Below are 288,358 nucleotides of genomic sequence, written 5' to 3'. Positions count from 1 at the left end.
ACTGTTGCATTGAACCCTCCTGCAAGAGCAAAACTGTTTGAAAAACTATCCCTTTAAGGTACAGTTGATTTAGTCATAAATAAATCCTGGAGGGAACGTTCTGCTCTGTGCCAGGATGGCCAGGTCGCATGAAGTGCCTGTTCTTTCACACGGGGCTATTTGATAGGCCCCAGCATTGGCTGGGAAATGTAATTTGCTCAGTGAGGCACGCCCATCCCTTTCCTCTAATTACTCCCTCCTCCTTTTACAAGTGCACCGGCCCTTCGCCTCTCGGTATCCATTAAGGCTTATCTTATGCTGATAGCAAACAGTTATCAGATAGGTGATTATTTTTAATATAAAGAAAATACACAGGTCAAACAGCCAGCCATGTTGGTTCAATTACAGAAATTATACCTCCCTCCAGGTGATTCCTAATTAAGTAATTATAAGGCTTACAAGGCTCATTGAGGCTTTCCTGGATAACAGGGATCACTTAGCCTTCTTCCGTGAACCGTTTTCTTGGTATTTCTCTTATGAGAGAAGGTTAATCTTTATCAGCGAAGTTTCAACTGAAAGGACACTGGTGCTCATCAGTGTTATCACTCTGGTGCGTCTGGTTTTCATCAAGACCTTTAAAATGAATAGCCTCTGGGTTTTCTATAAACACCAAGATGCACTACCGTGAGATATCTCTGAGTGGGTCAGGGATCGAAGCGAGTTTCCATTTCTGCCAGCCTGCCACTGTTCTTTCAATTACGGCTCCTACCTTTGGTCTGATTTCTTAAGGTTTGTATCCTGTAGGCAAAGGGAATAGCTATTCTTATCTCCACAGGAGTGGAGTACAGTTTGGTTCCTTCAACTAGATAACAAGCGCAGATGATTATAATTTCTCTAGATTCAAATTTAAACTTTGCTATATAGCTAAGTGCATGATGAACACAGTTTTTTATTGCTCAACCAGAGTAAAGAGTGTCTCTACAAAGCCCCAGAAAAATGTGAATAGTAAATAATGGTCTACAAGGAACATCTGTTTTTGAAAAGGAGATAGAAAGACACAAATGGTGACATAAGTTGCCCTCAAATAATCCTCCGAAATTCAATGCATCAGAGGAGACCATTTCTGTTACTGTATTCCGCTAAGGAATTTTGTTAGAAGCATGTTTGGACAGGGCTTAAGTAGCAAATGAAGGGGATTGTCTGGGAGGAAAGGTGATGTGGGAAGGACCTGATCTAAATCTCTAGATACAAACCACCACCAGCTCTCCTCGAAGCTATCCGTGCCACTTTCAGCAAGTGCCTCTACTTCTGTAAGAATTTCTTTAACTACAGTTAAGTCCCCTACATATGAATGAGTTCCATTCAGAGAGCGCGTTCATAAGTCCAGTTTGCTCGTAAGTCCAACAAAGTTAGCCTAGGTACCTAACTAACACAATCGGCTATATAGTACTGTACTGTAATAGGTTTATAATATTTTTCACACAAATAGTATATCAAGAACAAACAAACACAAAAAATAAAACGTTTTTAATCTTACAGTACAGTACAACCACTTGTAGAGGATGCACGCACTTGACAATGTACACCAGACACGTGAAATAACTTACGTGGTTGGACGTGTGGTCGCACGTTCACATCTTTGAAAATTTGCAACTTGAAGGTTCATATGTAGGGGACTTACTGTATAAAAAATATCTATTTATTTGCTAGGGTTGCTATAACAAAGTACCACAAACTGGGGGACTTAGCACAAATGTATTGTCTCCCATTCTGGAAGTCAGAAGTCAAGATACCAGCAGGGCTGGTTCCTTCTGAAGGCTGTGAGGGAAGGGTCTGTTCCAGAACTCTCTCCGGCTTGTGGATGGCTATCTTCTCGCTGTGTCTTCACATCTTCCCTCTATGCATGTCTATCTCAATGTCCAAATTTTCTCTTTTTATAAGGACACAAGTCACATTGGATTAAGGCCCACCCTAATGACCTCCTCTTAATTACATCTGTAATGACCCTATTTTCCAGTAAGATCCCATTCTGAAGTCCTAGGGGATTAAGACTTCAATATATAAAATTTGGAGGGATGGATTTCAACCCATGACAGTCGGATTGGTAAAAATCTCTGAATTCCCACTGAAGTCCAAAATTGTATGGGGTTTTTTCTTAATAATTCAGAAAAACAAACTCACAATTGTTCTTGGAAGCCAAACATGAGGGGTGGGTGAGACCAGATTCTATTAATTAATTACCCGTAATCATGAAGTTATCCAGGTCATGCCTCTGCTTTTTGCCGCTCTCTTTAGAGACATATAAAGTAGCCAGCAGATTCACTCACCAGTCTGTGTCCCAGTTGTCTCTTTGGGTGGCACAGGAACAGTTGTTTTTTGGTGTTTGTCTGCACCTCATGGCATGCAGGATCTTAGTTCCCCAACCAGGGATCGAACCTGTGCCCCTAACAGTGGAAGCACAGAGTCTTAACCGCTGGACCACCAGGGAAGTCCCAGGAACAGCTGTTACACGTCTGGCAGCCCTGGCCTTCCTCTGCCACCCTATACCCCAGGTCAGAACCTGTCACTGCTACTCTAAAAGACCAGAGACTTTATTTTGCTTTATTTATTTTTTTACTAACCTTGGATCGTGTTCCTAGATGTTTCTATTGTGTCTGCATTTTTTCTTGAGCTCCAGAAACCAGAGCAGGCTTGTAACGCACACAGTAGTGGGTGATCCAACACTGTCTGGTGGTGTCGTTAAGCTTTACATTGTGCAACTAATTGCTCTACTCTGAGCCTGAGTGCAGTAGAAGCTTCTTTAACTTTCACTTATTACCTGAGTGTGTGCAAAGTATTATGTATCTAAAACGTACATATACACTCTAGGAGTTTTTTTTTTTTTAATAATGGCTATTCTCTTTTTTTTTTTTTTTTAACATCTTTATTGGAGTATACACTCTAGATGTTTTAATAGTTGGTGTGGTCCGATGGGGAGGGGTTGAGATGCTTTCCTAGCTGAATAGAGGCACTGGTGAGGAATCAACTTAGAACTGAACTTTGGTTCATCTCCTTTCAAAATGTATCTTTCCTAGAAGTGCTGAAGCATGTTATTTTAAGAGAGGTTTTTGGTATTATTAAAAGAATATATCTTTAAATGGAATTTGGTAGTATACCCAAGTTCCTCAAAAAGAAAATTAAGGCTTCTTTATACAGGCTGAGCCAGGCTCAAAATCATCAACATATCTTTATTCTGTTCAGAGTCTACCGCAAAGAAGACCTAGGTAGGGAAAAGACATAAGTAAACTATTTTGAATGTTCACTTTTCCTTAACGTTGGGAAATAGTTCTTACTATTCTGATAGAAAAGTTACAGTGACCCAGAAAGAATTGATATTCACTTGATTTTTGAATGAGAAATGAAGTACCAAGACTTTTCATTACAGCCATGGGTCCTAGACGCATTCTGAACATGAATTCTCTGATTGGTTTCTCTATGAGCACAGGGCCCCGGTGCCCTTCTCTGCACACAGCTGATGGAAGGGTGCTCTTCCTGCCCAGAGAAAATTCCTCTAAGTGTCTTCAGTGACTCCTGGTCTGAAGATGGCTATTACAGAACCACGTCTTGAAAGTATGTTAGAAAGAAACAATTTGAGTTCTTGACAAATTACGGAGTACCTTTTTTTTTTTTTTTTTGCGGTACGCGGGCCTCTCACTGCTGTGGCCTCTCCCGCTGCGGAGCACAGGCTCCGGACGTGCAGGCTCAGCGGTCATGGCTCACGGGCCTAGCCGCTCCGCGGCATGTGGGATCTTCGCGGACTGGGGCACGAACTCGTGTCTGCTGCATCGGCAGGCGAACTCTCAACCACTGCACCACCAGAGAACCCAGGGAGTAACTTTTGAGTCTACAAATATTGTAGTTTTAGAGTAGAGCCCAACAGATTAATAAGTAAATCCTGTAGCTAAAGTTTAGGAAAGGAGATTATTGTATTATATTCCCCTCCAGAGATAAGATTTATAACTATGTAAAAACTGCACGTAGGATCTTCTTTAAAAGAGTATATGGATTCACACTTAGTATGCTTAGTGTTAAAGCCTATGAATGCTGAAGATGAGTGGGATAAAAGTGTAAAGAAAGTAAGCGAGGGACTTCCCTGGTGGCACAGCGGCTAAGAATCTGCCTGCCAATGCAGGGGACATGGATTTGAGCCCTGGTCCGGGAAGATCCACATGCTGCAGAGCAACTGTGCGCCACAACTACTGAGCCTGTGCTCTAGAACCTGTGAGCCACAACTACTGAGCCCCCATGCCACAACTACTGAAGCCCACGTACCTAGAGCCTGTGCTCCACAACAAGAGAAGCCCCCGCTCGCTGCAACTAGAGAAAGCCCACATGCAGCAATGAAGACCCAATGCAGCCAAAAATAAAAAGAAAGAAAGAAAGAAAATAAGTGATGCATCAATATATAATCTAGTCATTTATGACATCATCTCTGAATGCAAGTAAATCTATTTTTAATTTAGCCCACCTAAAGCTCCAGGAAGATCATCTTCCAGGTATTCCTCAAAAACTGAAAAAATAAAATAATCAGGGTAAAAAAAAAAAGTCCTACCTGATTGTCACTTTTGTTTATGAAGCAATCACATTATTTCATAATTTAATAAATACATGATCGAAGCATTGAATTTTATACTTAAAAAAGGCACTAGTGGTCATCTAATCCTTTTGCACTTTGCAGATACTGTGTTCTTTTACAAATTGAAGGTTTGTGGCAACCCAGTGTGGAGCAAGTCTATCAGCACCATTTTTCCAACAGCGTTTGTTCACTTTGTGTCTCTATGTTACATTTTGGTAATTCTCACTCTTACATTAGTATTATGTTTGTTATGGTAATCTGTGATCAGTGATCTTTGATGTTACTATAGTAATTGTTTTGGGGTACCACTAACCATGCCCGTATAACTTAGTGAACTTAATTGATAAATGTTGTGTGTGTTCTAACTGTTCCACCAACTAGCCATTCCCCCATCTCTCTCCCTCACCTCAGGCCTCCCTATCCCCTGAGACAAAATAATATTGAAATTAAGGCAATTAATAATCCTACAGTGGCCTCTAAGTCTTCATGTGAAGAGTTACATGTCTCTCATTTTAAATTAAAAGCTAGAGATTATTAAGCTGAGTGGGGAAGGCATGCAAAAGCTAGGCCTCTTGCATCATTCAGTTAGCTAAGTTGTGAACACAAAGGAAAAGTTCTTGAAGGAAATTCAAAGTGCTACTCCAGTGAACACACAAATGATAAGAAAGCAAAATGGCCTTATTGCTGATATGGAGAAAGTATGAGTGGTCTGGCTAGAAGATCAAACCAGCCACAATATTCCTTCAGCCAAAGCCTAATCCAGAGCAAGGCCCTAATTCTCCTCAGTTCTATGAAGGCTGAGAGAGGTGAGGAAGCCGCAGAAGAAAAGCTTGAAGCTAGCAGAGGTTGCTTCATGAGGTTTAAGGAAGGAAGCCATCCCCATAATATCAAAGTACAAGGTGAAGCAGCAAGTGCTGATGTAGAAGCTGCAACAAGTGGTCCAGAAGATCTAGCTAAGATAATGAATGTAGGTGGCTACACTGAACAACAGAGTTTCAATGTAAATGAAACAGTCATATATTGGAAGAAGATGACATCTAGGACTTTCATAGGTAGAGAGGAGAAGTCAATGCCTGGCTTCAAAGATTCAAAGGACAGGCCCACTCTCTTGTCAGGAGGTAATGCAGCTGGTGACTTGAAGTTGAAGCCAATGCCCATTTACCATTCTGAAAATCCTAGGGCCCTGAAGAATTGTGCTCAATCTACTCTGCCTGTGCCCTATAAATGGAACAACAAAGCCTGGATGACAGCACAGCTGTTAACAACATGGTTTACTGAATATTTTAAGCCCACAGTTGAGGCCAACTGCTCAGAGAAAAGACTTCTTTCAAGATATTATTGCTCACTGACAACGCACCTGGTCACCCAAGAGCTCTGATGGAGATGTACGATGAGATTCATGTTGTTTTCATGCCTGCTAACACAACACCCATTCTGTAGCCTATGGATCAAGGAGTGATTTTGACTCTCAAATCTTATTATTTAAGAAGTACATTTCATGAGGCTATAGCGGCCATAAACAGTGATTCCAACCATATAAATTCATAGGCCAAATATGTTGTGCTATTCTCTCGACCCTTGAAAACTATTACACCTATAGCCAAAATGGTCTTTTACCACATGCTTGACAGAGTATGATCCTTGAAGTCTGTGATCCTCAGTAGGGAATGTTTGAATGCCCAAAAAAGGATTGTGATTTCGGGGGGGAAAACTCAAAAATGCAAATACAATCTGTGATTTTGCATTAATCAGCAAATAATTTTTAATGTAATAAGAACCTCTAGATATTAGAGGCTTTTAAATTCACACGTAATTACAATGAAAACATATCTATGTTTACTTGCTAATTATTGATGGGTGTATCAGAATCACAGACATAAAGTGTGTGTGTACATTCCTTAGAAAAATTACCAATTCATTGTTCTTAAAGAGATCTAGTCAGGGCCAATCTCTATAACATTCAAACAAAAATTCAGAATGTTTCCAAATGGTCATTTTATTTGTTATTTTTCTCTACCAAGAAGAATCTAGAAATTCTGGTATTTTTAATATTGTAATTGACACAACCATTCTTTGGGGTGGTCAAAAATTTATTTTGTGATTCTCTTAAGATAATCTTGGCAGGAAAAAAGTTCCCAGGTGCACCTGCAGAGAGCAGACGGCAGAACAACTCTGCCTGGGGAGAGGTCTCCATTCCCTGCATGCATCACCCTTTCCTGGGAGCAAAGCACCAGGTGCTTCACAAGCTCCATTTATATTCCGTACACTCTTCATCTTCTTTTGCTTTCAAATTTGCACAAAACTATTCCTCCCTCATTTTGTATTAATAACATTTGTTTACTCTTCTTCAGATTCATTATGGGACCCTGAGAAAAGTTAGTGGGCAGGAATGACTGAAAGGGGGTCACATTGATCAGAGGATAGTGCAGGCTGGAATAGGAATGGAGAAATTTCCACTGGTTTACCACAGAACTGAGAGGGGTATGGGAGAAGTTTTAAAGGGAAAAATATTAAAGAAAAAAAAAGTTTATTATTTCCTGTTTTTCTTCTCAGTACTTATCCTACAAGCTGAGTTCATACAAATTAATAACATTACCAACAGATAAAGGGAAGAAGGCTATGGCTACGGTCATCCCACAGGGGAGATATAGATTGTAGGCAAAATTTGAAGAATAGTAGTGTCATCTCATCAAAGATATGACAATTAAAGTGGTGTATCACTAACTCTCTATTAAATTATTAGAACTTAAAAATAATCGTATCCAACCCTGTTATATACTTATGTCTCGCTAGTAGCAGTTTAAGTTAGAAAGTAGAGAATGTATCTCAACATTTTTGATAATGTTTCTATCATTTTTGCCAAGATTTTCAAGCTGTTGGAATGTATCATTTAAAAAGAATACAAAAGAAAGGATGATACCAACGTACAGCATGATATTCAGTGCAAGTTATGATTTAATATTAAATTGGAAAATAAAAACTTATATGTCCAATAAGAGAATAGTTAAATCCATTTTAGACCACTGACTTAATAGGATACTATGCTGTTAAAATATTTCTTTAACATAATATAGCAATATGGAAATACATTTATCATACAATGTTATGTAACAAATTATCTCTTTACTGTGACTATATCAATGCAAAACTATTAAATAAAACATGAGTAAGTGAAAACAGTTTGGGTATTAGAAAATTGTGATTACAGATTTTTTTTGTTTTTCCATTACTTTTTTATTATATGGTTATACAGTATTTGAAAGTTGATAATACTAATATGCTTCTCTCACAAAGCCACAGTCTAACCTTTAACAAGCAATTCATTCAGTCAAAATCTTCTTGATTGTCACCAAAATTCAACAGTGTAACCAAAACAGCATATATAATAAGGAGTGTTGTTCTTTAAGGAAAATTGCCTTTCCTAGTACCCATGATTTCAGTAATAATTTCATGTTAGAATGCTATCTGTGGTCGTTAAACTGAAATAAAATAACTCAAGCAACAAGCACGATTTAAAACTTAGCTTCTTGGGAAGCTTCACTATGGCCTTTCTTATTGACTCTGGTAACTCCCCAGATTGCAAAGTATCATTAAAAACTATAAGAAAAAAAAAACTATGCACATCAGGCATCACTTTGTCAAAATTAAGCTGAAAGCCCATCTGGCTCCATTGTCTTATTGAATTTGTCACATTTTATAGGTAGTTGAGTTTCTTTCCTAAAAATCAATCTTTCCAAAGGATGACAAGAATTACCTCATCGTAGAAGTAAACTGCTACAATTGGTCACATCAACATGACATTTTCTCTCCCAGAATTTCACTGCTTATCTAAATTTTGAAATTTTTATTTTGAAGATCTCATTTCAAAATCCCCAGGAGACCTCAAAGGATTCATTTGATCTCTACCACCACCCAACTCCAGCCACCATCACATCCCACCCTGAATCTCAGCCTCCTAATGGATCAGATCACATAAACTACTTCTTACTTCAATCTGTCCTCACTTTGGAGTCAGAGTGATATTTTCGAAGCACAATTTGAATCATATTGCAATCACCACAGCCTCATCCTCTATCCTCTGCTTTTCCCTACATCTTGCCTTTTAAAACACCCCAGTTTCCTCCTATTAATATGGCCTCCCAGTGCTTCCCTGACCTTGCCCCACCTACCCCTTCAGCTCATCTCATGCCATCCTTTCACTGTCCTTGGTGCTTCGTTCCCATTGGCCTTCTTCCATTTTCCCCAGCTATCATGACGTTCCCCTCCCCACCTCCCCCAGCCCACCCCAAATCACAGCTTTTTCTCCTGCTCATACTCTGCCTGAACATTCCACGACCCCTCACTGAGCGAACTCTACTTACCATTAGGATCTCAGTTCAAGGATGCCTTTCCTGACCCTCCAGCACAGGCCAGATCCACCACTGCACACACTCTCAGCATCCTCAACTTTTTCCTGATGCTTATCACCAGTTTATGTATTTCTGTACTTATTTGATTAATGTCTTATTCTCCACTATCTTTTAAGCTCCGGTAGAGCAGAGACCACATTAGATTTTCTTTTTATATATATATTTATTTATTCATTTTTGGCTGCCTCAGGTCTTAGTTGTGGCACGCAGGCTTCTCTCTAGTTGAGGCGCACGGGCTCAGTAATTGTGGTGCAGGCTTAGTTGCCTCGTGGCATGTAGGATCTTAGTTCCCTGACCAGGGATCGAACCTGCGACCCCTGCATTGGAAGGCAGGTTCTTAACCACTGGACCACTAAGGAAGTCCCACAGATTTTCTTCGTATATTGTCAGCATTCAGCAAAGTTTGGCTTATAAAGTGGGCACTAAATAAATGAATGAATGAAAGCCAAGAATAGATTATATTTTCTCTCTGCTTCTTTACTTTCCTGAGTTTTTTCCCCTAAAAGCCAAAATGGTGTTCTTGTTATTTACCTAACACAGATTTTAGGGATTGCCCTGATGTTACTTTAAGTGACAGATATTGATATTATTTGCTAAGATAAAATGCTTGATATACAGTAAGTCCCCTACATATGAACAAGTTCCGTTCTGAGAGCACGTTCTTAAGTCCAATTTGTTCATAAGTCCAACAAAGTTAGCCTAGGTACGCAACTAACACAATCGACTATATAGTACTGTACTGTAATAGGTTTATAATATTTTTCACACAAATAATACATAAAAAACAAACAAAAAATAAAACATTTTAAATCTTACAGTACAGTACCTTGAAAAGTACAGTAGTACAGTACAACAGCTGGCATACAGGGGCTGGCATCGAGTGAACAGGTGAGACAAGTTACTGAGTGGAGGAGGGAGAGGAGGTGGGAGATGGTAGAGCTGAAGGATCGTCAGAAGTAGGAGACAGAGGGCAAGCTGCAATTTCATTCATGCCTGATGTTGTTAGAATGCATGTTTGCATCTTTGAAAGTTTGCAACTTGAGGGTTCATATGTAGGGGACTTACTGTATGTATGGTAGGCCTTCAGAAGAACTTTAGTGAGCAACAGAAATATCCCTATATATCTGGCCAACAAGCCAAATATGGGCAGGGGTTAAACGTAAACATCTCAAATTACTATATATCAACTCTAAGAGGGAATTGGTCTAAAAACCAAAAGTAGCCTCTTTGCTTCTTATCTTCCAAGCATCCTTTGGACAAAGTGTCCCATACACTGCATGGCTAGGACACATGGGTGAAATAAACACAACCCCGTTCTTGAGGATCCTCTGTCTCACAAAGCTCTACAGCACCCCTATAGCACTGAAGACAACTTCCAACATTTGTAGTCAGAAAACCCCAATTTTTTTATATATTCTGTTTACATATTCTAACTTAAATGTATTCAGGTTTTACAAATAGACTGATAGCCTTTGTTTTCATGATGGGAAGAGTTTAAAAAATATCTATAAGTGCTCAATAAATTTTGGTTGAATGGACTAAATTTATCTATCCATCTATTTAGGTTTTACAGCAACTTTAAAGCAAAATTTTACGATCACTTTTTTTCACCCTCAGCTTACTTGAAGATCCTTCAAAAAGAATTGTAGCATGCAATTGTAGTGGAGGAGCGATATCTCTCAGTTGTGCTCGGGTCCACTTATGGTTATGAGAAACGTATAGCCCAGATTGGAACATCTTAGTTGCAAATCCCCAGTCCTGAGTCACTACATAACCTTCAGAAAACAACAGACCTTGAAATAAGAGGAATGAGATTGGCAACTTCAGATTAGAAGCAAATAGCAGCAGGAGTCCAAGCCAGCAAATCGGGCATGAACTAAATCAAGTATCTAAAAGTCCAAGAATGAGCCACTCTATTGAGAGATGTTTCTTTTGAAATAAAATGGGGGTAATAATAATTGTACTTTCCCCAAGAGTTTTCATTTATATTTGAAAAGTGATTTAATCTGATATTAAAATGTGTTATGGAAGAAAAAAATGTTCCGTATGTGTGTGGTGTGGTGTGTGTGTGTGGGGGGGGGGGGTGTGTGTGGTGTGTGTGTGTGTGTGTTGGTTATTCTCAACAAGCATCCAGTCACAGCTTTTCAAGAAAGTGGGAATTCAAAGAGGTTTTATTTCCAAAGCTTATTTTAAAAGTGAGAAGATTTTTGCATGTTATGTTTTTTATATAACATTCCTTGAGCTATTTATCAAGGCACAGAATTGAAGAAACATGATAACAGCTAGTACTGGCTAGGAATTACTGTACTTAATTAAAAATTAGACGTAGATACTGGCAACTTTGGTTTCACAAGATACCTGTCCTACCCACTGAGGGAAATTTAAATTCCACTTAGTACAATCAGTACATCAATACAGAGAAGTGTGTTGTAAGCAGATACTCTGCAGGAAGACAGAAGACGGTCTACGGCTGACTAGGAAAACAGACACAGAACTATAATTATTTTTATTGAGACTATTTAAATTGTGTTGGTTTCGAATGATTATCAAAAATATGTGCTTATTTTCATATTCAGAGAATTAGGAAATGTATAGGAAATAAGATTGACTCCTAGAGCTATAACAGTACTACCAACCACTGTTAAAATGCTATTGCATTTCCTTCCAATTTTATGTATGCATATAGACATTTAAATTTTTCTTGCAAAATTGTGATTATGATTATATTAGATATTCAGATTGTGAGTAAGGGTTAAATTCAAGATTGAGTTTATGGATAGATTCAAGGTCAAGTTCATTGCTATGAAAACTTTATCTTATTGCAGTAAATATCTTATGACATGTTTTTAATAACCATATAGTACTTAATTATATAGTTATGTTTTAAACTATTCCCCATTGTAGGTAGTTAGATGGTTTATATGTTTGTTTGTTTTTCTCATACATTGCTAGGTGTCTCTAATTATTAAGATAAATCTCTAAAAGTAGACTTTTATGGTCAAAACCTTTAAATACCATGTAAAGGCTATTTTACATGGATTACAAAATTGTTTACAGGACTTCTGATGCTCATAAGAAATATATCAAAGGATCCATTTCTTCACAAACTTAATATAATTGAATATTAACAATTTTATCTCTCTGCCAAATTCATGAGAAAATATAAAATTTTATTATTGTAATCTGTGTTTTCTTATATACTGAGGTTGCATGGTCTTATACATATACTTTATTTTTGTAAATTGTCATTTCGTATATGATTGCTTATTTTTTAATAGGGATGTTAGTATTTTTATTCATCTCTAAACAAATCTCAAACATAGTAATAAGTTATAAATTTTAAAATACTTCCCCAATTTTTATTTCTATTTTAATATTGTTCAGAGTGACTTTTGACATTCATTCATGAAATAATCATTGAAATCTTGCTATAGGCTGCACACTGTTTGGAGCCCTGTGACACAGAAATGAACAAAACAGTAAAAACTCTGGCCTTTGTGAAGCTAAAACAAAACAGTCAAAAATCCTGGACTTCATGAAGTTTGTATTCTAGTTGAGGGAGAAAGACAACAAACAGATAGAAAATTAACTGATATTATGTTAGAAGATGGCAATGTTATGGATAAAAGTGATACAGAGGAGATAAAAGATGCTAGTGATGACGACTGCAACTTTTAGTAGGGTGGTCAGGGGGGATGACGTTTGAGCAAAAACTTGAAGGGAGGGGTGGGGCTAGCCAGGCAGAAGAAATAGCAAGTGCAAAGTCAACAGATGAGATATGCCAGTTATGTTTAAGGAAGAGTACAAACAATACTGGTGTGGCTAGAATCAGTTGAGGTTGAGATGCCGTTAGAGAGGTTATAGGGACCCAGATAATGAAAAACCTAGTGCACCATTGTTAGACCTTGGCATGCACTTCGAATGAAAAATGGATCACTGCAAAATTTTACATACATAAGTGCCATGATTTGACTTACAGCCTCATTCCGGGTGCCATATTGGAAATATGTGGAAGCAGGTACCACGGTTAGGAGGATACTGCATTAATCCAAACAAAAGACAGAATAAGGTGATACTGATTTAGAATGGTCAGACCCTAGATATACATTAGGAAAGAGTTGACAGGATTTACTCAAGGCAAGGTTTTAGAAGGTGAAAACAAGACAGTGATGACTCTAAGATTTTTGGCCTGGGCAACTAGAAGGATGGAATGGTCCTTAAGATAGTCAAGTGAAAGAAAAAAGGCCATTAGATGAGATGAGATCACTCAGAGAGTGATTGTAGGTATAAAAAAGAAGAGGAGCAAAGTCTGAGCTCTAGGGAATGACAACCAGCAGAAGAGTCTGAGAAATGGCCATTTAGGAGGAGGAAACATAGAAGATTCCTGAAATATAGGGAAAGAGATAGTTTGAAGAGGAGAAAATAACCAGTGGGGCAAATTCTGTTGACTGGATAGAACAGTAACTGAGATTCAGACGTGCCATGAGTATAATGACATGGAAGTTGTCAGTTACCTTGACAGGAAGAGTTTGAGTGAAAGCCTCTTGGAATCGGTTTGAGAGAAAAATAGGGGGAAAGGAGTTGGAAACAGCAAGTAAATACAACACTTGGGTTTAGTTTTGCTGCAAAGAGGAGTAGCGGTAGCTAGAGAGGAAGCTAGATGAGAGAGAGATTTATTTGAGATGAGAGTAATATGACTGGTTTCTATGTTGATGAGAAAGATACTTGGGGAAAAGATTCAGAATAGAGAAGATTTAGTGGAGCAACATATGGAGTTGGAAAGAAACCTCAGGATCTACTAGATTAATGGAAGACTTGACTTTAGATAAAAATATGGATCATTTATTCATAGTGACATGAGGAGGGGAAAGATATGGACATAGATGCTGGTATATGGGTAGACATAGTGGTGGAAACTTGAACATTTCCTACTGATTGGCTTTCATTTTCCTAGTAAAACAGAAGGCAATTTCATCAGCTGAGAGTGACACATGCTTTATTATTTTATAAGGGCAAATCTGTTGAGCTGTTTTTTGGGGGTTTTTTTGTGGGTTTTTTGGTGATTTCTTCTTTTCAGTTTAGGAGTCCTCTCCCGTATTGAGGTCAGTTTTTAAATTTCCCCATAGTTTCTTCAAGTTTTTTAATATATAAATTTTATTATTTTTTTAATTTTTAGGGGAAAAACTATCAAATAAACAAGTCTAAGTATGACACCAAACCCAGAATCCAAAAATTAATAACTGATAAACTTTACTATTTAAATATTTATGCATGGAAAAAATTTACTATAAACAAAGTTAAAAGACCAACCTAAAACTAATTCTGCATCAGCTGGGCTGCATTTGCGACTTGTAAAATGTGACAGTGTGCCAGTTTTGATCCTAGGCCTCAAGAGTCCTTGCATGCTTCCATGTTGTCTTTTGGAACTCGGCAATCACCATGTGAACAACCCTGAGTTAGCCTCCTGAAAGATGAGAGACCTCATGGAAGAGAGTCCAGTTGCCCTTGCCAGGACACAAGGCATGTGAGAGAGCCACCCCATTATGCAGACACATTTGCCTGTAGCCATGAGAGTGAGCCCAGCAAGGATCAGAAAAACCACCCAGTTGAGTCCAGTCTAAGTCATTAACCTGCAGACCCATGAGCTAAATAAATGGTTGTTACTGTTTTAAGCCACTGAAGTTTGGTAGGCTTGTTATGCAAAGACAGCTAACTCATATACTTGTTACGAGCATTTCTAAATGTTGTTGAGAGGATAAAAGATGCTTATTCAGCACCCTCTTCAGTCCCCAGAAAGAGTTAGTTCCATAATGATTAATAAGCACTTAGTCAACATAAAGCTGATGTTAATTATAAGGGCAAATGTGAGCTTAAGATAATCTTTCCCAAATTGTTCTCTTCCAAGCACTAGTCTTACTACGTGTTTATGAAAAGAGGTGGTGAAATAATTTTAAGAAAGGGTTCATACTACATTCTACAATTGGAGCTCCACAATGTCCATTAGCCCATAAAGCCTCTAAGAAGTTTTAGGTCATGGCCTAAAACCTAGTAAATACTCAACACATGCTCATGTATTCATATCATCATCCTTATCAACATCCTTATTATTTGCTGGCTACAAATTAAATCTGTCAGTTCAGATCCTTGTAACTTTCTAGTTAATTGAGTTAATTGATTTATCTCTCAGATCCTTCCAGTCAGTTGACTTTTCATCTTAATATAGACTAAACAATAATTTTAAAATAATTTTATGAAGTTACTAAAACTCTTGATTTTGTCATGTTAGATGTTAAAAGAAAAAAATGAACTTTTATTGGTATGGCAGTGCAAGTTAGTTACACAAGGCAAATTTCTCAAAAGGGATTTCTAAGTAAATAGATACCATTTTTATTAACAGGCTGTGAACCTAGGGTTTGGCGACACTCTTTGGAATTCACTACTCTGAGGTGATGATGGCTAAATGGAAAATGTCACAGGTGAAATATTCTCTGCTCTTTTTTTTTTTTTTGCGGTACGTGGGCCTCTCACTGTTGTGGCCTCTCCCATTGCGGAGCACAGGCTCCGGACGCGCAAGCTCAGCAGCCATGGCTCACGGGCCCAGCCGCTCTGCGGCATGTGGGATCTTCCCGGACCGGGGCACGAACCCGTGTCCCCTGTATCGGCAGGCGGACTCTCAACCACTGCGCCACCAGGGGAGCCCTCTCTGCTCTTTTAAAAACTGCACAGGTAAAAGGCAAAGTTAATTATCTTACTTACCATCAAAAACATAAACAACCATGAAGCAAAATTTTCAAGTAACGCTGGAAAATCCCCTTGAAAATCCACCTCTGATGAATGCTAGTGGCCATGTATTATAATAATGAACAGGGCAAAAAAAGCGAGAGTATTTCCTCAGAGTTTAATCCTATCTATAAATGCAATGACCTTTCTTGAAACAAATAATAACCACAGTTTTCGTCTCATGTCTTTTCATTAAGCATTTCTCATTTGTTAAATTCTTCCTTTTTGGCATTGATTCTCATTGGTTATTCAATGTTTACGTTTTCTGCCATTTTACTTGGTAATTAATTGTTATCAAGCTATTAATTTTTATCTGATAGCCATTTTCATTTTTGATCTAAGCACCAAACACTTGGCAGTCTTTACCGGTCAACAGATTTAAGAAATGTCCTACATTTTATTGTTTACCTGTTTCTCCTGCCTAAGTTGCAAGAGCTTGGAAAGCAGTTGACTTAATACACCTGGATAGTAATAATTCTGCTTGTTTAGATAACGTCTCCAGTCAATGTTAGTCATAGGGATTGTGGAATAAATTTATTCCCCATGTTACCCTAAACCCTTATCCTAGGCTTCTGTATTAGCTTACTAGGACGCCATAACAACAGAAATTTATTTTCTCATAATTCTGGAGGCTAGATGTCTGAGCTCAAGCTATTGGCAAGGTTAGTTTCTCTGAAGCCTTGATCTTTGACTTGTAGATGGTGCATCTTTACCTGTGTTTTCATGTGGTGTTCCCTCCATAGTTGTCTGTGTCTAAATTTCTTCATATAAAGACACCAATCATATGGGATTAGAACCTACCTTAATTACCTCTATAAAGGCCTTATCTCCAAATAAAATCACATTCCACAGTACTGGTGATGAGGGCTTTTACATATAGATTTTGAGGGGCCACAACTCAGTACATCACAACTTCCTTCTTAGTTTTCCTCCTTAACTGTATTACGTAAATGCTCAGTTCTCTGTCTTTAAAATAAAGATAAGGAAGCAGTTATCTTCCAATGCTGGAAGTACCATAAAGACTCAGTTAAGTATCAGCTGATACTATTTTGGACCATCTATTACTCTACTCTGGATCTGTGAGATGAAGAGTAGAATTATCAAGGGTGGAGGAAAAACTGGAGAAAGTGAAGCACAGACTGCTAAACACAAAACTAGTCTATGGCATAATGGTTAAGAGAACAGGTTCTTGGGTCAGATTAAAATACAGCCCTGCCACTTATCAGGCATAAAACTTTATTCATTGCTTTACGTTTTAGATTGCTCATAAATCAGTATTCTTCATCAAGATGTTGAAAAGGTTAAATGAGATAAGGCGAGGAGACTACCATCGAGGTCCCTGGCAACCAGTGGCTGTTATCAAAATTAACCACCCCAGGCTAATAAAGAATTCACTGTATCCCCACTTAACTCTCGTGTGCTTTCTATTTAGTCCAAAGAAGTGAATGAGACTATTTACCGAACCGAACACCATATTATTGTCCTGAAAATGGTTAGCCAAAGAAATGTACCCTTTTCACTTAGGAAGAGGAGTGATGACTCTATGAATGCACTGTCTGTAAAGGGTTCTTAGGCTTACAGCTCAGTCCTTAAGCTTTGCAGGCTATTTCTTAGATTCAGCAATTTCTGAAAGCCCAGCAAGTAACCTCACAAAAAAATTTAGTTGATCCAAGATTCACTCACTCAATTATTATTATTAAATAATAACTAATAATAATTTCTTATTTCACTCAAAATAATAAATTGGTCCCTAAAACTATGTCCAGGAGACCTTCAAGATGGCGGAAGAGTAAGACGCGGAGATCACCTTCCTCCCCACAAACACATCAGAAATACATCTACACGTGGAACAACTCCTACAAAACACCTACTGAACGCCGGCAGAAGACCTCAGACCTCCCAAAAGGCAAGGAACTCCCCACGTACCTGGGTAGGGCAAAAGAAAAAAGAAAAAACAGAGACAAAAGAGTACGGGATGGGACCTGCAACTCTGGGAGGGAGCTGTGAAGTAGGAAAGGTTTCCACACTCGGAGCCCCTTCGCTGGCGGAGACTGCGGGTGGCGGAGCAGGGGAAGCTTCGGAGCCACGGAGGAGAGCACAGCCACAGGGGTGCGGAGGGCAAAGCGGGGAGATTCCCGCACAGAGGATCAGTGCCGACCAGCACTCACCAGCCCGAGAGGCTTGTCTGTTCACCCGCCGGGGCGGGCGGGGCTGGGAGCTGAGGCTCAGGCTTCGGTCGGAGTGCAGGGAGAGGACTGGGGTTGACGGCGTGAACACAGCCGGCAGGGGCTTAGTGCGCCACGGCTAGACGGGAGGGCATCTGGGAAAAGGTCTGGAACTACCTAAGAGGCAAGAGCCCATTGTTTCCTGGTGCACGAGGAGAGGGGATTAAGAGCACCACTTAAAGGAGCTCCAGAGACAGGCGCGAGCCGCGGCTATCAGAGCGGGCCCCAGAGACGGGCATGAGACGCTAAGGCTGCTGCTGCCGCCACCAAGAAGCCTGTGTGTGAGCACAGGTCACTCTCCACAACCCCCTCCCGGGAGCCTGTGCAGCCCACCACTGCCAGGGTCCCATGATCCAGGGACAACTTCCCCGGGAGAACTCACGGCCGCCTCAGGCTGGTGCGACCGTCATGCCGGCCTGAGCCGCCGCAGGCTGACCCCCGCACTACGTGCCCCTCCCTTCCCCCCCAGCCTGAGTGAGCCAGAGACCCCGAATCAGCCGCTCCTTTAACGAAGAACAGACGCCTTCCGGCGACCTACACGCAGAGGCAGGGCCAAATCTGAAGCTGAACCCTGGGAGCTGTGCGAACAGAGAAGAGAAAGGGAGATTTCTCCCAGCAGCCTCAGGAGCAGCGGATTAAATTTCCACAATCAAATTGATGTTCCCTGCATCTCAGGAATATCTGAATAGACAGTCATCCCAAATTGCGGCAGTGGACTTTGGGAGCAACTGTAGACTTGGGGTTTGCTTTCTGCATCTAATTTGCTCCTGGCTTTATGTTTATCTTAGTTTAGTATTTAGAGTTTATTATCATTGGTAGATTTGTTTATTGATTTGGTTGCTCTCTTCCTCCTTTTTTTTATATACAGATATATATATATTTTCCTTTTTCTCTTTTTGTGAGTGTGTATGTGTATGCTTCTTTGTGTGATTTTGTCTGTATAACTTTGCTTTTATCATTTGTCCAAGGGTTCTCTCGGTCCTTTTTTTTTTTTTAGTATAATTTTTAGCACATGTTATCATTGGTAGATTTGTTTTTTGGTTTGGTTGCTCTCTTTATTTTTTTTCTCTCTTTTTTCTTTTTTTCTCCCTTTTCTTCTGAGCCGTGTGGCAGACAGGGTATCGGTGGTCTGGCTGGGTCTCAGGCCTGTGCCTCTGAGGTGGCAGAGCCGAATTCAGGACATTGGTCCACCAGAGACCTCCCAGCTCCACGTAATATCAAACAGTGAAAGCTCTCCCAGAGATCTCCATCTCAGCACTAAGATCCAGCTCCACTCAAATACCAGCAAGCTAGAGTGCTGGACACCCTATGCCAAACAACTAGCAAGACAGGAACACAACCCCACGCATTAGCAGAGAGGCTGCCTAAAATCATAATAAGGTCACATACACCCCAAAACAAACCACCGGACGTGGTCCTGCCCACCAGAAAGACAAGTTCCAGCCTCATCCACCAGAACACAGGCACTAGTCCCCTCCACAAGGAAGCCTACACAACCCACTGAACCAACCTTACCCACTGGGGGCAGACACCAAAAACCACGGGAACTACGAACCTGCAGGCTGTGAAAAGGAGACCCCAAACACAGTAAGTTAAGCAAAATGAGAAGACAGAGAAACACACAGCAGATGAAGGGGCAAGGTAAAAACCCACCAGACCAAACAAATGAAGAGGAAATAGGCAGTCTACCTGAAAAAGAATTCAGAATAATGATAGTGAACATGATCCAAAATCTTGGAAAAAGAATGGAGAAAATACAAGAAACGTTTAACAAGCACCTAGAAGAACTAAAGAGCAAACAAATGATGATGAACAACACAATGAATGAAATTTAAAATTCTGTAGAAGGAATCAATAGCAGAATAACTGAGGCAGAAGAATGGATAAGTGACCTGGAAGATAAAATAATGGAAATAACTACTGCAGAGCAGAATAAAGAAAAAAGAATGAAAAGAATTGAGGACAGTCTCAAAGACCTCTGGGACAACATTAAACGCAACAACATTTGAATTATAGGGGTCACAGATAATTGAAACTTTCCAAATATTACAAATTTTAATTTATAATAAATTTCCTTTCGAAAGTATCTTGAAATCCTTTTATTTTATTTTGTAATAGAAAAGGATGAAAGGAAAATAATATTTCGGAGTGGATATAATGAGAGCTACTACTAAGATTATCTACCATCGAAAGGAGAGAATTGCATCTAAGTATTGTATTTTGGATGTTTTATTTGCCTCTAGATTTCGAAACGCAATAATGTCATTTGATTTTACCTAACTTCCATTGAATTGAAATGATATTTATGTTAAAACGCACTCTAGAGACAATACAATAGTTCTCAGAAATGTAAAATGATTCCTTTTCTTTGTGCCTAGGTGCCTGTAACAAGATTCAATCTGCAGTTTACCCATCTTTTTAATAGTAGAGACTTTGGGGAGTGAATGAAAATAACTGTGAACCTAGTGAAAGAAAAATTGGACAGGAGGTATTGAGCAATCATGCTTTATTTATTCAGTTAGCAATTCCCTTTACCAAAAATTCTCTAGACAAATGAGAGGAATTAGAATGGTTATCCAGCACATTTTCTTTGAATTTCTTTTCAACTATGCTTGGCATTCAGCAGTGATGTGTCACAAAGGTACATCGATGGCTCCACATCCTTAGTGTTCTAAGAACAGGGTAAGGAGCATGCAATGCAATAAATGACTCCAAAGTTACGTGTTAAATTTTCATCTCTATCAGAATCTTTGGGTGTTTCCATTATCAGAAATATTACTCTTTGTTAGGGGGAGAAAACGAATTCAGTGTATCTTTTCTGAAGGTGAAGAGAAGTATTAATGTTTCCTTAAATGCAGACTCTCTGTAATCATACCTATTTAAATCAGCCTCACTGAGTACAGCAATGTCAGCATGTTATCTTGTAAAGAAGGATAAAATTATGCATCCTACTTGCTGAATTATTAATGGTGTTTAATTTCTCCAGCATTCACTTTTGATTCTAGGGTCATAAGCAGAAATGCATTTGCTGATTCACAGGAACAAAATTGGAAGAATTAGCCAACACTTTCCAGTATCTATAGTCAACCATTGTCCTACTCTAAGAGCCTATTTCAAACCAAGTATATTATTCAGAAAAACTTTGGGGAATGAAAAAGTTAGCCTTGAGTTTTTAATGCAGAGTGATAAAGAAGAATTGGTGTTTTGAGGACACCAAAGAAGCGGAGCAAAATCCTTTCAAGTGCAAACAATCACAGTTTACAGATATACCTGCCACTCCAGAGTTCACCAGAAAGGGTAATCAGAATTTTATAGTGGATTTCAATGTATACACTTAAAATGACTATTAGAGTGTTTTGTCAAGGTGGCCACAGGCAATCCTTTCATTTCTGGCACTGGAGTTGGTTTACGTAAAGCAATAAAAGAATAAGATGACTTGGAAAAAAAAAAAGCAAATAAGCCAACACATCAACAAACAATATAACTGTCTCTTGAAAATGTAGTTTTCCATAAAAATCTTAGGTTGCATGATTTTGTTTAACCTCTCTATTCCTGCAAGTGTATATGCAAAATGGTTCTTCTGTTTAAAAAGAGTAAAATCTGATTAATTTCAGTCAAAAGCGGGAAGGGGATATTGTAACCTACAGGGGCTCGAGTCTAAAGAAGGAACAGTCAGGACTTGGAGAAGTTGGGTATTGGGGTAGCTTTGACGATCTCAACAGGAGCGACCAGAGACCACCCTGTAGACTCCTAGCATGAGAATATTCAACTTCAGTCTCCTGTGCCCTTCGGTATTCTTGTTCAAATTCACATTATTGAGAGAGAACCCATAGCCCTCACTTGGGATGTGAGTATGTCCCAGTGGTAAGCTTGGGGGGGGGGGTGAAGAGTGGTTGGGGGAATGGGGAAGAGAGCGGAGAGAGAAATGACAGGGATGTGCAGTATACCAGAGTGGCATGCCCACCAGCTCACATGGAAGGAAGCAGGGCTGCTTCTCCAATGAAAGGAGAAAGCTTTCTCTAGCAGAGGGATGGAAATATTGGCTGGACCCTGCTCCCCATCAAAAATGTAAGTAAACTGGGCTTCCCTGGTGGCGCAGTGGTTGAGAGTCCGCCTGCCGATGCAGGGGACACGGGTTCGTGCCCCGGTCCGGGAAGATCCCACATGCCGCAGAGCGGCTGGGCCCGTGAGCCATGGCCGCTGAGCCTGCGCGTCCGGAGCATGTGCTCCGCAACGGGAGAGGCCACAACAGTGAGAGGCCCACGTACTGAAGAAAAAAAAAAAAAAAGGCTACAGTGGGTAAAAGAGCTTAGGATGGTTTCTCCCCTGGATGATACATAAACAGATCGCCAAATCTTCCGTAAAAACAGGTCTTTTTAATAATAGCAAACTACTCGTTCATTACTTCTTCTAATTTTTATTCATTGCTACTGTTAGGATTACAGGAACAATTATGCTTGGAATTGAGGTTGTATCTGCAACAAAGATCAGTTTGGAGAAAAACAGCATATTTGAACTTGGAAATATCTGCTTATTTTGTAAACCACTGTTTAGGAAGCAGTTAGTGTATTTGGTCTATATTAAATATTTTGCTGATAATCAATTAAGTCCAAATCATATTCACATTACACCTCCTATGGATGTGGTATGGTAATCAAGATATTTTGATTACCTTGAAGGAATTTAGAATATAGCAAAAGAAACAGAGTTAAAACATAGAATATCTCATGTAACATTGGTCTTATGATAGGGGTATGCATAAATATTTTGTAGTCACTCTAATGCTAGAAATGGCCAATCTTAAACATAAAATATAATACTTTAATGTTAAAATTCAAGTCCTTTGCATGACGTACAAGATTCTCTCTCATCTGGTCCATAATGACATTTCCAATGACTTCCTCTCTTTTCCATTTATAACGCAGGAATATGTGTAATTTCTAAAGATGGACTATGTTCTTTTATGCCTCCATTCATGCCTATTTGGTTGTTTATGTGTTTATCTGTCTGTTTCCTGGTTAGACTGTGAGACCCTTGCACGGTGGCTTAATAGACCCTCATAACCCCAGCACCTGCCACAGAGCCAGGCATGTAATTGCCATCCATAAAGATTTATGAAATTAAACTGAGTTAATTGATTTATTCTCCATGAGATCTTGCAAGTAAAAATCATTGCTCATTGCTCTGCTCAGGGCTCTCACAATATTTTATCCTTCCTATCATTTTATTCTTTTTTCTCTTTATCATGGAAACGGTAGAGGACAAGATTGATGTCATTTTTCTTCTTTCACCAGCTCCTTGCACAGTGCTCACCACCTACTGGGGTCAAATATATTAATTGAATTAATTATAAGTAGACTAGGCTGATCAAACACCTTACCCAGGAATCTCAATAGATGGCATCTTAGTTATTTTTCCTAACTGCCATTTTTTTAGTGCTCCCAAAACTTCAGACACTATATCTGATGCCATCTAATGTAAAATCTTATGTAAAGGATCGTTAAGATCTATCCTAGTGAGAAAAGCAGCAAAAGTTAAAATAGCAAAAGTTAAAAGTTAAAACAGCAAAAGTTAAAATAGAGGCTCAAATAATAAAATAAAGATATGTAACAAGTGTTAGAAAAAGCAACTCTTAACCAAGTTATTTTCTCAGGAATGCACTCATCAAGATTTTACTTTGTAGAACTTACTTGTTGTCCCGAAGACAATTTCAAGCATAAATATTGGCAAATAAACGCCATCCCCACATTCCTCCCTTCAGTCCAACATCCTCATCTCATGAGGGTATAAGTTATATTAGAAATAAATTTTAAAATATACGTTATACTAAAAAAATTAAAAATATATAAAATGGATGTTATGCTAGAAGTAAATATGTTTAATCTAATTTTTAAGAGTTTCATAAAGTGAAATTAGAAGCCAAAATATTCAAACACAAAAAGCCCAAATCTAATCATGTCTGATTCTAATCTCATCTCATCTAATCGTTGATTTAGGTTACTATAGAGCCAGAGTCTTCCCTGGTCTTGAATAAAGAGATGGGGACTGGATGCCAAGGATAAGAGAGTAGGGAGGGCCAGGCTGGACTGACTGCGGGATGGAGGAGAGCAAGGCAAACTGGGAGACAGAGAGGCAAAGAAATACATTACTTTTATTCTTTGTTACAGAAAATAGCTTTTGCTTTGAAGAAGTTGCATATTTTCTGCCCCTGGCTGCCCCTATTTTCGATCACCCCACTCACCACAAAATTTATAAACATCTAAGCAGAAACAGTGAACAGAAACATTAGAATGTTACCTCTTACTTTCCACATTTTTTTTTTTAATCAAAAACACATGGAGTGGAATTAGCTAGCTTTTAGTGGTAGGCTTTTTGAAAGGTGGTTTTTATCTACCACTTAATTGACATAAAATCTTTGAAACTCTGCTGATGGGTGTGCACTCCAATATCCCCCCTCCCCTCCAGTTCTAACCTTGGCACTTTACTTGGGTGATTGTCAAACCTAGGAACGGCAAAGAATATCCAGGCCTTCCTTTTTGAAACAGACTTGATAATAGCAAGCCAAGGGTCTACCTTATTTTTGCTGTGGTTGTTATTTGTCTGTTTGCTTGGTTGGTTTTTATTTATCTACGTTGTTTTATCTAGTATCTGACAGTATAACAGGTACTTGAGCACAAAGACTTGTCTTTCCTCTGAGTAGCTCACAAAACCCAGTGACAAAAAATACATTTTAAAACTCTATCTTCTTTCCTATTTGGAAAAATTTCAGGCTAAGCTACCGGGCTTTACAATGATTATATGGTGCTTTTCAACAAATTACTTGTGGTCTCCGTATTGAAGATATCATGATTAAATTAAGAAGGAAACATTTAGTATTCATCTGTTTTTCAGTGTGGAGGGAAAGATTCATTAGGTCATATCTATATCATCCGTTGAGCAATTTAGTAGGCAAGAAATATTTTGTTACAATTTCATTAATCATTCATTATCATCCACATTAGAATATCCACATAAGTTGAATGTTCAAAATAAACCATTCTGGACTGAAATCAAACCATATCCATCCGGTGGTACATTATGAAGCAAATTCTGCTTATATTCTTGTAGCAAAGCAAATTCAGCTGATCACAGCAGCATAACTTTAAAACCTACTGAATTTCACTGAAGCCTTTCTCAAATTCACTTTTGGGTCCAAACTAAGCAAGATAAATTATGTACCCAAAGGTGTTTTTCTGAGAAAATTATTAGGGAATGAAAAATAGAGGTTAGCTTGCCATGGCCTCAGTATCACTACTGTTGTCCCTTAAATTAGATTTTCACCGAGATCTGCTACTGCTATTCCGGCCTTGGCCTTGGTACACAATGTGCCACGGAACTGCAGACAGCAGCACAAGCAATTAGATCAGCTCATGTGGGTGTGTGATTCTGTTCTAAATTTGTTAAGTTTGGACTACACACAGTATTAAATAGTAGATCATAAGCTGATTCTAAATTTGATTTCTTTAATGTACTCTATTTCATTTTATTTTACTTTTTCTTTCTTTATTTTTATCTTTTGGCTGCATTGGGTCTTCATTGCTGCGCATGGGCTTTCTCTAGTTGCGGCGAGCGGGGTCTACTCTTTGTTGAGGTGCGCAGGCTTCTCATTGCAGTGGCTTCTCTAGTTGCGGAGCACAGGCTCTAGGCATGCAGGCTTCAGTAGTTGCAGCACCCGGGCTCAGTAGTTGCGGCACGTGGGCTCAGTAGTTGTGGCGCACAGGCTTCGTTGCTCTTCGGCACGTGGGATCTTCCCAGACCAGGGATCGAACCCATGTCCCCTACATTGGCAGGCAGATTCTTAACCACTTCACCACCAGGGAAGTCCCAATGTACTCTATTTCATTTTGATCTTGAGGCCTTAGTGCATCTGGGGAGTGGTTCTTGGGGGATTGGCAATTGGGCCAAGTAAGAATCGCCTGGGGAATTTTTAAAGCATATGAATACTCATACACCTGATTCAACCCTCCATTCCAATGCCCTAACTTTCTCCATCCCAGATGTGTGTAAGTTGAAAAAAGTTCTAATATTTTGGATACCCAGCACCGTCCAATATCACAAATTACAGAGATTCCTAGGCTGGGTTTATGCTGCCAAACTTGGAGCCGAAATAACCTGGAGTTTCTCACTCAGCAAAAATCACAAAAAAGGAAAATCTTTTTGCCCCCAACTATAGAAGAGAAAATCAAAGGGACAGGGGACACAGAGTCAGGATGGCTTGTGTCCCAGCAGTGAAGAGTCGCCCCTGTCCATAGCAGAATCCACACCTCTAAAGTCAGCCTAGAAACAGATGATGGTGTCAAGGGTGGAAGGTATCATCCTCTTCCCATGTATATCAATCTTGACTGTTCCCTGAAACTACGACCAAGAAAAACTAGCACAATAAATACTGCTATTTGCAAACTGTTGCTTTATGTTATTATATCATTGGATCCTTTTCTGCTTGAAAATGGGAAAAGTGTGAGCAGCTATGAAAATATTCTAGTGTCCTTGAGAGACCATTCACTAAAATAGAGAAGGACCTAGAAAATGCCTAGTCCTGTAATGCCTGTCTGAAACTCAGAGGTGATCACTGAGTTACCAGAATTTGGCACTTGCTTTTATGTATTAAACTTTATGAATTCATGATGGTGACTCTTTCACTGACACTTGGTATACCCGTGTCTTTTGGACCCAGTTTAGTAAAACTGTTAACATTTTCAACTTGAAATTAAATTACTTTTTGCCGTCTTCCTGGACATGAAAAGAAAGAAATCATTTACCTATTCCTTGAAGGCTGAACATGCGGCCGTGTTTATTTCTGTATCCCACACAGCATAGATAGTTTATAGATATTTTTGAACCAAAAGAACTGCTACATTTGAAGTCTTCATACATGTGTACATCAACACCCCCATTTGGTAACTAAAGATAAACACCTGAGTATAAGAAAGTAGGAGAAAGCCCAGCATTATATTCTTTTAAGATTAAAGTTGTGCTGTCCCTCATTCACTCAACAGTCTCTTATGTGCCAGTCTCAACAAAGTGCTAGGCTCTTTTAGGCACTGGGGATACACAGAGAATCTCACAGTTTAATGAAAGTAAAGAGAGAAAAGATTACCTAATCTAGTGCGTAGTTTTCAATCCTCTTATTTTTATTTATCTCACACATCCGTTAATAGAACATCTATTATTTGATTTTGTGAAACAAATATACTTTAGCAACTTGTTTGGGAGAAGATGTGATTAATTTTCTTTTTGTCCTCTGTTAGACTCCGGCAGATGTCTGGACTAGTGATCTCTGCCTGTTATGGGAGTTTGGTATGAATTTAGCAAGCAAGCTTTCCCTAATTATTACTGTGTCTCACACAGACCTGAGTCATTGAGTGGGTATCTGAGTATTTTGACTTCTCTGCTGTGAAATAATACTGTAAGGATTGGTCATCACAGGGTAGATTGACATCTTTAACAAGGAGAGAGTATGCGATTTGAAGTCACTTGTTGGAAAGGAGAGAATAGCTGTGCTTTGTAAGGAATGGCCTCATTAACAACTTTATGCTAAAGACCAAAGCTAGAATCCACTATTAAAGAGAAACCAAAGAGAAAAACAATCTTAAAAATATAACTCACTGGGCTTCCCTAGTGGCGCAGTGGTTGAGAGTCCGCCTGCCGATGCAGGGGACACGGGTTCATGCCCCGGTCCGGGAAGATCCCACGTGCCACGGAGCGGCTAGGCCCGAGAGCCGTGGCCACTGAACCTGCGAGTCCGGAGCCTGTGCTCCGCAACGGGAGAGGCCACAACAAGTGAGAGGCCCGCGTACCGCAAAAAAATTTTAAAAATATATATATGTATATATATATACATATATATGTATATATATATAACCCACTAATTATTTTCCCAGGAAGCACTAACTGAATATAGTAAGGGCCATAACTCAGATTTATAACTCGGATTTTTTTCCTAGTTTATGGCACATATGTGCAATATCATACTAGGAATACTAAATAATACTTGATTGCCTGGAACATCTTTGATTAATTAAAGAACAAAAACTTCTCACAGTTGCTTTTCACAGACTTTAAGAAGTACCTAAAAGATTCTCAGGGGGAGCAGCAAAAGCACCTGAGGTAATGAACTGATATATAAATTATATATCTGGCATATAAAGTATAGTTTGCACTTATATATATTATATATATATAATTATATATCTGGCATATAAATTATAGTTTATAGGGAAATCACAGTCAGAAACTCAGGTGGAATGATCTAGCACCATGCAGTGTTTGGCATGTGGGAAAAGAACAATAAGATGGAAGGAATGATATCATTGTATAAGAAAAGTCCATGGATACACCTCAGTGTTTGAGAAGCAAAACCACAACTTGATGAAAAAAGTTGAGATAGATATGCTCAAAATATCTGCAGGCTGGTTCCCAGATCCTCTGTACCATATGGGGATTAGGAAACCTGTTCTCACAGTGGCTTCAGGAAGAAAGGAAAGACCTACCCAAGGACACAGAACTGTTCTCTGGTGCTGTCCTAAACCTTCATAATTGGTTCTGTATTTTCATTTTCTGATATCATTTGCCCATCCTATCAGCCTGAAAATGTTTCAGGGCCCCTCCCAGCGATGTTTACAAACACTGTTAGGCTTGGTAGCTACTGCTGTCTCTTTTGAAAGACTTGTATATTCTTAGGTTTAAGGGACTTATGACTTTGGCTTTAGACCATTTGGTGAACAAATTACACCAGGATTGTAAAATGTGGTCAACATGAATAGTCACAGCTTGTCAATAGGGTCAAACACATGGAACTAGAAATACTAATGTCACCGTTTGTGGTGGCTTTCTGACCTACAGACCAGTGAAATGACCTGGCCAAGTGTTTCCTTGTCCAATAATGCATCTCCATGTGGTAGAAGTCTTGAATTTTCCCCAGGCTCAGACTTTACTAGAATTCAAAGTATGCAGGCAATGTATTAATGCTCAATGTGTCCTGTAATGATTTTATCAATATTTTCCCATTATTTATTATGCCCTTATCTCACAATAATTTGAAAACAGGTTATAAAAGCCATTCTAGTTTGCAATATAATAAACTGAGGTACAGAAAATAGAAGTGCAAACTATAATTTATATGCCAGGCACCAAGCTTGACATTTAAATATATTTTATAGTTTAATATTCACAACAATCAAGAAAGTTAGGAATTATTATACCTACTTTCAAGGTGAAGAAACTCAATCCCCCAAAAAGACTATATAGCTAGCCCCAAGTAACAGAAATCACTCTTTGAGGTTATTAATAATTTTGGCCCAAATAAAATTACTCTATGCAATTCTGAGATTGTAACTTGGACAGTTACTGTTTTGTTTTTGTTTTTTTGCTGGTGGTATTATTAGTTTTGTTTGGCATCTACTTTATGCCTACATTTTTTAAGTATGTTTCACCAAAATTGTCTGACTCCAAAACTCCATGAAAGCCATCTGAGGAATAGATCAAGAATCAATTTGTTTTATAAAAATGCAATAGAAGTGTACTTCTTGGAGGAAGTCCAATATTTTGACATCACATTTGTAGGTTCAGGGACATTTCTAGGGTCTTAGAAATCTTAGGTTTTAAGGTCTACACCATTGGTAAGAGATACAGGAAAGAGTGAATCCAAAAAGGGAGCTAAAACTGAATGACACAAAATTGCTCACAGCCTGGGGACACAGTTTATTTATTCACACACATTTATTCAGTGTTACTGAATCCCCTGAGGAAGTTTCCATTTCCTCCTTTTCTCCTTCTAGGAACTTCTCTCTTGATCAGTGTAATTCCTTGACTGAATCCAGTTCTCTGCCTAGCCCATTTCTTCTTCCTGCTCTGTTAAAACAAGGAAGAAAAAAATCTACTATTCACATCCCTCTAGGATCATGGCAGTGGAGTTGGGTCTGTTCTCAGCAGACAATTAGAAGCAGGGCAAGTGGGCCTATGGATCAACCATTTAGATGATGACTCACTGCCCCCCAAGAAAGAATTTACCAAACCAATTTCCTAGGAATTATTTGCCTTTTGCCCTTTTGACTAGATGGGGTAAATCAATTTCAATGACATAATTTCAGTTAATCTTTCCTGCGTAACTTGTTTTGTTGCATGGATGTGAATCTTACCAGGTCAACCCCCAAATGCTTCAGAAGTGCTTAGGCTGTCAAACCAAACTGAAATGATTTGCCCAGCCGGGGTTATACAGAGTCAGAGGCTAACCTTGGAATGAATTACCTCATTCCTAAACCAGGAATCTATCCTCTCTCACTGCCTTTTTTTTTTTTTTTTTTTTAAACTAATAAAATTGGTCTAGCTAATTACTGGATTAGAAAACCTAAGACTGTATGAAAACATCCCTGGTGGCCACAGAGGTTAAAGTGGGAAGAAGCAGGATGCATCTGTGTGCTGATTACCATTGAAGGACAAAAGTCTTCTTGAAAATCATGTTCTTCTCTAGCAACCAGCCCTTATGATGGATGTCCACCCATAGGGATTAAAAGGCTTCAGGGCTGCACAAATAACAATAATCAGATCAGGAATTGTTAAAAGCATAAGACAGATAAACCCAATGAGAAACCTTCAGAGGGAAGCAGATAAGCACTGCATCAGAGGGAAAAAGTCAGTGAGGCCATTCTACTCTAAAAGTTATATTTTTTCTTTTCAAGAGAGGAGGAAACACTGATTAGAAACAGAAAATTCGCATGCATTTGAAACAAAAATGAGTCCCATGGAATGCGTATCTTCCCAGTAGACTCTCGTCCCTGGGAGTCTGGGGTTCATTTTGCATCTAACCCTCTGTCATGGTAACCTCCCCTTATCTTTTTTAAAAAGTTGGGACAGGAAAATATACATCAGTCAGGTTATAAAGCAAATGACTGGTGACACATGAGCAAATTTAAAATGAGGGAAGACCCGAAACAGACTCAGATTCAAAGTTGGGCTGTGGAACAGCAACAGATAAAATGCTTATTTATTTAACGTTGCCTCACCCAGGTCAAAGCTCTGGCAGGGCTCCTCTTTTTTACCTCCTCAGAATCTTGATTGCTGAGGGAAAAAAATGAAATGATTCCCTGATGCAGATACATGTTGTATCTGCCTCGACATCAACACTTGCTTTTAATACTGCCCTGAGTGACTGACGCATATCTTTAACAGCTTTATTGAGGTGTAATTTACATATCATAACATTTACCCATTTTAACTGGACAATTCAATGACGTTTGCTACGTTAGTAGAGTTGTGTAACCATCACCACAATATTTTCTCTTTGTCTACAGGCTTTTGCAGTTTGAATATAACTTGCCTAGGTGTGTTTTATTTGGTATGTATCCTCCTTGATGTTCTCTGACACTCCTGGATCTATGGTTCCCTGTCTGCCATTCATTTTGAGAAGTTCTTGGTGCCAGTATTTCTTCAAATATGTCTTCCACTCCCTTCTCTCCGTCTTCTGATATTCCAATTAGGTATAGTGTATGGTACTCCTTTTACACTTGCCCATGGTTCTTGCATGTTCTGCTCTGGTTTTGCTTTTTTTTTTTTTCTCTTTGCATTTGGAAAGAAATGAAATTGGACCCTTACCTAGCACCATATACAAAAACTAACTCAAAATAGATCAAAGACCTAAATGTAAGAGCTAGAACTATAGAACTCTTAGAAGGAAAATAAATAAGGCAAAAGCTTCATGACATTGGATTTGGCCATGCCTTCTTGGATATGGTGCCAAAGGCACAGGCAACAGAAGAAAAAATAGACAAATTGAACTTCATTAAAATTAAAATTTTTATTTTTAATAAAAATAAAAGACATTATCAACAGAATAAAAAGTCAACCCACTTACTTTTTGGGAGAACATATTTGCAAATCAGATATCTGGTAAGGGGTTAATATCCAGAATTTATAGAAAATTCCTAAAACTCAACAACTAAAACCAAACAGCCCAATTCAAAATGGGCAAAGGACCTGAAGAGACACTTCTCCAAAGAAGACATCCAAATGGCCAATAAGTACATGAAAATATGCTCAACATCACTAATAATCAGGGAAATGCAAATCAAAACTACAATAAGATATCACCTCACATCCATTAGATGGCTGCTATCATAAAAACGAAAAACAGCAAGTGTGGATGAAGATGTGGAATAATTGGAAACTTTGTGCACTACTGGTGGAAATGTAAAATGGTGCAGCCACTTTGGAAAATGTGGCAGTTCCTCAAAAAATTAAAAGTAGAACTACCATGTGGTCCAGTAATCCCTCTTCTAGGTAAACACCCAAATGAATTGAAAGCAAGATCTCAAAGAGATATTGTTACACCCATTTTCAAAGCAGCATTATTCACAATAGCTAAAACATGAACACAGCCCAGGTGTCCATTGACACTTGACTGAATGAACAAAATGTAGTAAATAATACATTAGAATATTATTCAATCTTTAAAAAGAAAGAAATTTTGACATATGCTACCACATGGATGAAACTTCAGGTTATTAGGCTTTGTGAAATAAGCCAGTGACAAAATGACAAATACTTTGTAATTTCAATTACGTGAGACACATAGAGTAGTAAAAATCATAGACAGAGAGCATAATGGTGGTTGTCAGGGGCTGGAGAGAGTGGGGAATGGAGAGTTATTGCTTAATCAATGTGGAGTTTCAGTTTCACAAAACTGAGTTCTCTATATGGATGGTGGTGATGGTTGTCCAGCATTATGAATATATTTAATACACGGAACCATACTTAAAAATAGTTAAGATGGTAAATTTTATGTCATGTATATTTTAGCACAACAGAAAAAACAACAAAAAAAGAAAAGAGCAACTAGAATACTACGTGATTAAAAACTAACCAGTACTCTTTTTATAACTGCTGGAACTATGAACTGAAATAGCCTCTTTGGAAAGAAAGCTGGCATTATCTAGTTAGGTTGAAAAATGTTTATATCCTATGGTCCCCAAATTCCATTTTTAAGTATATGCCCTAGGGGAAATCTTGCATTTGTGCAATAAAAGGCATACTCTAGATTTTCCAAAACAGTAGAGATTGTGATAATAAAAAAGTAAAAAAATCCAAATGCCTATCATCTGTAGAACGGGTAAATTGTTGTATATATTCTATGACGGAATATTACACAAAAGTGATAACTGAATTACACCTATGCAAAGCAAAACCAAAAATTAATAATCGAAGTTGATAAGATACTAAAGCTTATGTGGAAAAACACTAAGAGAGAAAAACTATAAGGAAAACCACCTCTACCAGATATTGAAATAAAAAGATTCTATAATTATACGTTCAGCAAACTTCTACTGCACACTCTGCTCTCTGCTAAAGCGTCTATAATTAAACCATTATGGTACTGGTGCATGACTAGACAGAACAGTGGAATAAAATATATAGCCCTGAAATAGAATCAAATACGTATAAAAATTCAGCATGTGATAAAGGTGGCATTTCAAATCACTGGGACAAGATTGACTTTAAAATAAATGGTGCCAAGATAACTGTTTAGCAACTTGGAAAAAGATACAAGTAGATCTATATCTCACCCCATACACAAAAATAAACTCCAAATGGTTTAGGTACTTACATATAAAAAATTAAATCTTACAAACACAAGAATAAAACATGGGTAAATGAATCTTTAACTTCAGAGTAGATGAAGACTTTCTAATTATGACTCAAAATACAGATGCAATAAAAGAAAAGATTAAGTTTGACCACATAAAAATTGAAAATTCATGTTGCACAAAATACCAAAAATAAAGTCAAAAGACAACTGAACAACTAGGAGAAATATATGTGACAAAGGACTTTCAATATATGTGACAGACAAAGGACTAAATTCTTAATTTATAAAGAATTCAAAAATTGAGGGGGACAGAGAATCAAGTCTTCATAGAAAATTCTGAAAGGACATAATAAACAATTCAAACAAAAAAGGAAATAAAATAGTCCTGAAACATATGGGAAAATATTTAAATTAAATCATAATGAGTTATGCAAATTAACACTAAATGCAATGTAAGATCCTGGATTAGAATCTGGAACAGAAAAGAGCATTGCTGGGAAAAAATGGTGAGATCTGAAAAGGTCTGTAGTTCATATATTTTTCCAACGTTAGTTTCCTGGGTTTGATAATTGAACTATGCAAGATGGTAACTTTAGGGGAAGCTGCATGAAGATTATACTACACAGGAACTCTCTGTAGTGACTTTGTAACATTTCAGTGAGTCTAAAATCATTTCTAAATTAAAAGTTTTAAAAAACTATATATTTAGGGTCACATCATTTTTGGGAACACTGTTAAAAATCATGAGGGAATGATAAGTATAAAATATAGGCTAGTGGTAACATCTGAGGGTGACAGATGGGAAATGGATTGGGGAGGGACACTCAGGGGACTTCAGCCATAATTTTGAAATTATTGTTCTCTGAATGGGCATGAATACATGAGTATTTCTTGTAACAGGATTATACATTTTATATATTTGATACTTCTTTTGAATTACTGAAATATATTTAATACATGCCAATATGTGAGATTCTAGCAGAAACAGAGTTTGCATTAGAAAAAGGCTTTGTAGCAACTTGAAGTTTCATTGCATTAAATTAGAAGACTCCTAAAAAGGCCTTTCGAAGTTGAGATTCTAGCAGAAACAGAGTTTGCATTAGAAAATGCTTTGTAAAAACTTGAAGTTGCATTGCATTAAATTAGAAGACTCCTAAAAAGGCCTTTCGACGTTACGACTTAAAGTGTTAGGTTTGCTTACTCCTCCATCTGTAGGTCCCTAATGTGAGCTGGCTTGCTTTTGAATATAGTAAAATCTTGGCAATCATGCAGTTTAGTTCTGAGCTCGTATCAGTGGAGAAAGGGAAACAGTTGGAATATTTGCCTTTGGATACAATTTTAAGAAGAGCAAATGGAAGAGACTACTTACTGGCACATACTGAGAAAAATCCCCCTTCAGTGTGTCTCAAGATACCCAATTAAGATAAAATTAAATCATGCAAATATTGATCCAGCTAAATTTGCCAGGGGTAGGTCTTATTATCAGTCAAGTTTCTTTATATCAAATAGCAAAGAACTGTAGAAAAGCCAGAAATGTTTTATATAGTTTTTAAATCAGGGGAAATGTAACAGTGGAGAAGAACACACTTCATTTCACTTTTATGACTTGCATTGGTTATCGACTTGTAGTTTTGCTTATTATGACCGATTACGTGTAAAATACCAGTTTTTCCCAGGTGTTTAGCACTATCATGGGTAGTACTTTACCCTCAAGGAGTTGGCAATTTTATTTGAATAAGGTACACACAATTTAGATAATTTGCACAGAGCTAAGTGCATAAAATGGAAGGCAGAATATCGGTGAGACCTACAATGGCACATGTGCTCTGTGCGTCCTTAGAAAATCTCTATTAGAGATTTTATTGATCAAAGTCATTGGTGTTACTTTCATCACTTATGGTAATCACTCTTTTGCGGAACTTCATCCAATTGTTGTAGGAAAAGATGTACTTAATTCCACAAGAGTGTTTGAATGAATGAGCATCAATTTCCTTAGTAAGATTTTTCTTTAAGGGTATAGTCTCCAAAAACAAAAATCTACCTTAAAAATTTTGCAATAGAGCAAACTCAAAAAATAAAAAGCACTTCATAAGAAAGGTACAGACAATTAGTCCTGAATTTGCTTAATATTGTCTTCACTGTTTATATCATTATACCAAGTTGTTGACCATAATCTAATGGGTGTGTCTGGTAAGGAAAGTGGCTGATTTATTTCGAGTCTACCAAATTTTACAAGTCTGTGTGAGTACAGACCACATCAAAGCATTCACCTTTGGAGGGCACGTTTACTGTGATGCTGACCCTTGACCAAAACACTTCGCATTTCCTCTTTTGGAATTGCTCTCTCAGAGCTCACAACGTATTCCGGGAAATCCTCAGTAGAGAAGCTTAAACCTTTGACAATGGATTCGATTTTTGAAAAGAAAGTTATGTGGAGTCCAGTATGGTTAATAAAATAGGTGATGAATCTGGCTAGTAGGATTCAGGGAGGAAAATGAGACATGATGACGAATGATGGTGATCGCTCCACGAGACATTTGAATGGATTTTGCACAAATGGCACCTTCATTAAAATGAGCACATAAACTTCCAACGCATCTATTTTGCAGAACAGTATTCATTTTTTGTTGCATTAGTTATGGTATTGACATTTAAACAAACAGCATTTCATAATTCCCTACAGTGGGGACTTCCCTGGTGGTCCAGTGGTAAAGAATCCGCCTTACAATGCAGGGGATGTGGGTTTGATCCCTAGTCAGGGAACTAAGATCCCACATGCCATGGGGCAACTAAGTCCGCATGCCATAACTGCTGAGCTCGAGTGCTTCAACTAGAGAGCCCACGTGCCGCAAAACTGCAGAGCCCACGTGCTCTGGAGCCCACGCGCCACAAGTAGAGAAGAGAAAACCCACGCTCCACAACTAGGGAGGAGCCCGTGTGCCGCAACGAAGAGCCCACATGCCACAGCAACAGCAACTAAAGATCCCGCATGCCTCAACAAAGGTGACGTGTGCTGCAACTAAGACCTGACACAGCCAAAAATGAATAAAATAAATAAATCTTAAAAAAAAATTCCTTATAGTGCAACATTGGGGCCTGGTTAGGGTTTGCTGTCTGGTTTTGGAGGAGACTTGCACGCATCTCTGACAAAACTATTCTGTTTCTGCGAGGTTAGGGCTCTTCCCTACAAGCCACTTCAGCACTGTCGCCACCATGAACCACTGCCTTGGGTTCCCATCTCTTCTTCTAGACCAGGTGGAGCACAGAAGATTGAAGCAACGTTTTCTTTCTTCACAGAGCTTGCAGCCTAAACTAAAGGAAACCAGAAATCAAGACTGTTTCAGAGATGGGGTAGATGACAATGAAAGCCGCAGGTCACCAATCGCCCCAACCTACCAGTTTGTTGAAATTTGATTAAAATAAAATGGAAAACATGTTCACTGAAGGAAGACGTACAGCTGAGAGACATGTGGGGTTGGAATAAGGGATATTTTCACTCACAGAAGCTAATTGTACGCACATAGACCTCAATTTCTATCCAGAATCAGTTAGCAGAAGGTTTTCCTCTTCTGTTCTGACCACAACTTTCTTCTGTAATTTGAAGCTGTCTTCCCCCTACCAGAATCCTCCCAATCCAACCTGGCTGTCCTCCCAGGGCCCCTCTCGGAGCTCAGGGCAACTGATAGCTCGAGTTAGTTGGTCATACCCTGACTTTGCTGCTGCTTCTCTCCTGAACTCTTTTCTAAAAGATCAGGCCAGGGTCTTTCCTTTAGATTTTCATATTTCTTCCTCATTACTTTTCAGGCAGTAACGAAAGAGGTGAAGTGCAGGAGCTTGAATCCCAGCCTAAGACCTTAAATAGCCTTTTGATCTACCTCACAGAAGTGTTATGAGGACTGAATGAGTTTGTGCACTAAAGCATGGCCAGAATAGGCTCTCAATGAATGTTAGTTATTATTATTTTTATTAACGCCTTATTTTCACTGTGCTCAGCAAATACAACCTCTGTGGGCCGCCTCTGTACTCCCCCCTCACTACAAGCATTCAAGGATTCAAGGTCCCACCCTCTTCGGCTTGTGAGGAGGAGGGAAAAGGAATGCCTGTTACCTTCCAAGACTTTTATCTGGAACAGCCTTTATCTCTTTCTCTGTGGGGATTTTCCCCAGGCTCTTTTGTCCTCTGTTTGAGAGCTTATTTTTCCTCCCTTTTGTGTTACATTTGCTTCTATGGGGGGTGGGGTGGGGGTAGAGTTGCCCTATTTACGAGTAGCCATCACCATGGTAACTTGGTATTTTGATACAGGCATGAAACAATTCTGAAGGAAAAAGAAGTCCCTTATTTTTCAACTCTGGCATGCAGATGTATGGGAATCAAAATCCTTGCCCAACATTCTATAGCTGGTTCAAATGTCAAAGCAAAGAAACAAGTTTTGTTGATATTTTAAATAACTATTGAGCAACCCCAGCACGCTATCAATTGAGCAGAACATTCTCACAATTAATTTCTGCCTCCTAGGCACTGACGCCTGCAGGCAACATGGCATATACTTTGGTGAATTCATTCTCTGAATGAAAAAATTGGTACCCATAGTCAGACAAAGAATTGTTGTGTTCACTCAAATTGCAAAGGCGTTGAAGGCATTGAAAAGGCAGTAAAAGATGTCATTTGGAGTTTCTAGGGTATTTTCATTGTTTATTGAGAGGGAACAAGACAGAAAATTTGAAAATCAGCCTGTTCTTAATAATCAGAGGAACATGGTTGCTGTATAGATAACTTACACACTGTATGTGGAACCAGGAACCGGCTGGTTTTGATTACTAAATGTCTACTGTGTTCAAGGCTTCCTACTATGAGCTGCTAACATTGGTGAGTGAACAGTCACTCCTGCCTTTGACACTCTTCATTTGGTGAGGAAACAAATACTTACAATACAATGTGATGTCTCTGTAAAGATAGCTACAGTACACTATCAGAGAAGAGAAGAAAAGAAGACCCCATAGAGATGAATTTTGAACTCTATTGTTAAGGGCGGCCAGCAGAAGACATTAGAAGAAATAGACTCTACCTAAATACTGGTGACACTACTGTATAGTATCTCTCTAGAATATGAACTGCTTTTATTCCCTCTGGCAAACAAGGGCAAACACAATCCCAACCTTGGCGTAATCCAATCACCTAGTTGTTCCTAGGTCCAGGCTTGCAGACAGACCCTGTGTGAATTCCCATGCTAAATTATTTCCAGTCTGCCCAATGTACCATCTTTTTTCTCACCATTGCTTATTTTGTTCCATCTGTCTGAAATCTCCTATCTCCTCCTCTTTCAACCCTACATGCTTGCTTTCTCTTACCAACTTTTGTTGACCTTCAGGCCTTAGCTTTGATGTTTCTTCCTTGGGATAACCACGGCTAATGCCCGGAGTGTGCTCGTCCTCCTATTTGCCACTGCAGTATTCTCCACTTCCCCTTATACTGGTACTTTGTGATTGCGTGTTTTCTGGTCTGACTCATTCAATTTCACTCACTCCTTTCACTCACTTCACTAGGAAGCAATCAGTTGTTCCTTTTTGTATTCCCAGAGCCTAACCTGACTTTTGTTGAATAGATGTACAAATGAATAAAATGAGACATTGTCTATTATAACTGCTCAACAATAGAAGGGATTACCTTGTTGCATAATAATGTTTTCTTGGATTCATTATAGTGGATCTTCCTGCAAGATATTTTGATTTTTTTGGTCATTTAATTATTGAGTTCTAAGAGTTAAATATCTTGTGTACAAATTCTCTGTCTAAATATGGTGAAAATATTTTCTTCAAGGTTGAAGTTTGCCTATTTATTTTCTTTATAGTGTCTTTTGATAAGCAGAATACTTTAGTTTTGATGAAGCCTAATTTATCATTTTTTTCTTTTGTGGTTATTGCTTTCTGTGCCTAAGTCAATGCCTGCCTGTTGTAAAAACATTTTCTTCTACTTTCCTTTATAATCTGTATAGTTTTACCATTTGTGTTTAGGTCTTTGATCCAAATCAAGTCAACTTTTATGTACAGTGTGAGGTAGGAGTCAAGGTTCTCATTTTTGCCTGTGGATATCCAGATCTAGTACCATTAGTTAAGAGATTTTTCTTTCCACGTTGAATTGCTTTGGCAAATTTGTTGAAAATCTATTGATTGTTGTAGGAGTATTTTGTTCCATTGATCTCTTTGGTCTATTCTGTAACAATACTATACTGACTTGATTATTACATCTTTATAGTAAGTCTTGAAGTCAAGTAGTAAAAGACCTCCCAAGTTTGCTGATATAATTATTGGTCAACTGATTAAGAATTGGCATCTTAACAATCTTATCTTACAATTCATGAACATAGTATATCTCCCTATGCATGTAAGTCTTTCAGTATATTTTAGATTTTTAAGCATAGAGGTCATGAATATCATGTGTTAAATTTATATCTAGGGCATTCCCTGATGGTCCAGTGGTTAGGACTCCGTGCTCTAATTGCCAGGGGCCCAGGTTCGATCTCTGGTCAGGGAACCAAAATCCCACAAGCTGTGCAGCGTGGCCAAATAAATAAATAAATAAACAAATAAAATTTATATCTAAATCTTTTATGTTTTTGTCACATGTGTAAATAGAATTATATTTTACTTCTATTTTCCAATTGTTGCTAGTATATTAAAAAAATGAGTTTTGTACATTGATATTGTATCCTATGACCCTCCTAAATTTATTTGTTCAGTTAATAGATATTTTTTAATACTCCTCAGGTTAGTCTATAATACGTTATCTCTTTCTGTTGTAAAGATAAAGGATAAATCACTTGGAAAGTGATCACTCTCCAAGCTCTTTCTTTTTCATGAAGAAATAGTGCAATAATAATTAAAATGGTAGAAGCTACATCTATTGAGTTGTTACTGTATATACAAGATACTGTTCAAAGTACTTCATACATATTAACTCATTTAATGCTCAGAACAATGCTATGAAGTATGTATGATTATTAATATCTCTATTTCCTGGTTAAGGAAATTGAAACTTAGGCAGAATAAGCTGAAGGTATTTTACAGTCTTTGTTTTTGTTACCGAGAACCTGCTCTATGGATAGAGTGTAATCTCTCCCCCCATACTTATTTCTGGTACCTTTGTTCTACCCACTCTTTGCTTCTTTAAAACCTTGTGTTTGCCTTTTATGCATTTCAGTTAGTATCATTTTAGTAATGATAAGTTCCCTAAAATCTATTTTTTATTTATGCTTAAAAATACTGTCCAATCTTGGCAAATATTCCCTTATCTCCATCTCTGTGGTGAGCTTCCATTTTTGTCCTTTTAACTGTCATACTTGCCTGTCACTAATACTAATTTTGACTAGAAGAAATAATCTTTTTCAATCATAAGAAGTAATAAGCAATTTATGTGCCCAGAACAACAGTCTTCAACCTTTTTTTAGTTGGTTGTCCTCCATGTTGAATTATGTGTAATGGGAAATTGAAGTGAGTTACTACCCAGTAGGGATTGATTTAGTACTACCAATCTCATTTCTTCTGGGTCCTTAGGTCCTAAGACTATCCAAATGGCGATGATAGGTCCTGTTTTGGTTTATTATGTCATCAGCTGCTTAAAATTTGAAGTTTACTTTTTGTAAGAGATACAGTAAAATGTTTTACAACCTCAAAAGATACTCTTTACCAAAACACAGGAAAGCAGTACTGTGCTGTACACAAAGAACAATTAAATCATGATAGCTCACTGATGTTTCAACATCTGACATCATCTTTGTTCTAGTATTAAAAACTAGTAATAGTCTTAAGTAGCTCACCATCTTGTTATGAGGAGATTTAATATACATTTAAGTCAGTTAAATATTAACTAATATTTAGTTCAATCTGCAAAGAGCTGACACACACTCAGAAACATGGGAATGGCAACCAATAAAAGGAAAATTGTTTCCTTCCCTGAGATACTTATATGAGAAAATATGATTAACAATAATGGAAGTTAGTCATTCACATTGAGAAGGCACTATGCCCATAAGCGCCCTTGAAGCCACACATCAAATTTGCCTGTTTTTAAAGTTCTGATTTATGTAGTGCCTTATTCACTGTGTAATAATATCACTCTTTGAAGTGCATCCCATAGTTATACCAGCAATAACCATTTCTTTTTGTTTATAAAAATAGCAGTGGGGGCTTCCCTGGTGGCGCAGTGGTTGAGAGTCCGCCTGCCGATGCAGGGGACACGGGTTCGTGCCTCGGTCCGGGAAGATCCCACATGCCGCGGAGCGGCTGGGCCCGTGAGCCATGGCCGCTGAGCCTGCGCGTCCGGAGCCTGTGCTCCGCAACGGGAGAGGCCACAGCAGTGAGAGTCCCGCGTACCGCAAAATAAATAAATAAATAACAGTGAAGGAGCAGCTGAAATGTAATTTCCTGGAGCAGAGATCTAAGAATTGATAGCATCTTTTTAACCCTCTTTCTATCATTTTCAAACCCCAGTTCAAAAGGTCAAGGTTTCTGTTTGTGCGATTTCTAAACTATGTTGCCCCATAAAGTAATGGAATTAGCAATGATTGAAAATTACACATCAATTTAATGAATATGTGAAAATATTAAAATATAAGCACACTTCAGTTATTCAGTATAGTTTAAGGGACAAGACATTTTATTTCTTCAAATTTTCTGATTACGTGAGGTTTGATCCATTTGTTCTAGAAATATGAACCAGTTCACTCACCTTATCTCATTGTATCACTTCATATTTTTTAAAATATAGACATTAACTAAACACCAGTCTTGAATTTAGAAATGAAAATATTCATTGCATGGTCAATAGTCTTTGGAAAAGTATTATAAAAAGAGAAATTCAAAGTTTCCACCAAATCCCATAAGTGGAAGAGAGTAATTTTTCCCCCCAAATTGATTTTATTTCAAATATAAATTTTAATTCAAAATGTGATGCAAAAAAAAGTTTTGGAAAACAACTGGATAATTTAGAATTTATGTAATCTTATTTTAAGAGGTGAGAATAAAAATGCAAATATGAAATTGCCTCTGGCTCTCTTAGTTAACAGAATAAATCTTAGTTGAATCATTTATCCCTCTTAATACATATTCATATTCATGCTGTAGCCTGAAAACTCTGGGGGAAAAGTAAAGGCCTTTAAGGTATCTAGGACACCATTGGTAAACAGATTAAAACTCATGATATTTGGCAATGTGCCTTCTTCCAGTGTCTTCTCATTGCCTATGCTTATGTCCATATGGTACCTCTGTCTCAAGGTAGGTGGGATCTTGTTTTTCCCAAATGAATCAGAATCAAATTCATATTTCATGTTAATTTGCTTATTCTAAGAAATTAATGCTACCTGTCCCACATGCAGAATAACGTGTCTTTGTTGGGTTAACTGTTAGCATAATATATGGCTTTACCCTCTTGAAACGCCATATTTATTTGGGGCTCTTACTGTATAGAGAGACCAAGTTTACTAGAGATTTTTCTACTGTGTCATTATGACAGTTGATTGATATTATGTATATGAAAAATATTTAAATTAAGTTAACTTTGCCTTTTGCAAGAAATTCTTAGGCCAGAATCTTTGGGGATTATGAACCAATTAACCTTCTTTGATTTCTCTTGGACACTTCTTGGTTACCAGTTACATTTCTCAGGCCTTCTTTGGTTTTAGGTAAAAGAAAATCGTTTTAAGCAAAGAATTAAATTTAGAGTCAGGATTTAGGGATCTCTTTTGGAACTTATAGAGGACAGTGGGGCTGGTGCTAAAGAAAGTCTGAGAAGGAGGGATAGGACTCCTGTCTCAAGGAGTCTCCTATCCGCTCTGATTTCTGTCTCTGCACAGTTGCTGGGTTAGTCCATAGTGGAGGCCAGTTCCCTTTGTTTTTCAACCCATATGATGGAAAGTGGTTATTTAATAACTCCAAGCATACTTTGGCCCCATTGATAGATGAGAAAGATGGAGCTGAAATCTTACTTGCAATGAATGAAATGTTTTCAGAAGTAAACTGGTATTAGCCCCATCCATTCTGGCCTGAAGGCTGAATTGTGTTGCACAGACATAACCGTTCCAGTTAGAAAACACATAAATGGTGAGGGGGGTTGGCACCAGCACAATATTTTAACTCTCAAATTCCTTACTTGGAGTTTTGACTTACAAAAGATATAGATAAGTGGAATATTAGGTCAATCAGTTCTCTTCATTGATTTTTAGTATTTATCAATAACCAATCAGATATCATTCAAATAAATATAGAGCGTTATTTAAGAGAAAGCTAGAAATGGCTTTGTAACCAGGCCTACTGAATCCTACTCTATTGTCCAGAGATATTAACAATATTTGCTGTTTGGAATCATATTTGGTAGCAAATCACATTATTTGCTCCTTTTTATTTTAGAAATAAGTAGCACTAGACAATAGTATTGCTGAAAATGCAAGCACATAGGTTCATATGCAGTCGTAACTCTAAGATATTGTTGACCCTGGCACTCTTCTCTGATGTAATGCAGTCATATTTGTTAGGTCAAAAGGCAGAGATGATAGATGAATTGCTGAGATCATGGTGTTGATGAAGCCAAGGTCAAAGGTAGAAGCTCTGTATGGGCGAAGATTTTTGCAGAGAGAAAATGGAAAGCCTGCATCTCAAATCTCACCTATTCTTGTTAATGTATACCATTAACAGGAGGGGAAACAGTGATAATGTTAAAGAAACTTCTTACACAAAAATGCATGTCTTCCTCTGTATCTAATATCAACTTCATAGATAAAGGGAAATTTTCCATTTAATCAAAGAATATCTTGGTCAACAATAAAACCAGCAAATCCATACATTCTGGCCTTTATGGAAATAGATCCTCTTCACTTTCAACTATAAATCTAAAAAATGTAAAGAACATTGTGAATTAATTGTTTAGTCATTCCCATGACCTAAAAAAAATCTTAATGTATATGTATCATTCCAGAAATCTATAGCATTTTGTAAAAACTATGATTTTGCTGCAATAACTAGTGATCTGTTTTAATTTGCATAATTCCAGTTCTTAGGTTAGAAAAAAGAAGAGAGAGAAGTAAAGAGAGATTTATTACGTTAGCAGAAAAGATGTCTTGGGACCCAATATAGTGCTTTTACCTTGAGAAGTCAAACATTGTGTAACTCTAATCCATCCTGGATACCCAAAGTCTCCACGTTTTGAAACTGACTGATGAGTCAAGGGATGTTTTGGGAAAAGCAAGCTAGAAGTGTTTGGGATTTAAACAACATGGCCTTATGCCTTGGTGTATATTTTCTTAGACATTTGAAGTTTTTCTTAACTAAGTCTTCCCAAACCTGTGTAGAGTTTACCAGACTTGCTGACTTTGATGCCACAATACATTAAGCAAATGCCGAAAATTTCAGGTAGCTTTGATTGAAGAGCTTGACCTATTTGGGATCCATGTGAGTAGTTTCACTGAGATAACATAAATTAAAGCCAGAAAAGACGCAGCTAATACACACTAAGTACTTCTCACACAATTGTGAAAGGGTAAAACGATGAATGACCTGCCCACATCCTCTTCATTTTAATAAACACATAATAGGATAAAATATACCAAAAAATTGTGATTCCTCTATTCTACATTACTTACATAAAGTATGCTAATGCCCGTGTGTGCACACAGATGTATCTCGTAAGGTCTATTTCTTTTCCTGATTCTGCCTACTTCCATTTTAGGTCTGGTTTATGCTGCTGTCTGTGTCTGTGTCTGTGTCTATCAAGCAAGCCAGTAGGTTGTATCAGTTAACTCCCCATCACCTTCTGACATGATTCTGAGAGCAATCTGAGTGCCATTTATTCTCTGATGTACAGATTTCCTTTCAAGCTAGTGAAGGTTCCATTACTGCAACTAGGAGGAATAGATTTGTTTTTCTACCAGAATCAGAGTGGTCTCTTGTTTCTTTGATACTGTTGGATTTTCTTTTAGGAACCCTTTCCAATTTTAGCGTATCTCTTTCCTACCCAAAAGGTCAGTTATTTTCTCAGTCAAGATCTCCCTTAAAGGGCCGTATAACAATATTCATAATACATTTATTAAATAAAACAATCACATTAAGGGCTGAACCATCCTATTAATATTAAAGTGCAATGAAATAGTTATATACATGTGCTTTCTTTGGTCGTTGATCACAGGACTTTATGAGAATCATTTTATTTTATTTTAATCTAATTTATTTTCCAGCTTTATTGAGATAAAATTGGCACATAACATTGTATAAGTTTAAGGTGTATAATATTATATGTTGACTTGACACACTTGTATATTGCAAAATGATTACCACTTTAGCATTAGCTGATATCTTCATCAAGTCTTATCATTTCTTTTTTTGCTGTGAGAACATTTAAGTTTTCCTCTTTCAGAAATTTTCTAGTATAAAACATAGGATTATTAACTATAATCACCATGCTGTACAATAAGTGCCCAGAATTTATTCATCTTACAACTGGAAGTTTCTACATTTTGACCAACATCTCACATTTCCCCAACCCCTCAGCACCTGTTACCCACCATTCATTCTACTGTCTGTTTTCACAAGTTGGGATTTTTGAGATGCTACAAATAAGTGAAATCATACAGTATTTGTCTTTATCTGACATTTCACTTCACATAATGCCCTCAAGGGCAATCCAGCCAATTTTGTTGCAAATGGCAGAATTTCCTATTTTTTATCTGTTCATCTGTTGATGGGCACTTAAGTTGATTCCGTATCTTGACTATTGTGTATAATGCTGCAATGAACATGGGCGTGCAGATTACCTCTTCAAGATTCTGTTTTCATTTCCTTCGGATATATACCCAGAAGTGGGATTGGTGGATCATATGGTAGTTCTATTTTTAATCATTTGAGGAACTTCCATACTGTTTTCCGCAGTGGTCATACCAATTTACATTCCCACTAATAGTGCACAAGGGTTCTTTTTTCACCACATCCTCACCAATACTTATTATCTTGCCTTTTTTTTTTTTTTTTTATCTTGCCTTTTTGATAATAGCCATTCTAACAAGGTCTGAGGTGATAGGTCAGCGTTTTTGATTTTCATTTCCCTGATGATTAGTGATGCTGAACACCTTTTCATGTTCCTGTTGGCCATGTGAGTATGCTCTTTGGAAAAATGTCTATTTGGTTTCCTTACCCACTTAGTAATCACATTGCGTGGTATTTTGCTATTGAGTTGTATGAGTTCTTTATGTATTTGGATATTAACCACTTATCACAACTTTCCATAACCTAAGGCATAAAAATCTAAGTTCTTTAGCATGCTATGCAGGGCTGAGCACTATCTGAACCTGGTCCCACTTCAAGCAAGCCTAATTCCTTGTCACCCCATTCTATTCTACAGTCCTGTCAAATGACTTGACCGTTCTGAAAATGAGCCTTGCCATCGCACCTCGATGCTTTTGATTATGTCGTTCCCTTCTAGAATGTTCTCCCCTTGGGGTTTGGGAAATTATCCTTCCACACTCATTTTAAGTATTGCCATGATGAAGAAACAGAGTCATTTATTCTTTTTCGTAGTTCCAGTGCAATCAGCCTCATTTCTGCTGTGCACTTACCACGTCTTGTAGTGGCTAGTCATGTGACTCGTCTCCCTGTCGGGACAGAAGCCCCTGCAGGGCAGACCCCAAGTCTTAATTACATTTATAGACTCATGCATGGCATCATGCTTGGACAGCATAGAGGCTCAATCTATTGGTTGTTCAACAACTAAGTATCTTTCCAGGTTAACGTACAAAGTGGAATATGTCTCTTTAATACTTTGTAGTTTTTTGCACCACAAGAGTTGTCTCTTAAGGACAAAAAGGTATTTTTTATTCCCATCTAAAGTGTTGAATTTAACAAAACCCTTTTAAGAATGCTTCACTAAAACCTGAACTCTTTGACTTATGTGAATGACTATATTATTCTGCTGTACTATAAACACAGCTATAATATTGGCAGAAAATAGATCATCGTGGGAAGGTCAGATAATTTTAGTTTTATGTTTTTAGTTTTACTTTGTCTTGACTGCGGAAAACTAAGCTGAAGTTATAGACTTCATTCGCGGGCTTATTCATAATGCACAACTGCTGTGATAATCACCTGTCAAGGTTAAAAGACCAAAATTAATATTTATATACATTTACATTTGACAAAGATTTTTCATATACCATTTCTTTTTGCCTCTCACAATAGCCTTTTAAATTAAGTACACGACAGGCATTGTTATTATGCCCATGGTAGAGATAAAGATGCCAATGCTGACAAAGTTTGTGTGGTTGACATGTAGTCATGGCATTAGTAATTGGCAATTAATTTTGGGGTGCTAGCTCAGGACTTCTAGCCCTAAAATCCTTCTCTTTCCACTAAACTATGTAACATCCCTGATTCCGTGAACCTGGCTACTTACAAACTCCTTCTAGAAGCAGACCAATCTATTCCTCACTCATTCTTTCATAGATTATATATTTTTCTTTCTTATCTCTTCTTCTCCCCTTTGGACTACTTCTGCTATTTGCTGGGAACATTAGCGGCATTACAATTATACGGTCAACTTTCAAATATATTAAAAGGCTGACATCTTACCGGAATGTGAACAATTTACAAGTGAAGACTGAAATTTTGCTTTATTGGAGATAAAACCAGTTTTATGAATATTTATTACAATCAAAATGAAAACTAATTTAAAAGAATATGTGGGGGCTTCCCTGGTGGCGCAGTGGTTGAGAGTCCGCCTGCCGACGCGGGGAACGCCGGTTCGTGTCCTGGTCTGGGAGGATCCCGCGTGCCGCGGAGCGGCTGGGCCCGTGAGCCATGGCCGCTGAGCCTGCACGTCCGGAGCCTGTGCTCCGCAAAGGGAGAGTCCATAGCAGTGAGGGGCCCGCGTACCGCAGGAAAAAAAAAAAAAAAAAAAAGAATATGTGTTGGTTAAAAATACTGGATTTTAGAATTAGACATTCATGAGTTTTCCTCCAAGTTCTGTAATCCACAGTGTGATTTTAGACAACTCGCTTATTTTTTTTGAACATTAGTTTCCTCAACTGTAAGATGGATTGCTGTTTGGATACTTTTAAAGGAAGATACGTTATTTAAAGCACATCAGTAAGTGTAAGCTATGTATAAAACAAAGGATTATGTTATTGCTCTATGACATTAGGCTAATTTATATTTTTGTTATTTTTAATATGCCTTTTTACTGTTTTATCCAATAATCATTGATATGTACCACTGGATAACATGAAACTAATCTACAGTCTCAGCCACATGATCTAATTTTCTCTCAAAATTCTGTTCACTAATTGTTAAAAAACCTATGGTGTGTGCAACACACAACATTAGGATCACTAGGGAGTTAAAGATGTGAAAACTACATTTTAAGCTTCCTTGATCAAAACGGAATAGCTCAAAAAAAGAAATTGAATAGCTCAGTACTTCAGTTAATCAAAAAATATATAATCCAGATAGTCAAGTCAAAAAATCATCTGCTATAAATGAAGAATTGCAGCTTGCATTTAATTCTGAAAACACCAGTAAATTATTTTTTACCTTCTTTAAAACTATAGGCATACATTTTGAAAAGCACACACGGTGTTCAATTGGATATGCTGTTCGACTATACAGTCAATATTTGTCAATCATGTTTGTTCTCACATACCTTAATGAATTTTTATAATGGATAATTCTTACATCTGACACCCACATTCTTAAGGTGATAAAAAGTTATGAGAAGAATAAAATGAAGAAAACTTTGGGTTATTTTTTTCCAATCATAAACATTTTTCTCAAATCTCTGAGATTAATGTCAGTTTAAAATTTGTTCTAGAAGATGTGACTTATGTATATTAAGAATTAATTATCTGCTATACTTCTTTAACAAACTGTACTTTATTACTTTCTGAATATTTTCTTTATCTTGAGGAACCAAATCTCTAGGGCATTTTTTTTTTCATTTTTTTTTTTTTTTTTTTTTTTTGCGGTACGCGGGCCTCTCGCTGGTGTGGCCTCTCCCGTTGCGGAGCACAGGCTCCGGATGCGCAGGCTCAGCGGCCATGGCTCATGGGCCCAGCCGCTCCGCGGCATGTGGGATCTTCCCGGACCGGGGCACGAACCCGTATCCCCTGCATCGGCAGGCGGACTCTCAACCACTGTGCCACCAGGGAAGCCCTCTAGGCCATTTTTAAAAAATTAGTTCTTTAAGCAGCATTGAACAGTACAGTGCAATGTCATATCTAAACCTCTGTATGTATAATCTAATAGAATTTAAGGCATGCACACCAGTCAACTGGTCTACTAACATGTAGGTACATGCAAATTTTACCAGCTAAATTAGGATATTTGAAGGAAAGCAAAAACATTTTTAACAAGGAATTTAAAAATTCAGGGGGCATGATATTTACAATCTGGATAGAAGGAACTCCTTTAAATTATAGAACTACACCCCTAGAGGTTTACGCAAAGAACTGTCTCTGTCAGGAGAATGTTTGTGGGCCTTCTGGGTCAGATGACTTTTCTTTCTGTGTATATTTGGGAATGCATCCTACATTTCCCACCACCTTTATTTCTTGGACTTCTTCTCCTTCGACTTGGCTGTACATTAGGACCCAGTGAGTTTCCCTACAGTTTCTTCCTTGCAGGCACCAAAGCAAGCGCATTAAGCCCTTGCATGTATGAGCTAATTGCTGTGGGCAAACGCTGGAAGTAATAAAAATAGCTGCAATTTTAGATGTCTCCTGGGGTTTCGGTGTCCTTAAGAGCTCCATTACTTCTATTTCAATCTGTCCATCCCCACGCCCCTCTGTATCAACATTTCTGATGTATCTTTAATTGATTTCCACAAAACACCAGAAACACACAATAAGACAAACAACAAGGCAAAACCCCCAACCCCTCCTGCATGTCTTTTATGGGTGGAAATGGAGGGGTGGTTTATACACCACAGTGCTAAGAAACTGAAGTTGAATATCAAACATCCCTCACATTAATCTTTTCCCTAATGATATTTAATCACACGTATTCTCTCATCTTTACCCCATGCTCTTCTGACTTCCACCCCACACCACCACTCTTATTCCTCTGGATTTCAAATATGATATTCTTTATTCACCTCTTTTATACTCGGTCTCAACCCCAAGGAGTTATGTTCCTACACATTGCCTTATTACCTGTAAGAGGAATTTGTATACCAGGTGGTTTAATTTTGTTTTTACTAGACCACATAATAAAATGGCTAGGTACTAACGTTTAAAACAGTTAATAAGCATTCCTTATGGTGTGCCTCCCAGAACTCTCTTGAGAATTGGAGAATGTAGTTCCCCAGTAGCTGAGAAAGCTGCCGACAGACAGTCCTGGCAGTCTTCTTTCAAGATTGCCTCTACCGGACAGTGCCCAGTTATCTAGGTCAGAAACCCTCCTAGGGCGCCATGCATCCAGTGATTGGTCTACGTGGGGCTGTAGAGATGCAATGTCCTTGCCTCAATTTAGAGCAACTCTGAAGGACATTTGCAGGTTTATAACAGCCTGACATGTCAGCTGAGGTCTTCCTTGAGACAGCATTGCAGCTCATCATCTCCTTCTTCCTAATCTGGTTTCTTTCACTTGTTTTCCACAAACATCGATCACCAGAGCCCTCCCTGATAAACTTCCTGCATGCCAATCATCTCAGAATCTGCTTCCTTCGAACCTCATCCTGGGACATGTTCTTAATTAAGTGTTAAGAAGTTACCAACTCTCTCAAGTCAGAAGGGACCTCTACAGTACTTTTAGGCAAACCTGGACTCGTTTTTCGCTTGGGTGATTTCACATGGTAGGTTCATTTGCTCAGAGTGTGGCCTTGGGTATTTCGGGATGGGAGCCAGGCATTAGTATTTGTAAAATACTGCCAGCATTCTAGTGTGTAGGTAAGTTCAGGAACCACTGGCCAATAACTCTGCCACTTCAAGTCTCTCTACCTTCCTGGCTGTACGTCCTTATTGAAGGGACCCTTGCTATCTCTTTGGTGTTCTTGTGTTTGATTTGAGGAATAGTTTTACTTAATGTTCATCTGCAGAGCCATGCTTTTCAACACTGAGACCCATGAGCGACTTCAGTGTCCTTAGCTCAGGTTATGGTTCCTTCATTCTTCAAGATCTCCATGACTTATTTACTTACGCATTGCATCTTTCCTAGAGAACTAGTGTAGTCATGTTAGAATTACGATTTGACAATAGAAGAATCAACTTAACATGCAAAAATAGTAGAAGACACCATGCATCAAAGGACAAGGGATTATTTTGTCACACTATTTACTTATTTTATCCCACCATTAAGAAGTCCATAGTTACAATAAATTATTTAAGAAAATTAAAATTATCAAGCAAATGAACGCTGAAACAAAAGAACAAACTAATAGCTCTATCTCTGTCCTCTCTGGGTTGTGATATCAGTAATTTCTGGGATAGCTAGGTACTAGCTTTTAATACATAAGGGAGACACATATTTGAGGCTTCAATCTATGTAGTGTCTTTCTGAAGATACATATTCTGTTCAATTTTCCAAGTTATGAATTTAATATTTGAGACCTAACATTTATACTGCCCTTTACAGTTTATAACATATCTTCACATCAATTATCTCATTTGACATTCTCCAGTTGTGCCGAATAATTTAATAAACTGGGTAATACTGGCATTAAGTTCTTGTACAGAATGTAATCATGATTAACAAAAAGCAATTTAATGTATTTGCTGCTATGCCCTATACATCCATTTATTAAGGTTTAATGTTGCATGATGACCTAATTTTTGAAAGATTCCTATACATGCAGTCAAAGGGCTTAAGAGGAATGGTACTATTAAGAAGGAATATTAGAAAGTGGATTTAGAATTAGGTGAGCCAAGCTGAAATAGATGATTCTGCTCACATAGCTCAGTTATTAAGTCTGAATCTTTTTTGCAGAAGTCCACAAAGAAAATTTCCAAAGTAATAAAGTTTTATCTCTTTAGGATCTATCATTTCCAGTCAATTTATTCAGTTTTTAGAATTTCTTTAGTTCCAAGTTTCCTGGGTGTACTTGGATGTTCTTAGTCTTGGTGATTAAGGAAACAGAGTTGATAGGTGTTGAAGCAGTCTGGTCATTGGGGCCTGGAATCATGGACTTTTTTTTTTTTTTTTTTTTTGCGGTACGCGGGCCTCTCACTGTTGTGGCCTCTCCCGTTGCGGAGCACAGGCTCCGGACGCGCAGGCTCAGCGGCCATGGCTCACGGGCCCACCTGCTCCACGGCATGTGGGATCCTCCCAGACCGGGGCACGAATCCTGCATCGGCAGGCGGACTCTCAACCACTGCGCCACCAGGGAAGCCCATGGACTATTTTGCTTCCATAAACTTGACTATTAGGGCCAAATACATTATATAAAATATATTTAATGCTGCTTTTAATAAAGATAACAGAGTTTTAAAAATAGACTGCAGAAAACAGATTTTCTTCAACTTAAAGAGGTAAAATAAAGTCTTTTATCAAGGTAGGTGTACACATTGAAAAGGTGAAAGAATATGTATTATAGAATCTTAAAGTTCTTATGAAAGTTCCAACTGAACCTGGTTAATAATCTTTGAAAAAATAAGAGATAACATTGAAAGTTAAAGTGAGAAAGCTTTTTGAAAGTGAAAGCATTTTCTTCTCTTGTAAATTATAAAAGGACGTATGGATAGGTAGATGAAGATGACTATGTCTTAATGACAGTAGATAAGAATAGCTAACTTCTATGGAGTGATTACTATGATCAAGGTCACAGGCACTGTCCTCCCAACAGCCCTGTGACGTACCCCTATTTTACAGACAAGGACACTGAGAGACCAAGCAAATTATCGGAAGATATGAAGCAGTTAATGGGCGGAACAGGATCCGAACCCAGGGATAATCACAGCCGCCTGTGCCTTCTGAGAAAGTTTAGTTTCTCCTTAAGGCACTTGAGGTTGTTGCAGTGTTCTGGCAGGCCAGAAGTTAGTATATTGGAAAAACAAACCGGCTATGTTGGGTAAAGGAACAGAATAAAAGATTCATCTTTCTTAGCTGAGAAGAAAATGAGTTTCTGCTGGCAGACTGAATGTTCCCCCAGAGCCTTGGAAACGTTACTTTGATTTCCAAAATTGTTCAGCTTACACCAGAAAATGAAACGTTTGGGCTAGAGATGACAGGTGGGTCTCGTATGAATGAATGAGAGAGACTGTTGATAGAGGCTCGGAGAGGAAGGATGCTTGGAGCAGCTCTCCAGGTCTTGGGTCAACAGGGCACAGTGCTGTCTGCCTAAGATTGGGGAAGGGATTGATGCGTAAGAATGCTAGGACTGTACCAGTCTTGGTATAAACAGTCCGAGAAAATGACTTAGTGAGTATAAGGAACGATGAAATTTAAAAATTCCCCTCTCATCTTGGGGCCTCCGACTCCCCTCCCTCCCACATACCTCCTCACTACATACCTCCCCTCCCTCCCACATACCTCCTTCTCAGAGTGTCATAGTATATGTATGTTTCCTTGTAAAATATATGATTTATTTTAAAAATTTAGGTTGCACTCATTTAAAAGTTTAACTGAGGTATGTAAATTAAAGATATTCGACTGTCTTGACATCCCCAATGGCAATCCTATATGGTGCCCCTAACGTAAAGGATAGTGTGCAATAGAGCTGCTTTTTCCTTTGTTCACTCAGCCGTGTGTTTTTTCACTCAGTGCCTGCTGCCACTGAGTGATGAGATAGTGTCAGCCCAGGAGCCAGACGGTTGGGCTTAAATCTTGGCTCTGCCACTTACTAGCTGAGTGTTAGTGGACAAGCCACGTAACTTCTGCTCTGGCTTCTCCATCTAAAGAAACTGGGGAAAATAGAAGCGACCTTATATACCTTAATACGTATATCATAGACTCCAAGCCATGCTGATGCTAGTGCTTTATTGTTGTTATCAAAAGGCGTCACTGGGGAGTTTTCACACAACTTTAACAGAATAGGATGCTATGGGCCTTCTCTGGACAGCCACCCGCCCCTGCCCTGCCAGCCTCTCATGTCCTCTGCCTGCCTTGTTTGCAAAAAACAAAAACCAAAAAACTCTAGCCTCTTAGGCCTTCCCCAAGTTCCAAAGAATAAATTTAATCAGAGATATGAGAAAATGCAGAAACAAAGGAAAATAGTCAAGCAAGACAAAATAATAATAGTTTAGCCATTAAACAATGGCTCCTCTTCAAGGGCTATACATAACATTCTGAGCCATATCCTTTGAGCTGTTTTGCAGGTACTGAATCCCCCACAGGTAGAATAAGTTAACTGTATGCTGCCCACAGGCATGTAGACCTCAGACCGGTTGGAACCAGAAGGACTAGCTGACCAGAGATTTATGGCTCAGATAATGTTCCAACCACAAGCGAGACATGGTGGCTCCTTGGAATTGCACAATGGAGACAATCATCTCTGAAAATAGAAGACTGTCCCCTACCCAGCCCGTAGTCCGTTCTTCTTTTCCCTATAAAATATCCAAGCAAACTTAGGGAGTGGGGAGTTGGTTCTTTGGGACATGAGTCTACCTTTTCCCCATGATTGCCAGCTTCCTCGATAAAGCTGTCGTTTCTTTTACCCAACACCTGTCTCTCAGTATTGTATTCTTGAACGATGAGCAGCTGAGCCTGAGTTTGATAACACAACTATAGTGCTGCACCACCAGGCTGGGATTCACTCAGTAATTGTATGATGCTTTCTGATCTTGGAATTATTACATTGTGGGGGAAAAAATGATAAGTCTATTAGAAGCAATGAAGTAGGTAATTACTGTAAGCATTAAATGAGCCAATATGCTGAGTGACTAAATCAGTATCTTTGCACATAAAAAGAACTCAGTATGGTTAAAATTTTTCCATGTAGTTGAGTGTGTATGTGTTTTGGGGTATATGTGAGCAAAAGGTTTAGTTCAATAGAGTCTATGAGGCCATATTTTCTCCAAACACAAGAGTCAACTTCAATTTATAAGTTCATAGGGGGACTGGGAAGATAAGGCATTGATTCAGTTTGACTTACTCTGAAGGTCGTAGAGATCCTAGTGCAGTGATATGAACTAAGTAAGTACAGAAGGTGAAAAAACCCTGGGGCAAAGGAAGAAGTTTCTTTCAGCCTGTGGTTGTTGATGCCTTTATTTATACTAACGATCAAAAGGGATTTAAACAGGAAGGTAAAAAATAATCTCATGAAACAAGAAAAACATTATTAAAATACAGTCTCAAGTAACCCTCCAAATACAGAAGCCATTTAAAATTAAAATAAACTAAATTAGAAAATATTTTCATACAAACCAGTCATATTTCTCTTCTGACTTGGATGTTACCACAGTAAATGTTTTTACCACACACAATCAAAAACCCTATTAGAAAAAAGCGGCAAACTCTAAAATTGTACTATGCAAACTGTATTTCCCACAAAGTAGAAACTGAAAAAATAAACCGTTGCTGATATATATGTATTAACATACAAGATAAAGGTACCATTGTAAAGCTTGAAGCTTCTTACTCAAAGTACATTAGTTGCAGAAAAAGATCAAAAAACAAATTACTGTAGCAGCTGACTGGTATCCATGCAGTAATTAAGTACATCATGCATTCCTGAACAAATAAATGCTTTTAAGAATTATCCTTGAGGTCAACATGTTGAAACTTTAAAAATTGAATAAATGAATCCAATATATTAAATATATATATTGATTTAGAGTAATAGAATACCTCAAAAATATCAGCCCACCATCATGTTTCTGATTCATAAAAGCATTTCTAGTCAAGAGACCCACTCCACCCCAGCCCATTCTCCATGTATGTGTAGGCACTTAAAATAATCAGTATCACAATGCTTACATGGACATATATTTTATTAAAACAAAAGAATAAATATATTCTCACACTTTCAAGTTGCACCTATATTCAGCACAATCATTTGTTGTAAGAGAAATGAAGGGAATCTGAATTACTTTATAGATAATCTCCCACAAACTTATTTTAGCTAATTTCCACCCACTGAACTCTTAATTAGACTGGCTAACAAACAGAGAAAAATGGTGATATATGAACTTTCATTAACAACCTTATAGAAATGCTCACAGTCAATCAAAAAGTAGTATCTATAGTAAGACTGAATTTGCTGCCTCAAGAAAAAGAGAGTTTTGTTGCTTTCCTCCTCCAAATGCCTTCTTTTTTAAAAAATATTTATTTATTTATTTATTTAGTTTTGGCTGCATTGGGTCTTAGCTGCGACAGGTGGGATCTTTCATTGTGGTGTGCAGGCTTCTCTCTAGTTGTGGCACTGGGCTCCAGAGCGCATGGGCTCTGTAGTTGTGGCGCAAGGGCTTAGTTGCCCCGAGGCATGTGCGATCTTAGTTCCCCGACCAAGGATCGAAACCGTGTCCCCCGTATTGGAAGGCTGATTCTTAACCACTGGACCACCAGGGAAGTCCTCCAAATGCCTTCTTAAAGGGGGTTAATCAACTGATATTTTCTAAGAAGAAGGGTTTTTGTTTGTTGTTGAACACATGGTAGTAATACACCTGTCAGGTATTTTATATTTGTTTCATCTCACTAGCATCTCCTATGAGTTAAAAAAAAGCGACAGTTCAGGGTAGTATGGCTTTCTTTATGTCTTCCAGTTTTTCCTTTGAATACAAAAATGATACATTTTCCCCTCCCAATGAGGAGAAAATATGTAAATGAACAACTGTAAAGCTGCAAGGTAAAAATGAGAGTGGAAAGAGACCTGTTTTTTTAATGCCTTTACTGTTTTCATACCATAGGGGTCAATCAGTTCACATGCCATTGGTCTGGAGATACCATGAAAAGCAGTATGAACTATTAGTGGGAGGGTCACCTCATATGCCCAGTTCACTGAGGTTCACTTCTAAAAATACATGATTGGAGGTTACTGGTTGCAGAGATGGTGAATTGTAAAAAGCAAATCAAGACCAAATTGTAAAAACCATTATCAAGACTGATGTTTTGACCCATCCTCTTTTATAGTGCCTGTTTGAAAATGGCAGTAAAACAAATTTAAATTTGTATGTTGGTTGCAAGGATATAAAAGGCAAAATTATTCAAAAATCCTTAACAATAAAGAGATGGACCAAGCTATATCAGGCAAATGCTAAAACAAAACCAATAGAAAAAGGAAGACAGGTATGGCTACATGAAGGACAGACAAAATGGAATTTAGGGCCAAAAGCACTAAAAGTTGTCAAGCAAGATGTTTTCCACTGATAAAAGCTAAAAACCAAACTAGAGGATAGAACAGTTTTAAGCACACATCAATATGGCCTGACATACAGAAATCCAAAATGCTACAGAAACTGATAAGTCAAAAGTAAGTAAAACACTAAATACTTGAAGAATAAAAGAAACAGGTTTAGAAAAATGTGTACCCTGTAATCAAGTGAATAAATATTCTATATCAATAAATCAAAAAGCTAGCTATTTGAACAGAAAAATAGACACTTTAAACTACTCTGTTGAAGGAAAAAGGAAAAAAAAGTAAAAGACAGAAAAAAAAGGATACATAACTTCAGATATGAAACAGAGTTTTTAAATCCTATATGGAACTTTCTATCAATAAATTTTTAAAATGTTAGATAGACACTTTTTCAGGAAGATGTAAATTGTGAAAATTGGTCAAAAAGAAGCATAATGTCTAATACACCAGTTTCTACTGGGAAAAGCCTATCCCCACAATGGTAAATTGTAGAATTCTAACAAATTTTTATGAATAGATAATCCCAGTTTATATAAATTATCTCAGAGCACAGAAAAAATGGCAGTCTTCCTAATTCTTTATTGAGGCCAGAATAAATCTAGGATTAACATTGAGCAAGAATAGTGGAAAAACATAAAAGTACAAAAAATTACATGTAATTTAAAAGTCCTAAGTAAAGTGGCAGCAAATCAAATACGTGAGTCCGTTAAAAGAATAACATTATGACCAAGTAGGGTTTATTCCAAAAAAGTTTGATTCAATATTAGAAAACCTAATGGCATATTTCACTATATGAATGGATTAATATTTTAGTATCTCTGTGGATGAAGGAAATGCATTTTATAAAATTCAACATGGACACTCATAAAATCTCAAAGTCAGCTAGGTATACCATGAAATATACCTACACCTATAGTAAATGTTATACATAATGATGAAATATACAAAACTATCCTATCGATAGCAAAAATAAAAGCTATGATTGACATTATTACTAACTACACAGGAAATAAACTTAGTATTGATCTTGGAATAAGGAAAAAACCTCATTGTATGCAATAATGATTATCTATCAGAAAAATCCAAGAGAATCACTAAAAAGCTATTAGAAATAACACAAGAGTAAAGTGACAGTTAGAAACAAGAAAAATAAATAAACGTGGATAAATTTCCAATACAGCAGTAAAAGAATCATTTGAAAAAAATGCTGCAAAAGTAGATTGCACTAATGAAGTAAAAATTATAAAACAGTGTAATAAAATGAGATGTTTAATAAAACTCTCTATATAATCGGAAAAGCGAGAGAGATTATAGTATTGGATGGGAGAATGGATGAAGCTATTAACTCTTCACAGCTCTATAAAATTTCCAAGAAAATTTGTTATGGAACTTGACAAAAAGTTTCTAAAATTAACGTACAAAAGAAAGATTAAGAATATAGAAAATTTTGATTAGAAGAAAGAACTGTGTAGACTGGCTTGTCAGAAATTATATTCTAGTATAAAGATCTAGTAATGTGCAGGGATTAAGTAAATGATCAGAATAAATGGTCTAGGAATAATCATACACTTCTATGGGAATTGTGTATATGATAAAGGTGGGTTATGATTGGGTTAACAAATGGTGTTTGGAAAAAAGACCATGTTATCTAGAAAGTTATTTATTCATTTTTGGCTGCGTTGGGTCTTCATTAATGTGCTCAGGCTTTTTCTAGTTGCAGTGAGCGGGGGCTACTCTTGGTTGTGGTGCGCGGGCTTCTCATTACGGTGGCTTCGCTTGTTGTGGAGTCCGGGCTCTAGAGCGCAGGCTCAATAGTTGTGGCGCATGGGTTTGGTTGTTCCGCAGCATGTGGGATCTTCCCGGACCAGGGCTCGAACCCATGTCCCCTGCATTGGCAGGCGGATTCTTAACCACTGTGCCACCAAGGAAGCCCCTAAAGAGGATTTTAAAAGTTAGATTTCTACCTCATACAAAATAATTATCAGGTAAATTAAAGAGCTAAATAAGTGCAAAACCATAAAAAAACAGAAAACAACATAGGATAATAATTTTATAATTTGGAAGTGAGAAGACGCTCTCAAAAATCTACGGTTGAAAATACTGACAGAGTAAACCACATAAATGAAGTGTTTGTCCGTAAAACACCATAGACAAATTTACAAGACTAGCAAAAGACCGGGAAAAAAAATGCAGGTAACAAGTTCTTACTAATCAATTGGAAAAAGCCAAGTAATTCAATAGGGAAATAAAAACAGGCAATTCAAAGAAACACAAATGGCTAATAAACGTAAGAAAAAAATCACCAACCCATCTCATTAGTAATCAGGAAAGTCATAATTATTAGCATGAGTTTATCTTATGTTGTGTATCATATTGGCAAAACTTTTAAACACGTGTAATGTCCCAGATTGTTGAAGATGAGGATCTATAGATTTTTATATACAGTGTTGTCGGGAGTGTCAATTGGTGTAGTGTTTATTAGGGCAATTTGGTCATGTCTCATTAAAATTTAAAATGCAGACATTTTTGTCATGGAAAATAACCCACTTCACAGAGATTCCAGCACTTTGTATGCAAGTTTTTTTATTGGCAATGTTGCAGAAGTGATCCAAATCACTAGAAACGACCTAGAAAAACATGTTTCTTGATGGGGTCCATAAACCACGTTCATAAATATAGTCTTCAAGGTTTTATTACATTACATAGTTACAGTCATTTTACAGAGTATTTGAAACTAGCACTGTGGCCTGACTCAAAGGCTACCTTCCAAAGAAAAAAGAAAAAGGCCTTGGCTAGATTGTCTTACATTTTGTGGTTACTATTTTGAGCAGCATAAAATCCTTTTGCCAAAGAAGGAAGTTGCTGGCTTTTAGAAAGCCTCATCATCTTTTAGCTAAAAGGCACTTTGAAGTAACATTAAAACACTTATAATTTTAGCCATATTTAATTAACTACTCTTCACATTCTTTAATCTAGCAATTCCATCTCCAAGCATCTAACATACGAAGAGACAGGCAGAAGGATGTTAACTGATTGCAGCGTTGTTTGTAGTAGTGAAAAAGTTGGAAACACCCAATTACTTAGGACAGGGGTCCCCAACCCTTGGGCCGAGGACTGGTACTGGTCCATGGCCTGTTAGGAACCGGACCACACAGGAGGAGGTGAGCGGTGGGTGAGCGAGTGAAGCTTCATCTGTATTTACAGCTGATCCCCATCGCTCGCATTACCACGTGAGTCCCACCGGCATTAGATTCTCATAGGAGCGCGAACCCTAGTGTGAACTGCGCATGCGAGGGATCTAGGCTGTGCGCTCCATATGAGAATCTAATGCCTGATGATCTGAGGTGGAGCTGAGGCGGTGATGCTAGTGCTGGGGAGCGGCTGCAAATACAGAGTATCATTAGCACAGAGGTTTGACTGCACAGAGACCTTAATATGTCAATTGCTTGCAGGCTCGTCAAAACCCTATCAGTGAGTGGCAAGTGAAAACAAGCTCAGGGCTCACGCTGATTCTGCATTATGGTGAGTTGTATAATTATTTCATTATATATTACAATGTAATAATAATAGAAATAAAGTGCACAATAAATGTAATACACTTGAATCATTCCCAAACCATCCTCCACCCCATTCGTGGAAAAACTGTCTCCCATGAAACTGGTCCCTGGTGCCAAAAAGGTTGGGGACCAGTGACTTGGGAAAGTGTTAAACTCTATATGCATATTAAGGTATACTATATGTAGCAGTTAAAAAGAATGAAGTAGATATGTACACTAATATGGAAAAATTTCCAAGATTCATTCCTAGTGAAAAAGACAAATTACAGAAAATACATAATGTACAATCCCACTTTCATGAAAACAAAACAAAATAAAATCTTTATGGAAAGGTATATGTAAAAATGCTTTTTTGGAAAAGACTAGAAATTACATATTAAATAGCTAAACAGATGTTCCTCCTGTATCAGGGCAGGGGGCTTCTACTTTGTTTCCTGTTTTTTTTAAATTTGAAAAAGTATTTTCACAAAGGAAATGTAGTCATGAATTACTCCTGCAAAAAAGGGAAGTTTTGAAAAATACTATGTTTACATTTACTGATTGTGTATATATAAAATGCTTATTATTAGTGCTTAAAATTTATATATATATATATGTCTGTGTGTGTGTATATATATATATATATATATACACACAAGCATACCTCAGAGATATTGAGGGTTCAGTTACAGACCACTACAATAAAGTGGATATCGCTATAGAGCCACACACATTTTTTCTGGTTTCCTGGTGCACATAAAAGTTATGTTTAGGGCTTCCCTGATGGCGCAGTGGTTGGAGAGTCCGCCTGCCAATGCAGCGGACGCGGGTTTGTGTCCCGGTCCGGGAAGATCCCACATGCCGCGGAGCGGCTGGGCCCATGAGCCATGGCCGCTGGGCCTGCGCGTCTGGAGCCTGTGCTCCGCAACGGGAGAGGCCACAACAGTGAGGCCCGCATATCGCAAAAAAAAAAAAAAGTTATGTTTACACCATACTGTAGTCTACTAAGTAGGCATCAGCATTATGTCTAAAAGAATGCACTTACCTTAATTAAAAAATACTTTATTGCTAAAAAAATGCTAACCATCATCTGAGGCTTCAGTGAGTAATAATCTTTTATGCTGGTGGAGGGTTTATAATATTGCAAGAATTACCAAAATGTGACACAGAAACAAGCAGTTACGCAAATGCTGTTGTAAAAATGGCATGATAGATGTGCTCCACGCAGGGTTGCCACAAACCTTCATTTTGTAAAAAAATGCAGTATCTGCAAAGCGCAATAAAGCAAAGGGCAATAGAACAATGTATGCCTGTGTTAGAGATAGTCTGTGACTGAACATCAACCATAAGAAAGTAATTGGGGGACTTCCCTGGTGGCACAGTGGTTAAGAATCCACCTGCCAATTCAGGGGACACGAGTTCGATCCCTGGTCTGGGAAGATGCCACATGCCGTGGAGCAACTAAGCCTGTGCGCCACAACTACTGAAGCCTGCACGCCTAGAGCCCATGCTCCGCAACAAGGGAAGCCACTGCAATGAGAAGCCTGCTCACCGCAATGAAGAGTAGTCCCCGCTCACTGCAACTAAAGAAAGTCTGAGCGCATTAAGGAAGACCCAACACAGCCAAAAATAAATAAAATTAAAAAAAAGAAAGTAATTATATTTGTTTACCTGAGTGCTGCGAATTTTAAATGTTGCAACATTTGAATTTAAGAAGATAGTTCAGTTTTCATTTGGATGTACAGCAGCACAGAGGTGCAGTCTAAAAATCCATTAAAAAAAAAAAGACTTCCAATTAGCAAATTAGTAAGTTTCATTATGAAAATTCCCAGAGGTAAGGTCTGGCATTCAATGATTAGAAAAGTAACAAGAAACTATTGCTTACAGAGTGAATCAATAGAAAAGTAAATTTCACTAATATAAAATTATCTTTAAGTTAAGCAAAAAACCACATGGAGTTAATTAGAGGAGGTATATTGTGTAAGTTTTTTTCAAAGTGTACAACATAAGCATATGTAGTGAGATAACGATCATGAGGGATACAGGAAAATAGAGTGAGAATTTTTTCAAGTCTCTTAAAATCCATTTATGAATCATAGTATGACACTGAACAGTTTTACAGAACTGAGTAAGGTGGTTTTGCTTTTCTGTCCTCTGTGACTACATCAGGCTCCTACTGTACTATATGCTTGAAGTTTGTTAAGAGAGTAGATCTTAAGTGTTCTCACCACACATACACAAAAAGGGTAACTATGTGAGGTGATAGATTCATTAAATAACATGATTGTGGAAATCATTTCACAACGTATACGTATATCAAGTCATCACATCGTACACTTCAAATATACAAAATTTTGTCAGTTATACCTCTTTAATAAAGCTGGGGGGAAAAAAAGGTCCAGTCAATGAATAGAAGTCAGACCAAAGTGTATTTCACTAGATACATCAAACAATGGCTTCAACAGATTGCCTGGGAATTCCTGGCATCCGCTGCAGTTTCCAGGGCCAGCTCTAGCCCTTTTTAGTGAGCTTTTCTTTAAACTGGTGCTCTAGTGGGAAAGGCCCGTTGGAGTCAGTTGTAACCACAAGCATGAGCAGAAGGGCATAAAGGATGTTAGGAATGACACAAAGTTCACTGAACTTAAGGATGTGATTTGTATACCACCTTCAGTGTAGTCTATTCTTGTGTCACTCGATGTTTTTCTTCTATGATGAGAAGATCCACAGTGGTTCTCTCTGCTGCCCACTGGACACGGCTGCCACGCTAAGGCTTTCAGTGGTGAACAGTGCAAGAACTAATACACGCTTTTGTACTACGGTTCTCAACGCAACTCCAGGACCTGGATCTTTGCAACATTCAAAGCAGCTCAAGTAGAAAAGAAAAAGTTCAAACCAGTCACCAGATCCAAAATTAGCATTTTATTCAGAACGCTGGGGTCAGAGGTGTATCATTTATATTCTGGTACACAATACAGAGGCAAAGCTGTTGTCAGAAGTCTCTCCAGTTTAAAAGCTTTTTTTTTCATTTTTTTAAAAAAACACACACTTTAGTAGTGCCACCAGTGTCAGGCCACCCCTTTCGTTTCTTATGTTTCCTTTTTTTTTTTTTGGTACAAATTATGTAAAACATTTGTGCTAAGAACTTTTCTCCCTCCCCAAACAAAAATGAAAATAAAAAATAAAAAAAATAAAAAAATTAAAAATTGAGTATTCTAACTACAGCTCAACAACTGAATCAAATGTCACTGTTTTGTAAATACTTTATCCATAACGAAAGATATAAACATGCAAAAAACCTGAATCCAGTCCAAATAATACATACACGTGTTCTGAAGTTTCTGCACTTCTCCATAGACTATGCCAATAAAACATTATGTACACATACCATTTTTACAGTGAAGTGGAAAAAATACAGTAAATAAAAAAGTGTACATGGATTAAGCCCAAAATGTGTCTAACATTCTAGTTTATGAAAAAATTCAATTTTGCTACAAATTGGTGATATGAAAACTCCCTTTATTTGCAACCAGCTGCATAAGTTTTAAGATTTTAGTGGAAAAAAAAAAACAAAAAAAAACTAAAGTCTAAATCTAGAAGTAATGTACATTTTCCAATCTCATGGTCTCATCCCCCAAGATAATAAAATTGCTCCATGAGTGGTTTTGTCTCTTTAATTCCGTATTTTTAATAAAAGCAAATGCATTGTAACAAAAGCGTGTCGAAGCATATCATGGTTTAACTTACTGCTCCCACCACAAAATATTTTGTCTTTTACTTATCGTTTCAGAAATCAGTACCATTAAAGCCTTAAACATAAAACTAATTCCAATCTGAAAAAGGTACAAAAAGGCACATAAAATCCCAGTGCTTCTGTACTGTAAAATTCAAGTGTAACTGAGCTCAGTGTCTTTCCAAACAGTATTGGATCACTGATATTCCCTCTGAGCCCAAACTGGTTTACAGCCTCTGCCACAGCCTCCAGCAAGCACTGTGCTAGTAGACTACAAAGTTCAAGCCTAGCTTCTGAATGCTTTTTGGGAATATCAGTTGAAATTGTTTGTACTTGTCCAAAAGCGAAGTTCACCCTGAAGTTCAGTCATCACCTCCACCGTACATGTCGGCGAGTTTCTTGAAGCGGGGCCCCCAGTCGTTCAGGTAGTCATAATCCTGGTCGCCTCCACTACTGGAGGAGTTCAGGGAGCTCAAGGACCCGGCCGTGGAACCACTGCCTTCATAGTCAAACACTAAGAGGGAGTCATACGGCGGAGCTGTGGGATCGTTGTCAGCAGCTTTAAGGCCCTGCAGTTTGGAAGACAAGAAAAGGATGAAGAGAGGGTTACAATTAGCAACTCCACAAGCAGACGCTAGTGGTCCCGTGGCATCAAACACTTGTTTTTAAGTTTCCACCTGCAGACCACCGCATTTGCAACCCAGAGAAACTGGGGTTATCACCATGTTTGAAAGTTAGACAAAAACTAACTGTTGTCTTTTCCTCTGCGAAGAAAGAAGCCTAAGGAGTCTAGCCCAGTGAGGCCGAAACATACCACGGGACAGGGTTCATTGGAGAATGCGTTTGACAGGTGACAGAAATGAATGGCCAACTGCCTGAAGCTGTGAGGGGGAAGACCTTAAATGAAGTCTGGAAATGCATTCCTGTAACAGTACATCGGGCAAGACCAGTTTTGAATAATTACTGGAAGAGTAAGTTACATGAAATAATACAGAAGGCTATGAAATCATGTGGTATGTGGACCCTAATCTATGTAGGGTCAGTCAGAGGATTCTGACAACAGACTGGCTTAAAAGGAATTATAGGCAAGGCAAAAAGAGAGACATAGAAATGAGTGCCACATGATCCTTGCCCTCTGTAAGCTTACAGTCTAGCATAACAGACATTATTGTAGTATGAAATAAATGATAAACAAGTACCAAAACTATGAAGTCTAGACAAGAATTATCAGAATGCTGAAAACAAACTTCGACCGGCGATGAGAACTACGTGTCCAAGGAGGAAGTGGCATTCTATTTGTCATAAATTTGGAAAGATGTCAAAGGAAGAAAGAAGACGGGCCAGATGTGATTACAATACAAGGAACATTATTCACTAAATCATTTATGTTCTCAACAGAACATAAAATGTGAAATTAATTGATAAATTGTGATCAGGTATTATTTTTTAAGAACGGAGTGACTTCTAGCTCCCACAGGCTTTAGAAACGTCATGATCCAATATCAATACATAGTATAAACATTGAGGAAGAGGATCCTGCCAATGTAAAGTAATATGTGTATACATGGCTCTTAAAAAGAACTGGAAAAATAAGAATCAATGAAATGCTTATCAATACACTTAACTCCTGCAAAAAGATGCTTTCTTTATACATAACTCATGTATCTGAAGCTATCGTAATTCATAATTATGCTCTACAAAACTTTAAAGATTTAATACTATGTCTTTTTGCCACATACTAAGTATTTTTTTTATACTAAAAATACTAAGTATTTTTTTCTCTAATTTTTTCCCACTTCCATTCTAGTAAGTCCAAGATATACCAATGTTAGTCTCCAAACAATCATTCTCTTTTCCCACAACCCTTAGATGTAGACATAGAAAATGGACTTGAGGACACAGGGTGGGAGGGGGAAGCTGGGACGAAGTGAGAGTAGCATCGACATACATACACTACCGAATGTAAAATAGCTAGTGGGAAGCAGCCGCATAGCACAGGGAGATCAGATTGGTGCTTTGCTATGACCTAGAGGGGTGGGATAGGAAGGATGGGAGGGAGGCTTATGAGGGAGGGGATATGGGGACATATGTATGCATATAGCTGATTCACTTTGGTGTACAACAGAAACTAACACAGTATTGTGAAGCAATTATACTCCAATAAAGATTAAAAAAAAAATGCCGGTGGGCTTATGGTGGCTTCACTCATCCAAGACGTGATGAACTGTCCATCTTCAGATCAGTCCTTCCAATCCATATGTGTTTTATGAGTACATATATGTTTTCTATCAGTAGAAAGGAGGAGGGAGAGGGAAAAGAGCATGAAAATTAAGGTCAGAGTCAGCACACGTAGTGGTTAAGAGCTCAGACTCTGGGGCGACGCGCTCCGCACAGTACTAGCTGTGGGACCTGGGCTAAGCTCTACCAGCTTCATTTCCTCATCTGCAACTGTAATCACAGTAATAGGATCATTACGGAGACCAAATAAAATAAAGGGACCCAAGGGCTCACCACAGTGTCTGGCACTTGTTAGAGCTCAAGGAATATTAGTGATTTTTTTTTATTTAATTTTTAAGGTTAGAGAAAAAGATTCTTGCTTTGGAATTTGAAAAAAAGAAAAATAGATGTGAAGACATAGCATTTTAGAAACAAAATGGCAGCTGCTGGACTTCAATCAAAAACCAGAAAGAAAAGTACACCCTACTGCTTCCCCATCCCAAAGTCTGTCTCACCAACAATCCTAACCTTCAATTAAACACCACTGTTCCTCTCCTCAGGTGGACTATAACCCAGACATGCCTGTGTAAAGTAAAATAAAACAAGTCTTCCTTGAACTACTTCAGTGTATAAAACACAAATAATTTTGGATAGGAGTTTCTTGATCATATTTACGGAATAAGCTACAGGGCAATTCTGTTAAGACGGAGAACTGCAAACTCCCAATTTCTCAAAATTCCTAATTTCTTTTTGTGGTAGATTGTGTTACTGTCCTCAGTGATTCACCATCCTCTCCCTGTGGGTGGATCACACGCCCGCAGCACCACAAGTGCCTCTCTGGAGCCAGCTGACTTCCCTAACCCACTGTCAGGCTTGGCTACCCGACTGGCGTTGGCCAATGAATGGAAGCAGCTGCGTGGAGGAGACTCGAAGAGTCTAACATGCTTCCACCAGTCCCCTCGCCTTTCCCCCTCTGCCAGGAGAAGAGCCTGCCCCAGGGGAAAGTTTTCCTTCTGCCTGGATCCTGAAATACAGAAGATATGTGAATCATGGCATCAGCACCAAACTGGAAATACGGAAAGGTGAAGACGAACTTGAAAGGGTCAATGGCAGGGCATCATGTGTGCCTGGATTCCCTGGAGATGAAAACCATGGCCTGTGCTTCCTGTGACTTAAAATAAATGCTAGACGCTCCCTGGTCTTCACCAGTGTGTTAAAGGGCCCAAGACTCTTCATCAAATGTCTATGCCACCTAATTAATTTCCTTAAAACAAATATAACACTGGTGAGAATCCAGCTCCATACTCACCACCGAGGTTCTCAAAAATATTTCTTAAAAATTTTTTTAATCTCCTGCCCTGACTTTCTGGTCATTCTGATAGCTGTTGAATCTATGCTTTACTTCTTTTTTAAAAAAGGGGTTCAGGCTATAAAACCCCTGAGAGGTCACTGTGCTAGCCAGAACATCAAACACTGCCTCAGGTTTTCATGATTACAAAAGAGCAAAACCCAGTGAAGTTTTCAAGAATTCTTAGGCAAGAGCCGTCTTTCTAGGCTGAAGGTTAAGAACTTTAAGTCCCCTCCACTTGGAGAGCACTGATTTGTATCCGAGAATAAAATATGACTGTTCCGGCTGAGGCATTATATCAATTCCGGGTAGTATTTTGGTAATTCTAAAAAGTTCATAGTCAAGTCCTGAGAAACTGATGGTGACAGGCCGGCAACCAGGGTGAACGTACCGATAAATCTGGGAGTAGGAGGCGGGGCACACGAGCTCTGGTCCTCCCTTATGGGATTCCTTTATTTGTACGTGTGGACACCCCTTCACATGATGTGTGACACGCTGTTGCCACATTTACAAGCTAACTGCATGTGTTTCTCTCTCCCTACCTGGGTTTCTCTAAATCTAGAAGAGGATGTGCTTGTTTCACCTTTCCTGGACAGGCAGAGCTTGAACTCTGGATAAATCTGAACTAGTTTCCATAGTGAACTGCCTCTGTCAAATCAAAGAGCTGTGGCCCTGGCTGAATTCTTGCTGAGCTTATATTTATAGACTTCTGATCCCATGCTTTATGGATGGAGACATGCTTCTATAGGGACTATAAAAAACCCACATTCTTGGGTGAGGGAACACACGAAGGAGGTAAGAGGAAAGAGGTCCTATTGATCCCTTACATCCAGTCCTCTATTGTCTCAAATCCACCGCCTTAGTTCAGGTCATCATTATATCCTGCCTGGACCACAGCAAAGGCCTGACTGGTCTCCCTGTCCCCAGGACTATTCCTGCTTTTTTGGGGGGGGTGCGGTGTGCAGCTTGTGAGATCTTAGTTCACAGACTAGGGATGGAACCCAGGCCCTCGGTAGTGAAAGCGCAGAGCCTTAATCACTGGACTGCCAGGGAATTCCCTATTCCTGTTTCTTACTTACAAACAACTATTGGTTCCTTTTTCAGACGTTATTTGATTATTTGATGTCAATCCTCCCCACGCCAAGTAAAACTTTCTGATTGCTATCCCCTACAGCAGTGTTTCCAAAATAAGGGAGGAGTCCCCCTAGGTGTATGCAAGATGATTTTTAATTGGTGCACAGGCACTTTAAAACAATTTATTTAAAAAAAAGTTACAATTGATTAAAAGTTTAATAAGTACATCATAGATGAAGTTTGCAGACATGGAAAAAACTAGGTGTTACTCAAATGCCTGATGCCTGATGTTAGAGTAAGCTATAGGATGATGTCAAAACCCTCTGAGGAGCATTCAGTGGACCTAATCTGTTCACCCACCTCTTCTGTTGCAACTCTTCTCAATTCCAGCAACCATAACTGAATTATTCACCAAAATCTCCCCAAACCTAAAAAAGTCATGTTCTTAGTGTACCTCCATGTTATTTATGCATTCATTTCCTGCTAGCTGAAATGTGATTCCTTTTGTTTAAAATGTCCCATCTCATATTTTTTCATTTAATTTCCATCCATCCATCCATCCACTGTTAAAAATGTCACTTCTGGGCTTCCCTGGTGCGCCTGGTGGCGCAGTGGTTGAGAGTCCGCCTGCCGATGCAGGGGACACGGGTTCGTGCCCCGGTCCGGGAAGATCCCACATGCCGCGGAGCGGCTGGGCCCGTGAGCTACGGCAACTGAGCCTGCGTGTCCAGAGCCTGTGCTCCGCAACGGGAGAGGCCACAGTAGTGAGAGGCCCACATACCGCAAAAAAAAAAAAAAAAAAAAAAAGTCACTTCTGCTGCCTGGAAGTTTTCCCCTAACCATGACCGAGAGTAATTCCTGTGGTCTCTCTGGTCCTCTTTACTTCTATTGCCATGTTTTGGTTACACTAGATTGTGACATCCCTTTCTGCTGAGGTGGTGTTGTATTCATTTCATATCCGCTGTCCAAAACACTGCTTGACATCCAGTAAGTATTCTAGATGGTAGCTTTGTACTGTTGTCCTGGGCTTAATTTTTTCTCCTCAGCACCTCGTTCATGTTTCTATCTATACCTTTCAGAAGAAGCTAGGATTTAGGTTTAAAATCTCTGCGGACATAAAAGTATACCATGATCACATGACAGTGGAATTCTGTGACTTACCAACGCCAACATGACTATGTCTCCTTCTGGGAAATTCATTTTACTGAAAGCATTTTTTTTTTTTTTTGAAAAGGAGAGGTTTCTATCTGTTTTATTTACAGTTATAGGGCAGTAGAAAGTTTTTACTCCTGAATAGTAACTTGTAATGATAATACAATACTAATAATAATTAAGAGATTTTACTATGCAACAGTCACTATACCAAGCACTTTACATCGATTTTATTATTCATTCCTCACTGCAATCTTAGTAGAAGGGTCTATTCTCACCCCCATTTTATGAATAAGAAAACTAGAAATCCAAGTGGTTACGTCCAAGGACCTTGACCTTGTACAAGGTCACAGAGCTGTTAAATGAGGCACCTGGATTTGAACTAAAACGCCTAACTCTTGTAGGAGAAGACAAAGATATTTTTAAAAGAACATGTTAAATTTAATGAATAGGAGAAAAAAGGCAACAATTTTAAACTTCAGGAGTTTTAAACAAAGTATTCCAGGAGCACCTTCCATAAGTTTTTTAATAATATTAATCAAAAGTCAGTCCTTTAATAGAAATATGTCCTTGGTTTTTAGATTCCTGAGATAAAGAAATATACAGAATTAGTATCGTTACTGGAGGTATGCTAATATCTACTGTCGGGCTGAGATTAAATGACACTGTTTCAACTCTTCACCATCTGAAGGTCTTGTTTAAAAATCTCAAAATAGAATGAAATTCTGTGTTTAAAATTCAAAAATGTGTGATTTGTTTTACCCTACCTACCATCTGGAAATGCTATCATTTTTGAGATTTATTATTTAAATAAGCAAACTAGAAAAATTTCTCATGCGTTTACCTATTCCTTACACCTGTAAACACACTCCAATTATAATCACCACTATATTCTTCTTCCTTTGGAACATTCGGTATTATGCTAAACCAAATAAAACCTGGGGATAAAGAAATCTGTTTGTATTTTAAGTGTATTTATAAAATGTGCTTGAGTTCTTTCTAGGTGACTGCAACCACTTTTAAAACTTTACCTGTATTTATTTTTATCTGTCCAATTATAGAAAGATACTGTACAAGTCTTAATGCGTGTCTTAGGTGGAAGAATCTACACAGTGAGTCTGAATGTAATCTCTGATTTAGGCCTTTGAACAGTTTGATCTCTTTGGACTTTTCCACAGACCTGACCATCACATCCCTCGACCCTCTTTTTAGTTGTTTTCTGTGACACCTTAAACGCCTTAGACTTTCTTTTTCCTGTGTCCAAAAGTAGGGCATTTCTAGGTATAGATTTTGGGTTCCCCTTTCTACTCCATATTCCTCTGCCTTACAATCACATTCAATTTCAAGGATTCAGTAGCCATTTGGGGAATAATTTCCAAATGTGATCCTTTTGTCCATTCATGTACTCACCGAACCAGTGTGCCCCACAATGATTCCCCAGGGATACACCTCTTCCACTGGACCACAGGAGGGCCCTGAGGGGAGGTAGAAGGGATGCTTGGGATAGGAGTCATGGAGGGAGGCGAGTTCTAGGTACATTGGGATGTTGCAGGATGGTGCCCACCCATACTCTGTGTCCCTGACCCTTCTTGGTCTGGTAAGGACTTAACTAATATCTAGAAAAAGGGCAAAGGACACTCCAGGCAGGAAAAACACTGTGGGAACTGGTGCTGGCATGGAATCACAAGCTGAGAAGAAATTACAAGTAGAGGTCTCTGTTGCTGGCCTGTAGGATGCAGGTAGGGGAGGGGCCTGAGATGAAGCCGGACCACCTAATAAGAACCAGATCTAATGGGTGTCCTCTGCCTGGCAAAGTAAGAGTTCAGATACTGGAACGTTTGCCTGGCACAGAGATCACGCTAGCAGCAGCGCAGGGAACTCACACAGAGAGAATCTCTGTCTAATGTCTTATCTACACATCACTGGCACAGGATGTACACACCATAGATATTCGGTAGTTATCTGGTAAATGAATAATCCTTAACCAAGCTCAAGATGATTTCCAAATGAGCCATTTCTAACAAATGCAGACAATTTTCAGAGTATGAATGGGTTGTATTCTGGAAGTTAATCGGCAAGTCAGTTGTTCAGAACAAACTTCTTCATATATGTATTCACGCATGTTTGCTACGACCTCCAGCCACTTTATAGACTGTGTACCTGGGCGCTGTTTTAGGAAAAGGCGATTCCAAACGGAAATTCCTACTGTGTACCTTTTCCTACTGTGGCATTAGAAGGGTTGGGCAACTGAACCTTACTAACTAGATACTCTCCTCTCTCTACTGAAGAAAATCCAGTCATGTTAAAAAAAAAAAAAAAAATGAGTGAACGCACCAGACACAAACACAAGGTACACAAAACACACAACTTGGAACAGCCAATATCCTCACTTCCTGAATGTAATCGGCACCAGTGAGAGTGAAAGCCTCTAGACATGGGCCCCAGTGAATCCCAGCCAAATGCAGATGGGTGATGCTCATGGCTGCATGCCCTACACGCCCGCCACAGTCCTTGAATTCCTTGAAACAACAGAATCTAAGAGTTATGCAACATAGTAGATGTTTAGGTTACACAAAGAAGAACGGGAAATGGCCCCCGTTTCAGAGAGAATGGACGCACTCATAAGGAAGAAATAAATACTAACAGTGACACCCCATGGTGAGGGAGAGTCTTGTAACCTTCCCAGGGGTATCAAAGGGGCTTCACAGAGAAGGGGCGCTTGAGTTGAATCTGAAGGCTAAATGAGTGTCTCACTGAAGGTCAAGAAGGAAGGGCTTTGCAAAAGTTATAGTTAAACCTGTGATGCTTTTGAGGAACTACAAATAGTTCAGGGGGCTGCAGCACAGAAAGGGAATGTGGAGGGAAGAGAGGGCAGGAATCAGATTACAGACAGCCTTAGAAATGACCCTTAGTGCTTGAATTTTATCACGAGAAAAGCAGAGTGTCCTGGATGGGATGGAAGCCCACGGAACAGTGACACTTCAGGGACTGGCAGAAACATTCAGGTAAGTATTTGCTGAATTACACTAAAGCCAGAAGTCTTGCTTGAAAAAAATCCAGTGCCTACACCTACAGTCAAAGGTTCACTATATCTTGAAACCTGACAACCACAGGAATAAATAATTTCTTGTAATGACGAAAGCTAAATTAGAAGTAAAATCATCAGAAGTAAAATCATCAGGCACTCTTATATATTCAAAAATATCTAGTTATATATATATATATTATATTTTATATAATATATATGTTTTATATAATATATATTATATTTATATCATATATATTCCTGCTAATTCCCCTAACCAGGCCTATATGTATATAAGTAATCTGGAAAAGTCGGGGCATATTTTTGTACATAAAGGAGTTACCAGCATCCTGTTTTTGCCTTCTATCAGCTTTTAAATCGTGTCTACTACAAATTAACCCATTACCAATTTAACAGAAGTGAACAGATAAGTTCAAAAAGTAGCATGTATTTTAGGAATAGATAGTAATGAATATTGTAAAGACAGATAAGCTAATTTTGTTTCAAAACTTTTCCTACAAACTATAAGAGCATCTAAAAATCTAAGGTAGATTGATTATGTAGATGTAATATACAACTATTTCAAGGAAGCCCAGGAAAAGAGTCTTATCTGCACGAGACTGAAGGCAATATATACAACAGATGCTTTCCACTTTGTAAGGCACTGAGACCAATTCTAATCTTGGAGATTCTGAGTGGGAGCATCTGGCCAGAGAACACAGGCCCTGCCATATATTCGCGATCAATATCAATATGTTATCATTTTCTTATACTAACAATAAAAATTCGAAAGAAGAATTGCAAGGCTTCCCTGGTGGCGCAGTGGTTGAGAGTCCACCTGCCGATGCAGGGGACACGGGTTCGTGCCCCGGTCCGGGAAGATCCCACATGCCGCGGAGCGGCTGGGCCCATGAGCCATGGCCGCTAAGCCTGCGCGTCCGGAGCCTGTGCTCCGTAATGGGAGAGGCCACGACAGTGAGAGGCCAGCGTACCGCAAAAAAAAAAAAAAAAGAATTGCAGTAAAACTGTAGACATGATCAAAAGAAGCAGTATAAATCATCTGACTTCAAAACTTAAGGATTAAGTGTAGCAGAACTCTTGGTCAGTAATGAAATAAGAGAATACCATAATAATTTTGACAGTGGAAATCATATCTGTTATATTCAAGAGAATTAGCTGCCTCTTGCAGAAGCTCTTAAAACTCCTCAACTAGACAAGTATTTAAATCACTTACATAATATTTAATTTAGCTGCTCTTCCTGTTAATCTCATATGATGGACCTCTCGTTGGGTAGGCACTGAATTCTCACCATTTGTGGCATTCAAAGGGTACAGTGTGAGGAAAATGAAAGTGAACTCTTATTACATGTATCGGTGTTAATAACTGAAATTAGAATTCACTATAATATCGTTAGCCTATTTATTACTTGTAATCTAGGGAAAAAATTCTTTTGGAGAGAGTGTGACTAATACTGATAATATATACGGATGTCATTTACAAATGCAGAACATTAGTTGATCCGTCTCTTTTGGGCTGACCAAAGCCATCTCATCTGTTCTCTGTTACTGAAGCCACATTTCCTTTTGCATAAACTTAGGAAAAAGAATTGTGTTTTAATGAACTACATAGCTGTATTCCCAGCAACTTGTGGTCTCCATAGTACTAACTGTTAGCATAAAATGAACACCCTTATAAAAAAAAGTGAGTCTCTCTTTGCACCTCATTAATAAAGTCACCGATGTCCCCAGGGTGCGGGGCTGCAGATCGAACCGGGTACTGGGGCTCAGCATGGATGGGTCTCTCATCCAACCGTCGGATTCCGACCGGCTTGATGGCATCTGGCTCCATGGTATCAGGCTGCTGGAGCTGGCTCAAATCATAGTCCTGCAAGAGACAAAACCAACACCCCATGGGAGACGGGCATTAAGATGGAAAGTTACCACCTCTGTTTTTAAACTCATACCCAGAATGCATAGAAATGAATGAAATTTAACATAATGGAAAAGTTGCCACTAGGAGCTTTTCATGTTATGATTAAATATTTCTTTCACGCAGCTCTTTCTTCTGTGTTTTTCATTTCGACAGTCTGTGTGCCATCTGCTTTCCTATGTTCCTCATCAGTTTCCAATGGGAAACAGCAGTGAGATGAGGTCCCACTACAAAGTGACTAAAAAACCGACTAGAAAATATAGTTGTACCATAGAAGTAAAAGTACTAGCTTAATGTTGATGGGGTTCAGGACAGCTACCCCAAACTATGGCATCGTGGCATATTAAATATCTGAAGCTCAAGCACTCTTTTTAAAAACGGCAGAAGCAGGAACATCCCTCTGACTCTTCCCACCTCACCCTTCTTCCCTGAAACAGGTCGTAACGTTCCCATGTGAAAAGCCCCCTCCTGGACCAGGAGGAGGAAAGTCCTCTTCATCATCAGAGACTAGGATTTGGGACCTAGAACTCTGCACAAACAAACCTTTCTTTAATGATAAAAGAATTACGTGTTTATGATATAAAACTCAGAAAATAAAAAAGCTATAAAGAAAGCAATCTCATCTGTAATTCTGCAATGCGGCGGTCATATTTGGGTGTATTTTATTACTATAATGAAATGTTATTTTTTTAAAAAAATTTTTATTGGAGTATAGTTGATTTACAATGTTGTGTTAGTTTCCAAGCGAATCAGTTATACATATACATATATCCACTCTTTTCTAGATTGTTTTCCCATATAGGCCATTACAGAGTATTGAGTAGAGTTCCTTGTTCTATACAGTAGGTCCTTATTAGTTATCTATTTTATTATATACAGTAGTGTGTATATGTCAATCCCAGTCTCCCAATTTATCCCTCCCTCCCTTACCCCTGATAGCCATAAGTTTGTTTTCTACATCTGTAACTCTATTTCTGTTTTGTAGATAAGTTCATTTGTACCCTTGTTTTAGATTCCACATATAAATGATATCATATATTTGTCTTTCTCTGTCTGACTTACTTCACTCAATATGGCAATCTCTAGGTCCATCCATGTTGCTGCAAATGGCATTATTTCTTTTTCTTTTTTTACGGCAAACCTTCTTAAAATAACTCTTAACTTCCTAGTTACTTCACCATTTACTACTCTCAGCCCAAACCCTTTGTCTTGTCAATTCTTTACAAATTTACTGTTTCTTTGTCTAAAGGGTATAAGCTCTTCTTGCTCTGGTCACTTCTTCAGGTCTTCATTCTCTTGTGAAGGTCCCCATGTACAGGTAAAAGTTTGATCAAACGTGTGTGCTCTTCTCTTGTTAATCTGTCTTTGTTGGTTTAATTTTCAGACTCAGCCAGGGACCTGAGGAGGGTCGAGAAAACTTTTTCCTCCCCTACAATGTTATATTGCTTTCATATTAAAAGAAACTGTTGCAAGTGTATTTTCCTTTACTTAGAGGAAGGCATTAGTTCATCAAGGTTTCAAAACCACTTCACTCCTCCCTCCCTTCAGTGGTCTAGAGCAGGGGTCCCCAACCCCCAGGGCACAGACCAGGCCCCACAGTAGGAGGTGGGCGGCGGGTGAGAGAGTGAAGATTCATCTGTATTTACAGCCGCTCTCCATCGCTCTCATTACCACCTGAGCTCCGCCTCCTGTCAGCATTATGGTGAGTTGTATAATCATTTCATTATATATTACAATGTAATAATAATAGAAATAAAGTGCACAATGAATATAATGCACTTGAATCATCCCCAAGCCACCACCCCACCCCACTCTGGTCCGTGGAAAAATTGTCTTCCACAAAACCGGTCCCTGGTGCCAAAGAGGTTGGGGACCGCTGGTCTAGAGTCTGCAAACTATTGTTGGTGGGTCCAGTCTGATCTGTGGCCTGTTTTTCTTGAAGAATGGCTTTTACATTTTTAAAGGATTATTTAAAACAACGGTAACAATAAAGAAGACAAAGAATATTCTACGGAGACTATATGTGGCCCCCAAAGCCTTGCTATCTAGCCCTTTAAAGAAAAAGTTTTCCAACCTCTGGCCCAGAGGTAAGAAGCCAGGGAGTGTGGATTCTCTTCTGGTGCAGTCCTGTGGGAATGTCTTGGAAATAACAGCCTGTTCACTTTGAGGGGCAGAGAAGAACTTGGGAAGAAGGATGCTCTGGGCATTGGGTGGACCTTCAGAACTACTTTCAGCTTTAGCATCAGCCAGCTGGACAGGAATGTCCAAAGACACTAACTATAATGTGGAAATGCATCAGAATTTTAGGTTTGGGCAAATACTTTATAGTTTTCAAACCTCTAAATTCTGGTGATATAAAACGTCACATCCCCAGCTTAACTGAAATTCTCTAATTCACTGTTGATATTTACAGAAAGTACAGATTTGCTGGTACTCTTTTTAGTTCAGGCTTCATCTCTGTCTGAAACCAGCTCAAAACTGTTTACAGTTATCTCTATAGTGGTTTTGATTCATTCGACGCTTGAATATTTACCATGTTCTGGCAATGCTCGAGATCCTTTACATATGTTTGCTCATTTAATGCTCTGAACAACACTGTGTGACGTTAAGTTTTATTATCCTCATTTAAGAATTGAGGAAACTGAGTCTCAAATCACCCAAGTCATCTGTCGATGGCTCCATATCTACTGAGACACAGAGACAGGCTCTGACTTCAAATGGATTAGACTCTAAAGCCTAGCTCCTGGCGCAGGCATCCGGGAAGGCGAGTCAAGTCCCAGCTACAAGGTTGGATGGATGAGGGAGAAGGGGCAGGAAGGTGAAGAATGATTAAAACAACAAAGGAGTCACTGACATTCAACCCACTATGTACCAGGAGCTATACCAGCCTCCTGTAAGTGTCTTCTCACTGATACTTCTCCTTTCTTCTTTCTGAAGAATGCTTTATTACCATAATTTTAGATGAAGAAACAGACTCGGAAAGGTTGAGTAACTTGTCCAAGGTCACACAGCTGGTATTCGATTGACGTGAGAATCAAAACCAGGTGTGTCTGACTTCCAAATGTCAATCTAACACTGAGCTCTGTTCGTTGAGACGCCCTAGTTGTTCTGACAACCCTCCCCTAAACAACTCTTAACCAAGGGCTTCAACTAAGCCAACGAGTGAAGGCACTCAGGAAAAGCTCCTCCTCTGAGGGATGTACAAGGTGTTACGGGAGGGGAGGCAGGCACACAGAGTAGGACAAGCCAGAGTGGGATGTACGGTTGGTACATCGCCAAGTATAAAACGCTCAGAGAGGGAAAGAGCGCGTTAGGTTCGAACCTTGAATGACACGTGGGTTTGGGAGAAAGGACCATTCTGGTGGAATCAACAGCGTGAGCAAAGGCATGGGGATGCTGTCTCCTTTTGTGAGGGTAGAGTATTTCAAAGCACCCATACAAAACTTGAGTGAAAACACCTTGATCTTGCACACATGGGCTCCATTTAAAATTTTATAGGACGTGTGAGTTATTTATAGACTATCTTAAGGCAGAGGCACATAATGGTATGACAGACGGGAAAGCCTTTGAAATGTTAAAATGTTATACAAAATAAAAAGAGGGCTTCATTTAGAGAATTCTGAACGCTTACATATGAAGAAGCATCGTTTTCCAGGTGATGTTTAATTACATAACTACCAAGCTTAACAGAGGGGCTTAGCCATGAGTAAGCGTGTCTTCTGACAATGATGGAAGCTTTTTTTTTTTTTTTTTTTTTTTTTTGCGATATGCAGGCCTCTCACTGTTGTGGCCTCTCCCGTTGCGGAGCACAGGCTCCGGACGTGCAGGCTCAGCGGCCATGGCTCACGGGCCTAGCGGCTCCGCGGCATGTGGGATCTTCCCGGACCGGGGCACGAACCCGTGTCCCCTGCATCGGCAGGCAGACTCTCAACCACTGCGCCACCAGGGAAGCCCGGAAGCTTTTTGTAGAAAGGGAAAAACAGACTCTAAGTACAGGGATGATGACAGTTAATAAATATTTTTACACTGAGGGTGAAAAATGCTCTATTAGAGATCTCAATTACATGAAATTAAGTAATTGAATCTTATGCTCAAGGACTGTCTTTAACCTGGTGACACATTCCTTGACCGTCCTCAGTATATCACGACAACTCCATATAAGAATACAGAGTGATTTCTTTGGCATAACTGGAGCCACGAGAGGCAGTGGGATGTTTCTTACGTGGAAAGGACTTGTCCACCTTGATTTCTTATACAGCTCCCACTATATCCAAAGGTTACAAGCAGAAATGCATTATGTTTGGTTGACAGCGTTGAAAAAATTTTCTAATAAGTTGTCAACACTCAGACTTTGGGATATTTTGCCTGCAAATAGGAAGATGTGGTGTAAAACCAGGCTTAACTTCTGACACAGAAAGCTGTTACAGCTGAGAGCATCTATCTCGTTTGGACAAGGACAGACCGTCCACTTGGCCTGCTTCGCTTATTAGTGTACACATGCACGAGCATATTCATTTACAGATTCTTACCTTCCTTTCGATAGCCCTTTCCTACTATCTTAAGAACCAGAGCAGGAAGTCTAAAGATGTCTGTGGTCAATATGTCAGGCCCATAGAAAGTGCTCACTAAAAATGTGTTGAATAAAAGTCTCAGGGATGACATTCATGCCAGATGTGCACAAGAGCAAGAAATGTGCTTTGGATCGCGTGACACACCATGGCAGTGATTCACAATGGGGAGGAAGGGAAAAAGACCCTGGGTCCCACTGCTGACACTCTTGGCCATGGTGAGTACCTCCCCCTCCGTGATGCAAACGTGTCATGTTCCTCAGATACACTGATATCTAAAAAAGAGGCACAAACCCACTGATTTACAGGAAACTAGAATTTGGGTTAAAACACGCGGCTTAACTCTTCTCTGTGATGGTTTCCCTTGTCTATTGCAAATACGGGATATGAAAATCTGATGGTGGTATGAAGTGGGCAGAAGTGTCTTCAGATCACAGAGACGGTTTTTCTGTCCACATCCATCTGTGCTCTATGGCAGAGTCCTGCCCCGAGGATCCAATTTTAAGCCTTTTGGTAAGGGGTCACTCTATGTGAAATTATACACCCTAAATTATATATCTTTATAATCCCATGATGCTTTACTTAAACACACAAATTACAGCATGTAGGATAAGAATTCTAAAGAGAATTACAGAGACTGAAAACATTCTCAGGGTCACTGGGTTCATGGCCTTACTTCTGAAGATTAGAAAAAACCCCAGAAGAAATCTTTATTTGGTTCCTAAAACTCTCTAGAGAAACAGTGGATCTGAAAATTCTCTTACAATTGTCAACCTTACTTTGTCAACATTAACTTCCCAGAGAAATCCAGTTTTCAAACTAAGGCCATGGAAAATCTTATTTTAACTAACGTTTGGAATATGTGTTATTTGGCAATGGTCATGAGAAGCAGGCATAGAATTAGGGTTTTTAGATATAAACATTGCAAGTAACTGAAAACACTTCTTTTTGGGTCTATGATTTAAAATGTCTTAAAGGTGACACAATTCTGGGAGAGTTACTAAGAAGTTAGTCAGCAGCTTTAACTCTGGTTCTGTCTTTTCTTATTAAATTCCACTGACTTGCAATGATCTATAATTGGTTCAGAAAATGATACCACGAATTGACCTGAAGGCATTTGGTTACGTTTAAATAAAATAAAATGCTGCTTCAGTATAAAGTGAAATTCTAGATTCCCAGGCAAAAATTTCAGAAAGCTCTGTGGCTGGTAGAATCTACAGAATCGTGCAATTATGTCTTTTTTTTTTTTAATTTATTAATTTATTTATTTATTTGCGGTACGCGGGCCTCTCACTGTTGTGGCCTCCCCCATTGCGGAGCACAGGCTCCGGACGCGGAGGCTCAGCGGCCATGGCTCACGGGCCCAGCCGCTCCGCGGCATGTGGGATCCTCCCGGACCAGGGCACGAACCCATGTCCCCTGCATCGGCAGGCGGACTCTCAACCACTGCGCCACCAGGGAAGCCCCAATTACGTCTGTTTTATAGAGCGATGAAAATATTCATTTACCGTTTCATGAGTATCCAAAGAGAGCTTACTGGGTGCCTGATGCCATTTTTAGCTCTGAGAGTGTGAAAGAAGGAAACCAGCCTTTACCTGGTGCCCATCATCTGTCAGGAGTTACCTTAGGTGCCTCCTTATGTGATATCTCAGACGCTCCAAGCAAAATCCTGCCAAGAGAGTGCTGTTCTATCCCATTGATTCCCGTAACTCAGAGAGGTTAATGATCTGCCCAAGATCATGGACTCAGTGAAACAGTGTGGAAGGAGCAAACAGAGACCACCAGAGCAAGCAAAATAACAACTAAAAAAAGCTGTATCTTCATATATAGAGAATAGAACTGTGGCTGTCAAGGGCGGGGCGGGGTGAGGGAGGGAAGGACTGGAAGTTTGGGATTAGCAGATGCAAACTATTACATATCAGACGGAAAAACAACAAGGTCCTACTGTATAGCACAGGGAACTACATTCAATATCCTGTGATAAACCATAATGGAAAAGAATATGAAAAACAATATATATTTGTATACCTGAGTCACTTTGCTGTACAGGAGAAATTAAACACAACATTGTAAACCAACTATTCTTCAAAAAAAAGGCTGTACCTTGTTGCCTGGGCCAGTGAAGAAAGGGACAGAAGAGTTTGCTGAAGGGGGGAAAATGAGGGGCTTTAAGAGCCAGAAGGGAAGTTCAAGGTGGTTATGCTAACTAGGCCGTGGAATCCAGGACTCTGGTCTGCGCACAGCCGGTTAAAGCCTCACTGACTTTCAGTCAGAAAGGAGTCTTCACTTGGGTCCAACAACAGTCTGTCACGTGAGGGAGGGGGAGGGCTCTCAAAGTTCCTGGTCCTTTCTCAGCCTCTACCGGTGAGAACCAGGGATGGAACACAAGAGCCAGTTTGGCTGGTTGGTACAAGTGGAAAATGTTCCTTTTACAGTAGCAAAGGCAAGTAACTTTCAAATTCCCATATAGATAAGGTAAATATTTTTAATGTTTCAAGACTGAGTGAGAGAAATAAAAATACTAACATGAAAGTAAATGGACAAAATTCTCAAGGGGAAAAAAAAAGGTACCCGATACCTTTTACTTTTTCTTGCCTGTGGCAAAGGTAAGAAACCCTTCAGTCAGCCACAAAAAGGAATGGAAGATGGAAAAGGAGAACATTATTACCTCACCCTATATAGCTCCTGGCATTAAAATAATTGAATAAAATAACGATAAGGTGTCAACACATTACTATACAGCCGCTGACAGCTAAGTTGAATACACTTGCAAGCTTTATGTAAATTACATTACAACCTGATTTTCTTTCCCAGTGAGGTGTAGTTACGATGGTTAGCTATTTACACAGGGGAATTGATGTGGAAAACGAGGTTGATTCTAGGGATTACGAAAGCCCCCAAAACAAAAGATTTGCTAACAGCTTTTCTGGTTTAAATCATAAGCCTAATAGAAATAAAGTAACTTGGAGACTTAACATATAGATGAAGGTCCCCCATTCTGTTTTCATCTCACTGGAGAGCCACTTTACCACTCCCCACAGTGGGAGGGAGGTGAGTCTCCATTAAACACATTCATGGCTTCTGCTTCCGTGGTTTACCGTTCATGCTGCCCTGTCACAGCTTCTTTTAAAATTCTGTTTTCGAGAATGAGCACATTCTTTGGTGCAAAATTGTGGTTCTGCTTCAGAAACTGGCACTGTTGAAATTTTGTCACAACTTATTTCCCATTGTAAAATTATGGCACGTTTTTCTGGAAACACATGCAGCAAATACAATGCAATTCAATTTGATTCAACAAAGTCTTTCTGAAGAGTCTCTTGGGCCACAGACTCGTTTACTGACCTCATAGAGCTTTTAGTCTAGTGTCTTTTAAAAGGACACATTTAAAGCTAATATAAATTTAACATAATAGATAAAACTATTACAAAAATATGGAAAATGAAGGTGTAAGGAGCTGTGAAAGAGGTGTTGCTGAAAGAAATAAGGATGTGGATACACAAAGCATTTCTAGCAGAGTAACAGGGGCTTCAGAAAGATGATATGCTTCTCTCAAAATGTAAGATTTATTTTTTACCCTGATGTTTGTAATTTCCCATTCTTTCCATGTAATTCAGTTACTGCCTTATAAACATGGACATGTTTTTTTAACCCTTTCAAGCACTGTCTTGGGAGACAAAAAGTATAGCTTTCTGAATGCATCTTCAGTAATACATTCTCACCCCAAGCCCCAACTTCTCCTTACGTAAAACAAAAATGTCACCACTCTGAAAAGGTCAAGGTCATTCTGTCTTAGCGTGACCTATTATTCTACCTTGGAGGAAATCTAAAGATAGGTAATAAAGGAATAAATAATAATAGTAATAAATAAATAATAGTAATAAATAATAAATAATAAAGGAATGGCAGTATTTGGTTGGGAATATGGTGACGGCATCAAAATCCTTCACTCGTTTATGTCACGTTGTTTTGGAATTTCCTAAAGAGATATAGTCTTTGTTTTAAGATAAATTTACAAATGAAATCAATACAGAAAAGGGAGTATAGTATTGTGATTTTAAAAAATGGATTCTGAAATCAGAGCATCTGGATTCAAATCCCGGCTCTACCCTATCTATCTGGGTGACCTTGGGCAGATTACATACACTTCCTGTGCTAACCTTCAGAGTATTCAACCTTTGGACAAAAGAGTGAATGAAGACTTCATTAATGGAAAGACGTCTATAGCAGGGATCAACTTTTCCTGTAAGACCTGATAGTAAATATTTCAGGGTTTTTGGGCCATCGAGTCTCTGTCAAAATACCTCAACTCTGCTGCTGCTGTGTCATAGTGGCTATAGGCAGTACGTAAGCTGTGGACATGGCGCAAGGCCACACAAAACGGAATTTTTATAAAGTTCCAATACAACTTTATAGAAATAGGCAACTGGTAGATCTGGACAACTGGTAGAAGTCTGGCATATATCACTTAGTATCCTAGCTTTTTTTTACATCCTGGTAACACATACTTGGCATACAAATCTTTATCTCTGTATTGCTGGGTAACTTTCCATTCCTCTAAAACTAAATGTAATAAACTTAAAATCAGTCAGGAAGAATAAACATTAAGATGAATTACATAAAATATTGTGTTAATTTATGTGAAGTGATCAGGATAGTAAATAAAATTCACATGCAAATCAAGTGCACATTAAAAATATTGAATGCCCAATAGGGAATGGGTACCAACCAGTTCAGACCATATGTTGTCTGTAGCCTACCAGTGAGTCACCTGGCCATGAGGGTTTTTGAAAACAGCATGAAAAAAGGGATGGCAGTGTGCTAACCCAAATTCCTGGTGAAACTTTCCTTTTGTGAAATCAGTGTCACTCTTTCAATAGCTAATATATACTGGAGTTTGCAGGTGGGTATAAATGCATGAACAACTTGGGAACATATTTACAAGAGTGTGCTTTGGCCAGCAATGAAAATGTTGAAAGTGGTCTCCACAGCTATGTCCAGAGTCAGCCATCTGTTAGCTTGTTTATAAAGCAGAATGATTTTGTAAAGCAGTTATTTCGAAGAATCAAATATACCGGTTTCATTCTCTGCTTGAGTCAGAGGGTCAGGCTTGGTTGCCCACACTGGGGCTGGTTCCTGAGATTGGTGGCTACTCTTTAGAGACCGTCTTGGCTCAAGCAGAGATCCCTGGTCTCAGGGAAGTGGCTGGTTTGGTCTCCAGGTGCTTTCTTGTACCTGTGTCTCATCCTTCTGTCTAGGTATCCAGCGTGGATTTTAGATTTTAGTACCTGTTGCCCAGATTGTATCTCAGGTCTTTTAATAACTTGGCTGCTCAAATTGCTTTTCTAAGATTCTACACTTGTCAGTGTCAAAATGTGCTCCATTTTGCAAGCCATGCTTAACGAATTAATTGGGTCTTACCTTTTGCCTGTTCTAAAGCCAGATTACCAGTGGTCATCTAATAAACTGAGGCTAAGCGCCCAGCCTCACTGTTTCTACAGAGTAACACCTGCCTGCCATAGACAAGCAAGAGTAAATAAAACGTCTTTCATGTGACCTCCATCCCGGTGCATAAGAGCTGGGCCTCTCAAGTCACGTGGACCTGGGTTTGAAAACTGGACTAATGGCAATATCTACTGCATAGGGTTGTTGGGATTATAAAAGATTATAAAAGACACGTGAACTGAGAGCAGAGCCCAGTGCCTGACACAGGACAAGTATGTAATGAAACACTGGCATTTATGAATCTGATCATCGTTTCCTGAAGCCATCACAGATTTCAAAAAATGAAAGTGAAGTTATCAGGCTGTAATGGTTCAATTAACCCTGTAGAAAGACTTGCAAACTAAGAGATTCTGGAAGAGGGCCCAATGCACAAACATTCTATGAGTGCCTGCGAGGTGCCAATTGTCTTAGATGCTGGAAGAAAAAAATGAATGTGACAAGTCCCTGCTCTCAGGGCCTTTAAGGTCAGGACCAGGGCTGCACACAAGATCTCAAAATAGAGGCAGACATGGGATATGCTGTGGGAGCACGCAGCAGAGACACCTGATTCAGCCTGCGACCCTGAGAGATGTCCTGAGATGGAATCTTGGGGGCTGAATAGAGTCAGGTAGGGCAAGACTGTGGACTAAGCCATAAAAGTGTGAAATAGCGTGAGACAGGTTAGATGTATAGGAAGTTCAATTCTACTGCAGTTTAAAATGCAAGGTGGAGGATCAATGGGAGGTAAAAGTGAGTCATCAACCCGCAGAGTCCCCCTTCCTCAAAGCCAAACCCTGAGTCACAGGAACTGTGGGTTCTTTCCCCAGCTCAGTCACTTCAATTCTGTTAAATGTGCTTTCTGAGTCATGGAGATGCTGGGGATCTGATCTACTGAAATACTGAGACTAATTTCTAGAAATCGCGGAAGACATTAATTTCATTGGAAAAAAAAAAAAGCCAGTTGACACTCATACAGCAATCACATCTGGATCTTTTGGGCTTTGGAATCCCTGCCCACTAAAAAGAGCTCCTGGCATGACTCCTTTTATCCTTAAATACGTGATTCCTTTCACGTGCAAGTGCTGGGCCTCGATCAAGAAGACTTTAGTATCCCCGGGGCGCAGGGGCAGTGCTCCCCAGGTGGGGGACAGCTGCTCTCCCTGGATTTAGGTGAGCCTGACACACAGTGTCCCATTTTCCTGCTGGACCTCCTGTGTCTCCTCCGTGTCCAGGGACCCACTTCTTTCTGACACATCTGGATGGGTCAGATCGATGCTCTTGATCTAGCTGTGGGTAGTTACTGTGAGAAAGCATGTTCTCACAGAACCTCAGAAAGATTCTCTAAACTCAGGTACCTAACCAGGGTGGCTAGAGCCTTCCAGCTGGTCACCAAACCCATTTATTCTTCTCTCAAGGCAGGAGTGGAAGTGATGTGTCTCATTTCCAGGCCTGGCCCATGAAAATCTCCCACAAATCATCCTTCCTGCCCTTCTGTCACCCAGTGACACATGTACGTATGGCTAGGGTGACCTTGGAAGCCACATGTGGAAGATGGGGGAGTCACTGGCGCGCTGAGTGACTGCGTGGAATGGCACGAACTTTCTCTCTCCATTCCAAACTCCCATGACTCGAAACCCAATTACGGCCAAGTAAGCAAGAAATAAACTTCAATGAGGCTTAGGTCACTGAAATCTTGGAGCTTGTTCGAGCAGCTAGCCTATTTTAACTAAGAGATCTGCCTAAATATATTTGTGGCTAATTCTCGTTCTCTCTGTCTCTTTTTCAAAAACCAGTACCACAGGAGACTATCCCATGGTTTCAGAGCACTGTAGTACCTCCTTCCCATAGGAATTTGGTTTTGTTCATCCAAAGCATAATAATTATTATATAATTGAATCAGAGTCTGCAAAAAGGGGTATCTCCAAAGGATAAGCTGATACCATAAATCTATAAAGCTGGCCTGGTATGGAAAAAAGGAAACCAACGATTACTGGAACGCGCCTGCTGCTTAAAGAAGACGTCTCTGTTTAGTTTCCAACAATCACTGCCACGTCAGGATGCAGGCCATCTTTCCATTTTTTGAGAGGACAGGAAGAGCCAGAATTCTTTTATGTGAATTTTTGTCGGTTTTTAAACTCTGCCAGCTGAACAAAACACAGCTGTGGGCTTTTCATGAACAGATCCCCTGTGTCTGAACTGTGACTTTCAAGCGATCCAGAATCCAGCTTTCTGACATGGCCCCGAACCATCAGGGCTGGTAGCAGGTACCTTCTCAGAGAGCTCAGAACCATCTCTAGTGCAAAAGAAACTAGCCCAGAGCATGTCTCTAAGACTTCAGGAACCAAGTTTGGGCATTCTGAGAGTCCCCATCGGCCTGGAATGTGAAGCCTGCTGAGCCCAAGAGGTGCTGGGCCTTGGGGCAAGAGACCGAGAGCAAACAGCTTATTAGCCCATTGTGAGGCTCTGCTCAACAGCAGCAGTAGGTATGGGAATTCAGAGCGGTACCCAGTGGATAACAAGGGCTGAGAATCCAAGAGTGACCCAGAGAGCAGCGCCTTCATGCAGCTATTCACACTTTCCGTCCGGATCAGCTCTGACCAGCGTCAGCGTTAATCTCAAATGAGTTGACTCTGCTTGTGCAGATGATAAGCCTGCTCCCTTACTGCTACCCTTGTTCCCCTGAACCACCAGCTGTGGTCCTAAGGCCCCCAGCATCCACTGACTGTCACTGGAGAAACTTCTGAACGTGCGTGGCAGCACCTTCTTCCATAGACCCAGAGCCCCCAGACAGCCCAAGGCCTCGGGAACGGAAAATCTTCCCAAGTTAAATTTTAAGAGCAGAGAAAACTACTGTAGTAGTTTTCATTCACCCGGAGCCTACTTCAAGAAGGGGACGGCCTTCTTCCAATAAATTCAGATGACATTGTGAAAGGCACTGTTTTCGTTGCCAGGCTGAGTTTCAGCTTTGCCAAGGAAGGTACCATCTTCTTTGGGCTCAGGCCTACTGCGATTTAATCCCCACCTTCACTACTTTCTAACAGTGGGGACCTTCTTTGCTGGACTGGGGGAGGGTCAAATGAAATTACGGATATAAAGCACTTAGTACAGGTATTCAGTACCGTGCCTAATACGTAGGTTACCACACACACCCTGCCCCCCCAACAATAGCTTCTGCTGTTATTATGGAGAATGAAGCTGTATCATGTCAAGAGGTTTAGGCAGAGGTTGTTTAAAAACAGCACTAGTGAGTATTACAAACATAACACACATTCAGTATATGTCTGTTTAATGTAACAGTAATCGTAATTAAGTCTAAGATTTAGAGAGCAGGAAGCTAACAGTTTCTGTTTCCCATCCTGGGGCTAAAAGGGGATGGGTTCCAGGAGAAGTGAACTATCAGGTGGTTCCACTGTACATTCACCCGTATTTTATTAGTGATTCTGATATGGAAGGAACCAGATACAAAGATCGTGAAAAGGGAGCCAGTGTCTGCAATCAGCTCCACTGACCAAAAGGGCACTGAAGGACATTTACTAATGAGGATAATTAAACATGACCTGATAAATACTCAAAGCCCCCCTGATCACGGCAGTGAAGCAGATAAAGAAGGGACCTCACCCTCTCGAAAGAGACTGGGCATTATACTGAGTCTGTCCAACTGCCAACAGCGCTGTGAGGAAATAATGGTTGTGTTCAGAACACATCTAACGCCAGTTTCAGAAACGGGCCCAACCTAGTCACATGACAATGGAAACCAGAGCAGAATATCCACACGCACCGAGACAAGTCTACTGTCCACAAGACAAGAGAAAAGATGTGGAGGTGTTTTTCTGGTCTGTTTGTTTTGTTTTTCTTTTCTTAGGCTCTATAGTTTTAGCTATTTTGTTAAAGAAACTAGCAACCTGTGTTTTGGCACAGAACTTAAACAGAGATGCTAATCAACAGCAGGGAAGATAAAGGCTCCCTTGTAAAGGACTGGTTTGCTTTGTTTTCTTTCTAATCAGTTAGCTCCTTAAGGACACTTCCTCTGGGCGGGAAGAATAAGAATTTTGGCTAAGCCAGCTTTAGGCTAGGCATCATAGCCTCCTGGCGACAGCTGCTGCAGACCTGCCTTTGCCTGTAGCCACAAGCCTCCACCAACTAGCTAAACTGACCTCTGAGGTCTACCCATCTTTGAAAGCTGATGATTCTGAAAGACGGTCTGGCAGAGACGTCCGGCGGACCACAGCCTGATCATGACAAGCTGTCTGCTTCCTGTGGCACCGTCTCCAACCACATCTGGAGGTAACACCCATGCTCTGTAAAATACCTGCTACGTGTAATAAAAATCGACCAAAACTTGTCTAGAATGTAACGTGGCACCAGTTCCATTTCCGAGGCTCACTCTTGTAAAAACATAATGTCTTCAAAAAAAAAAACAATAAAAAGTATGAGCCAAAGTCTGTTGCCAAAAAGGCTTAATGCATGCTTCAAAGAAATAGAATTTCTAACAGGGAGCCACATGTGAATTATGGACAATAGTATACAGTATACTTCACAAAACTGAACTTCTCAGGAACCGGCTATGACTTTAAGACTAAAAAGCAATGGCATCTTGTTTAGAACATGGAGAAGCATTTGGCATAAATTCACTTAGAAAGTAAGAGTATTAAATAAAGTGTTTCTTTTTCTTAAGGAAAAAAAGTAAATGATAAAATCCATCCAAAACTTTAAAATAGAAATCTTGATGAATTCTATTGGAGAAAATATCCTAACAGATGATAGGGAGATATATTAGAAAGCTCTAGTAATGAAAACAGCATGGTATTGGCCTAAGAATAGACAAATAGGACAACTAGTACAGCACAGAGCATCTGGAAGCCCCCCCACAGGTCCACACATATATAACCACCTGCTTTATGACAAACGAACCCCTTCAATGCAGTGGAGATGGGTTACCTTTTTAGTAAACAGTGCTGGATAGCCAGCTAGGAAGAAAACAAGAGACCCCTGATCTATATCTTTTTTTTTTAATTGGAGTATAATTGCTTTATAATGCTGTGTTAGTTTCTGCTGTACAATGAAGTGAATCAGCTATATGTATATCTATATCCCCTCCCCCTTGGACCTCCCTCCACCCCCATCCTACCCAACTAGGTTGTCACAGAGCACCGAGCTGAGCTCCCTGTGCTATACAGCAGGTTCCCACTTGCTAGCTATTTCACACATGGTAGTGTATTTATGTCAAACCTAATCTCCCAATTTGTCCCACCCCACCCCTCTGTGTCCATATGTCCGTTCTCTACGTCTGCTTCTCTATTCCTGCCCTGCAAATAGGTTCATCTGTACCATTTTTCTAGATTCCACAAATATGCGTTAATATACAGTATCTGTTTTTCTCTTTCTGGCTTACTTATACTACACGAATAATCCATTACAGTTGGATCACAGACTTAATATAATAGGTAAAACCATAAAGCTTCAAGAAGGCAAGATTTTTTTTGGGGGGGGCATTCATTAACTCAGGGAGACAAAGTTTCCTTAAATAGGTATAAATGTACTAACCATAATGGAAAAAACAGATAAATTAGACTTCACTAAAATTAAAAACTTCTTTTCATCATAAGGTACCCCTAAGAGAATAAAAAAGCAAGCTACAGAATAGAAGATATTTATAATACATTTATCCGACAAAGAACTGATATCCATAGTACAGAAGGCCCTCCTACAAATCAGTAAGAAAAAGACAAACAACCCAATAGAAAAGTAAACAAGTAAGCTGAACAGACACTTCACAGAGAAGATATCAAAACGGCAAGTAAGTCAGTAGGAACATCCCAATTAAATCATAATGAGGCATATACCACCAGAGTGGCTAAAATTTTGAAAGACTGAGAAAACCCAAGGGCTAGTGAGGATGTAGGGCAATGGGAAGTCTCGTATGCCGCTGTGGCCGGGGGAGTGTGAACTGGTACAATCACTTCGGAAAACTGGCAGGATTGTACTGAGGGCTGCACCTATATGCATATTCTAGGACCTAGAAATTCAATCCCTGAGCACATACCAGCGCAAGTGTGCCAAAACACAGGCATAAGAACATTCATGGCAGTTTTATTCATAATAACTCAGCTGGATCAACTCAAATGCCAAGTGTAGTAGGATGGATAAATAAAATGTGGTCAATTCTCACAACACAACAGTATTTGGCAATGACAAGAAATGAACTACTTCTAAATGTAGCATGGATGAATCTTACAGATAAAATATCGAGTAAAGGAAGCCAGGCAGGAAAAGTACCTACTGTATAACATCCATTTTTATAATAAAATCCAAAACCAGGTAATGCCCATCTATGGTGATAGAAATAAAAAATACTAGTTACTTTTGACACAGGGCATACTGCCTGAAACACAGTGAGTTTCTGGGGTAATGGAAACAGGCTTTGTTGACATGAGTGATGATTATACTCTTAAACAGGGAGGAAGCCTTCTGCTTCTGGTTGGGATAGAGAAAAGCATGAGATTATCACCGACACTCTAATGCTAAGAACGAGCCAGGTATGTTACTAAATCACACATTTCTGAGAACATAAGATAGCTAAAAACATAATGAGATCTAACTGAATGAAAATAAAGAAACCAGCAAGCCCTTTCTAGGAGAAAGAAGACTCATAACTGTTCTTATCCCCAGAGGAAGAGTGAGAAGAGTCATTCAATGGGAGAAGGACGGATCACCCCGACTCTGAAGGAAACTTTAGTGGCCATGAGTGGATATAGGCTTGATGAAGTCACATCCTTGGGGAGCCCGTACCTACCACCAGCTCCTTCCCATAGGCCTTTACCTAGTGCACAAAGTGGGGGTCCACCAAAGGGTGGGTGCAGGGCCACAGATCTGTCATACTAAGGAGGGAGTTTGGATTTGATAATTTCCAAAGAGCAGATGGGGTGTGCATCCAGAGACCGGACGCTCATGAGGAGGCCGCCGCAGGTCAGTGATGCTTCTGACCTAAGTGAAGGCAGTGGCCTGGATGATGGTGAAAGTGAGTGGATTTCATGAACCACTTTAGAGGCAGAGGAGACAGAACCTTCGGTGTAGGCTTCCTATGCTGCATATTTTATTCCGCTATTATGAGGTCCAAGTTAGAGTGAATAAAAAACCCGTTATCTAATTTTGTCACAATTTTCTATAATGAGAACTGCAAATGGGAATCGTAACAGGATCAGAGAATGGGTGGAGGCTCTTGATCTAGACGGAACTGCCATCAAAGAACCAAGAGGCAACAGGAAGACACCACAGGAAGACCAGCGCTATTTCAATAAAGAAACGAGCCACTGAGGTCAATCCACAGCAAGTTCCAGAAGAGTCTCTGGACTATCAAGAAAGTGGGTAGGAAGCGACACACTCGTGCCCAAGAGTTGATCTGGGAGCAGAGAAAATGTCCCGGGTCAGGTAAAGAAGAGGTTGAAGATCGATAACAATTTTAATAAATCTTGCAATAGGTAAGTTTTACCATTTGATCTCAAGCATCAATCTAAGTGGACACAGTCAGTAATGGAAGTTAAGTCTTTCCTAAAATAACGACAACAATAAAATTTCATTAAATAATTTCTTAAAGGAATTGGAAGGGAGGAGAAAAAGCCAGATCAGCTGACATCAAGTACCCTGGTCCAGACCCTCGGAAGCTGTGAAATATCTTGGTTCTTGATTCTAGGCAGCATTCAGTCATGACTGATGTCCTTCTAGTTGTTACTATTTTTACCAAAGCTTCACTGAGTTGGGTTTAGGTTTATGCCTAGAAAATTATGCACAATGACATGAAAAATAAAATGCTGAAAGAAGAAGACTTATGAGATAATGTGATCAGTATAATGTTTGCTGTTCTTGAACATAGCTCAGGAAAGTGAAAGGACAGATTAATGAGGGATTAAGCCAAACATGAATTTTAATATCCAAAGACATTTATAAGCAAGAAACCCTGGGGTGTATTTATAGAGCCACTTTAATTAGTCAGTATTCAAAACAGCTTTACACATGAGTCAAGTTTTCGACAGATTTAAAATACACATCTCTTCTAAATGAGAGAATTGAGGTATTGTAAACCAAGCACGGAATCAGGAATCGGAAGATTCGGGCTTGAGTTCTGACTCTGCCAGTTACAGACTTGGAGAGCAAATCACAAAACCTGTTCAAATGGAAAACTCTGATGGACTGCCACAAAGATGAAACACAACAATGGGTGTGAATGTGCTTTGTAAAACCAAAAGCGATATATTATTTCCTCAAAGGAGTAAAGAAGAGAAAGAGAACATATGTTCAGAAATTTGCTTGAATTAATTTTTCAAGTTAACAGTCCTATCACTAATGTCTACGTATATACTCTGCAGACAAAGTATTTTGAATTTACTGATAATGATCCCAGACCCAAGGATTCTGGGTTCTTTACCTGACTACTACCCCCAACACTTGCATTAGTATATGGAAGTGAGAGCTACCCAATGTATCTAAGAAATACCTCTCACAGTGATTGCTCATGGATTATACTCATACCTTCCAGATCATTTCAAAAGGAACTGTATATTGATAACTATATAGTTAGTTTAGGCTGTATCATCAGACAGACCTGGATTCAAATCCTACTTCTATCACTTCCTAGTTGTATGAATTTATAGACTCCAACAATCCCTATCTGTTTGCTAACACAAAAGTGGACATAGTCACAATACAGTACACAGCTTTCAAAGATTTAAGAGGTAACAGCATTTAATGTGCTTAGCAGAATGCCTGGTATGTAGTATAGACCTTGAAAGTGTTAGTTATAATGATAGCTACAATGCTGCTTCCCAGCAGATAAAGTTCTTCATTTTCCACGTATTGGTCATTCCCATCCTCAAACAGGGATGCAGTTCCTTATGTACATACAGAAGCTCATGTTCTATAACCAGTCAGGAGCTCAACATTTATTAAGCAACTACTATAAGCCAGGCACCATGACAGACATCACGGGTACAGAGGTGAGCTAGATATTGTCTCTTACATTCTCAAGAATGTAAGACTCTTGGGAATTCCCTAGCGGTCCAGTGGTTAGGACTCAGCACTTTCCCTGCCAGGGCCCGGGTTCAATCCTTGGTTGGGGAACTAAGATCCCACAAGCCATGTGCGGAGTGGCCAAAAAGAAAAAAAAAGTAAGATTCTTGAGGGCAAATCTTTGTTGGCTCTGCCCACCTCTGTTTCCCCAATGATTAAAATAGTGCCTGGATTATTGAATGTGCTTGGTAAGTGTTTATGAAATGAATAGCTTGTGCTTTTTCTGCCATACTGATAAAAATCCAAATTCCAACATAGAAACTACTTTTACTTTTAGTTTGGATATGCAATGAAGAAAAACTGTAAAGAAAAACATTTTTTATCAGTACGGATATAATTAGTATTAGGTGTAAATCCTGGGCTCCTTGAATCAATGTTAATGATCTTCTCACAAAATAAATACAATGACATTTGGCACTTTGGGAAAAAAAAAATCAATAAGCAGCACAGGTTGGAAAGAATTCACCAAGTGTTTGAGAATGTGATAAAGGAAAAGAAACTTGATCCCATTCTTTTACTCTATGTATTAATATTTTCCCCACCACTTTAACTTTTTTTTTTGGTTTGTTTGTTTTTTTGCGGTACGCAGGCCTCTCACTGTTGTGGCCTCTCCCGTTGCAGAGCACACGTGCAGGCTCAGTGGCCATGGCTCATGGGCCCAGCCGCTCTGCGGCACGTGGGATCTTCCCAGACCAGGGCATGAACCCGCGTCCCCTGCATCGGCAGGCGGACTCTCAACCACTGCGCCACCAGGGAAGCCCACCACTTTAATTTTAAGATGATAAAATTTCACTTAGAGATTTAAAGATTTAAAACATTGCTCACCTGGTCTTCTTCTCCTCCACCTTCTTCATCATATTTTAAAATATTATCTCTTACATCGTCTTCTGGATCAATTAAAAGTTGCTTGGCCTGGCGTTCCTTATCCCGACGTTTCATCCATACTACAAACATCAGAACGAGGACTAGGCAGAAAGAGAGTAAAGACGTACAGTGTTGTAATTTTAAAAACTCGGCCTGTCTAATCACAGTCTTCAACATTAAAAATTTACACTTATATGGCTGGAAAACTTGTAATGTGTCTTTTACTCTGTTACCTATTTCTGGCCTCACATGACCAGAGCCAAGACAAAGCAGAGGCCTTGAGCGCTAGGTTTAGAGTGTGAGGACCCGGGTTCTGCAAACTGGTGCCCTGTGAACTCACTGAGTGGACGTCTGTCCTCAGTTTTACCATCTACAAATGGGCACAAAAACTATTTCTGTCTTTTACTTTGTCTTGCCAGAGGATAGGATACGCTTAATATAATGGCTTGTAAATTTTAGAACAGCAAACAACAGTAAGTGAAACAGTCACTCGTTATTTAATTGCTGTTTCATTCCAGTTGATCCGTCATCATTCTACTCCCCAAATCAGAGAGAAGGGCACTTGTCAAGGGCAGGACGTGCTTGCCAAGGTGCCTTTGGTAGTACATTAGACCTGGATCAGCGACCTGATCATGAGGATTTTTGACTCCCAAGGGCCTGGGTCCTTCTACTGCACTATTGTGCTTTTCCCTTTCCTATTCCACTGCATGTTTCAGGTAAGAAGGCCAGGGGATTAGTTTGAGCACTGAAATAACATTAGGCGTTCATGCTTTACATTTCTGTGCCAGGATTAGAATAATAAATTTTCCAGTGCGTTGATGCTACAATCAGCATTGATTCGTTTTCCTTCAAAATGGCTTGAGTCACTTCTTCATGCCACAATCCATCAGCTCTAAGTCTTTCTTGATAAGGTTGGTGTATATGCCCCACGTTAGTTGAAACTGAAGCATATCCTTAAGTGTACATCTAGTGCACATTCCTTCTAAAATCTAGGGCTATCAGTTTACATCCTGAAGCAAAAGATTTAATGACTCTATTTGAGCACATTTTTATTATTGGCCATAAAAGTAAATATCCTCCTTTTAAAGCCAGATACATGATCTCATTTGCCATTGTTCCAGGGCTAAATCCAGCAAGTGGATTATTAGTACAGCATGTAGGTTTCAAATTATAGTCAGAGTAGTCTCCACATAGGAAGTAAAAAATGCTTAGCCCTCTACAGTAATTGCTTAAAAAAAAAAGGGACAGCATTCTAAATTACTAGAACACTTGCAAATGGAGAAAACATAAAAGAAATGGCCAACACTTTCAAGAAAGTGATTGGTGCATAGCATGACCGCACAGTAAACTAAGTCCTGCTGCTATTCAACAATACAACACAGGGTCCAGGCAATTTATTCTTTTAACCTGCATGCTTACAAGTGGCTCCTTAAGTACTTCCCAGTGGTTAATTCCTTGCATTCCACTGAACCAAAGACTGCAAAGTATTTTAAAAAGGAGCAATTCCTTAATCTAGACTTGCTCTAAAGACAGACAGTTTATTGAGCTGTGCAATCATTTCTATTATCCAATGTGCTGTATGAAGTACAATCTCTCACTATTTTATGCAGCCCGTCGAAAACAAATACCTTGATCCTTGCATGACTAGAGCAGGTTGCTGACTGCACTTTATATGAAGGAAAGCAATACACTTATTTTCCTAAATCACCAACTACGTGCCATGAATTCAGACTCGAATCCTAAGAGAAGGGCTCCAACTGAGCACTGTCTAATATTTTTCTATGAAACGAGTTTGCTACAGCTCCCCAAGCGATCTGCATCAGAAAACTGCAACAGGGCACGAAAGAGGTAGGCTGGCTGGGTTTGCTGCAAACATGTAAGTGCTTGCAAGGATGCTCAGGGCTTCTCTCATTCTGAAGTGGGCGTGGCTGCAAGAAAATGCTCAGAGGTGGAAGAGTGTTGTTAGGTTATGATGAAAGGCGACAATAAAAAGTTACTTTGCTAAACATCCTAGAAGCAACAAGAATTACACCTAAGAGACGAGGAAAGTACTCACTGAGCAGGATGATGATGCAAAGCAGGATTGCAATGATGGCGCCCGTGCCCAGCCCTGCGCCCACAATTCTATCCACATCTGTGCAGTCCCCGTTGGAGTCACACTGGCAAACCTTCACGCGAAGGATGGAAATATTTGACTTGGGAGGATTACCCGAATCTGTGATTATGATTGGAACTTCATATATCCCGGCTTCAAGAAATTTTATCTTTAAATTGAGCTGAGCAAAATCACCTATACAAAAAAGGGAAAAATACAGTCTGATAGTTCATACATTACACGATTCAAAAACACATGGCATTTTCCAGAACGTATTACTCCCGAATGGTACATATAAAGCAGTTTTCAACTACCCTGCACTGTCAAGTTTTGTTTTTTTTTTTGTCTTTAAGGGCTTCTAATATCTTATTTAAACTTTAAGTAGCTTTTAAAATACATTTAAGGGGAAGATAATAAAGCACTTAAAATTAACTTTTCATGCCAGGTCAAAGCCTCTCAACTGCACATATATTCAAATAATGAACCTGTTCTCACCATTAAGCCGAGTGATGGTCCAATTTCTCTTAATAGTCACTGGAGACAAAGGAAGATCAAAAGCAAATGGTCCAGCGTTTGGATCAATGTCATAGTCAAGTGCCGTGATGTTAATTGAATTGGGGTCCGGAGTTTCGCAAGTCTCTGCCTCTTGAGGTAGCACTTGAGGGGCATTGTCATTAATATCAAGTAAATAGATCTGCAGCGTTCCTGTTCCACTCATAGGAGGGATTCCTTAAAAGGGAGAAAAAAACCACAAACCGACGCTGAACAATTCTTTCCCTTGAAACTCACTTACGATGAAACTAAGTTTCCAGCCTGCTTGCCCCTATCACTGCGTAACCTTGGAAGAATGTAGTTGCCACAGCATCTCGGCAGACTGTTTTTGGTACAAGGCCACTTCATGCCTCTTTTGCAGGATGACCCTGTGCTGCCCCCGCTGGGGCTGCGGGCGCTGAGGGGCGGTAACAAGGCGCATGCGCACGCCCCTGGCCTGGCCAAAGGGTGATCCGGCGCCCTCGCCGTCCTTACTCTGGGCCCCGTGCACATCGCGCTCCTCTAGGCACCGGGGATTGTAAGAGAAGCAGAACCCCGGGCTCATGATCTCATGGGCCCTACTCTTTGAGGGAGAATCAAGCCGTGTGCACAAAAGAACCCAAGAATGCTTTTCAAGCTCAGACACTGCTCTGAAATATCGAAACAGTCTACAGACAAGTGATATGGACCCACAGACCTCATCTTGGGGAGGAGCCCATGGAGAAGAGACATGGTATTTACTGATCAACCAACTACCTCCTTGAGAAAGTATTAGGTTGCTCCCTATACGTTATTTGTCATCCTACGAAGTAGGTTTAAACAGATAGGCACCGAAGTTGCTGTAAACTGGTCACGGTCACACCCTCTTAGAAGTGGTAGGGTTGCTAGTAAAGACTGGTCTGCCTGACCCCAAATCCATTCTCATTCCACTATAAAATGTGGTCTCTGTACTTATCACTTGTGAACATTTAGACTGGTGACTTGGACTCTGCTGTGTTATAAATATTTATACATAAATATATAACAAATATATAAAATGTAATGAAACCATTATTATATAAACATTATATTAAATATATAAGACAATTACATTTAATCATATAATTGATATATATTATATAAATCTAATATAATAGAAATATAGGAATTTTCTAAACAAGGCTGAATATTGAAACCCAGAGGTTTAAGTGACCTGCCCAAGGTCATGAAACCAGGAAGGTGTACACATACACTCCTCAGGAAGGGACAAGGAGAAATCTCCACGGACCTCCCTAAGGAGTACGGGTGGCTCTGAGAGCAGGGAGTTTAAGGTGGAGCGGTAGGATGGCTGTTCACCATATTCTAATAGCACCAGAACCACTATGATTCTTTGTAGTTTGAGTTAGTTTCACATTTATTATCACATTTAATATTATTTGACTGCCATAACAACTTCACAGAATAGCAAGCAGCAAAAACAACAATTAATGATGAAACAAAGGCACAGAGATTATAACAGCTTGTCCAATTATTAAGGAGCAGAACTGGGGCTCTAAATCCAGTCTTGTGATTTAGAGTCAAGTGCATTTGCAAAGCATCACAGCTACACAGATTTAACTGCTCACTTCTCTCTTGTATCAAACACCCTTTCAAGTAGAAAACAATCCACCTTGGTGAATGAAAAATCTGGTTGTAACTCACAACCAACATATATACATATAATTTTATAGCTCTCTAAATCTCAACATAATGGTGCAAGATATATTACTTTAAGTTTCACTGTGGAGAAAGCTACCACTTACATATGGCGAGACAAGATACAACACACACGAATGCTGTGCTTTGATGTGAAATGGCAGAAGAGGTCCCTGCCAAGTTTCAATTCTAAATATTTGAACAGTAGGTCTCATATTAGAAAGTATAAGAAATATTGCTTTGGCCCTGTCACCTTGTAGATTTCTGACAGATAATGATCTCATTGAATCTTATTATACAGGATTTGGAAAGGTTCTTTGAAACTGTTCTTACCAAAAATGTTGATATGCAACGTTTTTCAAACTGCATATCTCGGCCACCAAATAGAAAAGCCTACTATTTTTATTAGATGCTAACATTCAGAGTCCAGCATTAAAATGATTTTAAAAGATGGTCATGATTCAGTTTTAAAACTATTAACACATATAGAAATGTTTATTTGAGTGTTTAGTTTGTGCCAGGCACTGTTTTAAAACCTTTACATGTATAAGCCTTGTTATCTTCCCCTGTACGCTATGAGTTACATACTGCTACCATTATCCCTATTTAACAGAGAAAGGAAATGGACAGATTTAAAACCCTGTTGCCAGTCCTGCAGTTAGAAAATGATAGAACTGGAGTCTGGGCCCTGGGGGTCAGGTGGAACTTCAAAGCTTCACTCTTAAACCATGTCATATTGAGAGCTGAAACAAGTCTGACTCCAGTTTAACGTGAGTCATTTTCATCTTACATATCTCAAAAAAAGTGCTCTCTGTTAATATCAGCCATTTAGAATCCAGCAGAGACCCAGAAATAAAAAAGATGCTAAACTATATGTTTATGTTTTTCAAAACCAACCCACTAAAGCTCAAGTACTCAATTATTTCAATTTAGGCATGACATTTAGAGTTGCCTAGCCTGTGGCAGACTAGAGGTAGAGAATTAGAAAAAATGCTAGATACAGACAAACTGATGGCAACAAACGCATTGACTAGAAGAAATATAAAAAGACCACCTCAAAAACCACTGTGTCTGGGCCACTGAGGCATCAAGGTGCAGCAGGGCAGAAAAACCACAAAGGCTTGTGATCACAATACTAGGTGACCACGGAGGGTATAATGACATTGGGAACATTCATTACAGAAGACAGGGGATGTATCACAGAAAGCCCAGTGGAAATGGAAAATAGAAATTGGGGCCTTAGAAGAATGAAGGTCAGTTTTCTAGACAATTGGGTTTTGTAGAAAACTTCATTTCCTGATGATGCATTTGTGATAAGGCTCTACGCGCTTAACAACATCCAGGATGATAGAGTGACTATGTTTAATTACGTACCATTGTCAGAAGCAAGGAAAGTAGCGTTATATATATTATTTTTCACATTTGGAGATTCTCTGTCCAAAACAGCAATTGTAGTTATCTGCCCATTCACAGGATCTATTTTTAGCCAGTTGGCAGGATCAGATAATTTTGTGTATCTACAAAATGAAAGCACAATACATTTAATATTTTTGACATGACACTTAAAAAATAAAGCCTATTTTTCAGGTGTAGTCCCAGGTGAAACCGGTGCATTAACTTGCATTTTTGTAGATGATGGTTGGACATGCAGCCGTAACGCGGGAAAGAATTTCTGTGGCAGTGGTTTGGGGAGGTACATGAAGGTTGTGTGCTGCGTGGCCAGGCGCACAGGAAACATTGCATAGGTGTTCCAGGGGAAAGACCAGGAGCCCAGTCTCCCTACTGCAGTTTGGGGTTAAGGGGGATTTGACAGATCTGATTTTAAGCTGTTATCTAGTTCATAGGATAGCAACGGTGCAGAAAAAATAGCTCAAATATATCTTCTAAGCGAGCAGGAGCCCTAATGTATAGGGCTTAAGAGAAATTTTCATAGAAGTTGAATTTTCTATCACAGAACACTCCTAAAACGTTTACCACCTTATCATGGTGGAGATGTGGTCACAGTGGGGAGGACCTCCCCCCGCCCACCAATTCCCACTCTTCCTAGGATCTCCCCACCTGGGCCAAGCCTCTGAACTACACCCTTCAAGGCAAGTCCCATGGTCTGAGCAGATTTATCTGTATCAGCTTAACCTCCTTTTTTATGTGGCGTGGGGACAAGCTTTTCAAGCTTGGGAAACCAATAGACAAATTGGAAAACATATCCTATGTTTTGAGAGGTAAACATTTGCAGGAGTCCAGGATACCTATTCACTAGCTATTTCTCTATCTTGATTCCAATGTATAGAGACATGAAGAAGATACGCAGTTATTCATCTGTTAGCAACAGTTCTGAAAGAAGTTAAATAAAATATGAGCTAATTTTAAAAATTACCATCACCAGCGATGGATAACAGTCATGTGGAGTATGCTCCGCTAACCATCTACTCCCTCATTAGGAAGGATAAACTAGACTTTGCTGAGGCTGGAAATCTTTACACATATGTTTTGGAAGTCCTATAACCACTGTACAGGTAAGGGATGAAGATAATTAGCTCTTATATCTTGGTGATGGCATGAGTTTTCTTTTCTTCCTGATGTGTGGGGAAGAGGTAAACGTTATAAGCTTCTGAGACTCCCCTATTTACTTACAGGAGAAACTTTATGTGATGGTTGGCATAAAAGCACAGGCTAAATTATTACTAAAGATTTTCAAAAAGGAAAGAGGACAGGAGAAAAGAGGCTGAAAACTTATTTCTTTAAATAATACATGAGTAGATCCATCTTATATTTCTGATATAAGACACGCATGGGTCCACTGAAGAAACTTCATCAAAGAATTAAAAATAATCTCGTAATAAGGAGTTTGCGTGCTAATGAAAATTTCTCACTCAGATGGTGAATAGATTTTGTGCACAGCATAGAACAGAACGTAAATTACAAAATGGCATTTGATACCTAATATTTTGCTGCATATATCGATCTGGGTCCTGAGCAGTGAACGTTGTTAACATGGTACCGGCGTGAAGACCTTCCTCTTGGCGAATGATCTTAGGATTTGGGGCAAAATAAGGGTTTTCATTCACATCAATAACTGTGACAGACACAGTTGCAGTTGACTGAGGTGGGTGCTGAATACCCTTGGCTAATGGCACTTGATTTTCTGCAGCGACAGTAAGGACATACATCCTATTTGTTTCAAAGTCGATTGGCTGGAAAAAGAAAAAAAAAATTTTTTTAAAGGAGAAACCGTATTTTTGCAGGAAATAAGAATATTTGCATTCTGCAGTTTATCCTTCTAGCAACTCCATTTCTAAAACATTAATTTTTCATTCACTACACCGTAGGTTCCTCTCAAATTTCTGGAAAATATGCATTAGCATGGCCATTGACTGAAACATTTATCTCAATTTAACCTACTTATATAAGATATTTATATATCTTGGGCATTTCACAGACTTCTGTTCACAAAATAATGCTTATTACTATTGCACGCTGTATTTATTTAGCTACATCTAACAACTGAGTTATTCTTAAGAACAGCACTGTTGACCAAAAATAAAAAAAAATACTAAATAATCTGGGATCAAGTGAGAACATGATGGTGTCGATTGTACTCTCAAACACTGGTACAAAGACCACTCCTCATCCAGGAAAGCTTTTACCAGTCTGTGGTCAACAAAGTGGACAAAAGTGGACAAAACAAAAACTGGAAAATGTGATTTTTTTTTTTCCTCATAAAGCTAAACTTACTCTATTTAAAAGTATCATTCATAATTTGAAGTATACATTTTAGACTACACACACATATACACCTTAAATAAACAGTAGTGTTTGTAGGTAGAAGGATTTTTATTTTTTCCTTAGTTAGCAAACTAAAAACTTTATTTTTTCTGGCTGTTTTCCAGAATAATTTTGGGGATTTTACTGGTCTGTACAAATCCCAAATCTAAGAATGCCACTCTAGATAAAGGCAATGAGCAAATAACCTTAATGTAAATATTAACTTCCAGAGTTCCACTGAATCCCATTGTCAACAGAAAAGTTACCAGGAGTCAAGGGACCAGACTGGACTTTCCCTCTTAATTTCCCTGACCATCTTCTAGCTGAGGTGCAGGTAAGCATTACTGTGCATAACAGTATGAAAAAAAGAGCTTGGAGAGCTCTCATGCCATCCTGGAGAGTCTAAGAAGGACCAAGGGCAGCAGCTACGAGGAAGCCACAATATTAGCACAGACCACACCAGTTTCTTCACCTAGACCACCTCCTCAACTCTTCAGAGTTTCTTCCCTCTCACTCTACAATCCCCAGTTCAACTTCCCTTTCTGAATTATTTTCAACAAGACGGCAAAGAAGCCAAGAAAGAAGACAATTCTTTTGAGTAAGCGCATTAGCTCCATGAAACATCCCTGACAACATTTACTTTTGCTAAGACCTTTAATGGGTATTAAGCTTATTTATCCCATAGAACAACATTGAGACTTAGGTACCAGTTATCTCCTCACTGTCTGTGTAAGAACCTGAGGCTTAAAAAACCTGCCATGTTGTCTCCACTACGAAGGGCAGAGCTGGGATTCGAAGACAGAGGGGTGGCACTGTCACTCACTATGCTGTGTTCAGAGAATTTCCCACTCCCACCTCAAGGGGGAGATTACCGTTCTACTCACGCACATATAACATTCTTGGCAAGGGAGCCCTTGGTATACCTTTCTCTGTAAGACCAACATTCAGGTTCCCTTACAAATCAAGAGTGTTGGGATGTGAGGCAAAGAAGCAGCTCTCTTCCCTGGATGGCTAAAAAGAGATGATCGCTTCAAAGAGCTCTTCCATCCGTTAGTACCATCTATTTTGTTACCCTTGAAGTTAACATCCCTTTTACTTCCGGCACTCAGCTTTATTTTTTTTTGACAATTAAGGATCAGAAGGACCAATTTCTTAAAGTCTTGAAAATAGCACTTAAAAACAGCAATGTAGGGACTTCCCTGGTGGCACAGTGGTTGACCTCCGCCTGCCAATGCAGGGGACGCGGGCTCGAGCCCTGGTCTGGGAAGATCCCACATGCCGCAGAGCAACTAAGCCCGTGCACAACTACTGAGCCTGTGCTCTAGAGCCCGCGAGCCACAACTGCTGGGGCCAGTGCGCCTGAAGCCCGTGCTCCACGATGGGGGACGCCACCGTAACAAGAAGCCCGTGCGCCATGGTAGGGAGTGGCCCCCGCTCACCGCAACTGGAGAAAGCCCACGTGCAGCAACAAAGACCCAACGCAGCCAAAATTAAATAAAAAATTTAAAAAAAAACAAAAGGCAATGCAAGCTAATACTTAAAAAAAAAGAAAAAAAACAGCAATGTAAATTCGAAACCTTTTAAGAGCATAGGCCCTCTCCTTGCCTACACTCACCCTGTATTATGTCTGTGATATTTTCTGGTTTGTTCCCTGAGCCAATACTCTAGTAGCAACCTGTAGACATAAGAATAGTACGTGTGGGGCATCCTTCTTAATAGCTATCAATTGGCCATCAAAAATCCATGATGTAACATATCACTAACATATCCATGGCACTGACAGCACTGTTGAGGGCTGTCCTGTCTTCACTGTTAAAACTCCCCGATGACTGAAACACAATCATATTCCAGGGATAAAGTGAGACTATCTATGTTGGCCTCGGCATAAGTGAAAAATAACAAACGTGACTCCTCCAAATACATTAACTCAGATTCAGAGATGTTCAGAAGAAAAAAGTCCTGAGATTCAATAACAAACTAAGGGGTGGCATCTATGGGTTGCTGCAGAGTGGCCATCAGAGAGACCATCGCACTTACTTTTACTACGGTGACTAAGCCGTCGTTACTGTTGGGGTCGGTCTGAATGGCAAAGCGTCCGGCGGGGTCCCCGCCGCTGATTCTGTAGACGGCGTTCCAGGCTGGCGTGTGGGGCTGATCCTTGTCTGTCACAGTTAGATTAGCAACTATGATCTCTACCCTGTTTTCAGGGACTTCGCCATAGAACTATAAGAAAAGACAAAGCTCAGTCAGAGGAGCGACAGGCACTGCTGAAGGACGGTGTGTCTTGATGACCACACTGCCCTGATGTTACCACCCCATTACATCTTTATTATCCACACGAAACGAGGAGATCAGTAATGCAGGTAATCACAGCATTTATGTTTGACTTTAAAAATACTATAACTTTTTTCGGCCCTCAAATTTTTTTTTTGAAATTATGTTACAGTTTCATTAATATTAAATTAGCGTCCTTCGGTGAGTATCTGGGTGGGGGGGGGAGTGGGCAGGAGTAAAGGACTTGTCTGAAGGAAATCATTTTACTCAAGAGATCATAATTATATGCTGACAAAGTAGCATCCATCAGTCACGTGGTTCGTGCAACTGAAGATATTTATAAATATTTTGTTATAACAGCATAAAGTCTCTTTAGGGCATTTCTTCCAGGCAGCATGTTTTAACAGCTTTATCAGTGGACTTGGAGAGAACGACAAAACAAATTACTTCGGTGCCTTATTTAAAACCCTGGTGTAAGTGACAGGAAACTTAGGGGTCAGTAGCCATTCTACAATGAGAAGAATGAAGCAAGTTCCAGCTCTGTTTTAACGCGTTTATTATTCATGACAAAACTTCTCAGTAATGGACCGCAGGCCTAGACTTCCGTGAGTGACAGTCTGTACTTACTGTCATGGCAGTAAACTCCGGAGGATTGTCGTTGACATCTGTCACCGTGATGACAGCCGTGGCTGTGTTTGAAAGGCCATATGTGGGATTGCCTTCCATGTCTGTAGCTTGAATTATTAACGTATACTGTTGCACTTTCTAAAAAGACATAAAGATAACAACTTAAAGGCAACGAATTCCTCAAGAAGACGTAACAGTTGTTCTGTAAACGGCTCTTGATTACACACGGAAAGCACAGCATTATTCACCCTGATTAACAGGACTCAAAACTTCCCAAGTGGAGTTTACTTTAACTTGTGAAGCACAGGTCTGGTCCTTGTCTAGAGAGATTCAACTATATGTTTTCGCCTCTACTGGCGGAAAGGAAAGCGTGGCAGATGTGTGAAATTCACTGCGAAGCTGAAACTTCCATCTGGTCTCAACCTTTCTTTTTCTTCTGAACTTCACAACATTGTCATCAAGCATTCAAGTCATGTGGTTTGTATTTACTTTCTCAGACGTTAATTTCTACTCGGTTTAGGATACTGAAAACAATAAAGAAACTTGAGAGAGAAGAAAGCATATATAATTCATAAAGTATATATGCTTTCCTTTTAATATCCTTAAAGATGTTCCTTCTATTATACCAAGGTTGATACAGTAATTTTCTCCAAATTTCCGTTAGTGTATACTATTTACAACTATAGAGGAGAGAGACATTGTTAAATGAAGTCAAAACCAGAATAAAGGGTGTCTATATCCTTCATTTTGTAACACAGTAGGTATTTAATAGTTGCATACTCAGTGGACTGCTATTTGGGCATAACACTCATTGGGTCCACAGACCTATAATGAATACGGATACATTTTCATATAGATGGTTAATATCAAATAGCATCACTGCTTTCAAATTCCAGACTGAAGTTTTTAAAGGGGAGCCATATTCAGCTGTAATGTGTCTCAGAGAAAAACCGTGAGATCGTCTGAAACGTCTACAGCACTAGTTGATGAAGTTCTGTATTAGGAAAACCTAAACAAAACAAATACCTGAAATCATTAGAAATCTCTGTGGAAACTGGCACAGATAAAAAACATAGATCATTGAAACATGTTAAAACATCCTGAACAACAGAACTCACTTCTTCATACAAAAATAAACAGTCACTGCAACGAGTAGTTTTCTCTAATTCTAAGTATAGCCAACATTATGAATGGCCACTCTTGAGGGATTTCTGGAGCTTAGAGAGAACAGACACAAATTGTAGCTCTTGCTTTAGCTGTTAGTGGCAAAGGCAAGGCAAAGAAAGGGGTAGGAGGGAAAGTCAAACCTCACACATTCAATTTTTAGTGTCTGTCCACCAAGACGCCAATCTCTAGCAGTTATTTCAGTTCCTTTTCCTTTGTCTTCCAAAAAAAACACCCACTTTTTTGATTGGGAAAAAAAAAAAGAAACAAAGGAATAGTGTTGGTTGAGCCATTTTAATTTTTCTTAACCCATAACCCCTCACCATAATGCTTACATAGGCTAAAATATTTCTCAATGATTTCCATTCCCAATCAAGAGTGTCATTTCGGCACAATGCTCTCACAGTTAACAAGAGAATTTTGTAGGGCATTCAATTCAGCCTCCCAGCTGAAAATCATGAAAAAGAAAAATTTGTTATGACTTTGAAATGCCATTTTTGTTGGCTGCTATTTGCAGAAACAGATGAACATTCTCAAAAAAGAAAAAAAATGGAATTTTTTACAGAAGATAAAAAGTGTACATAGGTATTATCTGGAGACATGGTTCTCTGTTAATGTCTACTTTACAGTGATCTTTAGAATTATATAAGCATAATATGTACAATTTTCCACTGAGCTGAAATATTGGGATCAGTAGCTAATACCTGAAATTTCCCATTGCTTCAAGCGAGTCTTCAGATATCTAAGTTACAAAAGAACATTGTTATTTCTAAAATGCGGTGCTTCTTCGAGTAAAGAAAAATATCAATTTGGTAGATAATATAATCTCCAATTTTAAGTGCCTGATTGGTAAAAATGCTTTTACATTTAGTAAGGAAGTCATCGCAGTCTATGTTTTAGACAACCAAACTATTTAGAGCTTCTTGCCTAATTTAGTCACTTGGCATCTGGTTCTGAATGACTGACATTTAGATTTCATAAGAATTTGACTTCCCACCCTCATAGTTTTGCATCTGATCAAGGGGGCTTTGCTTAAAAACATTTCCTTGCTTTCTGTTCTAGAAAGGACAAAGTCTCAACCCCTCTGCTTGCTGTCAATCCTTCCATGTCTGTGACTCACCTTTCCCACCAAAGCTCTCACCTTCCATTCACTGACCCCATACCTTGAGCTGTTTGTATTTATCTTCAAATGCCTATCGCATCCCTGCGCCACTGCATTTGGCATTTTCCTCTGCCTGAATCAGTGGTTCTTAACTGGAGCGATTTGGCCCTACATCTCCCCCAGGGGATATTTGTCAATAACCTGAGACATTCCTGGTTGTCACAACTGGGTAGTGCTACTGACGTCTAATGGGTAGAGACCACAGACGCTACTAAACACCTACGATGCACAGGACAGGCTCCCACAACAGAGACTTATCCTGTCCAAAATGTCAACAGAGCCGAGGTTGAGAAACCCTGGCCCAGAATACCCTTCCCCCTTTATCTGAGCCTAGCAAACACGAAGCTTAAAGTCGCCTCAGAGATGACTTCTGAAAGTCCTTGAGGAAGAGCTGTTTGCCTACTCAGGACACACCTCTATCACTGTTTCTAGTTTCTGAGGCTGTTATCAGTCCATCTGTCTGTCCTCCCCGGCTACATACACATATACCCACACCCCTCCCCCGGGTCACTGCTTTGCAGACCTTTAGGTCCCTGGCATATAGCGTAATGCCTGACACAGCATAAGCAAGGGACAAATGCTTTTGAATCTGTAGCTGGTGGGTGAATGTATGGGAAACCTCGGGCCTTGCATTATATTATAAAAATCACTTCAGGTTTGGGAAAAACCATCTCCTTATTTACATGGCTAGCTATCATTTATTCATTAAAACATATATACTGGGAGCATAAACTAGCTCACTGTTTCCCAAACCGCTAAACTGATTCATATACCATCTTCCCAATTCTGCTATATCCTCATATTTCTACACCATGAGTCACTTACTATTTATCTTGACGTGAACTCCCTTTTAAAAAACAATTTATTGTAAAAGTACTGTAAATGGAAAAGTAGCATCACTTGCCATAAATATAACTCTACAACTAAACACACTGCAATGCCTGTGCTCTGGCAGTCTCTACTTGATGGAGTAGCATCTAAAAGACTTGTGGTCTCTGGTTTTCCCTAGAGGCTTCCCTACGTGTATCAGTTAAAACCATTATACTTGTGTGCCACACTTTTGAAACTAGAGCCCTGAACCAGAGTGCTCTAAGTGAACGAAGAGGTGAGAACAGTCAGTCATCCATTTGGCACACAATTAATGAGTGTCTACTAGGTGCCAGGCAGTGTAGTGCTTACCTGGAGAAAATAATGAACAAAACCAGAGATGGCTTTGCTGCCATTAAGTGAAAGAGACAACTATGAAGGGGTCACAGGGCCAAATGTGCAATGCAACCATAGTGAGAGTAGGAAGAAGTGATGGGAGGAAGCTTTCATAGGGTGCCTTCAACTAGTCCTCCAAACCTGGAGGGAGGAATGAATGCAAGACGCATTTTGGGGGTAGACTGAGAGGAACTTGACGGCTAAATCAATCAGTGGATGGAAGGCAGGGCACAGGAAAGGGAGGTATAGACCATGATCTTGAGAAACTGGGGAGGTGGCACACTGATCACATGAAATAGGAAATTCCTCAGGAAGCACAGGTTTAAGGAGATGATAGGTTTGCTTTTGAAAAGATGCATTGAGTTCAAGGATGGACAAGTAAGTAATAATGTCTGAGAACTTGGGAGGGGGGTGCAGGTTCGTGACCCTGTTCAAATTCTTAAATGCAAAGCCCCAGTTCCCTCATCTGTGAAATGGGGCTGACAGTGCTATCTACCTTGTAAGTTTGTGGGCTAAAACATTTTTTTTGAATGGTTACTGTATACCGGGGCACTGTTCTAAGGGCCTTGATAATAAAAAAATAACATTTATTGCAAAGGAGCACTAACTATGAGCCACACTATACATTGTGTCTCATTTAGTCCTCAAAATAAACCTATAAGGCAGGTGGACTGTTTTCATCCCCATTTTACAGAGGAGGAAACCAAGGCTTAGGGAGCCAGGGAAGCTTTGCCCATTGACACCGAGTCATAAGCAGCTAAGAAAAGATTTGAATCCAGGTCTCTCTGAGTCCAGAGTCTGTACCATTAATTGTTGTGCTATATGAGTGCCCTCCAAGCAAGTGGGAATACAGGCATGGCCTGAGTGAATCCTGAGTGGGGGAAGGAGGTGGAAAGCCAGATTCCAAGGAGACCAGGAAAAGGGAGGGGTGAGAGGTGAGTATGGGCTGCCCTTCTTAGGAGTCTGCTGTTGACAAGAAGAAAATCGAGTAACTTGAACTTTTCTTCCAGGTTCCTGTTCAAGGTGAAAAGAGGAGCACATGGACCTCAGTGAATACCGGGAGCTGGCAGGCAGGTATGTTGTCCACGTAACACGGTCTCCGTGTATCTGGAGGAACACACGCCGCTGTGTGTGCCCTGGGGAGGGGCTGAGGACCCGGCTCTTGGAGAGCGAGCATTAGCCTGCTCTATAGAGAGATGGGACAGAAATCTTCAGGCAGGGGAAACAAAAGACAGAGAAGAATAGAATAAGTTCAGATCTGTACAAGGACTGACATGTGGCTGTATGGGCGGAGGGCATCAGTGGCTCCTTAGCAGGACGTAAGGAATTCTAGGAGCTTGGACTAAAGAAGGCTTTGGGACCAGTGTGCTAGAGGGTCTGGAGCGCCACGTTAAAGAGCTCTGACTTCATGCTGTGGGTTGTGGATTATGAAGGAACCAGTGGGGTTTGTAGGAGGGAACCTGCAGAGGAGGGAAGACCAAGACCACAGGAAACAGGAAAACATTCCTTCAGGAGAGAACACAGAATCGAGGGCACGAGTAAACATATTATTGGGCGTGGAAAACAGGAAGCATAATTCTTTCTTCATCATGAGAAAAATTATGATGAAGAGTCAAAGTGATGGTGATCGTAACTGGATGCTGGGAATGGATTTACGATGGCAGCAGGGAAAATGAGAGTTAGTATGTATTGGACACTATTCTGAATGCTTTCTGCCTCGCGTTACATCATCCTTACAACCGTCCCATGGAGTAGATGTAATATTATCACCCCCATTTACAGACGGGGGAGCTGAGGTTTCAGGTTAATACACTGAAGGTCAAATAGCCCATCACAGGCAAAGCCAGAATGATTCAAACCTAGTGAAGCAGAGGGTAACTCATCAGTAGTCCTGACCGAAAAGGGCAGGAGATGGACATATAAAAGCTGGAGCAAAGAAGAAAATGCCAGGAATGGGTACCACCAAATCAGGCAACAAGAAGTCAGGTGGATAAACAACAAGGTCCTACTGTATAGTACAGGGAACTATATTCAATATCCTGTAATCAACCATGATGGAAAAGAACATGAAAAAGAATATTTTATAAAACTGATAAAAAGGATATATGTAAAACGGAATCACTTTGCAGTACAGCAGAAATTAACATAACATTGTAAATCAACTATACTTCAATAAAATAAATTTTAAAAAATGTATTTGGAAACCCCCCAAAAAAAAGAAATCAGGTGGAGATTAAAAAATTGAAGACTGGCAAGTATGGTGGGTACAGCTTTAGGCCTGGAAAAACCCCAAGAATTGGAATTTTTTTTTAAACGTGGAGATGAAAGGTAAATAAAAAGCTGAATCTCAGTAAGCATTTCAGTGATTAGGAATCACTTAAAGGTGTCATCCATCCTGGGAGGATGACAACGGAAATGACTCAACATAAAGAAAACTGTGAATTCTAATTGAAATAAGAGCATCTCCAGCCAGCACGGAGGCCCGGAGATGTCAGAATAAGGTACCCCGCGGCCTCAGGCAGAATTACCATAAACCACCCAAGACAGACGTTTTCCCCATGTTAAATGAATTTTAGGAAAGGAAGGTTTTCTGTAATTTTCCCTAGTAACTCGTTGTTGTGTTTAATAATTTCACTGTTAAGGAGCAATTTCTCATACTGTATCTAACCCGTGATTCACTGGCTTTGAATTCACCTCCACATTCATTTCATCGGGTCGTGGATAGCTGCTTCCGTTCACCGCAAGACATCCTTACCCAAAGTACAGCCTGACTTCCGACTTTCACCCTCTAAACTAAATACAGTCTCTTTGATTTTTAAATACAGTTGGTTTGCTTTGGCAAAACTATCTTTCATTCTCTATGCCTCTTGCTTTTCATAAAACAGTGAGGCTAAATGTGAATATTACCGTATGAAAACAAGATGAAGCCCCATTTCTGTATCTCACAATGAGAGTGTGAAATGAAAGAGAAATATGAGCTTTGGGAGATGAGCTGTACCAACTTAGTATGTGAGCAGCCTGGCACTCAAGAGACAATATTAAAAAATATAACATATTCTCATATAAAATATAGCATTCATGCTGAATTTACTGACATTTAAGAATAGTATTTCATACAGTAATGGAAGAGGTGTAAAGACATACATGTTCCAAATATCACTGAACTAAAGGTACTACTGCAAAAACTAAATTTCAACCATCTCTGGTGCAAAACATTCCTAGAGGAAGAATTGTTGACACGTGGGAATTAATAAGCACAATGTAATAGCCATACATCTAACTCCTAAGTAAGGTCTCAGCTCAGTTGTGAATTAAGTAATCTTGATTGGCTCATATTACTTTATTAAAGTGTTGCTAGCACTATCTTGCGTATATAATGAATTGCAATAGTAATGTTTTCTTCAATCCAATTCGAGTGGATGCTACTTACTAAGGCAAATAAAGCGTCATAAAAACCAACTCCTAAAATCCTTGTCAATAATATTTAGTATGGTAGGTCTAATGGTTGGTTCCTTTTGACACACATAATATGAGGTCTTATCACTACAAAAGCTGGCTCAGCCAGAAATCTACAAGCACGGATCTCTATGAGTTGGCACCTGGATAATTCACTCACACAGTGATCACCAGTGGTCACTAATGACCTTGAGAATCTCTAAGGAAATGGTCAGAACAGAATAGAGAAAGGGTGTAAAAAATTTGTGAGGGCTAGAGTTTTCAGGAAAGGATATAAGCAGGGCTTGAATGGCAGCATGAAGAATTGGAAGGTTCAAGATCAAGAAAAATGGGCAAGACATTCCTGGCAGAAGGAATCACGTGAACAAAACACAGCAGGGTGCCGGAGCATGATGGGCTCAGGTCTGTCACAGCGAGATGACCCATCTGGAATGACTCAAATACCTATTCCCTCTCAGCCTGTGATACTACATAATAGTTCAATACTGTCAAGATTTTATGCCTTTGCAACAAAATATTAGGCCAGAAATGTGTTTCTCTGAATTTAGAACTTTAAAGGCTTGTCAGCAGAATGAATGCCATTCTTGGTGTTCAAACCTGTTAAATAAGTTAATCTTATTTAAAGTTAAAGGGAAGGAGATCATCTCTTCTGCACTAAATCAGGAGGCCACAAAAATACTCATCATACATGTTATCTGTAGCCTCTTAGAAATACGAACGTTAAAAATTATCCTAAATTTATGTATACTTTATTTGGGCATGATTTTTCACTTAATTCCTCACCAAAACCTTTGAATGTGAGGGAAAACAGAAAAATGCCAAGAACTGTAAAAACGAGATGCCAGAGGGTTATTGGCATAACTTAGTCAATGATCACATTAAATATTACATGGACCAGCAAAGATTTATCCAGTATACCTAGATCATCTGACCAACTTGAAGTTCTGTAGAAAGCAGTACAATAGATTTCTTCGTGACCGTGAGCATTGTGAATCATCTTGTGGAGTCGTTATTACCTGGAGACGAACTGTATGTGACCCTGTGCACTTTTAAGATTACAAACAAATTCAAATACAGATGTCGGTTGGCTTACCTCTCTGTCTAGTCCAGCTGCCACTGTGATGATGTCCCCAGTCTCGTTGTTGATTGTAAACATGTTGGGCGAAGGGCTGCTTGGTGCCTGGGACAGGATTCTGTACCTCAGCATCCCATTGAGGGCATTTGGATCGTCAGCATCAATTGCAGTGACCGTCATCACATATGTTCCTAGACACAGCAGACATGGACAATGAATGGTCACACTTCATGTCAGCGTCTCCCAAACGGAAGGTATATTTACCTTCTCCATCAATCTTCATTCCACTTTTTCAAAGCAACATGTAATCATTTCGACTTGGTTAAAAACACTACTGATAAGAACAGGACTCAATTCAAAAAATACTGAACATGGTTGTGATGCTTGAAAGGAAAATAATTTTTTTTTAAATTTACATCTATAAAGACTCAATGTTTCCATATACTTAGAAGACAAATTCACTGTATGATTCAAAGAAAGAACCCCTTTAGACCTTCACTGATATAAAATGCAAATAATAAGTAACATAGATGCCATCTGAAACTTCTTTTATGGCCACCAATGCCTTCCCTCTGCCGTATTTTTTCCGTTATGCAGCAACATCTAAAATGACATGCTGGGCATGATTCTCCCCAATGCCTAAGTCACTCTCTGAAAGTAAGCCAGCTGCGTAAGGACCCACACTCCATTTACTGAGGTCGTGAGGAATCATTCCATGCATGACTGTTTTGGTACATTGAATATAGGGAGTTTTGCATTGTGGTTCATTATTTCCTAGGAGATTAAAAGAACATTGTAACAAACTCAGGGACTTCAATTTACTAGATATTGTGGAAAGGAAGTCTACAAAGCACCAGGATCAAATAAATTCCAACTAGCTAGACAAACTGTGCAACTGAGAAGTAAAGAGAAAAGTAGTTACTATTAAAGATGGTTTGTTCTTTGTGATCTTTATAAGAACTGGATTATAAAATGTTCCATCTCCAGTCTACCATCTTTGTAAGTACCCTATGGTCAGTTCTAGTTTAGAGCCTTTACCATTGCTGTTCCCTCCACAGGGTACATTTTTTTGCCCCAGAATTAACGAAGGCTTGTTCACATAATTCAAATCTCTTTTCAGAGCTTGTCCCTCTAAACAAGACACGCTATTTGATGATGTGCCAACTTTATTCTTTTTCCCAAAATTTTACTGCACATTTACTTGCTTGTTTGCCTTTTACATTTCTCCTCTACTAGATTTCAAGCTCCAACAGGGCACAACTAACTTGTCACTGCTGTATCCACAGTGCCAGAACACTGCCTGGCACACAGCATGTGCTCTATAAACATTTGTTGAATGAATGAATTGTTGAAACAAACAAAAAAAATGTTTTGGAATCTTGAACCAAATACTGCTTACAATATTGCATCTTAGTCTAACTCAAGATTCATGACATTATCAAACCTTGCCTAGAAGGATGTTTTCAAACTTACACTGCAGGAAATCGACTCACGAAATGTCTTTATGTCTCCTGGTCGCTGAGAGTCATTTATTTATGGGAGGGATTTATGGCAATTCATGGTCAGATGCGTAATAAATATATCTGTAATGGTTTATTTTTGACAAGTTTTATGAAACAATACTTTTGATACAATTAGAAATAATAGAGGAAAAAAGAGAATGAATGATTTTAAAAGACCGAAAACCTTCCCCAGGCAAAAAAGCACAACGTTTATTTATCCTTAGAATATATGTAAAAGCCTTGTGTTTTAGTAAGGATATGTTTAACATTTTTTGATTTTTTTTTTTCCTGTATTTTAAAATACTGACGAATGCGACTCTGAAATGTGACTCAGAGCCACAGATGGTTGAACTTCCGGCACAGGCCCTGTCTTCCCACCCAGCTGCCTGCACACCCCACTCTTCTGAGGATACAGACAAGTGTATTTGGACCAGGAAAAGTGCCAGTTTAAGGCATAGTTGGCTATATCTATAAATTGGCTTATGCAAATCCCGTATAGATGACGAAGGAAACGCATAGCGTAAGCTGAAATGTCGAGGCTTTCTTACATACAAAATATTAAACTATAATTAATTAAGTCTCTCTAAATACCCAAACATCTCAGGAAAGCTGGCAAAATGTTTCCTTTTACCACCTCTATCCCAACTGATTTTCTTGTCCACAAGTTTTCCAAACTCAAGAGACCTTTCTGGCCTTGGTATTCCACTGTGACTGAAGTTTACGGGGTTTTCAGTACAGAAATCTAAAATCTTGGTCAAATATCACTTCACAATGGCGAGAGGCTTTCTGGTAGCTGCTCTTTCTAGGCTAGGTCACTTTCCATGACACTAGGTTAAATGCAAGGGCTGCAGAAGACATTAGGGTCACCCTGAAAGGAAGTATCTTGTGTAGCTAGAGAATCTCAGCTGTCACCAAGCCCCCTCTCTGCTTTTGGTTTTGCCCCACTGCCTGGTCCTAGGAACGCCACGTGTTTTAAGACACTCCAGTTGTTTTAGGTGCTGCTACGACTCATAAGATAAAATCTACACTTTACAAACAGAAAGACCCTGGTCTTCCAGCGTTCACTTTCTAGCTCTATGGCCTTTATCAACCATAGCAGCATCAAAGGATTGCATAGATTTTACAGTCTAGTGTCAGATACTGTAGCATATATTTTTTCAAAAGTGGAAAAAGTTATTGTAGGCCGTAGAGGGGTATTTTTCTGTTTTCTCTCTTCAGTCTGTTTTTCCCTAAGTTACCTTCCTTTTTGCCTAAAAGCAGCATGAATGAAAGAAAATGACACAAAAGGCTCACGTGATTTCTCCTTATCCTGCTTATATACGTGTTGGATTACATTGCATTTCCTCAAGCAATCTCCAAATTATGATCTTTGAACTTACCAGGCTTTGATCCCTCAGGAACCGTCCCATTCCAAACCTGGTGTAAGAACTCGGGTCTGTTATCATTCATGTCAATAACATTGATGACAATGTCAATCGGGTTCTCCACTTGGTTTCCATTAATATCCACTGCATGCGCCCTCAACTGCAAGAGTAATTAGAAAATAAAACAATTTAACAGATTTAGGTCTCGAGTGAGAAGATAAAAGACAACATACCCATGCTACCAAAACAGCACAGATGGACTGAAAACCAAAAGCTATTCGTCCCATCAAAAAAAAAAAAAAGGAATTCCCTGGTGGTCCAGTGGTTAGGGCTCCGAGCTTTCACTGGCGAGGGCACGGGTTTGATCCCTAGTTGGGGAACTAAGGTCCCACAAGCAGCGTGGTATGGCCAAAGGGGGAAAAAAAAGCTATTTGTCCCATCAAAATTTAAGTTAGCCAAACTCTATATAATTAGGGGAGATAGAGTAGCAAAAGGTCACCACTTGCTATCTGCTAGGCACCCTGCTCAGAGCTCTAGGGATTTTACTTCGTTTAATATATATACAAAAGAGTGAGGTAGAAACAAATCCACATTTGAAGGTAAGGAAATTGAGCTTCAGAAAAGCTAAGTAACTTTACTCTGTTTACTGACAGAGCCCCTGTCCAAAGCCAGTTCTGTCCAGCTCCCAAATCCTTTTGCTAAGTCCGTACAAGAGTCAGGGTAATTAAAAATGTGGTACTGGCCTAGAATAGTCATAGAGAACAAGAGAAAAGGAGAGAATCTAGAAAGAATTAGGTGTGTACAAGGAATTTTGACTCTTTTTTAATTGTAAAAGTCACTCACTCATAAATATTAAAAGTACATAAGGCAGTTGTTACTCTCCCAAGGTTGAGTTCTCAGTATTATAGGTACTTTTCTAGAAATTTTATCTTTTTCTTCCTTTTTAAACAAATATAATCACTCAGCTACTCTTGGCAAAATATCTTCAAAATCTTTTCATGCGGAACATAGAAAACCATTTCAATCTTTTCAAAAGCTATGTACTGTTCACTGAATTGTTTCTTTAAAAGAGAATGCTTCTATGATTTTCCTGTTAAGTATGATGCTGCCTGCTGATTTCTGTCGGATATGCTTTATCAACCTAAAAAATCACCAACATATCCTTTTTTTATTTAGAGGTTAACACATGAAACAATGTAAATTTCATTACACTGGCCTTTTCAACACCTACAGAAAGAATTCCTTTTTCCCTTGACTTATTTAATACATTGATGGTATTAAATAATAATAATACTCTTATTACATTAAGAGATTCTTAATAATGAACTATCCCGGCCATTCTATAATTAATTCTATTTTGTTACGGATATTGCTCATTTATGTGCAAGTACTGAGAATCTGGAGATCAAGAATTCACCCCGAAATTGACCTGAAAATATTTATTTCCTGAGTTTTAACCACAGAAGTTCAGATAGTGAGAATTCGTACAGAAGAGATATTTAGAATTTTTGATAGTGATATTATTTATATTCATAAATTAGAAACTAGTCTAATTAAGGACTGGTCTATTGTGTGCTGCCTTTATTAAGTTTTCTTATAAATGTGATGTTTTTGTGAAAGGCTTGCAAGGTTTACTTCTTTCTTCATGTTTTAGAACAATATAAAAAGCATTCGAATTACATGTTCCTTAAGGATTTTAGAAGAATTGGTTGATAGAACAATCAAGGCCTTTGGGAGGAGGGAGTTGAGTGAGACTTCGGATTTAAAACATTTTTAGTTTTTTATATGCTTATTTGCCTGTTTATATCTAGGGGAGTCTTGCTCTACCACATATCAATATTTTAATAATTTTCAAAACTTCAATAATCTTAAAAGTTTGTACAAGTGCAAAAAATTCAACAAATATATTAATGAGAAAAATAAGAGTCTAAAAACAAACACATGCACAGGTGGAGTAAAAAGTATGGAATGACATGCTAAATCAATGGAAATACTAATTCAATATATGGTGTTGCGATAATTGCGCTGGCCGTAAAGGAAAAGCAAAGTGGATCTATATCCCTTTCTTCTAAACTCCACAGAGGTTGAACATTTAGAGGCAAAAATAAATAAATAAATAAAACAGATAAAATGGAGGAGATTAGCATCTTGGAGAGGGAAAAACCTTTATCAACATCTCTGGAAAGCCAGAATGCCTGATAAAATTAAAACAACAACAACAAACATCACCATGTAAAAACTATAAGTTATAATAAGGTAAAAACTATAAACAAAGTTTAAAAATAAACAACAAATGGGGAAATATATGACAAACCATGTATTGACAACGCTGGTAGATAAAAGGTTCTTAAGAGTACAGAAAAAGATAAACAACCCCCTGCCCAAATTCAACATAAGACAGGAGTAAGCATATCATGATATTCAACATATGCAACTTAAAACGTCAAGATAATTCTTTTACCAATAGTACTGGCAATAAATAAATAATGCCTGGAATTGATAATGGAGTGGAAAGTATCTACTATATAGTGGGAAGGTAGTGCAACACAATACAACTATTCTAGAGAACAATTTCACTATATTTACCAAAATAATTCCAATTTTAGGAAATTTTTCCAAGGATATAATGCGAAAATGTACAGAGAGATGTTCATTGTCACATTATTTATACAGTAGTTGTAAAATACAACTGAAAGAACTAAATTACCCAAATATCTACCAGTAGGTAATTACTTAAAATTACTTTAGAGCAATCAAAAATGATGATATAAATAAACACTGATTTACTGACATGGAAAGATGCTAAATCTTATGATTGCTAAGTGACAAAAGCTGGTTTCAGAGAATGATCCCAACTTCAAAACAATACATTTATGACTCTATGCACAGAGAAATATCTTACAGAATATCACCAAAGTTAGGGAAAAAAAAAAAAAAGAAAATGGTTAGTTTTATGTACTGGGATTTCAAATTCTTTTCACTTTCTTATTAATACTGTATTATTTGAAAAATTTCATTTCTGTATTATTTGAAGTTTTTACAATGTGCCAATATTCTTTTCTAAGAGAAAATGATACTTTCATTAAAAGTTTTAGTAATTCCTATAGAAACTGGAGAAGTAATAAAGATCAACTTAGGTTTCTATATTAAATGCATGAAAAAATTGTTGAAATCTTGTTCCAGAAAAATGTGCAAGCATGACTAGAAAAAAATGAAAGAAAAATGCTTTCTGGAATTTAGACTTTAATATTAGGTAATTCTTGAGTTTTAAAATACTCATTACAAAATTATTTTTAAATCAGTTTCAAACAAATACGTATATTAAAAAATATGAACATATAACTATATACAAAAGCTGTTATAACTTAATAGGAAAATGAATAAAATAGAAAAATAACACAAAAATTTGCATAAGAAATATAACTAGATAATATACCTAAGAAAAGATTGTTCAGACTGGCAGATTGATGAAACCAAGTATTGGCAGGGTTATGTGGAAAAGGGAAATCTTAATTCCCAATAGGCAGACCAAAACGGCACATCTTTCTGGAGTTAATATGACCAACAAATAACAAAACAAAAATGTGCTATCCATTTACTACGACTCTAATGGTAATCATAATACCAGCAGGAACAGATAAAATGACAAACATAAATGTATATTAATAAGAAACTGCTATTAAAATGATAGTTTACGTATTCAACGAATACTATACAGCCATTAAAAATGTTGTGGTCTTTATATAATTTATATGAAACAGTATTGACCCCTTTCATGTAAATTTGTTCTTATAAATTCTTAGCCACGTATCTGAAGGCAAGTATCAGCATGTAAACAGTAATATGATTTTAAGCAGTTTTAGTTTCTTCTTGGCATTGTTTGTTTTTTACCATGAGCATTCATCAATTTTATGAAAACTGTAAGTTATAGTAAGGTAAAAACTATAAACAAATAAATAAACAATAAGTAAACTTATTAAAAATAAACTGAGAAGGCTACAAGTACATTTCTGGTGTTAGAATCAGGATCAAAGCTTTAAGACTGACGTGAGAGGCAAATGTTAAACCCTGCACATATTTGGAAGAGTATTAATACAGAGAATTATCAGCTGGCTGAAATCTTACATGAAACCGGGCTATGAGCTCGCGATCCAGAGGCTTGGTCACTGACAGCTGACCTGAGATGGGGTTGATAATGAAGATACCAGTTGGAGGCTGGTCGGCTCCCGGCCCAGTTACGCTGTACCGCAGAGAGAGGTTTTTATCTCTATCGGACCTGATCTGAGGGTCAAGAAGACAATCACATTAAACAAGGGACTAAATAAGCTCATTATCAGAGACAGGGCATGCCACACCTCACGGTCTCTTCCAGTTACAAACGTATACCATCTCTTCCCAGAAAACCCTTGAAACTCTGCCTGTCCAGTCCCTTTTCCTTGCTGCTGGGTGATGGGCTTCAAAACGAGATGTCACCTATCACCAGAAGGACTGGGGGCAATGTTAACATCTAAAAGAACACACACTAGGAGTAGTGCAAAAGTCAAAATTAAGGAGCATCAGTTTTTAAACAGAATCAAAGTCTCTCCTGGGAATCTGGAGGTTAGAATATTTAACCCTGTAACAGGTGTCCAATTTAATGAAGATAGAAATTGTTTACTTTTTGCACAAGTTAGGATAAGAAATAATTGTCTCACCATAGTGTGAAAGAGCCTCACATGGGAACTCTAAGATTATGGTTGAGCCCGGAAGTGAGATTCCTGTACTTGCATCGTGCTGATGTTTTTCACTGCAACCAAAGCTTCCCATGTTATTTTAAGGTGGCACCTAATACCCCAAAATCTTTATTAATAACAAAGCAAGCAAGAAATGATTTTATAATATATCTCTATTACTCTTAAAAATTACACCCATTATAGGCTCACTGCCTTCTCCTCCAAATACAACAATTCCTGGAAAAATAAGTTTATTTTTATGAGTGGTCATAGGAACAGGTTATAAAAAGGGAGGAAGGAGAACAGTACAGAGAAAGGGCCAGCTGAGCAATACTGCCTTTTGGAGGTGATGATACAAGATATTTGTGTATTAGGTAGATATCTTTAATCCAGTAACAGAATCCAGTTTTTGTTTTGTTTTGTTTTTTTAGCTAAGGCAAAATTCTTTTCTCATTCTCCATTAAAGTAGAAACACAGAAAACACCTCGATTGGGGGGCTACGTCTTTCATTGTTAAACTGAATTATAATGCTCATTACCATAGACTATACAACACAAATAAATGACTTATTAAAAAATACAGCTTTCTGTATGTATCTGTTGGAATGTTAAATTAATCCTATACAGAAACATTTACTTTCTACTAGATGGGAATACAATGACTTTGTCTTATTTTCTTTTTGTAATAAATAAAAGGTTGCTCATTTTACTAAACGTGTAGAGATATCCGTCATTTTGTTCTCTGGGTCTGATGGTATGCATTTAGAGTAAATGGAGAAAAATCTCACTCTTCAGCTCTGAAAGCCTATGTTTTTGCACAGCCCCAGGGAGTCTGTTAATGGTATCAGAGGTCATTTTTTATTTCTTTAGAAAACTCTCAAACGCACTTGGTACTGGCATTTTTAGCAATGATTGCCCCTTTATTTTTTCTTTGGCCCAAAAGCTATTTGTAGAGGGCAAAGATCATCACGGGGAGTGCAGATTTCAGACAGGGAAGCTAAGGTGTGTGGGAAAGGGTACGGTGTGGGTGTGAAGCATGTTGGAGCTAAGGCGTATGTATTCAGACACTGAACAAACTTTATCATCCATGAAATATAGGACTGACCCACAGAGTGCTCTATCTATAAATAATCTGAGGTAATGAAAAAATGGAGAAGAGACTGTTTATAACACTACAGACATTTCATCACTACAAAGCAAAATATGTTTTAGTACATACATGTTGTAAACTCTACCTTGTGAAAAAAGAGACAAAAGCACTTCTAACATACACTTGACACATGCCATGGAGATCAATGAAATTGTGCCACCCTACCCTGACAAGTTCTTGAGGAAAAGGCCCTCTGGAGTTTTCTGGCAAGTTGATTGGAGGGATAACCCAGTCTCTCTTCTGCCTTTGTAGGTAGCCATTGTGCTTAGTCAATTGTCTTGGGAATACTATTTCTTCAATTTCTCGTGATTCCTTTGCATTAAAATACAAGAAGACATTCCTGAGTACTAGGAAAACATTTTCTGAAAGTACATCAATATCAATGGATACCTGTAAGCGTAGGAATCACAGTTTATTATGAACAAGAAAACAGGTCTGGAGGCCCTCTCCTCATCCCCCTATTAAAATAATAGAAAACACCGTAAAATTGTGGGTGACAGTGTTCACTGAAAAATTGAATTCCAAAAAATTTATTATGTGGCACAGCTGTGTAAACTATTTGCGGTTTCTATAAGCCATCTTAGATAGCAGTTAATACTGAGCAAAGTTTAATAGTGCCCTTTTATACATTTCTCATTAGTTTAAACCATAGTTCAGGTAATGTGCTACTGTGTACGTTAAATTTAGATCTTGATGTGCTAAAATATAATTTGGATTTCAAAAGAAGTTTAATACATACTGCTAAGGAACGTCTCAAATATTTATGACCCTATTAAATCCCACAGAATTAATGCTGTACTTATTCTAAACCTATGTCAGTCGTGATGGATGCTGGAGATGACCCACTTTGCACATGGGGTATTAATCTCTGCTGGGTGTCAACATTTTCTTCTGTTTCTCCCTATGTCTGTAGACATTTTAGCCATTAGCCCTTGCTGCTTCAATGCAAAGATCCAAGCTAGTTTGCTGGAACACAGCGAATCATCAACAACAACCAAAGCATCTTTTCACTCAGTTACCAGTTCCTTACTTTATAGTACCCAAATGACATGATTTCCCCTAACAGTTAATAGATTAACAAATTACATGTCACATAATGAAAGTCCAACATGGGTATAAGAGAAAAAATATCTTTTTCTCTAAATTTATTCATATTTGATTATGGCTGTGTAGATCACATTTACAATGAAATACCAGAAAAGAATGTGTGTATTCTTATCTCTCACAGTACAATAAATATACAAAATGTAAAAGTCATAAAATCATGGACTTGAGATTATATTAATCAACTCAAAGGACTAGAATATTCAGAACTAATAATGTTATCATAACTTTACTGAAGAAGTTAACGTTTCTATTTAAAATTCTTAAAATAATGCCTTACACAAAATAAGTGCTCAATAAATATTGAACTGAATTGAACTTTACTCTGTTAGAAATGTATCTTATTTATTTTATCTTGGCTTATAGCAGCTTCCACCAGAGGGAGTATATTATTCCTAAAAGTCATGTCGGTAGTATAAATAATTCATACTCCTCAATTTAATTATTAAGAGACAAGACAAAAACCCAGTACTCCTTGACAGAAATTCTTTCCTTCTACTACTATAAATCTGTATTTCCCATCTAATAAATTTGGCTGGTGACATCTTACAAACAATTGTTTATTTTGTGGTTAAATTTAACACCTTATCAAGTTTCTAAGAAATTTAAAACAAACAACTACTTCTAATTTAAATTAAGTTATAAATCTCAAAGTATAAACAAACCTTTCAAATACAGTTTAGGATTGCTGATAATATATTTTGTCTAAGCATCTTATAAGGTTAAAAACAGCAAAATACTATTGTAGCAAATGAAGCTGATACAAAGTCAAATATTGGCCACCCATTAATGTGATGCAAAGTATGTATTTAGTTCAAACTGCACATTTCTGATCTGCAAACATAACTCCATCCAAAGCCATACTTGGATACTCTACCTTCACTGAATCCTCAGATAAGGTTGGTTTGAGGCTCAATTTTACTGCCACTTGCCACTTTTCCTGAGTCTCTTTGTCTTGAGCATATATCAGGAACTTTGAGTGCTCAGAGGAGAGGGGAAAGCTTCTCACGGCATACACCATGCCATCTGCATCCACCTTAAAATCTGCTGGTTCGCTGCTTTCATACTGTACTTTTCTTTTCCCATTGCAGTTGCTAAACTTCACTGCAGAAGATAATAAATACGTAAGACTAATTATACCACAAAGGCAAAAAAAACTATTCATCTAATGCTATATCCTGATTAGGTTAAAAATAAAACGTAGCATCATGAAACACAAAAATTTTATTTTATTTTATTTTTTGCGGTACGCGGGCCTCTCCCTGTTGTGGCCTCTCCCGTTGCGGAGCACAGGCTCCGGACGTGCAGGCTCAGCGGCCATGGCTCACAGGCCCAGCCGCTCCACGGCATGTGGGATCTTCCCGGACCGGGGCACGAACCCGCGTCCCCTGCATCAGCAGGCGGACTCTCAACCACTGCGCCACCAGGGAAGCCCCCAAAATTTTATTTTTACATTATTAAATTTTCATTAAAAATTTTTTTAAAAGTTACACCACTCCATTTACAGTTATTCCAAATATTAGCTATATTCCCCATGTTGTACAGGACATCTCTATAGTCTATGTTACACTCAATCATTTGTGACTCCCACCCTCACCCCTGTATTGCCCCTCCCCGCTTCCCCCCACTGGTAACCACTAGTTTGTTCTCTAGATTTGTGAGTCTGCTTCTTTTTTGTTTCATTCACTAGTTTGTGGTATTTTTTAGATCCCACATATAAGTGATATCATACAGTATTTGTCTTTCTCTGTCTGACTTATTTCACTTAGCATAGTCCCCTCCAAGTCCACCCATGTTGCTGCAAGTGGTAAAACTTCATTCTTTTTTATGGCTGAGTAGTATTCCATTGTGTGTGTGTGTGTGTGTGTGTGTGTGTGTGTGTGTGTATACCACATCTTTAGCCATTCATATGATGATGAACACTTAGGGTGTTGGGCTGTGAAAGAAAATGAATTAACATTTGTTGAATGCTAGGCACTGAAGAAGACACTTAAGGTTATTTACTTTAACCTTAAGAATAACCACCCAAAGTAGGAATCATTTTATCTGTTCTACAGATGCGGAAGAAAATTCAGAAAGCCACCAATTCTCCAAGCTTTTGACTGTTAGTGGTTGTTTGCCTTATAGGAGCACAAAGGGATCTTCACGTCTTAAACCTTTAATAGACAACAAAAGTAAAGTAAAAGAGGCTTGATAGATGCTTGGGAAGAGAGTAATGCCACATTTAGATCTCTGAAAGTACCAAAGTAACTAGCATATTAAAAAGGAGTTCTTCATTTGGAGCATAGCTTGAATGTCCCACAGAGGGGAGGAGCTGAGCCCCTCACAGGCTAATGAGAGTGTGTGGCAAATGAGAAAAATTCACACTCACTGTTACTGCCACTGACTTCGGCTAATTTGGTACTCAGCTTACCTATTTGGATTCAGGTGTCAGAAAGATGCAGGCTAGGAAAGATACAGGCCTTTGAAAAAATGTATTAGCAAAGAAGGAAAACATGTGCCTTTTCCTACAAAGGGTCACTGCACATCCTATGAATGAGAAGTGGGTGATCCCAGAGAGTTTGACATCGGAGAAAACACGTGGGAGGAAATTGCATAATGGTTAGTTACTTAAAATTGTTTCGCTTTTCTAATACCCCTGCCCCCATTGGTTTAATATTTCTGTTATTAAATTGTTCTGGGTTTGTAAAACAACTGGTAATTTTCATTTGCTTTAATATTAAAATAAGCAGCATTTGGGACATTACTCAGTTTTAGAGAAAGGTCTTGTATTACATAATTCCCTTTGTACATTCAACCAGTGGAATCAATACCTCAACTCAAGGTCCATTGCCAAATGAAAAAGTTCTCCTTAGTGAAGTATCAATCCTGATTTCATCCCGTGGTTGTGATTTAATGCACAAAATATGCCTGGTTCACATGCTTAATCAATAATTACCAGGTTTTACTGTTTTCAAGTCATGCAAATTAAAAAGCTTATTAATTTCAATGAGTGTTATGGACTGAATTCTGTTCCCCAAAATTCACAGGCTGAAGCCCTAATTCCCAGTACCTTAGAATATAAGTATATTTGGAGATACGGTTTTTAAAGAGGTAATTAAGGTAAATGAGCTCATATGGCTGGGCCCTCATCCAATATGACTGGTGTCTTATAAGAAGAGGAAATTTGGACATAGATGCACATATACGTAGAGGAAAGACCATTGTGCGCACAGAGGAAAAGATGGCCATCTGCAAGCCAAAGAGAAAGGTCTCAAGAAAACCCAAACCGGCTGGCCCCTTGATCTCAGACTTCCAGCCTCCAGAACTGTGAGAAAATAAATTTCTGTCATGGAAACCACCCACTCTGTAGTCTACTAAATGGACAATACACGAATTCCATTTGTTAACCATTGGTCAGCGTTTATTGTGTGTTGTTTTGTTCATTTATGACTTAGATGCACCATGAATATTTTCTCAAAATTGACCAGATTCACTTCTGCCCTAGCACCAAGCGCTGAAACTTACTTAGGAGAAAGTTTTTACAGAAACATAGAAATTAATAGAAAAAGTGGAAAACCGCTATGTTATAGAATCTCAGTTACAGCACTAATACATATTTACAATTTATATAATATATTTATTTACCAGTTATGGACTTTCAAAACGGTTTTCAGGAGGACTATGGCAAAATATGTTTACCAGAAAACCTGGTTAAAAATAAAAAGGAGAGTGGACAGAAGCCACTTGAAAGGGAGAACGAGATATTCAAGGGACATGGTAAAATTAAGATTAGATTTAAATTTCCACTTTGAGATGAGGAAGGCAAACATCATAGTTATATGACTTGTGAGGAGAAATACATAGTTCACTGGAACCACGCTGTTTCTGTTATTAACATATTTTCCTAATGGATAGTAGGTAAAGAATTCTGAGTAATATAATACGATTTTCAACCTTTATTTTCCAAAATATGAAGCAGTTTGATCATTTTTTAATGTATAGGTTTTTAAGAAAAGGTGATGATACATTTACTTTAAATTAAAATGCATCCTTAGCAGTGAAACTATTCTGTATGATACTGTGATGGCAGATACGTGACAGGACGCGTTTGTCAAAACTCATGGACTGAGCAACACAAAGGGTGAATCCTAAAGTAAAATTAAGGACTTTACAGTAATGTATCATTATTGGTTGTAACAAATGTGCCACATTAATGCGAGACGTTAATAATAGGGAAAACTATGGGGTGGGGTGGATATGGAACTCTTCACTTGGTGCTCGATTTTTCTGTAAACTTAGAATTGTTCTAAAAAATAAAGTCGATTCATAATTAAAAAATACTTCCTTTAGGGGAACTAGCTATATTATTAGATATTTAAAAGGAGTAGATAGTTGTCAATATCCTGTCTCTCCCAAACGTGAGTTCCAGTGAATTGCCCCAACGTGGTATTAGCTGGAGCTGGATAATATAACTGAATCAATAACTTTACATAAACACCCTATGTATGGAGATACTGAAGGTAGTTTCATGAAAGTCATAATATTTTACCAGACATGTAATAAAGCTGAAATTCTGTTATTTGAAAAACAATCGAACTCAACTTGAAATATTTTTTTTCTGACGATCTTCTTTACATTAAGACGTTAATTTTGCTTAAGTGCTCAAATAACTTAGAGTAGAAGCTGTAGAATTTCAAAACATAGGAGAAAAGGAAATAAATTGCCTTAGACAACTGAAAAAGCAAACTTGATCCACTGGATCATTCAAATTTAAAACAACTCTACACAAAATTAAATGTTTGTGCCTAAAAACATCATCATATTAAACAAGAAATTTATTATTAGAGTCATTGCATAGTTTACATATAATATATAGTTACTGTGTTCTAGCCTACATAAAACTTTGTTAACATGATTAATATGAAATTAAACACCAGTGAAATAATTATTTTAAAGTACTTTTGACTCTTAAAGCCATACCTCAAATTAATGTTGACCATAAAACCATAATATCCTTATAAAATATTAATGGCAAACCACGGATCTTATATATTAAATGTATTAGCAGTTAATAGCACTACATAAACCACAGAAATGAAAATGTGCAAATACACACATACAGTTTATAATTTTTGCCTGAGTAAAACATCACCCATATTTAGAAACAATTACAAGAGAACACTGTAAAATAGTTTTGTGCCTAAATATATCTTTGACTTTTTTATTGTATTTTTTTCCCACATGAATTGCTATTTCTGAAGGCATATTGGGAAAACAGAAATAGTTTCACAGTGTTAACAGACGTTCTCCTTCTATGGGGACAGGGCAATATTTATTAAGGAGTTAGCTAGCTATCTATTAGTGAAGAAGTGATAGGGAGGAAGGTAGAGAAGAACTGTCTCAACATTAAGGATTTCATGGTGTTTTTACTTACAGATTCCAATGGAGAAAGGTTACCAAGTGCAGGTTTGCTTATCTGCTTAGATATTCTTCGCTTACTCTAGGCCCTTTCTGAGTTTCAATTTGAGGAACAATTTTTCCTAGAACCATTTAGGGTCCACCAATCCTTTTCACACATGCACAGTAGGATACACTAGAGACAGTTTGGAAATTTCCATATGGACCTTGGTGGAAAAAGTCATTCCATTTTCTTTATAGCATATAATTATGACAAGAAAAATGAAATACAGAGTTTTGGGAAACATACTGACTATTAAATATACATAAAACTTCCATACAAAAGAATTTTTAAAAATCTTTAATAAGAAATTTGAGCTTATTTGCATGAAATGCCTTTTTAATAACAAGTTTTATGACAGAGACATCAAATGCTTGATAATTACCACCAAGGCAAACTTTATTCACAAAAGTTGGTGGTAGCAAATGGGTAGCACAGAGTTCATCACTTTTTCTCCAATTGACAGAAAGTTCTTTCTCGTCATGAACCATGAGGGATATACTGATTAAATTTCCTGGTCCTTCTTTTTCTTAATTGACAAATACAATGTTGAAATTCCTTGTGGAAATGCAAAAGTTTTCATATTTTTTCATCCTAAGTATTTTAAAATAATGATAAAACTTGACTTCAAGCATATATATATTGCTCTAACAGTCAATAATTCTTCCTTAGGATTTAAAATGTAACACCAACTAAACATCACAAATGAATCATTTTTATCCTTTTTCCAAAGCTGAACTTTGTTTCAAATCCATAAGCTTGGTGAGTATGTGTACTATTATTTACATGGCCTTTGCGATTTTCAATTAAGTTCATTCAGGTGCTCCAAAATGTCAGTTAAATAGGTTATTTTTTTCAAGCAAATAACTCTCCTTCAACAAATCTGCAGTGAACAACATTCAAACACACTCACAATCCATTTTTCTATTAGCTAATAAACTCTTGCAAAAAAAGTGTCCTTTGGACAGCTTGGGCACTTTGGTATATATCAGCAAATATGGTTTTCTAATCCCTGATCTTTGCATAAAGCTGTTGCCATTTATTTTCATAATATCAATTTATGTGGTTTTAAGATTTATGAGCAAACCTTTATATACAAGAGTTTCTAGGTGAGTAAAACTAACAGAATCATGGGGCTCTCAGATTAAATTCCTGATGTTTATATCTTCATACCATTTATAGCCATTATACCTTCACGCCATTATGGCCAAAGCATCAGCCTCATGTAATATTTGCTTAAAATCTTGCTTTAAAGTGTTCATTTGGGTCTTTGAATGTATGATTTACAAAAGTTTATCCTCCTTTTTTTTCCAAAATGAATAATGCTCTTTAAGGATTCTAACGACTGCTATTAGCCAACATATTTATTAATTCCTTAAAGTCATCAACATGCAATGATCACTCTTTTGATCTAATCATCTTTTTGATTAGTGCTGTCACTATGATGTGTGACATGCCAACAGTACCTCTCCTGAGTGTATTATTCAAAAGTGGCTCCTTTTCGATTTCTTCTACTTCCTTGGTTTCCAGTATAGCACTGATGATACACATATAGGCTGGTAAACTAAGAAATTCTGCCTTTGTGTGAGGCATTTTGGCCTCAGGCATTAAGTGTAAAATCCCATAAATGGCTTTTAGAACTTGATCATGTAGTGCTATACTCAATCTCATAAAGGAATTTGCTTACTTTCTGCTTAAGAGAATCCCAAATTTCTTCTGCCTAAATTGGTTGTTTTGGGGTACAGTGAGCACACAATTAGTCCTGCATGTAGCTTCACTGGCTCACGTTTGCATCAAATAAAACCTTTAGACCAGGTGTGAGAATAATTATAAGGATTCATGAATTCCAATTTGAGGGAAAACATTTGAAGGGGTTTTTGTAACTGAAGTCTTTTCATTTTCCACTGGGTTGGGAAAGTAAACATACTTTAAAATGAAATCTAAAGACAAAAGAGACTGCAGGCATGTATAGCTTCAGAAAATCTATGTGTAAATAATATATAATATACATATAATATATAAATAGTAAAGTATAAGTAATATTATCCTGTAATATACTAATGAATATTATAAATATTACAATTATAAAATAAATATATTTCAGGTCTTCTGCATTGTTAAAACATTTAAATATAAGGCATATGAAAAGCTTGGAAAATTGAACGTACTGTAATCTAAATTGGAATACTGAATATTAATTTTCACTTAATTTAATAATTGAAAGTCTTAAAAATGTACAAAATATAATCATTATTTACAGTTCTGGATAATCAAAAAATATTTTGAAAGCAATCCATTTCTGTAACTTACAGTCCTGTTTAGTAATTTAGTAAATTTTATGTCCAGAAAAACCAATCAATTTAATTCTAAGGAATTTGTTTCCAAAAACCTATATAAATTTAACATAATAGAGACATTTTAATTTTAAAAAACACACAAAAATTAACTATTGGTTTCCATCGAGAAAAGATTTTGACTGTTAACTTTAAAATCCAACAGGAATAAAGGAAAAAAAGCAAAAGAAGAAAGTAGAAGAAAGAAAAAGAAGGAGGGAAGAAGAAATAAACAACTGAGAAATCTAACCAAGTTAATAATTCTCTGGTACCTGACAAAAACATAAAATTTATATATACCTTCTCTTTTACAATTAAATGGAGAAAAGTATGAGCAAAAGATGCAAGCAAATTAAATTGAAAGAATAATAAAAGTAACATTTGCATAAAATTTTCACTTAGGATAAACACGCTGATATGAAAACAATGATCAGGTGACTGGGGGGCTTCAGTGGGAAAGGGGACATTTTGGTGCTCACTCCATGTGCGGCAAGTACTTGGCCAATGAAAAGATCTGGGGAGATGCTATGTGGAGACTTGGGTCTATGCAAATCTTAGCAAAAGAGAAAAATAATAAAAATAATAAAAACTTTCAGGAAGTTTTTACAGAAAGCAATGAAAGAGCATTCAAATGTAATGTTCACTATTGTGAGTTAATTTACTGACCTGTTTTATAATAAAAATGCCTTCACATTTTTAACACTATAAAAAAGTTCAACCATGAGTATCTACAGCACACTTATATCCCATTCTTGGCAATCTGGTTGGGAAACACTGATCTATTTTGCCATACTGCTGAAATATTAACGCTTCAGTTGGCATTGAGAATGATGACCAATAATTTCAGTTTTTCTCCTCTTTCTAAACATTCATAAAGATGACACTTCTCATCTCCTTGGCCTTCAGCATGACCATGTGGATTACTCTGGCCAATAAAATCTGGGGATTGAAGTCACATATATTGCTTCCCAGCAGCAGCATTTAAAAGTTGATACCCTCTACAGCCAGACAAAACTGTAATTCAAAAACATACATGTACACCTATGTCCACAGCAGCACTATTCACAATAACCAAGACACAGAAACAACCTAAATGTCCATTGAGAGAGGAATGGATAAAGAAGATGTGGTACGTGTATGCAATGGAATACTACTCAGCCATAAAAAGAATGAAATAATGCCATTTGCAGCAGCATGGATGCAACTAGAGGTTATCATACTAAGTGAAGTAAGTCAAAAAGAGAAAGACAAATACGTTACGATATCACTTACATGTGGAATCTAAAATATGACACAAATGAACTTCTTTATAAAACTCGCAGATATAGAGAACAGACTTGTGATTGCCAGGGGCAGCAGGGCAGGGGGTGTTGGGAAGGGATGGACTGGGAGTCTGGGGTTAGTAGATGCATAGAGAATGGATGGACAACAAGGTCCTACTGTATAGCACAGGGAACTATATTGAATGTTCTGGGATAAACGATAATGGAAAAGAATATAAAAAAGAATATATATATATATATATATATAGAGAGAGAGAGAGAGAGAGAGAGAGGGAGAGCCACCTGAGTCACTTTGCTGAACAGCAGAAATTAAAAAAAAAAAAGTTGATGCCCTCTTTCCCTGCAGTGGCAATTAAGAAAGGACATGTTAAACGCAGATAATAACAGGATCTAACCCCCGGGGTGAGTGAGCCCAGCCATGGAGAACTGCCCTGGAGAGTCTCCTGCTTCCACCGAGGACTTCTTCGCAGGAAGGGGAAATTGACATTTTTTACGTTAAGCACAGAAGAATGGGGGTAATTGTTACTGCAGCACATCCTAGCCTATCATGATAAGGTCTCAACTTGAGTGACCTAAATCCCTCTCACTGCAGCAGAATTAGGATGAAGTGTCTATGAAATGAAATAAATCAGAATCAAACTTATTGTAGATCAAATTAATACAACTAAAATATTTCTTCTTACTAAAAGCGTTGGTATTTCCCCACCAAAAGCAAGAGGTTTTATTATAATGTTCTCTAAAATGTTATAAAATCTAGAGAAGCTGTTATTTCATTTTCTTTCCAGGGCAAGTCATGTAGTATTTAACTAACATCTATATACAAGTTGCCACAAATAAAAGAAAGGAATAAAGAGCTACGATATTCTTCGTGAAATTGAAAAAAATCAAAACAAGCAGTAGGGATGATGATTATGACATTCAAAATATGAAATTTAGATTTTCAATTGTCCAATAATGCTATGCATACGATTTCATATATTAAACCTCTGGAAAAGCAGTAAGGTTATTACATTCTCCCTTATATGCAATTCTAGTAACTCAAAAAATTTAAACTGTTCTTCTGTTCTTCACTTCATTGATATTCTTCCTCCAGGCATCTCTGTTTCATGAAATTCAATGAAAACCCTTTCTTTTGACAGAATCCAGCTAAAAATATATTAAATGATCAGTGTTCAGGCAGAATTACTTTTTTTTTTTTTTTGCAGAATGTGCCCATTAACAAATTACACTGAAATATCACTACCTCTAATTAAATTACTCTGACAGAACACAGGTTGTGTGGAAGCTCTTTTTCCCAAATGTATGATTATTAGTCTCTGAAATTTGATGCAATTTAGTTAGCTTTATGTTTCAGGCTACTTATGTCAACAAAGAAGGATCCTAATTCCTAAGTTTTGTGGCAGGTTTTTATTAATTTTTAAAGAAAACAGAGTTCTCCGAATAAACTTTGCTGAAAAAAGAAATTCTTGCTAATTGGAGTTTTCAAGTATACCACTAGAAAGGAAAAAACAAAACTAAACTAATCTTGTGTTTAAATCAATTTCAACAGTGTGGCTTAAAAATGTGCCACAGAGACCAGAAAGAGGGAACGTCTCCCCAGAATGCCCAACTTGCTAAGTAAGACATGGGTATACCAAGGAACAAAAGGATGTTGTACATTTTATAAAATTTGAATAAGAGAAAGAGGTACATAGAACATAATGTTCATTAAGCAACTCAGTCCTACAGTATGACATGATATCACATGAATGGAAATTAAAGTCCATTGAACTATTAAACTATTAAATCCCAAATTATTTGCTGACAGTAAAGTTAGAAAACAGAAAGGATAAGATTTTTATCCTAAACACTTAAAACAATTTAAGAAATATTTATTCCTTTACTCGATTTTAGAGAAAAATATCCTTGTCATATATGAAGAAATGACAATGTACTGATATATAAAACAGCTCTTGAAAATCTGCCATAACACATAACTCATAATTTAAAAGCTGAATTCCCTATTATTACTGCCAAATTCCCCCCAAAGAAATACTGGCTCACTAGCTACTGGAAAGAACTTTGCAAAGAGCAAAGTTGGACTTTCTACAGAAAACAAACTAAAAATTTAACAAAAGCAACACCAAAACCCACAATATTACATGCGTTATTTCTAAAGGCTGTCTACATTTTTCTGAACATGAGCAACACGATGTGTATTAAGTATTTAATATATATCGGATTCCATAAAAATGTCATCAATGTTACTATGTCTTTCACAGAGCCAATGAAGTTGCTCAAAGTAATTATATGAAGTCTCTAAGTTGCCAATGAAATTTAAGTAGTAAAAGCAATGAACAAATTCTAATGTAGATTCAGTTAATGGGTTGTTAGTGGGTAAACATCACTGTATAACCTGGGGAAAAACATGGCCTCCATTTTTTTATTGTCTCAGTAGACCAGTTTCCAACTTTTTGAAGAATTATTGTATAAACACTAGAAAGCTGCTCTAACAGCATGAAAGTATTCTTCCAACAGCCTAACCAGACAGTATTTCTTAGTACTTACTCTGATCTACTGCAGATAGTCACAAGAAAAACAAGGGTAAGTAATCTATGACATATAATAAAAAAAATGGGCTATGATTTTAATGCATCAATGTAATAGTAGTAAAGGGCTATTTCAAGATTATTTGGTTTTATGCAAATGCATAAATATTTGAGTAATACTCTTTTAAATGTCAATTACTTATTTATATTTAGAAATTATATTTTATGCTTATTAAATTTTTATTATAATGCCCAAAATTGCAGTCATTCCAAAACGCTGTCATTGGTTTAAAAGAACCAACCAAACAAACAAAAAAGTGAAACAAAAAATCCTCTTCAAAAGCGTTCCCCTCCCTTCTATCACAGCCTGAAATGAACATCTACCTCTGTGAACACACCAACTCAGCAATCCAAATTGCTGGGCAAAAATCTGCTGCTTCAACTGACAATAATAAGCCTTCTACTCATTAATGCGTTGACATTCCCTCTTGGAGAAATGATTACACTTCTATTTCACCATTCTCCTTAATTATATCAAAGTGCATGGGATGAATGGTCACACACTGTACTATTATGGCCAGCTCACATGCTCCACACTGTGATTTATCTGAAAACATCTTAGGTGCATGAGTGTTCTGTCCAGGGACATTATTCTTACCCCTGCTTTTCCAAATGACACTTAGTCCAGCTCTAAGGTAAACTTATGAAGGGTCAGGGTATCTCTAAGTTTTACAGAGATAAAGATTTTGCATGTTTGATTTACCCCATGAATACACAGGCATGTATTAAAGGATTTTCACTACATTAACCAAGAGGATGTCAAGGCAAGTATCCTATGTACACACTATTTACTCCCAACTTAACCAATTCTCAGTCTGCATGTGTTAGCTACAAAAAACTGACTTAGGCTAAAACAATATCCTTATCCCATCCTGATAAGTAGATGCATTAAGCAGACCAGTTGGAATTACATCTTTTTGCCTAAAAGCCCCAGCAATACTAATGTTTTAGGATAATATACTAAAAGCCCTATTTTTAAAAAAGTAACTTAGACATTTGACTTCCAGAGTCGTTAAAATGAATTAAAACAACACACGTAAATAATTGAGACAAAGATATAAAAACATACACCTAAACAGGGATGATGAAAGATCTATTAAATGTGGATTTTTCATCTTAAAAAAATCCCATTTAAAAAAAAAAGAGGGATATAAAAACCAAGAACAAATAGAAATGCAAGGTATGAAGGAGACTTCTGGACAGCGTGGCATGGCACAGTCGGGTCACGTTTTCGATGGGCAACCTTGCTCCAAACAGGCAGCAATGATGAAGTATAAAGAGTTTTTAAAAAGAGAGAGACAAAATCTAGCCACACTCTAAAACAAAATAAACATCTCTGTGGACCAGAAATGAACTTAATGTAATTTGCCACCTGGATAGGAAGCAGGCAGGGACAACTGGAAGTTCAGCTTCTGTTGGGTTAAGGGGCTTGAAGGTCAGAAGACGTAGGGCACAGCATCTAGGTTGCCATTTGACGCCAGGATGTGGGGCTGGGACTGGGCTCAGAGTGGTTTTGTGCAAGGGCAGAATGAGAGATGAAAACAAAAATTCCACAATCCCAAAGTATCGTACATCAAACAATCTAATACTAAGGACAGTCAACGAAATCAACAATCAGAATCTAACACACTTCAAATGAATTTAATTTCATGGAACATTCCTCTGGTTCGCTCTAACCCACTGGCTACTTCTTCTGCAATTCTGTAAGATGCCTCAAGCTTCAGCCCGGCATCTTCACTTCTTTCCATTCTCACCCTAGGTGATTTCAACCAGCCCCAAGGTTTTAAAAACCACCTACACAAAGAAGATTGTTGAGAAAGTCTATATAAACCTTGACTGTTCCCTCGAGCTCTAGACTCCTATATCCAATTGCCTACTTGCCACCTCCATTTGGACATCGAATAGGCAACTCAAACTGAACAGGTTCCAAAGCCAACTCTTGATTCACTTCTGCCCTCAACGAATGCCATGGTGAACAGTTTCACCCTTCACCCAAATGCTCTGACTACAAGACTAGGAGTTGAGCTTGACTCCTGTCTTATTCCAAAAGGAATCTATTTGAAAGTTCTGTCAGCTCTGCTTTCAAAATATATCCCCAATATGGCCATTTCTCAGCACCCCCACGGCACCAGCCATTATCTGGGTTGAATTATAGCTGGAGCCTCTGACTCGCCTATCACTCCCACTCTCTGCGACACCTAGACTGGCCTTTTAAAAACATAAATTAAATCATGCTCAAAGGCTTCCTATCACACCACGTAGAACAAAATCCTTAACAAAAGCCCTTGGCCCTGCAACCTCTTCCTCCTTTCCTCTTGGAGCTCACTGGGCAGCCACAGTCACGTAGGCCGTCTGGTGATTCCTCCAACAAGCTACACTGATTCCTGCCCCAGGCCCTTTTCCGTATATTTGGAATATTACACAATGCAGGAGAGAGGAGAGGAAAGAATAAGAGAGGAAGCAAGAAAACTTGGACAACAGGCAGGCAGGAGATTGATTAATTAATTGATAATTAATCAATTAATTGATTAATCAATTGCCCAGGTAAAAGGCCACTAGGTTAATTTTAGTCTTTTTAGTCTTTATAGATAAAGTCACCTTTCCTAATTTTTTCCAACTTGCTTCCTTTCTTTTTTTTTCCATGTCACTGATAGCAATACATGATTAGAGTTGACTTTTTCCAATCAAACCAGAGAATGAATAAAAGGAATGCAAGACACTCTTTTTATTTATTACCTGGGTTGACTAGGGATGAGTAATAGGAATCACAGAACACATAGGGGAGGAGCACAGCATATCATGCATCTTAATAAGAGCTAAGCAAATAGAGAGGCAGCAAACGAAAGTGTTTTGATGTTTGCAGCCTAGTCATTGGCCTAATGGGCAAAACGTGTAGCCATGGCTGGGATGCCACAGACCTCCCAGAGTCTGTGCTCTACTGTACTACATGACCTCTCAGACAATGGTGGTTTGAAAACTTGCAGGAGGAATGAACAAATTCCAACCAGCTCCTCAATAGTGAAGAATAAGGCAAACAACAACAGTCTAGTGCTGAGCTAGTGTTCATTCATGTATGCATGAAGTCTCCTCAAAACTGGGGACCACTAAGAATGGGCATAAAGCAACTTGTGGGTTTCAGCATCTTAACCACCAGCTATAACCTGCTTCAATGAGAAGGTGGATAGGATGACCTTTTTTTTATTTTTTTTATTTAACTTTTTAAAAAATTGAAGTATAGTTGATTTACAATGTTGTGTTAATTTCTGCTGTACAGCAAAAGGACTCAGTAATACATATATATACACATTCTTTTTTATATTCCTTGGATGACTCGATATAAAGAAACAAAAGACAAAGGTGGGGATTTCACCCTCTTCCACAGATCCGACAGTACTAGTTAATAACATCACATGAACTTATTTTGTATGTATGTGTGAATCCATCTATCTGTCTACTTAGTGCTGTACTCTGAGTAAGTAGTAACTACAGAGTAGGTGGTCAACTTACAGAGTAACTCAGCATGTACAGAGTAAGCAGTCAACTAATACTCTCAGTATTACTGTTTCCAAGCCCAGAGTTCAGAGTTTAGAATGTCTGTGATATGTCTCATTTAAATATCACCTACAATGATATAAATACTTTCATGTACTTATTTTTTCCTGTTCTTTCTTTAGCTGCCCATCTTCATACACAGGGAAACAGAAGGCCACAGAGTGTAAGTTCCCTCATCACATTGAGAGTGTGGCCACTGCTGCCCGAAATTCTTTGGGGGCATCCTAGGTAGCACCCATTACCTCTCAGGACGAAGGCTGATTTCCATTTCTCCCCGAACAGCCCACTCTCAATGAAAATTAACCAAATGATTCCTTGTTTGCCATTTAAGATGAATACTGAAATGAAGATAACAAGATCCCTAATCTCTAGGAGTTTAAAATTAGGAGGAAAGGGCTCCAATAACTAACAGTAAAGTAGAACAATATATAACAAGATGGGCTAAACCAAAGCTTTTGACAATTACAACCGAAGGGAGAAAGGCGATCACTAAAGATGTAGTGAAATGGCAGCCGACTTTTGAACTGAGCAGAGAAGGATGAACAGGACTCCGATAGGCTGCGTGGCGACGGGCGAGAGGTGGTGGCTTTAAGGTGATCGAGGCATGGCAGTCTGGCAGTGATGGTGCCTTCACAGAGGCATCAGTGTTTATGGAAAGAGTGGTGTCTGGATCAGCTCAGCTGCTTCTCGCTCAATGCCTTTGTTAAGGATGAGTATCTGTAAAGGATCTTTTTCTAGGGCAAATTTGTTTGGCAAGGAGTTTTGGGGACATATTATCTTTGTGGGGGAGGGAGTCTTATGGGCTAAAGGCTTTACTGAGAGAAGCAGTCTCCAGGTAGACTGAAATCCATTCAGCTAAAAGAAGAAATGTCAACAGAGGTACAAACGAACAATCTAATCACTGATGCACATGAAATTGGTTCATAGAATTCAGGGGCAGTGCGTGTGTATACCATGCCTATGTGACAGTAGGATTCACTGTTAAAATTTAAATGCCATTCTAGTTTTTAAAAAAGGCTTAGCATTTCCCCTTTTCCAGAGCCCATGGGTGACCTCTTAACATGAGGAAGACCATGAGTGGCATTTTTTAAACGTGCGAATTATTCAAAAATACACAATATAATATGCAAGATGTGATTATAAAGAAATAGGATTGATTGAGCAAATCACACAGAAAAATCAGACTCATTATATAACAAGCACGCCTTGAATAAATTATAGTCCAAACAACAGGGGCACTAAATACGCACTTTAATTTGGAGTACAGTACAGAGGCAACCTCAGCTTCTAATCAGATGAATTATTCATAAAGCTAAACGATACTAAAAAAAAAACCAAAACACTGCTTGTATAATAAAGGCCAACTCTAATCTCATGTATTTTATAAGAAATCTCCATTAAAACACTACCGTTTTATACTCAATTGAACCATACCCTCAACTAGTCTGACGTAGGGTACTTTTCTCTGAATAAGAAGGAACTGCATTGATGATGAGATGTTTTTTCTTATCATTCTGTTCTTGTTTGCAAAAAATAAAGAGAAGAGAGGACCACAAGTCAGTAAATTCCGTTTTGGTTGCGGTCCCACTGATGCCCAATAATCCTCTGAACAGCTTTGGATCTTCATTTCTTATGGGAAAGTCTCACTGGAAGACTGCTAATATCTTTTATAGCACTAAAAAGATGCATACACATATTCTAAAATTCAATATCATAACAAATCCCTGAGTGAATATCACCACTGAACGTGATACTCGTTTTTTTTTTGTTTTTTGGTTGTTTTGTTTTAATTGTTGTTGAGTAAGTTTTAAGTAAAAGACAATGGCTTCTCCGAGACAAAAAGCAAAGGACTACTCCTACAGGAATAAAATCATTTTAAATGTATTGTTCTCTAGTTATTAAAAGCTATCAAATCCCAGAGCAAAGTTAAAATCTAAGTATCACATTCCATGTAACGACGGATGAAAGGGCAGCAAGAGCTAGAGTGATCGAAATCGTGACAATGATTCAATGGTCACTCTTCCTTTCAAGAGGTTAACAAATTACATGGGCATTAATGAATTGTACTTTATAATCTGGTTGCTTTCCTCTTGCTAGAATTTCTTTGTCACCAAGAAAAGTAAAGAAGCTTAAGTTATTCTGTTTGAAACACGACTCTTCCTCTGATAGACCAATCACCTTCTTTGCATGAACAGATTTCAGTCATTTCTGTACTAGGGTGTCACAATGAGTATAAATCTTTGAAGGCAAAAGATACGACCAGTATTTCAAGTTCCAAATTCTATTCCTCACTCCCTTTAAAAATAATGAATGTCGGGCTTCCCTGGCGGCGCAGTGGTTGAGAGTCCGCCTGCTGATGCAGGGGATGCGGGTTTGTGCCCCGGTCCGGGAAGATCCCACATGCCGCGGAGCGGCTGGGCCCGTGAGCCATGGCCGCTGAGCCTGCGCGTCCGGAGCCTGTGCTCCGCAGTGGGAGAGGCCACAGGAGTGAGAGGCCTGTGTACCGCAAAAAGAAGAAAAATAAAAATAATAATAATGAATGTCAATGAGAAGAGGTAAAGCCTGAACTTCTTTAGAAGACATTTCTTTAGAAATAGTTCTCTGGAAATAAAAACTCTGGAAGATAAAAATATGCATTCGAGACAACTAAAGATGCGATCCATGATTTCTCCTGAGTTTGCAATTTTGATAGCATAAATGCTCCTCAGGAAAGATAAATTGAGGACCTACAAAGTTCCTTGGGAGATTATACGGCAAGAAAACCAATGTGACTATTTCAAGATGAAGTAAAATAGGTACTCCTTTAGCTTTTACACGACATATTTTCTTTTAAAAGTTTCCAATAAAATAAACTCAGTGTTTGTTATAAAGGAGACATTCTTTATTCAGTTCTTACCATAATGGCCAGACAAAAACATTCTGCTGCCAAGTTTTGGTTTCTAATGAGTAGCATTCTTTTTTTTTCAGGTTCAAAGTCAATTTCTTTAAACCGCCTGTTTTATATGCATATACCACCTTTGGATAATTCTTTCACGGATTACAGTTTAGCCTTTAAAACAAGAAACTTTGTTGAATATCTGATTATTTTTCTAGGCGGTTTCAAATCCCTTGATGTCTGGCAAATTTTTACAAAATTAATGAGGTTAACCTTCATTTCTCAGACTTGCAGAGTTACTTTAGGTTAACAGAGATCTCTTATTTAAAGATGACTCGTAGCCAAGGACTTTTAAATTTGACTTTATTTTCAGGAAGATCTACTAAACTCAAAGTATATCTTAAGTAAGAGAAGTATGCGACACATTCTTAATCTTAAGCACATTTAGGCAACTAAATACAGGTTAATCCCGCTTCAAATAAATTAGATTTGTAAAAATATAGACATCTGAACTAAAATGTAAAGGGACATTAATAATGCTTTTCTATTTATAAGATTCCTTTTCATAGCTGCCTAATATTCTATTTTCGTACTCCTTTTCCCATGTCTGAACGTGTCCGTCCTCCTGTAAGGAAGGAGCTGAAATCTGAACGTAAACATGGCAAGTGTTCTACCATCAAGGAAGTCACAGTCTCATCTAAATATTTCTCTAGCAAATTATGTGATTTAAGATGAAGATCTACATAGTGGGCATTAGGGAAATTAGGCCACGAAATCAAAAAGCTGAAGGTGACATTTAAAAACATGTTTAAATAGAGTATCGCAAAAGGGATAAAGTTTGCCACAAAAACGTGTGGCTTGTAAACCTTTCATTTATTTGCAGATTGCAGGAAAATGTCTACTACATACAGAAAGGGACGAACAGAGTCTGTTGCCAACTAGCAGCAGCTGGATTTGAAGATGTGCAATTCTCTATACTTACAGCACTAAGGAAGGCAAAGGAGAAATACGGCTTTTAAGCATTCCCTCCTTAAACCACCACCCCTGCCCCACAGAATACACGTGTACAGTTGTTTTTTTTTTTTTTTGGCTGCGTTGGGTCTTCGTTGCTGCTCTTAGGTTTTCTTTAGTTGCAGCGAGTGGGGGCTACTCTTCGTTGCGGTGCACGGGCTTCTCATTGCGGTGGCTTCTCTTGTTGCAGAGCACAGGCTCTAGGTGCACGGGCTTCAGTAGTTGTGGCTCACGGGCTCAGCAGTTGTGGCTCATGGGCTTAGCTGCTCCCCGGCATGTGGGATCTTCCTGGACCAGGGCTCGAACCCGTGTCCTGTGCATTGGCAAGTGGATTCTTACCCACTGCATCACCAAGGAAGTCCCTGTGATTATGTTTTAATTTGATTTTTAGAATCACAGAAATTCATAGCATCACTGACTTCTTTTTTTAAAAATATAAAATATGCTTTGTGTATAAGCCATCTCATTTTATGCTACTTTGTTTTCTGGTTCAACCAAATCACTGTTAGTGAGAATGAATAAGGCAATTTTTGTTACCTGAAAGGAAAATGTAGGATTCTGCTTGGTTCTTTAATTTCTCCATGAAGATACACACATAGCCCTTTAATAAAAACATGCCATTGAATTTCCATTTCCCATAATTCCTTCTGCTTAGTGAACAAAGTCATAATAGGTATGTCAGAATAAAAACAGGGATAAAGTTCTTTCGAGTGGGCGGAAATGCCTCTGCAGCTTTTTATAACTGGAATACTGACCGTCAGCAAAAAAGAGAGATTGGGTGGCTTAACAGGGTCCACATTACATCTGATTCACTGATCCCTTTCAAATTCTTGCCCCCAACCTCGGTGCAACACAAAACCCTCCTGAGCTCTGCCGGTCCTTTTGTCTGTTTGCAAAACAAAATACAACAGAATAAATTCTTGGGGGTGGGGGTAGGGGTCGGGGGAAACAGCTTTTCTCTTTGGACAAATCTCCCCCTTTGGGTTCTCTTAAGATGAGCGTTCTACCTAGTTTTGTCAGCTAGTCACTCTCCGTCACCTGTTATTTAGCAATTCGTTAAGTAATAAATATCTGTAGCTCTCGTAGCTTTCTCCAAAGAAGCAACTTGGATGAGAGGTCAATAATGAACGTGCTTTGTGTACCCAGCAGCGCTCAAAGTGCTTCTAAGATCATTAAGGCTGGTAAGGACTCGTTGGTTTTGTACCCAGAATTGGGTATGAATCCAAGATTAAATGTCAAAATGAGTGTGTCGGAGAATACTTGTTAAAATACAAAATTTCGTAATTAGAGAAATGCACTCTATGCTCTAAATGCACCTAAAAGGTGCTCAAAGTGTAAAACATGCCTACAAATAATTTCGCTAATGGGTAGACACAAGATTCTTGAGCGCTTTTTCTCTCAGATTGCTACAGACGTTAAACGTTCCAAAAAACTTTATAAGGTTTTCAGATAGGGTTCTCGCGTGAAGGCAGAACTACTTTTAACAATGGCTAGTCAGACGTTGTCTTGTTCTGAAACATCCCCCTTTCAACAATTAACTTTCCAGTTCATACCATATGCTAAATAGTTGAGTATAGCATGAGAGTACTGTGGGAACCAGTGAGGAAGTCTACAGAAGTATTTTGGGGCAATTGTGAACCTTGGAGGATTTGGGAAGATGATACTAGGAAGAAAAGGGAATTCTGGTAGGTAACTGGAATAACCCAGAGCAGAGGAAAGAAGACTTACAACATACCCAAGGAAAGGCTAAAGCTAACCACTGCTTGAAATATCAAGTTAATGTAGGGATAGAGTGGAAGATGCGCCTGCAGATTTAGTATAGACAAACTGTAGAGCGCTTGTAAAAATTTGGGAGACAGATGCTGAAGATTTTGGGGCGGGGAAAGCGCAAGCAGTGTTTTGGGACAAATGACCTAACTTAAACACGCAGGCTGGGATTAGGGTGAAAAGCCAAAGACATTTTACTGAAGAGATCAGTGTTTGAGCATGAACTAGGGACCCGAGCCAGTGATGGCAACAGGAATCCCAAAGAAGAAATACAGATTCAGAGAAGTGGTGAAAAAAGAATCCATAGGAAGAGAAGACTAATTAGATGTGAGGAGGAGAAACGGCCAGGAAGGAAACGTCAGGAGTCGAAAAGGATTCCAATGTTTTGAGTCTAGCTGTTTAAAAAGAGGAGTGGAAATGGGCTAAATTTGAGGGAGGAAATAGTTTTAGGAAAGACTCCTTTCCAGAACTGCTGATTTAATTTAGCATTAAAAAAATATATACGGGGCTTCCCTGGTGGCGCAGTGGTTGAGAGTTCGCCTGCCTTTGCAGGGGACACGGGTTCGTGCCCCGGTCCGGGAAGATCCCACATGCCGCGGAGCGGCTGGGCCCGTGAGCCATGGCCGCTGAGCCTGCGCGTCCGGAGCCTGTACCCCGCAACGGGAGAGGCCACAACAGTGAGAGAGGCCCACGTACCGCAAAAATAAATAAAATAAAATAAAAATATACGAATCGTGCATCTTCTGAATGCCTGACATGGGGCTAGGTAGAAGGAATTCATAAATTACCATACAGACCTTATCTGAAGGAGCTCTTAGTTTGATTAGAGAGACAGACACACAAATCGTGCGCTCAGCCGAAGCCACAGGGATGGGGTGAGATCTTTCAGGGAGAGTCATGTCTAATTTAAAATTTTCCTGCTGAGGTGATCTTGTTTAGTTGTCTAATTGACAGAAAACACCTGATCGCCATCTCATCCGCAGACATCTCTTCAAAAAGATAAAAACTTATTGAGTCAAGCTTTTGTCTTTTTTTTCCTCCTTATAAAATCTATTCCCTTCTTTACTCCTGAACCTTTGGTAATTTGGGTTTTTTTCCTCTGCGCCATATTCTAACTTGCTACTACCTTTTTCAAACATAAAACTCACAAAATTAAATTCTTAAGAGCTCCAATGCTGGTGCGAATTATTGCAAACAACACTTGAGTACCTACTGAATGTAAACTAGTTTTCAGCTTTTGTATCTCTTAGGCAGGCTTGGCAACTTCTTTCGAGCCTAAAAATCTTTGGAAGGATTAATGATCATTGAGCCATGCATGCCCCATCTCTGGTGTTGTACACAGGGTGGCAGCGGCCTCTAAGAGTCATTCTTTAAGTTCTTGGTCCCTTGCTTAATGCTCTACCAGATTTATGGCTTGGGTCTCATGTCACAAAGAACCGCTTCATTTCTCTCCTTTCCACAGTCACTGAAAGTTATCTCTGGTGAGGCCACAACCTAAACTGCATGAATCCAGTTCTGACATCTAAGGATTCTGAGGCTCAGGGGAGGGCAGGAACATACGATGCATGGGATGGCAGGTGTTTGAGGTCAGGGCACATGGGCACAGTGGTCCCCTTCACTTGGCTGCATTCTTCTAGTGTTCCTTCCAATCTGCTCTTGGATGGGGGAGACTGGCGGAGACTGGCGCTGACATTTCAGTGATTCCCAGACATGACCCTAATGGTACCTGACGACTCACTCCAGCCTGAGTAGGCAGCAACTCATATTTCCATTTTACAATGAATTCATTAAAGCTCAGGGAGATGAAGCAACCTGCCGGAGGTCCCACGACTGTCAAAGAGAGCAAACTGCCATTATTCGGGACCAAATGAACTACAAATAATGGTAGGTTTCTAGCTCACATTTAGCTGATGGCTTGTTAAATGACCTATTTTCTGCTCTATCAGTGCCAAGTCAGGATTTCACAGTCTGTATCATGTGTTTTTTTGGTCAAATCAAGGTTCTTCTCACGACTGATTTGTAAGGATAATTTCCCTCCAATTCTACTAGTTGTAGGGATAAGCAATTCCCCCCAATTTAGTCTTGTGTGACTATAAAACAGATCTTGGTATTTTACAGTGACACCGCAAACACAAAGGAAGCAAAGTTAAAGTAAGTCAACATTCATGGTGCAAGAAAAGGGGAGTATTAGGCAACCAACAATGAGTCAATGTCTTTTAAACTATATTCTGATGATGACGCAGGCTTTGCTATTGTCATGACTGACCAGCAATGCCCAAAATAGAAGCAAAGCCTTTTTTGACTAATTGAGCACAAATAAAAGTTGCAAATAGTTTTTATTATGATAATACCTTACGATGGTGTCACCAAAGAACAAACATCTATTTTCTTAGTTGGAGCCCGTGATGCTTATTGAACGTTGACTAAGCACTTGTGCCCAGGGCCTTGGAGTTAAGTGTCCAAGCAACTGTGTGTCATGCTGTGGCCCTTTCCACTGCTCTGCTTTACAGCTAAGACATTGCTCTTTAGCAAAGGGAATTATATCAGCTGTACTGTCTGATTAAGATAATAATAGGACCACTATCCTACAGCTATATAGCGCTTGAAGAGCTACAAAACTGCCTTCATATAAGCAGAGGGTAAATTATGATTTCTGCTAAGGCAGTCCTCCAAAAATGTGACGCCAATGGCAAAATAATTAACTCATTTCCCAGTAGCTAAAATTCCGTGAGGAACAGAGCATGGTGATTTTCTTAGGTCAGTGCCCTGGTAAACACTGCGTTCCTAAGATCTGCACTCAACACAAAATTTCGTAGTTTTACCTCCTGTTAACAGAAGTGTCAGAAACAAGGTCATCCATAGGTTGCAAAATTGATAACTGCTTGAAAGACATCAGATGCAGAAAGCAGAGGAAACAGTATAAAGGAGAAGTTGAACTGACACAGTCCAGCTGAGCTTTGAAGTGGAATTCTGCAAACCCTCACTACAGTGAATACCCTACTAAGTGCAGCAGTATTAAACACAGAACACCAAGATGGGGAACTCCAGTCCTGACCTCCAGAGACTCACAGGATAGTGAAAGAAAAACAAAGACCAAGGATTCTAGCTCATCATTCTCATATTGAAAGATCTTTGGTCCATTGATTCAGTGATTATGCCAGACACACTACATACACGATCTCATTTAATCCTAAAAACAACTCTAAAAGGTAGATGCTATTTTAGAGATGAAAAGAAAAAGAAGAAAGAAAACAAGTTACAGGGAGATAAAATACCAGGTCCAAGGTCACACGGTGGTGGAACTAGTATTTGAACATGGCTGTGTGATTCCAAAGCCTGGTATGCTTTTTCAAAAATACCTCACTGCCTTTCAGTTTGGGGAGAGGAGTCCACAGTAAGCACAAGTGGAGAGTAAAAACATAAGCCTTGCCATGAATCAATATATTTATGAATAAAACTATCTTTCCCTTAGAAACCACACTAGATTACACATTTATAAACTAATGGAATCCTATCGTTTGATACATTCGTGAAACAATCTCTCTTAATTGGCATGTTCGTAAAAGTGGTTTCCTGCTGTGAAAATCTGTTAAAATAAGGTATCCACAGGCACCTGGGCTTCATAAATCTTTTTGACTTTTCTTAAAAAAAAAAATCACAATTCATTTAATTTCTCACTGGAATCACACATCGAGTTTTACATGAAATAAGAAGAATGGATTTCTACTGAGTACTTCTTGCTTTAATCAAAGCCTGAATCAGACCCAAGACTCACCAGGCAAAGTGAAAAAAATGGACAGTCAGCAGGCATCTGTGTGTTTTCAATGGATAAGTGTCCATGACAACAGGAAAAAATGCCACAGTAGTGCAAGCAACACTGTTAGCAGGCTCAAAGAGATTAGGAATAGAATTAGCCTAGAGATCAATCCACCTCTTTCCTTTCCTTCTTAGAGATGAATCATTCTCAGCAGAATTAAGAAGCATTGCAGAAAAAAGGACCTGCCTCCGCATCACTTTTATACCTGTTCCTGAACTGATAGAGAGCTTGTGTGCTAAGTGCTGTCCATCTGGCACTTTTTAACAATCCTACACTTTACATATTTCCTTGTAATTCATAAGCAAATTATAAAAGTTCCCAATAACCGTAAGAATGGATGAAATGAAAATGTATGTTTATTTTCTAAAAATGAATACACAAAGGTATACCATTTTATCAAAATGTTTCCAATTACCTTAAGTATGTAACCCTGATTTCACTTAAATACAATTTTTTCATTCATTGGCCTTATAGAGGTATAACTGATGAATAAACTGTAAGATATTTAAAGCATACATTGTGATGATTTGATATACGTGTACATTGTGAAGATTCCTCTCATCTAGTTAATTAACACATCTATCACCTCACATATTTTATATGTGTGTATATATATTTATATTTATTTTTTGGTGAGGACCTTTAAGTTCTATTGTTTTAGTAAAACTCAAATATACAATAGTGTTATAGTCACCATGTTACACATTAAATCTTCAGACTTTATACATCTTATAGATGAAAACTTTTAAAAATATAATTTATTGATGAAACAAATGAATTAATACCAAGAAACGATTTTCTCTTTAAATAGTTGTTCTTAGGTTTTGTTACACCCTTTGTAGTTACAACTGAGAAACAGCTGTATACTAGGAGGGCAATCATCATCATAAAAACAGGAAATATGAAAGCCGTAGCTGGTATATTTGTTTTTTTGTTTTTTTTTGTTTTTGCTGTACGCGGGCCTCCCACTGTTGTGGCCTCTCCTGTCGCGGAGCACAGGCTCCGGATGTGCAGGCTCAGCGGCCATGGCTCACGGGCCCAGCCGCTCTGCGGCATGTGGGATGTTCCCGGACCGGGGCACGAACCCGCGTCCCCTGCATCGGCAGGCGGACTCTCAACCACTGCGCCACCAGGGAAGCCCTGTAGCTGGTATATTTGAAACACCAAATTGTTAATAAGCACTTTTTTTATTCACAATATATGTGCTTTTATATTTTACTAATACATTTTGTTGTTAAATGTTTTTGACTGTATGTATAAAGGAAACAAAATTCTGAACATTGTATTTAGACCAATTGATTTATTTTTCTGTTGATTCACAGACAAGATTTTCTGTTTTTATAATAGCCAATAATATAGCATTGGAATTACTGAAATAGTGCTTTATTATTTTACTTTAAGTGTACTCTAAGTTAAAGATTCTTTGGTAATTCCATGATTAACCTGCCTCAGATGACATCTAAGGTGATCTGTTTGACACTAAACTCCACTCTCTATAAAATGGTATTATAGTTGGTGCATCTCCATTGATGGCCTGACATAACACACCCAAAGCATATACACATCTTAAACTTTGATAAATTCTGTTGTATTCTTCATGTTGAAAATAAGTAGACAAATCACCTCACTTTAACATGTCATAAAATCATTCATTCATTTAACAATTACTTATTTTTCATTGAGGTATAGTTGACTTACAATGTTGTGTTAGTTTCAGGTGTACAGCAAAGTGATTGTCATATATATATATATATATATATATATATATATATATACACACACACATATATGCCTTTTCAGATTCTTTTCCCTTATGGGTTATTACAAAATATTGAGTGGAGTTCCCTGTGCTATACAGTAGGTCCTCATTGGTTATCTATATTATATAGAGTCGTGTGTATATGTTAATCCCAAACTCCTAGTTTATCCCTCTCCCCTTTGGTAACCCTAAGTTTGTTTTCTGTGTCTGTGGGTCTACTTCTGTTTTGTATATAAGTTCATTTGGATCATTGTTTTTTAGATTCCACATATAAGTGGTATCATATGATATGTGTCTTTCTCTGTCCAGCTTACTTTACCTAGTATGATAATTGCTAGGTCCATCCATGTTGCTGCAAATGGCATTATTTCATCCTTTTCTTACCGCTGAGTAACAATTACTTATTGAACACCTACTATGTGCAAGGCACTGTTATGAGCCTTAGGAATACAGCAGTGAACAAAACATCCCCCACTCCCACCGCACAAGTTTTTAAGTGAATGAAGGCCATGTTTACACGGATAAGTCATTAAAGGAAAATAAGGTTTTAAAAATACACTTTTAGCCTTATTTCTGCTTGAAGTCTACAAAATGAAGGAATTTCATCATTTTCCACTAAAGAAGAGGAAGAAAACACAGAGTAACTAGAACTAGTGACTTCTAGCAGAAATCATGACCTGGCACAGGAGTGAAAGGAGCGACCTCCTTCCTACTGTGGAGATAAAATGTGGATATCTGAAAAACAGGTTTGATTTGGAGAAGTTCCTGGAGATCTGTGATTTTTAAGGGCACTTGAATAAGTTCTTTAGTGGCAGTGAGTTTTCATTACCTTTCATTTCACTTCTAACTTTATGACTTTTCCTTATGAAATAAATATCCCACTAGCATTATTCTTATGGCCCACACCTTCGAAAAATGTCATTTTCATTTCAAGTTAACAAATAAAGATAGAAGAAATGATTTCCCTAAGATCAAAAGTTGGACAAGAGACGGAAAGGAGCTGGAGAGGCCAGGTTTCCAAGTGAATTATCTCAAGTGACAGGAGCAGCGCTGAGGAACCACCCCCAGCTAGACCGTGCATCTCTTTTTTAGCTTCTTGAAATTTTGAACAGAGATACAGAAAGCCAGGGCCCTGCAGATAGCATGTTAATTTTCGGCTGAACCCTGGAGGGGAAATTCCACAAACTGCTCCACTTCTTGGCTGTTAACCTCTTACTTTGTTTCTGGGAGACTTTCTTGGGATTCTTCCAATAAACAATCCTTTTTGCTTAAGTTGGTTTCTGTTATTTGTAACCAAAAGAACATTAATATTATAATGTTATCAGGTTGGACACAAAGTTCGTTCGGGTTTTCCCATAACGTCTTACAGAAAAAACCCAGACAAACTTTTTGGCCAACCCAATATATCCCTTTTCACTGGTTCATTTTGTATCCTTATTTGAATTCATTTCCTTTTTTCTAATTACCCTGCTAAAGACTTTCACTGTTCCCAACTGCCAATAAGATAAAATCAAATCTGCCAACATTCTGATATTCTCTGGATGGCTCTCCAATAAGCTTTCAAATCCAGGTCCAAGTGCACACATAGCCTGTCACCACTTCCATCCCTTGCTTCCAATTCTTCCTAAAACAAAATAATGGAAAAGACAGTGAACATACTTTTTAAAAAAATAAATTTATTTATTTTTATTTTTGGCTGCCTTGGGTCTTTGTTGCTGTGTGCGGGCTTTTCTGTAGTTGCTGCGAGCGGGGGTTACTCTTCATTGCGGTGCGCGGGCTTCTCATTGGGTGGCTTCTCTTGTTGCACAGCACGGGCTCTAGGTGCACGGGCTTCAGTAGTTGCAGCACGCGGGCTTCAGTAGTTGTGGCACTTGGGCAGTGAACATAGTTTTAATGATATATGTTTGGCTTCAATGCTGGACCTGCTAATTATTAGATGTGGAAGTTCGCACAAGTTTTCTCACCTCTCTAAAACATAGTTACCCTTTAATAAAGTGAGGATAATCATATCTTGTTCCTAGAGTTATACTAAAGATGAAAAAGAATATATATATAAATAAGTAGCACAGGGTCTAGCATATAGAATGTTTTCCATAAATGACAGCCATTTTATTTCATTATGACTTAAATCTATATCTTTAACCTCAAGCCCTTTCTTGAGATTCAGAGCCACAGATTTAAGGGTCTCTATGACCCTTCCATGTAGACAGACCTCAAATTTCAAATTCAATCTATCCAAAAGAAAAATTAACATCTTCATTCCTTTCAATCTGGGTTCTCGTACATCCCTTACTTTGAAGAATGAAGGATACCATCAACCATCACTCACCTAGCCACAAGTCTAATCATCTTAAAACGCTTTCCTCATCCCACTCGAACCCCACCCTGTAAAATTTACCCCCTTAACATCTCTCAAATCCGTCCTCTCCCCTTCTCCGGGTACAAAGATCTTCTATGCCTCTCACCAGGCTTCCAACAATAGCTTCCTATCTGATATGCTTGGCCTTTGCAGAGCTCACCAAATTTACCCTCCCAACAGCTAATGAAGATGTCTTTCTAAAACTCAAAGCAGATCAAGTTTAAGTCTATTAATAGCTCTCCATTGATTAGAGAATAAAGATGTACTCTTTGGACTGTTACACATGTCCTTGACAATGTGGCCATGGCCTGGAGTTAATTCTCTCATCACGCCTTGTTAGTGAACTCTGCTCCAATCACACCTACTTGCTTACAGTTTCTGGACCACAGCAGCCTGTTCCTGCTGGTCCATCTGAGTGGAACGTCCTTCCTTCAGCACCCTGGCAAGTGGCTATGCATCTTTCGAAGGTCATTTCCTTTATGAAGCCTCGGCAGATATAGCCCTCCCACACATTTGTGCTCCAACTGTAACCAGTTGCAAATGTAACCTTAAATACCTCCATCATAGCACTCACACTTGTATTTAATGTGTTTGTGTACCTATTTTTCCAAACTGAAAGGGCAGAGCTGTGCCTTTTTCCTTTAGGGTCACTGATGATCAGCTCAGGTCTGGCCCATAACAGGCCCTTAATATATGCTCCCTGAATGAAGGTAACAAACAGAAAGAGACAGCTAAGGGAATTTAAAATTTGAATTTCAAGAATAAAAAGCAAAGTTCAGAGTATGTTGTTTTGGAGTCTGAAGACATTCAGCATCTCACAGGACCCACAATAATACAGAATATCATAACTGTTCATAATTATGATTTCTACTAATTAAGAAGACATTCCATCATAGCTATTGAGAATACCCTATTGAAGGTAACCACGTGTGTGATGAAGCTGACATGTTATTCCAAAAGGGGCTGAGGCAGCGTGCAGTTTTGTAAGATGGCTATTGCCCCTTAAATGACAATTTGAGAGACTTATAAATGTCTTCTGGTCTAAAGAATTTCAATGTGGTGCATTACTGGGCAACACCAGAAAACAGCTTACTAGTGTCTAGTAATCTGAGACCATCTCCTATATTATTAGGAAATTTGGGCAACTTTAGTGTTAAGTTGCATAACTTCCTTAATGGGTACTGAAAGTTTTAGAAGAAAACAAGAAGATAAAAATGAACTGGGGGAGGGCTTCCCTGGTGGCGCAGTGGTTGAGAGTCCACCTGCCAATGCAGGGGACACGGGTTCGTGCCCTGGTCCGGGAGGATCCCACATGCCGCGGAGCGGCTGGGCCGGTGAGCCATGGCCGCTGAGCCTGCGCGTCCGGAGCCTGTGCTCCGCAACGGGATAGGCCACAACAGTGAGAGGCCCGCGTACCGCCAAAAAAAAAAAAAAAAAAAAAAAAGCACTGGGGAAACTGTTTGATAGCTGATTAAAATAGAGAATTACTTCTTTAAAAAATGTTGATAAACATGCAATAATAAAACATTAAGAAAATATGCAAAGATGTGGTCAGAAACCAAAAAAAAAAAATCAGTATTTTTTGACATAAGGTGATTCAAGGAAGGGAAGTAAAGAGAACTAACAATTTAGAAGAAAATCTTACATTCCTGAATCAAATTATGTTGTAATATAAGACTCGGTGCTGAGAAAAACACTCTGCAAATTTCCAGAATGCATCCTAGATAACATATTGTGTTATGTTAACATAACATCTGTGACATATTGTCACAGACCAGAATAAAATGGACATAATTTATCCATCAGTTTCAACCTACTCAGTCAAAAAATCTAAAGGAAATGAATGGACATTTTAATAGACTTTAAGAGCACTATCCATTCTAAGTTTAATAAACAGTTAAAAAAAATTGTTTAGACTTCTCCAATTTACTTCCCTGGGAGCAAGACATAATTTTGCATTTAAGATCTCACTTCTGTTGAACTGGAATAATGGATGAAAGTGACAGGAGCCATGACTGATTAAGCAGAAGTAAATTTCTCCTTTTCAAGCTGCCGAAAAGGCAGGTACACGATATTACCTTTGTGAAATCTAGTGGAGGGTTGGGAAAAGACGACGATGAATTTCAAGAAGCAGGCATTACTGGGATGTGTGAGAAACCAAATGATTGTATTTGGTGGGATTCCTAGAGGGATTCCTTAACCCTTCAGATCTTCTATGGCTTGTGATCTGCCACGTTCCAGGGAGTTCACAAACGAATTACAATCACTTCCAGAAGAAGTGGATTCTCAGCTGTAGGAAAGGCAGCTGAGTAAAAAAAGCACTAAGAGATTTAAATACCTAGAAGCTTGCTAGAAGCCAAGAAGGAATGAGATACTGATAAAGGTTAAACATCTGTCCATAGAAAGCCTTGACCCTCTATATTCATTGCTGAGCAAGAAAACATGTCAAAATACTCTTCACTTTACATCCCAAGATGTTTTAAGACCAGAGGGTAAGATTGGCCTCCCGAGCACTCAGCCAATGAACTGTAATACTTATGATTATCCTTTTAAAATAAAAAATAAAACGTTAAAACTTGCCTTCTAAAGCCAGGCTAGACTTCAGTTCCATAATTATCAGTTAAGGTAAAATCGAGTTTTCATCTGATTATTTAAGTTCTCATTACAAAACATTTTATTTATTTATTTATTTATCTATTTATTTTTCATTATTTTTGGCTGCATTGGGTCTTCGTTGTTGCATGTGGGCTTTCTCTAGTTGCAGCGAATGGGGGCTACTCTTCATTGTGGTGCACGGGCTTCTCACTGTGGTGGCTTCTCTTGTTGCAGAGCACGGGCTCTAGGTGCATGGGCTTCAGTAGTTGCAGCACACAGGCTCAGTAGTTGTGGTGCATGGGCTTAGTTGCTCCGTGGCATGTGGGATCTTCCTGGACCAGGGATTGAACCCGTGTCCCCTGCACTGGCAGGCAGATTCTTAACCACTGTGCCACCAGGGAAGTCCCACAAAAGATTGACTAACCAGCTCATTTCCATATGCAGAATAATGCTTTGGTGAGTTTGAAATGTGGTATTTTTTTTTTACCTTTAGTGTTTAAATGCCGAATGCCAAAAAATAAAAGGGGAGGGGAGCTGAAATAAAATTTCCTGTTACATTTCGGCTCCACCTCTGCTTCTCACTTGACATGATGGTCAAAGATTTTATCATGTTAAACGTATACACAGAAACAACCCTGCCAAAATATGCATCACATGGTGATAAATAATTCCAGTTGTTATAAAGAGTAACTGAATTTGATATGTAATGTGGGTCCAGTGTCCCCAAAGCATACAAAGTGGGAAACGAGAGACTGACGTTAAAGTTTTTTTGGCATTTCTTCAAAAACTACAGTGTTATTCATGACGCTATTTCCCAGCCTACGTGGAGGTGTTTCTATTTAATATATCGGAAGCACGATACTCAGGGACATGAATCTGAATGGAAGGAAAAAACGCTGAACCCCTAACTAAATGCAGCAGTCTCCCTACTTCAGAAGAGGCAAACACTGCCAGCAAAAACAACAAACTCAATTTCTGTTGAAACAAAAATGGCAGAGCGTGAAAGAGCAGCCTGCCATCAGACATTGGGAGTTTGATTTTCATCAATGGCAGGTGAAACAGCCCTCTCCTCCCACTTGTGTATGGGGAAAAAGAAAGGACAGACAATACTATCTGCATGCAAGCTGAAAGACAAACCTTGCCAGTCCACTTGCTCACTCCAGCATGAAATCCCCAGCAGCCTCTGACGCCCCTTTACGCACTATTTTTTTCCCTGAACCCATGTTATGCTCCTAGTTATTGTACATTTAGAGGGAAACACAGTTCTTTTTAAAAAGATTCCGCTGGTGTCACATCATATACGGGAAAAGTTTTCAACCAGAGGGCTTATGATTGATTTGTTTGGGGTCATGTGGAGGTGCAAGGAAAAGTCTGAAAGCAGCAGCATGCATTTTAAAAGTCCCCTCTGTGATGTCTACACAAAAACGTGCCGTGGGCACGTGGTACTTGTGCCAAAACAACAGTCACTAGTTGCTTTACAGCTATTTCCAATTCACCTGTTACAATGCTAAACAAGCTCCTGAAACTCTACCTTCAGTGAGAGATGAAACTCTTCACACAGAGATGAAATGAACAGTACAAATACACACTGTGGTAGGACTGAAGGGCAAGTTAGATGGAGTAATGCAGATTGATAAAACAGAAAACATCCTCAGCTAGATGCGATCATTAACGATACCACAGAAGCACCAATGTGCCTTACAATTTTTATAGGCGTTTGTTCATTGGGCATAGCGTACTGACCAGAAGGATGCTGAGGGACTAGACGAACTCATCACTGAATAACGTCCATGACGAGGCCACATGCACATTCAGTGTCAAAAAGTAAACAACCAACAACAAAAAACCTTCTCAGCCGTATCCTGCAGACCTGTCCGCTGCTTTTAGAAACTTTCAATACAATGTAACCCAATGCAATGAATAATAATGACAGATGATGATAATCATTTTAATCGTTTGAATTACTAGACAGGAAATATTCACTCGCTTCTTCCCCCGCTATGGGCAGAATATTACTTTCCCATTCCATTGATGTTGGGCTTGAATCTGTGTCTTGCTTTGGCCACGGGGATGTTAGTAGACGTGACACAAGCCAATGCTTGAAACGCGCTTCCACTGAGGGGCCTGCCTTCTTGGAGGATGCCATCACGGTGCAAAGGAACATGATCTGGCTACCACGGAGCTCAGGAGGATGAAGGGAATGTGGAGTAGATAGAAACTCAGTCTGCAGCTTGTATCCAAGCCCAGCCTGGAGCAGCTGAGCCTTCCCCAGTCCACAAATGCACGAGCAGGAATAATGATTGCTGTGCCTGCCACTGAGTTTTGCAGTGGTCTGTTATGCAGCATTATTTTAGCAAGAGCTCACTAAGATAATAGTACTAATAATGATATGATTAACATATCATCATAAATAGTGTCTATATGTTAAATAATGGTATAGGGTGAAATAAAAACATAGAGATTTCATTATTGCTGATAGACTATAGTTAAAAGCCTCAATCAAATTGGACCTTCTTAGTTTTAACCCCCTCCAAGTTCATGTAAGTAGCTGCTGCCATTTCTTCAACACGATGTTTCAGCCTCAGCATCTCAGGCACTAAAGCAGTCACTTTCTATTCATTTGACTCTTAAAACAATTCCCGTAATGTAACTTTATTCCCCTTCTGATAAGGGAATCAAAACTCACAGAGGTTAAGTAACTTAGACCACAGAGCTAATAGGCTGCAGCTCTCGATTTCAAGTAGGTGCATCCTTAATACTTACCATATTTCAGTGAAGTTTTTTTCTATTTAAGAATGTTTAAAGGAGGAACAAGCCGACTCCACAGAGGAGATATAATGTCTTTTTCATTTCTGTTGCTCTGTAGGGACTCATCTGGCACTGAAATAGCTCTCCCATTCCCACCCCCAGATGGTCCACTTGACAAGGAGAGGCCTCTGGGGATGACTGAAAGCTCTCTTCTTGTAAAGGAGAAGTACAACCTAGAAAATTCCTAAGATAGACATAAGTTTTAGCTCAAGAGGGTACTTAAGTTTACTTCTTTTCATCTATGATCATTAAGTTAGCTCAGGCTTGATAAGGGCTACTTATACATACATACTAAGAACTGAAAAGAAAACAATTCTTTCAAACAATTTTCCTTCCCCATTTCTAAATCTTATGCATATTATTAAAAAACAGATAACTATGAATATTGTCCTATGGATGGTAGCTTTTAAAAGATTCTGAGGTAGCTTTGAAAAGATTCTGATGCAGAGAGTCAGCCTTTCTAAGCATTACACTAAATTATCATAAAATTCCTGTTTTATCAGATATATTTCCTAATATTTCAGGGTGGTCAGGCTATTTCATAGTAGTGGAAACTAAAGGATAGCTAACATGACACTGGGTAAAGATCTTTCAAAACTTTAAGATGTAGGAAAACTAGATATTATGTTAGGAGTAAAAATGACCTTGCGAAGATACCAAATGCACTAAAAATAACACTTGCATAATTGATAGGATGACATTATCTCTGCAGTCAGTAATATCAGGCTTGCAACCAAAAATGTCTGCTCATCCTAAGAAATGAAGTCTATAAAGTAAACGGAGGTAATTGCATGTAAGATGACAGATTCTATGTCAGAATCATTCTAATACCTATCAGGAATGCTTGACTTTTAAAAATTAAGATTTTAGTGCTCAAGATTTTTAATAAAAAAAAATAATTTAATCCTTTGCTGCAAATGAACCATACTCAAAAATGCTTCCTACTAACTGTAGAATTGCCCTTCCCCTGGTACAAGATTCTTTATGACTACGTTTCCTAGCACACAGTCTGTATCAGGCCTGCTAGGAATGCCTGTGTCTCTAGGAAAACAAACTGTATGAATCAATGTGGTAAATACTTACTGGTATATATTTTTCTATGGACTCACTATGTAATGATGATAATTATGTCATGACATTAACTTTAATTGGGAATAATTGTAAAATACACAAAAGGAGAGAATGCACAATGAACTCATACCAATCATCCAGAGTGGGCTATTATCAGAATTTTGCCGTATGTGTCTCTTCTGTCTCTTTTGTCATCACTGCTTAAGTATTTTAAAGCAAATCCTTGATCCCATTGGTATCTGTCTCAAAAAATGTGAACACTATCTTACAGAATCACAATGCCATGACAGCCCTAATACAATCAGTGATAACTGTTTGGCATCATGGAATAACCAGTCTACGAAGTTTAAAGCAAGTTCGTTTTCCCATCATAGTCTATTTCACAACGAAAATTACTTGTATTTCCCAGCACTACAATACTTTTCCAAAAGGCACAATGAAGAAATGAAAAAGTAATTAGATAAGTCATAATTTCCATTTTCAATTTATAACACATGGAAAGTAATTTGTGTAAGGGATGTGTGACTAAGAGAAGACATGGTATCAATATGTATATCAAACTTGTAATTAAACAGACAAAGGGGGAGAAATCATTACTTGAATGTTAGTTTATATTTAGGCTGTAACAACAGCAAATGAAAAACTGCATTTAAACTTCTCAGAGTTCATTGTCATTAAAAAGCCTATGGAAGTGAACTCCGAAGAACATCCTTTCTTAAGTTAATTTAAATAAAAAGCTTACATCATACTTAAGGGTTTCCTTCTCTATAGGGTCTTACTCATTTGTTTGGAAAGGGAGGGAAATTCCAAAAACTGTAGAGAGGTGGTTTCAAGTGATTAGATAGTGCCCTAACTTCAGTGTTGCACATGCATCAAAAGAAAAGAAAAGGAAACCAGCATGGGAACAAAGCAGAAACTGACAAAGGACAGAAAGTGAAAATATCTGCATGACCAGGTGGCCAGGTGTTCTGCAAGGGCTTCTGCTTGTTGGACACCAAGAAATAGATCGTTGAAACAATAAATGCTGAAGAGAGTGTGGAGAAAAAGGAACCCTCCTACACTGTTGGTGGGAATGTAACTTGGTGCAGCCACTATGGAGAACAGTATGGAGGTTCCTCAAAACACTAAAAATAGAGCTGCCATATGATCCAGCAATCCCACTCCTGGGCATATACCCAGAAAAAACTATAATTAAAAAATATACATGCACCCCTATGTTCACAGCAGTATTATTTACAACAGCCAAGACATGGAAGCAACTGAAGTGTCCATCGATAGATGACTGGATAAAGAAGATGTGGTACATATATACAATGGAATACTACTCAGTCATAAAAAAGAAGGAAATAATGTCATTTGCAGCAACATGGATGGACCTAGAGAGTATCATACTAAGTGAAGTAAGCCAGAGAAAGACAAACATCATATGATATCACTTATATGTGGAATCTAAAATATGATACAGATGAACTTATTTACAAAACAGAAATAGACTCACAGACATAGAAAACAAATTTATGGTCACCAAAGGGGAAAGGGGGTGGGGGAGGGATAAATTAGGAGTTTGGGATTAGCAGATACAAACTTCTAATATATATATAACATAGATAAACAACAAGGTCCTACTGTATAGCACGGCGAACTATAGTCAATATCCTGTAATAAACCATAATGGAAAAGACAATGAAAAAGAATATATATATAGGTTAGATCACTGAAACTAGCTAACTTGTTTTTTGAACAAGAAAAGAAATCAATCTCTCTCCTCAGATCACTAAAACATTATATTTTGTGTGTTATGGGCTCAATTTTGTCCCTACCCCCCAAATTCATAAGTGGAAGCTCTAACCCTCAGTACCTTAGAATATAAGGAATTTAAAGAAGTAATGAAGGTAAAATGAAGTCACATGGGCAGGTCCTAATCCAGTATGACTGGAGTCCTTATAAGTAGAGGAAATGGGGACACAGATAGGCACATACACTGAGAAAAGATCACGTGAGGACATGGTAGGAAGGCGGCCACCTGTAAGCCAAGGAGAGAGGCCTCAGCAGAAACTCAACCTGCCAATAACTTGATCTTGGACTTTTTAGCCTCCAGAACTGTGAGAAAGTAAGTTTCTGCTGTTTTAAGCCCCCCAGCCTGTGGTATTTTGTTATGACAACCCGAGCAAACGAATATACTATGTAATGCCGAAAACTCTAAAACTTAAGTCACTGACTTCATTCATAATCAGGCAAGTCAGTATTACTTTAATATTTTAATAAGTATTAAACATATTGTAAAGATAGTAATACGTATCATATCTCAAAGTGAACTATAATTCATTACAATTACCAAATATTCAGTCAGGAATCGAATTTCCCTGACTGTCATGTATATACATACGTATGCATATATACATACACATTTGCATGTAGATGTGCTTGTTTCACATATAGACTTTACGTGTATTTGTATGTCTATTATAAACCTGCACACACACATACACATTTGTTTGAATCAGATTCCAGTGAGACTGGCTCCTTTAATTTATAAGTTCTCCATCCCCTTTTTCCTTTTAAGTTTTTTGCTGTTGCTGAAGAAACCAGATCATTTGGGCTACAGCATTTCCCCACAATCTAGATCTTGGGTGATTGTAATTCTATAATGTCATGTAACATGATCCTCTGCCCTCTGTGTTTCTTACAAGCTGACAGATCTAGAAGCTCGATCAAATCCAGGCTTATTAATTACTTTTTTTGTCAGGTGACGCTAGTTCACAGATGATGTTGTGTATTCTTAGAAGAAGGAAACAACAGATTTTCTTTCTTTTAGTCACTGGTGATCATTGCCTAGAAACACTATTTTAATAAGAGATGCAAAATGGTGATGATTTCTGTAGTTCCTTCTTCATGTATTAGCTTCAATACTTCTATAAAAAGGAACTTACTCCCACCATCTATTCATATATAGGGCTACCATGAAATCAAGCATTATAGAAAAAAACAAGATAAATACTTTATTATTTCCCATTATTTAACAATTTTCAAATCAATGACCAAAATGGGTTCGTTTTTTTTCCACTGCAGTCATTAACCTTGTTCATGGCCAAAGCTGACCTAACTTGGGGAAACTGTTTGATAAGACTAGTGATCGTTGATAGTTGTGTTGCTGTGTGGTGGGGCAACAAGATATTCCAGGTCATCCCATATACTTGTGGACAAAGAATGTCACCTGCCATATCAGTAAACAAAGGATGTTGTGGCCATCAAGCCATCAGCCCCTGCAGCCTCAGGTGTGCAACCTGAGGGGATTCAGGATGGAGAAAAACAGGATACTGGCCTTAGATAATCAAGGTGCAAATCAAAGAGATGATTTCATTGAGCCTAGATTCTTGCATCTTCCCATACATAGAAAAGCACTAAATTCATTAACTTGAGATGTCTGGTTTTCTTCAATTAACAGTAATCTTTTGATGTTCCGACTACTGGTTTTTGTTGCAAAACATCCTATATCCTGGCTTCTCCCTTACCTCTTTGGAACAGTCCCTCACAGCTATCTGAGAGGCTGACTCCCGGGCTTAAGTCCTCAGTATGTCCACTGAATAACACATAACTCTCAGCTAAGGTTGTGCATTTTTTTCAGTCGACACACTTCTTGCCATTCACCTGGAATCAGCCATTTCTTCCAAGAGGTTCCTTCTGGTGAATCTCAATGTGGACCCCAGGGGAACTCATGGCTACTGGAAGGATGTTCATTGTTTTCAGGTATTTTAAAGGACACATTTAAGAAATAAACATTTTAAAGATGAATTCATTTTGATACCTCTGACTTGATTCAGGGTATCAGGATTTTTACTCAGTCACACTAATCTTACATCTCCCTTCTCCCAGCCAAAAACATGGTCACTTACTTGCTCTACCCCACAATTACACACACAACAGTTTCCAAAACTAACACTGCTACCAAATATGATTGTGAGAACATTTAAAATTTCTTTGCCTCTTTTTTTAGATCTTAGAGTATAATCCACTGAGGATATACAGTCAAACTTCTGTGTCTTAGTATCATTTGAAATGGTTTGTCTCTGACTGGTTAGACCAGAAACTAGATATACAGTGAGGTTTATTTATTTCATCTTTAATGGTTGTCTTCATTTTATTGATTTTGTTTTATACTTATGTAAAATATGGACACATTTCCAGAGCCAAATCCACAAAACACCCCCCTTAAATAAGCAGTAGCACTGTTTATTTGAGTACACTTTCCTGGGCAGTGCTGTTTTCACTTAACATTTTATCTAAGAGATCTCTCCACAGCAGTTTATAGATAGCCCGCATTCCTTTTATAGCCGCATAGTACTTGCTCCGATGGATGTACTATAATCTATTCAACCAGTACCCGACTCAGAGTCATTTGGTTTGTTCCTGTCTTTAAATTTTACAAACAGCTGCAATGAACAGCCTTATTTTTTGCAATAAACTTGTGAGATATTGAATCTTTATTCTAGCCACTTATGTCTCTTTTAACTTTAAAAAGTGGCTAACATTGTTTCAAAAGGAAGGGAATATAATGGAATAGGATAGACACCTGGCAACTTTTCATGCACCTGTCCACTAAATGAAAGGATCTAGCGATGTTTCCAACAGGAACTATAGAACATTCAACTAACTGACGGCGATTTATAATCTAATAGACGCAACTTGAGTCAATAATAGAGTCTCAGTTTTGGGTGTCTTCATTATTTTTACAGCATACTATAGATGAAAACTTTTATAATTCCTAGGTGTTTTTTAAAAACATCTCCTGATACTGCCAATCAGGTAATCCACACTAGGTAGTTGAGAAATGCAAATAGGAACCACATTAACATGAAATCAGGCGGCCGCGTATATGAAAACTTTCCAAATTTTAATGGTACAACGTTAAGGGAAAAAATGGAATGAAACATCACAAATTGTGAAATGCAAGTTTTATACGAGCCTAACAGGCTCCCAAATTGTTCAGACTATATTATAATATCATAGAAAAACAAGCAGGGCTTCAAAAAGCAGCTACTCCCTCTTAAGCCACTCATTTTAAGGGTGATTTTCTAAAAAAATAAAAGCAGAGAGCTTTGTACAATTCTATTTATTTCATGAAAAAGGACTTGGACAAAAATCACACACTCCCAAATTATTATAGGGCGACAGCAACGTTGATATCGTTTTCTTGCATTTCGAATCTCAACCATTTTACTGTACATCTCATGACTACTATAACACAGTCACTGTCTGGTGTCAAAGGAAAAAAGAAAAGAAAAGTGGGCAGGGAGTCAAGAACCAGCAACAGAGGAAGAGTACAGGGACCAAAGGCAGAAGAACACCCCATTGTTTGGGGGGATGGGAGGAGAAGCAGTCTTTCTCATCTGGAGGAAAAAGAAATGGGGACCCCTGGCAAGTTATTTATGGGGGCACACACCCAGCACAACAGCAGATCCCTCTCACCCGCCGTATGGAGCAGGAAAGCATCATTAACGCACCCTAATAAAAACTTTGCACAAGGGTTCCTTTCTCATCTGCATGCAAAACTAAATGTCAGCAGGAGGCCTATAGCTTCAGGAAGCCGTAAAGGGAAGCCTGAACCCAGTAATGATCTGTAGCGGGGTGTCTACGGAGACAAATTCCCCTGGCTGGGGCAGATCTGACAGCGGAACTGTGTATATGTAAAACTTCACATCATTTAAGCTACACGTCCCTGGGATTTGTAGACAAAGTATCCTCTTTCACGCTTCAAAAAGCATTAATAGGCTTTTCTACATTTTTTTTTTTTCCCTAAAGGAGCTTCCTATTATTACTGGTAACCATCTATATTCTCCAATCTTCAAAAATCACTAGCAGCACATTCTACTACATACAACCAGCCCCAATTTATTCTATCATTAAGGCCAACTTAAGCAAAGGAAAAAGTAATACAATATTTATTGCCTGCCTGAGAGGTGTTAACAGCCAAAACAAGTTAAAATATATGCTGTCCTTCATTTATTTCTCCAGACGTGTCTGGATGAGAAACATCTGGAAATCTCTTAAAACTATAAATTCCTCAAAGCGGGAAGGGAGCGGGGAGAGAGAGAGTTTCTTTCTCCTGTCTCAAAAGGAGCCTCACCTCTGAATCTAGTATTTGGATGGAAGTGATCTCTGGGAATTAGAACAGTTTTCCCCATTCTTTTTCTTTTACGGGCTTCCGAAAGTAGAAATTTTTCCATGAAGTACCAGCCAGAGCTTATGGGGATATACCAGAGTGTACTGAAGTAGAGAATAGGAGGAGAGGGAGAAAGGGGGAGGGAGAGAGAGAGAGAGAGACAGAGGAAGGGGGTGAGGAAGGGGGGAAGAAAAAAAGAGAAAGAAAGGACTGAAATAGAGACTAAAATAGAAAAACAGGGATGAACGTAACTAGCCACCCCTCCTAGTGTTCTGAACTTCCTGAAGAGATCTCAGAAGAAAGAGACCTGAATCTCTCAAGGCTCCAGTAATTTTGGTGATTCATTTCTCTCATTTTAAGTAAATGTTCACCCCATTTTACATTCTGTACTTTTTTCAACAGGGCTTCAGGTTTCTGAATACACCTGGCTTGGTTTCCACATTCATTTATTCTTTTTCTTTTCTTCAAACCATTTACTAGAAATGTTTTCAGATTACAACCTGGCTTCTCGTCCCCTTGGAGGAGACTCTGGAATAAATCCCAACAAATCCCATCACTCAGGGCCTGCAAGTGAGGGGCCCTGAACTTCCAGCTTCCTTAGCTTCCTGATAAACCCGCCTCTGCTCTTTGCTACTCCCTCCGCTTGTCCTGTTCAAGAACCATGAATTTTCAGGTCCCTTCCTTCCCAGCAGCTGCCTACCATCATCAGATTTCTCAGACCCAAGCACGTCACAAATGGTGTTGTGCTACAACTCAAGTGCTGTGCTCGGTGGCCACTAAAAAACTATAAATTACTGTGACCACCCTCGTTTGTAGCTCATTTCAACATGCCTCAGTCCCTCTTGTAAAGGGAGCTCTTGGGAGGAGAGTCAGAAACTCAGTCATCAAGGGGTTTATCTCCCGTTGACACTTCACTGTTCAGAGAGGTAATAAGATATAAGCCAAGATCCAAACCAGGGCCCCAATTCTATTAGGCATCACAATTGATAATCTATGCAACGTAACACCCAGATATCAGGATGCAGGTAATAGGCTGATTAAGGAGTCTCCAAAACAATGCTTTAATTACAGAAGATGTATTACTCAAAAAGGCACTCAAATTGTCTGTTAAGAAGAATCCCTCCCAGAGCAAACGTAATAGAGAAATCTTCTGAAAGGACTGCTATTTTCAACTATAAAACGCTTCCATCTCCTAATATGGAAGAGGGATTACTGTTCTACATTCTCAGACGCTGGCTCAAGTGCGAAGAATGCTGGCTACGCTGATAATCCCGTTATTGTCAACCTCCAAAGAAATCCATGGTCACTTGCTATAGAATTGGTTCCTTGTTTTCCCAGAGTGCTGACATGGTAAGAGATATTACATCAACATCTTCTCCACGGTAGTCATTGTCATTGTCATCGTCATCGTCATCATCATCATCATCATCATCGTGTCCAATTCTACAATATTAAATTCTGCAGGAGACCATAAGCAAGGGTATCTTAGAGGAAGACCTAGTCAGTCCCCTGGGTAATGAGGTGATTAACGACTCAGAAAAGCAGGACAACCATCGGCATTCATTTCTTGTAGGAACGCCAGACTTGAATGCTGGGGGTTTGAAAAAGATCGCAAAATTAAATTTCACTCTCCCTAGGCCCTGATGATTATTCCTTAAGATACATAGTAAATCTGAGGAAGAAGGCATCTTGGGGCTTTCTGGTTAAAGTGGGGGTGGGAGGTGATAGGGTTTGGGGCTACATCCCCCCACTTTCCCTGTTTGTTCATCAAATATCTGAGAGCCTGCTAGTTTCAAGATCGGCATGTCAATTTCTGCCACAACTCTCTATGATAACTGTTTGAAGGGTACTTAATCACCGTCTTTAAAAGAATCATTCTTAAATTCAAAATGTTTATCTGAAAAGCTAGAACTCAAATGGATTGAACTGGACGGCTTATTTCAACTGCACACAGGAAAAAGAAAAGACTTAGCCAAAGCAGATAATTACGAAATGTAAAATAATTTTATTTTCAAAACCAGTTAGAGATGAGCTTCAAAATTGCAGATATTTCATGAAGAGAAACACTGCTTTTACATGATTGAAAGTAAAACTTGGATTCCTAATCAGAGTATTTTTAGAGTTGAAGGTTGCCACCTTTAGAGCGAGAGTTCGAACAAAGGTTCTTATGTTTAATGCATCAACAGTTTTCAGAATAATTCTTGATAGCGGTGCATGGGATTGTATTGACAACCCCCTTTTCCAAATAGACCCCTTTCACTTTTCAAAGGCTAAACTCTCCTTTTCTTACTGCCTATCAAACAGACAAGCATGTAATTAAAACCGTTTTACTAATTCTCTTTTCAGTTTAGGTGCCACTGAAAGGCTGGTACTACTCTACAGTTTGAATAATGATTTCTATTATAGTCAAGTTGAATCTGAATGGTGCAAAGGATAAGTTTTACCACCGGATCAGATGGAAAAAAAAATTTAACCTGTAAGTTACAAAAAAAATGTGTATTGTCAGAATCTGAAATCCACAGTATGAGCACAATGAACATTCCGGAGACTCAACTCTTGCAGCATTTGTATACATGCTCCTCCAACATGAAAGAAGTGACAAAGCCCCAAAATGGAAAAGCCCAAAGTAAATTTCAAGTAACACTTGAAATAAAAGCCCTAAAACAAAAGCATCATAGAAATTTAGTTTTCTACCTGAATCTTTCTTCTCATAAACAAACAAACCTACAAAAACAAAACCTCATAAACTGGAAGGGAAAACAAACTCTATAAATGTACTAACAAAGAGATTGCATGGATTTATATACTTCATGGTAACGGCAATAACTAGAAATTTATGTTAAAAATTCACAGAATCTGAAAGCAAATATTGGTAAACTCATATTGAATATGCAGTATATGTATTCCTGTGTTTGTGGTTTTGGTTTTGTTTGTTCTTTGTTTATTTCCAGCGACGCTGACTAATTTTCTCATACCTTTATTGAGATATAATTCACAGATTATACAATTTACCCATTTAAAGTATACAACTCAATGGCATTTAGTATATTCACAGAGTTGTACTTCCATTACCACAATTTTTTTAATCCAAAAAGAAACTCTGCCCCTCTTAGCTATCACCTCCCTTACCACCCCCCATCTCAACTCCCTACTACCGAACCCTAGGCACCCACTGATCTACTCTCTGCCTCTATAGATCTACCTTTTTTTTTTTTTTTTTTTCCAGTACCTGGGCCTCCCACTGCTGTGGCCTCTCCCGTTGCGGAGCACAGGCTCCGGACGCGCAGGCTCAGCAGCCATGGCTCACGGGCCCAGCCGCTCCGCGGCATGTGGGATCTTCCCGGACCAGGGCACGAACCCGTGTCCCCTGCTTCGGCAGGCGGACTCTCAACCACTGCGCCACCAGGGAAGCCGGATCTACCTATTTTTTAGATATACATGGAACATATGGCCCTTCCTGACTGGCTTCTTTCACTTAGTATAATGTTCTCAAGATTCATCCAGGTTGTAGAATGTAACAGAACCTCATTTCTTTTTATGGATGAAAAATATTATTTTAGACAGCTATGCCGTATTTTATGTACCCATTCATCAGCTGATGGGCATTTGGGTTACTTCCAATTAACTACTTTTAAAAATAGTAACTCTTATCTAGTTTTACTTTCTTGACTAAATATACTCATCCTATCAAGCTCTACAAAGCATCGTCTCCGCAAAGTAAAATAATTTACTTACCGTTCAAGATTATGGTCAAAAGTACTAAATGTCCCTGAGAGTCCAGTTGTAAGAGTTAAAAGCAAGGCTCACCACCTTATATGGGCCTCAATTTTCTCATTTATGAAATGATGGATTGTCTAGTTATGGTGAAATAAAAATTACTTCTGAGTTTCAAGTATAAGGAATCTAGAAATTGATTCTCTGGCAAGGATTTCATTGGCTAAATCCATCCAGAAACAGAGGGCAAAGGAGCCCAATGGTGTAGCCCATACGGGCCAGCCTCCTGGGGCAGAGAGCCGACCTGGAGGAACAAAGAAAAGATTCCTGGTCCCCAAGCACTTCACACAGTGTTTCAAATTTTGAAAGCTAAGAGCAAAAGAGGAAAAAAAAAAATATCAGAGTTGCTTGCTTTAAATTGTCAACATTATGAGCAAGTATGCTGGTTATTTATAAACACAAAGAATGTTCCAGAGAGTCCAAATGATACGTAGTCCGTGTGCATTTCTGAAGCACCAAGTAAGCGAAATCAACAAACATGCACACACATAAACACTCATAATGTCACTATCAAGACCACTTTGAACAATCTGAAAAGGAACCCTCAGATAAATGTTCTTAACCAGCACAAAACTTATCAACAAATTAAAAATAAACCGAATTTACTCATACAGCCGATAATGCAGACACTTGGTATTAAAAGCAGAAGTGTCAACAGCATGACCAAAATAGCTTCAGTAAGCCTTGTGGCAAGGTTATGACACCTAATGTTCATACATGAAGATAATGACATTAGCCACTATCACTCAGTAGCAGCAGCTTTAAGACTAAACTTGGTCTTAAAAAGGCTGACAAGAAATGCCCTCCAGCTAAAGAAGAGCTGTAGAGCCAACTCATCATGGTGAACTAGATCCTGGGCTGTTCCATTAACTAGTGCCTAATTGGACAACCTGATAGAAACCATGCTATCAATAGTGAAAAGCTATTCAATCCGAAATCTGTTTAATAACATGAGAAACAGGTTAAATAAGAAAAGGACAAGTCATTCCCTACCATATAATAAACCATCTTTATTCTTTCTCTCTCTCTCTCTCTCTCTCTTGCTATTTTTGGAGAACAGTCATGTATCACTCAAGGAGCATATTCCTGGATTCTCCCTTAACCAAGACTATGCCTGGTAAATGACTGAGCTATTTCTGTTTACCATATGAAATAGAATCACCATGAAAACTCATTCAGCTCAACCATTTTGAAATTGTAGTAACCTTGACACATTTTTTACTTGGGGAGATGCACATTATTTCAGAATTTATGCAAAGAATTTTCTACATATCTTTATATTCCAGTAAGTATTTTCAATTTTGGAAATTCGATAACACTGACACTGTAATGCTACCCTTTGCTTGTCTTGTTAATCTAGAATTTGACATGCTTCTTCAAAATTTTTCGAGGTAACAATCTGAAAATATCTATATGATTATTCTCTAAGTGGTAAAAAGAGTCAATTTTTTCTGAACCTCCAATATTACTCCCAGGCAATGGAAACTGAATTTCATTCTTCCCGAAAGAACTACCCTCCTCATTTTGTCCTCTGTGCCATGGTTTTTCACTCCAAGTTTCAAGTGTCCAGAACCAAGAGACCCAGTGACAACCAACTCATCTTAACGCGACTTTCCAGGACACCTTCCAGGTGGACTGCCTGAACGTTCCTCTCTGAAATCTTGAGGATAAAAGACAACATTTGATATCTCACCTGAAGATGAGCAGTACCCAGTCCCTGGGCTTCCGCAAGCTTATTTGATACCTGTTAGTACAGCACACACACACACAAGGAATAAGATGCCCCACCAGAACGTGAGATACATGAAGGCATGGACCACGTTTCATGTGATGCTGGAGTCACCCCCATAATGAGCCTGAGCTGTGTTCAGTGCTGACCATCCAACTTATCTGGATGCATCTGGAGGAATGACTTACCTCGCGCTCCACCTCACTTTGAAAAACCCTGAAGGTTCCACTTCCCTGGAGAGTCTATAAAAAAAATGTGATACACAAGCAGCCTCCCAACCGAGAATAATGCAAAAAGTGAAGGTCTACTTTCAGGCCTCCAGAGCATCCACAGCCGCGAGAAGCCCAGGAGGCAAGATGGGCTCAGGAGGATGAGAAACACGGTGACTAGCCAGACAGCTAACCCGATCTGCACAGGATCAGAGATGGGAAAACTGGGGTTGGAGGATACAGCTTTGAATTAGGCAAGAACTCTGCAGGTCAAGAAAATTTACACACACACTCTCACTCTATTACCTATTTGTCTGTCTATCTATCTATCTACCTATCTATCTATCTTCTCTGTACGAGGCACCTTGCCAAGAGTAAACATTGCTTAGGAAGTATAGTATCTGCAGCTATTGTTCTGCCCTCTTAACAGCCCTAACTACAACTACTGCCTTCATAATTTACAAAGTGCTTTCATAGTAATTATCCTTTTTGGGTCCTATTACCAGCCAAGGAGGTAGGTATAATTACCCTCCTTATTGCTAAGGCTGGGAAAAGTGTGTAAAAGTTGCTAAGGTTCTTGCGGGGTGGAGTAGAGGTGGACTGCAGTGGGGGTCATTCCATCCCACAGAAGGAGACGAACTCCACAAGCCCAGGGAGAAGCCAGGGCCGAAATGCGAAGGGCAAAGCGCGGAGCCAGTGCATCTGGGAAGAGAACACCACTGGTCCAGCCTCTCTTCTGAAGCTGGACGCCTCACTAGATCAATCTCTACAAAATAAAAACTGCTTGACTTTCTCTGACGCACGCAAGAGCCTTCTGGAACATCTATTGTGGGTGGATCTCTGAGAAGGCAGTATGCCTGGTCCCAGCTCTCACGGAGGTCCCTGGCCTAACTGGAAACAACCAAGTGTAAACAAGTAATTAAACATCCTAAGATAAATGTTTCAGCATTTATCAGACAGCGTAGGTAGAGAGGTGAAATTTCAGGAAATGGTAAAAAAGCATGCCACACCGCTAATTACGAGCAATACATTAGTGGTAGGATTCGGATTAAATTACAACTAGATTTTACGTATTTATTATTCATTAGACATTCTGTTTTTCAATTATTTTTTCTTCTTCCTCCACATTAGCCCACCCATTTTTAAGCCTCCAGCATTAATTTGATTTCCCACCAATAATTCAAAGATAATGACTTGTGTCTTGGTTCTGTCTGCATGGATCTTCCTCTGATAATCTGGAGAGAAAATGATGTGTATCTCCCCTCTTTTCAGACAGTGGCCTTAGGGATTTTATTCATCGTGGGGGCAGGGCCTTAGCTTTTCTGACAGATTTAAGGAACAGGAAGACAGAAATCCAGAACCGAACAAATCTGTTAAACTCATTCTCTTGCAGGGTTTTCTGCCAATTTTTGTTCCCTCCCTCCTCCCCCCCACCTTTTTTCCCTTCCTTTAAGTAGGAGGAAGAAGCTGGGAAAATATGTATTTCCCAGTTCCTAAAGGGACAGAAAAAAAAGTGCTAGTGAGCAAAAAAGCAGGTGTGTACAAGCTGGAAGGTCATCTCTGCTCTGAGCAAAAATTCAGGTGTGTACAAGCTGGAAGGTCATCTCTGTTCCCTGGAGAATGAAGCAGGAAGTTCACAAGGGCAAGTGAGTGAGTGAAAGAAACAGAGATGGGGGGGACAGAGGGACATCTGTCCATAACTGTAACTCCATCATCAATGCCTTCACAGCAGAACACTGGGGACAGGAGGCCACCTCAGCCTTCCTGGAACTGCAGGACCCTGACCCACTCTACCTTTCTCACCCCTTATCTTCCCATTAGTTCAAAAGCAGGCAAATAATTAAACCTCTTTTATTGCTATATAAGAAACCGCCGGCATTCTGAAAAGCCAGCATGCATTTTCTTGATCAGTAACCAACCCAAGTAATTTTGTTTATAAGCTACTTAAGATAAATCCCGCCACTTAAAAATTCGAGATGAGCCTATGTACACTGTCCATTTCCTTGAAGTAGCTTGAGGAAGCCTTTCTTCCCTCCCTCCTCCTTCTCATCTTGGGGACTTCACTAATAACCCTAAGGGTGGCAAGAATGCTGCCTATAGTAGTTCCACCATCATTAGAAAAAGGGACGGGACTTCCTTGGTGGTGCAGTGGTTAGGAATCCGCCTGCCAATGCAGGGGACATGGGTTCGAGCCCTGGTCCGGGAAGATCCCACATGCCGGGGAGCAACTAAGCCCATGCACCATAACTACTGAGCCTGCACTCTAGAGCTCGCAAGCCACAACTACTGAGCCAGGGTGCTGCAACTACCGGAGCCCGCGCACCTAGAGCCGGTGCTCCACAAAAAGAGAAGCCACTGCAGTGAGAAGACTGTGCACTGCAATGAAGAGTAGCCCCCGCCGGCCGCAACTAGAGAAAGCCCGCACACAGCAATGAAGACCCAACGCAGCCAAAAAAAACTAATTAAAAAAAAAACAAAAACAAAAAGGGACTAGTTTTATGAGACTTTCTTTTTTTTTTTTTTAACTTTTTATTTTGTATTGGAGTATAGCCGATTAACAATGTTGTGATAGTTGCAGGTGCACAGCAAAGTGACTCAGCCATACATATACATGTATCTATTCTCCACAAGACTCCCCTCCCATCCAGGCTGCCACATAACATTGAGCAGAGTTCCCTGTGCTATACAGTAGGTCCTCGTTGGTTATCTTTTTTAAATATAGCAGTGTGTACATGTATGGGACTTTCTTATACAATTCCTCTTCTAAGATCCTAGAAATTCAATAGACAGTAGGGATAATGATATTGCTTTTGATAAGCCCACCAATGACTGCTTAATTGCCCAAGTCAACGACTCTGTAGAGAGCTTGTCTTGAAAGATGCAGTCAGATTTGACACCGTCAACTCTGCCCTGAACCTTCACCCTCCCACCCCTAACCTAGCTCTTGGTTATCATTTTCTCCTGTTCCTCGCCCACTTTTGTACCTCTTTCTTATCTCTTTGTCCTCTCTCTTGAGTTGAATCTTCTTTAAATGGTATAAAGAGCACTTTGGCCCATCCAAGCTAACCACCCACCTATCCCCAGGCTAGCCTTATATGACCGCCATACTGCATGCTTTCCAGCTTCTGAGCAGCGTCCGCATCCACGTGGCTCTCTCTTTCCTTTGCTCAACCTTGGAGACTCAATCTGGCATGAATCTTCTCCATCCTCACCACAATTTGGTATCACGACTTGTTAGCTGTCTGTCTGACTCACTAGTTTCACCAGGTCAGGGACTCCATCCCTCTAGTTACCCACACTACTGCTCCAGAACTTTGCAAGTAGCCAATCAAGAGTCCTGAGTAACAGAACAGATGAGCAGGTCATATCTAAATGACAGAGACCAAAACCAAAACAAAACGATAATTTTCCATGAAACTTTCACATGTAACATGGGGAGACTTTCTGAACTTTAGGATATATTATTCATCATCACAATGTATTATCCTTCAAACAGAAGTAATCTATTAAAAGACCTTAAATACCACATCTTCTCTATCCATTCCTCTGTCGATGGACATTTAGGTTGCTTCCATGGCTTGGCTATTGTAAATAGTGCTGCAATGAACACTGGGATGCATGTATGTTTTTGAATTAGAGTTTACAATGGAATACTACTCAGCCATTAAAAAAGAATGAAATAATGCCATTTGTAGCCACATGGATGGACCTAGAGAGTATCATACTAAGTGAAGTAAGTCAGACAGAGAAAGACAAATATTATATGATATCACTTATATGTGGAATCTAAAATATGATACAAATGAACTTATTTACAGACAGACTCACAGACAAGGTTACCAAAGGGGAAAGGGGGTGGAGGGAGGGATAAATTAGGATTTTGGGATTAGCAGATACAAACTACTATATACAAAATAGATAAACAACAACGTCCTACCGTATAGCACAAACTATATTCAATATCTTGTAATCACCTATAATGGAAAAAATATGAAAAAGAATACATATATATGTGTAACTGAATCACTTTGCTGTACACCAGAAACTAACACAACATTGTAAATTAACTATACTTCAATTTTTAAAAAAGTCCTTAATTGTTTGCACCCAAGGCAATTTCTGCTGTATGCAAAGTAATATTTGAACATGAGTGGTATCATAAATTCAAAATAAAAAATCCATCAATGTTCAAAAGCATGTGAACTCTAGTTAGATTCATGGGTTACACAGTTATGTGCGTGTGTGTGCCTATACACACCTACATGCGTACTCACACATACACACACCTAGAGTTCCTATTACTGTCTGAGCTACCAGTATACTAATTGTCAATAATCTCACATAAATTATATAGATGGTGACACAGAGTGTTTTTTTTTTTTTTTAAATAATCACTTTCCAAATGCATATAAGCCAGAGGGTACTGCGAGACTATCACTGAGAATCATTATGCCCTGCCATTTGGATTACATTTCCTTCAGTTCCCTAGTGTAAACAAGCCTTCTTCCAAATAGCCCTATTAGTAAATGAAATATTTACCACACTGATAAATTTGCCACAAAATTTGCTGACCAAGAATGTTTTTAATGTTGAGAACTTCATTTCACAAGGCATTTATTTCATATCCTTTGTCAAGGTTTACATACGACAGAGGCCTTTAAAAAGCTTACTAGGTTCTTAAAAAAAAAAAAACAAAGCTTACTAGGCCTGTTTTCTAATGACGTTTTTTAAGTTTTTCTTTTAAAAAAAATCAATATAAGTATAAGATCTCTTAGTTGATTGTTTTTCTTTGAAAAATATAAATCAAGCTCCTGAAGCGCTAGAAAATGAAGACATTACTTTAAACTCTGCTTTTAACGCTGACTCTGCATCTTTAAATCGTTACTTTGTTTTCAAGGTGGGGGGTGACTGTTACTAAACGGGTGACCTTGAGCCTTCTCAGCTTACCAAAGGCAGATGACAGTGCCACTCTGCTGAGATTCTTGTAAAGACTGTAATGCATGGGAAGCATTTGACTTGGGACCTGGTACATTGGAAAGTACACCATATATATTTATAGAATTGGTAAAGACATGAAGCTACTGTGGGAGGATTACAGGCTCTAGAATGAAAGTCCCTGGGTACAAAATCATTTGCTACTCGTCATGTGACCTTGGGAGGCCTTTACTCAATATGTCCAAGATTCAGTGTCCTTATCTACAGAAGAGGGTTAACAAGATGACCTGGCTCCCAGGGTTGCTGCACGATTCAATGAGATGGTGGCTATAAAGAGCTTAGCACAGCACCTAGCCATTCGTCCTCTTATTATTTCTACCGTATTAATTTCATTTAGCAGGGGCAGCAGATGTGCCCAAAGAATTCTGGAAAACTAGAAATTCTCACTCTACAAGGATTTTTTAAATTAGATTTTGTTTTTTATTCACCAAGTTAGCACGAGTATTTGATGCCCGCCTGTGTCCACATGTACAAGGAGGTTCAAAGCAGTCATGGGAAGGTGGACTTGATATGTATATGATACTGTCTTGTCAAGCAAAGGTCAAATGATGCCATGCCATGCTGTACGAAGCTTTGAAATCATCTGAACGAGGAAAGCAGTGAGGGAAGTTGGTTGCCATGTGACACATGCATATATGAGAACACTGAACCCATTAGCGTAATACAGACACATTTTGTGTAATGCTTGTTTCAACAAAACCTCATCATCCATGACACTGAATTAACACTCTAACTCCAATTCTAATGACTTTTTAGTTTTCTGGTGTGGCTTAAAACTACTTTGCCTTTATGAGAGATGTATTGTAAGAAAGGCTTAACTAGTTTCATATTTTGCATGTTATAACTAACATGATAGAATTTAAATCGTCTGTGAAAGAGGCCCTTTTTTAAATTCCAAGCTTGAGAAACGCTGTTTTTAGGGAATGCATTGCTTAGTTCATCAGATCTCTCACAAAATTATACCCAAACATCTTTGCCAATCTCTGACAGGTGAAAAAGCAAAGAGCTGTGAAAATTAAATGAGATGATGCATGAGAAGTACTCTATACGGTACCTATCTCCTGTTCTTAATAAAGTTTTGTCATTATCATTACCATCATTATCGTAATCATCAGTCATCATTATCTATAGACGTATCTATTCATCTTTCACTTTAAGAAGGAAACCTAGGTGCTATTTGTATTAAGTAGCCAAATTGGCCATAAATGTTCATTTTATGTTTCCTATTTAGATAGTTACTGTTTTCTGGTACACTGGCCACACTGTTGTTCTAAGTATGTTCAAACTGGGAAAAACCAACAACTGAGTAACAACATTTTATTCTGCTTGTGAAAAGCAGAAGTCATAATCTTGGAATAAATACTAAATGAATAAATTACATCAGAGATTTCAGAATCCAAATTGACTAAAATGTAAATTTATAAAGGAAGATGTTATCAAACTAGAAATTAAAACAAGATTGATATGTGCTCTAGTAAAGGAAATCACCAGTACAAGGACATTCAAAAATTCCTGCTTCTGTTACACTAAAGCCTTCTAACAGAGTAATGTCCGAAAACCCAGAAAGACCATCATCTTTTAACTTCCTCTAAAAATCAACAGAAAAAAATTAAAAGAAATTGCAAACATCTATCGTGTTTTAAAAGAAAAGGAACAGTGGTTATCACTAACATTTATTCTCCTATAAAGTGGAAGCTTTGTAAAATTCTAGATGCTAAATCAAATCTGTGGCCATTGCAAGGGAGGCACTACTTGGTTATCAAGTTCAAAACTGATTAGGTTCTGTTCAGAGAACACAAAGTTGGATGTAAGCTTTGTACCAGGAGACATCCACGCCATGGCATATATACTTAACTACTTGCAAAATGTCCTTGCATACAGAACACATTACATTCCTTTTGCATTTCCACTTGACATGAAAACACAGTTTTCAAAAGATCTTGGAATGTGCTTTGCAAGACCTACTCTGTGCCCCAGAATCCTCCAGATTAACTCAAAGCATTCTCCAGGGCTGAAAGAACTTTCCAGGTCATCTTAAGCTCCCTGTCTTGGGCAAACACTACACTTATTCAATTCGTACAAGGAAAGTAGTGATGTTCACATATAAATGAGATGGAGAATTATTAATGAATTTCTTGATTCACTAATGTCTTGATAAAAAAAGGAGTGGGCTTCCCTGGTGGCACAGTGGTTAAGAATCCGCCTGCCAGTGCAGGGGACAAGGGTTCAAGCCCTGGACAGGGAAGTTCCCACATGCCGCAGAGCAACGAAGCCCGTGCGCCACAACTACAGAGCCTGCGCTCTAGAGCCCGCAAGCCACAACTACTGAAGCCCGCGTGCCTAGAGCCCGTGCTCTGCAACAAGAAAAGCCACCGCAATGAGAAGCCCGCGCACCGCAACGAAGAGTAACCCCCGCTCGCCGCAACTAGAGAAAGCCTGCACACAGTAAGGAAGACCCAAAAATAAATAAATAAAATAAATACATAAATTAAAAAGAAAAAAGAGGAGAATCTATATTTCAGCAACAGGACAGGTAGAGTGTTGAGGAAGAACTTAAGGAAAGGTAGGTTGAGGTGGTAGGGGCAATCGCTGGTGACTAACTGGGAAACTGGGGTAAGGGAGTGGAATGATGTTATCTCCAACATCAGAACCAAGTGCTTCCTGATCTTACCAGCCTGCCTCACCTCCTGAGCCTCCCCTTCCTCACATCTAATACCCAAGCTACACTAAATTCTCCCTTCCAGTACAGTAAGTCCCCTACATATGAATGAGTTCCATTCCGAGAGCATGTTCATTAAGTCCAATTTGTTCGTATGTCCAACAAAGTTAGCCCTAGGTACCCAACTAACACAATCGGCTATATAGTACTGTACTGTAATAGGTTTATAATACTCTTTGCACAAATAATACATAAAAAACAAACACAAAAAATAAAGAAAATATTTTTAATCTTACAGTACAGTACCTTGAAAAGTACAGTAGTACAATACAACAGCTAGAGCTTCTTAGCAGTACCGGCTACGTCACCGCTGCTCTTACACTTGCTTCCAGATATCCTGGACTTGAAATAAAGACACTGTACTATTGTACTCTATACAGTACTGTACAGTAAAGTACACAAAAGCACAGCCACTTGTAGAGGATGCACACACGTGACAATGTACGCCAGACACGTGAACTAACTCACGTGGTTGGACTTGCGAATGCACGTTCACATCTTTGAAAGTTCGCAACTTGAAGGTTCGCATGTAGGGGACTTACTGTACTGTGTTCTTTCAAGCACTCGTGAATTTGCACATGGAGTCTTTCTGCCTGAAATACCTTTCTCCAGCAGAAAAACTCCTACTTATCTTTCCAGACTCTAGGAAAACATTTCCACACATCCACAGCTTTCTGTGCCTTTTCCCCAGCAGTCTCATCCCTGTCTTTTATGCCTCCAAAGCCCACTGCTCACTCTTCCATTGTGAGCGTGCTTATTTCACACAGGGCTGAGCAACCAAATCTGGGATAACTTAGAATGGGAATTTCCTCTGGACACTCATAACATCAGTCTGCCACATACGAATCAAGAGAGTAGAGCCCACCTTGAACTGTAATTGTTTACCTGGTTTTACTAGTGGACTTTCAGTTCCTCAAGCCTATAAGAACATTTCTTATTTATCTTTGCATCTAGCAACATGTTAAGTGCTCAACAAATATTTGCTAAATAAATAATGAAAATAATCTAACATTTAGCTATTTAAATTAAGATTCCTTCTTACACAGAATTTTCAACTTTTAGGTTGTGTGTTTTTTTCAGTAGACACTTGGCTTAATTTCTCAAAGTAAAGCTCTGTAGTTAAAAAGTAATTCACCTCCTCTCCTCCTCCATAGGTGGGGATGAGCCATATTTCTCGTCCACTGAATATATTATAAAAATCCTTGTTCTCTAATCATTCTTTCTACTCCTTTCTTTAATTTCTCCATTAATTCTTAAAATACGGCAACCTAGCAAGAAAATAAATATTATTTACAAGAGAGGCATAGTGAAAGGTTTACATTATTTCCAATCTTGTGTGGGTCCTGTCTGTATACAATCAAATACATATTCAGCTGTATTTGGGTCTCTCCAATTATTTGCTGTTCTATAGCTCTGTGCTTTCCCTTGATGCAAATTATCCTGCTTTTTTAGAGATCATGGCTTTAAATTCCCTAATCCCAATGAATATTTTTCCTTTGTAGGATCAATTTACTTAAAAAAAAGGATGCTCTGGTCAATGGTTTAAAGTGGTAAAGATTCCCAATTGCAGTTCTGTTATCAGGTCAGAGGCAAGATGACACATACTTGAGAAGGGGAGAGCTCTGTCAACAGGACACTGTCCTCAAAACCACAGCCCTACATTGTTAGAGCAAGGCCCTATGACCGAGACTTTAACTCTAGCAGATACAGTGGGTAACCTTTATAAAACGTGAATTATTTTTTCCAGAGAAAATGTGTCATATGATCGTACAGACTTAACTGATTTTTAAAAACTGGCCCGTTATTTTCTACATTAAAAAAAAAATAAAATTTTAGCAAAGGGAAACATGAGGTCAGAAAAACATCTTCCTACATCTAACATGTAAACTGAAATTCTCTAGAATGAATTTACCCAGAGTCTGATTCAGGGACCCTGAGGAGTTTTCAGTGACTAATGACAGATTCCTCAGGGCTGATATTCAAAAGAGAAAGAATATTCTGGTAATTAATTTACCAGAAAGTGGAGAAAAGACAAGGCCTGAAGGCAAAGAAAAAAAACACAAAAAGACAGCTGCTGTAAGGCCAAAGAGAAATTAGCCATGAATATTGAAGGTCACTACCTGAAATCTAACACAAGCCCAGAGGCCTTTCAGGGATATTCTAAAAACCATGAATAACACCAGAATCTAACACCAGAATACAGAAATCTCTGTTTTCATTTCCTATTTAATAAGGCAACTTGAAATAGCCCATTCCTATTCAAAAAGAAATTAAAATTCCACAGAAATTACACTAAGACACAAGTTTACAATGCAAACTGGTTGATTTTTGCTGTAAAGATGCCTCACTTTCTAAATTTTGAAGTTGTCAGACAATACCGCATAAATTTAATAATCTTTAATAGGTCTTTCAAAAATTAACAGCACAAGACAACAAAGGAAAAGGAAGTACTTTAAAAAAAAATCTGACACCTTTGATTATCAAAGAATGGGGAAACAAATTACCACAAGTTTTAATACAGTTTAAAAAGTTATTTTGTTCGTATAATACTTATGGCTCATTTGTGAAATCATGCTCATGCTAACTTTTAACCCAATGACCAACCTCATTTAAGTATTATACAGTAAATTGAGAAAGATGCATTTCTCCTGCACACTGTCAACTAAGATACCTGAGCACCTAAGATATTCCACACCTTGTAATAAATACCAAGAAAGATATTTAACGATAATCAAAAGGGTCCTGGCTCGTATGTAAATCATTTTTCCAGTAATGCAGATTTCCTATAAGCTCAGCAGCCATGAACTCCTGGAAAGCACCGCTGAGCCTACCTCAGGGCCTTTTTTAAGCATTCCTTCCACTTTGAATGTCTTCTTATCCCAAAGTAGCTTTGTGATCAAGGGTAAGTGACTAAGCTCTGAGACTTGGGCTCCTGGTTGAGAAAAGGCTGTTATGAGGCTTACCATCCACAAAGGGCCTAGCAGGGCCTCTTATAGACCATTGGAGTCACTTACACTTGCCCTCATCATTCTAGATCCAGTCCTAGATGCTGTTTGTCCATCTAGGTCAGGATAATCTCTCCTTTCCTGGATTCCTTTAACTCTAACAATTTACATTTAATTGCTTTTAAATTATTTACTCAAATTAGTAATTCTCCCCAGGTGTATTTTATTCCATTAGGACAGGTCCCTTTTATATCCTGAAGTACTTCATAAAGCACTAGTCAAGATAAATATTCACTGAAGCCCAGAGTGGAGAAATTTAAAATATGTTTTAGGCAAACAGCTTATACCTAGATATTAAAATTAACTTTTAGGGAATGTTTTAAAATTACAAGGAATCCCTCACAAACGGGCTATTTTTAAAGTTTTTTATAAACCAGCTGTAATATTTTATCTTCTAAGGTGTTTTTTGCAAGTTGCAGTATTATAAGTCTTACTTCTTAGACCATCCTACAGAAGTAATTTACTCTCTATTATATGAGTAAAGCACAACATTAATTGTATTATTTCACCTATCATGTGTAACAATGCTTCCTGGATGGTTCATAAGACTTTGCTGAATAATGATTACGTCGCATCTGCAAAATTAATTATTTTCTACGCTACAAGCTTCAGTCCATGTCAGCATGGTTTAAACGGTTAGCTTAGTCGCTGTGGAACCTCACACATAATTTAACATTAAGGTAATGAAATATATGTGAATAATGTTTGCCAAAGGTGAAACATTTTAGAGCAGGGTATTTCATTTGATTAAAATGCACAGCATATGCAGGTCAGAAAGCGAGAGGTTCATATTTTCTTCATTGCCATCTCTTAAACAGTACCTTTTTCTGTAACGGCTCCTCACATAACATATTCAAGTTCAAAATTAAGTTTATAGTTTGGTAAGAAAAATCTTGCTGTGAACTATTTGCAAGCTTATTGTAACCAAATGGCTGATCCAAGTATTTTCTACCTATTACTATAAGGAACACAGCTACCTCAGGGTTTTTTTTTTTTTTTTAAGTTTTAAAAATGGCAACCAATCCTTTTAGGCTTGGTTACATTTCTTCTCTGGAGACTTCTTCATAACCTAAGTCGATTCGAACTAGCCACAGTGGATCAAATTCCTATGAAGTATCTTTGTCACATTAAAGATTTTAAGAGGCACCCCCATCTAGAAATTAATTTCTTTTTTTTCCTACAAACTGTTCAAAGATTCACAAAGCAATTCCTATCATTTCATTAATCCTATTTTACATTAGATTATGAAATGGGTGCATTACACATGTTGTCTTATGACCACACAGCTGTTCCTTAAATGATTGCTTTCTTAATTGTACTTCAGCTTTCGTTTCTTGAATCTAATGCAAACACACGTTAAATTCTTTTTCATTATTTAGGACTCAAGGAAAAAGAACAGGAAAAATACTGTCAGTACCCACAGGCGAGAGTGAGAGTCTTCTCTGAAGGGGAGGATTTCAGCACTGGCGGAGGACTGGTCTGAATCACCTCGAAGGTTCTTTCCCACAGGTTCTTTCCCACCCTGGTCTATGACCACAGGAGTAGGGTTTGTTCTTCTTCACACTGGACTAAACTAAAATGCACTATAAACACTTCGGAGCAGCCTAAAAGCAAGTAACAATTTATGCCAACCCAAGCAGAAAAGAATGCTGATATGAAATTTCCTGCCCATGAACTTCCTAGGGGAGAAGTCCTAGAAAAGATGTGTGCTCTTGTTGATCTGTTTGTAAAGCCATTCCTTCAATTAGCTCCTGGAGACATAGAGAGTATAATTAAGTAACTACAGATAACATCCCCCAAGAAACTCATTTTCAACATCAGGACAAAGCCTACAGCAGTATCTTGCCTAAATCTTTTTTTTTTTTTTTTTGCCGTACTCAGGCCTCTCACTGTTGTGGCCTCTTCCATTGTGGAGCACAGGCTCCAGTCGCACAGGCTCAGCGGCCATGGCTCACGGGCCCAGCCGCTCTGCGGCATGTGGGATCTTCCCGGACCGGGGCACGAACCCGTGTCCCCTGCATCGGCAGGTGGGCTCTCAACCACTGCACCACCAGGGAAGCCCTCTTGCCTAAATCTTATATTTTATCATCCCTGTCCACCTCTCCCTGAGGTGGTAATGAATAGACAAATAGTCAAAAGTCACGAGACACATAGAAGACTAAGAATTTGAAAAGAAAGGGCTTTGATCCAACAGAAACCTGGGTAATCTATAGTTTAAGCACAAGCACTGTTGTGCCAGGAAAAAAAAATGTGGATCACATTTACCCAAGTAGAAAACAGCAAGAAAAAAAACAACTGTTGTAAAACTCTTTCAAACACAACTGAAAGAATCATGAATTATTAAGAGCTGGAAAAGACCTTAAAGATCATTTTATGGCAGAGGAAATTAAGACCCCAAAGATAAGTGACTCACTCAAGGTTACGAAGCTGGTTAGTTGCTGAACAAGAACCAGAACCCAGATTGCCTTATTTTCAGGCCTAGGTTTACTCACAAAGTCCCCAGCCCCCTGAAGCTTGATTTCAATATGTTCTCTCATTCCTCAAAGGTATGACAAATTTAAGGCCGACTGAAAATATACATACACACACTATAGTCAAATGAATTAAAACCATGATTTTCCTTAAGGCAAACGGAAACAGGCACAGATATTACAACGTCAGGGTAGGCAATAATCACTGTCCTAAATTCAGTGTTTGGAGAACACATTAGGTTGGTTCTATGACCAACTCCTCAAACTCACATTTTTACATGGGGGTGAGAAGGTACATATTTTGGTTTAGTTAGCTCCCCAGCTGCCTTGCAGAGTACAGCAGAGAGCAATTTTGCAGAATTTAGAGAGCTGTCTCCAGCTGGGTTCACATACAATCTGCAGCCTGTCCTGGGTAGCCAGTAAACAAATCAGCCATGAAGACTTTTGTCTGACAAATTCAAATTACCGAATACCAACGGTACATGACTCAGGGCTGGCAGCTAGCATAAATGAATCCTATTTATTTAACTCTCTGTATACCTCTTAGTCTCTGAGTTTTTACAAATATCAAAGGCAGTACCCACAGTTTCTTTGTTGCCTGAAAACTAGCAGGCAATATTGAAGACAGAATTCAACCCCTTACTCAGAATTCTAAGAACATCAATGGGGTGGATTCAGCCAGAGTCACTGAGATCAAACACACCAGAGAAAGGACTTTTATGTTCCCTCCTTTGTTGTTTCTTCATTATTTTGCTTTCCTGGAAGACTCAAGAGTACCAAATGATGACAGGAAGAATCACCAACACTTCAGGGCTTGCTTTTTGTGTCTTCATCTGTGGTCAAGCATCTGAGAAATGGCCAGAGAATCTCCCCGTTTACCTGGTTTCTCCAAGCTACTATCAACACATTTCATAGAGAAGGAAGGGTACTGAGAAGCCATGGCATGTGCACGCATGCACGCGCACACAAACACACGCACACGCACACACACAGACATCACGGTCCACATATCTAAGCCCCAGGCCACCCTTACTAGGTTACTGATCAGCTAAATGATTGTTCCATTTTGGCCTGATCTTTCAACCTCATCCGCCCAGCAAAACTTGAAAACTGGGATCGATATAGCAAAGCACCATCTCACCCAGATGCAGGAAGCTGAGAGTTTCTGGAAAAAAATCTTGCAGCTCTGCATCTCCTCCAATGCACGCCTTGAGTCCTAATTGGGTAACTAGTAGGCATGAAGTTTTTGATAACACTTTTTTCTCCCCCTCCTTCAGGGACCATACTGAACCTTCACTAGACTCCCACCCAACCAACGGGTGACTTTACCTCCTACTCTCCTGGGAAGATGGAGGCCACCAGCCATGGTCAAAGTTCAATTCCCCACTCTTCTACCTATAAAGTTATCAGCATTCACACCCATTCCCAACTCCAGGATTACAGTTGGAAGTTCTCTTCCTATTGGTGACTAGCCTTCCAACTTTGTCCTTGACCCTGATTTCACCTAGAGACGTAGGTCACCCCCCCCCTTCCTTTTTTCAACTACTCTTTTTACACTTTCCTGTATGCAGGCCATAAGCTTGTTCCAAAATGACCATTTTTCTCTCCAGGCTAATCACTACACTTTTCAGGCTCTACTTGGCAGTCCCTTTCTTCCGTGCCGCCCACCTCCCACCACAACGCATGCAAATGGACAGACACATGCACCCTACAACTCAAGCATACTGAGAAAAGGAACTGTGCTGCCCGGCAATCACAGCATGGCCTCTACTTGTTTCACCCTGCTTCTCTGAACAGGCTTGATTTTCCATCTCAGGTGCCTCAATTTCCCACCCGCCCCTTGAATCTTAATACCCTGGGGGCATCATTCCCAAGTCCTGGCTCTTCTCACTCATCCCGAATGATTCCATCCACTACAGTATGCTATCAACAACCAGCTCCCTCCTGGGGACTCCTAGATCTGGACCTATTTGCTTGGACTTAACCGCCGTGTTCAGAAAACCATGTTCAGTGAGGTACTTGGCATTGACTGACATTACCATGTTCATGGGCATCTTGATCTGAGGGAACTTTCTTCCAAGTGTGGTCCTGTACTCGCTATCCTTGGGTCACAGTAATCCTTGAATCCCTCCTGCATAACACTGTGTTTGGGACTTAATATGTACTTAATGTGCTGAATGAATGAACTAATTACTTCTAACATTATAACTTCCTATAAAATTAGCATTAGAGTCATGTGAACTCATAGCATGATAGTCAACAGTGTAGGACACAGGATATAAACTCCTACTGCGCCCATCTTCTCAAAGGGGAATGAAAATATTATCCACCAGGAAGCGTGTTTACCACTGTATTATAAACTTGTTTTAGAAACTAATGACATTTAGTGACCAGACCATAGGACCTTTGAGACCCTGTTAATTTCTGCCCAACACAAGGGCAACTTTCTAGTAGGCAGAAACAGTGAGGCTAAATCTGCTCGGGAACAACCTGGTTTGCCATTGAGAAGTTGATGCAATTAAGAACGTGTTTATACATTTCTAAAGAAAGGATTAATGGGGTTACTATTTTCTTAGCCTAATGAAGTGGCTTTTCAGTTCCAAAATTACCCTACAGTCCTTTCCAACAGCAGAATTTTGTACTTCTCCAGTTATTGTTAAGCTTAAACAATTTCTCTCCTTCTGTTTAACTCCTTAAGTCTCCTGGTCAAACTTTGCTAATTTCCTTGATTTATTAAGACTTCATTGTTTTTAAGTTAAAAGGTCCATTTACTTATCATTCAATCACGGTTGAGGCCTTTCATTTCCCACTGAGAACAGACTGTGTACACAACAAAAATCTTAAGAGTGGAATGAGGAATGGATAAGAAGAGCAAATTTCCTGGGTCAGCCTCACATCCTGTCAAAATCAGGACCCTATGAGCTCTGTGGGAGCATTGACCACGGCTCTCAATAGTATATGAATCTGGACAATTACAAATGTATGTTTTTGCTTTTTGCTCATACACAAGCCCTACTAGGGGCTCGCCTCAAGTTGAATGGCTCCTGTGTTCAGTCTGGGTTTCCCAGACCATGCCCTCATCTCATTAGAATTTCTGTATCCTCTGGTCTTGCAGAGTTCCCTTTACCTTCTTTTGTATCAGACAAAAGATGGTAATTTACGTCTAATTAACGGAACTGAGTCATAATGAGTTCTCTTCTCTTAGACAGCATTTGAATGTCCAAAATAAACAGCGAGATTGGGCTTTTTAGACTCCCTCCAGCTTAAGGTTTTCTAACACAATACTCTTATTCAGGCCTTCTACTTTGCATACAGTCAGAGGGCTGGAGGTTATCCACATTGTGAAATTCTTTCGCTAGCCATGCCCTGAGTGATTTCATGGCATGCAGGCCGATTTCATATTTTCTGCTGAGCAGCTCTGTTGAAACAGTCAAGCTTACGATTGCATTCTTTTTATGCCCCTTCCTTATACTCTGAAATGCTAGCTTTTGCCTGTTGATGAATTTGATAGCATTCTTTATGAGATCAATTTCCTTGCGAAAGATACAAAAGACAGGATGAAAGAGAAGTTTGAGGCAAAGCACACAAAGGGCTGTGCATCTGTTGTGAAGAGAAGCGCAGGGAAGCATAAAGTGTTTCTCCCCATGCCATGAGGAGAGACAAAGATGGAATGGTGTAAACACAACGAGCCTGCCTGAAGAAAGCAGAGCACATGTTCTAACAGAAACAGTAATCGGGTTCAAGGACTAAAAGCATCTTCTTGCTGTCTCACATGCCAGGGTATTTTATACCACCCTCTATACATGCCTGCATGCCAACACAAACAAGCCACACACTCATGCCCTCCTGCAATGACACCATTTGGACACAGTGAGTTTGTACTCCTGGGACTGTCTTCATCCAATCTTTTTACTACATTCGGTTAAAAAGTAAAAAAATAAAAAATAAATAAAATAACAATCTTTCTTTCTTTCTATACCTCAAATACCTCAATACCCAAATATATACTCCTTGGATATAATATTGTTATATTTTGAAAAGTGTGGCAAGGCCACTTAGCTGTCATCATCTCCTGCTGAAATACATATTTTTCCACTGCTCCAGTCGTAAAAACAGCAAGAAAACAGAACAAAAAATAATGCTGACCAGACTTCTACCATGGGAGCCCTGGGACAGGGAAATTATAGCTGCGGTACAATACAAGGACAGGGAAATCCAGGCTAGTGGTTTGTATTGTTTGTCTCCTCATTATTTTTCCCCCTCAGAGGGGCTGGAATGTAAAATTTACAAACACAAGCTCCTCAGTGGACATGCTTAGTTTGTCAAAATGAAAAGATGACTCTTTGGTAACTAGGCTCCTTGGTGAAAATGTTAAACCAGACAGTAAGTCAGAGAAAATGAAATACTACCTTGATCAATTAGGCTTAATGGATGAGAAGCAACTAAGTTATATGGCTAAATTGACAAAAATAGGTTAAAGAAAAAAGAGACTTTCACATCAAATTAAAGTATAATTCTTTTCTTTTTTATGGGGTGGGGGGTGTAGACTGGTACTCAAAAAGTGAATTGCTTTTTTTTTTTGGGGGGGGGGTGCACGGGCCTCTCACTGTTGTGGCCTCTTCCGTTGTGGAGCACAGGCTCCGGACGTACAGGCTCAGCGGTCATGGCTCATGGGCCCAGCCGCTCCGCGGCATGTGGGATCTTCCCGGACCGGGGCACGAACCCGTGTCCCCTGCATCGGCAGGCGGACTCTCAACCACTGCGCCACCAGGGAAGCCCGTGAATTGCATTTTTGAGTATATAAGCAAAAATCGCTCTGGGCACTTTTAAGCAACTGCCCTTACCCAGTGAGACTGAAAATCTAGTATCAGAAATAAGACATGTGAACCCTGAACATACAAATGGGTTTGAAAGTTAATTTACAGGTCTGACTCTTGATTTATTTCAAACTAAATTGGGAATCATAGGGATGTCTCCAAAATAGCTCAGAGAATCCTTTCTAACCTAGAATCCTTTCTAAAATAGTGAATTACCAGCACAAGGAACCTCATGTACTTGAATGCACGCAGACCCTGACAGTGATGGGGCAGGAAATGTCCTTTCTGGGTGTAGGTCTGTCCTAGAGGGGTCTAGTGAGCTGGGTACCTCCTAAAGCAGCAGATAGAGACAGTAAAGCTCCCAGCTCTAGCAGTGTCCCCAGTGGTGGGGAAGGGTTCCTAGGGGATTGAGGGAGGTTTCCATGGCAGCCACCTTCCCAGCAAGTCAAGTGTTTCTAAACTGGGGGCTCTCTGTACATACCAAAAGATAACAAGGATACAAAACAGTGTAAGTGCGAACCGAGTGGAAGCAGAGCCTGCGTAGTGTGAGAGAAAGCAAGAGGTTTATGCTGGGTGTCAGGTAAAGACTACAGTGCAAATTCAAAGGGAAACCAAAGCTGACTTAAAGAAAATTATTATACAGACTATTACACTTAAGTATAATTTATAATAGCGATTCTAAAAGAGCTTTATAAACAAATAAAAAACTACTTAGTTTTAGTCATTATTATTTATGTGGCTTAGTTTTATTCATTTCTTCTTTCTCATAACTGAATATACATTGAATAGAAAGGAGAAAGAAGAAGAGTTTGACAACAGATTAGAAGGATGTTCCCTTTACTTGCAGTAGAAACAAACCTCCTAAAAACCTAAATGCCAAACAAACTTCTCTGACTCTAAGCCAGATAAGGACACCATGAACTGATAACTTTCTGGAAGAAAGATTTTAGGACTTCAAATAAAGGAGTCAGAGACCACATAATAATTACCACGGAAAAATCAAACAATAATATTCAGTCACCACTTAGAAAGAATACCCAGTTGCACACATTATAATTATATACATCACAATTATTCTCACTGTCAACAGCATTTCCTAAAATGTGAGAAAAAGTTTAAATGGTCGTACCTCTCTGTATACAAGAATATCTGTTTTTTCACAGTCTTCTTCCTAAAAAGCCTATAAATTGATGGTCTGTAAAGAGAGTCATGCTTCAATTATTTAATTATTATTTAATAAAGTTAATTATTTAAAAATTTTAAATAATGTAAAACAATTTCCACTGCAATTTCTTTCAGGCCCAATAATCTTTCTAAAGCAAATGGTTATATCTAATTTATCAATTTCCTATTTGGTTATATCTATAACTGTTTTTTAAAAGAAAAATTGGGGGAAGTAAGGTTAGCTGAAACCAGGTCTTTTTCCGAGAGATACAGTCAGCAACAAATATTTTTTTGTCACATACCACCTAACAGTGTATGACAGGTGCCAGGAACACTGGCAGGACACAAGACAGAGCCCCATGCCGGTCCCACTGGAGCTGTCCACACTTCGGATCCGTGTTTGGCAGACAGAGACCCTTCAAACCCACTGTAAATTGTGTTTTTATAAACTTTTTGATTTTATCCTTTTAGTAAATCTTTGAGGTTTCAGTGATGAGAAACTAAAGTGTAGATAGCAACTTTCAAAAAATTATTGGCTGCCACAGCTATAAGGGTCTTAGAGATCAATGAGGCTGTTCCTTTCCTTTTGGAATGTAAGTTCTAATGTTTAATTTATAAACAAAAGTACACAAAACACAGAACTGACTTCCTCCCACATATTGGTAATGTTCTTTTTAGCATCTGTGGACTAAGATAATGATAATGAAAGAACTATTTTGAATTCAATATGCTTTTAAACGGATGCATATTGTAATTATCTCAATCGCATCTAAATTCATTTGAAGAATAGTGGCAAACGTGTGGTATTAATATGGATTTGTGTATTGGGCAATGATTCTGAGGTCCCTAAAAGGAAAGAGCCCAAATCTCATCCACCTCCCTCATGTCACCACTGAAGGACAACTGAGGGCCAGAGATGATGGAACCATCTTGCCAAGGTCACACTCCCGTGAGCAGGATAGTTAACTTGACAACACTGAGGTCTACTAGCTTCCACCCAGGTAAAGATCTATAAACCCTGCTCCGGTGCTACCCACAATCTTCCTTCCAAAGAGGACATTTCTCCTTTACCTTTCCAGAATTCAGAAGTCAACACTGTGTATATATCCTACTGCATTTCAGTACACTCTTGGAAATGCTCTACAAGATTTTCTCCTTCCAATCTTATGGTAGATAAGAACGTAACGAAACCTAAAATATAACTTCAGGGCAAAAGACAAATTTTCTCTTACTGTACTGTAGAATGTTGCATCTATCATGGCCTAAAATCACCCAGAAGCCAGTATAATATTTCTAATGCAACTTTCTGGATTGGGGAAGAAAAGAAAAGTCTTTTTATTCCTTTTCACTCTGCCTACAACTAGAACATTGAGATAATAGAGATTAAGCCTTAAATTTCTACATCCAATAGTGGTAGAACCACAAGAGGACTGAAAAAGCATTTGTCTCCACAATCTAATACCCAATATGTTAGTCCTTTGGGCAGTTTACATTGATTTTGCATTTAATTGCATAGGTCGACTATCCCGTATTTTCCAGGATAAAGCTGTAAAAATGATAGAATCTAGATATACTCTGATATGAAGCCACAAGAAGAAAGTAAACTTAAGAGTACTGATTTCTGTAATACCTACATGATTGCAAAAAGGTTGCTTTCGTTTTTGTTTTCCCTACTAGAAATCAACAATTAGGGATCATAAACCAAATTGAGAGCAGAGGTGATAAAATTGTACTTTCCTCCCTTTCCCTCTTTTTTCTCCCTTTATTCTTCAATTACCTTGAGAAAATGGCAAATGAAAAATGCCCCCTGGCACTGAGCTGCCTTTCACCTACTCTGTAACCAAGTGGATTTAATTCCCTCTAGTTTAGTTAGCCAGAGACTTTGTCTTTCAGTCTGTCTGGCATATATTTCACAATTCTTTCAGTGTGTTTTTGTAAATTGGGGAAGAAAAAAACAACTTATTAATTTAAACCATCAAAGAAGATAAAATAATATTGTGATGGGAATGGAGCAATTAATCCTAATGATTAACGCAAATTCTTTTTCGAAGTATATGTTTCCTGAAGCTTCACAGAAAAAGATACTTTAAAGACAACCTACTGATCAGCGCCCTGAAGGAGCTGCCATTGGAAAATTAACAAAATACTGATGGTTTTAGGACACTCTCAAAGGGGCTGTGAGGAAGGGACATTGTTTCCAAAGGAAAATGATAGATTTATTTTTGTCAGTTGATTAACTGAGCTTGAAACACGACCCCCTGTATTAGTTCGCTAGGGCTGCCTAGAGAAGTACCACAGACTTGGTGGCTAACAACAGACATTTATTTTCTCACAATTCTGGAGGCTGGAAGTCTGAGATCAAGGTGCAGGCAGGGTTGATTTCCATTGAGGCCTCTCTGCCTGGCTTATGGATGCCCGTCTTCTCCCTGTGTCTTTACGTGGTCTTCCCTCTGGGTATGTCTGTATCCTGATCTCCTCTTGTAAGGACTCAGGTCACATCGGATTAGGGCTCACCCTGATGACCTCATTTTGACTCGATGACCTTATTTTGCCTTAATTACCTCTGGAAAGACCTTCTCTCCAAATACAGTCATTTTTAGAGGTACTGTAGGTTCAATATATGAATTTGGAGGGGGACAAATTCAGCCTGTAACATCCCCACTAACCAAAACTTAACCCTCTTCATTTCTGTCTAATCTTCTCAGCCCAGCATTGTTTATCTCCAAGGCCAAGGAAAGAAGACTGTGGAAAAGTCAGGAAAATCACTGACCATGATGCCAAACCAACAACGGTCAGTGCTAGTCGTGGTCTAACCTTAGCCTTTTTATAACTGAAGAAATGATAACTTTTTGTGTATAAATTTGGAATGGTTATGATCAAACCAACATAAATAAGTTAGAGGAAGAGTTAGACACACAAATTTTATTTGTTAGCGCTCAGAAGCCCAAGGGGAGGCATTCAATCCAATTGTCAAAATTCTTTCAACAGCCCTAAATCAAAAAATAGGAATAAAATATTGATCAGAGGAGAAAAAAACAAAACAAAACAAAAAGCAAAAAGCATGAAAATTGTAAAAGCCTTACAAAAACTAAGCAGTTGAAAATCCTAATACAGAAATATTATTTTTGTCAGAGACCATATCTTTAAGGAAACCACAGCTAGGCAAAATCTATAACCCAGGTGGCACGAAATCACACTTCTAGTATTTATTTCTAATTTTATTTACATTCCATAGAATGCATGAAATTATACGAGAAGGACAGAATCACAGAAATCTTCACATCTTTCCCCTCATTTTAACAGTAAAGGATGAGGTCCATCAAAAAGAAATTTTCTCGACAACCAAGTGGAATCATTCAATGTTCAAGCCGAGGCCACTGCCCTACATCTAAGTTACATCTCTTTCCAAAGACAACCAATGAATCTGAATACTTTTCATACTGTTGAACAAATCACAAATGTAGGTAACACTGAACTGTCACCTCTGTTATTCTGAAGGACTTGTTCAAAAAGATAGTGACAACAGAGTTGTTTGCCTTTTCATAAGTCACCTCTTTCACCTTTGAAAATACTGTTGATGATGTTATAAATCCCATTTTCCAGAAAAAAATACACAAACATACAAAATTTGGCATTTCAGAAAAATCAAATACTACCCTAAAAAGTACTCAAGAAGTAAAACTTCTGACATGGATCAGAAACAAAGCCCAAGTTAGAAGATTTTAACTGGAGTTTTTTGCCCCTGAGCTCTTTTTTTTTTTTTTGGCGGTACGTGGTCCTCTCACTGCTGTGGCCTCTCCCGTTGCGGAGCACAGGCTCCGGACGCGCAGGCTCAGCAACCATGGCTCACAGGCCCAGCCGCTCCGCGGCACGTGGGATCTTCCCGGATCGGGGCAAGAACCCGTGTCCCTTGCATCGGCAGGCGGACTCTCAACCACTGCGCCACCAGGGAAGCCCCCTGAGCCCTTATCTTAACTGAGAGTTTCCATGTAATAAAGTAATAAGGTGGGAGTTCTAAGTTTTTGGAACTCAGTAAAGAGATACTATAGAGTTTCAAAGGTTTCTTTCTGCCCTTTACTCCATTCTAATCCCATATGGAGGCCACTGTTAGCTGTGTCTGGTGTGATTAAGAAAAATATGTCTTTATCTTTTAAAGTCTAAGCAAAGTAAAAAAAAACAAAAACAAAAAAGACAAAACAAAACATTCGATTGTTCTCGAAAACAAAAAAGCACTTGACAAAGTTCAGACAAAACACTGTGAAAAACACTAATACTGCCAGCCGGTTGCATGACTAATACAATTTCCTTGACATAGCCTATTTCATTCTTTTACATATTATAGAGAATATGGAAAAACGAAAACTCAAAACCCAGTAGTAATTTGTTCATGTCCTTGTCACAAAGAGAACTATAACTAAAGTCCCAAAACTTCAATCCCACTTTTTAAAAAGCAGACAGCATACACAGGAAGCATTTTTGGAGGAACACATAGGATGATGAGAGATGGGGTAGCATATGACACAGACTTCCCTAAAGGCCAATTGGACACACTGTCACAGCCCACGAATGAGCAAACCTAAGTTATTCTTGCATTTGATTAAAAACTCTTAGGCTCAAATATGCAAAGAGGTGCCTAAAGTTCTTCATTATATTTCTTAAGAAATATATCCTTCTACCTTTTTGAAATATTTTCTTTTTGAAATAAAAACCTCAGCTAGCCTGAGGAAAGTCACAACCGCTTTGCAGTTCGGCTTCCCCAACTGTGAAGAGTTTTAAATAGATGATTTCTAAGATCTCTCCCAGCTCTAAATGCTACTCTTCTAGGACTTGAAGTTTTTAATGAATGAGTGTTGGGATTTATAGCTGGCCAGGCCAATTTAATTAAAAGTTGATCAAGTTTGGGAAAATAACCTTTGATGAATTTATAGCATGTTATTACATAATTTTTCCAATAATTCCTGATCATTGCTGCTTTAAAAAAGTGTCTCAACTCATATTTTCTAGCGCTTAAGACCCTTTTAAGCTCTAAAATCAGACTTGTAAATTATCTAGGGACCCAGGTTTTCCCTCCATAAATAGTCTGGCCAGACTTCAGGCACCAGGGTTTTCTCATCTTTATATACTCTGTGCCCAATAAATCTTAGGACAGCACTCAGACATCCAATAAATACTTGAATTAATGAACAAACGTAGGAGGAACTGCATTGTTATGTGTTAGGCGTGAGGAATTAAAAAAAAAAGAAGAATCTGACTATGGGTTTCCACCTCCCAGGAAGCATCCGGAAGAGGGAACACAGACACATAAAAAAGAATTACGATGTACTGAGATTAAGTCCTACAAATGGAGAGTGTACGTACATGAGGTATAATAACAACAGAAAAGGGATGAACGAATTGGTATGAGGCCTAAGAGGTGATTACTGTGAATAACTGGGTGCATTCCAATGTCAGAAAATAAACTATATGGGAATTACGCCCTTTGTACTAGCTCTGCTTCTTTTAGGGGTTATTATGAGGGTGGTTCACACATGTATTTATTCCTTAGTCTGGATCCAAATGAAAACCCAATAACATGAGGTGCAGTTCCCTCTGTACCACTAGGTCTGTGAACGTACACAGTAGAGATTTTAAATTTTACGTACATAAAAAGTATATGGAATCACTCCATAAAAAATGGAATGACCTTAATTGTGGCAAAGAAAAGGCTCCACTGGGCAAGTATTTGGGTAAAAATTGTGAATAATGATTTTGCACAAGACAAAATTCCAACAGTAAATACTATTAGAAAAAGGTCTATCCTTGCTAGAAATCAAAGATACATAAATTAAAGCAAACTTGAGATGCCATTTTATGGCCGCTAAGGAAGCAAGACTCTTTTTTTTAAAATAACACACATAACACACGATGATGGGGTAACTTGTAAAGAATACTATTAATTAAAACATGTTTTTGGAAAGCAGTATGAAAATACACGACAAAAGCAATGAAACAGCTCCAAGTAATTCCACTCCTAGGAATATATGCTCTAAAAATATCCCACAAGAAATAAAAAAGATGTGAGCATTAAGCTGTTCTTTGGCATTATCTGTAATAATCAAAAAGTGGAACAAAATCCAAAATGATCAGATTAGGGTAAAATGTTAACAAATTAAAATATAGCAACACAATCTAATATTACTTATTCAATAATTTACGATCTCAAAGGCACTGCAGAAACAAACCGAAAAATCTGATATGAAGAAATGTGCAAACTATGAAATGCCACATGTACTTTGTAAATAAGAAGTAAATGGCATAAATCAACATTTGTTCTCTTGTAGCAGCAATGCTTAAAATAAATGATAAGCTAGACATGCTCACTACTCAAGAAAAATCATATGCAAAATTAAACATCTGCCAATGTAGTAGAGGCATGCAAATTTATAGCATTAGATAATTTTTCCCATTAACATAAGTCATCTTTCAATGTCTAGCACACACGTCACCTCTTTCAGCCGTCAATTCTCACAGCAGAAAGTAACGTTTACTCCAACCTCTGTATTTCCAGTGTATTCAGCTCAGATTCCTCCTAAGGCATTAATCAGGATCTCCCTTGCAGCAGAGGGTCTATGTGTACTTGTTCTGACTTGTGGGGCCGGGGAGGGAGTGATACCCCTTCTGCGCTTACACACCTGCATCTACAAAGAACAGATGTGTGATTCTTGCTTCCTGAATTTAGAGATCTCTAACAGAGCTAGACAAAAGAAATCAAAGAGGGGCTGTAAATGGAGGTAAACAGTCTGAGTTCTCCTCCATACCTATGGGTCATAACATTCAGAAGAAAATAAAGCTATGTAGTTTGGTTCTTTTTTGGAAAGGAACTTATTTATTATTTATTTATTTATTTATATTCATGTATTGTAGATCTACAATGTTGTGTCCGTTTCTGGTGTACAGCAAAGTGACTCGGTTATACATGTATATTCTTTTCCATTATGGTTTATTACAGGATATTGACTATAATTGCCTGTGCTACACAGTAGGACCTCGTTGTTTATCCATTCTATATGTAATAGTTTTTATCTGCTAATCCCAAACTCCCAATCCATCCCTCCCCCATTCCCCAGTTTGGTTCTTTTTAAAATCTTGAATTCACATTAGAATATTCAAACCAGTCTTCAACTGTATCAATACAAAGAGAAGGTTGGACTAAAAAACCCTAAGGGCTCCTGCAAGTGCATTCTTATCTAATCTGCAATTCTCTCCCTGTCTAAAATACACTGCCCTGCAAGTCAAATATATTAGAAAACAGTTGCTATAAATGGCCACTGAAATGAAAGATAAAAATAACTTATAATTTTTTCAAAACCCCATAAAAGTTTTCAAAATTTGATAAAAATGGAGAGTTTATTTTGTTAATTTCCTTTTTTTTTAGAAAAGAATACATTAGAAAGATCACAAAGGAATTTTACAAACAGCAAAATTCTCAATGTGCGTACCCTGTGTTCCAAAATTTCATTTGCAGAAAATTTATCCTGAGGAAATAATCATGTACATGATAAAGATTAAGCTACAACGATGTTTATTCCAGAATTGCATACAACAGCAAAAAGTTGGGGGGGAGGGTTAGTTACTGCTCTATAAAAAGACTTTTATTAAATAAACTGACAGCCCATCCGCATACTGTATTGCTACAGAGACATTAAAAAGACACCGAAGAATATTTAATGACACAGAAAAATATTCAAAATACACCATTAAGGAAAAACGCACAAATGTACAGTGCAAGTCAACTTTTGAAAAGTGAAAAAAAAAAAAGTTGATTCTTGTTATTCTCTGTAGTTATGTTCTATAAAATCACTTCAAACACTGATTTAGTGAATATTTAATTATTGCTCCTAAGAGAAATTCGGAGTTAGGGTCCTGCACACCTCTGGTCACAACATTAATGTCAACTAATCAATACATAACTTTGTGGTATGTGTATTTCTGCTTAAAGACACTGATTAAACATATATTGATAATTCATTAACGTTGAGCACACGGCTAAGGGCACTACAGCACATGCCTGAATGAAGCTTATCTGACACACCTATTTTCTCCAAAAGGCACATCACAGCCTTCTTGCACTTAGGAACACTAGATAGCACTTCAGTACTACGCCTGTGAGTACAAGAAAATCACCAACAAAAAGTGCAACTAAACAGACTGTAAGAAGGACACCTGTTTACAGGATGAGGACTGAAACAAAGCAGAGTGTTGCTTTGCTCAGTATCAGCAGGGAAAGTGTATATTAGGTGACAAATTTTTGCCACGCTGCACTTGGCTGTGAATGACCTTGAGAGAGCTGCGAGTACTGATTAGGGGGTTACAAATAAATTTTAGGGAGGAGGTGAGTTCACAAGTACAGAATCCATGAATAACAAGGATTTACTGTCCATATACAGTGTCATAGGGGAGAACTAGATGGATAAGCTAGGAACAGAAGTCTCTCCATGTCACAGCCAACGAGGTCTGTCACGAGGGATATTTATTTTCTTCTCTTTGCTCATCTGCTGTTTCAAAGTAAGCTTACCATACTTCAATTGTTTTTAGAAAGTACATGATTATCAATTCAAACTTTCTAGAGCAAATGTTAACTTTTTGATTAGGGGAAGAAAACAATTACTAACAAAATCCTCTAAATTATGGTATTTCCATAATATTTTCAGAACTCCCTTTACACCATTAAATATTTTATAATATTGAGAGTTACTTAAAATTAACGATGTCCCCTAAACACTGACAGTGTCTGTTCTGTAGGAATTAAAAGGGATGCAGGTCAAGAAAATGTTACGATCCTATGGTGAAAATACCAGATTAAGAGAAAATGAACTCAAGTTATTTATATATAATAAATAAGTTTTTGTTTTGTTTTGTTTTTTGCGGTACGTGGGCCTCTCACTGTTGTGGCCTCTCCCGTTGCGGAGCACAGGCTCCGGACGCGCAGGCTCAGCGGCCATGGCTCACGGGCCCAGCCGCTCCGCGGCACGTGGGATCTTCCCAGACCGGGGCACGAACCCGCGTCCCCTGCATTGGCAGGCAGACTCTCAACCACTGCGCCACCAGGGAAGCCCCATAAATAAGTTTTAAAATATTGATGTTGTATCTCATTTTTTGTGTTTGTAGTCATACTAATAAGTTTATTATCAGTTGGAAGATTTCATTGAACAATTTTTCATCAATTAAAATCTGAAAAGTTATTATCAACACAGTGAAAATAAAGTCAGTTGGCAATAATCCATTAGAAAGAAGTTCATTAAGGGCAGCACTCACGAAAACCAAAATGACTTAGAGTGATGAAAAGATAAATAGTAAGTATAAATAAAGATAAATAAAAACAAAATTAAATATAAATATTAAATACCATGAGGATAGGGGAAAAAAGAGGCCATGGAAATTTAAGAAAAACTGAGAGGCAATGAGATATTAAGGGAAGCAAACAGCAAGTAAAATGAATGGTGTGCAATTTCAGAGAAGAGACAGGTTTAGATCCTTTTGAGTATCTTTGAGTACATTCAAAGGTAGGAATAACCTTCGGCTTGGCCCATATGTTAAATGCAAGGTTCAAAGAATATTATATTTCAACAAACATCTGTGAAATTATGGCTTTTCAACCAGCAAAAACAGAAGTATTTCCAGATTTACAGAATGGAAACTTATGATTCTTTAACTTCTATAATGAACTGTCATTTATCCATCCATCATCCATCCATCCATCAATACTTATTGAGCACTGGTGTTTGTATTGTTCTGGGCACTGTACAGACACCATGTGTGATATGGAAATTTTATGTCAACTTGACTGGGCCACAGGTTGCCCAGGTATTTGGTAAAACATTACTCTGAGTGCTTCTGTGAGGGTGTTTTTGGATGAAATTGAATTAAACAGGTAGACTGAGTAAAGCAGATTGCCCTCCCTAATGTGGGTAGACCTCATCTAATCAGTTAAAGCCTGAATAGAACAAAAAACGCTAATCCTCCTCTCCAAGTAAAAGAGAATCCCTCCTGCCTGACTGCCTTCGAACTTGGACATCAGTTTTTTCCTGCTTTGGGACTTGGAACTGAAACATCGACTTTTCCTGGGCCTTGAGCCTATGGCCCTCAGGCCAGAACTACACCACCGGCTCTCCTGAGTGTCCAGCTTGTAGACCTCGGGACTTAGCCTCCATAACCACTTGAGCCAATTCCTTACAATAAATCATATATAAGGGTTTATACAATAAAACATATATAAGTGTTTCTCTGGAAGACCCTTAGTAATACAGTAGTATACCATGCTAGACTACCACGGTATATACGAGAAAGACAGAGGGCCTGAGTTTCTCCAAATCTGGTACATGACACGATGCCTCTGGTCTTCAGTCTAGCTTGGCAGACTCTTCAACCATGAGACAATCCAACGTTATGCATATTTAAGACTATGCATCATGTAAGCATATTTTAAAAATTCCTAAAAAACCTAAAAACTTTTTGTTGGAACTTAAAGGACTACAATTATTAGACTCTCTACAGTTATTACAGTAAATTTTGAGACGCTAGCTCAGGACAGGCCACCTGCATGGCAATGACATGTGCTTCACCTAGCTGACACTTTACCCGTCTGTCCCATTGAACAAGAAGGTCTGAACGCAAGTAAGACAAACTCCACTAAGAGGGGTAAACTGGAATTCACTCAGACACGTGTTTTAAAAAAGGGAAATTCTGTAAAATTTGTTAACAAGTGTTACTGTCATATTACTCATGACACTTCAAATCTGATTCTAGGACCTCCGAGTGGAGGACTCACCATGGCGATCTGGATTACAAAACGTAATAGTTCACCTCTAACACAGCTGTTGCTAATGAATTCATGTGAATGATTTAAATAACTCTCCAGTTACACTATACCTAGAAAACCTCAGGAGGTTGCTTCCCACTTAATATTTTTTATGTCCAAACTTCTGTTCGAGAATATTCGAGAGCTTCCCATGTTCCCATTCTCAGCTACACACATAGCTGCTACCTCCCTGGCAGTGTCATCTGAGCCCTGGAGCTATTTACACGACCCTCCCGACTACACACAACTTATTTTCATCTCCCATAATGAAGTTAGTGGTGAATTTTCCCGCCTCTCAAAGCCATCTGCAGCTGTATGCATTTCTTTAACAGCACCCTCTTAACTTCAACTTCTCCAAAAGCCACCTGGAGACTTGACTGTACCCACACCTGTGATGTATAAACAAATACACCACAACACGTTTCAGAATTTAATCTCACCCAGCTTACTTAATACCTACGTGCAATTTTGAGTAAAACATTATGTTTGCCAGAAATAGCAGTTCTTGGGGACTCAGTTTTAAAAAGAGAAAGAATTGATTAAAGGACAGGAATAAACTTCTCTGGAATCCAGGAAACCAAACACAATAGATCACAAAATCTGCCCTAAGTATCAAAGGGTTTCTAATTTCCTTGATTGCTTAAGAAGGCTTCCAAATACGCAAAAGTAAAAAATAAAATTACTTCACCCTACCAAGACTCCCTGCTTTGGTCTTAATGAATATCCTATCAAAGCCAAAATTAGCCACTCGTGCACCTGTTTCAGGTTTTCTCTGCCCTCTCCATTTCCACCTACTTCTCTTCCTGTTTCTCAAACTGCTCAAGAGGGAGCCAGCGATGGACATGCAGTGTGAGAAGCTGATGCGTGTTCCCCTTTCCCTCGGCCATCTGTACAGAAAGGCCCCCCAGTCTTATCAACTCCATGGGAGGGGCTGAAACCACTTCTACTGTGAAATTGGCCTGTGTCCTCCCTTCCCATTTAGAAGAGAAAGTAAAAGTGAGTGGTTCCTCCCTCTCTTTGGGGGAAACTGTGATGTTTTCCATAAACCAAGAAATCATGAGTTAATTTTCGTAGGAAAAAAACCTTATTTTTTTTTAACTTTATTAAATGGAGAAATGAATCCCCAAGCGTTTGGAATTGATGGACTGCAAAATACCTAAAGAATTAAGAAATGAAAAATTTCAAGCACAGCCTAGCCCGAAACGTTTTCTTTGGTTTTGTTCTGTTTGAACTAGAAATACTGGGTACACTACCATAGACCCAAATCTCTGCTTTCTGGTTCTATACATCCAGCCCGGCAGTCAAGGCTGTGGAACTTTATGCAGGACAAGAGGCCCATTCCCACACTGAGTATCCATTAGTGAGTGACAGTAGCTGGTACCTTGGGGAAGGGCGGTGGCAGAGCAGATTATTATTTATTTTTTAATGAATATGTAAATTACTCTCTTGCCTGTTTAAGTCAAGAGTTTAGGCACTTAATGTAAAGTAAACATAGAAAATCCTAAAACTTATCTTGTGGTTTGAAGCCAATTTTTGTCATTAGAGGCCTTATTTATTTGGCTTATTTGTGGGAGAGGCAGCAGGGGGTTAGGGTTGTGGCCCAAAACTACTTATCTGAGAAATGGAAATTAGAAGGAACTGTAAAGTATAAAAAGAGGCTATTAATAACTACTGAGCAATGCTAATTACCTAAGAATGCCTAACACTGCAATTTGAAACTGGCTTTCAAATTATAAAAAAATTTAGAGTGTAAATGTGAAGTCAGGAAAAATACATGAATACGTACAACGGAGCTGATTACAATCATCAAAACATGATTTGCCTAGAAAGAGCACCCTGTTTTCACTAGTTACTTAATAGGTACTTGTAGGTAGGTAATCAATGAACAGCCAGTTAAGAAATAAATGAAGTAATATAAGTAAGCGTCTTAAGCCCAACTGATAAACTCTTACATATTTATAAATGCCAAAAAAAAAATTAACAGGATTTTAAAATGCAATTAAAAGTTTTGGGCTCTATAATATGAAAAAAGGCTGCACATGTGACTATCAATGGCCCAATAGAAGTTGGAGTAGCACTTTTTTGGCAAACTCCACCAGCTGTGGCCAGTGGCACTAAACTCTTGCTATACTTTGATGCCAACTGGCTGTGCCTTTTTTCTGTCTGCCCCTCTAAGAAAACAATCACTGTTAACTCCAGTTGGTTATATTATTGATTTTGGTTATTTAAACAGATTTATAATGAAAGAATACTATAAATAATGTTATCATCAACAGTTTCTGTTGGTTCTGTACCAAATATTACGACCGTGAAAATATTGGATTGGCCAAAAAGTTCATTCGGATTTTTCTGTAAGATCTTATGGAAAACCCCAAACGACCAATTCAGCCAACCCAATATTTACCACAAATCTATGCACTGAAAGATTCCTCACGCATTTGCATCTGAAGAAATTAACTAAAACAAAGGTAATTAAAAGTGCACAGGTAGCTGTTCTATACAATAAAATTCAGTTACCTCGAAGTTGAAATTATAACTCTTGGTATATTGAAACTAAGGGTCATAAACAGATGATAATTAATTCTCATCTTTCTTCAAACATTTTTGTAAAAACCAGGAAGTAATCCAAGAATTTAAACTAGTTGTTTTACACAGTATCCCTATTCCTCCCCACTATCTTATGGAGGTTTTCAGGAGCAAAAGTCCTAAAACTGGGTCATGAAAATAAATAAAATTATCCTCACCCAAATAAACTTATTCTTGCAATTAATTCACAAATTGAATTAAACATACTTTCATACAAATAAAGGCATTTAACTACCTAAACATATATGTGGATGCAAAAACTAATTCACCATAATGAAGTATACTGAAAATAAAATTCAACACCCTCCAGCTTCACACCATAATTTTTTGAAGTTATAGTACATTTATTGGAGAGAATTTTTCATAGTAAAAATACCTGACCTGGGGCTTCCCTGGTGGCGCAGTGGTTGAAAGTCTGCCTGCTTATGCAGGGCACACGGGTTTGTGCCCCCGTCTGGGAGGATCCCACATGCCGCGGAGCGGCTGGGCCCGTGAGCCATGGCCGCTGAGCCTGCGCGTCCGGAGCCTGTGCTCCACAAAGGAGAGACCACAGCTGTGAGAGGCCCGCGTACCGCAAAGCAAACAAACAAACAAACAAACAAAATACCTGACCTGCAGCTAAGAGTTCAGGGTTACAGTCCTTTTTATACAGCTCTTCAGCTGTGTGTCCTTGGGCAAGTCATTTAATCTCTCTGGACCTCATTTCCTTCCACTGTAAATTGAGAAGGTTGTGGTTGAAAAGCTCTAAAGTTCCATCCTGTTCTAATAACCTATGAATCTGTGAGAGAGAAAGTTCATAAATATTCCATAATCTTCCTTTTACCAAAATGTTACTTCCAAATATAGGTAACCTTTCATGACACAAAGCAAATGTTATGACAAGGTACTGTTCAATTAATGCAAATTTTTCAGTTACTATTTAAAACAATTCAAAAATAGAGGAGACTCTATCAAGATGTTGTGATTTCGGCTATTTCAGAACACAACATAAGAATCACATGCCAATCAAAATAAATCTGAATGAAGCAAACTATTAAGTATGAATTTTATTCATACTATTAAGTATGAATACTTCCAGATTCCTTCTATCCTTTTCAAAGTAAGACTTTCAGAAGAAGAAATACAGTAAGCCTCAATTAAACGGAAGCCATCACTTTTATATATTTAAAGTTAAAAAAAAATTCTTTTTACTCTAATCTTAGAGGGAAAAGTTCAATTTGACATCAGAACAAATTCGTATCTGTCATTCAATAAACCTTTTACTCTTTCCTCTAACTTCTGGGGCATGGCCGTGTCACAGAACTCTAAAATGAAAATTCAAATTCACAAAAATATTCACCCAGGTCAATGCACAGTCCTTAATTAAAAATATAATCACATTCATTATTGGTGTTATAATAAATAGCCGAAGTCTCCTAATGCGTTTTATAAAAATGTTTAAAAGTAAAGCTTGAATAGAACTAGGTTCCTGGTTAACCCCTACAGGACTATAATGAACCAGGAAAAAAAAAAAACAACAACTGTGTGGATTAGTTAATTGAGGACCTACCGTAAAAGCAGTAACTGGATGTTGTAATAAATGGGAAATGAGTAGAATGCATTCTCTTGAGTAATATCCTCATGCTATTACCTCCCTCAAAGGGCTTATTCACAAGTTCTCTGCTCTGAGATTATGAATGTGAGATTCTTGAAAATGTTTATTTCCTGCCAGCAGTCAGTCACCATGAGCAAACATGGGGTTGGAAAGTGTTATCTGTATCTTATGAGCATCACCTCACTGGGTTTTTTTCTTCTTCCCTGATAGGTGGCTTGAATTTAATTTTTCATCTGAGAAAGAAAAAAACTATCTATAGAAATTATCCACTACAGTTATAAATTTATAGATATGATTTTTTAAAAATCATGTAACTTGTAAGTACTCAACAGTGAGGAAGTCCACAAGATGAGCTAGTCATCTGTTTCTGAGACTCAGAGCATCTGTCTCATTTCATAGACTCTTGTTTCTGGCTTAACTAAACTATGCTCTATAAACTATTTTCCTATAGAATAAGTATCTTATATATCAGCTTTTTAAAAAATCAAATTCAAGTCCTTAAAATAATTTATAATTTAGATTTAGCAAGTCTAACTGTATGAATTATATTCTAGGTCGCATGAGACCATTTTTTTTTTTTACAGTTCATTTAGCTACACACATGTTTAGTGAAAATTATTTTGGATATAAATAGAACAATCAAAATTACCTACGAAGAGGGACTAATTAGAAATGCACACGCACACACACAGAACTAAGTATTCCTTACCAGTTCCCTGCCAAATATTTTCTCAGATGGTGAGAAACTTGGACAGTAAAACTGGAAAACCCCACAAGTTGGACAATTAAAAGTAGACAAAACTAGAATATTCTACGACAGTACATTTGCTGGAGTTAATGTCTCATAAAAATCTAGCACCATTTTAGACTGTAAAATCAAAGCTCATCAGGAATAATATATTCTCTGAAGCAAGACACCTAAAACTTAAAAGTGAACCTAGACACATATCTACAACACTCCAATACCTACATATGTTATGTTTAAAATGTTGAAAAATTAGCTGGTTCTTGGTGTGACAGTGAAGTCTAGAATGAGAGCTGGTATGCATATTAACGCAGAAACCGTGGAATCCGTGATATATTATAATATCTAAGAGTGTAGGAACACTATTTTCTAAGGCCTTAAGATGACACAAGACTAAGTCAGAAAAAGCCCCATGTAAAGAACTAGAAGAACTGAATAAATGACTTCATAGGAGTATAATATTGCTACAAGCCTTGCATTTACAAGTGGAACTCATTCCCCTAACACGTAAGAGTTACAAATAAGCATATTAGAGTTCTTCTCTGCTGTATATAAGAATCAGTCAACAAAACAAAGAGGGTTGCAGAGAAGAGGGCAGAAGATCAGAAAGGCAGTTGTCAAAAGAAGTACGGGAAACAAAGGAAGTAAAAGTTTTTATGCATTTTAATTAGCCTACTTGCAAAAAAATCCAAAAAACAAACAACAAAAAAAACAGGTGAAGACTACTAATTATCACCTTCCAGTCCCATAACACTTTGGAGTCTAGCAAAAAGGAAGGAAAGGGGTTGAAAAAAAAAAAGAAAAAGAAAAGCAGCCTCTCACTCAAGGCCATTAAAAAAAATAAATAAATATAAATAAATAAATATATATATATATATATATATGTATGTCAAGGCTTCCTCCAGCTACTAACAAGATTTATCTTCAAAGAACTTTCTTGTTTACAATACAAATCTTCTCCTCTGTTTCAAATTAAACCCAATTATCTGGTGAACAGTTTCCATAATAAAACCTGGTAGACAGAGGAAAGCATTTCCATTTTTTCTCCCTCCATTTGATAGCCTGCAGGTTCCAAGAAGTGAAAACCATTCTTCCTTATCCCATTAGTACACAGGTGTTGAGAGGGCATGGAAACCCTGGAAAGATAAAAAGTGAAATCATTTTCCTTGGATCAGGCTTTTGAGCCAACTTCCAAAGACCTGAAAAAGTACTGAAAACTCCCAGTTGCTTATTTGATCCATAAATTTAAAAACTACTATGGGAAACATAACATTCTACTGAAAAGCATCATTAACTCTTTCTGGTCCATGGCATCTACAGTCATTGGTGTATCTAGTCATTGCTGAAGGACGAAGTACAAATTCTCAAAGAAACAGATCCATCCGTTGAGATAGCAAACACATGAAATGCAATCATAGACCCTTGAATCCTGACCAATTCTCACTCATCCCAATAGACTGGGGCTCAACTTTTAACCAAGCGGCTGCTCGAAGACACATTTGTGTCCCTTTACCAGTCAAACACAACATCCATCCAACGAGGAATTTCAGAGAAATCAAGTTTATTCTACGTCCTCAAAATCCATTTGTGCGTGCCTGATATACACAAACCTCAATTATAAAACTACAAACTCTGGTTTATTCTATGGTAATATTTTGCATTAGGCAGATGACATATCAGAAGGTTTTAACTAGCCATTTTCTATTGATGTGAACTCTGCTTTGCAAAAACATAAAGGGGTACTTAAAAAAAAAAACAGGTCACGGTTAGAACAGAACAGCTTTTCCCAAATTTTCTTGACCTTAACTAGAAGCAAGAGAAATGTCTAAACAAATTTGAAACACTTCCCTCTCTTCGTAGTCTATAGAATTCCATTTACCTGATCTGTGAAGAAATGCAGAATAATGAAACCCAAGTCCAGTCATCCCTCAACAGGTTCTGTCCATGCTGAACAGTAAATAATACTTTGACAACAGGGCAGCACCTTCTCCAGTACTAAAAGCAGTCTGATTAATCTTATTCAACCAGCATCTGAACCATGGCCACCATGCAGTGGGAAAATAATGAGACTGCTAACGACATAAATACTGTATCTACAAACTCTTATGATTGGAACTAATAAGGGTCAAAAGAGAAAGTTTGTCCTTGAAATGCCCAACACAAATTAAGAAAACTTCCCATAGAAACAAGATTCCTAGGCCACAAAATAAATAAATTTTGGTAGATAGGCCTGTGACCTTAAGTAACCTTTAGTGTAAATTTTAACACTTATGATAGAAGGAAGTTTTGCCAGTTTACAAAGAACTGACAAATAAATAAATAATGGAATGCCATCTAAGTTTAACTGGGGGGAATTCCTTTATCTGCACATATTTAGAAATAAAGAGTCATGCTTTCTTCCCCCTTACAGTTCGTGAAAGATTTAAGGAGAAAGGTTTACTGAGCATAATGAAAACTTAAAGTGGAACTCTTTGGCCGTGTCTCCTTCTATTTTATTTATTTATTTTTTTAATTGAAGTAGAGTTGATTTACAATGCTGTGTTAGTTTCCATGTCTCCTTCTAAGTATTATCATAATAAATAATATGAGACGCTAACTATGGGAACGATCATACAAATAAGACATGTTGCAATATTAGTCCCCCAAACTGGGGAATGATTTATTATTGCAGATTTCAATATCATGCAAGACAGAACCAAGTCTTCCTTCAAGGTGATTTCACAAATAGCTGGTGTCAAAATCTCTCTGACGCTTTCCCTACTACTTTGCAATATGAAACTCTAAAAACAAAAGCCAAAAAAAACCCCCCAAACTTTCATGTCTAGAGAAGCAGATCAGAAAGAAAGCTTTCTTTAGTGTTTATAAAATTATGTATTCTTATTATCATTAAAAGTACATAAATAGTGTCAACACTTACAGGGGGTTGTTAATTCCTCTTTCATATGTCAGAGCCGTATTTTCAAAAATAAATGCTAGTTAATACACACTATTCCCTTCCTTTTTTGAATGATCGGACAAGAATTTACACACTATCCTTCTGGAGAAAATCCTTTTTGACAGAAGGAATTGTCACGGCAGGAGTATACAAAAACAGGGCGATGTGCTGTCCTTTCTTGAGATAAGAGGTGAAAGGCAATCAACCTTTTGGAGTTGACTGTCTTTCTGAATTATGAACTTGGCGTTGCCCACGCGAGCTTATGAAATGAGAACACTCTCACGCTGGACTAGTTACACGCGGGACCTCTGCTGTTATCACCACTGCGATGCACTGTCCTCTGGTAAATCCTGCTTTGTTTTCCTTTCTGTGTTTTAACTTTTAAAGAAAAAGAATTTTTTTTGATGTGGACCGTTTTTAAAGTCTTTATTGAATTTGTTAGAATATCGCTTCCGCTTTATGTTTTGGTTTTTTGGCCCCAAGGCATGTGGGATCTTAGCTCCCCGACCATGGATCAAACCCGCACCCCCTGCATTGGAAGGCGAAGTCTTAACCACTGGACCGCCAGGGAAGTCCCCCCTGCTTTGTTTTAGTTCCAGCCAAAGACTAACAGAAAACAGCATCTCCCTACGTGGGACCCTCTATCAGCCACATTCCTTCACCGCATCAATTGTTTCTTGAAAATAAATCTTTGCCTCTGTTCCCCAATCCTTAAATTAAAAGTCTGCACTGCCAGCTAGTGGGCTGACCCCCTAAGCAATAGTAGGGGTTATCTGGAGGCGGTGAGCTTACATGCTATTCAGGAGCCAAAGGTATACAGAGGATGACTTTCTGCTACCAAATAAGGCAGTGATGACCACAAAGTAAGTGTGGGACATAAGTGCTGAAGTGAACCTGTTACTACTGCATCAAGAGTCCAGAAGAGAAAGCTGCCCAGGCCTCTGCAGGCTGCAGCTGAAACTGAAGCCAGAGGGAGGTGGCCAGGCTTGGCCAAGGGCACCCAGCTGGCTGCAGAACGCAAATCTCTATTCTCCAAATCGTGGGTTCCCTTCACCCAGCCACACTGCCTCCACGGTCCAATTCAGAGACACAGCAGGACTGAAGGTAAATCAAGCTGAACTGGGTTGGTAGAGAAATTAAAGAAGAGGATGAAGAAAGAACACGCCCATCTGACAGTCGGCACCGAATCAGGTGCCTTCTTGCCCAGCGTTGTAACAGAGTTCTTATCAGTTCTTCTATCAACTCCCAAGGCTGACCTTCAGTGGCTCGCCTGGCCTACTTACAGGCCTTGGAAACAGGCAAGACAGATACGGCCAGGAAAGAAAACAACAGAGCCGGACTTCTATCACCAAATCTCAAAGCCCAGCAGCCTGGCCTCGGCTTCAGTGCCCCCTCCCCACCCTGACCGAGATGAAGATGCTCAGAGCTCACGAGGCGCGAACACATCGTGTACTCAAGTCTCTCCTCCCCACCCAGGCAAGGGAATCTCACGTTCCTTCTTTTCTCTTCGGTTTCAGCTGTAATTTGAATGTTACTTAACATAACCTTGAAACAGAAGTGGCTTTTTTAAAGATTGGAAACATATGCATTTGAGGTAATGACACTGTCCACGTCAAAAAAAGAAATAACTCTTGTGCTATGATTTGTGGGAGCGCAAAAACATCTTAGGAATCTTCTAACCAAGACCTATCATTTTATAAATGAAGTAACTGAGGATCAGAGAGGCAGGTGTTGCTTCTTTGAAATTAAAAACACAGATGTCTGGATCTGCCTGAAACTTTCTGAGTGAGAAGAGTCAAATGCCGGCAGAAGGAACACTAAACGGAAGTGTCAGAAATTCAAAGTTTGGTTTAACCTATGCTGTTCATTAGCAGGGAGACTTGAAAGAAGGCGTTTACCTTCTTCAAACCGCGTTTACTAATATGCAACTTGGAAAGATTAAGAGCTTGAAACAGACAATCTCTAAAGTCTTTCCCGCCCCGATCTAAAGTTCTGTGATTCAGTTCCAAACTCAGGAAGAGTAGATAACAAGAATAAAGTAAACAACAAGAATCACAATTTTAAATAGCTTAAGGGCATTACAGTGATTGCTTTCAAAATTTTAAGCTAACCACGTTATACAAGTGTACACTTATTTTTGTATATATTTTCTTTCCTCGCTTCTGTCACAGAGATAGAGTTTTATATCTACAAAACTAGAAAGACAGTTTGACCTTAACATTTAAGGGCAGCAGACAATGACCCTGACAAACAGTTAGTGGATAAGAGTTAGATATATTTAGCATTTAAGAAATGCACTATCAGTACACTGAACGTATTTGGAGTCTTTCGTCATCAGGAGATAGAGCATGAATCATGTCTGTGTTACTACCCGACCACTCATTAAATCTCTTCCACTACAAATGCAAGACGCTATGTCTCCAGGGCTGGTTTGTTTCATGTTTCAGCTCTACAGCCACAGACAAATTCACTGATCCAAAATAAAACCTTCTGACTTGCTGCACTCCCGTCCTCAGATGGGTTAGTGATGTCTCTGCCCGCAGAATTCCACACCAGGCTCTTAATGAGCAGCAGGGCATTCCAGGCTGCTCTCAGTAGAGAGGACACCAAATGGCCAGTGAAAAGGCCACACCGAAATTCCTTTGAAGGAGGCACCGAGGTGACAGATTCAACAAAAGGCTATGAAGTTCATGTAGAATTTCGCGAAAGCTTCAAAGGCTCTTAAAAGAAATTACCAGGCTGCTTTGAAAAAAAAAAGGAAGTTTCTTAAGACTACATTCTATTGCTTACTTGGTCATCTTTTATAAGAAATCATGTATGTGACTTCTTATAAATGTCCTCTAATTGGTCACTCAAAATTAATTTAATTTATTTATTTATCTATTTTATACATTTATTTATTTATTTATTTATTTTTGGCTGCCTGGGGTCTTCGTTGCTGCGCGTGGGCTTTCTCTAGTTCCGGCGAGCAGGGGCTGCTCTTCGTTGTGGTGCACGGGCTTCTCACTGCAGTGGCTTCTCTTGTTGCAGAGCATGGGCTCTAGGCGCGCGGGCTTCAGTAGTTGAGGCACATAGTCTCAGTAGTTGTGGCTCGTGGGCTCTAGAGCGCAGTCTCAGTAGTTGTGGCGTACAGGCTTAGTTGCTCCACGGCATGGGGGACCTTCCCAGACCAGGGCTCGAACCCGTGTCCAGGCAGGTTCCTAACCTGGCAGGCAGGTTCCTAACCACTGCGCCACCAGGGAAGTCCCTCAAAATTTATTTTAAAAGAAGAACAAAAAAACTTGCTGAGGATCTCAGCCCACATTCAAGTAGCAGATTTACAAACACAAACAAGCAGATCAAAGTGCAGTCTAAGACCCCTTATCTCTGCAGGCTGGCAAGCAAACAAGGCCCAGCCATTGAAAGGGTGTCCACTAATTCTTTTAAGGAAGCAAGTCAAAGGCACAGAGACAACACAGGGAAGGAAATCAAGGGGGCCAAATCTGTGGAACAAGAAAAAATTTTATTTTAAATATATTTGTCTGTTTTGCTAAAATTTAAGAATACTAGAGGAGTGGTTAAAAGTATAGGGAAGCATTCACAGAATATGAAGACAGTAAATATTCTTTCCACACCATCTACATTTATCAGACCCTGAGTAAAATACTGAATCTGGGTTCTAAGGTGCAAATAAACTAAATAGATTCTGGAGCAGCGCTGCCCAGTGGGAATATTATATGAGTTGCATGTGTAATTTTACAGTTTCCAGTAGTCAGTTTAAAAAAAAAGAAGGTATATGGGGCTTCCCTGGTGGTGCAGTGGTTGGGAGTTCGCCTGCCGATGCAGGGGACACGGGTTCGTGCCCCAGTCCGGGAAGATCCCACATGCCGCGGAGCGGCTGGGCCCGTGAGCCATGGCCGCTGAGCCTGTGCTCCGCAACGGGAGAGGCCACAACAGTGAGAGGCCCACGTACCGCCAAAAAAAAAAAAAAAGGTATAAAAGAAACAAGTGAAATTAATTTTAATAGATTTTATTTAACCCAACATATCCAAAATACTATCATTTTAATATGTAATCAAAAAAGGAGACGTTTTATATTCCTTTTTTTGTACTCAGTCTTCAAAAAAGTAGCCACATTACAATGTCCAGTAGCCACATCTGGGCTGCTGGCCACCATATTAAACAGAACGTTTAAATACACACATAGTTGATTGTCTGAAATTCAGAACTGTCAAAATACTGTTGTAAGCCAGGAGAAGAAAAAAAAACAAGATGAAAAAAAGGCATATGTTCACCAAAGATGTGGCACAAAATTCTCTGCTGCCTGAGAAGGGAAGGCAAGATAGAGATAGATTAGGCATACATGAAACATGAACGATTTAAACTTAGACATCAGAGAGAACTTCATAGCAATTGGGACTGAAACATCCCTACTGTAGGCATTTATACAGATCTTCTTCCTCAGAATACTGTGTAAAATGAGCATGATTTTAAAAAATAACTTAGGATTAGCTCGGAAAAAAGGACAGGGAACATGGAATACTACTGCTATACATTCCATCAAGCTTTTCATGATTCCTAGTGTATATAAAGTTACCTTCCACAAGAGACTGAGTGATTTATACAAATTCTAAGGAGGCATAATGAAGATGTGCATTTACCTTTTAAAAAAACTAAGGAAAAATGACAGTATCTTGAAAAGGACAAAGGAAAAAGGCAATGTAAAACATGAGCAGTCATTTGGAAACAAAATCAGGTTCCATGGTATTTGGTAGTGTCATCCTCCACTCCAACAATTAAGACGTTAAGTGGGACAAGAGAACCGGTCCTGGGCTCCCCTGGTGGCGCAGTGGTTGAGAGTCCGCCTGCCGATGCAGGGGACATGGGTTCGTGCCCCAGTCCGGGAACATCTCACATGCCGCGGAGCGGCTGGGCCCGTGAGCCATGGCCGCTGAGGCTGCGCGTCCGGAGCCTGTGCTCCGCAACGGGAGAGGCCACAACAGTGAGAGGCCCGCGTACCGCAAAAAAAAAAAAAAAAGAGAGAGAACCGGTCCTAAAATATTTCCAATTTAACCCAGGCCTATATGCCCGCACTACTAATTATTTTTCTAACTGATCCTCCAACATACAATTAGTACAGAAACGTGATGAATAAGAAAAAAAATAATCAATTAAGTTCTTCATATCTGGATAACTTAAGTTTTTATTTGAATTTATTTCTAAATTTAACTGACAACTGATGAGCAATAAAATCCGCTTTCGTTTCATTTAAATTGTATTCTTTTCCTCTTCTTTCTATGCCATGTAGCTGTCAAAGAGGGTTTTGAAAAATGACTCACATTAAAGCTGTAGATCAATGTTATCATCATCTAAATCTGATGTCAGTAAAATACCTAAGGTTACTATGTCATGAGAGGTTTTAGTTATGGGGCATCTAAAATTGTGAGGCCTTGAATCAGTTATTAATATGCCATAACCTCAGGCACATTGTAAACTTTGGCTCAACCTGTCCATCTTCTAAAAAAAAAACATTGTAATACCCTCTATCTAAATTGTAGGCTGCCTTCATAATGGAAACAAATATTGGAAAAATATTTTACAAGAAACAGTATTAAGGTTTAGCTTCCGTCTGTCAAAAATTTTTTAGGCTCCCCCAGTTCTCAATCATTTTCCTGCCCAACCCACCAGAGGGGTATGACAAATCCCTAATAATAACCAGGAGGTCCTAAGCGGTGACTCAGTGATGTCAAAGGAGTAGGTCCATTCTCACTCCTGGAAGATGTATCTTGCCAATTGAAACTCAATGAGTTAAGAACCCTGGAGTGCCAGGTGTCTTCAGCCTTTACTTGAAGGCTGGGAACCAAAGTGATACCCTGGAAAGAACTGGGTTTACCTAGAGTGCTGCCTCCTGGCTGTAGCGGTGGCTGAAGGATTTTATGGGAGATATTCCTGACAAAGAGTCCCCTACCCACAGGTGCCACAGTGATGACTTCCACAAGGGGGCATGAGTCATATCACTTTCATTCCTGCCTCATTCTTCAAACCTTCCAAACTGGAAGATGCAGGAATGTCCCCAGCATGAATCACCATGCTCTTCTGGGTAGCACCCATTTGTGACTGGAAGAGGAAATCAAATGAGTCAACCCCTAAGGATTCTCAAACACAGGCCAGTGTTTCCTACTGGCTGGTGACAAAACTTCCCACTGGTCCCCATATCTTTCTCAGGGAATTTCCTGATGTCAGGGCCCCTGGCTACCCAATCATGAAGGTCAACAGGACCCTCATCAGAACCACACCAGAACCACCACAACAACTGTACTGGCCATTTCCAGTTTGCCTAGAATACTCCAAAATCACGTAACAGATGTTAAAATTATTACCTCCATTTATACAAACATGCCTATGTGAGTTAGAATTTTTACAATGATTTTTTTCAGTGATGGAACAAGTGGTGCATCTGAACTCCACTTCACCTTCTATGATCTGGTCCAGATCTGTCAAACATGTATCCGGAAAACAAGTAAACTACATAAATCTCATAAAATTTTAATACTGCATTTTTATTAGGTCAGCTTAAGTTTCCCACACTGTCCTTCCTTGAGAAGCCTTATCCTTCATTCCGACATTTCGGGTGTTAAATGATGGTAATAATTGTTTAATGCAATGACTCTCAACTCTGGGTGATTCTGCCCTCCAGGTAACATGGCCGGTTTTAGAGGTATTTTTGATTGTCACCAAAATACTGAGGCATCTAATGGGTAGGGGTCAGGGATGCTGCAAAACACGGTACAATGCCCAGGACAGTTGCACACATCAAAGAATTATTTGGTCCAAAACGTGAACAGTGCTGAGGTTGAGAAACTGGGGCGAAAGCCTTCACTAGGCAATTTTTTTTTTGAAATTTTACTTATTTTTTTAATCCAAATGACCTGGAATTGCTAAGCTAAAACGGACAACTTGTTAGGGAGAGACCACTGGTTGACAGAGTTTAATAATCAAAGAATTTTCAGACTAGATAACTTTGAAGCCTGAGCATCTATAAGAATGAAGGCGATAACAGATGATACATTTGCATAATTTTTTTTTAATATGGTGGTTTTATTTATTTATTTATTTATTTATTTTTGGCTGCAGTGGGTCTTAATTGCTGTGCGCGGGCTTCTCATTGTGGTGGCTTCTCTTGTTGCGGAGCACGGGCTTTAAGCTCGTGAGCTTCAGTAGTTGTGGCATGTGGGCTCAGTAGTTGTGGCTCACAGGCTCTAGAGCACAGGCTCAGCAGTTGGGGCCACAGGCTTAGCTGCTCCGCGGCACATGGGATCTTCCCGGACCAGGGATTGAACCTGTGTACCCTGCATTGGCAGGAGGATTTGTAACCACTACGCACCAGGGAAATCCTGCATGATGTTTTAAATTTTACTAATTGCTTTAACTTGTTTTCTGATCAAACTCTATGTACATTTCGAACACCCTTTTATGAACCATTTTGGATCACACCACACGGATTTTAGCTTAATACAAAGCTTCTCAGAAAAATAACTATTTCAGTAGGAAGTGGGTTCCTTATCACTGTAAGATTTTACATGGAGAGTGAATGACCACGCATGTGCCTATTTTATTTTATTTTATTTTTTGCTGTACGCGGGCCTCTCCCTGCTGTGGCCTCTCCCGCTGCGGAGCACAGGCTCCGGACGCGCAGGCTCAGCGGCCACGGCCCACGGGCCCAGCCGCTCTGCGGCATGTGGGATCTTCCTGGACCGGGGCACGAACCCGTGTCCCCTGCATCGGCAGGCGGACCCTCAACCACTGTGCCACCAGGGAAGCCCACATGTGCCTATTTTAGAAAGAACTCCCAAAAGGCCAGAGGATTAAACAAGATGATACCAAAGGTCATTGACATTCAAGGTTTCTCTCTAAGACCAGTCAAGAGCAAAGACTATGTGTTTCACACTTTTCCAAACAACTCTTTCATTTGTTAATAGTTTTCAAGCTATTTCCCTATTGGCCTTTGATCCTGAGCTCCGAATCAGTGTGACACAATCGACATTCGATGTTTGAACCACTAGAAGTCTGAACTCCTGACTTCCTGAAACTGAACCAGCCCTTACTAAAGGGAACTGAAAAAGTTCACACAGGCATACTCCAAAGGAATAGCTGCTTGTTTTATGTAGTAAGTACCTGTCTTAGGAATGAAGTGGGAAGAATCAGTATTTCATCTTTTTAAAAGCTAGATTACTTAAATATTGTAGGTGGGATAGGGTTCATTAAACAGCTACATCTCCCACAACTGTGTCCCCAATCTGGTTTTTGTACTCTCCCTCACAAATTACAATGTGTTTGAAACAAATCTTCTAACTTCTGAAGTTTGAAGAGTGGCTTGTTTATCTTACTCATTTTCCTTCATACTGATATTGAATATTCCCTTTAAATTAAAATTGATTCTTACTACACAAAGGGGAAGCAATGACACATGAACAGAAAGCCACACCTACTTGTGAAAACCAAACTGTTCTAAATAAGATTGGGACTGGAAATGCCAACCTCAAATTAAGTGAACTAAATCCATATGGCCAGACATGTGATCCAAGGGGAATACGGATAAAGGAAAAAATATACAACAGGGCCAAATGTTCACAATCAGCAGATCAGACAACCAGCAGGCTGGGCATCCTCTCGTCTGTAAAGGATGCACACCTGGCACGGCTGCCCACACCAGATGCACACCCACAGCTTCACTTGTAAACTAGTTCAAAGAGATTTTATGTAAGTGCTCCTTGATCACAGTAGGAAGAGGCTGCATGCTATCCCCAGGGACCAGAGCTTAACATCACTAGGTCACAAATTTTATTAAGGAAGAATTTAAGCTATCAAGAAAAGTGTGTATCTTTAAAGTAAGATGGATTGCACAGATCTATGCACAAATCCTGCTTTGCAGAAAGTGGCTTTAAAAACTGCTGACTTATTGTTTTATTTTATGTTAATTTTAAGATAAAAGTAACCAGTAAAATGAAAATCACAGACCTGAGAGAAATCTTAGTGATCACATAGTGCACGCCCTGCAGTTTACAAATAAGAAAACAGGCTGGCCCTGAAGCCCAAATTTCCTGACTCCTAGACTGTTGCTCTAGCTAATAGCTTAGGCTGCCTGTCATCTAAATACTATGTACAGTCCTGGGGAAAAATTAAGAGTTTTCACATACCCCAACCTAAGTGTTTGATCTGACTTAATTTATTAAAAATCAAAACAAAGATTAGTGATGTGATATCTCCATTTTAATTTAAATCTTCTCTGCCCTCTGCCAAGTATAGGGCAATGGAGACATTTTCCTTTTCTGTTTGCCCCCGTTGAGTTTTGTTTTTTCCCCATGATATGATTCTATCCATACTGTAAAGCAGAATCTTTCAAGATTTGTCTATATGATAATTAATATCCACTTATATCCACACGAAAGGACAGAGAATAGACTGAGTTTGAAAGAAGAGTGAGAAATGAAAGGACAGAAGTGCAAATAGGCAAAAAAGAATTAGGAACAAGTGCTGATTTTGCCACAAATGTACTGATGCATTTTTACAGCCAAGCAGTGTTCCATGTTCTACTATATAAGACTTTTAGTAACATCACTATTGGTCCTCACTGTTGTAATATAATCAAAGAAAATAATCAAACAATTTCAAAAGAATACTGCTAAAAAGAACAAGGTCCAAAGTTCTCATTAAAGAGAATAACAAAAACAAAGACAAAACTAGGTGACCAGTTTTTTGTTATTTTTTTTAAACATAAATTATCCCTTCCCCGCTCCCCCTATGGTAACCATAAGTTTGTTTTCTATGTCTGTGAGTCTATATCTGTTTTGTAAGTAAGTTCACTTGTATCATTTTTTAGATTCCACATATAACTAATATCATATGATACTTGTCTTCCTTTGACTTCCTTCACTTCCCTCTAGGTCCATCCGTGTTGCTGCAAATGGCATTATTTAGTTCTTTCTATGGCTGAGTATGTTATTGTTTCATAATACATTTTGGGTCTGATGAGTGTGTGTGTGCTAATTTCAGGACGCAAGCAATATGAAGGTCATTCCAGGTTTTGCTGTGTATGGGATTTTAAGAATCAAACCCAAGTGCACCTAAGAGAGGCTTAGCCAGTATACCTTGATGGTTATTGATGCATTCCATCAATTTGTATTAAAATTGCCTCTAATTTCTTAAGATTGTTCATTCTAAAATATCCAGAAGTTATAGTGCGATTAAATGGGAAATTTTAATATCTGAATTGCTCAAGAAAGGAGAAGAATATGCATAACTACTAGCTAAAAGTATATTTGTTATGCTAAAAAAAAGCACTTTTCGAATCCTGAAAATTCACTAATTAAACAGACATAAATAAAGTTATTTTCCTTGCTCCCCGACATGACCAATTGACTACAGTGGGGGCAACTTCGTAATATATTAGAAAATTCAAAACCAAAAACGAATCCAAGGAACAGAAAGAACCTGAACCTTCAAAAAAATATTTCCCATGATAGCAACCAGGTCTAAAGTGGATTGTGTTCAGGGAATATGGTACAGAGCAGACTCTGAGTGAATGGAATGAGGAAGAAGAGACTTTTGGGGCAATTATGCCTGTGATGTTCACCAGATACAGCCATGATCGTCAAGGCCAGTTTTTCACAGGGATGTGGAGACAACTGTAAACACCTTAATGCTAAAGCCTATGTCCCATTCACTTTCTATCTCATGTAGTACCTGGTACAGGACCTCCACTTAGAGGAGCTTAACAAAGGACTGAAATAAATGAATGAACAGAACAGCATTCAAGAAGTCATCAGACACAGGCCAACGCTAACCTGCTGGGAAACAAATGGGCCTCCAGCAGCAATTCAGTGCCACCCACCACACAACCAAATTCCGCAGATCAAAGTTCTGGAATTTGAGATCATCACGTTTTCCAGTTGAAGGAGATGTCTTATGCATCATTCATAAAGCATTCAATAATGCCTTAATATTGACCAATATTGAGCAGACATTCAATAAATGATCTATAATCATGCAAATATAGAGAATGACATTACTGCAATTTAGATACACAAACTCTATTGTGCCCTAGGACAGAAACTGTAATCCGATTTTTATTCTTACCTTCTTCCAAAGTACCAGAATTTTTAGTTGGGCGCACAGCAGCTCAGAATAAAGTTATTTCCCTGCCTTCCTTCAGGTGGTTGTGCTTCCTATGAAACCTCTGGCCAACAGGATGTGAGGGTCAGTGATGTGTGCAACTCCCAGACCATGCCTTGAAACAAAAGGGGTATTCTCTCCCTTTCTGCTGCTTGGCCTGTAAACTTGACTATGAGCCATCTTGGGCTGTGCAAATGAGGGCGACACTTTGGAAGGCAAAACAGTGACAAAGGAGCCGGGATCTCTGGGTGACTTTATGAAGCAAAGTCACCCTGCCTCCCCTGAATGTCCAGTGGCAACTTCCAAATGGCTACATGTGAGGGAAATAAACTTCCTTCCTTTTAAGTTATTGTTATTTCTAGCTCCTGTTTCACACAGCCAAATTTGTATCTTACATAATTCATAAACCAAGTGAACAAAACCCACACTTTTTAATTATCCTTAAGTATTCTGTCTAAATTATATTACACACACACACACACACACACACACGATTGAAACGATACACACAGACACACATATATGTATGTATCATACACCTGTGTCTTATACATATATGTGTGTATGGGCCCCAGTCATTTTCGGATGGAATATTTTGCTGACAGCCCTAACATATTTCTTAAACTTCCTCTCCCTAATGCTTTTGTCTGGAGTAGACGCTTTCAAATATGACTAGTCAAGAACTTGAGCAAAGAAATGCCAGGATATTCCATCACAGAAAAGATACAGATTTTGATACATAACTTGTATACATTACTTAGTCTTCTCCAGAAAGTTTTTGCTGTTACATAGTCATAGGTATAAAACAAGTACATGCTTGTCTATGACCAAAATTGATATTGCATCCAACAGGACATAGCTAGACAGCCTGTGTGTACTGAAAAGACATGACCGTAAGAAAGAAGACAGATGAGCAGTACTATAAAAGTGATAGATATAAAAGGAAGGCATGATTTATGCCCGAGTCAGACAGAAAACCTATGGTACTCCATCGACCCCATCTATCCTGTCCTAAATTGTAAACCTAAGAGTGAAACAACAGTGCTGAAGAAATAAAGACACAACATAGAATGGTCATCCCTAGACACAGACGTCACCCATCCTATCAAAAGTTGTCTTCTTGTTTTTATTTCCTTTGATAACAATTTCCTGATTCGAAAATTAAATTGTTTGGCAAGGGTTTCAGCCCTTCTCAAGAGAAAGTCCCTTTGGCCACAGGTGTAAGCTGTTACTCATGGAATTTGACTCTATCCACAGGCACTGGGACAGCTTACCGTTAACAGGCTCATTACAAGTCAAGGACAAACAGAGAAATCCATGGAAACCACAGTGAAACACTAATGTTATTCTTCTGTGCAGTTTCACAAAAGTATCCAGTACTTAGAATATGTTTTACGTAGTAACCAGCTTTCAGTCAACTAAAATGACCACAAGAAATCCTCAGCCTGCTGGTTACCCAGGGGTGAAGGGTCAATAGAAAACACTTAAATAAACTAAATTGTCCAGCACATTACAAATAACATGTGAAAGCATGGGAATGTTTTCTTAAAGAAACACATATTTTCCTCTTAACCGCTCAATTTAAACTACTCTCAAGGGCCTCAAAGGCTGCCCATTCACCAAATGCAACCTTTTCATTATGTCTCATTTTTCTTGGCCTCCCTGCAGTATTTTAACTCCTTGGTCATTCCTTCATTCTTGAGATTTTCTTTGTCCTTCGTTTACACTGTACTGGTTTCTCTCCTAACCTCCTTCAGCTCCACGTCTGGATCCCACGAGGCAGTCCAAGGCATACTCTTCTCTAGATTCTAGGCTTTAAAGCACCAACTGTAACTAACTAGCTAGATTAGGTTCTCAAACCTCTCCCCCAGCTCCAAGTAAACCCAAGCCACACTACTGGATGTCCTCCCCTCAGTTATCTTTCCAATGATCAGAATTCTTTATCCTCTTTCATTAATCCAACAGAAATCTACTGAGTATTGACTGTGTGCCCAGGATTAGGGTTACCAAGAAAAACAAGGTCACTGTCGTGCCATAAACTAAAACCACACTCACACTGGTGTGATGAACCATGAAAGGTTCAACGGAACCACACATCCTTTGCTCAGCAGAACCACAGGTGCTAGAAAAGGAGGGTGGTCTTCCCTGCTCACCCTTGAAATTTGGTCTTGGTGCTTCCTTATTTTCGTCAGAGGTACCGGCAGTCTTCTAGTTGCTAATACTTATTCACACATCTTGAAAGTCTTAGGCTAGGCTCCCTTCTCCTCCCGGTACCCGCTACCCAACAACTGCCAAGCAGAAAATCCCAGTCAGTTTCATCAAATTCATGCTTCTGTTTTAAGGACAGGCTCCAAGGCCATGTCTGCAGGAAGCCTTTCCCAACCACCACACACACAAGGAATCACTCCTTCATGGATCCCCTAACATTTCAACTGTCTGCCGTTGTGCTCAGCTCCACTATTTGATGAAAAGCTCAGAGAAAGCAAAACTGTTTCTGTCCACATATGCGCTACAGCAGCGGTCCCCAACCTTTTGGCACCGGGGACCGGTTTCGTGGAAGACAATTTTTCCACAGACGGGTTGTGGTGGTGGTGGTGGGGTTGGTTCAGGCGGTAGTGCGAGCGATGGGGAGCGAGGGGGAGCGGCAGGTGAAGCTTTGCCCGCCACTCACCTCCTGCTGTGCGGCCCAGTTCCTAACAGGCCACGGACCGGTAGTGGTCCGCGGCCCCGGGGGTTAGGGACCCCTGAGGTACAGTATTCGTGCACAGCAGGTGCTCAAAGGTGCTGCCTTTTCTCCAAGTAGGTTTTTTATTTCCTATTCATCCTCACCCTGGCTCTTATTATTGAGTATGTTCACAGTCTCATTTTACTCTGTGAGCAAAGTCAGCATAAATTAAGTTAGCTAATTTGTGGTTTACTGTTTTAATTCACGGACCCCATGGAAGGGGGGCAGGGCTCGCCTAGGCCATGTGCAAAATTCCTTGCGAGTCTAAAATTCTAGTCTTTTCTTCGATCTTATAAAATATGGTTAAGGAGAAATTGTCAATATGAAGATTTCTAATTATAAAACACTGAGGGGACTTCCCTGGCGGTCCAGTGGTAAGGACTCTGCGCTTTCACTGCCGACAGCCCAGGGAACTTAGATCCCCGGGAACAGGCTGATCGGCGGGGCCAAAAAAAATAAAAATAAAAATAAAACACTGAGAAATAAGCAGTTTTGATTCAACATCCTATAAGGTGATTCCTCCAAACGTTGTTACACACAACTCTCTTAGCACACTCGAAGTCATGTATGTGCTTCATGTTTGCCTAAGAATATAAACATTAGCTTACAACATTTCGTATAAGAGAAACTAGAAAATAAAAAAATCTCCAGTGGGTCTCATATTAATGACTTAGCTGCCATATGAAAAACAAGTAATTTCCAATAAATTTCCAATAAATAAATACCTTTATTGAGATAGACTATGCCAAGCAAGAACAGTCTCAGAACATTGTTAGGTCATGCTGAAAGTTTGTAAACAATATATGAAGATATAAACAGCCAACAAGATGACAAATTGTGTCTTAGCACTTTATATAAGGGACCAATGTTCAGGCTTCAGTTCTGCCTGCATATCTTGATGCAAAAGTTATAAAACGGATATCCCAAATGCCCTAAAACACTGTTCCAAATATAAAAATAGTTTTAAAGTTAAGATGAAAACTGCTTAAAAGGCTCACTAAGAGCAAAGCCTGAACAAAACACAGAAACTCAAAAGAAAGTACGATAGATTCCAATTTGTTGTATTCCTGCTGCAAATGAATCTATACAAAAATTACAGTGGACAGATCACCTCTCTGAGAATTCACAGACTTTTCACAAGCACGCAGCTAATCTGTGGGCATACTTTCATAAAAAGTATTTTATTCCAAGCCATTTAGCAGCAGTCATCTTACATGATTAAGTCACAGATATTACTGAAGCAGTATTTTGCTGACACTAATTTTTCTCTCTGGAATCACATGATTTCTCTTGACGCCTTCATTATTATAGGAGACACGTCTTTGGATGGACTGGGGAGTGCGCTTGGTGGAGCTTGTCCGGAGGGCGCTCAAAAGCGCTGCCCAGTCCAGAATAATAAGAAAAAACCTCTACCATAATTTTGATTGTGCTTTAGAACAGAAAAACAGACACCTCCCTGGCCCGGCCGGAATGTTTGGAAAGAAGCTGGAACGCAGACTTCATTACACTGTATTGATCTCACTAAATAAAGGGTTCGGAATGTATTGATCAGCTCGGATTAAAGCCCTGACTGTTCTGCACCATGTGAAGGCCGGTTCACTAAAGAAGGAGAAACAGAAAGCACTTTTGTTCTCCGCAGCCACAGAGCAGCGTTTTCCACTAAGTAGTAGATTAACATGATTAAAATAATAGACAGCATTCAGTTAGAGAAGAGGCAGGGAGATACAACTTGTATTCAATTCAAAGATTTCTCAGTTTTAAAAAGGACGTCATAATAAGTTAAAGGTAAAACGACTTTAAAAAGAGGAATATCTTCTTTGCAGACTTCAAGCAGAAAGGCAATTGTCTCCTCAAGACAGTTGTTCAATACAGTGGAAACCCCCCAATTATGTCTGTAATGATTTTTTTAAACTTTAAATCTGCAGCAGCTTTCCCTTTGCCCTTGTCATTTTCAACATGACTGTGAATTGATGCATTCACACGATCACGTGCATCACAAGCAGGAGTAAATCCAAGATTAATTTTAAGGTTCGTTTTGTACATCTGCTCACTTTCATTTGGAAGGACATGATTTTCTTCAGTCAAACTCAATTTTCATTCAAAATGCCTGGATATGCTGCGAACTGATCTTATTACAATAAAAAACCGCTGTCAAGGGGTAAACATACACCCCCTTCTCCTGGTTTTCAGAACCCAGGCCAAGCATGTGTTCCCAAATTTCGTGAGTGTCCGTCTTTACATGTTCTAATTCTCGATTTTAAAACAAATACACGAAAAACTTGTTTTTCTAAACTTCAGCCAAAGGAATATTTCTGAAAAGTTCTTCCACCTTCTCTTCCAAGTTCAACGGGTTAAGTACTTTGATCCACTATCATATTTACTCATTATTATCATCTACATTTACTACTCCAATATTACCATATTTGAAAGACAGGACGACAATGATTTAGGATTAAATCACTGCATTCATTTCCTCCTTATCTCTTAGGTCTCTTCAACCTCACTGACCAATAATGATTAAAGGATGACTCATTTAAAAAATAAAGTAATTGGTTGTAGTTCAGAGGAGGGTGGTTAACGGTGGGGAAATCTAGCCCCGGAACTGGATTCAAACTTGAATGCAGTTCAAATCCCGGTTCAGCCACTAAAGGGCTGTGCAGTGCAGTACCTTAGGCGAGTTGCTATGCTTTTCAGTTTCAGTATTATGGAGTACACACTGCCTACTCACTGGGTTGGTTCTGAAATTTTAAGACAGTTATTTGAAAACAGTATTAGATACAAATATGAGTTATTTTAAAAACTGCCTGGGGTTTAGATTCTAAAATCTTTAGGTCCACTTTATCAGGAGATCACCATAGCTGTGACGCAGATAATAAGGACTTTTCTATTTGGGGAAGCAGGAGGGAGAGACTTCTCCTTTAATATTTATGTTTCAGACTATGAAGTATGAGAAAACTGACCTCTGAAGGTCGAGAAGCCAGAAACCCAGCACATTACTGCCCAGCCATTGATTCATTTAACCAATATTTACAAAGTACCTAGAATGACTAAAGCAGCTGCCCCTGCTCAATTAATACACTGAGTACAAAAACTAATATCAGCCAGCAGTGACTCCAAGAAGACAAGAGGTGGAAGAGAGTAAGACTCAAAATTAACATTAATTTTCTTCTTCAAAAGGAGGTCAAGATTAAGTGGAAATACACTGAGGAGAGAGAGGAATGAGGAACTCAACCCAAATATTTGTTTTATAAGAATGGACTTATCTACCCTAACCTATTAAATACAAATTAACTTGATTTCTGAAAATCAAGGATGAAAAGGAAGGTGTAGAAGTTAAAGAACCCTCAATTGGGCTTCCCTGGTGGCGCAGTGGTTGAGAGTCCGCCTGCCGATGCAGGGGACACGGGTTCGTGCCCTGGTCTGGGAAGATCCCACGTGCCGCGGAGCGGCTGGGCCCGTGAGCCATGGCCGCTGAGCCTGCGCGTCCGGAGCCTGTGCTCCGCAACGGGAGAGGCCACAACAGTGAGAGGCCCTCGTACCTCCAAAAAAAAAAAAAAGAACCCTCAATCATCATAATGAACATTTATGTAGCATTTACTATGGGCGGGCATTGTTCTAAGCAGTTTATAAATATTAACTCGTATATTCACCCTAACAGGTTTGCAAAATAAGGACTGTTATTATCTTCAGTATTTGAAGGAAGGTGAAGGGGCTACATCTCAGATACAGTTTATGACCTACAACTCACAGATCCTGATTACAAAATGCATATGTTTACCATTTCAGAAATATTTGGGAGTATAGAAAATATGCAAGATGGTGTCAACATTCTCCTTAAGTTGAACTGAAAATAGTATGGAAAATGAAAAACATGAAAATTTACCTTAAGTAGAGTATTTTTACAGGAAAAGAGATGAAGTCTACAGTTAACTGCACTGTTTAAACACTTAGAACTGCTCAGACCGACAGCACAAGGGTTCACATTTAAAGAAAAACAGGGAAACGTTTAATAAAATGAGATTGTTAAAAGGTCATACATTGTTATTCTAGAGGAAATATCCAGATGCTATGCTTTTAAAACTGTACAATTGGTTTTTTTTTATTTTGAAGACTGCTATCATTCAGAGAAAAATGGACCATGATATCCATGACTGTTTGCTTAATTATACACTGTCCTCAAGTGGATATATGAGATAAAACTTAAACAGAATAATAGGGGGAGATAATATGACTACATAATAAACTTTTAAAAATCAAAATGAATCATTTCTTTAAAGTCCAGAACAGTGTATACATACGCTAGCCTTAGAGAGATGGCATGTAGCCTTTTGATAAAATATGGAATCTTTCAAATACTAGCTAGGTGCTTGTGCAAACTCTTTAGCTTTTCCGAATCTGTTTACTCAATCCCTTTCAAATATATATAAAATTTACCCCACTGGTTGATAAGATAATTAAGCTAAACAACACATCTAAGCCCCTAACACGTACATAAATATAAAACACAGAGGGCTTCTAATCTCTCGTCTACAAATAATTACCTTTGAAAAAAATTTTAATATTGGGTAAATCGCTCCCATTTTCTAATCTCCTGAATAAAGAGAATGAGTGAGTGAAATCCATCATTGATTTCAGATAGTACTGAGTGTGCTGTGCTTGGCACAGGAGATAAATATGTGAATAAGACACAGGCCGGGCTTCCCTGGTGGCGCAATGGTTGAGAGTCCGCCTGCCGATGCAGGGGACAGCGTTCATGCCCCGGTCCGGGAAGATCCCACATGCCGCGGAGCGGCTAGGCCCGTGAGCCATGGCCGCTGAGCCTGCGCGTCCGGAGCCTGTGCTCCGAGGCCACAACAGTGAGAAGCCCGCGTACCGCCAAAAAAAAAAAAAAAAAAAGACAGGCCAGTCTGGCAGAACTGCAAAGCTAGCATGGAAAAGTGACTTCCAACTTCCTAGAGTTGCAAGGTGGACGGAGGGGGCTAGTAGGTTCTGGAGAGACAGATCAGCACCTGCAAAGATATGGCAACGTGATCCAATCTGCAACCAGGACGCATCAATAATAGTTCCCTATGACGGGGCCCAGAATGACCACAAGGGCCGTGGGGCGAAGTAACTGCAGAGGCGAGTTTCAGGGCCAGATCCTGCAGGTGAAGGCCTTGCATGGTACACCAGGCAGCTAGACTTTGTCCTCACAGCACTGCTGGCCCATGTAGACCCATTAGGCAGGCGACAGACACAGTACCCATTCTGTATACAGAATTCCAGCAGCAGTATGGAATATAACTTGGAGAGGAATTTTTATTATAAAAAAAGATAAACATTGTGTTACTTATTAAATCATCTTCTTCTGTAGAGAAAAAGAATGACTGTCAAGTCATCCAATCCACCAAGCTGATACAGAAGAAATAAGATGAAAATCTGTAGGGCTTTCCCCCCGGTTCCCATGGCAGCAGCTCTGGATTTGGCTGATGGATTCAAAGTTTGAGTGGCTTGGAAATTTATAAGTTTCCCCCTAATAATAGCCAATTCAAATTCCGGTAGCTGGAGGGACAGGTTCTTCGAGCCCTATCTAGAATCTGGAAGCAGCCATCAGTACAAGGCCCTGAGGTGAAGGAAAGATACTTTTTAGTGAGCAATGGTCAAACCAATTTACCTATTCACACACATGTAAGATTTTATTTAATGTTATTAAAATGATGCTGATTCCACTTTTTAATAAGGAAAATAATCTTTTAAAAAAGCAGAGCACTAAGGTTGACTACAATACAGTAATTTAAGCCATGCCAAAAAAAAAAAACATATATATATATATTTATAATTAGGTCTAAAAAAAGTGGGGTTATATATAATTAGGTCTAAAAACATATATAATTAGGTCTAAAAAAAGTGGGGTTTTTTATGGTTGGAAGCAGAGTTGCCCTAATGTATACAAGACCTTCAAGGCTTGTATTTCAGTACGAACTTAATTAGAAAATACTTTCATAAAGGAACAAAAACGTGTGTCATTTCCTCTTTCATTTCATATAAACACATGAACTCAGCAAACTGTATGGTTAACAGATTGTGAAGCTCTATGTGCTTAGCCATCAAAGGGCATGGGTATCGCTGGCCAAAGGTGACGGTGGTCAAATATTTTGCAAAGCCGAACTATTACCTATTAACTTGTAACCTTAAAAATATGCGCAGTGATGGGCTTCCCTGGTGGCTCAGTGGTTGAGAGTCCGCCTGCTGATGCAGGGAAGATCCCACATGCCACGGAGGGGCTGGGCCCTTGAGCCATGGCTGCTGAGCCTGCGCGTCCGGAGCCTGTGCTCCGCAACGGGAGAGGCCACAACAGTGAGAGGCCCGCGTACCGCAAAAAAAAAAAAAAAAAAAAAGCAAGCACAGTGACAAATATTTGAGTTAATGAATGAAATGATAAAGAAGTGACCAATGACGAGTTGGCTGCCATCCTGGGACACTGCTGATGTTCCCAGGACATGTGACTAAAGGAAACGGTGAAACAGTGTGGTCAGTAGGCCATGAACAGGTACGAGGAGTTCATGATAACTCGTTATCACACTTTTGATGTACTTTAACAATGTTATCATGAAATTCCTTGTCAGTTTTTCATTTGGTTTTTCTGTAATCAAATGTAAAATTAAAACTAATTAATAGGTGCTGAAAAACTTTTAAAATTATAAGTTTTATAACCTTATCACTTATGTAATTTCCTAAATTATTCATCAAGAACTCTGTGTGTATGAAACAATAAGTGTGTACCCAAAATATCAGATGTAGTATATTTATTCCTCATATGGTTAGCTACCCTCCAAAGAACCTTGATAGTTAACCTACAGTATTCAAAGTTTTATTCTAATATGTTTCAATGGCATGAGTTAAGGAACTCACTGAACACTGGGTTTAGCATTAACCCTGTTATTAATGAGGCTACCTCCCAAAGAAGGACACAAAAACACAATAAACAGAAGGAGCTTTACCACATGTTCAATACACACCCTATTTATTTGGTTCTTGCAGATACACCAGTGTAAGCCAAAGCCTATCTGAATTGCTGTTTTGCTTATATTTGAAAGTAAATTTGTAGACTAATTTCAGATGCAGCCAACAATGGACAGGGCACACTCATAACCTCTAATAACATTAGACCTTCATAAACAGGTTCAGGACCCTAGGGTTCAGTTGGTATCCTAGCCAACTCAAAACAATTAGGCATCATATATTATGGGATTTTTGCCCCTTCTATACACAAACAGAACTTAGAATTGCCTTTGTGTGATCTGTTTATTAGCTACTCCACTGAAAATTGTAATTTGCCTTTTAAAACATCAAGTCCAAAGTTGACACATTCCTAAGGCTAAGTTATTTTTCTCTGAAAACGAATTTGCTTCCATCACTTTAATATTTTAAAATTACAGCTGTAAACATTTTAAACTCACAAACAAAACATAACTACCTGTGTATAAAAATCTATCCATGATTTAAGTAAATATGCTTTAATTATCAAAAAATATGTGAAAGAAGATGGCCTTGATTCCTTTGGTAAACATAAACCAAAGATAAACTATCAAAACTTTCTTGTTTTTAATGAAAGTTCAGCTTATGATTTGCAAATCAGATGAATACCAGTGAGACTCTAGTCCTGGCCCAAACTTGGAAAATAAAATTTATTAACTTACAGAAAATGAATGAGGAAGGACTTCCCTGGTGCTCCAGTGGTAAAGAATCCACCTTCCAATGCAGGGGACGTGGGTTCAATCCCTGGTCGGGGAACTAAGATCCCACATGCCACAGGGTTACTAAGCCCGCGCGCCACAACTATTGAGTTCGCCCGCCTCAACTAGAGCCTGTGTGCCGCAAACTACAGAGCCCACGCGTCTGGACCCCACACGCCGCAGCTAGAGAGCAGCCTGCGTGCCACAAGGAGGAGCCTGTGCCGCAACGAAAGATCTCACATGCCTCAACGAAGGTCCCACGTGCCACAACTAAGACCTGATGCAGCCCCCTCCAAAATTTTTTTAATAAAATAAATATAAGAAAAAAGAATGACGACTCTATATGTCATCAGTCATAATTTATATAACTTTCTTACCTATTTTTAGGAAATCTAGAACTACATAAGAGAGGTGTTATTAGGTTAAAAAGCCATACTTTTGGAATAATTCAGCTTTAAGCATAGTGTCCCTTCTCTGCTACATCCTTCACAGAATAAGGAACCTCTCTTTTCATTTGTAAAATAGACATACAATCACAGCGCTCACACCTAACAGATGATTGTAAAGCAAATGGGTGGTAATTCAAACACACAAAAAAACCTTTCATATCTAGCACACAGTGTTCAATAAATAAATACTAGTTAGAAGCATTATGACCACTTTGGAATGGCATTAGCACTAATAGAGTGACTGTGGGCATGGGGAAGTCATGGCAGGTCATCGGAGGGCCACTTCTGCTGGAGAACAGACAGAAACCCTCTGGAGACTCTGGGGCTGAGTACTCCCTCCACGCTAGAAAGCAGGGCGAATACACTGCTTTTCAAAGTACAGATAACAACAGATTATTAGTATAATTTGGAATGGAATGGAAAATGGAGTACATCACAGTCAAGGGTAAGTGTACTGTCTTGTGAAATACATATATACAGGATCATAAAATGTATTTCTGACATCTCCCAGTCATAGCAATTTGAAAACTAGTGCCCTAAAAGACACGGGTATACACCCACCCGACACAGGGCATCTGCGAAGTAATGACACCAAGCTGGGGTCTGTATGGCAGAATTAATTGGCAAAAGTCCTGAGAAAACAGAGAGCATCACAGCAGCTGAGCAGGCCTCTTCCAGCGAGCCCTGCAGGAGAAGATTTGGGCTCCGTCTCCAGGGACTAAAGTCTAAAATTATGTTGGAGGCCTCCATTGGGGCCCTGAGAGCTGTAATTCTGCCAAGACTTTCCAAAGTGGAGTTCCACTGTGAGGGCAATAGCCCTCTTTAAAGCACTTGAGAAGAGTGAAAGGATTAAATTTCCATGGGAGGCTGAGGCTTCAGTAATCCCCAATTTTGATGAACCCCCTTTAAGAGTTAATTAAAAATTTAGAATCAGGCACATATCTGAGCCCACATACTCATCTATTCAATGGAATCTTTATTTTTAAAAACATCTCTTTACACCATGTCCTCAGCTAACCAGACATAAAACCAAAAAAATAGTTCCAAAAATCTGAGAAAGCAAATGTCATTTTGGACCCACAGATACCATATAACTACACACAAAAGCTCAACTACGCTATTCTAAGTTCTACAGTGTTTGAAAGTGATGATTTCCTTTCAAGTCTCTTCTGTCCTTTTCACAAATCTAGAATTGTATATCTTTTCTTTTTCAAAAATACTAAAACTTATGTTTAGTAAATACTAAATTTTATGCTAGGAACTTGCTATAGACTGAATATTTGTGGCTCCCCCAAAATTCATATGTTGAAACCTATTCCCTGATATGATGGCATTTGGAGGTGGGACTTTTGGAGGTGATCAGGTTATGAGGGTGGAGCCCCCATGATGGGATTAGTGTCCTTATGGAAAAAAAACAAATAACAGTGAGCTCCCCTGCCCTTTCCACCTTGTGAGGAGCCCATGAGAAGACAGCTGTCTGTGAACCAGGAAGCAGGCCCTCAGTGTATCAGCCAGAGTCTAGATCTTGGACTTCCCAGCCTCCAGAGCAGTGAGAAATAAATTTCTGTTGTGTGTAAGTCTACAGTACTCTGTTACAGCAGCCCAAAAGGACTCAGACAGAAACCAAAGGAAAAAATTTCTTGGATAGTGAATTTCCTTTCAATTTTTAAAAATCCAACCCTCTGAATGACATTTGCATCCTTACTTTGTAAGAACAGAGGCCATAGGGTGAAGACGACCATAGCAAGGTCCCTGTGACCATAGCAAGGTTCCTATGCAAGCACCCTGAGGATTTTTAATGACAATCCCTTACTTCTCTTCTAGGCAAGTTACAGGAATACTTTGATAGAATCTTCACATAGCACATCAATCACTGCTATGGTGATTTTCTATTAAGATCTGACCTAGAAAAACCCTTAATTTTTCTTCCTGCACTTTTCTATCTTACAATATATTCTTGTAAGAAAATCAAAATATTTTGGAAGAGATTTAGGAAAAAAAAAAAAGGTCCATTTAGAGAGAGAGAGAGAAAAAAATAAGGATACAGTAGAGAAGAAATTGTTCCCAAAGCAGTTTTTTGTGTCCTAAAACAGTGAGACCCTTCAGCTTAGTCAAAATTTCCTTTTACCCAAATACTTTTCATCAATTCACAAGCTAGCATCCCATTTACATCTTTCAAAATTACTAAAGACTTCATTTTTCTTTTAATTTCCATACTATTCCCTGCAACAGATGATACTCTCCTTGACCTCATTTCCTATTTCTCGTAAATCTCCAAACTTTTGTTCACACTCATTTAATCTATCAGCTAGAGCTACGGCCAGGATTTGGGAGGTATTGTGTGAGGCCCTGAGGATAATGGGTAAATAAGTGACATGTCCCACCACATAGAGCTGACCACCATCTCAAGCCCTCAGCAGAAAAGCACAGACCCCTGATCAAAGCAGCACCTTTCTTACCTCTGTCTTGATACTTCCCCTTCCTGGCCATAACCCTGTAAACCAGTTTCTCCTGCCCCTGCAGGTGGAGAAGGAGTAAAATTTCCCCAAACTTGACATCACTGGTCCAAAGGTTTCCTCTGCGGTCCTCGGAATAAGGCTGTGATGCCTCTTCCCTAAAACTGGAGGAGGATTAAACTTCTCCTAAAGCTAAGAACTGCACAGTAATTGAGGAATGAATCTCAGGGAAGGCTGCCATGATGTCCACCATGCCACTGATTTACCACGAATCATTATGCACATACTGTTTATAGCTTTTAAAGTCAGCTTCATCCATATGGTCCTCTCCAGAATCCATAATTACCTAATTCTCCTTCCCATCTCTGGGTGACTCCCACCTCAACAGCCAACTCAATCCCTCACTCTGGAACTCAAGGATCTTTAAGACTTTGTCCCATCAGTCCACATTTTGGGGGTGTGTTCTCCAATAAAAATCATCCTCCCATGTCCGTCTGATCTCAGACACACACCCCTTATTCTATGTCACCTCCTTATGTATCCAAACTGCCCCTCTCCAAAGTGTTGCTCAATCACCTCCTCCAATACCTCATCCCTGCTGGATCTGGTCCCTCACTCACCTGACTTTTCAGCACACCCTATGGAGGCAGCACAGTCCATCAGGAAGAGCACAGGAGTAGACATCCCACAGACCCAGACTCAACCCCCAGTTCCACCACTTGCTAATGGTATACCTCAGGGAAGTCACTTTAAAACTGTTTACATCTGAATTTCCTTACATGGAAACACAGGTAAAGATGAAACTTAACTTCTATAAGGACCTGGAACATACAGTCACTTGATAAATAAAAAATCTATTATCATTATTGGACCATGAAATCTCTTGTTTATACACAGTCTTCTGTTGCTGTCTAGAGCTCTCATATGCTAGACCTTCAATTAACAACAAGTATTCTGGGCAAACAAGAGGATTCATCTCTCTATCTGTGCCCAACAAGCTGTACCTGGCAAAACCAAGATGCTGCTTCATGAGGGCTACCTGTGTCTTGTATCATCTTCCATAGAAATGAATTTCTATTTCTTAAGTAGAAAACATTCAGGGCGTAGAGTATGCTGAGTAGACGGTGATGACACACCACGAAAACAAACAAATAAGCAAGCAACAACAACAACGACAAAAACCCCTAAAACACACCTAAGTTGCTGAGAACCTATTAGAGTTCAGAAAGGTGGGGCAATTGGACCAAATGACTGAGAAGAACTCAGATGATCTCACTAGGGAACTGAGCAAGGTTTTGTGGTCATTCTTATAAAAGAACGGATGAGAAAATGAACTTGCACCTTGTCTGGCAACACAGATTTTAAAACCCCAGACAAGCGAGTGAGTACTGACATGTGGGGGGTGAGAGCATCGAAGGGGCACAAAATGTCCCACGCGAAGCAGCCTTTCTGAGCAGCAGAAAGGCTGCTCAGAAAGGGATCTCTCATGAGCTGGAGGGGAAGGACTCTGTACAAGGGACAGAAATCAGAAGACAATATCCAGACCACATCCAGCCACTTAATACTCATGATTCCAAGTGAATCACCTCACCTCCGTAAACTCACTTTCATCACGTGAGCATAGAAATGTTCCCCTCTCCGCACCCCCGGGCCCCATCCTAGCTGTCCCTCAGAGTTTGGGGCAGCCAAAATAACATTTATGAAATTTCTCAAGAAGTATAAGATGCTATGCAAATATAATACACTTATAAATAACCAATCTGAATGTGGAAGGTAAGGCGATTCTTACAAATTTCAACGTAGCATTGCCCAAATGTGCATGCTGCAACCACCAGACATTATACATCAATAATCAGCAAAACAAAGGATGCATCCTGCTCTTAACTGCTTAGTTTATTTAAATGGTTGCTTGGAAAATAATAAATTATGATTATTATTTGAGATAGGTTAAGCAATTAGGGTTAAGCAATTAAATTAGCAATTTAAATATAAAACTACTGAACTTCTGAGATATAAAATATAAAATAGGTTAAGCAATTAAATTAGCAATTTAAATATAAAACTACTGAACTTCTGAGAAAGTGGCACTAATAGGGATTGAGAATTCACGCTATCTACTAATTTGCTAATCATTAGTAAAGTGACAATACCATACTGGGGCTTTATCAATTTGAGTAGTTAGTGTGAGATTACCTCATAAGGGAACATGTTCCTACAATATAAATGCAACAAGATGCTTTAATAAATGTCTTCTACAACGACAGAAGAGATGACAAGTCAACAAAAGATGCTACAGCAAATCAAAGTGACTGAACTGAAGGAATAATTACATATATGCATAATGTGAAAATCTGCAGGGTTTAATTTCACAAAGGAATTAGGAGAACAAATATTCAGCTCTGTCGAATTTTTTCACCGAGCATTTGATTAAGGTGGCCCATTATTTTTGCCCTTTAAAACCACACAGAAATGCTCCAAAGAAACATTTATAATTTAAATAATTACCACAAATTGGGACTATTTTCCCCGCTACCACAAGTAATAAATGTGAGCTGGGCACTGGCATTTTCCAAAGCAATGCAGAGTGACTTCCTTACCCAGAAGAAAAAACAAATATTTGTTGAATAAATGTTGGGAACACAAATACTCCCCAGGCTCTGAGAATTTCCAAATCAACATTTTGTTAAATTCGTAATACCTTAATCTGAGGACACTTAATTTAAAGTGAAATTCTGAAATAAAAGACAAAAGTAATAATGAACTAGCCCTTGTTTGTAGGGTTTGAAAATGCCCTTCAACAAACGGCTCAATAAAGTCAAGGGCTAACAGGAAAGGAGAACTTCCGGAAAGCCAGTTGATGTCAGAAGAAAATCAAATGTAGTCTATCGGGTGCTTCCCCTCCGATAGAAATGCCCTGGGTTAGACCACGACATCAGCAAGTGAATGAAGGGGCCAGGAAAGAGGAGATTTCAACCCTAGGAATTAGAATTTATGGGCCATTTCCTTTGATGTAACTCTTTTTCTACCAGGTAAGTGAAGAATCTTAGTCTCGATTTATTAGCACTTTTTTAGAACTTAAGAGTCTCCTCATCTGGTAAAATAAATATTCAGATGTTTAAAAAAAACAAGAATATAATAATAGCGGACACAGATATGTCTGGATTGTAAACATGAACAAAGGTTTCAATATCTATTTTAGATGATCCAAAGCTGTCCAAACAAAGAGAAGAAAGTAGGCTTCTTCATAAAAAAGCACTCGAGAAGAGGTAATGTACAATCTTCAAAGTATAACACCTCTAAAGATCGATCTAACCTGGGTTTCTGTCATGTAAATACACACTAAGGGCCAACTGTGTAAGTCAGGCAGAAGACCACCTTTATTAGAATCACTTGGATTTCATCGGTAAAAACTGGAATGTCTAAAAACCAATCATATTGGTTAAAAAAAAAGTAAGTTAAGAGAACTCTGGAAGAGTAATTTCCTGTACTTTTTTAATACAGACACTACAAACAAAAGTTACACTCGAAAGAATAAAAGCATGTAAAGAGTGCAGAGCCATGTAACAGTCATTACAAGGCAGTGCAATTAAAATTTGATGGATTTGTATGTTACAGGGATACCTCCTCATAGACTGGAAACCTTACACAGAGGAGAAACGATGCACCATCACAAAGCCTGACTGGCTGCTACAGTGAGGCTCAGAGAAGGCACATGCCAGTGCAGAGACACACGTCTTCAACAGTGGCTGGCATTCTCAACTTCACTCTTGAAACAACAGCGTACGATGATGATTCCCTTTGGGGGAAAAAAACAAACCTAGACATTTTTCCCCCCAAAATCACAGCAAGCTAAAACGTCCACAAAAGGAAACTAGTCCATATTGAAGAAAGAAAAATAATAGAATGAGGTATCAGTGACTTTCCCCTTGAAAGTAAGCAAACCCCTACTAGGGTGCGCTATAAAAGATTCAATGAGGAACGATTAAAAAAGCAAACTTTAGAATCCTGCAGAGACAGGGTTCAAAACACAAAGTTGCTGAAGGCCAAAAAAAAAAAAAAAAAACCCCAAACACCAAAAAAAACCAGTGCTCACACCTCCAAATGCAATAAAAGGTTCATCTCTGTTCTATGTTCTGTCAACTTAGGGGATAACCATCTACTGAGGCAGAAGTCCTCAAGATGAAATGGAGACTTTGTAACACCGATAGATGTGCTTTAATAAGATAGGTGCATTCTTGAAAATAGATGATTTTTATTTTCCGTTAAGACGAAGGAAATTCATTTTGCAGGAGGAACGTCAAACAGTAGTAACTGGGGTGATCTAAATCCCCTCTTATTTATACCTACACATATCTGCCATGGGCCTTTTCTCCACTGCCTAACATGGAGAAATCCTATTTTAAGAAAACCGTAAACCATGAATTCAAATAGAATCTTAACATGTGTCTCGAAGTTGCTATAGGCTGAAACTCATCCACCACTTTTTGGTCATTTAGCAATTTAAAGAGTGTGTGAGTGTGTGTGTGTTGTGTGTGTGTGTGTATGCTTTACTCCACCAATTCGGCATCTTATGTCATCTTAAACGTACAGATGTTATCATATGCCCCTTCGTTCAAATGAAGATTTAAAAGAAATACTGGCATTGATTCCTGGGGCTTCTATGTGTCTAGGTTGCCAGTTGGGGTCTCCAGATGGTGTTGAAGCTAGGGCCTTTTTGAAAAAAAAAATCTACGTATAGGTTTAACATTTGAGTTCAAAAATCACTTTTTTAAAGTGCAAGACAGTAAGCAGATCGAGTTCAAAAATCATTTTTTTTAAGTGCAAGATGGTAAGCAGTTCATCTGAAAAACACCCATGAGTGTTCGTTAACCACAGTCTTAACAGGAGCCAACAGAAGGACGCAGCAGTGAACAATGCTAAGTCCACCTTGGGCTGCACTAGTGCGGCATCCACATCGAAGGCAAGAAGGACACCTTGGCAGCACAGGCAGGACACAGAAGGTATGCGTTCAGTCCTGGAGGGAAGCTCAGCTTCCTCTGTTTGAAAGGAAAGAGTAAACCAGAATGTTCAAACACCACGGAAGAAACGGTTTGATGTTCAGCCTGCAGCAGAGATTTAAGGAGCCAAGGTGATTATGCTCAGGTATTTGAAGGATCTCTCAGTGTAAGTTTCCACTGCAAGGATTTTGCCCATCTTGTTGACCAGCATTGCCCTGTTCCTTGAAAAGGACCTGACATGTGATGAATGATCAAAAATACTCATTGAACAAAAACTGATGAAATGAATTACCTCAGAGCATAAGAGAACACACTCGCTTCTCCGTGCGGTGCTAAATGACGAAACAGGCACCAGTGGGTAAAATCTTTAGGAACATATGCTTCAGTTAAACTTTTTCAGAAATCACTTTTCAACAGTAAGAGCTCTCCAACGATGGAGCAGATTCTGGAAAGGAGTGATCTCCTCCTCCTGTGGGGGGAGGGGGGAGCAGTGGTATTCTTGCAGAAACTGGATAACCATCTGTCAGGGATGCTACAACGATGAAAACACTGTTTACATCATTGAACACCACAAGGGTTTCATTTTTATCCTAGCTGCCATTTCTGTACAGCAAACCTTCTGCTGACATAAAATCATCAAGCTGAAAGGAAGGACTTTAAAACCCTTTTAGGAGTAAGTCAACAAAATGGGCTAGAGTGGTGCCCAAAGACAGGTACATAAGAACATCCGTGGAGCTCATCATAAGTACAGATTTCTAAGTCCCACATGATCTCATTTTTTAGTCCACTCCATGATACTGCCCTGGTAATTGTCTCCTCTCTTCTGCACCATCACTTTCCCTCCCTACTGGAGTCTTTGCCATCAACATGCAAACATGTTACTCCCATCCTTAAAAACTATCCTTGGGACTTCCCTGGGGGCGCAGTGGTTAAGAATCCGCCTGCCAATGCAGGGGACACGGGTACGAGCCCTGGTCCGGGAAGATCCCACATGCCGCGGAGCAACTAAGCCCGTGCGCCACAACTACTGAGCCTGTGCTCTAGAACCCACAAGCCACAACTACTGAGCCCATGTGCCACAACTACTGAAGCCCGAGTGCCTAGAGCCCATGCTCTGCAACAAGAGAAGCCACCGCAATGAGAAGCCTGCGCACCACAACGAAGAGTAGCCCCTGCTCGCCACAACTAGAGAAAGCCCGCATGCAGCAACAAAGACCCAAAAAACAGCCAAAAATAAAGAATAAATAAATTTAAAAATAAATAAATAAAGTATACAATTCAATTTAAAAAACAAACAAAAAACATCCTTGGGTGGGAGAGGGCAGGAGTGGAAGTTTGGTATTAGCAGATGCAAATGATTACATATAGGATGGATAAACAACAAGGTCCTACTGTAAAGCTCAGGGAACTATAATCAATATCCTGTGATAAACCATAATGGAAAAGAATATGAAAAAGAATGTATATATGTATAACTGAGTCACTTTGCTGTACAGCAGTAATTAACACATTGTAATTCAACTTTACTTAAATAAAAAAACAAAAAGCCCAACATCCTTGGTTGACCCTGCTTCCCTCTCCAACCTCCACCCAATTTCTCTCCTTCCTTCTAAAGGAAAACTCAATCTGTAGCCAGCTTCCTTCCTCCACCTGACTGTGGAATACACTTGAGTCAAGGACGTCCAGCTACCACCATGCCTTTGAAGACACCACATCCTACTGATTTTTCCCCTAACTCTCTGGTCACTCTTTCTTGGTTTCCATTCCTCCTCTTTTTTTCCTTTTGAGTCATACATTTTTTTTTTTTTTCTGTGGTACGCAGGCCTCTCACTGTTGTGGCCTCTCCCGTTGTGGAGCACAGGCTCCGGATGCGCAGGCTCAGCGGTCATGGCTCACAGGCCCAGCCGCTCTGCGGCATGTGGGATCTTCCCGGACCGGGGCACGAACCTGCGTCGCCTGCATCGGCAGGTGGACTCTCAACCACTGCGCCACCAGGGAAGCCCCAGTCATATCTTTAAAATGAGAAATCATAACTGTAAAGGGATGAAAAAGCTCCTGCATAAAATTTTAACAGCCATATATCCCAAATATTTGAGACCCTAGTCAAAAACTATCTAAATTTTAGAGGAAATGCCCATTATCATGTTGATAAAGGCAAAAAACCAATCTTTTGAGGTTTTTTAAAATTTTATTTTATTGAAGTAGAGTTGATTTAAAATGTAAACTTATTTTTAAATTTTTTTATTGGAGTATAATTGCTTTACAATGTTGTGTTAGTTTCCGCTGTACAATGAAGTCAATCAGCTATATGTATACTTATGTCCCCTCCCTCTTGGACCTCCCTCCCCACCCCATCCCACCCATCTAGGTCATCAAAGAGCAAGATGAACCTATCTTCAGGGCAGGAATAGAAACGCAGACATAGAGAATGGACAGGTGGACACAGAGGGCAAGGGGAGGGTGGGATGAATTGGAAGATTAGGTTTGCCATAAATACACTACCATGTGTAAAACTGATAGCTAGTGGGAACCTGCTGTTGTGTTAATTTCTACTGTACAGCAAAGTGATTCAGTTATACATATATGTACCTCTCTATATACATTCTTTTTCATATTCTTTTCCAGTATGGTTTATCATAGGATATTGAATATAGTTCCCTGTGCTATGCAGTAGGACCTTGTTGTTTATCTCCATACCACCTCTTAATCCTGACTTCCTAACCCTGGAGTGCTCAAAGGCACCATACGAAACCATTTCTTTCTCTCTTTGGTTTTCTCCTCCTCACACTTGGTGAAAATCCTCTTATGATTTCACCCTGGGTCATGGCTTTCCTTCATACACTTAGGACGCCCCACTCTAGAGCCCAGCCCACTCCACTAAACCCCAAACCCACAACTCAATGTCTTCTTACCTATCTTTGATATTCATCTCCACACACTCAAACCAAGTTCCTGATCGTTCCCATCACAGTGACTAATGTCCTACCCAGGGTTCAGACCAAATATCACGGAGTCATCCTTGACCCCTCTTTTCTCACAACCAATCCATCAAATCCTGTCAGCTCTACTGCCAAAACATATTCCGAGAACAAAGTTGGACATCTATCTCACACTACATACAAAAATGAACTCAAAATGGGTCAGTGATCTAAATAGAAGAGCTAAAACCATAAAAATCTTAGAAGAAAACACAGGAATAAATCTTTATGACCTTGGATCTTACAATGGGTTCTTAGATGTGACACCAAAAGCAAGAGCAATAAGAGGAAAAACAGGTAAGTTGCACCTCATCAAAGTTAGAAACTTTTTGCATAAAAGAACGTTATCAAGGAAATGAAAAGACAGCCTAGAGAATGGGAGAAATACAAATCATCTATCTGATAAGGGTCTAGTATCCAGAATACATAAAAACTTTTACAACTTAAAAATGAAAACCAAACAATTAAAAAATGGGCAAAGGACCTTTCTTTAAAGAAGATATACCAATGATACACATGAGAAGATTCTCAACATTATTAGTCTTTCGGGAAATGCAAATCACAACCACAAAGAGGTACCACTTCACACTCACTAGGATGGTTACTGTCAAAATAAACAGAAAACAACAAGTTTTAGTGAGAATGCCAAACAATTGGAACCCTTGCATAGTGCTGGTGGGAATGCACGATGATTCAGCTGCTGTGGAGAACAGCTTGTCAGTTCCTCAAAAAGTTAAACACAGAATTACCATACGACCTCTTAATTCCATTCCCAGGTATATACCCAAAAGAACTGAAAAAAGGTACTCAAAAAAGTATATGTATACCCATGTTCAAACCAGCGCTATTCACAATAGCCAAAAGGTGATAAGATCCCAAATGTCCATCAATTAATGATGGGTAAACAAGCTGTAAACTATATACACATATACATACGTACAATGGAATACCATCAGTCGTAAGACAGAATGAAGTACTGATACGTGCTACAATCTGGATGAACCTCCAAAACATGCTAAAGTGAAAGAAGCCAGACACAAAAGATCTGTGGAACTGAAGAGGATGGGGAGAAAATGCTTAATGGATAAGGAGTTTTACCTAGAAGTGGTAAAAATGATTTGGAACTAGATAGAGGCGGTGCTTACAAAACACCGAAAGGCACTAAATACCATTGACTGGTTCACTTTTAAACGGTTAATTTTATGTTATGTAAATTTCACTTCAATAGATTATTTTTTTACTATTCAGAATCCACCTCCTTTTCTTACCTCTACAACTACTACGTTGGTTCAAGCCACTGTCTTCTCTCACCTAGATTATCACTAGCCTCCTACTTTGTCTCTTCTTCCCCTCATATCTACCTCCTAGTAGTTAAAGCCTACGTCCTCACGGTGGTCTACAGGACCCCACACAACGTGGCCTGCCACTGCTCCAGCCTCATCTGACTTCACCCCCTACTACTCTGCCCCTTCCGCTCTCCATGTCTTGTCACATGGAGGCTCTTTGCTGCCCCTTCAACATTTCAGGCACAATCCTGCCTCAGGGCCTTTGCACTTGCTGTTTGCTGTTATTTCAAATGTTCCTCTCCCAGTTATCTATAGCTCTTGGACCATGTGCAACATCAATTCTTATTCAGATGTCTCCTATGCAATGACACCTCCCCGACCATCCTATTTAAACAACAAAACCACACATTCTCCCTATTTCCCTTCTCTGCATTATTTTTCACCATAGCATCTAGCATAAAGTAAATTTTACTTATTTATTGTGTTTATTTTCTACTCTCCACCAGATGCTTACTAGACAGGCTAAATGGACAGACCGAGAGGGGCTCCCTGATCTTAGGAGGACAGATTTTTAAACCGTTCAGTGCCTGCTTGCCGATATGTTTGCACAGGTGAGGTGTGACTTACTTTCTTTATCACAGATCTGGCTGCTAGTTTGTGAGACGGCAGACCTCAGCTACTCCAAATTACTGAAGGCTATGTATAACTGCAAAAGGACTTTAAAAAAAAAAAAAGAGAGAGAGACCAACCAAACTGGCTTATCTTGGTTTGCAGCATTGCATTAAGAAATCTGGACCTAAAATATATCACATTGAAAGGGATATACAAAATTCCAAGTCTTTTTTTTTTTTTTTTTTTTTTGCGGTATGCGGGCCTCTCACTGTTGTGTCCTCTCCCATTGCAGAGCACAGGCTCCGGACGCACAGGTTCAGCGGCCATGGCTCACAGGCCCAGCCGCTCCGTGGCATGTGGGATCTTCCCAGACCGGGGCACGAACCCGTGTCCCCTGCATCGGCAGGCGGACTCTCAACAACTGCGACACCAGGGAAGCCCCCAAGTCTTAAATAAAGTCTAAATGATTACGATGAAAACAAGGATGAAATTTCTTAGTTCTTATGTTGATCTTATTACATCCTTAATAGTTCTTTAAAAAATAAATGCCACGAGGTATTAAAAAAAAAGTTCTCCATCCCTGAGAATCTTTATTTCATTTGTAACTCCTAAGAGCCTATCATCAATATCCAAGAGAACGATCTCAGTCCTTAACACCTTTTCCCACAATCAACTGGGAATCAGTAAAGTGTAAAGGGCTGCCCAACGGTATAAACAAGATGCTTAGAAACCTACCTTTTAAATATCTTAAAACATTTACACATTCAATAACAACAAAAAAAAGATTTATCAAAATGTAAAAAAACCACAGTAATTGAAACAAAAGCCAAGGTTTCCTAACATATTCATACAAGCCTGGAACACAGCAGAACTGCTTAAAATATAGATGGCTTCCCAATTCAGTAATGCATAACATACACAAGCACTTATATTACTAAAAAAGTAGTGCAGTTGTATAGTCCTGCTAGATAATAAAAAAATTTCAGTACTGGTATCTAAAGATACCGTATGACAGCTTCCTCTCAGCATGTTAATGCGGGCGAGCCTCAATCAGTAAGTAAACTAATCTAAATCAAATTCCATCTAGTTGAAAATAATCATCATGGGCTGCCCAGAGTTGGTGAGTCTGAATGCATTACTGAAGAGCTTCTTGGTAATTGCAGGTTGCTATTTATGTTGACCAGAGTTGGAGGAGTTTACTTAGCGAGATGTCTAAGCATGCGGACCACCAATGTAAAACACACAGGAAAATTACTCTTCACATCCAGCCGAAAAACGGCTTAGATGCTCTCTGCTGATACTGCAGCATGGTTGTTATTTCCTAGTGTCAGACACACTGCTGGTGACAGAATGAAAATTTATGATTGCAGTTATTTTATTTCAAGTAATGTGCTCCCACAAGAGATTTTTTTCTAGTTCAGTGGAGTGTAAGTGAAATATTCAAGACTATTATTTTCTAAAGCCGTAAATGTTTCTGCTTGTAAACAGGTATGCACAAAATACTCATGGTGACAATCATTGAGAGATATTTTTTAATCATAGGGGGGTTTGTTTGCCTTAGCGTCACCAATTCCCAAATGCGTCTAGTAACACACAAACCATGGTGGTAAGTGGGAAATAAAGAAGACCAACTCTGAGATAAACTTGTCACGAGACACATGGACAGGTAGGCTAGCTCTCACTCTTTCCTGTGTTATTGTATAATGGCTTTTTATCATCATCATCGTCATTATCATCACTAAATTAGGTATCAGAAACCTGCGTTCTAATTCCGGATCTATAGTTAACAATGTAAAGAACTGTACAGTCATGGGAAAAGCCTATTATGTCTCTGAGCTCCAATGTGCTTACCTGTAAAATGAGGGGGTTGGCAAGAAATGCTTTTAAAACAGAATAGAAAAATGCAACGTAAAAATGACGACCTAAACATATTAAAATTGATCCTAATTTACAAAAGGCAAGCAGAGAATACCACACGATAACAAAGGAATGTTTTTCACCTGAGGGGAAGTAGGAAAATAAAAAACATTGTAAAATTCAATGGTAATGAGGATGGAGAAAAGAACTAACAGACCTTCAGCCCTGAAAAGAAGAGTTCTACAAAAATGCACCAAAAAAGTATATACGCTCTCCATTCCCTTTGACCTAGTAATTTTACTTTCGAACACAAATCCCCAAAGAAAATATCCCTAAAGAAAAATCAGAGTTCGCTAAAAAAGAATCTCCACGGCAGCACAATATGTAAGAGAAAAACTGGAAACCACCTGTAAGTGCAAAAATAGAGGCACAGTTAAGTAAAATCTGGTTTTGCTAACAAAATGGAACAGAGAGAGGCCTAGATAACCATTTTTTTGAAGTACTGACCTCTTTTCAAAAGAGTGGAAATATTCAACATGATATAATGTGAAATGTGAAGGTTTATCACAAAATACATTTGCCCTCTTTATGACTTTACCAAAAACTCTCTGATGAAAACCGTAAGAGAAATTGGAGGGATAGCACTAGCTCATTGGGTCCAGTCTTTCTATGAAATTCATTACAATGGCAGAAAATAGAAGGGGAGGATGGGAGAAGAGGACGCTCTTTAGACTAGAGCCCGCTTTTCTAACATGACTATAACGCTGTCTCTCTCTAGCCAATGCTTGATGTTTTTCAAGCACCTTCACAAAGATTGTGACTTCACTGTTTGAAAAAGGATCAGCTTGCATGGCACTTATACACCCAAATGTTAAACTTTTGTACAAAGTCTAGTGCACCAGGAACGTACACTATGAAACCATCCTAGACATACGGTTGGACTACTGTCCTCCTTTCCCCAAATGTCATCAGTGGGAAATTAAAGGAAGCATCAAGAGTTAGGAGTCGTGACTTCAACAGGTTTTTAGACTCTAATGTCAACCTTAATATGGTAGAACCTGCCACGAGGCAAATGCCTTGGAAAACTGTTGCATATTTCTTATGCACAATTACTTCTTTCCTTGAACACTGTAAATCATAAAACCATGGCAAAAGTGATCACTCTGGTTGGTCTTGCAATAGATTCCTCTCAGCTTTAGAATATACATGGTGAATGGACTTAGTGCAGAATGTAGAATTCGTGAATATAATTATGGTATGGTATTTATTTGGGTTCAGTGGACACACCCAACTTTGGATTATCATCTCACTAAAAGCTCCAAAAAGACAGAAAAGGTAAAAAAAAATAATAAATAACTAGAATTCTTCTAAGTAACAATTCTCCCAAATAAATATAACCGGTGACAACACTCTTGTAAAAAGGAATGTTGATGTTTCACAAAAGCCCTCCTCCTTCCAAAAAACCCGTTTTTTCTAGGAATCAATACTATGAACTTTACGTTTCACACATTGAGATGCTGGTGTTCTTTAACATATTCTATGAATGATAAAGAAAAAAAATAATGGTGTGTCAGAAGAGAAACAGTTTTATCAAAAAGGCTAAAAGATAAAAATGGTAATAACTGGGCATACGGAAAGCGCAGAAATTCTACCAGAGACTGTCATACACACTCCCCTCAGAGATGGCTAGAGCACAAAGTCAGAAGTATTTTCAATCTTTTATATTTACAAGTCCAGCGAAGTTCCAAGTTTCTAGGTTATACTAAAATGACACTGGCAATCAGCTGTGTCTGGTTTCTACTGTCACCAGCATTATCTAGTAACTAAAAAACAGGCTTTCATTTTCAAAACTATTCAGCATGCCAATGTATTTCACCTTAAATCAATGGCTTCTAGAGACAGACCGTGTGTTCATTTGTAACCAGCAAATTTCAACAAGCTTTTAGAAGGAGAAAGTAGGAGAAGGAATTATCCATTTAAAAATGTATCTCAAAAATAAAATGCAACAAATTCCACTGACATTTTTGCTCTGCCTGAATTATTCTTTAGAATCATATCAATATATTTTTTCAGCATTCAAATAATATTTAAGGTCACATAGGTCCTAGGATGCCACATAATAATTTATAGATTTAAAGAAAATGACAAATGTGCAGAACTCTGAAACTTGTATTAAATAAAAAAAATCTACACACTTTGATTTGAATTAAACCTCTATCGCATCAACCATTAACCACTAGATGAGATAGCAATTCAGCATTGAGACAGACTGATTTAACATTTACTCATTAAAATACCACATGATGAGGCAGGGACGGGAGGATGTCTTTAAATAAGAAATCAACTTCAGAAAGATCACATAGGTGTAAGCAAATCACAATCAGAACAGAAATTAAAATAAAAGATGACCTGTACCACAGATGCTTAGTAGGGTCCATTTACATTTCAAAGTCCTCTGTCTATGGTATTCTTAAGTATGGTACCACTAAGGTTTGTCAGAGCTACAGAGACACTTCAATTAAGGCTGTGTGGTAGAGTCCCGTGTAAATTAATTAGTTGAGGTCGCTCAGATTTTCTAAAAGCGACTGTCTAAAACAGGCCAGAGAGATGCACGATTTGTGGGAAATTAGAACCTAAATACAACTTCTTAATCAATTCTTCTTGCTTTCCTATTTCAATGACATTTTGAGTAATGATAAATAAGTCCATGAAAATATTACTACCCAAAATTTTATTTGCTTTCAATTAGAGGTAACAGAAGGGACTTTGAATTTTGCTTTTGATTTCAAGTTTTATTTCAGATTTAATCTAGACTTATTGGCAAGAGATTTCATATGATAACTGTGATGACTTTGATCCATATTTAGATAGAAGATGAGTCTATATTGGAAACTCACATATATTACAACTAAAGCAGCTATCTAGTAATTTCTATAAACAATGGCATAATAAAAATATGGATTTCATGCTCCTGTCTTGAGACTTTCTTTACCTGCTAAATCTGTTCATTATAATTTTGCTAAATATTAAAGTTTGACATGTCTCAGCAGAGATAATATTATAGCCATTTCTTTGATTCAAAATACTAAGTAGATGATAGCTGTAAATAATTTTTAAAAGCAGTAGAATCAGATATTTGGTAAATATGATTTTTCAACATAAGTAAAATGTAGGCAGAAAATTGTAAAAATTAATTGTGTGATGGTTTCCACTGTAAATGAAAAATGAAAGCTCTCTGACGTTTTCAAGAGATCGGGAGCCTTCCAGTTACGTACATAAGAGATTCGTGAGCTCTTCTGTAATCCTAAAATAAAGTCCCTACAGCTTCATTATAGGGACAGTGAAAAATTCATACTTATTGTACAGTAGAGATCATTTAGAGACTTTTTTAACTGCAGCATGGAACAGTCTTTCAAGAGCACAGACGCTGTGTGTACAAATGTATCTTTTGAGATCCTACCATTGAGAAGAGGCTGTCCTTCGAGCACATCCTGGGACAAGACTGCACTGTAAACATCTTCAGGAAATCCAGTCTTGCATAATGCGATCTCACCAGAAGCCTCCACAGACGCCTGCAACACAAGAAAAAAAATGTGCGCGGTGATTGCCACCTCCTTCAACCGAGAAACATCCCACTTGGCATAAAGCCTTGCTTTTCCCACTAGTTTGTACAAATAACCCCTTTGTTTTCAGAGTGGTTGCGATTAGAGTGTAGAGGTCAAAGGGTTAATCTTTTTGATAACTAGGGTAGAAGAAACAAATCCCTCTTGTCCAGTAAAATCTAAATAATGCACATTCCAGGTTCTTCTAAGGACTGAACATTTCCATCAAAATGGTCATTGTGAATGAAAAACTCTCAAGTGAAGCAGGAGGTGTGGGGACAGCCCAAGAGTTTTGAGCCTCCACAAATCACCTTCACTAACTTAACTTCGCAAGAAACATGTGTACGTTTGAGTATATTGATTTCTATATTCTTGTCTAATCCTCTATGAAGTTTGTTTCAATATACCCTTGAATTAAAAAGCAAAATTGCAATATATTTACTGAAGGATATAGAGTGTCTCATACCAAGTAAAACCAGCCAATCGAAAGTATATATTTCTCTAGACTCACAGACACAGATAGAAAACAAACTTATGGTTACCAAAGGGGAAAGGCAGGGGAAGGATAAATTAGGAATTTGGGATTAACAGATACACACTACTATATATAAAATAGATAAAAAAACAAGGACCTACTGTATGGCACAGGGAACTATATTCAATATCTTCTAATAACCTATAAGGGAAAAGAATCTGAAAAAGAATATATATATATATATATATAAAAATAAAACTGATCACTTTGCTGTACACCTGAAACTAACACAACATTGTAAGTCAACTATACTTCAGTTAAAAAAAAAAGTGTATCTTTCTCTAATTTGATCAAGGGCAAGAACACATTAAAAATGTAAATAAAAATTAATATAATTATGTTTCCTTTTTATACTTAAAAATGAGAAAGTCACTATCTCTTGCCGTTTTCTTCTGTCTCATCACATACACAGCTAACTTCCCAGTGGGCTGAAATCTCCGTCATGCCAAGTGCTATCCACCTGCCGCCACCGTCCCCACCCCAAGTTAATTTCCCTACTTCCTACTGACATCATCACAGGATGATTAAGCCTCAGTAGAACTCATGCAGCATTTACGTTAATTATAAAAATCTTTACCCGGCCCTGATGGGGATCCAAATACAGGAGGAAGAGAGTGGACAGAAGCTGCCTGAAGGAGGGATTTTAAAAGCTCCAGGACCAGCCTTAGGAGAAGTCTGCACTGGGGAGGAGAACAAGAAATTGGGATGAAGGAGAAAGGGAGGCCCCAGAAATAGGGAGACCTCAAAACAGTTGTCTGAATGAAGCCATACAGCACAGCTTCACAACTACAGGACTTCCTGGATGATGCATGGGAAGTACTGCAAATACTGAAGTTGCAAGGATCCAGACTAATCTAGTATTTAAAGGATTCTTTTCAGATCCGAGAAAATCAAGAGAAAAGGACATTTGGACTTTGTTACATCTCACACAGTATCTAATCTCAAAACCGTATTTGGAGCAACAGTGAGATATTAGGTCAGACCCAACAAATTAGCAAACAATATTAAGTCTGTTAAGGGCAAGAGAAGATTGTCTCGAGTCAAGGATACAGAGCAATCAACCCCCTTACACAGGTATCACCTTAGAGTGCAATTCGGAAACTCCTAGTAAAGGTAAAAGTAGACATATCCTACATGGCAGGTATATTCCCTGGGAAACTCTCCCATGGGTGCCCCAGTCAACGTGTGCAGCAATGTTCACTGCAGCATGGTTGTAACTGCAGGACCTAGAAACTACCTAAACGCCCATCAATAGGAGAAATGGACCAATAAATTTTCACTTAGTCAAAAAAAAGCATTAAAGTGGAAGAACTGGAGCTACATCTATCCACGAGGTTCCATCTCAAAACAAATACTCAGTTTCTTTAACTTTCAAGTAAGGTTGAAAAAGAAATTTAATTATAAATCAACCTAGGAACGACTATTATCTTTAGTAAGTTCAGAAATCTATTCATACGACATTCCACATTCAGACTGGCAACAAGGTGCACTGCAGTCTAAATCGTGCAAACAAAACCCAAAAATCCAAAGCATGATTGATGACTGTTTTTATATATAAGGTATGAATTCAAAGGCTAATGTACAACATACATATGTAGTAAGAATATAAAAATATACAAAGTAGCGATAAGCACCAAATTTAGGAGAGTCGCTACCCCAGGGGAAGGTGAGTCAGGAAAAGCATCAGGAAGAATCCTACAGGCAGCTTTGATTTTATTTGTCATAATTCATTTCTTTCTAAAAGAATCTAAAGCAAACAGGGTAAAATGTGAAGGTGTGCACAGACACGTGGGTGCAAAGTATATCATTCCCTGTATACCCTGCCTGCTCTACGTATTTCAAAGTGAGAAAGAGAAAATCGCTAGGACTCTCTGAGAAGTAAGAACTTGGGCCTCCAACAGCCATCGAGTTTGGGACACAGGGTGATATTTTGCTACTTGCCAGCTGCAACCATCCAGGCATTTATACTGGCCCTGGCACAGAGCAAGCGCTTCTAGTTAACTTTTAGCTAACTAAAACAAACAAAGGGAAGTCCCAAGTTCGCCATATAAGTTGGACCAATGTGTTCTAAATCTGTGTCCCAGTGACAGGTTAGGGGTTAAGGGGCCCTTTTACCTCCAGCCTTCCCGCTACAGAGGGGAGCCATGGTGGGGATCCAACCCCAAGAGGTAGATGGGAACAGAGCTCGGAGGGGGCAGCAGGCCAGAGACAAACAAGGGTCACATTCCATCCTGTGGGTGGTAGGGTTAGGGCGGTGTGTGGTTTTCTAGGTGAACTCTCAGAGGGCAATGAAATCTACAGACTAGAGGAAAACTGTCATCTCTTCTTTTTTTTTTTTTTGCGGTACGCGGGCCTCTCACTGTTGTGGCCTAACAAATGCTGGCTACCAATATTAAACAGCCATGGGCGTCCTGTATTACTTTATGAGATTTTCATATTTTTAAACAACTGAAACTTTTCTGAAGTCTTCTTCCCCAAGACAAAATGGACCCACAAAATAACATGTTATTATTATTCTATAATGTGTTTTCTTTTTCTTTCTTTTTTTTTTGCGGTACGTGGGCCTCTCACTGCTGTGGCCTCTCCTGTTGCGGAGCACAGGCTCCGGACGCGCAGGCTCAGCGGCCATGGCTCACGGGCCCAGCCACTCCGCGGCATGTGGGATCTTCCTGGACCGGGGCACGAACCCGTGTCCCCTGCATTGGCAGGCGGACTCTCAACCACTGCGCCACCAGGGAAGCCCCTATAATGTGTTTTCTTAAATACAGGCTCCATAAAATTATTCAAGTATGTATTTCTCCCTATTAATTTATTATTAATTTCCCCTCTTAATATTCAGTCCAGGAATAACAAAAGTAACATGTTCCTAAAGCAGACAGGAAGCACTGAAATGAATACAATCGCCAAACAGGTCTTTTGTAGATGCGTGGATATCTCATCTAATGCTCACAGCAACCTTACAAAACAGGGGCTGGGACCAAGTCCGGGATCATGCGAGACCCCGGAGCTGGTGACACAACCCATCCAGGGAAGCCAGCTCCAACTCATGAAGCCTCTAGTGCCAAGAGCTTTTTGGACATTGAAAGTTTTGCAGTCTCACCCATAATGCTTCAACGTTCTCCAACATTCATTCTCAACCCGGGGTGGTACTGCCCCCTCGGGACATCTGGCAACATCTGGACACATTTGTCATTGAAACTGGAAGAGGTGACGCCACTGGTTTTTAGTGGCCAGAGGCCAGGGATGCTGCCAACCATTACACAATGCCCAGGACAGCCCCTACCACAGAGAATTAACCAGCCCCAGATGTCAATAGGGCCAATGTTGTGACACCCTGCTCCACAGTGACACAGAAAACCAGTGACCACTACCCCTAACACCCCCAGCAGTGCAGAGGTCACTATCTATCCCAACAGCCCACGAAACTCTTACTGGAACGTTCTCCTTTTCCGAAAGCCCAAAGCCAGCTCCTGTGGCTTCCCCCCCGACACTAACTCATCACTGCGGGGACCAGGGGGAGGGCTCCAGAAGTTCAAAGAGAGGAAACCTCCTCTCAAAAAGTTCCGTGTACAAGGAGGGGGCAGTGAATCGCATGCCTTTTCCTAACTTGAATAATGTACTCGGCTCTGCTGCCGAAGTGCAAAAGTGGGCAATCAGTAGATGAATAAACGTGGCTCTGGTCATTCAAATAAAACTTCATTCATGGACATTAAAATTGAAATTTCATATAGTTTTCAAGGGTCAAAAGTTATTATTACGAATTTTTAAAAAGCATTTAAAAATGTGAAAAAGATTCTTGGCCATACAAACTCAGGCAGCAGGACTGAAGTTTGTGGATCCCTGGAATAGGATGCTAAATTTTATAAAACACCGCCATCTCGCTTAATTCTCACAATGGCCCCCGAGGGGACTGTAATTATCCGAATTTTACAAATAAGCAAACAGATTCTCCCTCAGAGGTGAATACCCAAGACCTCACCTCCAGGAAGAGGAAACGGCAAGATTCTAATCCTCTAGTCTTGCCAAGTAGGACAAATAGTTACAATTCTTTGCAGAAACATGTATTAAGTGTCCACTTGCCAGGGGAAACAGAAGGAAACACAGCCCTGCACTTAGGAAGTTCAAGGCTTCAAGTGAGAGCAAAATAGAGATAATTGCAATAGAAAGTGGCAGTGAGAGGTAGAGGGATGCAGAGGGCATGGGGAGAGCCCAGGGCAGGGATGTGGGGGCCTCCCAAGCCGAGCCCAGGAGGAGTCAGGCAGTGGGGGGGGGGGAGCGGTGGGCAGGGAAGCCATCCCAGGCAGTCACTGCTTGAGCCAGAACAAGGCAGCAAGAAACAGCACACTGCCTGGGGAATTACAATGAGTTCAGTGTCACGGGAGTCCAAGAAGCAAGGCAGGGAGTCAAAAGTTGAGGCTGGAGAGTTAGACAGTGTTAGATCATAGATGGCTGGGGGCTTGGGGTTATCCTGTTGGCTGTGGGGAGCCAGGCACACATTTTCAGCACAGGCAGATTGTGTTTGATAGAGAATTCTCTGATGCTTTGTGGGAAATGTGTTTTGTTGGGGGGCAACAAGTGACAGGTTGGCGACAAGTTAGGGCACAGACTTGAATCAGGCAGGGGCTGCAGGAATGAGAAAGGGGCGATTGTATCAATACGCAGACAGTTAAAATTGATTCCTCGGCAGGGACTCGAGTGGGAGGGAGGGGAGGGAGGGAGGAAGGAGGTTCTGCCCTCCTCCTCCGTGTTTCCAGCTGAGTGACCGTGGACATGAGTGGCACAAGCTAAGAAAGATAATCGCAAAATTATAACGTCCGGAACAAAGTGCTAAAGCAGCAGAATGGGATGATAAATCTGCCTGTAGAAATCAAAGAAGACTCCATAGCTGCAGTGACATTTAGGCTCTGCCTTTAAAGATGATTAAAATTTTGCCAGGAGAAAGAGGAGGAAGTGGAAAAGGGCATCCCAGGCAAAAGGTACAGCAGAGACAAAGGCCTTGTTGATTTATATTGAGCGCGCAGTCAACCCAAACAACCCAGGTCTTTTTTACCAGGCAACTGTTAAGTAGTGGCTTCCAGTATCTTTGCTCTGACTTGGGGCCCTGAGGGGCAGCAATTACATTTAACCCTCCAAGACTTGATCTCGATAAATTAATACTCCCATCCAGATTTAGTCATTCCTCCCGGCTGTCTGGATCACCCCAATGTCTTCATAATGATGCTACTCTCATGTTAAAGACAGGGCATGACACATGCCCAGACATGGCCCTTCCCACTGACCCAGAGCCATAAACCAGGCTCTTAAGAGGGACAGCCCAGACTTTCAACACGCCAGACTGCCCGAGTTTGAATCCTGCCCATCACTTACTATCTGTGAGACCTCAGAAGTCCCAGTTCCCCCAGGTGTGCAGTATGTATATTGAGATAGCACCCATGCACAGGGCGGGTGTGAGGATTAAATGAGATCACATGTGTAAAGCACTTAGAATAGTGTCTGGCACGTGGTTATTCAGTGTATTAGCCCTGAGTAACATCAGTATTGATACTATGATGACAACACGATTCTACCTCGTACATCTGTCCTAAAGCCCAGTCATTCCCAACTTACTCAGCATAGCAAGTAATCTGGGACATTCACCAAAAATTGATTCCTGGGTCCCAACCCAAGACTCACTAACACAGAATCTTAAGAGCTGTGGTGGATAAATCAGTATGTTTAACAAGTGCCCGTGCAGCACTGGGCAGCCACACATCCAACCCAATACCTCCATCTCCCCAAACCTTTCTGAACTCCAGATATCGGCATGCCTGCCTTTCCGCCCTAGTCTCCAAGTTGAATAACTTTGCAACAAAAGGGAATAAAGAAACAATTATTTTTTTCTGTTCTGAACAAGTCCATGCTGTTTCCTAGTTACTGTGTACATCTGAAAATGAAAATTGCAAGCCAAACTTTCCTCATTACTGGCTGCAGAATTCTGCCCCAGGTCAGCATGGGGCCCTCTATTCTTTTGTTTGAACACCACATTTTCTGGATTTGGCTTTTTTTTTTTTTTTTTTTTTGCGGTACGCGGGCCTCTCACTGTTGTGGCCTCTCCCGTTGCGGAGCACAGGCTCCGGACGCGCAGGCTCAGCGGCCATGGCTCACGGGCCCAGCCGCTCCGCGGCATGTGGGATCTTCCCGGACTGGGGCACGAACCCGTGTCCCCTGCATCGGCAGGCGGACTCTCAACCACTGCGCCACCAGGGAAGCCCTGGCTTTTCTTTTAATTGGGACATTAACCCATCCCCAGTCCATTAGTAATTACCCCGTTCTCCCCAATTCTTCCAAGATGAAAGCAGTGGGCACGTCCTCCTGGCCCACCAGGATGAAATTCATGCTGAGCAGAGGATCCCCACTCATTTAGTGCTGCTCTGCATGCTCAATACAATCAGCTCACCTATCCTGAGTTTCAATTTCCTCTTACAAGTATTTGCTCTACTCTTCCCAGGCGGAAGATCGACCTCCTTGTCTAAAAAGGACAGAAGCATAATGGGAGCGGAGAAGTTCTGTGGGCCTGTTAGGATTGGTCTATCTGTTCCGGTTCTGAACCCACAGTGACATCGCTTTTTATTCTCGTTATGATTTTCCCATAGTCTCAGTACCATGAGCTTTCAAGCTGAGTCCACTACTCTTTGAGGTTCCTATTTCCGTGATTCTTTTTTATAGTCTTCCTTGGTCACTGGCTCCGCTTTCCAATTTCCTCCAAGTCACTCCTGAATCCAAGCTCTTAAAATATTCCACCGAAGCCAGAGCGGACCTTTCCATGCCCCTCTTCTTCCTGATCAAGATCATTCATGGCGACCGGCTCAACGTTTCACATCTGAAAGCAGCCCAAACCTAATGGAACCTTCCTCTTTTCTTTCTGGCTCTGAAGACAGCCTACCTAAAACCAAGGCTCTGCTGATTATCATAAACTCTTTAAGTTTAACCAATTGAATGTTTGGGTTTCCCCCCCCCCCATACATTGATCTCTTCCTTTTTTCCCTTTCAGATGGTCAGAATCTACTAACAATTCAAGTACTGAGAAGGTAGATGATCAAATGCAGTCGACAAAGCTGGAAAACTCTTTTTGCTTTATATGTCTGTTCCCCTTATTCTTTACGGAAACAAAGGCAGGAATGTGTGTAGTAGTTAAGACCTGGGCCTCCAAGCAAACCTGCTTAGGTTTAAATCCTGGCTCCCCTCTGGCTACGTATGTGACCTTGACAAGCTTTATAAATTCATCTGTGCCTCCACCTTTTCCATAATAATAATAATAATAACAATAATATGGAGAAGAAGAAGGAGCGGGTGGAGAGGAGGAGAAGAAGAAGAGAAGTACTGGTCTCCTAGGATTGCTTTGAGGCATAGCAACAACACCTGATTCACCATAAGACAAGGGTTAGCTATTGTCATGATATTGTTGGGGGGTTTTTTGTGAAGACTTTTACCTCTTTGCTACATAAATACCCGAGAACTATTTTTAAAGAATTTTGTGAAGTAGGAATACTGAAAAGAAACCAAGGTGATGCACTGTTGGTGGGTATGTAAATAGATACAGCCACTATGGAGAACAGTATGGAGGTTCCTTAAAAAACTAAAAACAGGGCTTCCCTGGTGGCGCAGTGGTTGAGAGTCGGCCTGCCGATGCAGGGGACACGGGTTCGTGCCCCGGTCCGGGAAGATCCCACATGCCGCGGAGTGGCTGGGCCCGTGAGCCATGGCCGCTGAGCCTGCGCGTCCGGAGCCTGTGCTCCGCAATGGGAGAGGCCACAACAGTGAGAGGCCCGCGTACCGCAAAAAAAAAAAAAACTAAAAACAGAATTACCATATGACCCAGCAAGCCCACTACTGGGCATATACCCAGAGAAAACCATAATTCAAAAAGACATGCACCCCCAATGTTCACTGCAACACTATTTACAATAGTCAGGTCATGGAAGCAACCTAAATGCCCATCGACAGACGAATGGATAAAGATGTGGTATACATATACAATGGAATATTACTCAGCCATGAAAAGGAACGAAATTGGGTCAGTTTTAGAGACGTGGATGGATCTAGAGACTGTCATACAGAGTGAAATAAGTCAGAAAGAGAAAAACAAATATCATATATTAACACATATATGTGGAATCTAGAAAAATGGTACAGATGAACCGGTTTGCAGGGCAGAAATAGAGACACAGAAGTAGAGAACAAACATATGGACACCAAGGGTGGGAAGTGGCGGGGGGCGGGGTGCTGGTGTGATGAACTGGGAGATTGGGATTGACATGTATATAGTGATACATATAAAATAGATAACTAATAAGAACCTGCTGTATAAAAAATTAAAAACAAGAAAAAAAAAAGAAACCAAGGTGACAAAGAATAAAACTTCATTCACAAACATGTACAAAAGAAAACAAGTGAAATTCCTTTCATAACAGGTGATGTGTGGGTGTGGGTGGGTAGCGGTGGTGGGGGGGACAGCTCTGAGGATGCTTTTATTATGGCTGTATGTCTTCCAAACAATATAAGCAATTAGTGAAGACACTTTTAAAGCAGTTAGTGGGGTACATGGTAATAGAATAATGGAACCCTTCAAGACCAATTCTGCATGACTAATTTTTTTTTAATGTTTAAATCCAATTTATCACCATACATTTGCCAGATTCTCTACATTTCACAGGATTCCATCCATGACGTGGGAGGCTATGTTAAGAAGATTATTCAAGAGCTAGTGCCACTCTTTAAAGATCTTTCTCTGCATAAGTCATGCCACTGATGACACTTTGGATTTCATATCCCTGGAAATATGCTTGAAACGTGCAGAAGTTTAACCCTGGACTTTGATATTTTTGTTTTGTCACGTACTGTCCTGGAGGGAGAGCACAGCGTTTTGAACGGGTTAACTCTTTCTTGCCTTCATAATACAACCTAGACCACCTTAGGTGCAGGGGTCACACTGCCCCCTGTGACCCACCTCGTGTCCATCTTTATTTCAATTCTGTTATTAGTACAGGTCCTTGAATATCTCTGGTATCAGTACTTTTATTTTTTTCTGATTTTCATTTCTTTTAATCAAGTAAGGACAAAGAGAGTCAAACAGCGGTGTTGATGCTGGTCCAGGAACCTGACAACCGTGCTGACCTTGAACTCTGAGCTGGAGGACAGCACTGCAGTACAAACCCTTGACAGACAAAAATCAGAGTGCCTCATCGGAGATGCAGTTTAGAGTGTGGACTTCTCAGGAGTTGAACCTATCAGACCTTAGGACCACATACAAACATGTAGCAAGTCACGTCCACAGAGGTCTGTGCAGTCGCTGATCTCTTCAGCCCCTGTGAGGGGAGGCTTCCTAGGCATCAAGACTTTGTGGAGTGGAGTCTCAAAAGATAGACAGGAGTTTACAATAAGCATCTGGATGTTTAACGTCAGGGGTAGCAACGCTACACCTACAGACTGACTCGGCTTATAGAAGTATAACACAATCCTGAGACAGTGGCTCAGGCAGTTATGCAATTAAACTGCCACTGAAAGTTCCAGAAGTGCCTACAGCAATTCCAGTAGACGTGGCCAATCCTGGCTTTGATTGATTTTGCCCCATCAACTCATTACACTCAGCAGAGACTGCAACATGCTTTTTACACAAGGTTCAAAATGCCATCAAGTAGTAGAGTACGTGGCATCAGACTGTGGCTATAATCAACTTGGAAATTAACTAAATACACTGAATGTTGGTGATTGCTAATATTTATCGAGCGCCTAGGAACGGTGCTACAATGCTTTCCATGCATAGATCTCAACAATCTTCACAACCACCCTACAAGGTAGGTACTATTACTACTGCTGTTTCGCAGGCAAGGAAGCAAACTGAAGGGAAACCGCCATGAGGCATTTAGCTAGTCAATTTAGGGATGATATTCAAACCTACACCAAAAGGCTTTGGGGACCACTGTTAGCCACTGCCCCATCTCACACACACACACACAGGCACACACACACACACACACAAACCATCAGGAAGCATCCTCAGACACTGGCTAAGGGCTGGAAATTGTCCTATAAGAATTAAGACCAAGTGACAAATCTACCTGCTGCCATTGTGAATTTTTTCCTAAAATATGATTCTCAAATATGACTGTGACATACGTTAACAGAATAATTACAGTGTTTCTGTTCACCATGTGAAAAAAACGGAGAGAAGACATCAGGTCAAACTTTTATAAAACAACTTGTTTTTTAAGTCACCCCACTCCCCGCCCTACCCGGCCTCCACCATAACCAACCCCAAACTCTTCTAAAAGCACACATGGAAAATGATCAGTAAATACCCACCATGGTGAGTGTATTCATTTTCTGTAGGTGATATATCGATGAGGGCTTAATTACAGCCTGTGATAGACTCTTTGTACACTTTCTGTACCCCACACTCCTTGGTCTTCATGTACAATTACGTCTGTTTCATAAAACCTGGAACATGATTTCACTTTTTAAAAATGGTTACCAATGCTTCTAGTGCCTGTAACTCTGATTTAATTTGAATAGCTGGCCATGGTGATGATTTATCTCATTCTGAGTCCTTGATGAGATAATTATCAAGACAATTATACCATTATTCTTGTGAGAAAATCACATTCCCAGCACAGCCTCCAGAAATGTGCTGCCATGAAGAGGGCTCTGTCAATAACGTCAGAGTTCCAAGCCATTCCTGAACCTGCTCCCAAAGCAGCACCCTGCCCGGCGGTGTTCTAGGTGAAGCCATGAAGAAGCCAGCGCACCAGCCCTGCATGCTAACCCACAGGTTACAGGGCTAATGTCACCAGTTTCAGGTTCAACTCGGGGGGACTGCAGACTAGCATTTCTTCCACCTATGGTTATCTCGAGTAGTTTAAGTCTGGCATTTGGACAATTGCACTGTATAACCTGTAGAGGGGGAGTGCATCTTCCCTTCTCGAAGCTTCTTTCCGTGTGGAAGGAACTCTGCTTTCCCAATACTCTCATCTGTTTCCACTCCACCTGTCAGTCAGACTGAACAGCAGTTCTCAAAGTGTGGTCTCGGGATCCCTATGGGTCCCCAAGATCCTTCCAGGGGAACTGAAAAGGCAAAACTACTTCCATAATATAACAATATTCTTATCCTTTCCACTCGCATTCTCTCACGAGTGTCAAGTGGAGTTTTCCAAAGGGTGAGTGATGTGTCATACCTTCACAGAGTAAACGCAGAAGCAGATACAGGAAACCCACTGTCTTCTACTAAGTCAGACATGGAGATGTGCAAAAATACAAAAGCACAATGCTACTCTTCCTACTAATTTCATTGTTCTGCTTTGGAAAATATAGTTATTTTTCATAAAAATTGGTATTTGTGTTACATAATGGGTTTAATACTTTTAAATGAATTAAATCAATACCATACAATTTCCTCAGTTTAATTTCTAATATGCTAAACAACGGTAGATATTACCCACATTATAGAAGCTCATTAGGGCACTTAATGATTTTTAAGAGTGTAAAAGGGCCCTGAGACCAAGAAATGTGTGAACTGCTACTCTAGAGAGAAGAGGGATGAACTGAACTTATCTGAAGGCTGAATTCGAAATAACAATCTTGGCACCTGGTGCCCAGCTCTGACCCCTACTCCTCCCACCTGGGAGTCGCAGGCCCACAGAGAACAAGCGTGGTGATCTCATTTTCCACGCTGGGAGCTCACGGATCCCCTGCAGCACTTGTAGGTGGGGGGCAGCACCACCTGCAACTGAGTGAGCAGGTCTGTGGAATTCTGGGGTTCCCTATGGGCAACAGACAAGCCCACGGATAAAGGCCATGCCTTCCAGCCCAGATCTCACCAGAACCATGGTGAGATTCTCCTTTCCTAACTGTTGACTCTCATGGCTTCTATTTCACTCTGTTCAGAACCTGGTTCAGGGAGGAGAGGTCCCATTTATGGGGCCTCTTCAAAGACTTAGGCATTTGGTGTACGCTCTGGAGACTTTGAGAAATAATAAAAAAAGGAATCCAGTGCTGGGGAGGAAAACAGTCCCGGAGGTACTGGGGCTCTGGGCAGGGGAGGAAGGGTGCTTTCCTAGGGCCCTGCCTGTTTTTCAACTTGGTGGTTTGTAGTCTTGATTGTGCAGTGTGGTGGGTTTTTATAGTTGGGCAGGCAGCTTTTAACATCAACAGGCTTTAGTTCCTAAACCACAGGGTATTTTGATCTTGATGTGTGACCACAACTTACGGTGGTTATTCTCTAGGAAAGTGCTTGTTTACAGAGGTAGGGCCCAGAGCAAAGACGGTGGACTTCAGGGAAGGCCATGGACCAAGGAGACAGGCCACGCGGTGACCACGGCCAAATGGCAAAGGCCTTTGGGTGAGGGCCGTAGCAGCATGGCCTTGGTAAAGGTCTGAGGCAGCTCAGGACTCCTGGGGGTGCCCGTGAATGAGCAGAGACAGCTGAGGCACAGAAAAAGGGGATCATTTCAACATCTCCTGCCTAAAGACTAGTGAGCAGAACAATATTTGCTATTTTTAAATGCAGTGAACTCAAGAGCCTTGTGGAGGTTCTCACTTCAAATTATGAATGACAGGTCTAGGAGGGCGGCACTGGATTGCCTGCCTCTAATTCTGCTCTGCATTCGGAGGCCAAAGAAGGCACATCTTGGCTTCTTGTAACCTGACCACAGGCTCAAGGGCCAGCCTCCACCAAGCAGTCTGGACTGATCTTTATAAACTAAGGAGAAATCTTCCCCCGCACATGGCCTTTTTTGGCCAAAGCAACCCCACAGCAAGTGGTGAGAGACAGAAAACACCTGCTCCCAAGACAGTGCATCCCCCAGTCATCTACCCAACAGAACCCACGCTGGGGACAGTGGCGGGCTGACAGCCTCGAGGGGCTCACAGGGGAAGGCCAGGTAGAAGGTTTGAATGTGCTGGTTGCAAATCAAAATTCATCTGGGAGAGGCTCCCTGTGGGAGGTTAAATTTAGCATTCTGTATTTATCCGGGGGGAGGGGACCCACCTGTGCCTTCTGGGTTTTCTTTCAGGAAGCAGGCGTTTGAGATACTGCCACCTATGTGCAAGGTTCAGAAATACCCCCGGTGGTGATCCCCATCTTTTTGGAGGTGCCCTTCCTTCTCATCCAGCATATTCTGTCTCTGTAAGTCTCCATTTCCCCTTTGACCTCTGTGTTTAGTTCAAAGGTCACGACTTACAGACAACAGGCTTAGCCCCATTAGCATTGGGGAAAGACTCAACCAGGGAAGGTTCTTGCCACCCATGGTGAGTCCTTCCCTCAGATGTCACCTGCTTCCTATCATGGTCTTTGGGACATTTAAGAACAGGCTCTGGGGTCATAATGTCGCCTAGAAAAACTCGCCTAGGATCAGGATCGGTTTGCTTTCCAACTTTGTAGGCTGCACAGCTACAGGCATACGCAGCTTTACTGCACTCTGCAGGTATTGATTTTCTTTTTTACAAATGGAAGGTTTGTGGCAACTGTGCATTGTCAGATGACAGTTAGCATTTTTTAGCAATAAAGTCTTTTTTTTTGCTCTACGCGGGCCTCTCACTGTTGTAGCCTCTCCTGTGGCAGAGCACAGGCTCCGGATGCGCAGGCTCAGCGGCCGTGGCTCACGGGCCCAGCCGCTCCGCGGCATGTGGGATCTTCCCGGACAGGGGCACGAACTCGTGTCCCCTGCATCGGCAGGCGGACTCCCAACCACTGCGCCACCAGGGAAGCCCTGAAGTCTTTTTTGATGAAGGCATGTACATTGCGTTTGTAGACATAATGCTACTGCACACTTAAAAGACCACAGTATAGTGTACACAGAACTTTTATATGCACTAGGAAACCAAAAAGTTTGTGACTCCATTTACTACGGTATTTGCTTTATCACACTGCTCTGGAATCTAACACACAGTATTTCCGAGATGCGCCCGCGCTGCTGTGACCATCCTGCGTGCTGCATTAGGCTCGAGGATTCTTTATAAAGTAAAGCTATTGATCGTCCAGGACTTCATGAAGTTGGGAGCAAGACTGTCCTGAGAGAGTCCATCTCTCCCTCTGAGGGTGACTGCCACTCTTTGGGATGAGCACACACTTGATGGGTAAGAACATAATAAACTCAATGGTTAATGCAAACTCTGCGGAAGGCTTAGCGGAACCCTTACTCCCTCCTTCCATATAGAGCTACGTGAGCAACGTCCCACCTCCACCCACTCCCCAACCTCTGTCAACCTTTCTGGTCAGTTTGGATGAAACGACTGGGCACACAGAGCCTGGTCCCTTCCTCACCTCTTTTCTGTTGGATGCCCAGCCTCCTTCCACAGTGCAAATGTTGCTATGCTGTAGATGACCTTAAAACAGCAGGATCCCTAGGTGGGAAGCTGGCTCTCATCCAGCACCATTAAAGATGGGAGGCGGGTGCAGGGGGAGGGGAATTAATTCAGCGACCTATGTATGTTCTACCCTCGTCCTTCTCAGTAATAAAGGTTGTATTGTGGTTCTTTATCTGCTGACTCTTTTGTCTTATTCATCCAGAACTCAGATGGATAAGAAGCACTATTTATTAGGTCTCTTCAAAGACAACAAAATTACCAACAAGGTCTCAACATTCCTGAATACTCAGAGGCCAAGGCTGAAGATCAAAAAGAAGCCAGGCCAAATAACATCCTGAGACCGCCAGCAGGGCCGCAAGACCACTAGGATGGCTGGACACTGAGGGTCTGAGAGCAGACAACCAAGTCTCTTCAAGTGCTCGGTGAAGCCCAAGTCCTGGGAACAGAGAATCACATGTGCCTCTGCATTGCTGGGTGTCTACAGTTCAGGGCCAAGCCGGCTTGAGGTCGGGAAAAACGGCAATTCACAGCACTGTCAACCAATCAGTTACCTGCATCTCTTAAAATCACCACTAGGGGTTGTTTGGCCAGAGACAGAAATCACCTACTTCCACAGCAGCCTAGCCTAATACTGGCTCAGTGTTAGATTTTCCCATTCATAAGGCCAAAGGTTGCTCCCTGGAATTGAGATCCTTGAAGACTTCATTCTAGAGTCCAAATTCTCCTCCAGGCTGCAATCCTACAAAACCTTGAATAGAAAGACTTATCTTGCTCCCACTGGGTCAGCTCTTGGAGACTCCCAAGGACCTGATTGTTACCAGGGCGGAAGAAATACTCAAACCCTGGGAGGTTCCTAGAGGTGTGCCTTTGGGTTAAGCCAGGCTGCATTCAGACTTTTGTAAAATGGATGATGATAATGATGCCGACTTATCTCAGGAAGCTGAGGTGAGGATTACATAAGACAATGCAGGCAGCCTGCTTGGCCTGGAACATAGTAAGCACTCCACAAATAACAGATTTAATCACGAGTGAGCTCTCCAGAAGGCTCACACTCCTTGGAAAGATACTATACAAACCATGACTGGAAACGTTAGGCAAAGAGAATGGGCAACAAATAGCAAGGCCAAGCTACAGACGAGTTACAAACTTCATTCCATGGACTAGGGCTCTGCAGACACCGCAAGGAAGACGAAAGGCCGGAACATATATAAAAACAATCTCCATCGTGTTAGTAACCAAAAGAATACAAATTGAAACCAAAAAGAGATACCATTATGCAGTCCACCAGGTCGTTAAAAATGCTAAAGCTTAACTAGAGTATGTATACTAAGATTTTGAAAAAAGAAAAGTATGTACGTGGTGCTGGTGGAGCAGCTGGAGAACAACTCTTGCAGTAGCTGGTAAAGAAGAACAGGCACATAACTTGTAACCCAGCAATCCTACTCCTTGGGACATACCCCAGAGCAGACCAGCATTCCATCACTGGGAGCTTGCTGGAGATGTACTGAATCAGGAGCTCAGGGGATCGTGCCAGGAATCTGTTTAACAAGCTTTAGGTGATTTTTATATAAGCTAAAATTTGGGAAATGCAGCCCTAGAGTATCCCTGGCACTTACGACCAGGTGGCATGTACAGGAATGTCTGCAGCAGCAAAATTCTGAAACCAGACACACAGTCCATCAGCAATAAACTGAGTAAGTAAATTGTACCGTATTTATAGCATGCAGTGCTCTAGAGCAGTGAAAATGCATACATTATAGCTACACGACTCAGTTGAATGAATCTTATGGACATAATACTGAGAAGAAGGAATCACAAAAAATATATTATATATATATATATACACACACACACATTTGTGTATATATACACACATATACATACATACACACGTATACATGGTACATTTACACATATATGCATGATATATACACATTTATATAAACATCTCTATATATACATTTACACATATATAAAAGGAATATATACATAGATGATAAAACTATAAGGAAAATCGATGAATAATTATCACAAAAATGAAGATAACGGTTACGTCTGGGAGGAAGGAGGGAAATGGGAACAGTACTCTGGAGACTTTCAAGGCACTGGTAATATTCTATTTCTCAAGATGTCTGGTAGTTGTATGGACATATTTTGTAAACTTTAATTATTGTTTAAACTGCATATATGCTTTATATACTCCTCTACATGTACCACATTTTACAATGGAAAAAGCTGTTTTAAAAAGTCTATCCTGCCTTAATTTTTTTACCTACATTCAAATAAATATCAAACCTAGGAACACAGGCTCCGACATCAGGCTGCTGGCATTTGAATCCTAGCTCCATCACTTAACAAAATAACTTTGGGCACCTCAGTTTAACCTATCTGTACTTTGGTGTCCTCATACGTAATTGAGTAAAATTTTTTTGCAAATTAAATGAGTTAATAAATGTAAAGTACTTTGAACAGTGCCTGCACATAGTAATTACTCAAAAATAATGCAATATTATTAAGATAGAATGAAACTAAGTTAAATGTAACATTTCTTGCATCTAATCATCAATAAATCATCAACATCTACAAGAACAATGAATCTACCTTCACTCTGTTTTTGCAGATTCTGTACTGGCATCAACCAGTATGATAAGACTACCCTCAACCCTCTCCTCTCTGCTGGGTCCTCATGATCATGTTAAAAACATTCAGAGACTAAGTAACCTACTCTGGTTGCAGGCTAGTCTCAAAACAACACACACACACACACACACACACACACGCTTGTGTCCATAAAAGAACATTAAAGAATTAAATCACAGAAGCAAAGAGACAGACCTACGAAGACACCAGAATAGCTCCTGTTTGATTACCTGTAATTCCCAAATCAAATTGCTGACAGAATGACACTCCATATATATTCATCCCTTTCCCTAATTGTATCAGCCTAGACAACATCTGTTAGAATTAAAGGAGAAATGTTAAAATATGCGCCCTTCAATTGTGGCTTCCACATGCCATCTAAGGGGCACTGGCAGCATTCCATGCAGAAGGACAAGTTATCCCCCTGGAACACTGAACACAGAACAGCGCTTCGAATGTACCAAGTACTCAAACTTATTCAAACAATTAAATTACCCCTTGATTATGTTTGTGTAAAACGAGGGTAATGATTATACTCCCAAATCTTCAGTTAAAGATCTTACATCTTGTTTACCATATGACAGCACTTTTCTAAATGATGTATATACATTAACCCACCTACTCTTCCTAACAACCTTATGACAGATACTACTTATTACCCCCATTTTACAAACAGACATCCTGCGTGATAGAAACGTCACACATGCTGTCCAACTTCACACAACAGCCAAGTGTCAAAACCAGGGCCCCAAACAGGTCGTCCTGCTCCAGAGCCAACATTCTTAACCATTGTGCACACTGCCTCACTAGGCAATCAGCACAATTGGAGAGAGAAAAAAGGACATCCAGAAGCCTATGGCAACCTGTACTTAATAGAGGAAGCATTTGTTTAGAAAAACCAGAAGTTTTCTTTGACAAATGACAGCTACCCAAATGTTAAGACCTCCTATTTCGGGGCTTCCCTGGTGGCGCAGTGGTTGACAGTCGGCACCTGCCGATGCAGGGGATACGGATTTGTGCCCCGGTCCGGGAAGATCCCACATGCCGCGGAGCGGCTGGGCCCGTGAGCCATAGCCGCTGAGCCCGCGCGTCCGGAGCCTGTGCTCCGCAACGGGAGAGGCCACAACAGTGAAAGGCCTGCGTACCGCAAAAAAAAAAAAAAAAAAAAGACCTCCTATTTCATACCAAATACAAAAGTAAATTTCAGATAAGCAAAATATCTCAATGTGGAAATATAAAGAGGTAAATATAATTTGATACAGCATGATGTTTGAGAAGACTGTGTTTGGAGGTGGACAGTCTCAATTTATATCTTGGCATACCCACCAAAGTAGTATTCCAGAAACACACCATATGTATATATATTTAATTTATTATATATAATTTTATTCCAATATATACAACCTATATATAATATATAATACATATTACATGTTATGTATATTATTATATATTATTTATTTTAATTATGAAGAACCAAGACTTCAGAAAATAAGATATCAGAGTCTTGACAATTCTTAACAAATCCATTACATACACAAACACTAGAAAAAGTAACCTCACTGTTTTCCAAAATGCCTTTATTCTAGGCCATAAAATGTTATAAGCTATCTACACATAATCCGTTGTTATCTACATTCAAATATACCACTATCCCCCTTTCAAACAAAGCTCCATTGAGACAGCCTCAAATAAAGGGAAAGACCATAAACCAAATCACGGATTTAATTCAGCTTCATTTACAAGGCACTTAGCTATAAATCAGATGGTAAATTAAATCAATGGTTATGCGATTCTCCCCAAATGTTCTTAGCTATCTGTCAAACAAAAAAGACAGAACTGTAAATAAAATTTAATGCTGAAAACACAAACACTGTATGTAAACAATTGCTTTTATGGTAGAAAACCATGTGTAAGGGCGGAACACAAGTGAAGTACCAATTAGATATCAATAAGCTAAAGCCACACAAGAGTACAATCTTTCTAAATACTGTGAAGTCCACTCATGTACAAACATAAATGAATGAGAGCTGCCTTGAAAAAAACCAGACCCTTGGTGGGCCATTCCCTCTGGATATGGATTCCTTAGTCCTTATCCTTATGCATGGAATCCTCCACCTAGATTCTAGCTCTACTCAACATGTATTATAAATGGAGAGAAAAGGCCCTCAGAAAGAAAGCTTGGGACAAGCATGGCGCTCCGCATCCTTCATGGCAACCTCTCAGATATTTAAAAAAGCTACACAAACACAAAAGAGGATCAACTATACCCAAAGATGCACTGACCAGCCGGAAAACTAGCAGTCTGTGGTATTATAACCCCCAACTTAACCTTTTTTAAATTAAAAACAAATCTTGATACTATGTATAAAACATAATTGATGAGAACATACTGTATAGCACAGGGAACTCTACTTAATGCACTGTGGTGACCTAGATGGGAAAGAAATCCAAAAAGGGGATAAATATATATGTATGGCTGATTCATTCTGCTGTACAGCAGAAACTAACACAACATTGCAAAGCAACTATACTCCAATAAAAATTAATTAAAAACAAATCTGGGTAGGACCTCATTGAGAAGTGGGTCACTAGGAAGCTCAGAGAAGGTATTAAGAAGCATCACTGAAAAGATTAGTCTTAACACCCAAACCTTCTGCTTTAAGACTTCAAGTCAAAAAGATATTTAGTGCTTTGTCTCCATCCTCCTTCTGATATAGGGAAGCCAAGAAAAGCTATACCTTACTAAATTCCAAATGTCTTTGGTTTTTGGTGAACAATATTGCCAATTTACCAGAACTAAAGAAGAAGATATCTAGGTAGGAAAATCCACAAAAGGTGTTTCGTGGTTTGACACCATGAACACTGAAGTGACCTTTAGCTGCAATGAAACAGCCTGTTTTTATTTTTGTTTTTAACTCAGCTTTCACCTTCCTTCATCCCCCAGATCCTTCTATAGAGTCCATGAGCCTTTCCTAATTTTGTGACTATTAAAAAATATATAAGATACAAATATACAGATGATTCTACAAACTGAGTGAAAGATGCCAGCTACAAAACGGCGTACAGTGTACGACTTCATAAAGTATGGGAATAAGCTAAACTGATATATGCCATTAGAAGTCAAGTAAATAGTAACCACTGAAGAGATGGCTCAAATTGGAGAGGGTACCCCTGGGATGCTGGAATGCTGTGTCTTGACTGAGTGCTGATTAAATACTATGATCAATTAATGAACACTCAGCAGGCTATCCACTTATACGTGCACTGTCCCGTATACATTTGATACTTTCATAAAGAGTGAGTGTGTGTGTGTGTGTGTGTGTGTGTGTGTGAAATTTAAAATTTGAATTTCCTGAAATATGAGAAGCAAGACATGAGAACCCAATCTTGGAGTTGCTCTTGTGGGGGTGTATACCAAAGGAGCTGTGAAAGACTAATATTTTGGTTGCACAGAACACACTTTTCTTTACTAACTGGACCAGAAAGCCATAAAGAATGAACTGCAGACTTTGAACTGTTGTGTTAACCAATTAAGACAACAAAAGAAAAAAAATTAAAGTAGCCACAGCCTCTGATTTATTAAAGATTTGTGTTAAGCATAGGGATTAAATCATAGCCTTTAACTTAATAAGTTTAATGTTTTTTAAGTGATTTATTTCAGAGTTCGCTTAACAGCTCCCCAACCAACTAAGAGACATTTTGTTTGCTATTATAGTCAAGCCAAGTGTATCCACCCACCAACGATAGGTCAAGTTACAAACAAAATAGTTCTAGGCTTTCTGGGCAGCAAACAAATCAGCGTGTACTCAGTCACGCCACAAAACAGTCACACAAAAACCTGTTGTAGATGTGGATGTATATATTTTTAAAAGATGTCAACTGGTTTCATTTGTGGGAGAAGTAATTCGAATTACTCAAACATGGAAAATGTGCCATTAAACATTAAAATGTTTTAACACAATGACAGAATCTCTTGAATTTACTTTTATTGAAAAAACACAGTTTCAAAAAAAAAAAAAACCCAAAAAACAAAAACAACCATGCGTAGCCTGAGGCTTTCTTGGCTCTTAGAAAGTATTTTAAATTCCAGGATTCACACACAAAAAGATATTTTTTGAGTACTTACCAACACATTATTTGTTGATCAAGACAATCTGAAGAACATTATAAAACTGATTATGAATCATTTACCTAAGATTTTTTTTCTTCTTTCTCTAAGGGAACATATTAAAAAAAAAAAGAATGAAAATCTTAACCAAGCATTAAATTTTGGTTTCAGATGCAAAAATAAATCAAACTATTTAAGGTCAAAATTAAATAGAGAATGTAACTCAAAAGTTAACTACTTTACAAAAACCTTATAAACTCAGTAGTGAGGAATTGAAATTTCCCTCTAATTCGATATTCATTCCCTGAATATCATATTAAAAGGGTCCCAGCCTGGTGGAGGGAAAACACCTTGGGCCCTGCAGTCAGGCTTAACTCTGCTATAACCAGATATGGTTCTACTATGCACTCTCACAATAAATACTCAGACTGTCTGACTCCCTCTTTGATAGTCTCTAAAATGAAAATAAAACCACCTATGTTACAAGGTTATAGAAATAATTAACTGAGGTAACATGTTAATTTCCTTCCCTACAATTAAACTTATTTCATTTTTAAGGTTTAGTACTACCAGACGTTGGTTTTAAAAAAAATATTTGAAGAGATGACAGCAAATATCTAAAGTTTCAAATAGTTTTATCTGGCATGTGTGCTCTTCTGACTTATATGAATGACCTACTGATTATTACTAAAAATAAAATAAATTGTGAAATGTCTTAGAACTGCATATGGGAAAAAAAAAACACTGAAAGGGCATTCCTTAGATTCCTTACTGGAAGCAGTAATACGAAATTCGATACTTTTTTTTTTAATGTGTGAATTGTCATTTATATTTTAACCAATTTTATTGTGGTATGATTTACATACAATAAAATGCATCCATTTTAAGAGTATAGTTCAATGAGTTTCAAAAATTATACATTCACCTAACCACCACCGTCAAGTTCTAGAGCATTCCTGTCACCCACAAAATTCCCTCATGCCCCTTTGTAACCAATCTCTTGTCTCCATCCATATCCAGCCCCAGAAACCACTAAACTATTTCCTGTCCCTACAATTTAGATTTCCCTTTGCCAGAATTTTACAAATTTTGATATTTAATGCAATAGAAGAAAGTTGAATAAACTCAAAATTTATTATAATAATGAGGATAAAGAGAGTCATTTCACATTTCTAGTTCCAATAATTTCTGGAATAATAAAGATTCCAAATTATGATCATTTTTTTTTTTTTTTTTTTTACTAATTTGTTAATTCACCAAAACACTAAATTATATACAGAATGGGGGTGGGGAAACTCCACATGAATGTTTTAAATTATGATGGTCAAGTACAATTTTTTAAAAAACACAAAAACAAACATTAAAACTAAGACCATAAAAATATAAAACTATATGGTCGTACATAAGTATGCTATGGTCAAGTTAATTTTTAAAATTAACATAAAAAACAATATTAAAATAACAGTATGTAGGAGTACAGAAGTACACTATTATTCCAGGATTTATTTTATTTATTTTTAGTATAGGTAGGTATATTTTGCAAAAGAAAATCTAAGAACAGATCATGGATCAAATACTTCTCCAAGTTACTGGATTATGAATGCCATATTATGTTTATAATAACACCTCCTTTTAAATGACTCAAGCTGTTTTAAAAGCATTACACCACGAATTCTCCCAATGCTACCTGAGAAAGTTAAATATCTTACTTAATTGAGGCTGTAGACCAAAACATCTGATTCTAATACTAAACATTCTTCTGCATCTCAAGTTCTAGGTACTAGTAAGGTCCACTTTAGGCTACCTTTTCACTATCAGAACAGGTTAAAAATTAAATATTCAATCAGTCAAGAGAATGTAAGAAATATCTTAATGGTTTAACCAACTAGTATAATCTCTCGGGCACAGATAACTCAGCACAGTGTGGTCATTCCATGATACAACATGCAAACTATCTATTACATAACTACCCATTAAATTTAGCCAATTTTCCTTGGACTTACTTATAAGCTCAGCCTGCTACGGGTTGTTCTCAACCCAACTTTAGGATGTTCTAGTGTTAGTGTATGTCATCTTCATCTTATTTCTACTCTCATTGATTTTCTGTTCTTCAGTTATAGCTTCTCTCTGTGGTCTATGTCCAATTCCTCTTCATTCAGAGGCCTTGAAATCCCACTGATGATTTTGGCTGTCCTTCCCTGAAGCTTTTCTAGGTAGATACCTAGTGATTATGCTAAAACATTAGGTGGTTTAACAATAATTTTCTTGAACTGTAAGTAGAACTAAAATGTTTTGTTCCACACAGCAGGGGTTCTCAAATCTGACTGCACATTATTCCACAATTTATTAAATCAGTCCCTACCGGACTTTCAGAGACCATCTAATCTGATCTTTTGTAATTATAAACAATGCTTCAATGCAAATCCCTGTATGTGTAAATATATACATCATGCATACATCATGAATACAGACATATCTGTAAAAATGACTAGAGAAGAACTTGCTAGGTCAAGAGGCCATATTTTTTTTAAAAAAGAACTATTATTTATTGTTAATTTACAATGTTGTGTTAGTTCAGGTATACAGCAAGGTGATTCAGTTAAACATACATACATATATATATATGTATATAAGTTCTTCTTCAGATTCTTTTCCTTAATAGGTTATTACAAGCTACTGAATATAGTTCCCTGTGCTATATATAGTAGGTCCTTGTTGTTTATCTACTTTATACATAGTAGTGTGTATATGTTAATCCCAAACTCCTAATTTCTCTCTCCCCCCTTTTGCCTTTGGTAACCATAAGTTTGTTTTCTATGTCTGTGAGTCTATTTCTGTTTTGCAAATAAGTTCATTTGCATTTTTTTAGGTTCCACATATACGTGATATCATATGATATTTGTCTTTCTCTGTCTGACTTATTTCACTTCATATGATAATCTCTAGGTCCATCCAAAAGAGCTATATTCTTAATGCTGAATGATATGCTATCATATATGATAAACTATTGTCAATAGCCCTCAAAAATCATACTCTATCACTCTGAATACCTGAAAAATCTCTGCATTTCAGGTTAGTTATTAAAGTCATTCCAAAGTCTTTGAAAAGGAATCATTTTGGGATATTTTAAGCAGTCCCAAGAGTCACAGAACTAGAAAGTCCCTTAGAGATCAACTAATCCAACCAGGCCCGAGGTTTTATTATTGAGGAAAATGAGGTCAGCAGAGTTTAAGAGACTAAACTACATCTGGACCGGATGAGAACCCCAGGCTTTCTGCCCTTGACACTAGCTCTTGACCTTGACACTATGTCAGGGCAGCTCACTTGCACAGAACAAAGCTATTATACTCTTTGTGCCCAAACCACCTTGGATGACACACACAAAGTTATCAATTAACTATCAATTGACAGTTCATGCCAAATTGTGGTAAATGTTGCAGGGAACGCATGTAGATAGCAGTCCTCAACCTACGTACTGCGCATATATATGCAACCCAAGAGCCTGCCTGCTGTAAGTACAGTTGGAAGCTCAGACAAGGAAGTACACTGGGTCCTAAAGAGAGTAAGATGGAAAAACTGAGCAGTATTTACGCATAATCTAAAATAGAGCTTAAAAACTCGATTGTAACACAAATCATAATCTTTAAGTTCAAATTTTTCACAAGGTCCCATTTAGATCCTGAATTCACCTTCTGCCTACTTTAAACTCATCACTTGGTATATGCAGAAGATGTAGCTCTTACTACAATATTTATCTGTATATACTTCCTCCCTGGCATGAATAGGTTTGCTTAATTTAAAACTTATCTACATTTAGTTAAATACACAAAGACTATCATCCGCTCAAATTAACTGGCATAATTTACTGAAAAATTCAAACAAAAATAAATTTGTAGAAGGAAAAAAACAGAAATGTGAGGCGTAATGATTTGTTGGTACAAATTATGTTTCAGCTTAAAGTTCTTAACCCAACTTGAAAATAGATTCTAGAAGGTGTACTCATGGCAGATGTGAAATAATTACTCAAATAACAAAACCCAAATTCCAAATCCATCATATATTTTAAATGGCTGATGAAATTCACCACAAGTCTGTGCAGTGCTTAAACTTGATTAATTTTTGTATTTGAGCCCAAAGAGCAAATTTGAATAATGTTAACTTGGGCAAACCCATAGAAAGTACATACAAACACTACACTTCTTAAATAACAGCTGATTTTTTTTTTTAATCACTCTTCTAACTTGAGACTATCCCTTTGAAAACACGATGGGGATGAGGATTTTTTTGAAGGCGTTTTAAAGCAAGATTAACTGTTGCTTTAAGTCCTGACATTTCACAATTAATAACCCTAAAGCTTAATGAGGCGCAACAGATTTAAGAATTGAAGATTTTTTAATGAAAACGGAAATTAAGGACAGTTTGGTGCAATACACTGTCACCAAAATAATCTGTTCCAAGAAGAATTGAGTCTCTACACGTAAAAAATACAAACTATCTAAAAGAATTTCCCCTTAAAATCTCAGTTCAAACTTTTAGAAGAAGGTCAGGGTAGACTCTGATGAAGGTATGAAAGTCTACTTTGTAAGTAAATTTTGAACTTGCAATTAAGGCCTAAAAAATTATATATAATTTTAATTTATGTATATAATTTTAAAATATGTTTATAATATTTTAGGATACACAAATTATTTTTCAAATCACCCCTAGAACATGTGCAATGCACCACTTGTTAGTCATGGCCACATGCCACAAGTTTAAAAAAGGGCAGAGACGCATAAGTGGAATAAATTGTGAACACCAACTATGTTAATTCTTAATTTCATAGGAACTTGTTACAAAGCTGTTGAAAATCAAATAAACATGGTGAATACATATATGGTCTATACTTAAAATGATTATTGTATCCTAGATTTTCCACATTCTAAAACAAAGCTTTTTTTTACATTTCACGTGTTGAATATTAATGCCTTGAACGTCTATACTTAATAGGTGAAAATCACATATGGTTTGTGCATCTTTTTTCATACATCCTCATCCAGGGTTGAAAGCAGAACCAAGGCAATAAGACTAAGAATCTAGAATATCTGTGAATCTTAAGGAGGTGTCCTTGATTCTTCATAACCCATACAAACATATTTAAATTAGAACAATGCAGCTATGCAATTAAAATGTGAACTAGAAAAACAAAGCAGGCTTCTAATCTATTCATTACTGGATGGGTAGTAAAAGTAAAATTGGTTTTTATTCCTGATGATAAATCTATTTAAGGATTTGAAAGTCACTTGTATAATTTAAAAGGAAAGCTTGTCATAACTTTGTGATATCCCTTGATCAGTGAAGTTTAATGCTCAAATTCTGCTTTTTTCAAAAATAGGACGATGCTAATGCCTCAAGCTAAAATGAGGAATAGAGAAAATCTTAAACCTGAATATCATAATATGCAAAATTGACTAGAATTATGTAAATCTAGGTAACAGAATAACTCAACTAGTAAAGATTCTCTCAAAGTGAAAAAAGTGTTCCAAGTAAAAGAACACTTCAGTTAACTAAAGGGATAAAGTCCTTTTGAATATTCAATTATTCTTCTTTAACTGGTCTGAAAAAAATAAGGCGGCTCCGTTATCTACACTAATAACCTACTCATTCTCTTTTCTAAAACTCATGACTCCTTAGTCTGGCCTGAAAACAAATGAACAAACAAACAAACAAAAACCTAGACTTTTAATAGCAGATGACTGCAGAGGGGCCATTTTCACCTTGCGGATAGATCTGTGTTATTCTGGTGTGTAAATCAGACCATTAGCACAAAGTCATTTCCAATCTCAGTGTGTACAATCCACAAGGTGCACTTAACCCTAAAACTCGTGTTGCATAAACTGCTCTGCTTCCACTTCTAATGACCTTGCAAACCACTCAATGTTATTGCTCGACTCGAACCCGTGAATTACCCAAACTTGATGACAAAGTTTTAATCTCCCCTTTCCTCGAGGTTTATAAAAGTCAACAAGACATTGGCTTGGAAGAAACTGAGAAAAAACATACAATGGAAAAGGGAAGGGCGTGATTTGACGTTTATAAATGATGTATTTTAAAAATGCTTAAGGAAATAAAAGAAAATGACCTACAAAATCCACACCTGGTTTCAAGGCAGATGACTCAAAGAGGAAATGAGATTGCTCCAGTGGTACACACTTTAGTCCCATGTTATTAGCGACCAACAAACGTCTCCTCCTGTCCTAACTTCACTGCACAGTATTCAATTAAAACTTACTTTCAGATCAAAAAGTTGGTGAGCATACCATCCACTGCTGGACTCACACTCTTAGGACTTATTATAAGTTGCCTGTAAATAAGTCAGACCATGCCATGATATCCAAAACATAATGTTTTTTAAAGTGAGATTTGTTTAATCTATGACATATTTGTTTTAAAAAAACCTGATGTCCACAGGGTTAAGTTTATCTTGCTTTCCCCTTAACTTCAAACACTTGAAGTAGCACTTTTCTCCTTCTTCCCCATTCAGCCTAACCTCTTCAATAAACCCCATTTTAAAAGAAGAAACAATAAATGAAGTGACAGGAGGTGAAATAATGAGTGTGCGCTCCAAGAATAAAGGACGGTTTTATAACAGGAGGTACTTTTGTTAGCAAGTGACTGGCAGGTCTCCTCCCCCAAGTTAGGAGAAATTCCATCCACTCCCCAAAAGTGCAGAGGCCAAAATGTCTAACAGTTTTGAAACCCCCGAGTCAGGAGAGAGAATGGGGACGGGGGAGGGGGAGCGGACTGGCGAATGGGGGAAGGGGAAAGAAAAAGACCAGCTGGAGATGATAAGAACAAAAGGAGAAACCCAAGAAAGGAGAAAGGAACGGCGGGACCCGGGCGGCCCGGGAGCCAGTGGGAGGGAGAAAGCCGGAAAGTAGGAGAACTGGACCCGGGGGAGGAGAGCGCGGAGCCGGCGCACCATGGACAGGGCTCGGCGCAGCCACGGCCCACACCCCTCTAGGGGGTGGCGGGAGGGAGTGTGAGAGACCGCGGGCGCCAGCCCGATCCAGCCCCCGGCGCCCGCGGCCGGAGCGCGCCAGGCCCTGACTCACGCAGACCCCAGAGAGGGACGATCCGCACCATCTGTCTCTGCCCCGGTCGCCCCGGTGGCAAAGGCACTTCCAAGCCGCGCCCGCACTTTTTGGAGCGGCCACCGGCCGGCCACTCCTAGCCGTCGGCGGTGCGCTGGGGGCCCTTCAGGCGGATTCCCCTGAAGATCCTACCCTAAAGTGAAGGCGGACACGCCCCTCTCCCGCAGCTGCTTGGGGCCCCCGCCGCTGGCGGGGGCAGACTCGCGACCCCCGCCCGGACCCCGCCCAGCGCGGGTGTCGCAGCCGCGGCGCGTGGCGTCGCTTCACAAGACCCGACTGGCCAGCCGGGAGGGGCCTCGGTACATCCTCCGGGCGGACGCCGCGGGAAAGTTGGGCGCTCGGCCGGACTGGGGATCCGCGGCGCGGAGTGGGGAGGGAGGCTGCGACCAGCCTGGAGCAGGTGCTTCCTGCCGCGGAGGAGCCTCCCGGTACCGACTGCAGGGAAAGGCTGTCTGGCGCTCTCCCGAAGGCGTGAAAAGTAAAGGCGCCCCCAGGACGCACGCAGGGCAGAGGCAGCCGGACAGGAGAAGAATAAAAGCCGAGTAACGGAACTTCTCCCCGCCCGGCGGGATAAGGGGCGTGCGGGCCAGGGGCTGGGTGCGGAGGCGCCGACCCGCGTAGACTCTTTGGGGCTAGGGGGTGAGGTTTTCTTTTCAGGTAGGACCGACTCAAAAAAAAAAAAATTGTGAGGGCAGGAAAACAAAAATAAGAAGCAACTCTAAGCTGCGATAAAGACAATAGGACGGGGGAGCCCTTGGGCACCGGGAGGCGCGCGGGTGCCAGGGTGAGGTGGGGTGGAAGCAAGTCCCGTAACTAAGATACCAGAGTGAGAATTCCTACTGCAAACTCGCGACCCATCCCTGCAGAAATAAACAAACAAACAAAAAATGGAGCAAAGTTCAATGCTAAGGGCGAGAAGCGCGGAAAACTGCAAAACCGGAGTGCTATCCTACCTCACCTTTCTGCTGCCTAGGGACACCCCCCGCCCCGCGAGCTCGCCTGACCCCGCAGGAGCAGAGGGAGCCCGCGATCGGCCCCTTCGGGACCCGCCAAGAGAGGCGCGGGAGACCGGCTGGCTCCGGCAGCCCTGCCCTTGCGCCCTGCCCAAGCCTAGTGTCTGCGCAGCTCCCGCCCGCTTGGTGCGGCAACTCCCTTCCCGGGTGCGCAGCCGGGCCCCGCAGCGGCGCGGGGAACAAAGGGACCCGGCGCCGCCCGCCCCACCCCGCCCGCGGCCCGGCCCGCGGGGACCGCCGCGTACCTGAAGCAGGGCCGCCAGCAGCGGCAGCAGGGTCCGCGGCGCTCCCACTATCCGGCACATGGAGGCGGAGAGGGGCCGAGCGAGGAGCCGGAGGCGGCGGCGGCGGCAGCAGCAGCGGCGGCAGCACCAACAGCGGCGCGGAGAGACGGCTCCAGGCAGTTTCCACCCCCTTCCCTTCCCTCCCCACCCCCTTCGCCGCTGCTCCCCGCTCCCCGCCAATGGAGAGAGAGCTGATGACAAATAGCGGGCCGCGGAGTCCGCGGGACTCGCAACGCGAGTAATAAAACAGACCGAGAGATCAAGGAGCTGGGGAGGGGGCGGGGGAGAAGGCGGGCGTACGCTTGAGGGTGTCTCTGTGTGTGTGGGGGGGGGGCCGCGGTGGCAGCGCCGGCTGCTCTGCCCAAAGCGCAGCGGAAGCCAGGAGGGATGCAGGCGGCGGGGACCTTGGCCGGTGGAAGATGCGGAGGTGGAAGAAGAGCGGCTGGCACCCCCCAGGAGCTCCGCAACGCGAGGTTTCGGTCTCAGGGTTTTGCTTCCTCCGGGTCCCCTCTCCAGGGCCGCTCGGCACGACGAAGACGGCGGCGAAAGCGCCGCGGGGAGGGCGCTTCGGGCCGTGAGCGCTGCGCCCACAAAGGGCAGCTGTCCCGCCGCCCCCGCTGCGTGTGGGCTGAGGACCCTTTCTGGGCTCCCCTTTCCGGTCCCTGGGAGAGTTGGAGACTGTTCTCTGGCCTCGACCCGCGGGGGTGAGGCCAGGGTCCGGCGCGGCCGCTCCTGCCGCGGCTCCGTCCCGCGTAGCTGCCGCCGCGGCTGCCCCTGCTGGTTCCCGCCCGCCGGGAACCCGCCCGCCGGTTCTCGCCCCGCGCCGCTCACTCGCGCGCGCCGCCCCAACCCCCTCCGCCGCCGCCGCCTGCGCGCCCCGCTCGTCCTCCGCGAGCGCGCCCAGGGCGAGCTGCCGCCGCCGCTCTCCCCGCGCTCGCCCGCCCCGCGAGCTGCCTGGCTGCGCAGCCCGCTCCCCGCTCGGATCTCCTCCCGCCGCCGCCGCCCTCGCCCCCGCCTCCCTCCTCCGCCGAGCTTCCCCGCCCGCGTCGTGGCCAATCGGAGGCCACCAAGCTGCAGCGGTAGCCGGCCGGATCCGCGGCAGCCGCCCGCCCCCGCCCAGCCGAAGCGCCCCATTTTTGCTGCAGCCAGCGGGGGGTCGCCGGAGGGAGGCCTGGGGTGCGCAGAGCACCGCCCCGGCAGGTGGAGGGGCTGCGGGAAAGAAAAGAACTTGCGCAGGAACTTGATTGGTGGCAGGTTCATTTGTGGACTGCGAAGGGGAATCAGAGATTAGGCTTTGGAGAGGGAATGCGTTCTCCGTCGCCTCACGCACGCTTCTCTTTCTGTTCTGGCTGTTTTTCTGGGCAGGGGCCGACACAGCAAACTGGCGACGCAGGCAAAGCCCATCCTGGCCATTGTTGTCTGCGGCGCTCGCCGCGAGCCACCTGCGGGCCTGGAGGGGGGAGGCCCCGTGGCTTCTCTCGGGCGCACGCACCTCTCCCTCCGTTGCGGATGTGCTGGAACAGCCCAAGTTTGTGTGTGCTTGTTTTGTTGTTTTTCCCTCTGGGGGGTTGAGAGTGCGTGTTATTTTATTTGAAATCTCCTGTTGTCTGTTTCTACTCGTTAGTGATACTGTTCACAATTTTTAGCAAACGGTCTAAGGGACTTTGACTCCCTCCGTACACCCCCCCCCCGATAACAACAAAAGAAAGTAAAGAAAGAAAGAGAAAAGGGAAAACGACCTAAAACCAGAACTTGCCGTGAAAATAGGATTATCTGAGACATGAATGACTGATTCAGAGTTCGCACCAAGTAAAGGATATTTGCTTCCTCCTTTTAAGGCATGAACTTGGGGTGGTTCACAAAAAGTGAGAGACTTTACAAGTTTGGGTCACAAGCATTTGTGGAATGGAGGGAAGGGTGAGGAGCAATTGATTTTGGCGAGGTATTAAGTTTTTGTCAGAACTTTTTTTTTTTAAGGTTTTTCAGGTAAATAAAAATACGGGTTTTTTTCTAAGCGTTTCAGCACTTCGGAGGTCATCGAACTTCGTTGCGGTTAATGTACATTACTCTTCTGCTTTGGGTAACTGAAGTATTAAGATTATTTGAATTTGAGTTTCAGGATACTGATCATTTAAGAACTTGATAATGCATCTCTAAAAATCAAGCACTAATTTCTTTGACGTAAGTGATGTAGCTTTTAATAATGTACTGTCGCTGGCTAGGCTTTTCAAAATTCAATATTCATAGGGAAGTTTATGCAATTTTAATTAAAAAATAATATTGTAGGCCTTTTTAAAATGAAATTCAAAAATTTTTTCTGGATTTTCTTTTCAAAAGGATAAGGAAGGTCATGTTAATTAAATTTAAAGACAAAAGGCCCCACTTGTTCTTTCTCTTCCTTCTTTGCTAGATATTATTGTCATACTATGGCTGATTGGCCTAAAATTACTCCTCGCAATAGGGTATTTATAAATTCCACTTTCAAGGAGTCATGCATAATAGTAAAACACTTAGTAGCAATATGGGGATATCCTTTGTTGTATTCCAAAGTGGAATTTATAGATCCCATCTCTATGCCTAAGAATTAAGCTGTGATCCTGGACTTGAGGCTTTACTTACATCCTCACCACTCCCAGCAATAGCCACTGATGTTTATTGCCATTCTGATTAATGTAAAGGTAGAAGAGATTTCAGCATGAATAACTATTGCTTGTTAGTATTATTTGCTTGAAGCTTTAAACACCTTGCCCCTTATAAATTAAACTCTTATTATGACTTCAAAATCTGCTTTGGAATGCCTGTCAGTCAACTAATTCTCTGACTCCAGTAGATTTCAATCAGACAGGTAAGCATTGGCAGCATTTTATTTTTTTACTTTTTTATTTTATGTCCAGCTTCCATGCCTCTCACTCTTCAATGGTATGGACTGCTTTGGAATCTTGCCTGAGTTTAACCTGATCACGTGGTCAGCCGAACCTTGCTAATCAGCCTTTGATCACAAGAAGGGATAGCCTAGTCTCAAATCAACTTATTGGAGACTTGTGCATCCTTTTGATGCTAATGAAAGTAGATCTAGTGTTGACTTTGACACCCAACACAAATGGTACTTTCATTGCACCATTCTAAAGGTAATCTAATGGGGCCTTTCATTTCTCTGGGCAAGTGGTGACCCAGCGGTCAGGATTTCAGCTTCTCCTCAAGGCATTACCAGTCTGAAGACTTCCTATCAGCTTGCTCAGCTCCAGGGCTGCAGGGACTTAGGCAGTGACCCAGAGAAACAGCTTGATTGTGAGGGAAGGGGGGAAAGAGGGGGAAAACCAGAAAAATAATAATTAAAACTAAGGCTGGACTCATAACACTGAAAATCAGCCTAATCCCTTGATTTCTGACCTAGGCACTGCTGCCGATTTACTACAAGAGGTCTGCAAATGAATACCTGCATCAAACATTACAGACAGACTGAATAAATGACGCCTCTTGCACTCATGGCAAGTTTTCATATGCATGTAAATGCCATGATGATTCCTTTTTAAACGTTCATTTCAAAGAAAAGTCATAATAACTTTTTTTTCTGGTGTGTATTCTCAAACAGGAGTTGCTAAACATACATTACGTGAATGTTTTTCTAAAAGGATCCTGACATTGGAAAGCAATGCAAACAGTAGTTGTCAAGTCTGCACACACACTCCTCCCAGACACACACACCTCTGGGGCAGGACACACACTAGTCTTGGCCTCTGACACCCAGCTGAGTGTCCTTCCCAAATGTTAACTCAAGACCCTCCACGCTTCCCCCATTCTCTCCCCATCTCCAGGGCAAGGTGGGATTATCCCTTGTCCCTTAGGAAGTAGCTGTCACATTTGCAGGTTTCTCCCCAGCCAGCTTTAGTCTGTTAAAACTGACCTTCCCTGGGTTCATAGGCCTTTTAGAGTCATGGACTGTTGTAAATGAAACGTAAAGGTGGTCTGTGCAACTCCCTCATTTTACAGGAACGCTGAGGCTTAAAGACGTACAGAAGGCTACCAGCGGGCAAGTAGAGAACGCTGGCTGGGACTCAGTCTTACTCCCAGTCTCCCCTACGGAGTCTCTTTTAACTTTAGAAAAATTCACCTATGTGGAATGAGGATGGTTTAAAAACAAGAAAAGGAGAATTTAATAATGCTGGGGATTTGTCTAGTATTTCCCTCAGGTATTTTGTTCTTCAAAGTATGTCTGATTGGAGATGTAAGTCCGCGTTTCCTTTCAGTGGTCTCCATTCTCAGGTGCCTTTCTCAGTGCGATCATCTCACGGGACTTAGTGTGATTCTGGCATTTCAAGAGTCATTATCTCTGATATAACCTATAGCCAGGTGCAAGCCATCCGTTCATCTGATCCTCACCGAGAGAAGTCATGATCTGTTCCAATACTAGAAGAAAAACCTGGCTTTTAAAAAATAATCCACTCTAGTTTGGAAATATTATTTACCTTTCTTTTTTTTAGTATTTGAAAATGAAACTCAAAGTTTTTATGGAAAATATCACCAAATTTATCACTTGAAGTATATACAGTCAAGGAAGTGAGAAAATGAGTTTGTTATACATTTGCATGACGAGGGAAGTTATTCACAAGCGGCCCCTGTATTAGGAGGAGCACCACCAAATCCCTTTCTGGAAGGTGGAAGGGTGTAATAAACAGATTATGGATTTGAATTCAGGTAGACTTAGCTCCATGAACTTGGGTGAGTTTCTGAACATTTCTGAGGTTCTTTTTCCCTCTCTCCCAAATGTGGATAATATAGCAGAATTTCTTAAGAAAGCCTGATATGAACACAGAGCAACACACTAGGAACTTAGCTTTTTTTTTTTTTGCGGTACGCGGGCCTCTCAGTGTTTTGGCCTCTCCCACTGCGGAGCACAGGCTCCGAACGCGCAGGCCCAGCGGCCATGGCTCACGGGCCCAGCCGCTCCATGGCATGTGGGATCTTCCTGGACCGGGGAACGAACCCCTGTCCCCTGCATCGGCAGGCGGACTCTTAACCACTGCGCCACCAGGGAAGCCCAGGAGCTTAGCTTTTCATCTGTACATGTATGAAGTATGATTATTTCCACTGAGGATTTGGAGTGGAGTTACTCAGGAATCTCAGTGACTGTTCCTCTCACCTCCTCCAGTTCTGTCTGCAATTGAAAAAAAAAAAAAAAAGCCGAGACTTTTAATCAGAGTTTTATTCGGGAGGCTCAAATTTTACAGAACAACCCGAAATCTCTAATGTAGATCGTAATGGCTCTTTAAGTAACACACAGGCTGATAAAAGTAATAAAAAATTTGGTGGCTTTATAAAATGCATAAAAACATATCTAAGAATATGAAAGTATTCATAGGAACAGTATAGTCAATGTCAATATATTGATTTCATACAGGAAAACTAATTCATTTTTGAATTATCTCGGAAGTTGATAATAGCAAGACCAGGACTACAACGCGTTTTGCTCAGAGCCTTTCTCCTGTGAACCTGGCTCTTGAAAGTTCTCGAACCACTTTCTGCCTACTCATTCCCAGAGTCCAGGTTTCCTAGTTGATTTCGTGAGTCCTGCTTGAAGATCACCTGTATCTGAGAAAATATGATTTGCATGCTATTCAAGAAATCTACCTTCTATAGCGGAAGTGTGGGTATTTATGGGGTACCACTTTGGATTATTTAAAAGTCAGACTGCCTATTTCTCAAGCTAAACCTCTCTTCAGAAAATAAAACAAATCATACTGAAGACTTTGGTAACGTTTAGTGGTACCAAGCTTTTGCCCTCATGTCCTTTTAAAAGCAAAGTTCTGCTTTCTGGAAAGTTCTGAAATACAACTGTCAGTGTTTAGACGATAGTAAGACATCTTTAGTATCTAAACTTATATTGACTGTACCCTTTCCTCCAGTGAAAATAGAGGCAGTTGATAAAGTATTTATTAAGCTATGGATACCTGTGTTCTCTTGCCAGGTCAATGGCTGGCTGAATAATCTTAAACATGCCACTTCATGTCTTTACATGCTTTTTCATCTGTAGAAGAGAAAGAATTCCACTGTCCTCAAAAAATGCCAGAGGACTAAGAAAAGGATGTCAGTAAAGCCTATTTAGTTCTTTAGAGAGAAGTTCTAGAGAAATACATGGAATTCTTTAAGGCTGTGGATTCAGCTACCACAAGAGGAATGATTAATTGGTTCCAAAAGTTAAGTCACATTTTAATGATATGGCATAACCAACAAGCCACCAAGTGCTTATTAAATCTTTCTCCTTTTTAATTTTCATTTATCCACAAAATTTAAAAATAACATATTTAGCTTTCTATTACAAAAGCAACACATGTTCATGCATAGATACTTGAGAAAATTATATTGTTCTGTGCACCATGATCATTCACAGATGATTCAGAGTTGATTCTTTATATCACAGCACTCTCTGGAAAGATACAATCTGAGTTTTCCTTTTATACAGTGAACGCAAAAAATCAACCATCGTCCCATTTATCACAGAATTTATAACGTACGTCACTGTGATTCATTCTTTACATAGCTCAAAAGAGCTGAGTGATATCACAAATAAGCATTATCCTTCTGGGAGGTCTATTATTTTGAGTCATCCCTGAGAAAGGTTTTTCAAAAACGAGTTTGCAGGAGATGGGAATGTTCTCACTTCTGATGTTGTTAGGATGGCCAATAAAAAACACATATTTGCATTTCAAAATGAATTGATCCAAGCCTTATGAAATTTCAGACTCTTTGAGGATCCCTAGGACACCTGATGTCTCCAGTTGAGGGAAGAGTTCTTTAAGGAGTCTGATCATCAAGGCTCTGAGGGGAGGGGTGAGAAGAAGCAGGGACAAATGGACACAAGTGAACAAGCGAACATCAGAAGAAGGCGGGGACTAAAGAAAGCACTGAGGGGGCTTCCCTGGTGGCGCAGTGGGTGGGAGTCTGCCTGCTAATGCAGGGGACACGGGTTCGAGCCCTGGTCTAGGAGGATCCCACGTGCCGCGGAGCAACTAGGCCGCGTCCGGAGCCTGCGCTCCCCAGCAAGAGAGGCCGCGACAGTGAGAGGCCTGCGCACCGCGATGAAGAGTAGCCCCCGCTTGCCACAACTAGAGAAAGCCCTCGCACAGAAACGAAGACCCAACACAGCCAAAATAAATAAATTAATTAATAACAATTTAAAAAAAGAATAAGCTCTTTGAATGCAGAGAATGTGCTTTAAAACAAAACAAAACAAAACACCTGAGGTTTGTGCTCTCTAAAGAGGGAAGGGGCTCGTGTGTGGATAGAACGTGGACTATGGCCAAACTACAGGATAGGGACAAGGTCATAATCCCAGTAATTGTTCAGTAAACATTTGCTCAGTTTTTGCAACAAAACAAAACACAGGACGTGGAATTTGGACAAGAGCGTGCGGACAGCCTTTTGGCATCTAGAATAGATAGGAACGGCCACACAACAGGGCAACTGATAAGTAACAGTCCATCCATGGCAGAATGTCCTGTCCCAGAATTTGCACATCTCTTGATAAGGGCAAGTCGTCACCGCTGCCAGTTAGAAAGTTTCACTCAGATGCTTGCTAGTGGGGTTGTGAGCTGCTAACTCTCAACTCTTAAATTGTTTACTTCAACAAATACTAAAACCCTGTTTATACTTCAAAAATTCTCCTCTTGAGTTATTTTTGTAAAGGTGGAAATGATGTACAATGACTTTTTGGGTTTTTTGTTTGTTTTTAAGTCAAAAATAAGCACTATTCATTTGTTATTGAGGTAGTATACGCTTTAACTAAGGAAGACATATGTTGGCTTCTTTTATTTTTTTTTCCTTAATTTTCTGGAACTCCTGTTTTTTAGAACTTCACAGATTAATCCTTAATTTTCTTATCTTTCTCACCTCCCCCACCCCACAATTTCTTTCTCTCTTTTAAATAAATTTCCTGGAAGATTTCTTTAGCTCTCTCTTCCAGCCTTTCTGTTGAAAAATTGATCATGTTTTTAATTTCCAAGAGCTTTTGGTTCTCTGATAGTTTCTTTCCTAGAAACTTGCTCTTGTTTCATGGATGTGAGAGTTTTTCTTATCTCTTCACATATTGCTTAAAAGTTGTCTTCTGCTCACTGGATTACCTTGGTTTTCTCTCTGTTGCTTTTCTTGCAGGGTTTATTGTTGTCTCTGTCTTTGATGTTAGAGAGACTTTCTTGGGGATAATGTTCAGTATGCAGAATTTCACTTAATCCTCCCAGATTTTGATAAGCCACCTTACCCTGCCTCAGTTTTCCCTGGGTCATGAGTTCAGAGTTTTCTAATGTCTGCCCCACACAAGTGTATAAAGAGTCTCCCCCGCTGGGACAGGCTCATGCCACACTGCACTCTGCTGCTGGCTTGACCTTACTTATCTCTGTCCAGATTTAATCTGTGACTTATGGCTTGACAGAGGAAAGAAGAAGCCCTCGGTGATTTCCGGAGGTTGGATGATTGCTCATATTTTCCCCTGTCTAAGTTGGTCATCTATCCCATCCCAAGGATGAGATACACATCAGTCCCAAGGGAGGCCCATGTTCATGGCAGCAGCTTAGAACTCCCACTAGGACCCAGCCCCTCCTCCAATTAATTGACGCCCCCATTCTCCATGTTTTAAGAGAAATAGTGTCACCTCCACAAATTACCTAGTCCCAAATCATTGTTTTAGCCCCTATAGTTTTCAGCTTAAAAAAATGTAAGTGCTCTATCCTCAACGTACATAATAGTTATGAAAACTATT

The 288,358-nt window shown here is 39.4% G+C and overlaps 1 protein-coding gene across 1 annotated transcript; it reads right to left on the bottom strand.

Annotated features, from left to right (window-relative positions):
- Window positions 1-64,317: 64,317 nt before the first annotated feature.
- Window positions 64,318-280,424, bottom strand: CDH2 (cadherin 2). The gene is made up of 16 exons (XM_030876459.2): window positions 279,568-280,424; window positions 249,409-249,520; window positions 125,602-125,828; window positions 123,786-123,932; window positions 121,885-122,040; window positions 117,775-117,919; window positions 114,912-115,084; window positions 106,834-106,971; window positions 105,970-106,155; window positions 103,108-103,361; window positions 101,545-101,687; window positions 98,461-98,694; window positions 97,927-98,160; window positions 95,832-95,971; window positions 75,685-75,849; window positions 64,318-65,717 (listed from the first exon to the last, which is right to left on the bottom strand). The coding sequence occupies exons 1-16, from the start codon at window positions 279,625-279,627 to the stop codon at window positions 65,511-65,513; spliced, it is 2,721 nt and encodes a 906-aa protein (XP_030732319.1). The 5' UTR covers window positions 279,628-280,424; the 3' UTR covers window positions 64,318-65,510.
- Window positions 280,425-288,358: the final 7,934 nt, after the last annotated feature.

The sequence above is a fragment of the Globicephala melas genome, chromosome 13 (assembly GCF_963455315.2).
Source record: "Globicephala melas chromosome 13, mGloMel1.2, whole genome shotgun sequence".
NCBI lineage: Eukaryota > Metazoa > Chordata > Mammalia > Artiodactyla > Delphinidae > Globicephala > Globicephala melas.
This window is presented reverse-complemented; position numbering and strand designations above follow the sequence as displayed.

Bases quoted from the DNA above. Each gene is read 5' to 3' on its own strand.
- CDH2 (XM_030876459.2), bottom strand. From the start codon at position 279,627: ATGTGCCGGATAGTGGGAGCGCCGCGGACCCTGCTGCCGCTGCTGGCG. The intron at 103,362-105,969 runs GTAAGTGCGATG...TTCTTTTTCCAG, and splicing joins GCTTAGTCACCGTAGTAAAA to CCAATCGACTTTGAAACAAA. The intron at 75,850-95,831 runs GTGAGCAATGTT...TGTCTCTTGCAG, and splicing joins GTGGAGGAGAAGAAGACCAG to GACTATGATTTGAGCCAGCT.